This window comes from Microcaecilia unicolor, chromosome 3, assembly GCF_901765095.1.
Source record: "Microcaecilia unicolor chromosome 3, aMicUni1.1, whole genome shotgun sequence".
NCBI lineage: Eukaryota > Metazoa > Chordata > Amphibia > Gymnophiona > Siphonopidae > Microcaecilia > Microcaecilia unicolor.
In genome coordinates this window covers 361,513,960-361,802,317 of record NC_044033.1, presented here as the reverse complement: position 1 = coordinate 361,802,317, position 288,358 = coordinate 361,513,960, and the positions used below count along the sequence as shown (strand labels likewise).

Sequence of the window (288,358 nt, the reverse complement as noted above, 5' to 3'; positions counted from 1 at the left end):
TGCAAATAAATTAATTAATGAGCTCATAAATAGCAATAATTGGATACTAACAACCAATTATTGTTAATTAGCAGTCTTAAAAATTTGCATTTGTGTCTCTTCATAAAGGTAGTTATTAAATCCCAATAAATAAATAAATAAATAAATAATCTCAATGCATGCTATTCTATAAAGCACAATCCACTAATTAAATAGTCCCTAACACCTAGTGTTTAAATCATTTTTAACTATAACCAATATTTTTCAAAGTATCTTTTTTCGGGGATATTCAGAATTTTTAACAGCGCAACCATCCAATCATTTTTCAATATAGTGATGGTGCTGTTTAACTCGTCATAATTCCACCCGTTTTCTTATTACTGTTTAATTAACCAAATCTAAAAGTCTTTATATAATAAGTTCAAACTTCTCAAATGATGAACTGCAAATCAAATAAATCAAATAAATCAAATAAATATAAATATAACTTAGCTTTTAAATAGCTGTATGTAACATTGATTCTCCAACTTCAAACCTCCGCCAACTTGGCCAGGTTTCGAATTTTCTTCATCAGGGAAGAGGTTTGCTGAGAAAAAAGCACAATCTATCAAAAAGATTATCCCCAAACAATCTTAAAATTTCCTAATATTTACTCACTATAAAGTTACCATCTTAGATATTGTTTCGGCATCAAAATAAAATGGCTGCGGCGTCTCTTCTGCCTCAGCAATTTAAATAACCACAGCTGAAAAAGGAGCTGATAAAGGAGGGGCTGTGACGATATGGGATAAGCAAAAATATCTTTATGAAGGACAAAGACAATTAGGTGATGAAATGACATATAGAAAATTGGTATCAGATCCTACTCCTTCGTTACAAAAACTTATTAAGGATCTAGTTACTGAAGCAGTAGAACGACAAATTTTGACACCAAGGGAGGCTCGTTTCCTCCTGAAGGAATATCCTAATACTCCTAGGATCTATTTCCTACCAAAAGTACATAAAGATATGAATAATCCTCCTGGTCGTCCTATTGTGGCTCTCTGTAATACTATTCTTGAACCTTTATCAAAGTTTTTGGATGTTTTTTTAAAACCTGCGGCCAGTAGAGTTAAATCTTTTCTTCAAGATACCACAGATTTTTTACGTTCTCTGCAAACTGTGCAAGTAACTGAGGATTCCATCTTAGTGACGGTAGATGTTACCTCTTTATATACGGTGATTCCTCAGAGAGAAGCTTTACAAATTATTGCGGACATATTGGACATGCGTTTACCTCCTCAACGCATCTCCAAAGATTTTTTGATGCAATTAGCAAAATTTGTGATTGAAAAAAATTATTTTCTTTTTCAACAGGAATTTTTTGAACAGATTCAAGGTGTGGCGATGGGGGCATCTTTAGCCCCCTCAATTGCAACTCTCTACCTGGCCAAATTCGAGGACTCCTTTATATATTCTTCAAGAGAATTCCATCAGATTTCGCTTTGGAAACGTTTCTTAGATGACATTTTTTTCATCTGGAATGGCACTCCTCAGTCTTTGCAAAAATTTATGGGAAAATTGAATTCTTTTCAAAGTAATTTAAAATTCACATTTAAGTCACATCTAACAGGCATTGAATTTTTGGATGTCTGGGTATATAAAAACCATGGATTTTTATGCACTAATCTGTATCAGAAACCTACTATGCGTAATACTTTACTTCATTTTTTGAGTTTTCATCCTTATCACCTTAAAGCCAGTTTACCAATCAGCCAGTTCCTAAGAATCAAAAGAATTTGCTCTGAAGAAGTGATGTTTGAAGATCAGGCTTGTAAAATGACAACGCGATTTCTAAATAGAGGATATCCTAATACGGTTATTAAAAAAGCATACCGTAGAGCAAAATATGCTTGTAGGGACTGGCTGTTACAATATAATATGCAACAAACTGACGATAAACTGGTTTTGGTTATTCCATATTCTGTTCTAAGTTCGAATATTAATAGAACTATACATCATTATTGGAAGATGTTACAGATACATACTTGTTTTGAAGATCATCCGATCTGCGCGTTTAAAAGAGGGAAAACGATAGGAGAGATGCTGACTTATAAGAGATTGGACTATATTGCACTGGATCCGATGACTGTAGGACACTTTAAATGTAATTCATGTCAATGGTGTCAATTTGCAATTGAAGGGACATCTTGGACACCTCCCAGATCTACACAACCGATAGTAGCAAGAGCTCGAACTAATTGTAATTCACATAATGGTATATATATTATTGAATGTCCATGCCATCTGATCTATATAGGTAGATCAAGCCGCCCGATTAAAATCAGACTTAATGAACATAAGTCACGGATAAAAAATAAAGTATTGTCTGCTCCTATAGTCCAACACTGGATTGAAAAAAATCATCAGATTGAAGACATTAGGTGGCGGATTATAGATCACATTCAGCTAGGATGGGAAGGTGGAAACCCTGAATCTTTATTAAACTACAAAGAACAAAGGTGGATTTTTTATCTGCATTCATTGTTTCCTCATGGATTAAACTCTGAAATAGATTGGTGGTCTTTGATTTGATCTACACCTTTAAATTTGGATGTTCTGTATTCCCTTCACTTTGATTGGTGGGTCTGGATATGACGTGTCTGCAGTATAATTGGCTGATTGTTTTCAGCTGTGGTTATTTAAATTGCTGAGGCAGAAGAGACGCCGCAGCCATTTTATTTTGATGCCGAAACAATATCTAAGATGGTAACTTTATAGTGAGTAAATATTAGGAAATTTTAAGATTGTTTGGGGATAATCTTTTTGATAGATTGTGCTTTTTTCTCAGCAAACCTCTTCCCTGATGAAGAAAATTCGAAACCTGGCCAAGTTGGCGGAGGTTTGAAGTTGGAGAATCAATGTTACATACAGCTATTTAAAAGCTAAGTTATATTTATATTTATTTGATTTATTTGATTTATTTGATTTGCAGTTCATCATTTGAGAAGTTTGAACTTATTATATAAAGACTTTTAGATTTGGTTAATTAAACAGTAATAAGAAAACGGGTGGAATTATGACGAGTTAAACAGCACCATCACTATATTGAAAAATGATTGGATGGTTGCGCTGTTAAAAATTCTGAATATCCCCGAAAAAAGATACTTTGAAAAATATTGGTTATAGTTAAAAATGATTTAAACACTAGGTGTTAGGGACTATTTAATTAGTGGATTATGTTTTAATCCCCACACCATGTAAATTGTGGTCTCCTTAAATTAGATTCTATAAAGCACAGCACCTAACTTCCATCGCATGTGTCTGAAAAGGAGGCATGGCCAGGGCCATGTTGTGGCATTCCCAAAAGTTACACATGGATTTAAAGAATACGCCCAAAACATGCCTATGTTGGGCATCAGCATTTACACCTACTTTTAGCAGATGTAGGTACAGCACCCAAAAGTTAGTTCTGGGATCTGTGCTGAAAGCTATTCTATATAGGGCATAGTGCCTTTATTGAATAGTGCTTAGCGCTCAAGTATTTTGGTGCCAAATTTTTGGTGCCATTTATTGAATTCCCTCCATTATGGACAAATTGTGAGAGCAATGGGTTAAAAGGACCACATAGTTTGGAGGTGCAGCCTAATCATAAAATATGAATATGGGGTCTTTGACAGAACAGTGGGTTTTTTAAGCCTGCAAAACTGCCTTATTTCCTGAAGTGTATTTCTCTAGTTTGGCCAGCAGGTGGTGCATATTTATGTTTTGAAGCTGCTGTAGAACCAAGGCTGTTTTCTTCGTTTTTGCCTTTTGGAAAGGCAGTCTGTAGTATACTTTCAAAGACTGTTGTTCTGGGCTCTGATTGGCCCAGGAGCTCATTTGGATTTTACTGGCTTTCCCCCAGTCTTAGCCAGGGAGAAGAGAGAGACAGGTCTCTTTGCTGAGGCCCTGTAATCAGTTATATTTGATAATCTATGATCAGCATACTTCCAGTATACAAATGTTTAGTTAGTGTTATAATTGATCCATATTTCAGTTACCTGTTGTTGTTTTGCTGATTGCACATTTTCTGTTCATTGTTTTAATTTTTAAGACAATAAACAATTTTCCGTTTGTTGACACTGAATGTCTGGACTGATAAAGAATCCTGGTGGTTTGTGTGTTGAGTCTGCGAGTGCTTTCTGGTAACTGAGGGACCACTGAGAGTGTGGCCTCTAGTAACCTATAAATCACTGGGGATAATTTGAAAGCAGTCCATGGGAGGAGGGTGCTAGTGTAGAGCACAAGCAACAGGTGCAGGTGGACCTGAGCTGAACTGAGGATAGACCCTCTAAATGGCTGTGGGGTAACCCCAGGCCAGTGGCTAGGTGTTTCATGACAGGGTCAATATCAAAAAGGTTTTGTTATTCAGGATGTGAGCCCTTGAACCCAGGCTGAGGCCTAGTATAGGATTTGGGCCAAGGCCTAGGGTAGAACGAGCAGGCCCTACACACTACCCCAGCCACCAAGCCCCACACACACACACACAACAGCCAACAGGCACCACCAGAAAATGGGAGATAGAGCATTCAGGCGGGCCTCAAGGCTGATTGGGAACCCACTCGTGCAGAGTCCAAGCAAGCGGGCCTCACAGTCAACCAGGAACCCAGTCACACTCTCAGAAGGGTGAAAGAACAACAAAGGGTTCCCCGAGGAACTGGAGCACAAGCAGCACACACAGTTCAGGGAAGAGACACCAGGGAAGGGGTAAGAGACAGAAGCCTCTAAGGGTATACACAAGGCTGTGCCACAGGGCGATCAAGAATACAAGGAGCCCCAGAAGGGAACACTCTAGGCTGTACCATACAGCACTCAAGGGAAAGAGGGAATCAACTATAGGAATACACTCTAGGCTGACCATTCAGCACACAGGGAAAGAGGAAGCCACACAATGAATATTCTAAGGTGTAGCACTAAGCACTCAAGGGAAAAGGGAAACCACTCACAGGAATACACTAGACTGTGCCACACATCACTCAAGGGAACTAGGCTGCACCTACAGCATACAAAGATACAGGAAGCCCCACAGGGGAACACACTAGGCTGTACCATACAGCACACAAAGGTAAAGGGAGAACTACCTATAAGAATACACAAAGCTGGCCCCACAACACACAAAAGAAAAGGGAACTGCTATAGGAATATACAGGGCAGTGCCACACAGCACACAAGGAAAGGGAAGTGTAAGCAAACAGAGGAAGCTGCCTTGACAGACACAGACCAGAAAAGGAACACAGACAGCACAATGTTAGAGAAGCAGAAAGCAGACCAGGTGTAATGAAGTGAGGCAATCAAGCTCCTGCTGGGAAAGCCCAGCACACACACACACACACACACACACACAGAATAAACAAGCACGGAGGAGAAAGGCTAAACTCCAACAGAAACACAAGGGCCCAAGTACAGGCTGGCTTCAGCTGAGCAAACAAAGCAATCAACGCTAAAGCAAGGATTGCAGGGAAAGGCAGGCTTAAATGGATCGGGCTTCTGACGTCTGCTGGCTCAGCCCCTGACAAGCCAATCAGGAGCGAGTCCCAAACATTCCCCTGCCTATCCAGCAGAATCATAACAGGTTTTTTGCAGTTTCAATGATGAAAGATCGTTCCTTGTTTCATTCTATCTATGGAAAATTGCCATAGGATAAAAAATACTAGAGTTTTGAATTTTCCACTAACTCATTACCTGGATCCTTTAGATCTTCTAAAGATGTAGCTTAAAAATGTGTTACAATATCTTCTATGCTCTGAGAAGCTCTAGGCAGAGTAGGGATGAAGGAAAAATGGATCAGATTGTGTTTATTGATAGCTTGGATATTTCTAAGTTTTTGGAATCTTCTCAAGACTTAATTTCCAAGCGAGCTACATTGTTGGTTAATTTTTCCTCTGAGCTTAAGCAAAATGCAGTTTTGAAGCTTTATTTTTCCCCTTTGTGGCCAGCAAATTTATAGGTTCCCAGACGTAGCCAGATAGACTCAGCTTCGGAGGAAACAGTTCCTGCAGCTAAGGCCTAGGACCTTGGCTGTGGGAGCTACTTTTTTTTGAGTTTCAGATGTAATAACTTAAACAAGCAACAAAGCCCATTTCGTGAAAAATGAAACTGGCACTAGGAAGGCTCTTGTGTAAGTGATTTCTCCTCTCTCCCCTGCCCTCCCCTCCATGTCCAGCGATTCTCCTCTGCCCTGTCCTCCCATCCCATCCCATCCATTTCCAGCGATTCTCCCCTCCCCTCCCATCCATGTCCAGTGATTCTCCCCTCCTCTTCCCTGCCCTCTTCTTCCTGCTGCCCTGCCTTTAAGCCATTCATGTTACCTCAGGTTGCAGCGGCGGGAGGCCTTGCCTTCCCTCTCAGTGTCCTGCCCTCCTCTGACGTCATTTCATCTTTCTGCGAGGGCGGGACACTGAGAGGGAAGGGAACGCTGGAGGCGAGCTGACGTCAGCTCATTTGCATGCTGTTACGAACCCAGCCAGCCAGCCATCCAGGAAAGCAGACTGACCAATTATTATATAGATTGTAAATTATTTGCAGCTGATATTCAGCCAGCAGGAGCCAGCCCACATATGACCCAGGATATTCAATGACAGACTGTTTCTAGTGACCGGCATTGAACATCCATTTTCATTTTTGGCTGCCAGAACTTAACCAGTTAAGTCAATACTCAGTACTTAACTGGTTAAATTCCTAGCAGTTAAAGATAGGACTTTTATTTAGATGGTTCTATTTAATCACTAAACCCAGTGCTGAATATCAGCGCTAACCAGCTATTTTGCGTGATATAGGGGAAGGGGAATGGGTCTTGATATATCGCTTTACTATGGTTTTTGCAACTACAATCAAAGCGGTTTATTTGGGGCAACGGAGGGCTATGTGACTTGCCCAGAGTCACAAGGAGCTGCAGCGGATATGGAACCCAGTTCCCTAGGATCAAGGTCCGCTGCACTAACCACTAGGCTACTCCTCCACTCCCTAGCCAGTTAGCCGCTATCCTCCGGATTCTATATATCATGACCAAAATTGTGTTCATAAATTCGTTCATATTCTGGACTTGCACATGTAATTTAATTACTTTACAAGCCAATCAGTGCCAATAATTGCCACTTAACAAGCAATTATTGACACTAATTGGCATTCATAACAATTTACACACACAGCTTGCTAGGTGTATTCTATAAAGTAGCGCGTGTAAATTATAATGCGTGCTGCTAAAAAAGGGGTGTGGTCATGGGCATGGAATGGGCGGAACATGAGCATTCCAAAAATCTACGTGCACTGTTATAGAATTCACCTGTTCTGCGCCTAATTTAGGTGACGGTATTTACACCAAGTTTTACTTGGCATAAATGGATGCGCCTAAAGTTAGGCACATTTTAGAAACTGGCTAGGTGTATTCTATAAACTGCACCTAAATCTAGGCACTGTTTACAGAATTTACAGAATTTGCCTAGGCAGAAATATTTTCGGTGCTGATTTTTCAGGTACCATATGTAGAATCTAGCTCTATGTGCTAACTGCAAATATTCAGCAAAGATAACCAGCTATCTCCCGCTGAATATTAGCAGTTAGCTGGCTAAGTGCTATTTAACTGGCAAGAAGCCATTCCTGGCTAGTAATAGTGCTGAATATTGGGGGAGGGGGGTTGTTTTTATTCCTGGTTTGTTGTTTGTGTCAATCCCCATTCACTCCTGCTTTGTTGGCGCCATTTTGATATACACATTTCTAAAGCTATTTACAAATTTGATTTGGCAATATGAGAAACTGAGACTGTATACAAACCTGTACAGTATATTTCAGAAGGAATGACTATCAGGACATATATCAGAGAAGGAATATTCTATAGACAAGAAGCACTTTTGTGAAAAACATATGCAATATATCCTGAGTTGACAAACTCAGTGCTAACATGTCATGACTGCAACAAGGGACCAGAACGGTGATTCTTCATGTGTAAACTGGCACCATTGCCTGGGCAATCACAGGATTTTAACTTCTTCCCAAATTGTCTGTCTTTACAAAACAATAGAATACATGGAGCTAAGATTTCAGAAAGAATAGAGACTGTGTTTTCTGGATGATACATATTAAGTGGGATGAATGTGTTGTATTTTAAAGTTACAAAACCAAATAGTGAATCTTAATAATACGTAAATAACCACCATGTGATGCTCATATTATATGAAAGAGAGGAAAAACCTCATACTACTGTCGCCATACTCGGATATTTCAACCCAGAATATTGTATGTGGCACATAATTAAAAAGTAATCATAGGTAGAAAAAAAACCTCTATAATTCTAATGATAGCGTATTACAATGACTTAGACATGAACAAAAGTCACTTATCTGTGTTAGTCTATGCTTCACTGCTCCTTCATCGACTTCCCAGAGTGAGGTCCCGATGGACCTGTTTCGCTGTAGCTTTCTCAAGGGTCCTCACAGCATAAATCTGGAATGCTTAAAAATCCTCACGAAGCCAATGTCTAAGTCATTGTAATATGCTATCGTTAGAATTATAGAGAGGTTTTTTTCTACCTATGATTATTTTTTAACTGTACGCCACATATAATATTCCGGGTTGAAATGTCCGAGTAGGGCGACAGTAGTATGAGGTTTTTCCTCTCTTTCACATAATATGAGCATCATATGGTGGTTATTTACGTATTATTAAGATTCACTATTTGGTTTTGTTACACAACGATATTTACGTGAATCGAGATCTATTTTGAGTTTCACGGCGTATTTTAAAGTTAACCAGTACAGGTAATGGGGTGCATGATAGTTTATAAAAGAGTGCTGTACTTTATCTTATATGTCCTAGGGCCCTGTTTATTAAGCCGTGCTAGAGGGTATTAGCGTTTTTAGCATGCGCTAAGCATTAGTGCTTGCTAACCATGTAGATGCCCATAATATTCCTATGGACCTCTACACAGTTAGCGTGCACTAATTTTTAGCATTCTCTAAAAATGCTAGTGTACCTTAGTAAACAGGGTGAGATATATCATATGTAACTGTTAGTCTTACTTTCTAGATAACACCGGTGTCCATGTTTGTGGCCCAGACGGAAATGCATAACAGGAGTTTGAAGTTGCCGAAGATGGTGGATGAAGAAATTCTTCTTAGAAACCAATCACTTTCGTCATCAGGGTAGTGGCTAGAAGCAACTATTTATAATAATTATTCTGAGTGCCCAAATGAAAATAATGATGAAAGGGAATAGTACACTAGCTGCAAAAACTTTTCCATTGTTTAAGATAAAAGACATTGGTTTTAGAAATAAATGGCTCACCATGGATTTGGGAAAAGTATTCCATTTATTCAGGTTATAATCACACGTCAATAAGGACTTTTATATTACACACACCAACCACATTGACATTTACACTACACTTGGTGAAAGCAATCTAAATTCAGTGCAGACTTCTAGTTACCAAGGACGCTTATAAGTCATCTTCTAACTGTCCTTGGCCATCTTACCCTGAAAGATGCTGGCTTTAATTAATGATAAAATAGCATCCCTTGATAAAAATAAGCCTTGGTTTCAAACAGATGGCTTATTCATCATGCTTTCTTTGTATACACCATTTGCACAAGTCATCTGTTTTATAAATGTTGCCTTGAAGACACACAAATATTTGGATCACTCAATTGTGAGAGACTTGGACTGAATGAACTCAGAGGAAACAATGCTGAAGCTATGTTCCAAAACCAGTATCTATTTAGTTAAAAAGCTGTATTTATTTATTTATTTATTTATTTATTAACCTAGATTGGTATCAGTGTTTAATTGACAGCGTCTCCTCTTAGTTAATTAGGTTCAATATCGTGTCAAATGAAAGAAAGCAGAACAAAGACATTCATATCATTAGTAACTACCAATACAGTAGAACAGAAAAGGTATGTGTAAGTTGGCATTAAGCCTTTCTTAATTTGTATTTCGCTAAATTACACTTATTTTGTCACAGCAAACCACAAGTCAGTGGAATTACACTTGTAATTCACAAAAGAAGGGTAGGACCATTTGGTGCTTTATATTTCTGGGCTTACCTTGAAAAAAGCTGTACGTAAAGATGAAGGTTGCCTCCTGAGTTCAACCCATGTACACAAAGGAAAGGCAGGAAGAGCGTTATATTGGTTAAAATAATGAATGATTTTGTATGTGTTTTGAATTTATATCTAAAGGGGAAAATTAGACCATTCAGGGAGCACATCATAGAAAACATACTTCAGAAGTCCAAATGGAAAGCTAGAAAGCTGAAACTGGTATTACATATTTTCATCAAGGACCTTTAATTGTGTGCTAAACAACTCTTTGTTCTGCAGCTTTTGTACTTGTAAAGAGATTGAGGCAAAGCAAAATCTCTTATTTCAGTATCCTTCCTTTTAACTAGTGGATTGATAAGATGCATTTAATATCCATTTATCTACATTTGCTCTACAAAGCACATTATACTGTATTAAATTAAAATAAGAAAAAGCATAACTAAGATTTAGTATAAATTATTCAAATATTTATAATTTAAAGCTAATGCTGAAAAAAAATCTTTTATTTAAACTCAAGAAGATAAATCCAAAATAAATTGGCACAGGGATAAATTGTCCACAGTCTCTTTTTCATTTCTAATTAAATATGCCTTCTCCCATTTTTATGTGGAAAGACTGATATCCTATTTGCTGTGTAATTCCCTTCTAGTCCTTGAGGCCTGCAGATGGGTTGGATTTTCTGACTATTCCCAGTGAAAATGACTGAGATAGATTTACATACAATGGGGGTAATATACATGCAAATTATTCAAATATTTAGTCATTAGGGCAGAGCATCCTGAATGCAAAACAGCCTGAAAACCTCATTGTGGATATCTTGAAAACCAGGCCTACTTGCAGTACTCAAAGGTCTTCATTGAAAACCGAATGCATTTCACTATCGTATTATTTTTTGGACAGGTAGCCTCCCTTCTGCTCCTTAGTTTTCTTGTTTGGGGAAGTACGACACACTGGTCATAGAAACATAGAAACATGACATCAGATAAAGGCCAAATGGCCAATCTAGTCTGCCCATTCTCAGTAACCACTAACTCCTCCTAAGGGATCCCATGTTCCTGTTCCATGCTTTTTTTTTTAATTCTGAGACAATCCCCACCTCCATGACCTCCACCAGGAGGCCATTCCACGCATCCACCACCCTTTCTGTGAAAGAATATTTTCTTAGATTCCTTCTAAGCCTATTTCCTCTTAACTTCATCCTATGCCCTCTCATTACAGAATTTTCTTTCATTTGAAATAGACTCACCTCCTGTACATTAGTACCGCGGAGGTATTTAAACATCTCTATTATATCCCCTCTCTCCCACCTCTCTTCCAATGCATACATGTTGAGGTTCTTAAGCCTGTCTCTATATGTTTTATGACGGAGACTGCTTACCAATTTTGTAGCTGCCCTCTGGACTGACTTCACCCTGCTTATCCCTTTCTGTAGGTGTGGTCTCCAGAATTGCATGCAGTACTCTAATTGCACGTAGTACCACACCAGAGACTTATGCAAGGGCACTATCACTTCTTTTTTCCTGCTAGTCATCCCTCTCCTTATGCATCCAAGCATTCTTCTGGCTTTGACAGTTGCTTCTTCTACTTGTTTGGCCACATTGAGGTCTTCAGACACAATCACTCCTAAGTACCATTCTTCTTTCACACACAGAAACACTTCACCCCCTATATTGTTCCGCTCCCTTGGATTCTTGTAACCCAAGTGCATGACCCTGCATTTTTTGGCATTAAATTTTCGTTTCCAATTATTGGCCCATTCTTCAAGCTTTGCTAGATCCTTCTTCATGCTATCTACACCCTCCAGAGTGCCCACCCTATTACAGAGTTTGGTATCATCCACAAAGAGACAAACCTTACCAGACATTCCTTCCACAATATCACTCACAAAGATGTTAAAAAGAGCAGGCCCAATGACTGATCCTTTTGGTACATCACTGATAAAATCCCTTTCCTCAGAGTAAGTTCGTTTTACCACTACCCTCTGTCTCCTCTCATTTAACCAGTTTTTAACCCAGTCAGTCACTTTAGGTCCCATACTGAGGGCACTCAGTTCATTTGTCAGTCGTCTAGATGGAACCATGTCAAAAGCTTTGCTAAAATCCAGTACACCACATCTAGTGCCCCTCCCAAGTCCACACTGTTTGGTCACCCAGTCAAAGAAATCAGATTTGTCTGACATGACCTGCCTCTAGTGAAGCCATGCTGCCTCGGGCCCTGTAGTTCATTCGATTCGAGAAACCTCACAATCCTCCATTGTAGAAGCATTTTCATCAGTCTACTCACCACCGAGGTAAGACTGACAGGTCTGTAATTCCCTACCTCTTCCTTACTTCTGCTCTTGTGTAGAGGGACCACATCTGCCTTTCTCCAATACTCCGGGACCACTCCAGACTCTAAGGAAGCATTGAAAAGGTCAGACAGTGGAGCTGCAAGAACTTCATAAATATAGACCAAGAGGTATGGCATTTTCATGATTGATAATTGCCATTCATTTCTTTTTTATTTGCATTTTAAAGTTATGTCAAGGATACACTTAAAAATGAACATAAAGTACATTATCAAACAAATACAGCATCCAACACTAAGAAATAAAACAAAACCTGTAGTTCCTCAAGTCCACAATAGAAGAAGAGGTCAAAGCTGGGGCTGAAGAATTTATGGGCCCTTTTACAGAGTGGTGGTAAGCCCAAAGCGGGCTTACTGCTCGCTCTTTCAGGACTACAGCTGGCCCAACACGGCCACCGGCAGTAGTCCTGGCCCAAGCATGCACCATTTCTGGGGGAAAAAGAAACCCCCTGGAAATTGCTTATGTGACAATAATCCAGTGGTAATCAGGCATCGCCGCACACTGCCCAATTACTGCCGGGTACAGGTACACTCTGGCGCTACAAAAATAAATACATTTTTGTAGCGCCAAAAAAGACAGCGTGCTAGGGGTAGGAAGTACCGCCGGGTTGCTGCGGTAGCCCGGTGGTACTTCCTGTATAGCAAGCAGTAAGCTAGCGTTGGGCTTACCACCGCTTAGTAAAAGGAGCCCTTAATTTTTTATGTACCTTAAGATTGGCAAGTTTACATTATTAACTTTGATGTAATATCCTAAGGGCCCCTTTTACTAAGAAGCGTAGGTGCCTATGCACGCTGAACAGGCGCCAAATTTGAGTTACCGCGTGGCCCTTGTGGTAATTTCAATTTTGGTGTGCGTCTGCTACATGCAACTGAAAAATATTTTTTATTTTCTGGCACACGTAAAGGACGCACGCCATGTGGCATTTGACGTTCGCCCGAGGCATCTCATCCTGACTCCTCGGTGTTGACGAGGATGACATGGAATCTTCACATTGCCTCAGGGTCGGGTCCAACGATGGACTGTCCAGGGAGGCCTGCACAGCAGGAGGCCTCAAAACAGATTCTTTACCGCTAGGTCTATGGCTGGCGATAAGGTCTCAGAACCAAAATGGATATGCGGAAATTTTCATTTTGCAGCACTTCCATTTGCGGCTAAAGGAAATTTGCTGGATATGGGTGGATGGAGGAGAGGGCAGGGGAGAATGGAGAGTTGCTGGACATGGATGGATGGAGGGGAGGGAAGTCAGGAAGGAGATGCACATGGATGGAGGGGAGGGAAGAGAGGAGAAATGCTGGACATCGATGGAATGGAGGGCAGTTAAGAGAGGAGAAATGTTGGACAAGAATGGAGGGAAGGAAAGACAAAGGAAGGAGGTGCACAAAGATGGAGGGGAAGGGATAGAGGAGAAATGCTGGACATGGATGGAGGAGAGGGAAGACAGAGGAAATAGATGCACATCATGGATGGAGGAGAGGGGAGTGAGGAGAAATGCTGGATATGGATGGAGGGAAAACTGCTGAGTTTAAGGGCTGGTTTGGAACACGTTGAGGGCAGATACTGAAACTTGAGGAAGGATAGGGACAGGGCTACAGATGGTAAACAGGATTCATAAGGACACAGGAGGATGGTGGACATGGTGAGTGAAAAAATATCAAATGGAAAGAAGACACTGCATAAAACAGAAGACACTGGGACCAAAGTGAATAGAAAAACTAAATGCTCAGACAACAAAGGTAGAAAAAAGTATTTTATTCAGAATGTATTAATTGGAATATGTAAGCTTTTGGAAATTTGCATCTGTGATATTTTGCATGTAAGTTTCAATTTTTCTAGTATTGCTGCATGCCGAGTCTAACTTCTTGAGGTAACTTTCCAGTTCAGTATTTTGACTTCATATTTTTTTTATTTCTAGTTCCTTGTGTCATATCTGTTGTCATGTGTTTTTCATGTGTGATCAAGGTGCAGTATTCTGCTAGTGTGTAGTATTTGCAGCCCTTTTTGTTTTTTTCACTAGGTAGTGTACTGGTGTTTTAGAGCCCGGTGTAATTACAGTGCTGCCTTTCCACGCATAAGGTTGTAGCTCGTCCTGTCCTTGCAATTAGTGCTGTTATGGTTTGGTAAGGTTATGAGTGGGTTTTTGCAAAGTTTGTGTATAGTGTTTTGCAGTGGAGAGATTGTGTGTTGGCCTTACTATATATATGCAAATGAATATGTTAATATGCCCTACTCCATCCTTCCCCCCCCCCCCCAAATGAAACAAACTACGCCCATGCATACGGGATGCCATCCATCATTTTGGTAGGGAAAACAATATTGGGGAAGTGAGCAATAGGGTCTTGTGGGATTCTTTTGAAAGCTGTTCTCTGTGGTGTGCTCATTAAATGGGGGGGCTTGGAAGAAACAGAGGAGGGGTGAGCGATCCATGTTTTTGCATCAGTGGCTGTAGAAATCCTATATAATTTTTCTCTGCCAGATAGAAGGTTGGGCAGTGTACATCTCTTTTGGCTCCCAAGCCAAGGAGTTTGGAAGGATGTCCTGTTCCCACTTTTCATTTGTAATTTCATTTTCTGTAATATGTTCTTCTTTTCTATTCTATACTGTATCTATATTTATTCCTTATTTTTCCTAATCTTGGGAAAATAAAATAAACTTGTGTTTTTCCCCAAAGGAAGCTTCCTTGGTTCTGTTCTTTGGTATTGTTTTAAAGGCTTTAATCCACCTGTCAGAGTTTCTTAAGGTATAGTTGAGAGGGTTTGTCTGCGTAGTATTGCTGGCCTGATTGGACTCCGCCGGCCGCAAGAACAGACGCAAACAGACCCAAATGTCTTATCTGATTTGTATCAGTTGGCAGAGGTGGATTTTTATCAGACTCAACTTCATCAGAGGTTTTTTGAGTTTGACAACAAGTGGGTGCTATGCTAGCCCGTTACTTACAGGCTAAGCGTGTGGAAGCAAATATTCAGAAGATCAAATAGAGGGGAGGAGAGTGATGTTTTACAGATAGCGCTATTAAATCCTGTTTTCTTCAATACTATGAGTTGTATCGGAGGGAGGTTGGAGACATATCTGCAGGTGAGTGGAGCCAACTGGATGAACCTATCACCTATCACCTTATGATAAGGATAACTTCTGCAAACTCTCCTCTGCTCCTCTTCTTCGTCATGCAGTAAGAACAACACAGTCCAGGTGCTGAGGTGTAACATGTCTTCTGCCTTCCACCACTAACACTACTAGATTCCAATTTCCCACTACCAGCACTACTTGAGTCACACCACCTCCAGCACATAGGCCCACATAGACACACCAGCAGAACTCAGGCAATGGAAACACAGTCATAGAACGTACAGATCAAGTGGGGTTGGAAGCATAGTTCAGGCTGACAAACACTGGGAGGGGCAGCAAGGATAGGTGTACACAGGGGGCTTGTAGGAGGAAGTTTCAGAGGTTCAGGTGAGGGCTGGGATACAATACGTACAATACAAGGCAGTGTAGGTTAGTAAATGACAGGTGACAGAGACAGAAAATATTTTTATAAAACTGCGCCATATAACCATTCAGCTGGGGATTATTTAGGCCCTTAAACTTGGGGTGTCTCACATTCCAGGCACAAATAACATTCATCACTCTCTCACATTATAAGTGATCTACTTTCAGGCCACTTTTCCTACTGATCTGCAAGAGAGGAACACTGGCACACAATAATATCTGGAGATTTACCCCTGTGGAGCATTGGATGTACTCATGCAGTCCCTCTCCACAAGTACCTGCAGAATCTAGTTTCAGGTACTGATGAATGGATGGTTTCTTCAAGAATCAGAACTCACCCTGATACATGCTTGGCTCTATTATAAATTTAAACATTCAATATTTTTTAAATACCTCCTAGAGTTCTATAACACTTCATATCAACAAGCAAAATCAGTGAGTGGCCTAGTGGTTAGGGTGGTGGACTTTGGTTCTGAGGAACTGAGGTCAATTCCCACTTCAGGCACAGGCAGCTCCTTGTGACTCTGGGCAAGTCACTTAACCCTCCATTGCCGCATTGAGCCTGCCATGAGTCGGAAAGCGCGGGGTACAAATGTAACAAAAAAAAATGCAGTAACATTTTCACCAAACAAACCCAGCTTAAATAGGATCATATTACATAATTTGTGACCCCTGCAGTGTTAGCCAACTGCACTGCGTGTAATAGAACATGTCCATATTTTGCTGTAAAGGATTTTTTTCCCTCATTTTTATCTGCAAACCTTTGTCAAATCTGGCGCCATTCAATGAGACCTAAAGAGACTCTCCTCATTTTCACCCAAAGTTCCCAACAAATACCCATCAAAACCGCATGGAAAATGTTGTCTTCCCACTTCAAGTGAGCAAACCTACAGTAAGTCCCATGATGGAAGAGTCCCAAAGAGGAAGTGCTGTGATTCATGGTTTGCAGAGTACATTCTGGCAAAATACTGCATTTCTTTTTGACTTCACAGCTTCCACACAGCATGTGTTGAAAGATTCAGAGTGTTGCAGTTACTTCTCATCAAATGGCATCTTAACATCATGTTCATAACTAATCACTAGGGAATGAATGACCATACATTTTGCTGTGCCAGAAGTGCAATGAGATTCCACAGATATTTACCACCAATGAGAGAAATGCCTACAATGTCTGCCACAGAAATCAACACACAGGGTTAGAATGACCGCTTGCCCCTTGCAGGTTAAGAGGCATGTACTTGTGGAATTCGAGACTTCTGAGACAGTTAGAGTCTACAGATTGACGGACATGCATCTCTTTATGCCAGGAAGGTTTTACTGTGAAGCTGATTTACATTTATGCTTAAGAAATTAACAAAGTCCAAGGAGAAAGGAATAAAATATGAAACACATAGGAGTTGAGTTTAGCTGGACTAAGAAAGTAAGAGGTCCTTTTACAAAGGTGTGCTAGTGTTTTTAGTGTGCGATAAAAATAAGCATGTGTTTACATGTTAGAGATGCCCATAATGGGTATCTTTAGTGTTTAATGCACACTAAAAAATGCTACCACGCCTTTGTAAAAGACCTCCTAAAATATTAAGCAAAACCCATTTTAGAGTGAGATTTGCACCTTGATGTTATTCAATAATGAAGAAAAATAATACAAAAATCTGAGCAAAATTATTCTATGCAAACGCATATGTGATAAAAACTGATGTAACCTAAATCAAAGTGGGCATGATTCAAAATGAAATAAAAATAGAAGGCAATAATGATGTAAAATAAAAAGGGAATAATAATAAAAAAAAAAAAGAACAGTTTGTGAAAAGCAGAAGATAAAAGCGAGTTCAGGGTGCAAGAGAAAAAAGAGGAATGAGAAAGACAGGGCGAGAAAAGAAGAATAGTGACCAAGTACTGGGGATAGATTCACTCTCCTCCCCCCACCCCACTCCGATGTCAGGAGATCAAGAAGATGTACACCCTGCCTCCTTGGTCCTTGTCTCAAAGAGTTGCTCAGTTTCAAGCATTTGCACCCTAGGGTGCTTCCATTAGGGATTGTTAAGTCCTGACAACACTCTTCTTCAACAATTGAAGCCCTGAGTCCATCCCCAAAATTGGGGCATTAGACTTCAGAGGTCTGAAGCACAGGCTTCTGAATGGCAGATTGAAAAACTGCACTGAACACAAAAGGTAGTGTTACAACAAAATTAGAATACTGAAGGGGGGTCTTTTACTAAGAGGCGGTAAGCCCAATGCAGGCTTACCGCTCGCTAAACCGGAAGTACCACCAGGCTACCACAGCAGCCCAGCGGTACTTCCCACACCCAGTGCATGTCATTTCCAGTGCTACAAAAATATTTTACATTTTGTAGAACCAGTGTTTACGCGATAGTAACTGGGCAGTGCTGTGTGCTGCCCGGTTACCGCAGGGGTAGCGCAGGAGCCCTTAATGCCACCTCCACAGGTGGCGGTAAGTGCTTCCCTGAAATGGCCGCATGGCAAAAAAACAGCCTTTTACTCGCTGTGATAAAAGGGGGCCTCAGCATGTGTCAAAACCACATGCTGCCACCAGTGAAGGCCTTCTTTTTCCATATCTTAGTAAAAAGACCCCTTACTGAATAAACAGTTGAATTATTGACAGACTTACAGAATTAGGACCGTATTCTATAAATGGTGTGGAAAAACAGCACGCTTACAGCTAAGCACTTAGTGCCAGGAACCATGACTATATTTAGGTGCGACCATTTACACCAATGAAAACCTGGTGTAGATCTCCGCATGTAAATTAGGTGCAGATCCTAATTCTATAACAACATGCCCCTCCCATGGCCATGCCCATGCCCCTTTTTAGATTTTCACACTAGAATTTATGCACATCTGTTTTACATCACATTAGGTTACAGGACACTTATACCCCACACATGCCTGATGAGTTCAGTGTGGCTTACATAGCAAAGAGTCTGGGCATTCCCAGGAATAATCATTTTATATTGAGACACACAATTTAAGAAATGTTGCCGAGAATTAGTGCACAGCAATTACTAAGACATATATTTTCTAAATAAAAAAGATCTGAACAACTTCCTAAATTAGGCATAGTTAGCCAGGCCCCTAATATTATAGGGAAGACTATTTCAGTGAGTAGCGGCCTGATATGCAAAAGTGCTAGCATGATAATTCTTATAGAAAAAATACCTAAAAAGATGCACATGTAAATTGTAATTATTACCAATTAATTCTGATAATTGCTTGTTGTTGTCCAATTATTGGCACTGATTGGCTCGTTATTCAATTAAGTTGTGTGCACAAATTGGATATGCATTCAAATTTGCGCACACAACTCAAAGCATCATGTAAAGAATCCGGGGTCAATGTGGAAAGAAGAACCCATATGGAAGATGAATTATTTTTTTTCGTTGTTCACAGCATTCATCTTAAAAACTTGCAGAATCTATTACAAGAATAAATTAGAATGATTTTAGAGGCACCTAGTGTTTCTCTTACTCTCCGGGAAAATTCCTAGTATTTAAACTTCAAAGGGATGAACTCTATAGAGAGGCTTTATTTGGCACAATGCAGGTGTTGAGATGAGCATTAGAAGTAAAACTGAGAGGCTGAGATAATCTCCAACATGCTCTGGCTTAGGTGTGAGGTTCATTCCTATCATGAATGGTGAAAAACTAACCCATTTGATGACATTATCCGATGAGTGAGACCACTGATATATACTGAGTGAGTTAAAAGTTTCAGTCAAAAGGATCGCCTCACAATATGCCCGACAGGGAAGCTTAAATGTTTTGGTTTTTGTCTTGGTTAACAACTTTTTCTTCTTCTTCCTCTTCTTCTTCTTCCTCAAGTGCTATCATCTTGTGGGACTAAGCATTAAAGGAAGGTGCCTGATGTCTGTCACACCCATTATGTGGGTGATCGAGCACCGTAGTGTGCTGAACACACAAAAAACGGTTACACCTTTAATACATCATTGTAATGTAGTGCAACACTCATTTGCCGAACTAAGATGTTTTGTCTTACAACAAATTGAAGTCTCTCGAACACGCATTGGAGTTGACAGAAAGAGGATCTTGTTCCAGTGTGAACAAAATTGGATACACCGCTTAAAATCATTAACCCCAATGGGCTTGAATGCAAAAATCGAATGGGGACATTTCTTCTAATTCAGAGTATTTTTCTATTTAGAGTGTTCTGATTATGGATCTGAAGTTTTCTGAAGTTTGTAAAATCTTGATGTCCGTGTTGAAAGAATGGACCGTGAGAACACAAGCTGATTGGTCAAACCAATCTTTGGCGTCTGACGTAATAGAACATTTAAATCTGAGAAGCCATCCTTACTCTAAGCTGGTCCGTTAGAAGTGGTTGATCCTTCAGCTGAGGTGTTTTGTAAAGAATATCTTAAGAGAGACAAGTAATGAAAAGTTGTGCGAAGGTTTCAGTATAATAATATATTTTCTCTTCTTTAGTTAGACGCAGACCATTTGACCCTGAAGCAGGCGACAAAATGCTGGCCATTGTTGGTCCTGGTCGCGTTCAGCTTTCAGCATTTAACTAACAAAGGAAGGATTGGACCGTGCAAAAGCTAAGTAGCCGTCACGTTTAACTTTATAAATACCCATTATGTGTTAGAAAAAAAGAAGTAAAAAGAAGAAAAAATTCATAAAAAAAGAGTATTTGAACACATGTATGGGGATAAGTTGTTCTATAAACTTAGGGGTGTTGCCAATGATGAAGCAGCCCAGCCCTCATGAGCTCTGAATATATAGAGCCGGGGGCTTCTAGAGGCAACACCTCTTTAATTTAAAGATTTATTTTTCAGTCAGAAAATATGCCAATTGTGTTGTTTCTATATCTCCTCCATATTTGAATGTGACACCCATTATGTTACCAGGAAGTGTGCCACCATTCATCTGCCCTGGAATCCCTCCCACCATTCCCTTTACAGACCCATATCTTTCTCTGCTTTTCTCATAGCGATATTCAGTCCGCAGCGGTCAGCATTTTAAAAATATTGACTGCTATGGGCAGAATTACCCCCAGAAATGTAATGCTGGATCATATCTAGACACTGGCACTGAATGTCTAAGGCTAATAACACTTCTGGTCGCTGGTGCTTATGCAGGACCCAGACGATATTAAGCCAGGACCAGCCTAAGGCACTTATGCAGATCCTGGCTTAATATTGGCTGAGACCCATATAAGTTTTTCTTCCACTCCTGACTTCCTCCTTGATTCCAATCCCCCTTCCTCATACCCCACTAGAAAAAGGTCAAGACCCCCCCCCCCCCCCCGGCAGGTACTTCAAACTACTGTGATGCTGCTGCTAGATATCATTGCAGTCATTTTATGGAGGCCACACCTGGCAGGAACAAGTGGGCATCGCTCCTGCCTGTTTCCCCATTAGACCACCAGAAATCAGGCAGATAAGCCTGCCGTGATCCTGGGGGGGGGGGGGGGGGACATCTTGATGTTCCAGGGCTGGGAGGGAGGGGGATCCTGGAGGTCTTGATCTTCTTTTGGGGGGAGCTATGTGGTGCCAGCACTGAATATTGCTCACATTCACGTAACTGCTTGCTCCTCCATGATTCTACCCTATAACACCCCTGAGTGACCCAGCTCAAAATTGCCATTTTATGCTGATATTCAGTGGCCAGGTTGCAGGGCATGATTTAAGTGGGCAGGAGCTTCTCCTGGCCGCTTAAATCATTTTAAATTTTGGTCATTCAATTTCTGATTCTTTAAGAGGTCCTTTTACTAAGGTGCGCTGAAAAATGACCTGCGGTAGTGTAGGCGCAGGTTTTGGGCGCACGCAGAATTATTTTTCAACGCACCTGTAAAAAAGGACATTTTTTTTTATTTTTGCCAAAAATGGACAAGTGGCAAAATGAAAATTACCACACATCCATTTTGGGCCTGAGACCTTACCACCAGCCATTGACCTAGCGGTAAAGTTTCACGCACTAACCGGGCAGTAATGACCTACAAGCACCAAATACCACTTGGCGTGTGTCCGATACGCACGGCAGAAAAATAAAAATAAATTTTTGGCCGTGCGTATCGGACGCGCGCCCAAAATGAAATTACTGCAAGAGCCACACGGTAACTCCATTTTGGCACGCATTGGGTGCGCGTAGATGCTTACATGGCTTAATAAAAGGGCCCCTAAATTAAATTGATACCTGCCTTTACTTTAACTCCCTGTTAATCTACCTTGCCATATGTGTGCATTGCTGCTTTCTCATCATTTCTGCTCACAAGAAAGAGGCTAAAAGTACTGCAAATGTCAATATCCAAATATAAAAGTACAGCATTAGAGCCAGCAGGATGCAATGAAAATGTTTGTTTGTATAACTCTTTCTAAGCACAATAAATAACACCTAATTTTGCAACTGGAAGGATTCAAAACAGATCTTGTAACATTGTCATCAGTCCAACATGTTTCGACATTATAAGTATCACAGGCGAAAAAAACAGTCTGAAATCCTATTATTTAACTGAAAAATGATCTAAAATAATATTAATAATGATAGGAATGCATCTTTTATCATCTGAGCAGCCAATAATATACCTTTAGTCATCCATTATCCTTTTCTTAATATTTTTCTTTACTCTTTTTAGTCTCATGCATTACACCAATGGTCTCTAATGTTTCTCAAACCTCACACTAACACTATTTGATTTTGTCTCACTTAGAATGTAAACGGCATTGAACCCTGGAAAAGGGATTTCAGCAGTATACAAGCATTCAATTGAATTGAATTGAACTGAAGACAGCATGTAAGCAATTACAGAGAAATTAGAGCAGATTGAAATTTTCCAATTTTGAAAACACATTTCATACAAAACAATTGTATCAGGCTATGCTCTTTTTGACTGTTTGTTTGTAAGTCTGCTCATAGGCATCTGTTTTTGTGTGCATGCATAGCTAGAGCAGAAAGTCCAGGACAGGAATAGCATGCATACACAACAACAATGACTAACTCTAAAGAGCTCCCTTCCCCCTAGCAGCAGAAGAGAAAGACCCTTAGCAATGTGACTAAATGAAGTTCCAGCCAGATTCCTAAGCCAGCAGGAGTTGCTGTGAAGTGGAGGGGAGGGAAGTGAAGGAAAGGGAAAGTCAGGGGAGGATGGTGAGAGGAGAGAGATGGGAAGGGGGTGAGAAATAGAAGCAATGGAGGAAAAAGAAAATGTGAGTAAGGGAAAAACCTTGAAGAGAAGATGGAAAGGAAGGGAGGGGGTGAGGAAGGGGAAAGAACAGAAAAAAAATGAGAGGGGATGGGAAAAACTGACTCCTACTCCCTAATCACACATCCCTAGCTATTCAACCCCCCCCCCCCCAGAGACTCACAGTCCTCCAAGAACTCATACCCCCACACTCAGTCACTCATACAACCTCCTAGCCATTCCCAAATACCCCCTGCCACTCATGCCCTAATCACTCCTACACCCCATGCACGAACATTCCCTAACCATTCACCTACCACAGCCACTCACATATACCTCACCCAGTTACTCACTATCCACACAATCACACACTCATACACATCTACTCCCCTATATACCCATACCCCACCCATTCATGCAGAAAAATCAAATATTTGTACAATGCCTAGAGCAGAGGTAGGCAATGCTCAACCTGGAGTGCCCAATCCCCCTCATAGCCAAAACCATGGAAGGAATAGTGGCAAAACAATTAATGGAGTACCTAAACAATTCTTCTATATAAATCATAGTCTGGCTTCAGACCCCAATACAGCCTGGAAATGGTCTTGGCAACACTGATAGCAAACTTTAGGAAAGAGATCAGTACAGGAAAGAAAATACTGCTCCTTCAGTTTGACATATCATTGGTTTTTCATAGGGTACATCATCACATCTTACTAAGATTGTTAGACACTATTGGAATTGGCAGAGAAGTACTCAGTTGGTTTGAAGGATTCTTAACATCAAGAACTTAGCAAATAAAGATAGGAAGCACCACATCATCTGCCTGGAAACCCATACTATATGCGGGGTACCACAAAGGACCCCATCATTCACACTGTTCAATATAATGATGTTATCATCAGCAAAAACACTCGTAAAGAATGGTTTTCATACAGTTATATATGCGGACAACATGTTTATTTTACATTCTGTTTAGCAATGATCTGAACAAAATCATGGATAAGATCACATCAGGAGTCAATATAATAGAATTATAGGTGACAGCTTTTAAATTAAAGATAAACAAAGAAAAAACTCAGTTTCTAATGATCACCCATCCCTATTGTAAGGAGACCATATCTAGCATTGTTATAGATGGCACCAAATATCCAATTCTAAACCAACTGAAGGTGCTAGGGGTCACCTTACCTTTGACAATCAAACTGAAGCGGTGTAATCTAGAATGATTCCGATAACAGGGAAACTGAGAAGCATAAGGAACTACCTTCCTAGAGAAGTGTTTAGAATGTTGGTACAGCCGATGGTACTGACTCATGCATTTATACTGGTTGCAAAGAGCAAGTATTGAAAAAAAAACCTGCAGACACCACAAAACAATGCAGCAAAACTAATTCTCAGAAAATCACGGTTTGATAGAGCAGATCCACTACTTCAGGCTCTACACTGGTTTCCAATCAGGGCACGTATTGCATTTAAACCATGTATCATGTTGTACCGAATTATCTTTGGAAAAGCACCAGAATATATAAAAGAACCAATCGATCTCCCACTGAGAAACCCTCAACCAAGAGTATGTAGCTACCTGATACTCCATTACCCAAGTGCCCAGAAAACCACTTATAAATCTGTACTATCAGGGTTCTCTTTGCGAGGTACGAGGATATGGAATTCATTACCGAAAAACTTAAGATGTATAACTCAATATTTGAATTTTAGAAAACATTTTAAAGCATTCTTCAGAAAATCCTATCATGAAGAAATACACTGATCTGAACCCTTCCTACATGTGACACAACACTATACAAAACCCTCATGTTTTATTGTTACAAGCCTATGGGGTCTGTGAAGGCCCAACCTTTAACTAGGTATCAATATTTCCATTTGTTCATCTTATAAATATTGCTATAAATAAGTAAGTAAATAAATAAACTCAGCCAATTCCAATAAAGTTTGTTCTGAACCAGGTTTTACTAATGTCTTTCAAAAGTCAATTATAATTATAAGGCAAACAGAACTGTAATTATGACAATACCCAGTGTACCTGATATGTAACTCACCTTGAGCTACTACTGAAAAAGGTGTGAGCAAATACAAATAAAATAAATAAAATAATAAGTATATATCAAAGTGTCTCTGGCAATTTGCTTCTCTTTCCAGCAGTGCTGTTGTCCTTCCATTCTGTTATTCTACCACCAGGGGTGGCAGAGGTTAGACACAGTGCTACTCATCTCTGTTCTAACTAACAGGTGCAGCTAGAATTATCAGTAGGGGAAATGGGACTTGATATACTGCCTTTCTGTGGTATTTTGCAACTACATTCAAAGCAGTTTACATATATACAGGTACTTATTTTGTACCTGGGTCAATGGAGGGTTAAGTGACTTGCCCACAGTCACAAGGAGCTGCAGTGGGATTTGAACCCAGTTCCCCAGGATCAAAATCCACTGCACTAACCACTAGGCTACTTCTCCAGTCCTACCCATTAACAAGATTAACAGTTATCTCAAAGTTGGTTATCACTTATAGGATGCTAGGCAACATTGTTGATACTCAGAGGCACTGAGCTCAGAGAGTCTTCTTAAGGGATCCTTGGGCTGATGCTATAAAATTTACAGTGGGTCCGAGCAATGCAGAAAGGGTTTCAGCACTGGTGTTACTCTATCAGCAGATGTGTACAAGTCTGTAACTTCCCTATCACCTCAATGCCTTTATAGGTGCCAGTCTGTGACTTAGGAAGCCTTATAATTACTACTGAGTCATGTATTGCTCAGGCTTGGCTTGAAAGCTCTCCCTTATTTCTGAAGGGTCAGGTGCTAGAGATATGAACTCAAGACACTGTTACAAGGAGAGGTTTAAGTTTTATAGTCAATGGAGGGTTTCTGCTACTGCCAGAACCTCCTGCCAATTATACTGGACACTCCTATTATTCTACAGCTTTCCTGTACTTTCTACCTCTTTCTGGAAAGGCAGAAAGTTAACCTAAAGGCCACTGGTCTGCCTGACTACCAGTGGTGTCAGTCAGAGGGATTTATGCTATTGGTGGATTCTAGTAGAAGCACTGAGGATTCAGATAACACTGTTAGGGCTCCTTTTAGAAAGCCGCGCTAGCGATTCCGGCATGGAAAATACAAAAAAGCCCATAACAATTGAATGGGTTCTGTCACATTTGTCGCACCGGAATCGCTAGCATGGCTTTGTAAAAGGACACCTTAGTGCTGAATTCCTCATGCTGCAACCATGAGAATAGCCATACTGGTACTCCAGGGGGAATTCAGTGCTACTGCACATTGCAGTGTGATAAAGGTTCACTCTTAACATGTGGCAAATACTCAAATTATTTGGCAGTAAATGCTAAACTTATATGGTAACTAATGGGGGTGCTCTCTGCATCTTCCCATACAATTATCTCACAGAAAAGAAAAACACTTTACTGGGTACCAAGTGCAGTGACATCCCTGATGCACTTACCACTTCCTAAATAGCATCAGTGACAGTGTGCTGTTAAGTAACCATACACTACCTGCAAAGCACATTCCCCGTTCATAAGCTGCTCATTTCCCATGCCATTCTAGTTAGTGGGGAACTAGAATGTGCTGTCATGCCAGCATATTGATTCATGCATGTCTCTTAATAAACACTTGATTTCTCCGCCCATACAACTCCAGTAACGTCTCCTCCAAAATGGTCTCAGCAACTCTCCCATATAGACTCCTGTGCACTTCTCTCTAGCACCTTTTCATTCTTTCCTGATTTTTCTTCACTTAGTCTGGATGCCCAGACAAACGAATTGCACTCGGTTCTTTCCCATCATCTTGCTCCGCTGGTACCAGTTCGACGTGTTCCTTCAAAATTCACTAAACCTTGGTATCATAGTGGTCTCCGTCTACTTAGATGTCAGCTTCAGAAGACCAAACGTTCCCAGAGAAAGTTCAAATCACTCCTGAGCCTGGTTACTTACAGATTTAAACTCTGGGACTATAATTTCTATCTTTAAAAGGCAAAGGGAGAATACCTATCTCACAGGATAAACAAAGCTCCAAATCCTGCTAGGGAGTTATACTCAATCTTCTGTAATCTTAATGTCCCTAGTATATACTTCGCTTGCAGTTCAAACACCTACGGCGGAGACTCTTGCTTCCTATTTTTCCAGCAAAATCTCAAACCTCTTGAAAACTATTCCCAGCTCCCCCCCCCCATCCCTCTTCTCCTCCCACCCATATCATGGCCTCACTTCCCCCACCCCCTGTTCTCCTTTATCCCCAGTGAGTACGACTACTATCCCTGATGTTCTTCCCTCAACACTTGGGCACTCATCATGGTCTTCCTTTCATCCTTAGACCTTGTCCTCTCTCTCAAAGCTTTTAAACACTATCCAGCTTATTTTCGAAAGAGATTGCCGCCCATCTTCCGACACAAATCAGGAGATGGGTGTCGATCTCCTAAATCCGGCCAAATCGGCATAATCGAAAGCCGATTTTGGGCAGCTTCAACTGCGTTGCGGGGCCGGCGAAAGTTCAAAGGGGGCATGTCGGCATGGTAGCGAAGGCGGGACAGGGCGGGATGGGGGCGTGCATTGAGATGGCCGGCTTCGCTCGATAATGGAAAATAGAAAGCCGGCCGTCACGAGAATTTGGTCCGCTTTATTTGGGCCCTTTTTTTTTCAGGTCCAAGTCCCTAAAAAGGACCCCAACTGACCAGATGACCACCGGAGGGAATCGGGGATGACCTCCCCTGACTCCCCCAGTGGTCACTAACCCCCTCCCAACCTCAAAACAACAACTTTAAAAACTTTTTTTGCCAGCCTGTATGCCAGCCTCAAATGTCATAACCAGCTTCCTGACAGCAATATGCAGGTCCCTGGAGCAGTTTGTAGTGGGCGCAGTGCACTTCAGGCAGGAGGACCCAGGCCCATCCCCCCCTACCTGTTACACTTGTGGTGGTAAATGGGAGCCCTCCAAACCCCTCCAAAACCCACTGTACCCACATGTAGGTGCCCCCCTTCAGGCCTTAGGGCTATGGTAATGCTGTAGAGTTGTGGCCAGTGGGTTTTGGGGGGGGGGATTTGGGGGGGCTCAGCACCCAAGGGAAGGGTGCTATGCACCTGGAAGTTAATTGCTTTATTTTTAAAAAATTTTTAAAGTGCCCCCTAGGGTGCCCGGTTGGTGTCCTGGCATGTCAGGGTGGCAAGTGCACTAGAAATGCTGGCTCCTCCCACGCCCAAATGCCTTACATTTCGCCGGGCTTGAGATGGCCAGCTCCGGTTTCCATTATGGCTGAAAATCGGAGTCAGCCATCTCATCTAACCCCGGTGAACGATTTGGCTGGCGCCAAGCGTATTTTGAAAATACGTTTGGCTCCGCCCCTTCGCAGAGTCGGCCCCGAAGATGGCCGCCCATTGTTTTGGCCGGTGCCATTCGATTATGCCCCTTTATGCGTGCCATACACTGTCAGCTAGACCCCCTTCCATCCGCTTGGTTTAAGCGTCCAAACTTACACTTGCTTCCTGTCATTCTGTCTATTATCAATACTAGTCTATCTTCTGGTCAGGTTCCCATGCTCTGGAAGCGGGCTATAGTCAGCCCAATTTAAAAAAAACCCCACCCTAGATCCAACAGAACCAGTCCACTATCGTCCAGTCTCCAACCTTTCCTTTTTCTCTAAAGTGTTAGAAAAAGTAGGTTTTTTTTTCAAGTCTCTTCCTTTATTGAAAGCACTCTTGCTCTGCACCCTAGTCAATCTAGTTTAGGGCCAACTTTAATACCGAAACAGTTTTAGCTGGCCTTCTCAGTGAAATTCATACTCACTTTGACAGATATTATGTTGCACTTGCTGTTTCACTTGATCTATCAGCCGCGTTTGACGTAGCTGATCACACTTTGTTACTATCCTGTCTCACTTCACTTGGATTTGAAGGTACAGTTCTCTCCTGGTTTCATTCTTTTCTTGGAAATCAATCATATAAGGATATAACTGACTCCACTGTGTCTTCTCCCCATTCTCTCCCTTGCAGTGTCCCCCAGGGTTCCATTCTATCCCCCTCTTCTTTTCAATCTTTTTCTTAGTTCCGTTGATACTCTTATCCAATCCTTAGTTATTTCTAGTTACTTTTATGCTGATGATATTTTACTTCTTTTCCCCACAGATCCATTTTCCCCATCCATCACTTCTCTTCAGAACTGTCTTAACTCAATTGCAAAATGGCTTGCTGACCATAAAATGGTCTTAAACCCACAGAAAACGGTATCCTATTGGTTTACCGGGGGCTCTTCTATTCTAACATCCCCTCTTCATCTTATGGGGATAGGTATTTTTCCAGTACACTCCTTTAAATACTTAGGGGTTACCTTAGACTCTCAACTCTCCTTTGCATGTCACATCTCCACTGTCTGTAAATCTGTTTTTTTCATCTTATCTCATTTACGTTCCGTTCACCGATACCTTGATCCTTGATTGTTTCACTCACTTATACTATCCCTTCTAATAACAAGATTAGATTAATGTAACATAATTTATCTGGGTTGCCCCCGTTACAACATAAAAAAGCTCCAATTTTTGCAAAACACTGCAATTCACCTTCTCTGTCATGCATGTCGCTGTAACCACTCCTCCCCATTGCTAAAATGTCATCACTGTTTCCCTGTTGAACAAAGAGTCTTATTCAAACTTCTCACACTCACTTTTAGGGCTTTCAGATTAGGACTTCCAAGCTATCTTTCAAGTCTTACGATTCCTTATTCCCCTGCCAGTACTTTACGTTCACTCAATGCCCACCACTTGGTTCTACCCGCCACAGTGCCTTCTTTTTCACTGCACACTTTTATTGGAACTCCCTCCCGAAGGAAATTAGAAGTGAATTATCATATGATAAATTTAAAGTAGCATTGAAAACCTGACTTTTTACATTAGCATTTGACTCTCCCTGATAATTTCTCTCAAAACCCTTACCCTCTCTTCTCTCTCCCTCCCTCCCTCCCTACCCCTTTTTCCCTTTAATTTCTGGCCTGGTCTCTTTCGTTTGTCTCCAGTCTGTATGAATGTCTGTTACCTTTCCTGTCCAAATATTGTAGTTTTTTTTCCGTTTCTTATTTTGAATTTTTTAAGATGTGTAAACTGCTTTGATCCGCAAAGTCGACAAGGGTGGTATATCAAGTGCAAATAGATTTTGGATGATTTTCAAAGAGAAAACAAACTTCCCACAAATTGTTTTTTTTGCAAAGTATCAAGTGCAATGTGTGCTCTTCAAAAGTGCATGTGTGTTTTGTTGCGCGGCCAAAACACGTGGTAGAAAATATTTTCTATTTTCTACCATGTGGCGCTTACCCGGTGGTAATCGGCAGCTTATGCATGTTGAACCCTTACCTCCCGGTTAGCGCATGAGACCTTACCGCTAAGTCAATGGGTGGCAGTAAGGTCACAGGCCGAAACTGGACACGTGCTGGTTTTAGTTTTGACGCACATTCATTTTCTGGCACAAAAAATGCCTTTTTTCCCAGGCGCGCTGAGGAAATGGACCAGCACGCATTCAAAACACACCCCTACACCAGTGCAGGCCACTTTTAGGCATGGTTTAGTAAAAGGGCCCTGAAGCATGCCGAACTCACGCAGGCAAAAAGGGGCATAGTTATGGGTGGGGGAAATGGGTATTTTATAGTCATTTCAAAACTTACACACTTAGTTACAAAATATGGCCCAGTACGTGTAAATCTATGCACTGGGATTTACACCATGTTTTCATTGGTGTAAATGGATGCGCATAGTTTTAGGCACTGAGATATCAACTAAGTGTATTCTATATACCACACCTAAACCTAGGCGCTGCTAATAGAATACGCTTAGTCGGCACTGATTTCTGCCCTGATTTTTTAAGCGCCATATATAGAATCTCCCCCTAAATACAAAGAAGCCCATTTATACTTATCAGCTTCTTGGCATTTAGCATGCTAAACTTTAGTAAAAGGTCCCCTGAGTGTGCATTTGGTCTCTTTTAATTGCAGCTAATAATACACTTGCTATGAATCCCTTGCATACTTTTTTCCAGGTTTGAGAAGGACAATGTTCCACCAGGTCATTTTACTCAGGTAAACGGCTTGTATAATATACGTGACAGAGCAGTGATTAAAACATAGACAAGCAGTGTTATATTTTTGCTCTTAGGTTGCTCTGATGGCAAACCATGATCATGCTCTAGTGTTTCCTTTGCCCTATTCCAGGTGTTGATAATATCAGGAGATTGACTTTTTCAGTCCATAACAGTACAATAAGGCTATGCATATTGTAATGTGTCAGATAACATCTTAAACCTTGGAGATCAAGGGACAACCTAAACTCATAAATGGGTTTAATAATTTCCTCTGAGATATGTAGTACCTTGTCATTGCCTTTAATAAAGAGAGTATAAATATTTTAATACAGCAAATAACATTTTGCTGTAGAGTTTTCCAAGACCTCATCAAAGGTGAATGGAGCTGAATGTTCCTGTATCTCTGCTGCCTCTCAATCTCTGTCGCCAACTTCAGCTGAACTATTTATAAACCTGCTGTATTTCTCTTTTTGTTTGGAAGTGTTTTCTGTCAGACATCTCCAGATGCTCATTAAAAATTTGTCATAACAAATGATTCATGCTTTATCTTTAAGTTTCAGATTGCCCAGCATAGCTTTGCTTTAGTAAATGCTAGTCCATTGAACATAAAAAACATTAGAGCATAAAATGTGTATTGCTGGATCAGACCAAAGTCCCACTGAGCCCCACATTCTGACAGTGACCAATCCAAGTCACAAGTTGCATCAGATCCCCAATTGTAGATACATTCTTCACTGCTCACACCTAGGGACAAGCAGTGACTTTCCACAGGGCTGGGCTAATAATTGTTTATCAGTGCTTCCTCCAGGAATTTGTCCTGACACCTTTTAAAGCCAGCTATGTTAGGTGCCCTTTTACTAAGGCATGTAGGCGCCTATGCATATCCAACGCATGTCAAATTGGCACTACTGCCCGGCTACCGCATGCCTTGGGCAGTAATTCTATTTTTGGTGTGCGCCAAAAATACGTGGTAGCAAATATTTTCTACCACGTGGTGCTTACCTGACGGTAATCAGCAATTGACGCATGCTGTCCCCTTACCGCCCAGTTAGCATGCGAGACCTTACCGCTAAGTCAATGGGTGGCAGTAAAATCTCAGGCCGAAAATGAATGCGCGTTGGTTTTAATTTTGCAGCATGTCCATTTTCTGGTACAAAAAAATGCCTTTTTTTCTGGGCGCACTGAGGAAATTGACCAGCGTGCATCCAAACACGCACCTACACCAGTGCATGCCACTTTTAGGTGCACCTTAGCAGGGGCATAGCTATGTGGGGCCACGGGGGCATGGGCCATCATAGATTTGGCCCGGCCCCCTTTGCCGACGACCCTCTCGATCCCCCCTCCCACCGCCAACCCTCCCCCGCCACCGTCGGGTACCTTTGCTGGCGGGGGACCCCAACCCCCTCCAGCCGAGGTCCTCTTCTCCGGCACGGCCGCATTTCTGATCTGCAAGGCTTTGTTCTGTTTCTGTGAGTCTGACATCAAGACTCACAGAAACAGAACGAAGCCTTGCAGATCAGCCAGCAATGCAGCCGCTCTGGAGAAGAGGACTTCGGCTGGCAGTGGTTGGGGTCCCCCACCAGCAAAGGTACCAGACGGTGACAGCGGCGGTGGGGAAGGGTTGGTGGCGGCGGGAAGGGGGTCGAAAGGGTTGGCGCCGGATGGTTCAAAGTTGGTGGTGATGGTGGCAGCAGCGGAGGGAGGGGGGAGAGGGTCAAAAATGGTGGCACCAGGGGGGGGCTAAAATGTGCCCCCTCACCTCAGGCTATGGACCCCCCCCCCCCCCCCGCCGAAGTCTGGCTACGCCCCTGCACGTTAGTAAAAGGGCCCTTAATGCCATAACCACATACTCCAGTTACATTTACTACCTTAGGGCCTCTTTTACAAAGCTGCATTAGCGATTCCCACAAAGCAAATGAGAGGATGCCCATAAAAATTGAATGGGCTTCCTCTCATTTGCCGCACTGAGAATCAGTAGAGTGGCTTTGTAAAAGACGCCCTTAGTAAGTGGAGATAAATTAATCCATGACATATTGTTTTCATTCCTCCTGCAAACAAAAGGTTTTTTTTAAAGGTTTAATAATATATTCATTTGAAAATATATGCTGTTTAAAACATAAGATATTTGCCCATGGATTACATTGAATAAGTTTAATAAATTGTATCTGAAGCAAGGGTGTCCTCTAGTGGATTATTTATGTAGGCATGAGTTAACCACTGTGAAAGATGGAGTAGTATGGGTGTAGTATTAGCCACTTGAATACACAGAAATAAAGGTTAATAAACTTTGTGAAAGAGAGATTTAACCTGCCCCTTTTCATACTCCTAGATAAAAGAGATTGCCAGATGTTCCCCTTACAAGATGACAAGGATTCAATAGTCCTAAACCCAGGTTCTCTATAGCATATCCAAGCATACAAAATAAAAATGCAAAATAATAAAATGCAAAGAAAATGTTAAAATTGATTCACTAAATCAAGGAAACTAATCCACATATATTTGCATAGGAAATGCAGTAATAAACATCAATGCAAAATAAAGCATCGGTTTTTAAAGCGCCTGTGAGTTTCAGAATTCAAAGCAAAAGCAGTATGTTGAACGCTGCTATGCATAAACCAATTGGACCAGTTTCACCAAAAAATATACGGCTTCATCAGGGTCTTGAAATCCACAGACCAAAAAATATACGGCTTCATCAGGGTCTTGAAATCTACAGGCATCCAGTCTTAAAAGACAAACCAATCGAAAAATCTAAATACCAAAACGCTAAACATTAAAAAAAACATTTTAAAGCAGAAATACAACACTTACTTTGCGATTGTTATGTATGTAGCAAAGACAAATTTTTTTCTCGGCTAGGCGCTGCTGACATCAGACGCCAAAACTTGGCACTTTAATAACATGTTCAACACATGACTCACCAGCACATAAAATCATGACAAATATTTAACTAAAACTATACATAATAAATATTTGGTCTAACAAAAATAGAAAATGGATTAAAAAATCAATTTAAAACTGAGATTGAAGGGGGGCAGACTCAAGAAAAATGTCAGGAAGTATTTTTTCACGGAGACAGTAGTGGATGCTTGGAATGCCCTCCCGTGGGAGGTGGTGGAAATGAAAACGGTAACGGAATTCAAACATGCGTGGGATAAGCATAAAGGAATCCTGTGCCGAAGGAATGGATCCTCAGGAGCTTAGTCAAGATTGGGAGGCGGGGATAGTGCTGGGCAGACTTATCTAGTGTCTCTGTAGCCTCTGCATTTGATTACCACCATGATACCACGGTGGTTCTTGGTCGATCCCAAAAACATCTTAGATCTTTGAAATGATGCACTTTATCCACATAATGATCCACAAGAGGCACACTCACACGACCCATCTTCAAATTGGATTTATGCTCACAAAGCCGTGACTTTAAACCACTCCACATACATAAGTGCAACAGTCTACATATGCAATGACAATGTACAACTTGCTAAATGATATAGACACAATCAAAATGCACTTACTCCAGCAGCTAAGTTTTTTTAGCACTTTGAATGAAAAGTCCCGACCTTGAGACAACAGCGTGAAACACTGGCCAGCGTCACTCGGAGGGCTTTTCTGTTTAAAGCTGGAGGAGGCAAGATAAGTACATTTTGATTATGTCTATATTATTTAGAAAGCTGTAAATTTTCATTGCATATGTAGACTGTTGCACTTATATACATGGAGCGTTTTTTTTGCCAGTGATGAAGAGTTTTTAACTCTGAAGGGGTTTCCCTGGAGCTCTTTGAGGCTTTTCCACCCACTATTATTATTATTGCATTAGCGTATGTCTAATGCAGATTTCAATCTGATTGAGGATTGTATTTATAGTATATTTTCCACCTTATAATTGAAAGAGAAAAACGCCTAGATTTCGACCCAAATCGGGAGATAGACGTTTATCTCACAAAAACGAATAAATCGGTATAATGGAAAGCCGATTTTGGACGTTTTCAACTGCACTCCATCGCAGAAGCGTACAAAGTTGACAGGGGCGTGTCGGAGGCGTGTCGAAGGTGGAACTGGGGCGTGGTTATCGGCCGAGGAGAGATTGGCACCTTTCGCCAATAATGGAAAAAAGTATGCGTTTGTAGCTAGAATTTAGGGCACTTTTCCTGGACCCTGTTTTTTCACGAATAAGGCCCCAAAAAGTGCCCTAAATGACCAGATTACCACCAGAGGGAATCGGGGATGACCTCCCCTGACTCCCCCAGTGGTCACTAACCCCCTCCCACCACAAAACATGATGTTTCACAACTTTTTATTTTCACCCTCAAATGTCATACCTACCTTCCCTGGCAGCAGTATGCAGGTCCCTGGAGCAGTTGTTAGGGGGTGCAGTGGACTTCAGGCAGGTGGACCCAGGCCCATCCCCCCCTACCTGTTACAATTGTGCTGCTTAATGCTTAGTCGTCCAACCCCCCCAAACCCACTGTACCCACATGTAGGTGCTCCCCTTCACCCCTTAGGGCTATAGTAATGGTGTAGACTTGTGGGCAGTGGGTTTTGAGGGGGATTTGGGGGGGCTCAACACACAAGGGAAGGGTGCTATGCACCTGGGAGCTCTTTTACTTTTTTTTTTTTTTTTTATAAAAGTGCCCCCTAGGGTGCCCGGTTGGTGTCCTGGCATGTGAGGGGGACCAATGCACTATGAATCCTGGCCCCTCCCACGAACAAATGCCTTGGATTTATTCGCTTTTGAGCTGGGCGCTTTCATTTTCCATTATCACTGAAAAACAAAAACGCCCAGCTCACAAACTGTCGAATAAAACATGGACATCTATTTTTTTTGAAAATACGGTTCGGTCCACCCCTTCACGGACCCGTTCTCCGAGATAAACGCCCATGGAGATAGGCGTTTTTGTTCAATTATGCCCCTCCACGTGTGATAAATTGAATTAAGACATACTGATTGAAAAAAACCCATAACATAGGAGTATAGGTGTGGTCGCTAAAGCTTGTGCTACTCTTTTACTTCACCATTCAATTATGGCTAGACACATCTGGTTGGGCTGGAGTGGGCTTCGATGGCAACTCCAGTAGTTGGGGAGTATGTCCAGTGCTGAGCAGACTTCTACAGTCTGTGCCTTGAAAATGGTAAGGACAGATCAAAGATCAAGAATACACATGTTATATTGCAACATATGCTATGAGTTTATCTTACTGGGCAGAGGTGCAGATCTTTATCTGCTGTCATCTACTATGTTACTATGCTACTGGCAGTCTGTCAGTATGGATCCCCTGATTGGATCTTTCCCAGCACAGAATCCCTCATTTCAATCCCACCAGCATAGACCCTGCACATTCCGATTCCCCCATTCTGATCCCCCCCAAGACTACTCCATTCTGATCCCTCTGATCCAATCCTCCAATTTCCAATCCCACCCAATCCAATTCCCACATTATGATTGCTCCTTCATGCCCCTCCCCCACAGCATCTCTCCTTATATGGAAAGATGACCCCCCCCCCCCCCCCAATGATAGTACTGCTAGTGATCGTTGTTTCCATTTTGTACCCAGGGTAACAATGGGATGGAAGTGGAGGAGTAGAGTTGGGGGAGGGTCAGTGGGTTGCTATTGGGATGTTCAGAATGAGGAGTGAGTCTGTACTTGGGGGAATCAGAATGGGGAGGATCAGAACAGGGAGGGAATCAGAATGGAGGTGGTCTGTGCTGGGAATATCAGAATGGAGGCATCAGATGAGGGAAAAAGTTTGGAATGTGCTACTAAAGGCATTTGTTTTGGACAATTTGGGCCGGCACCACATTGTATGCTTTGTCAGATAGCTGCCTGTGTGGTTAGTATCTGCCCTCTGAACTAAATGCAGAGCAGATGCTGGACTCCCCCCCCCTCTCCCCCTGCACTTACTGCATGGGCTTTACACTTCCTGTACCTTAACATTTGCACTTAAATTGCGGTATGTTCAAAAATCTACCATATTTTAATAAAAGGGCCCCCTTTCAGACACCAATTCATGCAGCAGAAAGTACTTTACATCTTCTTTTGTGCCTCCAAGGTTTTCTGTGATGGTTGCCCCATGCTCGTAAACATACAAACCACACATATGGAGGACAATTGTATAACATACAAGCTTAACATGTAGGCATTTACGCATGAGCACTTACACCAGCCATAAAACTGGTGTATTAGCACTTAAGTGCCAGAGATACATGTATAAATGATTTAATTATTTATTTGTTTAATTTCCAGTTCTTGCATTCTGCCTGTACCTGTTCAATTCAAGCCCTGGTAGTGAAAAGTGAGCTGCATGCTGGGAGTAAGGAGCTGCAGGCTGGAGACAGCAAGGAACACACACAAAGGAGAGAGAGAGAGAGAGAGAGAGAGAGAGAGAGAGAGAGAGAGAGAGAGAGAGAGAATGAACTGGTTATTCCTGGGAAGAGCAGGGCACCAAAGCAGGCAGGTGAAGGAGAGAAGGATGTCCAGAGAAAGCCTGGGGCAAAAGAGAAAGGAGCTGCAGAGAAACTGGCAAGCCAGAGCTGGGAAGAGGAGTGATAGCAATATAGCAGCAGCAGCAGGGGCAAGCCCAGACAGAGGAAGCAAAGAGGAGAAAAAGAGTGGGCCTGTGCCAAGAAGCTGGGCAGGGTTAGGACTAGGATGGATCTGTACTGGGAGCAGTGCAGAGCTGTGCTGGGATGAGCATTGGCCATGAGGAACAATGGAGTCCTTGGCAGCACCAAGGAGAGCTGGGCCAATGAGAGGCTGGAAGGGAGCAGCGTGACTGGGTCCCCAAATCCCTGAGTAGTCTGTCCTGTGGGTCTGTCAGTGTGTGTATGTCAGTTCTGAGAAAGAGAGGCTGTTTGTGTAAATGTTTGTCCTATGAAGACACCTGTCCTGAAGAGAGAGAGGAAGAGGAAGAAGCTCCACTAAAAAGAGAAACTCCCCTGAAATGACGGGCCGATGATCAAAAGCAAACACAGGCGCTAGAGGCTTTTAGTGCCATACTATCACCTGCTTGCTACCGCCCCATGATCAGAGCCTCCAAGCGTGTGAAACAATGCGCTCGCGGGCTCTGAACACAACTAACATGCAAATGCATGCAAACATAGCTCTTAGCACAAGTAGCATGCAAATGCATGCTAAACCTATTCATTCCCCAATGATCAGCGACCAGCGCACCAAAGATTGGCTCACTGGCTACGGCAAACCATATGCCAGCTCAGAGCTGACGTTACGGTTTGCAGACCATTGGGGAGGAATGATGAGCCCTGTCCAGCATACATTTGCATGCTAGCAGGCCCCCATTCCCCCTAACGCAGCAGCCCCCCGCAGAAACCTTGACCCAACCGATGACCCCCCTCCAACGACCCCCCCGACACAAGTTCAGGGGGGGCTAGTGATCCGGTGGGTCTCTAGCCTCCCTCCAGCCCCGCTAACTCCCCAGCATTCCTGACAAGTCCCTGATGGCCTAGTGGGCCGAGGTCAATCCCCCCACCCCTACCTTAGGTTGGAGTAGGGAGGTGGCCTCCATCCTCTTCCATCAGCACCGCCCACAAAATGGTGGTGCTCAGCCCTGCCCAGTGTATCCTGAGATGCACTGGGTGGGGCTTCACACCATCTCACTTATATGGTGTGAAGCCCCGCCCAGCACATCCCAGGATACACTGGGCAGGGCTGGGTGCTGCCATTTTGTGGGCGGTGCTGATGGAAGAGGATGGAGGCCACCTCCCTACTCCAACCTAAGGTAGGGGTGGGGGGATTGACCTCGGCCCACTATGCCATCAGGGACTTGTCAGGAATGCTGGGGAGTTAGCGGGGCTGGAGGGAGGCTAGAGACCCACCGGATCACTAGCCCCCCCTGAACTTGTGTCGGGGGGGTCGTTGGAGGGGGGTCATCGGTTGGGTCAAGGTTTCTGCTATACGGCACTGATGATCAGAGAGAATTGTGTGCTTAAATTTGCATGCAATTATCTCTGATCATAGGTGCGGTATAGCCCTGTTCTGTGCCAGCGCTATTTTTAGAGCACAGTTTGGAACAGAACGGGGCTTTTGATCATCTGCCCATGAGTGCCCAGACCCAAAGGAAGCATGCATTGGAGAGGCTGCCACATGAGGGCTTATTACTTTAAGTGCCTGCCTGGAAGTAAGAGATCCCGCCCGAGAAGAAGTAGTCCGGTCCAAGATCCTACACCTGTGAGTGTTCATCTGTACCAGATGAAGCCTACCAATATCACTGCCTACCCTAAAGAGAAAGCCTGAAACCATGAATGCCTGCCTCTGAGAAAGTAACCTAAACTGAGAGCTTCCATCTTAAACTCTGCCACTGTGAGTGCCTCCAGCTAGGGACCTGCCTCTAGGGAGTTTAGTACAACTACCTGATAGCTCAAGCAGTGAGTATAGAACAGGTGGGGAGAGAAAAAAACAATTAAAAAAAAAGGGGTACGTGCTGGGAGGGCTAGATAGGAATTTTCCTTGCTTAACTTTGTATTTAAATTTAGTTAGTTCACAAGGCTCTTTTACCAAAGAAAATACTGACTGAGGTTAGGGTGCATACACCAAGGACAGGGAGTCAGGGTTTCCCTTTTTGAGTTCTTTTGACTCAGGATAGTAGGTACCCTGGAGTTCCTAAGTTAGTGAGCTGACACCGACACCCAAAGAGACATTGATTCAGAGGTGACCAAGGTACTCAATGCAAGACAGCTGAGATGCTAGCGAAGATTTGATATACCAGTAATATCATTGTGTAGGTGCAAAACCAGCACTGTGAAGCACTATAAAACACTATTTATGTGTGTTCCTATATAACAAAGATATATAGAAATATAATACATAGTGCTATCCAACATTAATAACCTGACTTCCATATGCAGACCCAGACTTTGCATCTCTAAAGCCTCGAACTTGCATACAGACAAAGACTGCTGACAAGATTCTCAGTGGACTAGAAAAACAAGGTTGTTATTCTAAATTAGAGGAGTGTGGTAGCCGTGTTAGTCCACTCTTAAAGTTATCAATAGAAATCAAACAAAATAAAACATGGAAAAGAAAATAAGATGATACCTTTTTTATTGGACATAACTTAATATATTTCTTGATTAGCTTTCGAAGGTTTCCCTTCTTCATCAGATCGGAAATAAGCAAATGTGCTAGCTGACAGTGTACAGTGGGGGAAATAAGTATTTGATCCCTTGCTGATTTTGTAAGTTTGCCCACTGACAAAGACATGAGCAGCCCATAATTGAAGGGTAGGTTATTGGTAACAGTGAGAGATAGCACATCACAAATTAAATCCGGAAAATCACATTGTGGAAAGTATATGAATTTATTTGCATTCTGCAGAGGGAAATAAGTATTTAATCCCTCTGGCAAACAAGACCTAATACTTGGTGGCAAAACCCTTGTTGGCAAGCACAGCGGTCAGACGTCTTCTGTAGTTGATGATGAGGTTTGCACACATGTCAGGAGGAATTTTGGTCCACTCCTCTTTGCAGATCATCTCTAAATCATTAAGAGTTCTGGGCTGTCACTTGGCAACTCGCAGCTTCAGCTCCCTCCATAAGTTTTCAATGGGATTAAGGTCTGGTGACTGGCTAGGCCACTCCATGACCCTAATGTGCTTCTTCCTGAGCCACTCCTTTGTTGCCTTGGCTGTATGTTTTGGGTCATTGTCGTGCTGGAAGACCCAGCCACGACCCATTTTTAAGGCCCTGGCGGAGGGAAGGAGGTTGTCACTCAGAATTGTACGGTACATGGCCCCATCCATTCTCCCATTGATGCGGTGAAGTAGTCCTGTGCCCTTAGCAGAGAAACACCCCCAAAACATAACATTTCCACCTCCATGCTTGACAGTGGGGACGGTGTTCTTTGGGTCATAGGTAGCATTTCTCGTCCTCCAAACACGGCGAGTTGAGTTCATGCCAAAGAGCTCAATTTTTATCTCATCTGACCACAGCACCTTCTCCCAATCACTCTCGGCATCATCCAGGTGTTCACTGGCAAACTTCAGACGGGCCGTCACATGTGCCTTCCGGAGCAGGGGGACCTTGCGGGCACTGCAGGATTGCAATCCGTTATGTCGTAATGTGTTACCAATGGTTTTCGTGGTGACAGTGGTCCCAGCTGCCTTGAGATCATTGACAAGTTCCCCCCTTGTAGTTGTAGGCTGATTTCTAACCTTCCTCATGATCAAGGATACCCCACGAGGTGAGATTTTGCGTGGAGCCCCAGATCTTTGTCGATTGACAGTCATTTTGTACTTCTTCCATTTTCTTACTATGGCACCAACAGTTGTCTCCTTCTCGCCCAGCGTCTTACTGATGGTTTTGTAGCCCATTCCAGCCTTGTGCAGGTGTATGATCTTGTCCCTGACATCCTTAGACAGCTCCTTGCTCTTGGCCATTTTGTAGAGGTTAGAGTCTGACTGATTCACTGAGTCTGTGGACAGGTGTCTTTCATACAGGTGACCATTGCCGACAGCTGTCTGTCATGCAGGTAACGAGTTGATTTGGAGCATCTACCTGGTCTGTAGGGGCCAGATCTCTTACTGGTTGGTGGGGGATCAAATACTTATTTCCCTCTGCAGAATGCAAATAAATTCATATACTTTCCACAATGTGATTTTCCGGATTTAATTTGTGATGTGCTATCTCTCACTGTTACCAATAACCTACCCTTCAATTATGGGCTGCTCATGTCTTTGTCAGTGGGCAAACTTACAAAATCAGCAAGGGATCAAATACTTATTTTCCCCACTGTATATAAGTGAAAACATTCAAGCATTACTATGACAGTCTGACAGGGTGGGAGGATGGGGGTAGGTAGGAGGTATGCATGGGGACATCAAAGCATATCATTGATATTCTAACAGGATGGGTGTGGATAGGTGAGGGGAGGGTGATCACCAGAGAAATACAGCTTTATGGTTTATAATGAGCTAGGAAACCCAGATCCTTATTAAGTCCTTTCTGTTGGGTGTTAAAATATTCAATCATTCTGACTTCAAAGGTCTTACGTTCTTGTATGGTTTTAAAGTTACCTTTCAGGATTCTCACTGTGAAATCACTGGTACAGTGTCCTGGTCCTGTAAAATGCTGACCAACAGGGGTGGGAGCCCTACTGGCACCAGTATTGTTCATGTGATGTCTATGTAAATTGAATCTTGTCTTAAGCATCTGGCCTGTTTCTCCAATATAGCATCCTTCGTTACATTTTTTACACTGAATGATATATACCACATTGGAAGATGAGCAAGTGAAAGATTCCTTTATGTTGAATATCTTTCCTTTGTGGATGACTATGGGGTCCTGTGAAATGTTTTGGCATAGTTTGCAACTGGATAAAATACATGGAAGTGTGCCCTTCTGTTCCTTTTCAGTCTGTGATGCAAGTTTACTTCTGATTAGCTTGTGTTTTAAGTTGGGTGGTTGTCGGAAGGCCAGTACTGGTGGGGATGGGAATATCTCTTTCAGTAATTCATCCTCCTGGAGTAGAGGTTGTAGATCTCTTATGATTTTCCTCAGCTTTTCCAGCTCTGGATTGTATGTCACTATAAGAGGGGTTCTGTCTGTGGCTTTTTTCTCCTTGTACTGTAGCAATATAGACATACTGGGTGTTTTGAGGGAGGAGGCAATATTCTTGGAGATTATTTTGGGGTTGTAGCCCCTCTTTTCCGGAGAGGGGAAGGCGGTAGAACGAGAGGACATGAAATGAGATTGAAGGGGGGCAGACTCAGGAAAGATGTCAGGAAGTATTTCTTCACGGAGAGGGTGGTGAACGCTTGGAATGCCCTCCCGCGGGAGGTGGTGGAGATGAAAACGGTAACGGAATTCAAGCATGCGTGGGACAGGCATAAAGGAATCCTGTGCAGAAGGAATGGATCCACAGAAGCTTAGCTGAAATTGGGTGGCGGGGGGAAGAGGGGTTGGTGGTTGAGAGGCTAGGATGGGGAGGGCAGACTTATACGGGGTCTGTGCCTGACTGCATCCTTCTGTTTGAAGGATGCAGTCAGGCTTTTAAGGTGTCTGTCTCTGTCTCCTGGGTCAGAGCAGATACGGTGGTATCTTGTGGCTTGGCTGTAAATGATGGATCTTTTTGTATGTGAAGGATGGAAGCTGGAGTTGTGGAGGTAGCTGCATCTGTCTGTGGGTTTCTTGTATATAGATGTTTGTATACAGCCATCACTGATTGAGACCGTGGTGTCCAAAAAATTGACTTTTTCTGGGGAGTAGTCAATTTTGAATCTGATTGTAGGATGGTATGTATTGAAGGAAGAATAAAATTGTTTCAGATTTTCTTCACCCTCCGTCCAAATCATAAAAATGTCATCGATGTACCAGTAGTATTTTAGAGGTTTGGTCTGGTGTGTATTCAGAAATGTCTCTTCCAGCTCAGCCATAAAAAGGTTGGCATATTGGGGTGCTGTCCTGGTGCCCATTGCAGTGCCCATTATTTGTAGATAGATATCATTGTTAAAGCGGAAGTAGTTGTGAGTTAAAATAAATTTGATTAATTTTGTAATAGTTTCTGGTGAGTATTGATGGTTCAATGGGGATGTTTTTAGGAGTCTCCCACATGCAGCTATGCCATCTGCATGTGGAATGTTGCTGTATAGTGCTTCTACATCCATCGTGACCAGAAGGGTGTTAGGTGGTAGTTGCTTGATATTTTTCAATTTATTCGGAAAGTCTTTGGGGTCTTGTATGAAGCTGTTAGTTTTGTGTATGAGAGGTTTCAGAATTCCCTCAATGAATCCAGATATTTCTTCCGTGAGTGTGCCAATACCTGATATGATTGGTCTGCCAGGGTTTCCCGGTTTGTGGATCTTGGGTAGCATATAGAATGTGCCCACAGAAGGCTGGTTTGGTATGAGTTTCTTCAGGTGAGGCTGCGCTTGTGTAGGAAATGTTTTGATAAGGTCTTTCAGCTGTTTTGTATAATCCTGTGTGGGGTCCTCAGTTAGTTTCCTGTAGTATTTATTGTCTGAGAGCTGTCTGTGCCCCTCTTCAATTTATTTTTGTAAGTCCATAATTACCTCTGCGGGTTTGATAATAATGCATTCGTTAGTTTGTAGGGTTCTTATGGCCGCTCTTTCTGGTGGGGTAAGATTATACAGGATTCTCTTTTGTTTGTTGGAAAGTTGGGATTTCACCCTATGTCTGAAACTTTCTATGTAATTATCCAGCTTGTAGTTTTGTCCCTCCTGTGAGGTGAAATAAGTGTTCTTTTGTTTAAGACTGTATTCCGGTCTGTTTGGTGTCCCTTTATTATAGAAATGTGTTTTAAGGCGCATTTTTCTAAAGAATTCTTCTAGGTCTGAATATAGTTGGATTTCATCTAGTTTGCTGGATGGGCAAAATGTGAGGCCTTTGGAGAGTACAGAGACCTCATGCTGTGATAATTGATGGTTCGAGAGGTTTATTATCCTCATTTGGTTTGCATCTGTAAAGGTGTGATCAGTATTCCCTGGTTTGTTTGGGCTCTGATTTTCACATGCCTCAGATGTGTATCCAAGTGTCTCCAAGGTGTCTGGGGATGTTGGTTCTGCAGAGCTGTAGCTATTCAAGGATAAGCAGTTTCTCTCTCTGTGATTTTGCAGGAGAGAATACAGCTTTATTTCTTTTTTGCGGATAGCAATATATTGTTTTTCTCCTTGGATGTTATGCAGGTCCTCTTTAAGTTGGTTCACAAGGTGTGGATGTAGTTCCTCCATGTTCCTCATGATTACATCCCTTTGGGTTTGTATTATTCTTTTTTTCTTGTAGAGTTGATGTATAAGTTCATTTCTTAGTTTCTGACTAGTGCATTTGGAAGATACCGCATAAAGCCGCATGAAAAAGCAAATGAACAAACTTTTGGAAAAAGAAACAAAAGTGAACAGTCATCTTTACTTTCTGACAATCTGCAAGAAGAATGACATCATTCCCAAAAATCCTTTGGCTACTACTTACAATTCTGACTATGCAGAGAAACTCTGCAAACGCACTTGTCAGAAACTAAAAAATGAACTTAAAGAGGACCTGCATAACATCCTCCATCTGGGATCCCATCCTCTATTTATATTACTCAGTAAATACTTTTCCAGTTTCATAAGTAAAACCAAAATTAAAACCAAAAATCACAGTCCTTGTGGGTGAAAGAATAAAAAACTAGTATGAAACAGATTATATGCCTCTCAACTTACTACAAGACTTTAAAAAATATTTAAAAACACTAAAAAAACGTGTTTTTGGTCAAAATTCAAATTCAAAAGCAGTGATGGATTCCTGTTCTCTGAGAAATGCCCCTTCTGGAAAAGAGGACTTTTATTGAATTTCACTGCAAAAAAATGCTTAAAAACCCACTAAAAATGCTAAATGCTATGCGTTCCAGCAGATATCTTGGATTCGTTCCAATAATGTCATCAGGCGTTACTGGAATTAAAAAGCCTTAAAGGCATACACCATTTAAAAACAATGTATGTTTAAGAAAAAGGAACAATGAAACACTTGTAGTAATAATAAAATGAGTGGGGAAATTGTATGAGACTTTTAAATTCATACAGACAAACATCTTAACTTACAGATAAAAGAATTAAAAATAGACATAAATATAAATAATATATATGCCCTGATCTCCCCAGGTACTTTCTAGGAAGTATGTGTTTAGTTAGTGTTATAATTGATCCATATTTCAGTTACCTGTTATTGTTTTCCAATTGCATTATTTTGTTCCACTGTTCAATATTTTTTAGGAGAATAAACATAATTGTTTGTTCGCCCTGTTTGTCTGGACTGATAAAGAATCCTGGTGGTTTGTGTATTGGGTCTGTGAGTGCTTTTTGGGAATGTAGCACTCCCAACACTCCCATGTACTTTTGTCGTAGCAAAAAGCAAACAAAATATTTTAATCAGAAAAAGTATCCTCAGAAAAAGCAAGCCCAAGTGTGCAGATTCTTATTCTTCAGACAGTGTTCAAAGGATACATTTATGTGTGCTTTTAAAGTCTCAGTTAAAACATACCTACGGACTTTGTAGATGAAAGGCAGAAAACTTATTTGCAAAGGGGTTAATTTTATAAAAGACTTGAACATGTAGACCTACATTTTACACAAAGTCGATGCTATACAGTCATAAAACATAGTGCCTTCCTTTATGAGATATATGTGTAGGAATTTTTGAAGTATGTAAGTATTGCCATACCAGTACAGACCAAAGGTCCATCAAGCCCAGCATCCTGTTTCCAAAAGTGGCCAATCCAAATCACAAGTACCTGTTTCCAAAACAATACAATATATTTTATGCTGCTTATTCTAGAAATAAGCAGTGGATTTTCCCCAAGTCCATTTTAATAATGGTCTATGAACTTTTCCTTTAGGAACCTATCCAAACCTTTTTTTAAACCCCACTAAGCTATCTGCTTTTACTACATTCTCTGGCAATGAATTCCAGACTTTAATTACACATTGAGTGAAGAATTATTTTCTCCGATTTGTTTTAAATTTACTACTTTGTAGCTTCATTGTGTGCCTCCTAGTCCTAGTATTTTTGGAAAGAGTAAAGAAATGATTAACATTTACCCGTTCACTCATTATTTTATAGACCTCTATCATATCACCCCTCAGCCGCCTTTTCTCCAAGCTGAAGAGCCCTAGCCATTTTAGCCTTTCCTCATAGGGAAGTCATCTCATCCCTTTTATCATTTTCGTTGCCCTTCTCTGTACCTTTTTGAATTCCACTATATGTTTTTTGAGATGCGGCAACCAGAATTAGACACAATATTCGAGGTGTGGTTGCACCATGGAGTGTTTTCCATTCCTTTCCTAATAATACGTAGCATTGTACTTGCTTTCTTAGACACCGCCTCACACTGAACAGAGGGTTTCAACGTATCATCAACAATAACACCTAGATCTCTTTCCTGGTCTGTGACTCCTAATGTGGAACATTGCACATTGCAGAGAATGGGTGGAATGGGGGGTGAGATCAGCACTTACGCATGTGTCTTATAAAATACATGAGTAAGCACCAGTTCTTACTGGTATCACTTTATGCAGCAGCTTTCTGCAGTGGGGAGGGGGGAGGACTATTTAAGAAAAGAACATGTGCATACGTTGCTTTTAAATATTAGGGGTAACAATTGGGGGTCCTTTTACTAAAGCTTAGCATGTGCTAATGGAACTAGCGTAGGATGGTAAGAAGACCATATAAAATGGGCTCCTTAGCATTTAGGGGTGAAGTCTATAAATCATGACTAAAAAATTGGTGCTGAAGAAACCCCACTTAAGCACTATTCCGTAAGCTGTGCCTAAAGTTAGAATAGCATTTAAGTCCTGGGGGGTCATGCATAAATTTAGGTGCATCCATTTGCACCAGCGAAAGCATGGAACAAATACCGACATCTAAATTTATGTACGGAACCCCCTTATCCTATAATTGCGCGTGCAACCCACATCCATCATCTGCCCCAAACTAGCTGTAACCCTCCCATTTCCATGCCCCCTTTTTTTGAGCCGTGCGCATAAATTTGTGTGTGTACATCTTGATTCCAATTAGCGCCAATAATTGCCTGTTAAAAAGTCAATTATTGGCACTAATTAGCTTGTTATTCAATCAAATTGTGCATATCAATTGGGTGCATGCCCAAATTTGTGTGAGCAATGTTTGGCAACTTTTGTAGAATTATATGGTTAGCACACACTAATTTCATTTAGTAAAAGGATCCCTGTGTGTCTTGTCTGCCTAGACACCCTGTTATATATATTTTACCCTGAAAGCAGTCAACTTATTTGATTTTTATGATTATTCTTACTATTTTATGATAATAAATAAAGGTTGGATTTAACTCAGGGACATTAATGAAGTACGTGATTATACTTGGGGTTTTATTATTGGAACCTGCATAGTGCATTTTATACACTTATGATACCTTTGTTTTCCTCATAATTTATGCATTTTGAGGTTATGTTTTTGACAATAAGTTGGTTGTTTGATATAATTATTTGTTTCTGTTATGATTATTGATGGCTACAGCGAATAGACCATTTATTGATCCCCCTCCCTCCAAAAAGATGTTATAGTACATGGGCCTTGCACATCAGATGGATCCAGCCATCCTCAGTCCTGTTCTTCAATTCTGGATACTCAAAAAGTAGAGACGAGCTTTGACTAGATCCTGGCACTGCTTTCTGAGATTGCGTGTACAGTCTTTGCAGTATTATTTCATACTGATCAGCTGTAAAAACTGCATTAAGTAACCTATTTTTTACATAAGCTGCTTTTGCTCTTAACTTTAATAGTAAAGATTTAATAGAAGTATGTTGTGTTTTAAACACTGCACTAAATGCTAGCAAGTGTACTAGGAGACAGGTGGCAGTATCCACAAGCTCTACTAATGGGCATATCAACATCTGTTCAGTGTGCTCACAGCTATTCCACACATCATGCTGTTGCTAATATATTTCCTCTGGCAACTCTTCTCAACGCAGACATTTGGATAGGGGGAGAAAGCATTAACATCACCAATGTGTTTAGTTTCGCAGCATATTTAAAGTTTAATAGTTGGAATAAGGTGACCTTCTTGACCGGAGAATAGCTTATTGCCTTCTTCAATAATTTTGTTGCCAACATTACTGAATGGATTTTGATAAAGTAAAAGGCACTTTAAAAATCATTGCCTTCTTATTTGTGTTTTCCCCATATATAGCTTCAAAATCACATTTTAATGGCGTTCAGTAAAAGAAATGAGACCCGGGAACGTTACACTGGTGTTTGCTTACTGGCAAGAGGAAAGACATTTTCCATGACAGTATTTACGAATCTGGAATGCAGGCAGTAAAAGTATCGTATGCAAAGAAATGAGGAGAACGGAAGGAGCATTCAAGTACTTGATCTGTTCATACACCCTCATCATTTTGTCAATGTAACTTTTCGTACCCTTAATCAAAAAATCAGCTCTCTTTATTTTTTTGGAATGTTATGAATCTGCTTTACCGAATAATGCTCAAAGCAGCTTGCAGCATGAGTAATAATTCAGACACTATGGGAGTCATTTTACAAGAGACAGCCTAGGTAAGCAGTTCAGAAAGCAATATACCTGCTTATTTTCGAAGGAGAAGGGCGGCCATCTTCCGACATAAATTGGGAGATGGCCGCCCTTCTCTCAGGTGCGGCCAAATCGGCATAATCAAAAGCCGATTTTGGCCGCCCTCAACTGCAGTCCGTCGCAGGAGCGGTGAAAGTTTAAGGGGGTGTGTCAGAGGCATAGCGAAGGCGGGACGGGGGGGGGGGCGTGCTTAACACATGGCTGCCCTCAGCCGATAATGGAAAAAAGAAGGGCGGCCCTGACGAGCATTTGGCCGACTTTACTTGGTCCATTTATTTTCAGGACCAAGCTTCAAAAAAGTTTCCAAACTGACCAGATGACCACCGGAGGGAATCAGGGATGACCACCTCGTACTCCCCCAGTGGTCACCTACCTCCTCCCACCCAAAAAAAAAACAAAAACATTTTTTTGCCAGCCTCAAATGTCATACCCACCTCCATGACAGCAGTATGCAGGTCTCTGGAGCAGTTTTAGTGGGTGCAGTGCACTTCAGGAAGGCGGACCCAGGCCCATCCCCCCCTACCTGTTACACTTGTGGTGGTAAGTGTTAAGCCCTCCAAAACCCACCCAAAACCCACTGTACCCACATGTAAGTGCCCCCCTTCACCCATAAGGGCTATGGTAGTGGTGTACAATTGTGGGGAGTGGGTTTGGGGTGATTTGGGGGGCTCAGCACCCAAGGGAAGGGATCTATGTACCTGGGAACAATTAATAAAGTCTATTACAGTGCCCCCTAGGGTGCCCAGTTGGTGTCCTGGCATGTGAGGGGGACCAGTGCACTACAAATGCTGGCTCCTCCCACGACCAAATGCCTTGGATTTGGCCGGGTATGAGATGGCCGGCCTCAGTTTCCATTATCGGCAAAAACCGAAGCCGGCCATCTCTAAGTCTGGCGATCTCAACAGTTAGGTTGACTAAATGTTGAGATTTAGCCAGCCCCAACCGTATTATCAAAATAAAAGATGGCCACCCATCTTGTTCAATAATACGGTTGGCTCCGCCCCTTCCCGGAGCCGTCCCCGGAGATGGCCGCCCTTAAAAATGGGCGGCCTCGTTCGATTATGCCCCTCATAGACACGTATGTGCTATTGCAAAATAGGCTTCCAGATTCAGACCCAATGGTGTGCAAATGACCAGCAACAAATTTACACCTGTTTGAAAAAAAGTATAAATGGGTGCATGAATCCTATGTGTGTATATATGTGTTCAGTGGCAGCCCTATCATTATGCCACCTGAGGCGGGCATCCATCCCCATGCCTGCCGGGCTTTGGCATCGCCTTCTGCCCTTCCTTCCCTGAATTTACCATCTTTTCTTGCTTTCCAAATGTCAGGGTGGCAGTGGTTCCCATATGCTGCCCTGCCACCAACTCCTTCTCGCTGATGGCCCACCTCTCAGATGTACTTCCTGTTTCCTCAGAGGTGGAGTGGGCCATAGCAGAGAGAAGGGGCCGGGGCCAGCAGGAGGGAAGCATATGTGAACTACTGCCGCCCTGACTTTTGGAAAGTCAGGAAAGAAGGTAAATTCTGGGAAGGAAGGAAGGAAGGAAGGAAGGAAGGAAGGAAGGAAGGAAGGAAGGAAGGGGGGAGATGTCATACTGGAGGGGGGGGGGGGGTGAAGTGGAGCCAGGGTGGCAGATTATCCCCTCGCCTCAGGTGGCAGACTGTCTTGGGCCACCCCTGCATATATTTTATAATGTATGTTCACAAATTGTAACTCCCTCACTGCTCTGGCCAAACTATACTCCAAGGAATGCCTCAATCAGGCCATGCAAAAGTAAGCATGGTCTTTCCATGGGTATACTACTTTTACCTACGTACGTAGTCACACAATTTTATACATAGAAAAAGAATTTTAAAAATTACTCTTGATGGGAGAAATTCTCTAAATTGCTCCAAAAATTAGGTGCCAATAAAAACTGATGCTTTATGCTAGTCTATAAAGGGTGTTCTAGGATGAGCACTCTTTATAGAATAGGGCTGAGTGCCGAATTCCATGCTCAACTTTGGGCACAAGGACTTATGCCAATTGAAACCTGGTATATATCCTGGCACAAAAGATGGGCAGAGATCCCCACTAGCCTGTAACAGTGTGCACATCATTTGTGAATGCCCTTGACCCATCCCGACCCTCCCATGGCCAAATCCCCTTTTGAGTTGCGTGCGATCCAATTTTTTCAGGTACCTGTGGCCTGAATTGGCCACTGTTGGAAGCAGGATACTGGGCTATGTGGACCATTGGTATGATCCAGTTTGGCTATTCTTCTGTTCTTAGGCGTCTATTGTTACAGAAAAGCACAGTGCTAGATTGGTGCCAAAATCATAATTAGTGCCAATTAAAGTACTTGTTAATTCCAATAATAAAAACATTGGAGACCATTATCTAATTATTTGGGGCATCATTTATAGAATCCAGAGGCCTGGGTCCTGTTCAAAAGAGCTTATGGTCTAAATGGGTGCTTAAAACAATGGAAAGTAACGTGACTTGCCCAAGGTCAAAAGATGTGACAGTGGGGAAAAAAGGATTTGGAAGCTGGTTTCCCTGATTTTCAGGCCACTGTTCTAACCGAATCCTCTTTCGATCTGATTCAGACGTGATTCAAAGACACACTCACAAATTGTCTCAAATTAGCAACCTCTGAGTTATCAGCAGTGTTATGAACTGCAGTAATGGAGCCATTAATGTATTCATTCCTGTTACAATGTCTTCCATGACTAAGGTTTACCTGCCAGCAGGACTAAGTAAATGACTTTTAAACAGTGCTTTTAAGATTTTACTGTATTACCACAAGTACTTTGGATATGAATCATTGCCTATCTTGCTCCTGTAGTAAGTAAACATCCTCTGCTGACATAATTATGATTGGAGGCAACATCATTCCAGTAAACCAGTTGGTCATAGCAAAGGTCATTCTTTATTCAGTTCTTCCTCAGTATTAAAATAAGGTAACAAATCTGAATGCTCTGAGCAAAGCCATTGGAAAGGGTAAGCAACAAGGCCAATTGCCCTGGGAACTAAGTCAGATGGACGCCATATTATTTTTTGAGTCAGTCAGTGAGCCTGGAAATATCAAAGAAAGGGGAGGGACTAAAAACAACCCTTATCAAGGACCCTGTTAGGTCCAGCAACTGCTTTGACTCTAAGGGCCCCTGTTTACTAAGCCGCGCTATAGGCTCGCTAGCATTTTAGCGCGCGCTAATTCTAGAGACACCCATAGGAATATATAGGTGTCTCTAGCATAAGTGCATGCTAATTTTTAGCATGTATTAATAACGCTAGTGCACCTTAGTAAGCAAAGCCCTCATGTTGATTTACGCAAAGAATTCACCAAAGAACTTAATGAAATTAATTTTATCAGAATATTCAGCCTGAATAAAATCCAGTTAACTGTTGGCCTGCTTTTTGGATGACCAGAGATACCTAGGTAACTTTTGTCTTCTAAAACTGCATATCAGTGCTGATCAACAAAAATGTAACCAAGCCCTGGGAACATCTCTAGCATTGCCTCTTTGTGTCCAGCTAAATTTTATGTGGCCAAAATTCAACTATCAGAAAGAGGAAAAATTTCAAATGTGAAAGTATGTTTCACTAGCTATCCAAAGTAAACCAAATGAACCTGTTAGTATCAATTCCACTGTAATAAAACTGAAAGAGGTCATCAGAATTAATGTGCCCTCTACTCATGTTGTAATTAACTTTTTTTTTTAATTATGTATTTATTGAACTTTTAACAAACATCACAGAAATTTTGCTGTGACACGTACAATAAACATAAGAAAAATAAATCACTTCCTACTTCTGAGAAAGTTTGGTCACCAGTTGAACATTTCACAGAAGTCAAATAAGTGACTAATTATGCTCACTCTTCATCACATTTCCGCTATTGCTGTCTTACAGAAGTAGATTAACATATTCTCTCTTACAATTGACTCTAATGCAACTTCCAATTTTATTTTTCTTTAATTTTGTATAACTGAGAACTTGTAGTTAATATTTCTTTTTCATGTTGATATATTTTTCACTTGAAGTATCTTAATGTATGTTACCTTCCACCTTATAATCGAAAGAGAAAAACGCCTAGATTTCGACCCAAATCGGGAGATAGACATTTATCTCACAAAAACGAATAAATTGGTATAATCGAAAGCCGATTTTGGACGTTTTCAACTGCACTACGTCGCGGATGCGGACAAAGTTGATGGGGGTGTGGCGAAGGTGGAACTGGGGCGTGGTTATCGGCCGAGGAGAGATGTATGTGTTAGGGCGATAATCGAAAAAATAAAGGCGTTTTTAGCGAACATTTAGGCCACTTTTGTTGGACCCTTTTTTCACACGAACAGGTCCCAAAAAAGTGCTCTAAATGACCAGATGACCATCGGAGGGAATCGGGGATGACCTCCCCTGACTCCCCCAGTGGTCACTAACCCCCTCCCACCACAAAAAAATGATGTTTAACAACTTTTTATTTTCACCATCAAATGTCATACCCACCTCCCTGGCAGCAGTATGCAGGTCCCTGAAGCAGTTGTTAGGGGGTGCAGTGGACTTCAGACAGGTGGACCCAGGCCCATCCCCCCCTACCTGTTACAATTGTGCTGCTTAATGCTTATTAGTCGTCCAACCCCCCCCAAACCCACTGTACCCACATGTAGGTGCCCCCCTTCACCCCTTAGGGCTATAATAATGGTGTAGACTTGTGGGCAGTGGGTTTTGAGGGGGATTTGGGGGGCTCAACACACTAGGGAAGGGAGCTATGCACCTGGGAGCTCTTTTACCTTTTTTTTGTTATTGTAAAAGTGCCCCCTAGGGTGCCCGGTTGGTGTCCTGGCATGTGAGGGGGACCAGTGCTCTATGAATCCTGGCCCCTCCCACGAACAAATGCCTTGGATTTATTCGTTTTTGAGCTGGGCGCTTTCATTTTCCATTATAGCTGAAAAACAAAAACGCCCAGCTCACACATTGTCGAATAAAACATGGACGTCTATTTTTTGCGAAAATACAGTTCGGTCCGCCCCTTCACGGACCCGTTCTCGGAGATAAACGCCCATGGAGATAGACGTTTTCGTTCAATTATGCCCCTCCTTATCTTCTAAATAAAAATCAATTGAATAAAAAAAAATCATTCTCAAGAAATAATAGGTACAATAATATATGAATATTGTCCCCCTGATATGCAACTATATTTAACCAGCCAGGAACGGCTCCTGTCCTGTCCTGTCCGGCTAAATATTGTTTAGCTGGCTAACCGCTAATATTAAGAGGGATATAGCCAGTTTTATCAGATGAATATTTGCGGATAGTGGCTATGAGGCATATTTTCAAAGCACTTAGACTTGCAAAGTTTCATAGTAACATAGGGTACTTAGGGGCTTTGAAAATTAGCATCTATGTCATTTGACTTGGTCAGCTAGCCTTGAATATTCAGCATTTGCTGGCTAAGATTAACAGGAAAATTGGATGGACCATATAATAGCAGTCTTATTTTTGCCTGTTATTAACTTAATTGGCCAGCGCTGAATATTCGCTTATCAAGGCTAAATTAGAGCCAGCCAAAAAAAAACCCTGGATATTCAATGCTGGTCACCGGAAATGGCTCTGCATTGAATATCCAGGGTCAGCACCAACCACAGCACTAATGCGGGCTGCCTCCCGCTGGCTGAATATCAGCCCCCAAATGCCCACAATTTTAGGCAATAGGCACTAAAGGAAAATTTTAAATTCAATATAGGAAAAAAAAAGAAAAGAAAGAAAAACTGAATGAAAATCACCTTTTCCACTACAGTCCAACAAGCTGATTCCTACAGTGATGGGTTACATTTTGACCCTCAATTCCTCTTCAGCAGAAATAAAGGGCAAGAGATGTTTCAGATAAAACAACACATAATTCTTAGACTCAAAAGTTATAAAACATTTGGGCTCATTTTCAAAAGCGAAAAACATCTAAAAAGTGACCTAAAAGCAAGATAGACATTTTTCTTAGTGGGAAACGTCCAAATGGAATAATCAAACAAAGGAAAATAAAAGTTCTACATTGCTAGTAACTCCAGTTTAGAACGTCTCCAGAAGGAACTTGTTGAAGGCATGTCTTGGGCGGTCTTACAGAATGAATGTCTCCAGCGCATAATGGATAGCAAAATGATTTCACATTGGCGAGAATTCAAATGTACAGACTTAGGAGAGGATGCACTAAAGTCATCGTTAGAGCCGTTCTGTACCGAATTCCATAGTGAATCGGTAGCAATGGCTATGCATGAAGGAAAGGGAATGCAAATGAGCTGCTCGTTGCAGCTCACTTGCATTCTCTAATCCAGTGATGGCGAACCTTTCAGAGACCGAGTGCCCAAAGAGCAACCCAAAATCTAATTATTTATCGTGAAGTGCCGGTACTCATTATGGGCGGGGTCACCACATATGACTCCACCCCTATGATAGCCACACCCCTTACACCAGCCATGGCACATATAAACAGACATCATTGAAAATATTTTACTAGTATAGGAGAAAAAAATAACATGATTTTCTTTCATTATAAATCATTTCTGTAAATTGTTTACAGCTCCAGTATACCCAGTGCAAAATAAGACAGCAGATGTAAATTCTCAAATTGGACATATTCCAAACACTAAAATTAAAATAAAATGATTTTTTATACCTTTGTTGTCTGGTGATTTTGTTTTTCTATCCATATTGGTCCTAGTCGCTGATTCTGCTGCTCTCTATCTGTTCTCTTAACTCCGTTTCCAGGGCTTCCTTTCCATTTGTTTCTTTACTTTCCTCCTTTCTTCTTCATTTCTTGCCCTCCATCCATGTCCAGCAACCCTCCTCTCCCCTCCAGCCACAAATGTCCAGCCACCCTCCTGTCCCCTACAGCCGCCCATGTCCAGCCACCCTCCTCTCCCCTCCAGCTGCCCATGCCCAGCCACCCTCCTCTCTCCCCTGCCCTTCCCTCCAGCCACCCTACTCTCCCCCTGCCCTTCCCTCCAGCCACCCATGTCCAGCCACCCTCCTCTCCCCCCTACCCTCCCAGCAGCAAGCCTCCCACCCACCCAGCACCAGGCAGGCAGGCAGGCAGGCCTCCCTCCTACCCAGCACCAGGCCTGCTTCCCTCCCAGCACCAGGCCACCAGGCCACCCAGCACTCCCACCCACCCAGCACCAGGCCTCCCACCCAGCACCAAGCCTCCCTACCTCCCACCCAGCACCAGGCCACCCACCCGGGCCACCCAGCACCAGGTCTTCCTGTTGGATTATTTGTAGTAAATAATTAGCAGATTTTAGTACACACAGCTTCAGCTTTAGAAATGTTAATTTCTTTCTTCATCTCTCTCTCATTCACCCCTGAATAATTCACTGCTGAGTCACTTTAAAGTTGAAGTAACAAAACATCTGTTTACTCACAGTTTGCAGTTAGATTATAATCAGACAGGCTTATATATACATATTACTATACATTTGTATTATCAGCTCCTTCCATGTGCTTAGATGGTAATGGATGCTCACACCACCATAGATCCTCTCAGGTTAGGAGAGATCATGAGCTCCATGTGCTCCATGTGCTGCATGTACCCCCACAGGAAGTTGCATAGCTGTGTGACCTCTCTAAGTAATTCACATCAGAGGTCACAGAGTAATAGCAGAGAAATAATAGGTGACAGGCAATGCATGTAAAATACAATTACATTCCAACAAACCCCTTCTCATGCATAACTGTCATGCAATTATTTATTCATACAAAGTCCAAGCTTTATACGCAGATTCACAAAATGTTCTCTGGGTAACGGTTTGGTCATGATGTCAGCTGTCATCTCACTGGTGTGACAATAGTGTAGACTGATGACCCCTTCTTTTTCCAGCTCTCGCACGTTGTGGTATTTCGTTGCGATGTGCTTGGTGCGTGACTGAACCTTGTCATTCTGTGACAGTCGGATGCAGCTCTGATTATCTTCCATTATCTGGATTGGTCTCTTTTCAGCTATTCCGAAATCCAGCAAAAGTTTTTCAATCCACATCAGTTCTCTGCACGCTTCCGATACGGCCACATATTCAGCTTCTGTAGAAGACAAACTCACAATACTTTGTTTATGACTGGCCCATGAAATGTGTACATTTCCATACATAAACACATATCCACTTGTGGATTTATAATCAGAATGATCCCCTGCCCAATCTGAATCACAGTAACATATTAGTTTTGGATTACTATTGGCTGAAATCTTTAATTTACAATCAATGGTACCCTTTAAATACCTTACCATCCTTTTAACTGCAGTCCAATCTGATTTGGTAGGTGAGCTGACCCTTCTGCTCAAAATTCCTACTGCATTTGCTATATCAGCCCTGTATGTGGTAGCTAGATATAAAAGCTTACCTATGGCTGATCTATATTGGATGTTATCTGGTAAAGGTTCTCTTACTGTTTCATCCTTCAGAAAATCAGTGATCATGGGAGTGCTTACAACTTGGGCATCTTGCATACCTAAACTTTCAATAAGCTCATTTATTTTCTGCTTCTGGCTTAGAAGATAAGAACCATCATTTTGTTTCTCAATTTCTATACCAAGATAGTATGACACATTTCCAAGTTCTTTTATCTCAACATTGAGGTTTAAACACTTTACAATGTCCTTGTACTCTTGCTCACTTTCGCTTGCAATGAGCAGATCATCAACAAAAGCCAAAATGTATGCATATTGTCCATTTGTGCACCTAGTGTACAAACATTTATCTGCTTCACCTTGCTTAAATCCTAAATTTGTCAATATTTCATGCAATTTGTCATTCCAACATTCTGCACTTTGCTTTAATCCATAAAGACCTTTGTTTAATTTACACACTAGCTGTCTTTGTTTTGTATTTATGAAACCTGTTGGTTGTTCCATGTACAAGTCTTCAGTTATATCTTCATGAAAAAACGCTGTTTTCACATCAATGTGGTTGACTTGCATGCCTTTTGAGACTGCAATGCTCAGAAGTGTTCTGATTGTCGTGTGTTTCACTACAGGTGCAAACACTTCATCAAAATCTTCTCCATATTTTTGAAGATATCCCTTTGCCACTAATCTGGCTTTATACCTTTCCACTTTTCCTTGTGCATTCCTTTTTAACTTGAATACCCATTTGCATCCTATAGCTTTCTTGCCAGGAGGTAATTCTGTAAGAATCCAAGTATTATTTTATCCAATGCATCAATTTCTTCTTGTGCAGCTTTATGCCATTCAGCAGCTTCTTCTGCTGACATTTTCTCAATCTCATCCCATGTTAAGGGCTCTTGAGCTTCTGCTGACTTTGTTAAGTAAGACAGTCTTGGGGGTGGAACACCTTTGTTTTCCCTGGATGAGCGTCTGACAACAGGTTGGTCTGACCTTTCCGCATCCTCTAAATCTGAGAGTCCTTCTCCAATTGATTCCCCTTCTCCAACTGTACTGTCTTCTTCAATGATCCTTTCTGTGTCTGCTTCCTCTGCCTGTTCCTCGTTAGATACAGGTGAGTTGCTTTCAGACATCTGCCTTGGTATGGCATTTATATACACTGGCATGTCTATTATGGTTCTAGTTTCATATTCTGGATGATAAGGCTCATCTGGGATAATCCAGCCTTTATCAACCCTTTTGTTTTCATCAAAATATGTAACATGTCTTATGCCAACAATGCCAGTTTTCAGATTCAAAATTCTATATCCTTTGTGTCCTGGAGCATAGCCAACTAAAATGCCCCTTTCTGTTGTGGAATCCAGCTTATGCCTTCTTTGCTTTGGTATATGAGCATATGCTGTACTTCCAAATGTTCTTATGTGTGACAGGTTTGGCTTCCTACCATGCCATGTCTCATGTGGTGTGCGCTCAGCGCCTTTAGTTGGCATTCTGTTTTGTAGGTACACTGCTGTGAGAATGGCTTCCCCCCATAGTCTTTTAGGGAGATTGCTATCTGACAGCATACACCTGGTCATTTCCACAAGTGACCTAAATTTTCTCTCTGCAACAGAATTTTGCTCTGGTGTATAAGCTACTGTTGTGATATGTTGAATGCCTTCTTGTTCTAGAAATGTGCGCATGCTTTGTGAAGTGAACTCACCACCATTGTCGGTCTGAAGAACCTTTGGTTTTCTTTCAAATTTATTGCTCACCATGGCTACGTATTTCTTCAGCATGTCTGTGACTTGACTTTTTTCTTTCAGCAAATAGGCCACACAATATCTAGAGAAATCATCCAAGAATATTAGCACAAATCTGTTATTTCCCAATGATGGGATATTAAACGGTCCACATAAGTCACTGTGTATTAAGTCCAGCACTTTATTACTCCTATTTCCTGTGTATGCAGGAAATGAGGGTCTTACACCTTTTTGAGTAACACAGTCTATGCATTTCTCCATATTACCAGCATCTGCACTTATCTGAATGCCGGTGGCCAGTTGCTTACTGTAAAGATCCTGGATCACCTTAGAATCACGATGTCCCAGGCGGCGATGCCAGATTTCCAGACTACATTTACCATCATTCTTCCTTACTTGCGCCATATGTGAGGCTTCACCTGAAATGTTCAGCTTATAAACATCATTATGCATAAAAGCTTCAGCATACACTTCATCATTTTTAGAGATTGTGCACTTACTGTTTTCAAAATGAATCACAAATCCCTTCTTATCTAATGTAGATACACTAAGCATATTGCAAACTGCTTGGGGAATATACAAGACATCACTTACAGGAATTTCTTTAACTTCATTAGACACTTTGCATTTTAAGAATCCAATACCTTTTGCTTGGATCTTAGCAGTCCCTGCGTTTGCAGTTTTAAGAATACCTTCCTCTGGACACATTTCCTGAAAGAAATTCTTACAATTGGTTAAATGGCATGTGCTCCCCGAATCCAAAATCCAAGTACTTTCATTTGAATTATTATTTACCATAGTCAAAGATTTTTCTGTCATTAGAAAGCCCTTGTGTTTATCTTTGTCCTTCATACATTTCCTGGTTTGAAAATTCTTTAGTTCCATTGGCTTAGGTGAGCTAGAGGGAGTGTTTTGTGTTTCCTTACACCATTTAGATACATGTCCCTCCTTTCCACATGAGTAGCAAATCAGCTTGCCCTTGGGTGGAGTTTTTCCATAGCTCCGCCTTCCTCTGTTCTTTGCCAAGAAATTTGTTTCATTTCTCTCTGACTTGCTTTGAGAACACATCTCCTCAGAATCATTTATTATGCATTCCTGCCTTAGTTTTGATGTTGCCTGTTCAAAAGATTGCCCTTCAATGGCCTCATTTACAGACCTAAAAACATCAAACTTCTTTGATAGTGAGGTAAAAAGAAATGCTCTTTTCAATGCATCACACATGGGAATTCCAGAAAGTTCTAGCTTTTGAAATGAAGACATAAGATGCATAATGTGATCATTACATTTACTTTTATCCCTTAATTTGGTTTCATTCAACTCTGCCAACCAAATTGGTTGCTGCTTTGCATATGTAGTTGCATACATAGTTCTCAGTTTATATAAAATGTCCTTTGGTGTATCTTTTCCCTCCACTAATATGGCTTGTTTCTCTGAGAGAGCTTCCAAAAGCATGCACTTCACATAATAGTTTGCATTGTCCCATTCAGCCATATTTTCAGCTGTTCTGTCTTGGTCTAAGCATATATCTAATCTTTTTGCTCGAAGGAAACATATGAATCTTAATTCCCACTGCTGATAATTAAACTCAGTTAATCTAGGCACCTTGAGAGAATAGAACAATGGTGAATTTCTTCCCTCAGCCATTTTCTTAGCCTTCTGTCTGCTGTGTGGGGGGAGAGAGAGACAGACTGAATCTTTCCTTTAAAACTTAAGAGAAAAATGTGGCCTTTTTTTTTCTGCCTGGTAATATTTCTCTTCTTTTTCAATTCCTGGACCCTGGGCCCATAACCCTTTTGTTGGATTATTTGTAGTAAATAATTAGCAGATTTTAGTACACACAGCTTCAGCTTTAGAAATGTTAATTTCTTTCTTCATCTCTCTCTCATTCACCCCTGAATAATTCACTGCTGAGTCACTTTAAAGTTGAAGTAACAAAACATCTGTTTACTCACAGTTTGCAGTTAGATTATAATCAGACAGGCTTATATATACATATTACTATACATTTGTATTATCAGCTCCTTCCATGTGCTTAGATGGTAATGGATGCTCACACCACCATAGATCCTCTCAGGTTAGGAGAGATCATGAGCTCCATGTGCTCCATGTGCTGCATGTACCCCCACAGGAAGTTGCATAGCTGTGTGACCTCTCTAAGTAATTCACATCAGAGGTCACAGAGTAATAGCAGAGAAATAATAGGTGACAGGCAATGCATGTAAAATACAATTACATTCCAACACTTCCACCCACCCAGCACCAGGCCTCCCACCCAGCACCAAGCACCAGGCCTCCCACCCAGCACCAGGCACCCCTGCCTCCCACCCAGCACCAGGCACCAGGCCACCCACCCAGCACCAGACCAGCACCAGGCCACCCACCCACCCAGCACTCCCACCCAAGCACCAGGCCTGCCTCCCTCCCACCCAAGCACCAGGCCACCCGGCACCAGGCCTCCCACCCACCAGACCTCCCACCCAGCACCAGGCACCAGGCCTACCTCCCACCCACCCACCCGGCAGCAGGTACCAGGGCACCCTCCCTCCCACCCACCCACCCGGCGTCAAGCATTCCTTCCTCCCTCCCACCCACCCAGCACCAGCCTACCCGGTCTCCATCCCTCCCTCCGAGCAGGAAATTTAAAAGTCTTCCCTTGTCGGGGTTAAGGAAGCGTCAGCAGTAACAGTGAAAAGCGTGCTGCTGGTTCAGCGCGCCTTCAGCCTTCCGTCTCTTAAACTCTGGTCCCGCCCTCATTTCCTGTTAGGGCGCGACCAGAGCTTAAGAGACGGAAGGCTGAAGGCACGCCGAACCAGCAGCATGCTTTTCACTGCTACTGCTTGCTGACGCGGCGTTAACAGCGACAAGGGAAGACTTTTAAATTTCCTGCTCGGAGGGAGAGATGGAGGCTGGGCGGGCTGGTGTCGGGTGGGAGGGAGGGAGGAAGGAACGGGCTGAGGCAACGGGCGGCGCGCATGCCAACAGAGAGGGCTCTGCATTCCCTCTCTGGCACGCATGCCATAGGTTCGCCATCACTGCTCTAATCCTTCGTAAAACCGTCGGATAATCGTCCGGTAGAGCATGCGCAGAGCAGCCAAGTATTATGCTGGCTGCTCTGCACATGCCAAGGATGTAAAAAAAAAACCCCACGTCCTTTATGGATGTCCTTTATGGACAGCCTTTCCCCCCCCCCCCCCCGCCCGAGGTTGGCGCCGCCGTTCCCCCTCCACCCTGCATTGAAATCAAAACTTTACACAGCCCTGGCCCCCCTCCCTTCCTTTCTTCTTTCCTTCCTTCCTTGAAATGACAGCTTCCCTGCCATCCTCCGCCCCCCCGTGGCCCCGCCGCCCCCCCTGAGGTCATCGCTGCTGCTACTACCCCTTCCACCCGCCCCCCTCCGTCTGCCACCGGGCCCTCACAGTGCCTCTCACCTCTGTGTGAAGGCGCTGCACCGGCAACAACAGCTGATCGCCTCTCTGGACTTCCCTCCTTTCCTCCCTGGCCCGCCCTCCAAATATTGTCACTCCAAATATTGTAACTCAGTTAGGCACATGTTTTACCTTTAAAATAAAATAATTTATTCAAAACTATTAATTTAACAACAAATTTCTACTATATTTGACAGTCTTTGTTTCTCCACAGACTACCAACTCCTTTCAGTACTGAACACAACAGAAACCTATCATATAAATATCAATTTTAAAATAAGCAAAAATTTATATTTAAACATGCATTTAACATCAATAGTTCATTTTAAAATCCCTCTAATTTCTAAAAATTGATTCTTTATTTTATTTACTTTTCAGGTTCTTCATCAAAGGAGCAGGTAAGTATTAAATATATGTTTTTGTCCCTCTAGTTAGTCTCTTGTGTGTCTGTCCTCTATGTACTTGTATAGATGAATTAAGTAACTTAGCTATTTCTTCCAGCTTTCTTGTATTTCTTCGGATCTTCTTCTTTCTTTTATTGTTGAGTACCTTACACGTGATGACAACAGGAACCAGGAACAAGGTCCGGGGTACCTACTACTCTGAACTTAAAAAAACTAAAAAAACCTAAACCCTAACTAATTCAGTTATTAGAGTAATCCTGTTAAATAACTCTTGAATTACTTCCCTATCTAGCTTCCCCAGTTAAAAAAATGTATAATTCTTTAACCCTATTCCATCCCTCCCACAAATAACCTTTTTTAAAGGATTTTTAAAAGTCTCAGTTTAACTCTTTCACTCACAGAACTACTGAGATTGGTATACAATTCAGGACTTTAAAGTCTACTTCAACAGTTCTGTAATTTTGTTCTTTATAATAATCTCTACCATTTTGCCCAGCACCAACGTCAGACTCATCAGTATATAATTTCCTGGATCTCTTCTGGAACCTTTTTAAAAAAACGGCATTACATTGGCCACCCTCCAATCTTCCAGTACCACGCTCGATTTTAAGGATAAATTACATATTACTATCAATAGCTCCATAAGTTCATTTTTTCAGTTCTATCAGTACTCTGGGACGAATACCATCCAGTCCAGGAGATTTGCTGCTCTTCAATTTGTAGAACTGCCCCATTACATCCTCCAGGTTTATAGAGAATTCATTCTGTTTCTCTGACTTGTCAGCTTCGAATACCATTTCTGACACCAGTATCTCACCCAAATCTTCCTCGGTGAAGACCGAAGCAAAGAATTCATTTAATCTCTCTGCTATGGCTTTGTCTTCCCTGATCGCCCCTTTTACTCCTCGATCATCTAGCGGCCCAAACGATTCTTTTGCCGGCTTCCTGTTTTTAATATACCTAAAAAAAGATTTACTATTTGTTTTTGCCTCCAACGCAATCTTGTTTTTGAAGTCCCTCTTAGCCTTCCTTATCAGCGCTTTGCATTTGACTTGACATTCCTTATGCTGTTTCTTATTATTTTCAGTTGGTGCCTTCTTCCATTTTTCTGAAGAATTTTCTTTTAGCTCTAATAGCTTCCTTCACCTCACTTTTTAACCATGCCAGCTGTTGTTTGGTCTTCCGTCCTCCTTTTTTAATATGCGGAATATATTTGGCCTGGGCTTCCAGGATGGTGTTTTTGAACAGCATCCATGCATGCTGTAAATTTTTGACACTCACAATCACTCCTCTAAGTTTTTTTTTCACCATTCTTCTCATTTTTATCATAGACTCCTTTTTTCAAGTTAAACGCTAACGTATTGGATTTCCTATGTATACTTACTTCAAAGCTAATATCAAATTCGATCATATTATGATCACTGTTATCAAGCGCCCCCAGCACCATTACCTCCCGCACCAGATCACTTGCTCCACTAAGGACTAGGTCTAGAATTTTTCCTTCTCTCGTCGATTCCTGTACCAGCTGCTCCATAAAGTAGTCCTTGATTTTGTCAAGGAATTCTACCTCCCTAGAGTGCCCAGTCAATATTGGGGCAATTGAAATCACCAATTATTATTGTGTTGCCCAGTTTGTTTATGTCCCTAATTTCCTTTAACATTTCTGCATCCGTCTGTTCATCCTGGCCAGGCGGATGGTAGTACACTCCTATCACTACCCTTTTCCCCTTTACACATGGAATTTCAATCCATAGTGATTCCACGATGTGTTTTGTTTCCTACAGAATTTTTAATCTATTTGATTCAAGGCTCTCCTTAATATACAATGCTACCCCTCCACCAATTCGATCCACCCTATCACTATGATATAATTTGTACCCCGGTATGACAGTGTCTCACTGGTTATCCTCCTTCCACCAGGTCTCAGAGATGCCTATTATATCTAATTTTTCATTTAGTGCAATATATTCTAACTCTCCCATCTTATTTCTTACGCTTCCGGCATTCGCATATAGACATTTCAAACTATGTTTGTTGTTCCTATTTACTTCATGCTCAGTACTTGACAGTATTACTTTGCAATCTTTTGTCTTATTTTTAATTTTATTTAAGGACACCTGTTCAGTGGCGTCGCGAGGGCATCTGACATCCGGGGCGGGTTGCCGCTGCGCACCCCCCCTGGTTGCAGCGCGGCGCACCCTCCCCCTCCGGAGCGCAACCCCCCCGAGAACATACCTGGAAGGCGGTGAGGGGCGGGCGGGAGAGACAATCCGCCGAGTGCACGCCGCTGGGGGGTGTCGGCGCCTCGCTGGTTCCCTGCTCTCTCTGCCCCGAGGCAGAGAGAGCAAGGAACCAGCGAGGTGCCGACACCCCCCAGCGGCGTGCACCTGGGGCGGACCACCCCACCGCCGCCCCCCTTCCTACGCCACTGCACCTGTTCTACTATGATCTCTTTTGCAACCTCACTATCGGGATATCCTATCTTCCCTGTTTTGGTGATATCTTTGAAAGATACCTTATCCTGAACCATGCGTTTTTGAGCGATTGTCGGCCTTCCCTCAGTTTCTAGTTTAAAAGCTGCTCTATCTCCTTTTTAAATGCCAATGCCAGCAGCCTGGTCCCACCCTGGTTAAGGTGGAGCCCATCCTTTCGGAATAGGCTCCCCCTTCCCCAGAATGTTGCCCAGTTCCTAACAAATCTAAAACCTTGTGCCATCATCTCTTCTACACATTGAGACTCCGGAGCTCTGCCTGTCTCTTGGGCCCTGCGTATGGAACGGGTAGCACTTCAGAAAACGCTACCCTAGAGGTTCTGGATTTCAGCTTTCTACCTAAGAGCTTAAATTTGGCTTCCAGGGATACAAAGGGGCAATATTCAACATGGGGAGGGGGATAGGGATGCAGAGGGCAATGCTCAACATAGGAAGGGGATAGGGATAACAATAAGTGTTACTGGACATATTAGGTGGCATAGGGAAACAGATAATGGGAAGGGGATAGAGACACAGAAAGGCAATGCTGGATAGGGTAAGAATAGAGATAGGGACAGAGGTTGGACATGCTGGTGGGAGGATAGGGGTAGGGACACAGGGGACGTACTGGACAGGGCGGCTAAGAACACAGAGAGAAGATGAATGGTAAACATGGAAAGAGAAGAAATGGCAAAATGGACAAGAAAAGAGTTAAGAAAAGACAGATGAAAACAGACGAACACCATTAGAAAAATAAAATGGCCAGACCACAAATATAGAAATAAATTAATTTTGGTGGCAGATATTAGAAATGGCTGTGGCCTGTGAATAAACCTCATTCATTGGCCTTAAATATTCAGCTTTGGGATGGGCCACCCTCGGCGTCTCTGCTCTCCTTCTGTCAGCAGCAGGAGACACATTAATAAGACATCATCTCCTTCTGCTGTCAGACGAGTCTTGTAATAAGAGCTGCAAAATCTCACAGCTGTTATCATGAGACTGGTCCCATGGCAGCAGGAGATAACTTTTTATTACGGTGTCTTCTGCTGCCAACAGAGGAGGAGGTGGCTTGTTGGTGCCATGAAGAACTGGATGAAGAAAAGGTTGTGGAATTGAGGTGTGCGGTAATGGAACCAGGAAGTGGAGTGGGTGGAACTGGTGGTGGGGCTGGGCAGAGTGGTTGGGACTGGTGGCATGTCCTAAAATCTCCCTCTCAAAAATTGGGCCCCCTTGGCAGATCTGGACCCGGCGCGGCCAGATAAAAGCCATTTTTTTTCAGTGATGCTGCAGCCAGTCTGACAGCCTCACTCAGTCAGATCCAGGGTCATTCCCTCCCTTCCAACCCCCCCTCCCCCGGTCCTTTATTTTCCTCTGAGTCTTTGGCTGGCTGTCAGCAGCGATTGAGAGAGACTGCACTGCCGGTCACAAGTCCTTTTTCCTGTTGCGTCCCACTTATGTGGAAGCAGGAAGTTACTTCACAGGAGGCAGGATGCTATGGTTGTTTCTCTTATTGACATATACGCCCACTGTGACATCCATTGCGATCTGCATGGAGAAGACAATCTGGAGGACAAAACAAATCAGTTTAATGTGGGTTGAGCTTTTCCCTAAATGAAAAGAAATAAAATACAGATAAAATAAGGCAAGATACATATCTATTAGAATACTGTGAATAACTAAAATCCATGAATTTATAGCATAAGATACAAAACAGAAACACCAAACATCAGGTCTAAAAAAATAGAATAATGTTATTAAAAAATCTAAATAGCATATGTCTAACCTAGAATAAAAACAGCAAGTCATTTTTGGGGCTAGGTTTGCTTAAATGTCACAAAAGGCAGCATTCTGTAGAGTGATGTCAAAATTTTTTCTGGTCCATACTTAGATTAGATTTTAGTTGCATTATTTTTATCTTTTCTACTCAGAGCGTTGTAGCGAAAAATCTGAAGCCAATGGCAGACGTTTCTTGTGGCCTGGTGGTGGGGAAACCTAAACCTGCCCCTCCATTGATAGTAAAGGAGAGATGGTTAACAAATGTAAACCAAGAGTCAGTTGATTTTTCATGTACTGAAGGCTGGTTGGAAGGCAATGCGGCAGTGGCAAATGCAAAGTTCTGGTTAAACATTGTCCCAGCGTTTGCATTATACCGTCTGTTGTTTTTACACGAAGGGCTCAGCAGAGGCAGGATGCGGTATTGACTTTGCAATTAAAACTATTTTAACTTCAGAATTTTGTAATCACTGCATTTAAAACCATCTGCTACGGTACAAGGGTGACTCCCTCTTCCCCCTTGGAGGTACAGGAAAATATATATGCTTTACAATATTTTTCATTGTAAAGTTCTAGCTGATACCGCTTCCTTTGCTGTAACAAAATGGGAAAGGCAAATATCGACCATGAAAAAAAACAGCAAAATCTGTTGCAGTAGATTCCCAGTACTAGAGAGGATGCAGATTCATTTGCTTTATTATGCACATTTTATAGCTTGCAAAAATGTAAATTTATAAAAAAAATAAAGCAGTTTTTGATGTTCTTTATCAATGTATTTCTATTTCTTTATCAATGTATTTCAATTTCTTTACTGATCTGCTGTAGAATATTTCACAGCTACTATGAAATCTGCCTTTTGGGGGTCATGTTGTCAATTTATAAGTTAAAGGGGTCCTGTTACTAAGCTGTGGAAAGCACTAATGCATGTTTACCACAGCTTAAAATGCCGTACCGCGAGGCATGCTTAGCCATCCCATGGTAATGTTGGCATTGGTACACACTACCCATGCACTAATAAATAGAATTAATTTTTTTAGTGCTGCGGGCGGGACTGGGAGTAGAGAGTAGGCATGTTCTGCGCTAATCAGTTAGGGGTCCTTTTACAAAGGTGAGCTGAAAATGGCTCGCGATGGTATAGGCGTGGGTTTTGGGCACACGCCAATCCATTTTTTTAGTGTGCCTGTAAAAAAGGTCTTTTTAAAATTTTTGCCGAAAATGGACGTGTGGCAAAATGAACATTGCCGTGCATCCATTTTGGGTCTAAGACCTTACCACCAGCCATTGACCTAGCAGTAAATACTCACACGGTAACTGGGTGTTAATGACCTTCGAGCGCCAAATGCCACTTGGCATGCGTCCGTTACGCTCGCCTAAAATATATTTTTCAGATGACAAAAATGAAATTACCACCCCCTCCGAAGGGACACCACCTTGAAGGGGTGGAGGGGCTTCTGTGTTTCAATGACTCAGAGGGCTATGCTGAAGGGTTACCCATATCAGACAGGCCTCTGAGGAGAAACCAGACAAAGAGTGTCCCAAACTGGAGGATCCAAGATGGCGTCGAGGGAGGATGTACGTTAGTTGAGTTCTCGTTTTATACCAGAATAGCTGAAGAAGTAGGCGCGCTTCCCAGAGAATGGGGAAGAGAAATGGCAAAGCCGAGGTGTTTTCCTCCTCGAACACGACTGGGGTTCTCACCACTTCTCAGCCTACTTTGGAGAGATTCAGGGTCATAAAGTCGGGGATATCAGTTCCTGTTTCTGGGAACGGCAAGGCTTTATCGCCGAATCTCAGTGGAGAGGGAGTGACTTTGAGTCCCCCTGTTGGCACGACCCCTCCAAGACCCGGAAACAGTAATGCTTCGCTATGAAGGTCGACAGTGGAAACGCCCGAAGTGGGTTCGGATTTTCATGCGACCCGAGAAGGTCCTGGCGCAGCATCGACTCCGGATAATAAACCAACTGGGGGATTGGAGAGTGAGCTCTTCCCCCCCGAAGATATCTGGAGCGGTTTCTGTGGAGAAATTGGATCTGGTGAAGCCAATAATGTCAAAATGGACGTACTATGGGAAGTGCTGCAGCGTGTAAATAACTTAGATGTTTAAAATTTTTCAGGAATAAACATGTGAGTTAAAGTATTTGTATTAATACCTATCTAACAAAGTGGAAGTCCAAGATATAAAAATAGACACTTTGACTACGGAAATGGTTTCTCTACGAAAATCAGTTAATTTGGTAATGAAGGACAGCCATGTTTCTTGTAAAAATTGGAATTTCTGGAGAACCAATTAAGGAAAAATAATTTGAGAATGATAAATTTTCCTATAACATCCTATATATCAGCTACTGAACTGTTGAAGAAATATTTCTCTGATATTTTGCAAATATCTTTTGATAGCCACCCTCTGGTGTCTAAAGTGATTTATATTTCCCTTAAAATTTTCTTTATCAGAGAAAAGAGATGTGAACTTAAGTGACATTTTGTAAAATTCAGTAATTACAGATAGAGTTATATTATTAGTGACTTTCGCCTTTGATTTAGATAGGAACAATGTTTTGAAATTGTATTTCCGACACATGGCTGATAGTTTTTTGGGTTCAAAGATGAATATATTTCCTGACATATCAAGGGAATCGCAGACTAGGAGGTGTGACTTCTTGGCTTTTAAGCCAGGAATCATTGCCCTAGGTGGGACCTTCCTAGTGCGATTCCCTTGTAAGTGTTTTATTTCCTTATTACTTATTTGTTGATCCTAAGAAATTACAAGAGTTTGTGGAGTTAAAAGAACAGATGAAGAACCCTCTGCAGCAACTTCCTTTAGTTACCACTGTACCGGCTGCAACTACTGATTAACCTTCCTCCCTCAGAAAATGTGAATTGTAAGATTAACCATTTTGAGTTTTTCTTATTTTCTTTGAGATTGTTCTCCTGATCTTGGATCTCCCAATTGTGAACAATTATATAATATATATTGATGACAGAAAATGTTTTCTGTTTCCTTTATATTAATTTCTGTTTTTCCTTACATTTATGTGATAAATGTGAATGCAATTATGTAAAATGATAAATTAAAAAAAAATGAAATTACCACAAGAGCCACGCGGTAGTCAGGAGGTAAATGCATTTTGGCACGCGTTGGGCATGAGGAGACACTTACGTGGCTTAGTAAAAGGGCCCCTTAGTGCAGCTCAGTGGTGTAGCTACATGGGGCCACAGGGGCCTGGGCCCCCATAGATTTGGCCCTGGACCCCTGCCGATGACCCTCTTGACCCCCCCTCCTGCCGCCAACCCTCCCCCGCTGACGCTGTCACTGTCGGCTACCTTTGCTGGCGGGGGACCCCAACCCCCACCAGTCTAAGTCCTCTTCTTCTGGCGGAAGGCTTTGTTCTGTTTCTGTGAGTCGGATGTCAGACTCACAGAAACAGAACAAAACCTTGCGCCGGAAGAAGAGAACCTCGGCAGACGGGGGTTGGGGTCCCTCACCAGCAAAGGTAGCCGACGGCGGTGGCGGGGGAGGGTTGGCAGCGGGAGGGGGGGTCGAGAGGGTAGTTGGCAGGGGAAGGGTCAAAGATGGTGGTGGCGGCGGGAGGGGTAAAAAATGGAGGGGGGTCAGCAGCGCCGGTGGGGGGCTAAAATGTGCCCCCTCACCTTGGGCTCTGGACCCCCCTCCCACCGAAGTCTGGCTACGCCCCTGGTGCAGCTACATTCTTGCACGCTGATTAGCATGTGGTTAGCACATGAGCCCTTACTGACTACAAAATAGATGGCAGTAGAAGCTAACGCACTAATGGCCTCAGGCTAATGGGAAAATTAGCACATGACCATTAATAGGAAAAAAAAATCAGAAATACAGCCATTTTATCCTTGTAGGAAAAATGGCCTTAGCACATGGAAATGACCTGTGGAAGCACATGCTAAGGCAACTTTTTACCACAGTTTGGTAAAAGGGCCCCTAAATAAATATATATCCAAGCAAACAAAGCTCCCTGTTTACAAAGCCATGCGGTGACACTGACACAGCCCATTCAAAGTGATTGGGCTGTGTCGGTAGCCGCTAATGCAGCTTAGTAAACAGCCTTAACACTGAAGGAAACTAACACTCAGGAATGGCCGGAGGAAGCAATGCAAGATTTTGATCTCCTGAAACAAGCTTTCACTTCCAATCTTGTGCACAGACATCCCGACTCTGAAAAGCCCTTCTTTGAAGAGGTTGACACATCCTCCATTGGGGCTAGTGCAATCCTCTCCCAATCTGACACAAGTGGTAAGCTGTTATCTTGTTCCTTTTCCTTCAAAAGGTTTTCACTAGAGGAGGGGAATTACACCATAGAAGACCAAGAACTGTTAGCCATTAAAATGGCATTGGAGGAATGGTGCCATCTTTTGCAGTGACTACTGACCACAAGAAGCTCCTTTACTTGCATGAAGTCTGAAGACTCAACCCCTGCCAGGCTCAATAGTCACTATTCTTCACTCAATTCAATCTCTGGGTGGTCTTTTGCCCGGCAGAGAAAAAAGTGCAGACGGATGCCCTCTCCCGGTCTTTTGAACCTACTGATATAAGCCCTGACCTCCAGGGTATACTGGACCTCGCTAAGATCTTTGTTGCTGCTTCAATCCTGATAATGCTTCCTTTGCTGTAACAAAATGGGAAAGGCAAATATCGACCATGAAAAAAACAGCAAAATCTGCTGCAGTAGATTCCCAGTACTAGAGAGGATGCAGATTCATTTGCTTTATTATGCACATTTTATAGCTTGCAAAATTGTAAATTTGTAATAAAACAAAAAATAAAAAAATAAAGCAGTTTTTGATTTTCTTTATCAATGTATTTCTATTTCTTTATCAATGTATTTAACTCCTAACCATTACTCAGTTGTTCAGTTTAATTTCTTTTATTGATTTTTGATACAGATACAATCAAGAGCTCACAACATAGCAACAAGTAACATTTTACAAAGTAAGGCAATACCGGAGCTCAATGTAAGAAGCAGCAATCTACATCCAGAATCAAATTAAGTGAAAACAAGAGAGAGGGAGGAAAGAGGAAAAGAAGAGGGAAAGGGAAGGGGGTGGGGGGGGGGGCTGGAGGCTACAAATCAAAGTATAAAGCATGCATATGCCGAAAAATACATCAAACTTAGTACTTATCTTTGTACTGTATCAAAATAAGAGACAAGTGGTAGCCATTTTTCCCTATATGAAGCAAAAAGAGAAGATTTCTTTGCAAGGTGTGATTCAAATTTGTAAATTTGGAGCACTAACTTCCACCATTCCTGGTAGGTAGCCTGATATAAAGACTTCCAATGGGAGATTACTTCAATGCTAAAGAAACCAGGGTGCTAACAAGAGCCCCTTCACTAGGAGTCAGTAGACTCTTGTAATACTGATCCCTGAGAATCACAAATTGATAAGTGAGTGAGCTAGGAAGGTGAAAAATGTCTACCAGCTGTGACCAGATTTCCAGCCAATACTTACAAAGGCACACAAATGTAAGATGCTTTATAGTACCCACTTGAGACTGGCAAGACCAGCATATACTAGAGTTAGTGAAATTGATAACATGCAACTTATATGGCGTCCAATGAGATCTATGCATAAAGAAATACATAGATGTTATAGTATTAGAAGAGTTAGAGCACCGGAAGAAGGACTTCCAAAGCTGTTCCCACTGCTTATCAGACACAGGTTGGTGTATGTCTGTCGCGTACTCGAGGACCTTGGCATACTGTCAGGCTTCTTCCCCGGGAGCACTGGGTTCGTGAGCCCATGGGCCACTACCATGGAGCGGCAGTGGCAGGCAAGATCACCTCCAAGGTAGAGATGAGACAAAACTGGACCGGAACCCCGGACTGGAGTTCTACACAGGAACACTCGGAACTGGAACGCACCGGACGGGTGCGCACTGGAGTGGGGCCCGCTGGACTGGAACACACTGGAGGGCCCCACAGGACTGGAACATACAGGAGTGAAACCCGCTGGACTGGAACACACTGGACCTAGGCTTCACCTACGCTTGACCACCTTTCCCCGAGGGTTGAGCCCTCAGGTTCTGGCAGCCGGTAGGACTTACAGGAAAACCCGGAACTGGAACTTGCAAGCAGGAACAGCAGGAATGAAGATCCAGGAGTGCCCCCTGGCACCTAGGCGCAGGCAAGGCCGACAGGCAGGGACTGTCCGGGTTCTGGCAGTCGGCAGGTTTAAACACAATGACTAGTAAACTGTACCTAGGCTAATAGAAACGCTATACCCAGGCAAACCAGTCATACACAAGAAACATACACAGAGCACACTCAGGAGACTTGAAAGCTATACACCAGCTAACAACAAAGCTGTGCCCAAGCTAACAAGTCATGCACTGGAAACAAACACAGAGCACTAGCAAAGCTATACACAGGCTAACAAGCCACACGGTGCCTAAGCTGGCTAGTCTAAACAAACACAGAGCACTAGCAAAGCTATACACAGGCTAACAAGCCACACGGTGCCTAAGCTGGCTAGTCTAAACAAACACAGAGCACTAGCAAAGCTATACACAGGCTAACAAGCCACACGGTGCCTAAGCTGGCTAGTCTAAACAAACACAGAGCACTAGCAAAGCTATACACAGGCTAACAAGCCACACGGTGCCTAAGCTATCTAGTCAAACATAGCAACTCACACAGAGCAAACACTGAAACAGTGTACAGAGCACTCTATACACCAGGGCCCTTAGAAGAAATGCAAAGGCCCGGGCTGTAGTCTCTAAGTGATTAATAAAGCCCTTCCACACCAGAGGCACAGCTGCAGCAATCACCTTGCATCCAAACAGAGGCTTGACACACAGAGCAGTCAGCCCAGCGGGAGCCATCTTGGATGCTGGCATAGAGGAGTCGGCGGCAGCCATCTTGGAAAAGGCATAGCCTACACAGGTGAGGTTCAGTAGGGCAATCAGCACACAGAGCCAGAGAGAAACTAAGACAGAGACAGACACAGAGACAAGCAGAAGCCAGCACAGCCACTGACTCCCAGAAACAGGGTAAGTCTGAGGGTGGTCACGGCCACAGACGTAACAATGTCTTCCTCCCAGCATCTACGTAAACCTGTACATTTAGTGCGGGAGATGCTAAGAAGGTACTTGTAAATGTGGGAAGCAGCGTGACCAATGTGCTGAAGCTTCAGATTAAAATCAATAAGCTCTGGAGTTTGGGCCAGGAACCGGGTGTGCAACTTATCTCTGGATTTCTTTTTTACCATGGAGCTAATCTGAAGCCATTGGTAAAATTGGGTGTCAGATAGTGCAAATTCTGACTGCATCTCTGAGAAGGTTTTCCATGTCTGCCTACTCATATGAATCATATCTTTTAAGGCCCAAATACCTATGCGCTGCCACTGAGACCACGAAACTTGTTTATTGTCAATTTTAAAGTTAGGATTATGCCATATAGGGGTGAGTGGCATAGCAGACCAAGGGATATCCATTAACTTATCTAAGGATACCATTAATTTATAGGCAGTGTGAATGAACGGATTAGACGCAACGCGCTTGTGTGTGTGTTCAGTACCCTTATTTTATCATCCCCACCTTAGTAATTCCCTTATCTGTTATTTGTCCTGTTTGTCTTCCTAATTAGATTGTAAGCTCTGTCGAGCAGAAACTGTCTCTTCATGTTTAAGTGTACAGCGCTGCGTACATCTAGTTATGTTACATGTAGCAACACTGCCTTGGGAGAATCTATTTATAAAGATGGTTAATAAATCCTACTACTACTACTACTACTACTTATCCCAATAAATAAATAAATAAATAAATAAATGCATAAATAAAAATAGTAACTGGCAGCAGATGAAGACCTGTATGGTCCATCCAGTTAACCCAACAAGATGGCCAAAGTTATACCTGCTGCTCCATGCAGGCCACACTCCTCTATTTTATTTATTTATTTATTTATTAAGATTTATTTACCGCCTTTTTGAAGGAATTCACTCAAGGTGGTGTACAGTAAGAATAGATCAAACATGAGCAATAGGCAATTACAGTAGTAAAAATATTCAAGTAACAATGCAAAATATGGCATGGTATACTACTTGCAATGACAACACAATACGTAATAGAACATTATAATTGGTAGTGAAGGGTAAGGCAAAGTTGTAACATATAAATGAATAAGAAAGTAGGAAGAATTTGAAAGTAAGGTGACTGATTTAAAGAAAGTTGTACGTGAGGTCAGAGAGATGGTTAAATATTATCTCAGCTAGGGTAGGAGTGGATAAACATGTCCCGCTGCAGTATGTGCAGCCCGAGTCAATCCTTGTGTGTGTGAGTGAGACTAACAAGTTAGTTACTTCTTCCATTAAAGGCTTGTTTGAAGAGCCAAGCTTTCACCTGCTTCCTGAAGTAGAGATAGTCTTGTGTTAAGTGGAGCCTTTCAGGCAATGCATTCCACAGTGTGGGGGCTACTCCGGAGAAGGCTCGCCTGCGGGTATCACATCGTGTAATGTCTTTTGGAGAGGGTGTAGTTAGTGAAAGTCCTTGGGAGGACCTTATTGTCCTTGGCGGTGTGTGGAGGATCATCCTATTCTTCAGATACTCGGGGCCATTTCCTTTCAGGGCCTTGAAGATCAGACATAGAGTTTTAAATTTAGCCCGGTAGCCAATGAAGTTTTTGCAAAAATGGTGTGATGTGATCACGTTGCTTGCAACCTTCTATGAGTCTTGCTGCTGCATTCTGAATCAACTGAAGCTGGTGCAGGCCCGTTGTAGTCAGACCATTGTATAGTGCATTGCAGTAATCCAGTCTTGATGCTACCATGGCATGCACAACTAGGATAAGATTTACCTTCTCAGTGTAAGGAAAGAGGCAGCGTAGCTGTCACAAATAGTAGAAGCAGCTCTTGAAGGTTGCTTGGATTTGGGGAATCAGAGTAAGTGTTGAATCTAACTGTATTCCAAGGTTCCTGACTTGTGATTTGAGGGGGAGTTCATACTTCCCACAAGAGATTTTGATGTCAGGTATGTATCCACTTGTGTAGGGACCCAGAGAAGCTCATTTTTTACTTGGGTTTAGACAAAGTTTGTTGTGTTTAGCCCATTCTTGAATTGATGTTAGACAGGTAATCAGTTTATTCAAGGATTGACCGAATCAGCTCAGCTAGTGGCTTGAGGTAGATATTGAACAGAATAGGTGACAGTATTCATCTATGTTTAAGTAATCACCTATGTGGATAATAATGACCTGTTATAGAACATTGAGTTGTACACAAGTACAGGCTATGTTTTGATAGCACATACTTTACCAGCAGGCAGGCACACGGTTATAAGAAATTACAAATTTAAAGAATCTAGAAACAATATAGCAAAAATTTAATTTTCTGTGTAGGGTATATTGTTCTTTCCTGGTCTTTGATAAACAATGAATTGAAGGTTACCTATGGAACATATCTATATTATATATTAACAGAAACAATATTGGTTTACTGTTTGGAAGAGAGCAAGTAAAGTATGAGCTGACACATAATCTGAATCACACTGTGAAGAAGAATTTGTGCTGGTTGTGGGTTGTTGTTTTTTTTTTTTTTTTTTTTTTACTGTAGCACAGCAAAACCATGTGGCTCTTTATTTGAACAGGGATAATAATCAACCAAGCCAAGAGGAGGGTAAGTAGCTTTTCCTATTTCAAATGCTGAATATAATCTTTTATGTGTTTTCCAATTGTGTACCCATCTGTGCTACCAATTGTGACTGCGTACTTAAAAAAAGCCTGACAGAAAAGAACGATAAGTCAGACATATAAGTATCAGCTTTAAGCATATGCTTCATAAAATTAAATGTACAATATATGTGTTTTTTGTTTTAAGTTTAGTAAAATGATCCCCAATTCCCTTTTCCCATAATATGAGACCTTTTGCTCTTACTTTTATTAGTTCCATTCCTGTAAGTAACTGAGGGGCCTTTTTACTAATCCACACAGGCGTGTACACATGTACCATGCATGCCAATTTTGAACTACTGTCCAGCTACCATATGACCTGGGAGGTAATTTCATTTTTTACGCATGTCTGCTACGCACTCCAGAAAATTTTCACTGTACGTGTGCTGACGATTACCGCCCGGTTAATGAGTGAGATCTTACACTAAGTCAATGGGTGGTGGTAAGGTCTCAAGCCCAAAATGGACACATGTCAATTTTCATTTTGCCACATGTCCATTTTTGGTCCCCAAAAATGCCTTTTTTGCAGGTGCACTGAAAAATGAACCTGCATGGGTCCAATTCACATGTCTACACCAGTGCAGGCCATTTTCGGGGCACCTTAGTAAAAGGACCCCTGATTCACTATTTAAATGCCACAGACAGTATGCTTTTTACAAATGCCACAGTATTGAAATCTATTCTGAATATTCCACAAGGCTATCCAGATAGTGAGTGGTGCTGAATGCGCATGGAGATCCCTTCATTCTTTAACAGGTTGCCTTAATTTAAGTGCCAATTCTGAATGTAAGTTATAGCATACTGGCATTTACATGTATAATTGCTGTAGTTACGTGTGTAAGCGCTAGCCATGAACTCAATGGCATTCTGACATTGGCAACTCGCTTGGTTGGGGGGGGGGGGGGATTCTATTAATGATGCACAAAGTTGGGCACCAGGAAGATTCATGCTAAACTAGTATTCTGCAAAAGGCCCTTTACAGAATACTAGATTAGGGATTGTTTTACTAAGCCGTGGAAGCGTTTTTAGCTCGCGGTACAAATCAGCTGGCAGTAAACACCGAGATGCCCATTATATTCCTATGGGCGTCTCGACATTTACCACCAGCTGATTTTTACTGTGAGCTAAAAATGCTACTGTGGCTTAGTAAAAGACACCCCCTCCCCACTTAGTGCAGATCTTGTTCCTAACTTTGGGCATGGTGCTTACATCTGCTGAAAACTGGTGTAAATGCTGGCGGACAACTAATAGATGTTTAAATGACCCTGTTCTATAACACTGCACCTAATTTCTGGGACTATTCCTGGCCCACCCAAGCCCCTCCCAGGCCACACCCCATTTTGAGTTGCATGCTCTAAAATTTAGGCGCGCGTTTTATAGACTAGGGCACAGGGTAGATCCATGCATAAACCCAAGTGAATGCCAATTAATACTAATTATTGAATATTAATGGCTCTTTAACTAATTAGTTTGCACATGGATCTGGGATCTGTGGCCAAATTTGGGCAACCAGCATATTATCTAGGGCTTAGTACATAAATGTGGGCAGGGATTGAGCAGGGCATGAACAGGGCTAGGGCAGGGAATGGGTGGTTTCAAAATCTGTTCAAACGAGAGGGAGTCCAAAGCACAGGAAACCAAGTTAAGTGAAAACAAACAAACCACAATGTTCCTCCAAGGATGGGTTAGCATGTAAAGTTTATTAAAGGACCCGACACGGTCCATGTTTCGGCAACGTGCCTGCATCGAGTCTATTAAGAAACAATATTAAAATATATGTGTAACATTTTGAAAATTGAAAATTATAAAACTTCTAAACTTAAAAATGTAAAATAAACAACATACAAGTGTAAACATGCAAATTTAAACATGATGCAATGACATCCAAAGCTTAACAATTCATTGAATGAGGAAATATTTTTTTCACTCAATGAATAGTTAAGCTCTAGAACTCTTTGCAAGAGGATGTGGTAACAGCGGTTAGTATATCTTGGTTTAAAAAAGGTTTGGACAAATTTCTGGAGGAAACGTCCATAGTATGCCATTGAGACAGACATGGGAAGCAACTACTTGCTCTGGGATTTGTAGTATGGAGTGTTGCCACGATTTGGGTTTCTGCCAGATATTTGTGACCTGGCTTGGCCACTGTTTGGAAAACAGGATACTGGGCTACATGGATCATTGGCCTGACCCAGTATGGCTACTCTTATGTTATTATCTCAATAAAATAAAGTGGAGGAGAGGCCTAGTGGTTAGGGTGGTGGACTTTGGTCCTGAGGAACTGAGTTCGATTCCTGGCACAGGCAGCTCCTTGTGACTCTGGGCAAGTCACTTAACCCTCCATTGCCCCATGTAAGCCGCATTGAGCCTGCCATGAGTGGGAAAGCGCGGGGTACAAATGTAACAAACAAAAAAATAAAATAAACCAAGTAGATAGCATAAATAATATAAACATATTAGATTGAGAATATTAATGTTAGTGTTACATTCATGATGTAATCCTTTGTTCCTTCTATGTATTACCTGCAAAGTTTCAAAATTTACACATGTATCTCCAGAAGCTGGCCTATATTCAGCTTAAGTTAACCAGATGGGAATGGCTGCTGACTGGTTAACTCGCATCTCGGTGGATAACCAGTCATATTCAGCAGCAGTTAACAGTTATCACAGCCGTAAATGCCCGGTTAGCTCAAAAAATAAATGCCAGTGACATTAGGGGTTTTCTGGGGGCATGATAACAGGTTAAGTCCTGGTATTTGGTACTTAACCGGCCAGGCTTAGCGGGCAAATAAGACCACAAAAACAGCAGTCCTATCTTTGCCCGTTAAGCCATGGCCAATTAAGTCTGAATATTGAATTAACCTGTCATGTGATAGCCGGCGTCACACAAACCGGATATTCAATGCCAGTCACCAGAAAGGGCCAGGCGTTGAATATCTGGGCTGAACGCTGGTGACGGGCAGTCAAAGCGTTGCCTGCCACTGACTTCATATCAGGGGGTTGATAGAATAGGGGAGCAAGTCTGTTGCATGTACAAAGGCAAATTAGTGCCAATTAGTTTGTTAATGTTAATTATTGGTATTTAACAACAATTTAGTGTCAATTAGTTAATTATGTTGTATGTGAAACTGGCCTTATGCTATAACCTTGTCCCCAATTAAACATCTAACTTTGGGCACTATTTATTAAATTTGGAGGGGGGGGGGGGGGGGGGAGGTGGCAGAATTTTGCTGCCCTCCATTCTATTTTTGGACTCTCCCCAGATACATACCTGAATTTGCAAGCATACTTTTGAATGTATAACAACTTGTATTTCCAAAGTTATGTGTAGAAATGTAGCCAATTTATTTTCTTACATAAGAATACTGGGTCAGAGTAAAGGTCCATCTGCCCTAGCATCCTGCTTTCAACAGTGGCAAAATCGGGCCACAAGTGTTTGGCAGTCTATCAAAAAGTAGCAAGATTCCATGCGCAGGATGCGCATTTTGGAGCACAAGTGCTTACTCGCAGAGTTGCCTGTTCTCACCCTACTTAGGGAGTGCTTTGGTACATCCCATCAGTTAATGGATTCATCTGCTGTTGATGACAAGGAAGGGGAAAATTAGGTTCTTACCTTGATAATTTTCTTTCCTTTAGTCACAGCAGATGAATCCATGATCCCTCCCTGTTGACTTTAGTTTTTGTACAGATGTTGTATACAGACATTGTGCCTCATCAGGAGTACTTGAAGACAAGCTTTCAGAGTGACTACATGCTGTTTTTATTGCAGGAGGTTGATAACATCCCTCCTTTGTTTGGTTATTGCTCTGGTTCAGTGACATTTGTTCTCTGTGAGGAAAGTTTATGTTATTCACTCTGCTTTTGAAATTTCATATAGTGAAGGCAGAGAGGGTTGGGCGTCCAGGAACACCATGTGCTTTCAGTGTTCTCTATCTCCACCTGCTGGTAGGCGGATACAATCCATCAGTTAATGGATTCATCTGCTGTGACTAAAGGAAAGAAAATTATCAAGATAAGAACCTAATTTTCCCTTAATTGTACCAGCAAGTAAACTGTTCATGCCAAGGCGAGCCCTCATCACACCAGCAAGTAGTTTGAGTAAGAAGGAGAATAAGGAGAAGCTGTTTTTAATTTCTGTGCTTGAATGGAGGAGAGGAGAAAGCTATTCTCCTCCATTGTAAATAGTTGGCCATCTGTGTTGAAATGGTTAATACTGTACCCTCATCGCTTGAAGGACAGTAAAGGTTCTTGTTTAAAATACCTGGTGTGGTTTCCATCATTGTGTGAAGTGTGAAAGTCTGGTGCACAGCTTGCTCTGTCTCCTAGGTATATCCTAGTCCCAGCCTAATCACCACAAATAAATAAGTGTGCACCTCTGTTGTTCACCTATCCTGGGCATAATCAAGGCAGCTGCCTAGACTATCTTAAACAAGAGGGTTACACATACATACACAAACAATACACATACATCCCTGTGCACACAAAAAGAAAATACAGAAACATACACACACACACACACACACATATGCATATATATATATATATATATATATATATATATATATATATATATATATATATATATATATATATATATATATATATACATACATACATAAGTACACTCATATGAAGATACACACACACACATATATATATATATATATATAAACACACAAAGGAAACAGAAACATACAATACATTCATATACACAGAAACATAAAAGAAAACACACACATATAGATTGACACACACAAAGATACATTCATATGCAGATACACACATAGACATACATACACACAAACAACACACATACATCCATGTGCAAACAAAAAGAAAATATTGAAACACACACATACAGAAAACATAGACAGACACACAAAACACATGTGCACCACACAAATGCACATGTACACAGATTCACACAACATAGAGATATATAACTCACACACATATACACATATGTATGCACAAGTACACACATTCACACAATAGAGATACACAAAACACCCATGTATACACAAACACACTCATATACATACACACATACAATAGAGACATACAAACAAAACAAAGACATATATACATAAAGTAAACAGACACACTCACATGTACACAAATAAAACACATACTCACACACTCTAAGAACAAACACACAGTCATGTACACACACAGAATACAGACATACATATATACACTCAGAAGAAACATAGACATACATAAGAAACAGACAGGCACACACAAACACCCACCTACCCACACCACAGGCAGACTATTCATATGTGATCCTGACCACTCACCCAGTCTAGTGCTGCCATACACTTATCCCTTACGGGTTGCCTCTTAGTCTTCAGATGTTATTTCATTTCTTTTAACTTCTACTGTGAAACCTAACAGCTGAGCCATATAGCTTTCTTAATGGTTACCAACTAATACCTTGTTCCTTGCAGAGGGGAGACAGCAATTTTTAAGGTAGTTTGGACAAGGTTGAATACTCGTTTATGCCTGGAAATCCACTTTGAAGTTGCCCCCTTTATGTTTTATTTTTAATGACTTGCCTTTTTTCTTTGTGGAAAAACAAGTGACTCTAGGGGTTTCAATTAAAACTGCTGTTTCAATCTTCAGGACCGATTCAGTAAAAGGCACTATCATGCTTCAGCTAGCTAACCCGCATGAATACACATTATTTACCACAGGTCCCATTTTATGCAAAGGGGTCTGTTTAGTAATAGCACACACTAATAGCCCATATTGGTATAGTTACCAATATGGGCTACCGTTATGATGGATTATTTTACCACTGATTTGTGCTATTTTAGCACAGGTCCTATTTTATACAGTAAAACAGTAGTTACTAATAATTGGGGTTTAATCAGGGGTGGTTCGACCATTAGGCCACCTGAGGCTGGGGACTCAGGCGGCACTCTTCAGGAGCAGCATCTCCTCACTCTTTGGGGAGTGGTATCTCCCCTTTCATTCCTCCACCCCATTTGCGGCGTTTATCTGTTTCATCAAGTTCCAAACAGTGATTCCCATATGCTGCTCTGCTGCTGGTACCCACCTCTTCCCTTTACTGTGGCCACCTCTCTGATGTAACTTCCTGTTTCATCAGAGGATCAGGCAGCCGCAGTAAAGGGAAGAGGCGGATGCCAGTGGCAGGGCAGCGCATGGGAATCGTTGCCAGGTTTGGAACATGATGAAACAGGTAAACACTGCAAACGGGCTGGATGTAGAAGGTGGGGCAGCATCTCGGCCCATGGGGGGGGGGGGGGGGTGGCATCTCAGCCTGGGGGGCGGCGGCATCTTAGCTCCGCCTCAGGCAGCATCTGGCCTTTTTCTGGCACTGGGTTTAATGATACCACCACACGTCTTAACAGTAGCCCATGTTGATAATTTCCCCTCCCCCCCAACATGGTAATATACTCTGGTAAATGTAACCCTCAGATTGCACATCTACAATGTAACCCTCAGTTTGCACATCTACAGTTGGGTAATAATTGTAGCATTATTCCTTCTTCCTTCTTTTATTGTATTTAATTATTTTAATGGTGGCTATCTTACCTTTTATTCCAACGTTATAGGCATGTATGTTTTTCAAGTACTAAACCGTAAAGACTGAATACATGACATTATATAAATCCAAGTGAAAAAATATTTATATGTCATCTGGAATAACTATGATCAATTAAAGAATCTGAAATAGTTAACAAGAAGTATAATTAATTAGAGGTAGCTATAACTAGATGCCTTACTTCACACTGGGATGTGAGAGACATGTATCATGTTGCCATAACTTGTGACCTAGTTGAGTTCTGTAAGTCATCAGTCATAGGCTAATCTTACAAGCAAAACATATGTAACAAAGTATCTGTCTGCTCTTATAAAAATGGTTAAAATATATAGTTTTATTTTTGTTAGAACAAATTTTTTTAGAAATGTATTTATGGCTATTGTTTGCAATTGATCATGGCCAGTCATATTGCTGGAATTCTCTGAGCTGTTGTACATACAGTTTGATTTCAAAAACATGCTTAATATACCTAGGTGACCAACAGTAATTTGATGCCAATTTAAGTTCCTCAGTGTGGCAATATAAGAAAAAGTATTATGCACTGGTTTAAAACCAGACAGTCATTTAAAGGTGAAGCCATTGGACAAATTTTAGGAAACAGATATCAAACTGAAGTTAAGAAAACAACACATTTGTCAATTTATGTGCCTCCAGCTGCAGCTCCCATAAAGACAGTGGTGATTGGTGGTAAAGATGACCCCAGCTCCCTAAGTTCATTAGTCTGTGTGTTGGTATCCAAAATGTCCTGAGAAGGGTACTGATTAGAAGCTCCATACATACACTGGGATGATGAGGCAGAAATCACTGCTTGCATATCTGAAGCTGCAAATAAGAAGACATTTCCTGTAAATTTCTTCGTAAATATAAAAAAAAGCTCTAGCCTTTGCTATTGTTGCTTTTGCTACCTAAGGCCCCCTTTTACAAAGCCGCGCAAAGTAAATGGGCTGTGTCAGCATTACCGCAGTGACAGCCGCTAGCGTGGCCTTGTAAAGGGTGGGGGGGGGGGTAAGATTTTATGCATTGGTAGCCTCATCAAATCACTGTACCAATATGCTCACCCCTCCCCCAACCTTCAACCTATATGTAGTTTGGAAATATCTAGATGTAGCATTTTGAAACACAAGGTGATGTTTGAAAGATGTGGAGGGGAATAATTGAAAGGGAAGCCCAAGTTTTGCTGAGGACGTCCTCGCAAAACATCCCGGTGGAGGGGCGGGGAAACCCGTATTATCGAAACAAGATGGATGTCTATCTTTCGTTTCGATAATACAGTCGGGGACGCCCAAATCCTGAAATTTAGGTCGTCCTTAGACATGGTCATCCCTAGACTTGGTCGTTTCTGATATTTGGTGATAATGGAAACTAAGGACGCCCATCTCAGAAACGGCCAAATGCAAGCCCTTTGGTCATGGGAGGAGCCAGCATTCGTAGTGCACTGGTCCCCCTGACATGCTAGGACACCAACCGGGCACCCTAGGGGGCACTGCAGTGGACTTCACAAATTGCTCCCAGGTACATAGCTCCCTTACCTTGTGTGCTGAGCCCCCCAAATCCCCCCCCCCAACCCACTAACCACAACTGTACAACACTACCATAGCCCTTACGGGTGAAGGGGGCACCTAGATGTGGGTACAGTGGATTTCTGGTGGGTTTGGAGGGCTCACATTTACCACCCCAAGTGTAACAGGTAGGGGGGGATGGGCCTGGGTCCGCCTGCCTGAAGTACACTGCACCCACTAAAACTGCTCCAGGGACCTGCATGCTGCTGTGATGGACCTGAGTATGACATTTGAGGCTGGCAAAAAATATTTTTAAAGATTTTTTTGAGGGTGGGAGGGGGTTAGTGACCACTGGGGGAGTAAGGGGAGGTCATCCCTGATTCTCTCCGGTGGTCAGCTGGTCAGTTCAGGCACATTTTTGTGCCTTGGTTGTAAAAAAAAACAGGATCAGGTAAAGTCATCCAAGTGCTCATCAGGGACACCTTTTTTTTTCATTATGGGTCGAGGATGTCCATGTGTTAGGCACGCCCAAGTCCCGCCTTTGCTACGCCGCCGACATGCCTTCGTGAACTTTGGTCATCCCTGCGACGGAAAGCAGTTGGGGATGAACAAAATTGGCTTTTAATTCTACCGATTTGGGCGACCCTATGAGAAGGACACCCATCTTCCGATTTGTGTTGAAAGATGGGCGTCCTTCTCTTTCGAAAATGAGCCTGTGTCTCCAAGATACCAGTGAAGGTTTGGACATACACATAAAGTAAAGAAAACCATGTTACCTGCTGGATTCCGACAAACAATGGAAGATGTGTCATAGTAGGAGTTAGATTGCTTTCTTCCACTGTCATCTAAAATGTTGAGTGGATCGTGGATGTCATTGTATGGAGGGAGTGATCGAATGCTGCTGACGCTACTAATTACAGAAACATGCTGGTCTATCAGTGAACCAAGTCTGTGGGATTCTGAGTAATTTCCATAGTATCCTGACAAAGAAAAATAAGTAAGATTGTAAGGAAAATCTCAATAGCAAATGAACAATCAAATAAAGTAAGAATTTAATGTGTCATACAATGGACTGGAGAGACAAAGAAAGGATCACTGGAGATCAATACAGTTTGAAAATCATGCAGGGAAGTGCCATGGGTACTTTTAAGCATACTTTCCCTTTGAAAATTACCTGCAACTGCAGGGCCGTGCCTAGGGTCTCTGGCGCCCCCCTGCAGACTATCAGTTGGCGCCCCTACCCCCCGTGAAAATGATCACGCCCCCCCCCCCCCCCCCCCCGGTGAAAATGATCGATCACCACTTGTCAGCAATATTCTTAGAAACAAATTGCTATACATTGCAAAATAAGATAGCAGATGTAAATTCTCAAAGTGGACATATTCCAAACGCTATTTAGACAAAAATTAAACTGAACCCCCAAGATGCCAGACTCTGCATACAATGCAACACCACAGAAACAGAAACTGTCCCCTAGTACTGTGCAAAATATAAAGACTGCAGATGTAAATTTGAAAAAAACTAACAAGAACCAATCACCACTTTACAAATTAACAAATAGAAATAAAAGAAATATAGAAAATAAAATAATACCATTTTATTGGACTAATACATTTAGCTTGCAGAGGCCAAAACATCCTTCCTCAGGTCAATACAGTATAGTGCTGTTACAGTATCCTATCCTGACCTGAGGAAGGGGGTTTTGTTCTCCGAAAGTTAGTCAAAATGTATTAAAATTAGTCCAATAAAAAGATTACCTATTATAAACATTTATTAACACAGCTACAATACTACTGTATCCTAAAGCAAAAAAATAAAAGTAAATATTTTATTTACAGTTTGTTGTCTCTGGTTTCTGCTTTCCTCATCTTCTTTTCACTGTCTTCCTTCCTTCCATCCAGCATCTGTCTTTGTTCTCTCTCTGCCATCCAGTGTCTGCCCTCTCTGCTGTCCCCTTCATCCAATGTCTGCCCTCTCTCCCTGCTCCTTCCATCTACATCTGCCCTCTATCTCTGCTCCTTCCATCCACCGTCTGCCCCTGTCTGCCCTCTCTCTCTCCCCCTTCCATTCACTGTCTGCCCTTTCTATCGCTTCCATCCACTGTCTGCCCTTTCTCTCTGTCCGCTCAATCCACCATTTGCCCTCCCTCTCCCATCCATCAAGGTCCCTTCCATCTAGGATCTGTCCCCTCTCTCTGCCCCTTTTTTTCAGCCCCCAGTTCCAGCCCCACTATCCCACCAGTCCCCAGTTTCAGCCCTAGCCCTTTTCTCCCACCAGTCTTGAGCTTCGGCCCCCAGCCACTTCTCCCTGTCCCCTTTTCAGCCCCCAGTTTCAAACGCAGCCCTTTTCTCTCACTAGTCCCGAGCTTCAGCCCCAGCCACTTCTCCCTGTCTTCTTTTCAGCCCCCAGTCCCCACAGTTTCAGCTCTTGTCCCTTTTCAGCCTCCAGTCCCAATACTAGCCCCCTTATCCCACCTACCCTCCTTTTCAGCCCCCAGTTCCAGCTCCCTTCATCCACATGCCTTGCATTAGGGCCTCCCCTTTCAGCCCCAGACCCCATCTGGGCTCCCCACCCCATCCCCTTCTGCCATCTGGGCTCCCCACCCCATCCCCTTCTGCCATCTAGGCTCCCCTCCCCATCCCCTTCTGCCATCTGGGCACCCCATCCCCTTCTGTCATCTGGGCTCCCATCCCCTTCTGTCATCTGGGCTCCCCACCCCATCCCCTTCTGTCATCTGGGCTCCCCACCCCATCCCCTTCTGCCATCTAGGCTCCCCTCCCCATCCCCTTCTGTCATCTGGGCTCCCCACCCCATCCCCTTCTGCCATCTAGGCTCCCCTCCCCATCCCCTTCTGCCATCTGGGCACCCCATCCCCTTCTGTCATCTGGGCACCCCATCCCATCCCCTTCTGCCATCTAGGCTCCCCTCCCCATCCCCTTCTGTCATCTGGGCTCCCCTCCCCATCCCCTTCTGTCATCTGGGCTCCCCACCCCATCCCCTTCTGCCATCTAGGCTCCCCTCCCCATCCCCTTCTGCCATCTGGGCACCCCATCCCCTTCTGTCATCTGGGCTCCCCTCCCCATCCCCATCCCCATCCCCTTCTGCCATCTGGGCACCCCTGATCCGACCCGACTAGCAGCTCTGTCGAGATGACAGCGGGTGGGGGGGGGGGGGGGGTGCTCCGCTCCCGCTGCTCCCACCCTACCTTCTTTTAAAAAATAAATCAGTAAAGCGGCGTGGCAGGCAGCGCAGCTTCGCGTCTGCCCTGCTTGTAAAACAAGTAGATCTCCTCGTCGGGCCTTCGCTCACTGGGTCCCGCCCTCCTCTGAGGTAACTTCCTATTTCCTCGAGGGCGGGACCCAGTGAGCGAAGGCCCGACGAGGAGATCTACTTGTTTTACAAGCAGGGCAGACGCGAAGCTGCGCTGCCTGCCACGCCGCTTTACTGATTTATTTTTTTTTTAAGAAGGTAGGCTGGGAGCAGTGGGAGCGGAGCACCTCCCACCCGCTGACACCCGGGGCGGACCGCCCCCACCGCGCTCTTGGTTCCCTCAGTGTCCGCCTTCTTCTGACGTCAGAAGAAGGCGGGACACTGAGGGAACCAATGAGTGCAAGGGAAGGGAGACGTCGGCAGCGCTTTCACCGACGCTGCTGCAGTTTAAAGTCCTCGGCGGCGCGGGGCGAGGGTAAGCACCGCGGTGGCGCCCTCCAGAGGTGGGCGCCCCCCTGCGGCGCTTACCTCGCTTACCGCATCGGCACGGCCCTGTGCAACTGCTTTTCTTATGAGCAATTCTAGCAAAACAAAGAAGCACATAGTTGCTTTTCCCTGGCCTAATCTTGCCCCCATAAATGCTTCCACAAAACTACAGGTAAACGTATACCTGCTGTGGTACAACAGGCTTACTTTTACTACATACAGGGAGAGCAGTTTTCAAAAAACCCTTTAACCAGAGTAAACAGCTTTTAAAAGTTGTCATCTGGATCATTTAATGCAATAAATTGATTTGAAAAGTATTTTTGTTCATTCTTGCTTATTTATAAATACATAAGAACATAAGACTAGCCTTACTGGGTCAGACCAATGGTCCCTCTAGCCCAGTATCCTGTATTCCAAACAGTGGCCAAGCCAGGTCAAAAGTACCTGGCAGAAACCCAAATCGTGGCAACACTCCATACTACAAATCCCAGGGCAAGCAGTTGCTTCTCATGTCTGCCTCAATAGCAGACTATGGACTTTTCCTCCAGGAATTTGTCCATACCGCTTTTAAACCCAGCTACACTAACCGCTGTTACCACATTCTCCTGCAAAACGTTCCAGAGCTTAACTATTCGTTGAGTGAAAAAAATATTTCCTCCTATTTGTTTTAAAAGTGTTTCCATGTAACTTCCTCGAGTGTCCCCCAGTCTTTGTACTTTTGGAACGAGTAGAAAAAATCAATTTACTTCTACTCGTTCTGCACCACTCAGGATTTTGTTTAATCAGGAGCAGCCCGACCATTAGGCCACCTGAGATACCTTTAAAATCTAATTCTATACCCACTAGGTTAGATGTGTTAAACATGTAGACATACTGTTCTTGCTACATTTCCACTACTCTGTGCTGAGTTCTGGCCTCTTTATTCGCTGCCCATTTTCTAGAGGGTTTTTTTTTTTTGGGCTAACTTCGAAAGTTAATCTGATTAAGTCACCTGAGAATACTCAACTTTCTTCTCTTTGACTGGCTAAATTTGTGTACTTAAAATTTCAAAGTTCACAAATTTGTCTAGTCAGAAAAAGGACAGGGCCAAAAGCATTTCTGGGGCAGATTTATCCGTTACCCTAATGAACATATTTTCAGTTCTAAGCTGCTTAATTTAACTCTACTATACCAGTTGCACAAATACTTGTTCTACACCTATCCAGTCATAGTAGTATATTTGGATAGATTTAAGAGAATGTTCAACCAGCAAACAGGATGCTAGGGATTATTAGGAGAGGGATGCAATTAAGACCAAAAATATTATAATGCCTCTACATCGCTCCATGGTGAGATCTCACCTTGAATATTGTGTTCAATACTGGTCGCCGTATCTCAAAAAAGATATAGCGGAATTAGAAAAGGTTCAAAGAAGGGCGACCAAAATGATAGAGGATGAAACTGCTCCCATATGAGGAAAGGCTAAAGAGGTTAGGGCTTTTCAGCTTGGAAAAGAGATGACTGAGGTGGGATATGATTGAGGTCTACAAAATTCTGAGTGAAGTGGAGGTGGAGGTGAAAAAGTACAAAGACCAGGGGGACACTCAATGAAATTGCATGGAAATACAAATAGGAGGAAATATTTTTTCACTCAAAAATAGTTAAGCTCTGGAATTCATTGCCAGAGGATGTGGTAATGACAGTTAGTGTATCTGGGTTTTAAAAAGGTTTGGACAAGTTGAGATGGACATGGGGGAAGCCACTGCTTGCCCTGGGATTGGTAGTGCAGAATGGTGCTACTGTGTTTCTGCTTCCATTTTGGCTACTGTGTTTCTGCCATGTACTTGTGACCTAGATTGGCGATTGCTGGAAGCAGGATACTGGGCTGGATGGACCATTGGTCTGACCCAGTATGGTTGTTATTATGTTCACAAACCTAGCCAACGCACTCTATGCTGGCTGCAAAGAGCAAATAATCAAGAAACTTCAGACAGCCCAGAACACTGCAGCTAGACTCATATTCGGCAAAACAAAATATGAAAGCACTAAACCCTTACGAGAAAAACTACACTGGCTCCCACTTAAAGAATGCATCACGTTCAAAATATGCTCCTTAGTCCACAAAATCATTCACGGTGAGGCACCAGCCTACATGTCAGACCTGATAGACTTACCACCCAGGAATACCAAAAGATCATCCCGCACATTCCTTAATCTGCACTTCCATAACTGCAAAGGTCTAAAATACAAACAAATGCACGCGTCAAACTTTACCTACTTGAGCACACAGTTATGGAACGCACTGCCTCGTAATCTAAAAATGATTTACGAACTAATGAACTTCCGCAAACTGTTGAAGACCCATCTCTTTAACAAGGCATACCACAAAGATCAACCAATGTGAACACACACAACTCCTCCACATTTATTCAGGACTGTCTTACAATATCTGCTTGTTATACTACTATCATGTCTTATCATTATCACGTTTGCCCAAGTTCCTCTGTAACACTAAATGTCTATTTTCTAATATATTTCCACTATTCATGATGTATTGTAAGCCACATTGAGCCTGCAAAAAGGTGGGAAAATGTGGGATACAAATGCAATAAATAAATAAACTAAATTTTACTGAAAACATACCTCAAAATAAACCACCATTGCCAGCTGACTTACTGAGCATGAACTCAAACTAAATGTCACTAAATCTGAGGTCTTAATCTGACTTGCCCACACTCACTATTAATAGCACATATCTCCCTTATAAAACAACTGTGAGGATTGTAGGGGTTACTTGAACTTTCTTTTTACCAACACATTTCTCAAACCGAGTCATCTTGCTTCTTCACCTTACGTCATATCAGATTGAATGTGCTCTTTTTTTGAGCCATCATCTTTCTCAATTACTTCTTTCTCTTTTTTGGTCTTCCCGCTTCCCAGATCCACGGACTATAGCTATCAGGATCCTCCACAGAAAGAAAAAATATGACTACGTCAGTGACATATTGTATACCATTTAAGATTTTTCTCCTTTATCACCAGATTCAATCTTCGGGTCCCTCTCTCTCTCTCTTCCTTGCTATTCTCCTTATTCCTTACCACCCTCAGAGAATTCTTCGACCATACCACTAACATCATCTTCTTGTCCCTTCCTATCATCAGGTCCATTGGGAAGCCATATGTCAGTCTTGCTTTAGTGTTTCAACCACTGTACTCTGGAACAGCTTACCTCTTTATCTTAGATTGGAATTTTCTCTCTTCACTTTTAAGTCTCATCTTATGGCACTTTACTTATCATCAGCATACCCCATCCCCATCTGAATGATTTCATGTACTCTGGATTGTTGGTCACCACTGAACTGAGAAGAGTGTACTAGCACCCATACCTGGTGCTCCTTCTGCCCCATTTTTACCATGCTGTTCTATTGCATCCTTCCCTACCCCTTTTCTTTCATTCTGTTTCCTGTTGTGGTTCAACTTTATTTTAGTTTGTTCATGATCCCCCTCTTCCCTATTTTTATTGTAAATCACTTAGAATTATTATTATTATTTTAGAATAGGCAGTATATCAAATAAGCTTAAAGTTGGACTTGAACACCTACAATTTACTTGTTCTTTTCCACTCAACAGGTTTCTGAAAATCGACCCATTTCTTTTTGAACTCAGTCTTTCTTACAAACCTTTTCACTCGTTGCTTATTTCCTCTGACACTCACTTTCCAAATGACATGTTAAACTTCCCATTCTTCATCTCTAAGGTCCACCTGAAGACTCAGTACTTCATTAAGCTATCTGAAACTCACCACTACATCATTCTTGAACTGTCCATCTCTAGTATGTGTCCTTTTCATCCTATCAAGATTGGAAACTGTTTAGGTCATTAAATATTAGCATCTTTGAACTACCTGCAATTAATTCAGAATGCTGCAGCTTGACTAATAGAAGGTTATGAGTGACTCAACCTCATCGCACCATTACTGCAAAACGTTTCATTGGCTGCCAGTGCAATGCAGGGCTAAATCTTCAAGACCCTTGAAGGAAATGGGCCAGAGTAATTTTATGCACTTCCACGGTCACTAAGGTCTTCCTAAGAAGTATCCCTAACCACACCATTTCTAAAGAAAATCACAAAATGTGACGCAACTAGTATCTAGTCACACAAGGACTAACCTCAGTTGCACTTTGGCGCCAATGTTCAGAACCAAACATAGGCGCTAGAGGCGATTAGCGCTGAACTGCATTAGAGAGCACAGATTACTTAGAGGCTGTAGCATCCCCAACAGAAGACTGTCCCAATCAGATGTCCCCCAGCACAATCCCTGCTAAGCAGAGGACATCATCAAAAATCCCTGCCCCTTCCCCAACCCCTGACTCCCCTCCCCCTAGGATTCACTCAAGGGTCACTCTTGCCCCATAGCTGTCCTGGATTCAAAATGGCCACTATGATCCTTAGGGGTCAATCTGCCATATAAGGGCAATTTGCTGATTGTACTATTATTTGTATGATGTTGTATTTCAGTTACTCAACATATGCATATGTCAAATGTCTTATTGTGACCTGCTGAGAATATAAGGATATAAGTGTTTCAAAAATAAATAAATGATGCGCACTACTGATGATGGAGAAAAACAGAAGAACAAACCTCCGCAGTCCAACAACCTGGGCCACTGAGAGACTGGGCCGGGCCCGGGGCAAGGCCGCCCCCCCCCCCAGGTCGTTGTCATCGCCGCAGCCCCTCCCCTGTCCACCACCAGGCCGGGCCCCCCTGAATTCAAATCATAGTGCCTCACCTCGACCTCACTCTGTGTGAAAGAAGCGCAGCAACAGCAGTCTGCAGATCGCCTCCCTTCGGGCCTTCCCTCCCTGTGTCCCGCCCTCGTGCAAGTTACGTCAGACGAAGGGGATGGGTAGAGGGGACTGCAGCGCCAGGCCCCCCTTGGAGGCCCAGGCCCGAGGAATTTTGTCCCCCCTGCCCCCCCTCTTGGCGGCCCTGCCAACAACAAGACACAGTCTTGTTATGCACTTCTTCTTAGCACAGTGCACTGTGGTTTGTTATTGCATTGTTCACTTAGGGGCCCTTTTAATAAGCTGTGTAGGCACCTACGTGCGTCCAACATGCGTCAATTCGGAGTTACTGTCCGGCTACCGTGTGACCCATGTAGTAATTTCATTTTTTATGCATGTCTGCTACAGACGCCAGAAAATATATTTTATTTTCTGGCATGCAGAGAAAATTGGGCGGTAACTCTGACGACATGCATAGGCGATTACCACACGGTTAACACAAGAAACCTTATTGCCAAGTCAATGGCTGGTGATAAGGTCTCAGACCTAAAATGGGCGCGCACCAATTTTTAATTTGCCCCACGTCCATTTTCAGAAACATTTTGAAAAAAGCCTTTTTTACAGGTGCGCTGAACAATGGATCTGCGTGCATCCATAACACACGCCTACACTACCGCAGCCCATTTTTCAGTGTGCCTTTCTAAAAGGACCCCTTATTTCTATTTTATTAGACATTTCTGACACTGTCCATTTCTTTGAGCACATTGCCTTAGCACATTTTTGCTTTGTATTTCCATTTTATTATTCATTTAGACACTGTTGATACTGTACAGTCGTGTTATGCATATCTTCTTAGCAAAGTGCACTGTTCTTTTATGATCACTTTTTATTTAAACTATTTTGACACAGATTAGTTCTTTGAGCACATTGTCTTAGCACTGAGTACTTTGTAATTTTAGTTCAGAATTTTACTCTACTTGTTCCAATTTTATATTACGTTTTTCCTCACAGCTATAGAACGTACTGTTTCACAAACATCCTTTGATTTATGGCTAACCAAGCGAAACAGTTCTATAGCACAAGAAAATATAAAATCAGCATTTTAATAATGTATATAGCCTCAGCTCAAATGAATTTTGATTTATGTATCTTTATGCTTTCATATCAGCATCTACATTTAGGTAATTCAGAAAGGTAAAAAGGTAAAGCTAAGGACTGATTCATCAGAAGGCTAAGAGTGGGCTTAGGGTGAAAAATCCACACTTTACCCTTATGTTTAGTCATTGAATACATAAGAAAACCAGAAATGAGGCAAAAAAATTAGTTTAAATGGAGAGATTCACTCACAGGGGTATACTCACATCCATCTTAGATCACCCCCATCCCAGTGTTGAAAGGTTATAAGTGGCCAATGGCTTGGGTAAAACCTTAACCTCCCCCTACTAGATGGTTGTCAGCTTTACAAGAAAACTAAAGCACGTAATGAACATAAGTCAACTCTTCCGCTCCATGATTCCTAATGTGGCCTCTTCCACATGAACTTTATCCTACCATAAACCACACTGTATTTGTTCACACCGGAGTCGGCAGTCGCCTCTCCGGTACTATGTAAGCCACATTGAGCCTACAAATAGGTGGGAAAATGTAATAAATAAATAAAATAAAATAAAGTACACGTCACAAATGACAATGGAGCCAAGACTTACATGACTTACATGAGTGGAGGATTGGCCTAGTGGTTAGGGTGGTGGACTTTGGTCCTGAGGAACTGAGTTCAATTCCCACCTCAGGCACAGGCAGCTCCTTGTGACTCTGGGCAAGTCACTTAACCGTCCATTGCCACATTGAGCCTGCCATGAGTGGGAAAGTGCGGGCTACAAATGTAATAAAATGATGGTTTCTTAGAAGACTATTAGCAGGGTGGTTTGCCATTGCCATCTCAAAAATTCAGAAAATAAGAGGTTAATTATATAAACCATTTTTGATTGTGTAAACATTGATAATATACGCATGTAAATGGGCTCTTATAAAATTAGATCACACCTAAAAGTAGGCGTGATCCAAGCTGGTGCATACTTGTACAGTAAGTGAGTACATGGGAGAAGTTTGGGCATAGCATGGGTAGAATCATGATTTACACATATATTTTATAAAATATGAACTAAGATATAAACCTGCTGTCAAGTTGGCATGGAGTGGCATTTAAGAAAGGGCATCCAAGTCAGTACGTAAATAGAAACAGAGAAAAATGAAGGCAGATAAAGACCATATGGCCTATCCAGTCTACCCATCCATGCCATTTACTAGCCCAATGGTTAGTGGAGTGGCCTGAGAACCAGGGAAACTGAGCTCAACTCCCACTGCAGCTCCTTGTGACTCTGGGCAAGTCATCCAACCCTCCAGTTCCCCAGGTACAAAATAAATACCTGTATATTATATGCAAACTGATTGCAACCACAGAAAGGCAGTTTATCAAATCCCATCCCCTTTCCCTTTCTTCTTCCTTTCCCTTAGAGATCCTATGTAGCTGTCCCAAGCTTTATTGAATTCAGTTACAGTTTTCATTTCCACCACCTGAACTGGGAAGTCATTCACGAATTCACCATCCTTTCCATGAAGAAGCATTTTCTCAGGTTACTTCTGAGTCTGTCCTTTTTCACCTTCATCCAAAGCATCCTTCCAATTAAAAAAGACTTGGCTCATGTGCATTTATGCCACGGAGGCGGAGGGCTTTAAACATGTCTATCACATCTCCCCTCTCCCACCTTCCTTCCAAAGTATACATATTGAGATCTTTAATTCTGTCCCCATACAATGGTCAGTGGTCTTATGACAAAGACCACTGACCATTTTAGCAGCCACCCTCTGGACTGACTCCATCCTGTTTATATCTTTTTGAAGGTGCTGTCTCCAGAATTGTACACGATAATCTAAATGACGTCTCACCGGAGTCTTATACAGAGGCATCATCATCTCCTTTTTCCTACTAGCAATTTTTCCTACTGGCCATTCCTCTGCCATACAACCTATTCTAAAATACATGAGAAATGAACGGCCATGTGCTGTTGATTTATAGCATGAGCATGCATCCCTTTTACAAACTGAAATGTCCAAACTATGAACAGATAAAACAAGGGACATCGATGTGTTCATAGCAGCATAGGAACATCCATGTTATAAAATGGCCACATAAAGGTCCATTCAGAGCAGAGGTTTCCTAATGGATGCAGTGGTGGGCTTGGCTCTCAGAAGTTATTAAAAATATTTTAGTACATTGAACATCCATAATTTCTGAAGCAGTCACAGAACCCGGTATCCCTTGCTAGGTTCACTTTCAGGGGAGGGAAGAAAACAGCAAACACTGGGGGATTTAGGAGGTGACTTGCCTTAATCCCTTTAGCGGACAGCTGTTCCATCAGAGCACCTTTCTGTAACTTGGATGTGACAAGTACAAGGTCTAAATAACAACATCCATCATTTTGGACATAGACGTTCCTTCCCCTTCTGAAATTGGAGTTGAGTGTCCATATTTTGGCCCTTCCTTAGTCCCACCTAAAACATGCCCAGACCACCCTCCTTTGCCATACTGCAGTTTTAGACGTCCATATCCTGGCTTTATAAAATCGGGAACTGGATGTCCATGCAATATGGATGTCTAAGTTTTCAGACATCCAAAAGACAAACAGAGCTTCTAAAATAAGGGCCATGATGTCTACACCTTCAGTCCAGGCACAGGCTTCTGCAGGATTTGTGCTAGTGTTTAATAAAGACATGTGCCTTAGGCACAAACATTTCTTTATAAAATAAGTGCCTTCCTGCCTTATTAACCTAGGTGTGTGTTATATAATTACAGGCACAGCAAACAGGAAGAACCTCTACAAGAAAGCAGCACAAACAGGAGAAAGTACAGGCTGGCCAAAGGATGATCCATCACAGGAAATGTTGCTTAAATACACTTTATTAATAGCACCAGTAGAAGGTGATGAGTTGGCTGTTTCCAGGCTGCTCTGTTTAACCAGTGCGGATTGATTTCTTTGCTTTCCTGTGCTTCACAAGTATTTGTGCACCAGAATCTCATACAGCTCTCTTTGGGCCCCTTTTACCAAGCTGTGGCAAAAGGGGGCCTGCGCTGGTGTTGGCGCATGTTTTTCATGTGCGCCGAGGCCCCCTTTTACCACAGCGGGTAAGTCTCTCTTGCCGCACGGCCATTTTGGGGGGGAGTTATTACCGGTAAGGGCTCCCGCACTAACCCAGTGATAACTGGGTAGCACACTGCCCGATTACGGCCGGGTACACTCCGGTGCTACAAAATAAATATATTTTTGTAGTGCCGGATATGACGACACGCTAGGGGTGGGAAGTACCGCCAGGCTGCTGCGGTAGCCTGGCGGTACTTCCTGTTTAGAAAAAGGAGGCCTTTGTTTTTAGAAAGTTTGATTGTGACCCCTGAGGTAGGTGGTTTGTTCTGCCGAAACACGGACAATGTTGGGTTTCTCTACTGATGCTGCAAATAAAGTATATTTAAGCAACATTTCCTTTGATGGATCGTCCTTTGGCCAGCCTCTACTTTCTCCTGTTTGTTATATAATTACTCCTTAACAGTACAAACTGGTTGCTAGTTTCAACGAAGGGAAGTAGTGCAATAACAAAATGTCATACTGTACCACTGGAAGATGCAGGAGAATAGGTTGTTCCTTGGCAGTTGCCAGATACTGAATTGCTCAGATAATTAAAACTCGTTGGATTTAAAAATTGCATGCTGTGTGTGTCCTGCATATTTGAAGAGGCTCCGTAGTTGGAAGGTGGTCTTGGGTTGTACGGAGATACGGCACAACTGCTAGTAAAATAGTCCCTGGAAAGCTGTTGGTCACTTAATGGAGTAAATCGGTTCTGCTCGGCTCTGTGGTGATGATAGACTCCTGAAGAAGGATGATGGGATTGAGCTCGGAGCACAGCCTGATAATTTGAGCTAGTTCCATAATAACTGTGATTTGTCTGTGACAACGTCTGGTAAAGTGGTTCAGAATAAGGTGAACAGTGGGAGTGAGTTGACGGCACTGGGCCCACACTTGGAGGTCTTCCAGCCATTGGCCCCTGGTTAATGACACTTCCTCTACTGACCATGGCTGGGGAGACAGGTGGAGTAATGAGATGGCCGGTGCTTTGAGAAAGTGCCATTTGACCTAAAATCATAAAAGAAGATATCAGTTTTATGACATTGGTTATGTTTAATATAGGATGTCTCACTGTTTGAGAAAGGATCACATGACAAACATAGGGGCCCTTTTGCTACAACATGCTAAAATATAGGCTTAGCACATTTTAATGCTGGACTTTTCCCATTACTATGTAGGAATTGCAAAAAAAAAAAAATGAACATGGGACCACATAAGTGAATTCCTTCAAAAAGGCGGTAAATAAATCCTAATAAATAAAATAAATAATAATAATAACCACCTCTTATTCAGGAGGCGTTAAATGCTCCTGCGTTAACCCTGTGTTATCCAATTAGCATGTGCTAATGTGAATGCGCTAGCTAGATAACTCTTCCACACCCATGACCTGTGCCCTCCCCCCAAAAAAAATTCTCACAACATAAATGACACGTGATAAGTGCGTACTGACATGCAAACTACTGCAAAACGCTTTAACGCTGTTGGTTTAGTAAAAGGGCCTGACAGTTAACTGTTTCCTTCACAGAAACTAAAAGCTCTCTTAAGTCTATGAAGTTGCATGAAATAAATGTACATACACTGTGCTTGCAGTGCAGGCAGATTTATCTCATGCATATTCATTATGGATATCCTAAAACAACGACTGGCTGTGGAGTCCTCAGAACAGGTGTGGCAAGCCCTGAGCTAGATTTTTGATGATACACATTATCATTCCCACAGATCATTCCATGAAAGAGACAGGGGTTTTCTTCCTACCTATCAGCTGCATGTTCTCACCATCTCCAGTGGAGAAGGGGTTCAGGTCACTAGATATGCTGAGGTGCTGGTTAGCTGTGAGGGATACATAATTTTGCTCTGAGAGGCATTCGTTTTTCACGGCAGCCTCCCCAGAATGACTGCCAGCCTTGCTACGATTGGCCAGAAAGCAAGAACTTGGTGATGCAGTAAATGCTGCTTTGCTCGCATCTGAAAAACAAAATGAAAATAAAAATGGTGGTCATAATGTATTAGCCAATACACTGCCCTATTGTGCAATGGACAAATAAGAATGTTATGCACCATGAAAAATATCCATTTTGAAGTTTTAACCTAAACTTTAATTTGATATTTACACTCTCAGCCCTTGAATTAACCCTTTTTAAAATTTTGTATCTTCCCAGACTGGCAAAAATACCAGATTCTCCAGAAAGATTCAGAAATGGTTTGGAAATCTGAAACTGTTTAATTGCTCCAATATCTGTATTCACCTACACTGTTAGGCAGCTAAAACATGTTAAAACCCATTTAAAATCTGCTTGAGAAACAATTGGGCTCATTTTCGAAAGAGAAGGACGCCCATCTTTCGATATAAATCGGAAGATGGGCATCCTCTCAGGGTCGTCCAAATCGGTATAATCGAAAGCCGATTTTGGACGTCTCCAACTGCTTTCCATCACAGGGACGGCCAAAGTTCAAGGGGGCGTATCGGAGGCATAGGAAAGGCGGGACTTGGGTGTGCCTAACACTTGGACGACCTCGACCCATAATCGAAAGAAACAAGGACGTCCCTGACAAACACTTGGACAACTTTACCTGGTCCTGTTTTTCTTATGACCAATGCACAAAAAGGTGCCTGAAATGACCAGATGACCACCGGAGAGAATCGGGGATGACCTCTCCTTACTCCCATAGTAGTCACTAACCTCTCTCACCCTCAAAAAACATCTTTCAAAATATTGATTGCCAGCCTCTATACCAGCCTCAGATGTCATACTCAGGTCCATCACAGCAGTATGCAGGTCCCTGGAGCAGTTTTACTGGGTGCAGTGCACTTCAGGCAAGCGGACCCAGGCCCATCCCCCTCCCTACCTGTTACGTTTGTGGAGGAAACCACGAGCCCCCCAAAACCCACAACAAACTCACTGTACCCACATCTAGGTGCCCCCTTCACCCGTAAGGGCTATTGTAGTGGTGTACAGTTGGGGGTAGTGGGTTTTCTTTGGGGGGGGTTGGGGGGCTCAGCACACAAGGTAAGGGAGCTATGTACCAGGGAGCAATTTCTGAAGTCCACTGCAGTGCCTCCTAGGGTGCCCGATTGGTGTCCTGGCATGTCAGGGGGACCAGTGAACTACAAATGCTGGCTCCTCCCATGACCAAATGGCTTGCAGTTGGTCGTTTCTGAGATGGACGTCCTCGGTTTCCATTATCGCCGAAAATCGGAACCAACCAAGTGTAGGGACGACCATCTCTAAGGATGACCAAATTTCAGGATTTGGACGTCTCTAACCATATTATCGAAACAAAAGATGGATGTTCATCTTGTTTTGAAAATACGGGTTTCCCCGCCACTGAGTCAGGACATTTTGCAAGGACCTCCAAATCGAAACGAGGACATCCCTTTCAAAAATGCCCCTCAATGTAGGCTTAGTTCTACAGAGACCCATTTCACTGATTAAACCATTTAAAATGACTTCCATTGAGAAGAGCAACTGCAAGAGAATGCACAGCCCTCGGGAACTATTTGGGACCATAGGAAGAGAGCATGTGAGGTTATCTCTTAAAAGAGGCATCCTGTGCTCCCAGCTATCCCTGAAGTTCTTCTGTGCAGACTCTATGGGGCAGATTCTGGAATTCGTTGCCAGAAAATGTGGTAAAAGCTGTTAGCTTAGCAAGGTTTAAAAAATTTGGATAATTTCTTAAAAGAAAAGTAATTATTAAGATGGACTTGGGGAAATCCACTCTTTATGTCTAGGATAAGCAGCATAAAATCTTTTTTTTTTTACTATTTTGTGATCTTGCCAGGTTCTTGTGACCTGGATTAGCCATTGTTAGAAACATGATGCTGGGCTTGATGGACCTTCAGTCTACCCCAGTGTGGCAATGCTTATGTTATTATGTAAGCGACCAGAAACTGAGCACCCAGTGCTAATTTTATAATGGCAATTACGTGCATAATTAATGCTATAGAATAGTAATTAAGTCTGCACGTATGTGCTTACTTTTAGGTGCTTCCACTTACACCAGCCCAAAGGCTGGTGTAACTGCGGGCGCCTAAGAGCGGCAGATGCAGGAATAAATGCAAATAATCTACAAACTCTGTGTGATAATCCTGGGTATCTCTCTGACTCGCCCATATTCCTTTCATGTCAATGTCCCTTTTCAAATGCACACTCTAGAATTAAATGTGCACAGTTTAGAGAATAGCAACTAAGGGAAGCTGTAGATGCAACTGCAAAGTCCAATTAACAGCCAATTATTCAATTAAATTGTGAGCGCAACTGACATATAGCATGTGCAAATTTGGGCATTAAGCATTAATTTGCACGCCCTATTTTATAGAATTTGGAGGTATGTACAGAAATATTTTTAGCTGGTGAATGGAGAAGATATGGCCTATAAATTACAGAACAATATCATGTAAATAATCTGAAAGTCTCATTTGTATGTTACTTTTATTGATGGAATATTGTTTTAATCTCTTTAGTATGAATATATAAATTCAATTTACAGATTTTTTAAAATACAGTTACACTTACCAAAATTTAAATAATTTCACAAAAAAGTGTTGTAAAATAATCTATTCCATTGTTTACAGTCCAAACACTATCCCACATAATTAGGCGAAGGGACTGACTAAATAAATAAATAAATAAATAAATAAAATATATGTGCAGGGTGAGGCAAAAAAAAAAAAAAGGAACCCCTTAGAGTTTTTGACTGTTTTCTCAGCAACCACTTGGAATTTCAAAGTGAAAATTTACAGTTTTATTTGATGTTACTATCTATGTTCATGCGCTGAGTGGAATGAGATTATCTTTAAACATGGTAAAGTTACAGACTTTTTAGTGGGACCACCCAGTGATTTTGCAAGTTCAAAAATGTTTGCCCTGGAAAAGTAAAATTATTTGAAAAAAAAAAAATTGGGTACCAGTTAATGATGTCACAGTGATATATATATTTTTTTGTTACATTTGTACCCTGCACTTTCCCATTCATGGCAGGCTCAATGCGGCTTACAGCTGGAGCTGGGTGATTCTCTCTGTATTTAATGGAATATTTCCTGGCATGCCGATCTGCTGTTAGTAATATGTAGACTGTCAATAAAATCGTCCATAGTATCTGAAGATTGGAGGGTGGCCAATGTGATGCCGATTTTTAAAACAGGTTCTAGGGGTGATCCGTGAAATTATAGACCGGTAAGCCTGGCGTCAGTGCCGGACAAAATAGTGGAAACTATTATAAAGAATAAAATTATAGAACACTTATAGACAGACAGACATGGTTTAATGGGTCAGAGTCAGCATGGGTTCAAGCGAGGGAAGTATTGCCTCACCAATTTGCTTCATTTCTTTGAAAGCACGAATAAACGTGAATAAAGGTGAGCCAGTTGATGTAGTGTATCTAGATTTTCAGAAAGCTTTTGATAAAATTCCTAATGCGAGACTCCTGAGAAAATTAAAGAGTCATGGGATAGGAGGCAAGGTTCTGATGTGGATTAGGAATTGATTATTGGACAGAACACAGAAGGTAGGGTTAAATGGTCATTTCTCTCAATGGAGGAGGGTGAACAGTGGAGTACCTCAGGGATCAGTACTGGGACCGGTGCTATTTAACATATTTATAAATGATATAGAAATTGTAACAATGAGTGAGGTGATTAAATTTGCAGATGATACAAAACTATTCAAGGTTGTTAAAACATGTACAGACTGTGAAATATTGCAGGAAGACCTTAGGAAATTGGAAGACTAGGCATCCAAATTGCAGATGAAATTTAGTGTGGGCAAATGCAAGGTGATGCACATTGGAAAGAATAATCTGAATCATAGTTACCTGATGCTAGGGTCCACCTTGTGGGGGGGGGGGGGGGGTCAAGACTCAAGAAAAATATTTAGGTGTCATTGTAGATAATACACTGAAATCTTCTGCTCAGTGTGTGGCGGTGGCCAATAAAGCAAATAGGATGCTATTAATTATTAGGAAAGGGATGGTGAATAAGACTGAAAATAATATAATGCCTTTATATCGCTCCAAGTATTTCCTTCAGTTCTGGTCGCTGTATCTCAAAAAAGATATAGTGCAATTATAAAAGGTTCAAAGAAGAGCGACCAAAATGATAAAGGGGATGGAACTCCTCTCGTATAAGGAAAGGCAAAGAGGTTAGGGCTCTTCAGCTTGGAAAAGAGACAGATGAGGGGAGATATGATTGAGGTCTATAAAATTCTGAGTTGTGTAGAACGAGTAGAAGTAAATCGATTTTTTACTTGTTCAAACAGAACAAAGACTAGGGGACACTTGAGTAAGTTACATGGAAATACTTTTAAAACAAATAGGAGGAAATATTTTTTACTCCAGAAATAGTTAAGCCCTGGAACTTTTTGTCAGAGGATGTAGTAACCGTGGTTAGCATATCTGGGTTTAAAAAAGGTTTGGACAAGTTCCTAGAGGAAAAGTCCATAGTCTGCTATTGAGACAGACATGGGGAAGCAACTGCTTGCCCCAGGATTGGTAGCATAGCATGTTGCTGCTAATTGGGTTTCTGCCAGGTACTTGTGACCTGGCTTGGCCACTGTTTGGAAAACAGGATACTGGGCTAGATGGACCATTGGTCTGACACAGTATGGCTACTTTTTATGTTCTTATGTATGTACAAATTTTCCTTCTTAACAGACTGAATCTTGGAAAAGACATCTGGAAAATATTTATGCTATTAACATGCTATTCTATCAATCTCTTTACAAATAGCTTGTTTCTGTCAGAAGGTAGCATAAAGGTGTAGAGGAGTAGCCTAACAGTGCAGTGGGTTGAGAATCTGGGGAACTGGGTTCAAATCCTGCTGCAGTCTAATGGCTATCCTGGGGAACAGGGTTCAATTTCCACTGTAGCTCCTTGTGATCCTGGGCAAGTCACTTAACCCTCCATTGCCCCAGGTACAAAATAACCTTAGATTGTGAGCCCACTAGACACAGAAAAGTACATGCAATAGTATATATAAACCGCTTTGACTGTATCTACAGAAAGGCAGTGTATCAAGTGTGGAATAAAACATAAAGAAACATTAGGGCCTTGCAGTGGACATGACATGTTTGGTATTCTGCTAAGTGGAATTTTCATTTGGATTAGTGGACTATAAATTTCCATGAAATAAACAAACTGCTTTAGATCAGAATGTGGGCCAGGCCTTGATAAAGTTCATTCTTCTTTCTGACTGTAATCAGAGGCCTATTTTGGTGATATATGTGGAAGTGGGTATCTCATGTTCCATAAGAATGTTATGTTGTATTATGTTAGACAATGTACATTATTTGTTTTATGTAATTATAGCGCTTTGAACTTTTATTAGCAAAAGCGGTATATCAAATCCCAAATAAATATAAACATATGAGATGGACAAGTGATAATATTCGCAAGTCAAAGATGTCACTTTAAAATGATTATAAAGCAATAACAAAATTTCACATTGACAGCTGCTTCGTAATTATTGCAACTGTCTGGCTTGTACATTTCATTCATAAGGGAAGTTTCTCCTACTGTCAGCACTAAAATGTTTCCAGTACCTTTAAATATGAAAGGTTTGGCTCCAGTGATAGTACTGGAATGTTTGTGTATGTCCTAATGTGTTTGTTTATGAGTAAGTTATTTGAAATACTGTCTGGCTGAAGAAAAGATGAGATAAAAAGTGAGGTAATCCACACACCTGCATTTTTCATGTATTTGTCCAGCAAGTTCTGAAGCTCTTGCTCCTTGTCATTGTTGAACTGGGTCTCCATAGCTAGAAGAATATATTCATCTAGCAACATGCGAATCAGGTGGAAAGACCCTGAGAAAAGGAGATCGAGGAGGGATATCAGAGAGAAAAAGAGTTATGTAATGATGTTATCTCTGTGACCATCTCTCAATACTCACAAGCGACAAGTGAAACAAACAATTGTTAGACTTTAAATGACCTGACAAGATCAACAAGGGATAGTACCTAACGGCTAGGCCTAATCTTTGCCATGGCCCACTGAGTTCCATGTATTTACTGGCCTTTGAACTATTTAGTCATTCTTGACATCAAAGAATGATCATGATGGAAGTGAGGCAGCCTTTATGCTTGAAGAGGGCTCATGCTGGAGGTAGATAAAGGCCTAACTTGAACAGAATGATCCTGGCTTTGCTTTGGTTGTGTTTACCTTGTATTCAAACTATATACTGTGACCAAACTAGAAACTTGAGAAAACATACAATATTAAAGTTACAATCTTACATTATACATGAAATGGTAAGGGAACAACAAAGAAATGTACTTGTTCTCTCAATGTGCTGCTTCTCTACTCTACAAACTTTGGGCCTCTTTTTCTAAACTGCGCTAGAGAGTCCCAGTTCGGCAAATGGGCTGTGTTGCATTTGCCATGCGGAAAACACTAGTGCAGTTTAGTAAAAGAGGAACTATATTTTTAAAAAATCTTGTAAAATCAGAATTTTGTTTTCCATTGCCTGGAAGAAAGAAAATTGAACCTTAATATATGGGGGGAAAAAAACCCCTAAAAGAAATATAACCATTGTGAAGGAGATATGCAGAAAAGGGAACAGTTTTCCAAAGTATTAATTTACCAAAGCTTGATGCATTGTTCAGTGTGAGAGTGTGCATTACTCGAGCACCAAAAAAGCTCCACTTCAAAAGGAAGTCCTGAGCCCGCTTCTTCAGAGATCGGCCATTTTGTTTACTTGTCTGAAAATGAAGAAAGAGCATAGGCTGAAAAAAGCAATTGTGTGAAAATAATGATGTGGCACTGCCATAATACACCCCATGTAATAATTCCTGTCATTTAGTGAATGGTCTCATTTCCAAAGCATGGCAAACCTCCAAAACAAGTGAGAGATAAAAAAACGACTTCAAAACTAGATGGAGCCTTCACAAAACTGTGATGTTTTAATGAATTTTATTGACAAGAAAATTTTAAAGTATATCTATACGCTGGAGATGAAAATCTTTGCTCTTTTGGAACAAACAATTATAGGGGCCCTTTTACTAAGGCGCGCTGAAAAATGGCCTGCACTGGTGCAGGCATGTGTTTTGGATGTGTGCAGGTCCATTTTTCAGCCCGCCTGCAAAAAAAAAAGCCTTTTTTGGGGGTACAAAAATGGTCGTGCAGCAAAATTGAAACGTGTCCATTTTTGGCCTGAGACCTTACCACCACCCATTGACTTACTGGTAAGGTCTCACATGTTAACCGAGCAGTAATCAGCACGCGCACACTGCCCATTACCACCGGATAAGTACCACGCGGTAGAAAAGTTCTATTGCGTGTTTTGCACGCATGCCAAAAATAGAATTATCGCCTGGGGCATGTGGCAGTTCCAATTTGATGTGCGTTGTACATGTATAGGCACCTATGCGCCTTAGTAAAAGGGTCCCGTAGTGAGCTGCTAGACACAGACACAGATCCTAACAATGAAGTGACTATGGTCCATCTTGTAATAAGTTAATAACCATATAAACATATTGCAATGGAAAACTAACCATTCATTACCAGCCAGGGATTTATATAAGCACATTTTATTCTTTCCAAAAATACTAAGACTTGGGGACATGCAATGAAACTACTAAGTAGTAAATTTAAAACAATCCAGAGAAAATATTTCTTCACGCAATGTGTAATTAAACTCTGGAATTCATTGCCAGAGAGTGTGGTAAAAACAGTTAGCTTAGAAGGATTTTTCAAAGGTGTGGATAATTTCCTTAAATTTTTTTTTTAAGTCCGTAAGACATTATTAAGATGGATTTGGGAAAATCCACTGTTAATTTCTAGATAAGCAGCATAAAATCTGTTTTACTGTTCTGGGATCTTACCAGGTACTTGGATTGGGCATTGTTGAAAGAAGATGCTGGGCTTGATGGACCTTCGGTCTGTTCCAGTATGGCAATGCTTATGTTCCTATGTAGTTCTGTTCTTTGAGCGCATCAGAACTAACTATGTGGCCTTTTTACTAAGCTGCATTAGGTGCTAATGCACACCTAACACAGTTTAAAATGGCATACTGCAGAACATGCTCAGGTCCTGTGGTAACTGTTAAATCTGTGTGCACTAATCATGCGCTAAGAGATATTTTTTGAGGGGTGTGTCGGGGTGGAGTATGAACATTTCTGCAGTAAACAAAGCTAGATTCTACATAGGGTAGGGTTACCATATGGCTCCAGAAAAAGGAGGATGGATTGAGCCAGCCGGGTTTTACTTTCATTGCTTTCAAAGCAATGGAAGTAAAACCCGGCTGGCTCAATCCGTCCTCCTTTTTCTGGAGCCATATGGTAACCCTATACATAGGATGGCAAAAATATCAGCGACAAAAATGCACTATTCTATAAGCCATACTTAAAGTTAGGTGCAGTTTATAGAATAGCACATCCAGTAATCACAACTAACTTTGGGCATGGCCATTTACACTAACTGAAATGTGGTGCAAATGTACATGCCTAAATTAGGCACATAGCATCATTATTCTATATCAACACACATTAATTTTAGGAGTGTCCCTGTTACACCCATGACCCTCCCTTTTCTGCTCCCCCTTTTTCAGATCATGTGTAAATTATAGGCGTGCATCCCACACCTAAATGTATGCATGTAAATGCTAATTAAGTCTAATTAGTTGCAATAATCGCTTGTTAAAAAGCCAGTTATTGGCACTAACTAGCTCGTTATTTAGCGACTTTTATAGAATTAGGGGGTTAGTGCAGCTTTATTACTGAGAGAAGGAACTCACAGAGAGCGAGAAAGAGATAGAAAAAGAGTCTTCAAATGAGTGTGCCACACTCCAAATATGTGAGAGAAGAGGCTCATTGTTTGAGAATGAGAGAGCCTTCAAATGAATGTGATATACTCCAAATGAGTGAGAGTAGAGGCTCACAGTATGAGAGTGAGAGAGCCTTCAAATGAGTGTGTCACACTCCAAATGAGTGAGACTTGCCATCTCTGAATACTTAAATACTACTAATAATACTTGATTATGTTTGTTGTTTTGATGTCCTATTGGAACTGCAGGCTATAAATGAACTGAAGCGGGAGGCTAATGGGCAGATTACAGGTTCTATGAATGATTAACTCTCATTTCGGTTAATCTTTCATTGATAGTACAGTTTTATCTTGCTGGCAAACCATCTCTGAAAACCAAAATCTTTTCACTGAGACTGTAGATGTTGAATGGGCAACACACATATCTGCTTTGATAGCAGTCTCTGATCTGTCTTAATATATTAGGTATGACCATAGTGATCATTTTACCTTCCCTTTTATTCCAGTAAGACCTTGAAAAAAATGGCTGGGTGAGTTGTAGAATAAAAAATCAACTTCACACCATTTTAAATGTAGATTATTCCAAACAGATATTTCCGATGACCTGTTTTATGTTAGAAACTCAAAAATGTCTGTATGTGGGAAAAAGTAAAATGTACCTTGATAACTCTTTGCTCTACCACATTATCCAGCCATTCAATGAAGGACTCCACAGTGGCATTCTTCTTGAGCAGGTCTTTTAGATCTTGGAACACTGTAATAGAGTCATCTTTACCATGTAAAAAGGAAAAGAAAAGGTTGCACTCTCTAATGTAAGAACATAACACAGTCTGTGATATTTTGTGCACACTGAAAAAAAGGGGAAACGACCCTTTGACAGTTTTACAGGCTTACCAATAAAATGATATTTGCCAAGTCTAGTAGCTCCTTTGTGTAAATAAGCAACACGAGAGAAGTTCTCTGTCTTTGCTTGCATTGGTGTGTTTTGGTGTATTCCAAAAGGGGATAGGGGGATGGGATTTGATATACCATCTTTCTGTGTTTACAATCAAAGTGGTTTACATATTAAATATGGGTAATTATTTTATACCTGGGGCAATGGAGGGTTAAGTGACTTGCCTGAGTCACAAGGAGTTGCAGTGGGAATCAAACATTGTTCCTCTGGGTTATCAAGCCACTGTTCTAACCATTAGGCTACTCTGTCATTATTTTGCCCTATAGTCAACAAAACAATATAGCCATTCAAAATGTTTGAGGCCTGAAGAAAGCATTTGACCATATTTTCATGAAATATAAAATTTCCCCAGTCATGTGGAGGGTAATTTTACCTAGGAGAACAAGTAGGCACCTACTGTATATCTATTTTATAAAGACGCATAGGTGCCTGTTTACTAAATTGCACTAAGCTGTTAGTTTGTGAATTAGCATGCGCTAATTGTTAGCAAACAAGCATGGCAACCATTACCACACTATCCACAGAGGTGGTGGAACCAAAAAATCCCACAATGAAGTACAAAACAAGAACAGAGTGGGAAACGGATAACAGCTCTTCACTAACAAACCATGGAACACCCAAGGGTTGATTAGTCGCATCACTGACAGTGCATCTGATTGGACATTATAGAAGACATCCTCTAAAGGTCTTTCTAAAGACCAACTTACTGCAACCTAATTTGCGATGTTGATCCAGAAATACTTGACATTGGACCCAGACCATTAGCACTAGAATCCTGAAGGAGGCACGTTCAATCGAAACATGCTGCCGTGTTGAGTCTTTAGCAACTATCAATAAAGAGTTTTTTCAACCCTTGGGTATTCCACGGTTTGTCAGTGAAAAGCCATCAACCATTATCACACTGTCATGACAGCCCACACGCTAACTGCACAGTCTGCTTTGGGCAGAAAATGATTAGGTTGTAGCCTGGGAATGGGCATGCACACCGTAATTTACTGACAGAACAACAAAATGGGATTGTACAAGTAGTCTTCCAAAACAAGTCTAAAAGGAGTCTCCGAAGATTGAGACAGAGGTTACACTTTATTGGAGAATCAAACTGAATAATGACTTAGTGCATATTCCAGTACCAAACTTTGAGTACAAGAACTTACACCAACCAAAACCTGGTGTAAATCCTGGCATGAAACTTGGTCGTGCAGCCCCCAAATTCTATAGCACTGCACATAATTCTTTGGAACACCCTTGACCTGCTGAGGCCCTCCCATAGCCACACCCCAGTTTGGGCTGCGTGTGAGAGGATTTGGAAACTTATCTTTATAGAATCACATGTAATCAAATCTGCACGCAAATCCAAATTAGAGCCAATTCATGCCAACAATTGTTAACAACCCATTATTGATTGTTAATAGCTCATTAATTAATTTATTTGCACACAGATCTCAGGATCATGCACAATTTTGGGCACCCAAATTTGGGTGGCATTTATAGAATCTGGGCGTATGTCTTTATAAAATAACAGCACAAAATCAGCCAAAACCATGGTTCTTCTGCAGCCAGATACATTTATATGTAATTATATGTAGTTGAAGTATGCATTTAGGTGAATATTTTATAACCTACAAACATATTTCACAATTCTACCAGTGCTCCACACAAATTCCTTCTTCAAACATGTCTACACTCAGGCGCTGTACAAGTATACAGTGCTTGTCATAATGCTGACATGGACCGAAAAGATAAACGCACAGACACAAAACCATCTAGCATGTGGCCATGTTAAAAAAAAAAGAAAGACATTTTTCTGTTTCAAAAATGCGTATATTTCCTATTCGGATTTGGGATGTTTAGCACAAAATGTCCAAAGTCTGACTTAGACATCATATCGAAAATGCCCCTCCACATATATAAGTAAGTATTAAGATGTGTATAATGAACTACCTGGAGATTGTAGTCCTTAGGTGATTGATCTTTCTGAGTATCTGAGCTCAATTCCCAATGACTTATGGGACCCTTGTGGTTTGCTTGGCTGCTCTATGCATGCCCAATGTGGGCTTACCACTTGCTAAACAGGAAGTACCACTGGGCTACCGCAGCAGCCCGGTGGTACTTCCCACCCCTAGTGCACCGTCATCCAGTGCTACAAAAATATATTTATTTTTGTACAAAATATATTTATTTTTGTAGGGCCGGAGTGTACCTGGTGGTAATCAGGCAGTGCCACATGGTGCCCGGATACCGCCGGGTTAGCGCAGCAGCCCTTACCGCCATCTCAATGGGTGGCTGTAAGGGCTCCTCCTGAAATGGCCACGTGGCAACTGCTTTACTTGCCACAAGGCCATTTCCTGCAGTAAAAGGAGGCCTCGGTGCATGTGAAAAACACACACCGACGCCAGCGCAGGCCCCCTTTTGCTGCAGCTTGGTAAAAGGGGCCCCAGATGCACTAACTGTTTAGTGTAGGAATGGCCACTCTCTGCCCCTGACACACTCTCTCAAAAAAAACTAGAAATATTTTTTAGTGTGCAGTTAGCGCATGCAGATTCCAGATTACCGCAGGACGCCTGAGTGTGTCCCCACTAAATGGGAAGTGGTAAGTGCTCCCACATTATTATTATTTTTTTTTTTTAATGGCAGCTCACTAATGCTAACATTAGTGCATGGGTAGAAATTCTACAATTAGAAAAATGCCTATTTTATGGCCATGCTTAATGCGTGGGGAAAGTGCTACATTAGGGAGCGCTAAGTCCATTTACTAGTACAGCTTAATAAAAGGGCCCCTTAGTAAATGGGGTCCAGGGCCGTGCCAACACGGTAAGCGAGGTAAGCATGGCAGGAGGGCGCCGTCCTCTGGGAGGCGCCCCGCCGTGCAATGCTTACCTCGCCCTCCCGCATCCCAACTGCCCGCCCTCTTCTCCCCCCCAACAAGAGCCCTTTGAAATTTACCTCCATCCGGCAGCGAAGGCACAACGTCAGTGAAGGAGGCGGCACTCCCAACATCTCTACTAGTCTTCCCTTTGCTCAGTGTTCCGCCTTCTTCTGACATCAAGGAAATGACGTCAGAAGAAGACGGGACATTGAGCAAAGGGAAGACTAGTAGAGACGTCGGGAGCGCCGCCTCCTTCACTGACGCTGCGCCTTCGCTGCCGGACAGAGGTAAATTTAAAAGGGATCTTGGGGGGGGAGAAGAGGGCGGGCAGTTGGGACATGGGAGCGGGAGGGCACCGATCATTTTCACGGGGGGGGGGGGGAGGGGGTGCGTGCACGCCAACTGTTCATCTGCAGGGGGGGCGCCAACTGATCTACTGCAGGGGGGCACCACAGACCCTTGGCACGGCCCTGATGGGGTCCTAAGTATGGTATTGAAGACCAGGAGTTTTTTTTGGGAAGATAGAATTAAGAGAGATTTTGCTGTAGTTTTGCTGTATCTTCACATGTTCAGCAGGCACAGTTTTACAAAAAAGCTGATGAATCATCTAGGTGAGACTGACTAGCTCAGAACTGAATGATGACCATTAATATATACTGCACTTTCACTTTACTGATGTTCTTGGACAGCAGCTGGAAGCCTCCACTGTTCTTCACTATCACTCAGGAGATGGTTATCACTCCATATCTCCCAGTGTAGTTTGCCAGTATGTCTGCATACAATCCACACATGGTGTTAAGGACAATAGCGTCATAGTTTTAATGATTAAAGAGCTGTGGTTGACCTGAAAAGAAAAATGTCTCACCTTGATATATCAGACCATAGTACTATTGCTGAACCCTGTACCCTGGAAAGAAACAAGTGTGTTTGTTTTAGGGGAGGAGGGGGAAGAGAATGGAAGGCTGGGAGTGTGCCTGGCGAGGACATCACCATAGAAATCCAAGTTCCCTGGACAGCAGTCAGTACCACTAAAGGACCAATGCTAAAACTTAGTACACAATCAACCAAACGCAAAAAGAAGTAGAACAGAATAAAATGAAGGTGAGAGTTACATATTGGAATCTCAAAAATTAAGGAAGGGAAACCATAGATCTCATTTTAATATGAATTAGTGCATAGCAGCTTTTAAAGAATTGTCAGTACTATATAGTAGGTTTTATCATGCATATGTTTATGTTTATTAAGTACCTGATATACTAACAATGAGGAATATCAAAATAGTTATTTAAACAGAGTAGCTATAAAGGAGAAGTGGAATACAACTCACTGAGAGGAAACTAGTCAGCCAGCGGCGATCAGCGTTTTGCTGACTACCGTCAGTGTTATTCCCAGAAATCCAATACTGGGCCATGTCTGTGATCTAGCAATGAATTTATGGGTATATGGGAGTGGCAAAAGCATAGCTGGTTAACTGTGATATTCATCACTTAGTCGGCTATGGTGAATCACATTGTCACGGTCCTACTGTGACTCCGGTTCTGGATTGCGCTGATGGCGCGCAGTGGGAGAAGCAGTCCATCATGGGGCCTGCAATATCTATTTATTTATTTATGTATTGCATTTGTATCCCACATTTTCCCACCTCTTTGCGGGCTCAGTATGGCTTACAATAAGATATGAATAATGGAAATACATTTGTTACAACTTGGTTATGGGTTACATTGTACAAGTTATGTGAGACCATCGAAGTATCGTTAGGAGTATAACAATGGGACATCAACATTGAAACATTGGAAAGAGACAATGGGAAGCTTAAAGGGCAGTATTAAGACACAAAGACATATGGTGTACATATTTCTGTGAGTAAATGTATGAGTGATGTGGAATTACGGGGGATGAGGGTCAGAAGTGGATGTATGATGCATTGATGATCAGTGAGTGTAGACTCTATGTGTTTTGGTTCTTTCCATAAATTGTTTCAAACAGATGGGTCTTCAATAATTTGCGGAAGGAAGCTTGTTCATAAATCATTCTTAAGTTGCGCGGCAGTGTATTCCAAAGCTGTGTGCTCATGTGAGAAAAGGTTGACGCGTGTAGCGTCTTGTATTTCACGCCCTTGCAATTAGGGAAGTGGAGGTTGAGGTATGTTTGGGATGATCTTTTAGCATTTCTGGGTGGTAGGTCTATCAACTCGGACATGTAGGCTGGGGCTTCACCGTGAATGATCTTGTGGACTATTGTGCATACCTTAAAAGTGACGCGTTCCTTAAATGGAAGCCAGTGTAGTTTCTTTAGTAGTGGTGTTGCCCTTTCATATTTTGGTTTTCCGAAGATGAGTCTGGCTGCTGTGTTCTGGGCTGTTTGAAGTTTCCTCAGTATTTGCTCTTTGCAGCCTGCGTATAGTGAGTTGCAGTAATCCAGATGGCTGAGGACAAGGGATTGTACTAGGTTGCGAAAGACGAATCTTGGGAAGAATGGTCTTATCCTTTTCAATTTCCACATGCAGTAGAACATCTTCTTGGTTGTGTTGTTTGCGTGAGTTTCGAGTGTTAGGTGGTGGTCAATAGTGACTCCAAGGATTTTTAGCGTTTCTGAGATTGGAAGGTTTAGGTTTGGTGTGTTTATCGCGTTGAATTCATTTGTGTTAGCATGTCCCTGATGATGCCAGACACTGAAGATGGGATTTAACCCGGTCAGCTCCCAGTCCAGATGCTCTTGCGTCATTAGCTGCCCTATCTGCTATCATGCTGCTGTGGGTCTTGACACGCCTTTGCTGTTTGTGTGAATGGGTTCCAGCTGCCTTCTGTCTGCTTGCCAGAGTGGGTTCCAGTAAAGCCTTGCTTCTTGAGAGAATGGGTTCCTACAAACGCCTTGCTTTCTGTGTGAGTGGGTTCCAGCGCAGCATCATGCTGCTTGTGTGTGGGTTCCAGCGTAGCATCTTGCTGCTTGTAAGTGGGTTCCAGTATAAGCCTTGCTTCTTGTGTGAATGGGTTCCAGTAAAAGCCTTGCATCTTGTGTAAATGGGTTCTAGTGCAAGCATGCTCAGTTTCACTTAAAGGAATGTGCAGGATGTGCCGGACGTCAGGACTCACAGCACAGATAAGAGAAAGCGCCGGAGACCAGTGCTGAAGAAGATTAAGGCTGGCGGTGGTTGGGGACCCCTGCCAGCAAAGGTACCTTGCGGCGGCAGGTCGAAAGTGGTGAGGGAGGGTCCGCAAGGCAGGGGAGGGTCAAAAGTAGAGGGGGCCAGAACTAAATCTGTGGGGGCCCATGCTCCCGTGGCCCCACCTAGCTACACCCCTGTGTGCTAGTAATTTATGAAGGTACACAAAGGGTGGGGGTGACAAAAGGAAGCAAGGGAATTCAAAATGTCACCCCCAGCAAAAACATGACAGCAGTGGTGAAGGTAATGTTAATATAGAAAAACATCTGAACAACTCAACACATGGAACGTTGTATGCACAAATGCTTATAGTCTAATAAAAATATTCAAGATTTGCAAATCCTGATGTTTGAGGCAGACTTCTATATTGTTGCTATTAGAGAGACATGGTTCAATGATTACCACGAATGGGATGAGACCATACTGGGCTATAATCTTTTTAGGAAGGATAGGAAGGCCGAAGAGGTGGCGGAGTGGCCATGTGTGTGAAAAACAATATCAGAGCAGTTGAAATGCAGGGAACTTGGGGAAAGAAGTAATTTGGATCATCCTGGTGTCCCGTTTGTGGCCGTGCCACCCTTCAGACTTACCCTGTTTCTGGGAGTCAGTGTCTGTGCTGGCTTCTGCTTGTCTCTGTGTCTGTGTCTGTCTTAGGTTCTCTCTGGCTCTGTGTGCTGATTGCCCTACGGAACCTCACCTGTGTGGGCTTTGCCTCTTCCAAGATGGCTGCCGCCTCTTCGTCTCTGCCAGTTTCCAAGATGGCTCCCGCTGTTCCTTCCTATGGGATGACTGCTCTGTGTGTCAAGCCTCTGTTTGGTTGCAAGGTGATTGCTGCACCTGTGGCTCTGGTGTTGATGGGCTTTATTAGTCACCTGAAGACTAGAGCCTTGGCCTTTGTATCTAATCACATCTCATCTAAAGGTCCTGGTGTATAGAGTGCTCTGTACCCGGTGTCAGTGTTTGCTCTGTGTGAGTTTCTATGTTTGTTTGACTAGCTAGCTTAGGCACCGTGTAGCTTATAGCCTGTGTATAGCTTTGCTAGTGTTCTATGTTTGTTTGACTAGCTAGCTTAGGCACCGTGTAGCTTATAGCCTGTGTATAGCTTTGCTAGTGTTCTATGTTTGTTTGACTAGCTAGCTTAGGCACCGTGTAGCTTATAGCCTGTGTATAGCTTTGCTAGTGTTCTATGTTTGTTTGACTAGCTAGCTTAGGCACCGTGTAGCTTATAGCCTGTGTATAGCTTTGCTAGTGTTTTATGGTTGTTTGACTAGCTAGCTTAGGCACCGTCTGGCTTGTTGCCTGTGCCTAGCTCTTCTAGTTCTCTGTGTTTGTTTCCAAGGTATGACTAGTTAGCTAAGGCACCGTGTGGCTTGTTGCCTGTGCATAGCTTTACTAGTTCTATGTGTTTGTTTCCTAGGTATGACTAGTTAGCTTAGGCACCGTCTGGCTTGTTGCCTGTGCATAGCTCTACTAGTTCTCTATGTTGGTTTCCAAGGTAGGACTAGTCAGCTTAGGCACCGTCTGGCTGGTTGCCTGTGCCTAGCTCCACTAGTTCTCTATGTTTGTTTCCAAGGTATGACTAGTTAGCTTAGGCACCGTCTGGCTTGTTGCCTGTGCATAGCTCTGCTAGTTCCCCGTGATTGTTCCCCATGCCAGCTAGCTGTCCGGTTAGCTATTTCCAAGACTATGTTTGTTCCTCGTGTCAGCTAGCCGTCCTGCTAAGCTATTTCCAAGACCATGTTTGTTCCTCGTGTCAGTTAGCCGTCCTGCTAGCCATTTCCAAGTCTGTGTTTGTTTCTAGTGTTAGACTAGCCGCCTTGCTAGCCACTATTCCAAGATTGTGTTTGTTCCTAGAGTGAGCCTAGCCGCCCTTGCTAGCCACTATTCCAAGACTGTGTTTGTTCTTAGTGTAGACTAGCCAGCTTAGGCCCCGCTGGCTTGTAGCCTGTGTCAAGCCTTGCTAGTCTTCTGCGTTTGGGTCCAAGGCATGACTTGTTAGCTGGGGCACAGCTTAGTTGTTAGCTGGTGTATAGCCTTCCAAGTCTCCTGAGTTTGCTCTGTGTATGTTCCTGTGTATGACTGGGTTGCCCGGGTACAGTGTCCCTATGAGCCTGGGTCCAGCTTACTAGTCATTGTGTTGATTCCTGCTGACTGCCAGAACCCGGATAGTTCCTGCTTGTCTGCCTTGCCTTCGCCTAGGTGCCCGGGGGCACCCCTGGATCTTCACTCCTGCTGCTCCTGTAAGTCCTACCGGCTGCCAGAACCTGAAGGCCCAACCCGAGGGGGTAGGCAGTCAAGTGTAGGTGAAGACTAGGTCCAGGGGGTTCCAGTTCTGTGGGTTCCGCTCCAGGGTGTCCCAGCCCAGCGGGTTTCACTCTTGTATGTTCCAGTCCAGTGGGGCCACTCCAGCGTGTCCAGGCCAGTAGGCCCCACTCCAGTGCGCACCCGTCCGGTGCGTTCCAGTTCCGAGTGTTCCGGTGTACAACTCCAGTCCGGAGTTCCGGTCCAGTCTTTTCTCCTTTCTACCTGGAGGGTGATTTTGCCTTAAGGACTCACAAACCCCGCGCTCCCAGGGAAGAAGCCTGAAGGTATGCAAAGGACCTCGAGAGCGCGTCCCGCGTGGGCGGCGCGACACCTGGAATGAGAAAATGGAACTTGTATCTACATGGATGTTATCTACAGACCTCCAGCACAAGTGGAGAAGCTGGAGAAGGATCTGATCGAAAATATACATAAGCTTGGAATAAAAGGAGAGGTGCTGTTGCTAGGAGATTTTAACTTGCCTGATGTGGATTGTCAAAATCGGAAAGAAGCAGAGAGATCATGGATACCTGTCAACGTGCTTTGCTCAGACAAATGATGATAGAACCCACAAGAGAAGGGGTGATGCTGGATCTAGTGCCCAGAAATGGAGGAAGTGTTTCCAATGTCCAGATGGGAGTACACCTAGGCAATAATGATCATCATACAATATGGTTTGATATAAGACTGAAAGTGAAACTCTAAGTGCTGGACTTCAGACATACTGGGGGAATACCTGAAGAAGGAACTGATGGCATCGGTAAGCACAGGAGAAGAGGAGCAGCAATAGTCCAAGCTGAAGCTGCTATAAATAAGGCAACAGATCTTTGTATAAGGAAAGTAAACAAAAACAAGAGAAACAGGAAGCAGATATAGTTTTCTAAACAAGTGGCTGAAAAACCTAAGGGCATAAGAAGAGGCATTCAAGAAATACAGAATAATGCAACAGAAGGATCACAGAAAACATTACTGGATTAAACTTTCTAGAATCCAACAGGTTGCAAGATCTGAGGCAACATGGTTTTACCAAAAGAAAATCCTGCCACATGAATCTGATTGATTTCTTTGACTGGATGACCAAAGAACTGGATAAAGGACATGCTCTAGATGCAATCTACTTGGATTTCAGCAAAGCCTTTTATACAATTCCTCACACAAGACTCATGAATAAGCTGAGAAGACTGAACTTAGGACTCAAAGTGATGAACTGGATTTGAAACTGGTTTACCGACAGAAGGTGGTAGTAAATGCAGTTTGCTCGGAGAAAAGGAAGGTGAGTAGTGGAGTGCCTCAGGGTTTGGTACTGGAGCTGATTCTGTTTAAAATATTTGTGAGAAACATTGCTGAAGGGTTAGAAGGAAAAGTTTGCCTTTTTGCGGATGACACAAAGATAGCCAATAGAATGGACACACCGAAGGGAGCAGAAACCATGAGAAGAGATCTCCAAAAATTAGAATAATGGCCTAAGATCTGGCAGTTAAAATGTAAAGTGAAGAAGTGCAGAGTAATGAACTTGGGGTGCAGAAATCCAAAGGAGATGTACGAGATAGGAGGTGAGAGATTGATACACACAACTCAGGAGAGGGACCTTGGAGTGATGATGTCTGACAATTTCAAGGTGGCAAAACAATATGACAAGCTGCAAAGAGAGGTGTATAACTAGCAGAAGAAAGGAGGTGTTGATGTGCCTGTATAAGTCATTGCTGAGGCCCCACTTGGAGTATTGTGTTCAGCTTTGGAGGCCATATCTCACTAAGGAAAGACTTAAACTGGAACAGAGAAAAGTGATGAAAATGGTATGGGGCAGTGGTGTACCAAGGGGGGGGGGGCGGTGGGGGCGGTCCGCCCCGGGTGCACGCCGCTGGGGGGTGCCGCGGCACGTGCCTGCTCCTCCGTGTTCACTAAACTTTGTTCGTTCGCTGCAGCTCCCTGTGCCCCGGAACAGGTTACTTCTTGTTCCGGGGCAGAGGGAGCTGCAGCGAACGAACGAAGTTTAGCGAACGCGGAGGAGCAGGCGCGCACCGCGGCACCCCCCCCCAGCGGCATGCACCCAGGGGGGGGTGTCATTTTGCCGGAGGGGGGGAAGGTGTCATCTAGCGAGGGGGGCGCTGCACCCCGGGGGGGGGGGGGGGCATCGGCGCTCTGCCCCGGGTGCCATCCAGGCCAGGAACGTCACTGGTATGGGGTTTTGCACCACAAGAAGTATGAGAAGAGACTTGACCTGAAGATGTACATCCTGGAGGAAAGGAGAGATAGCGGTGATATGATAACAGACATTCAAATATTTGAAAGATATTAATATACAAACAAACCTTTTCCAGAGATGGGAAGGCAGTAGAACTAGAGGACATGAACTGAGATGCTGGGGGGCTGACTTAGGAATAACATAAGGAAATGCTTTTTCAGGGAGAGGGTGGTAGATACCTCGAATATCCTCCTGTGGGAGGTGGTGGAGATGAAAACATTAACAGAATTCAAAAATACATGAGATAAACAGGAATCCCGTATGAAAAGAGAATGGAACTAATTAAACTTAACAGTGCATAGTTGGTAATTCTAGTAATTGGGAAAGAAAGCCAGTATCGGGCAGACTTCTATGGTGTGTGCCCTGATCATGGCTGGACTTATCTGGATGGGCTGGTGAGGGTTTTCAATAATAGCTTCAGTAGCTGGGGAACAAGGCCAGTGCCAGACAGATTTCTAAGGTCTGTGCCCTGAAAATGGCAACGGCAAATCAAGATTAAGTATGCATCTGTAGTATTTCATCATACTTATGCTATGAGTTTATCTAGTTGGGCAGACTAGATGGACTGTACAGCGTCATCTACTATGGCACTCATTTTCAAAAGAGAAAAAAACATCTCAAAAGTGGCAGATGGACGTGTTTCTTACAAAAACATCTAAGTTGCTATTTTTAAAACACAGAATTGGGGCATTTTACTCCACAGCTTATCAAAATTGCAAGGGGGAGTGTTAGAGGTGTGTTTTGGGCAGGACTTGGGCGGACTTTTTTCAAACAAAAAGGTCCAGGGCAAAGAAGAAATGATCCCCTTAATCCCCTACTGGTCACTGACCCTCTCCCACCCCCTAAAGATATGACAATGACAGTAGATACCGGGCTGTATGACAGCTCCAAATCTTATGGGCATTCCTAAGCAAGTGGATGGAGTAGCCTAGTGGTCAGTGCAGTGGACAATGAACAATGGGACCTAGGTTTAATTCCCACTTTAAGTCTTCCATTTCAGTACAAATATGTGAGCCCTCCTGGAACACAGAAATACCTCCTGTACCTAAATATATAAGTGACATGCAAGTCTGAGGGCTATTGTAGTGGACCATTAGGTACAGTAGTTTTTCTCTGTTCCTGGAGGGCTCACCATACAATATGAAGGGGTTTAGGTGGGATTTGTACCTGGGTCCCTGTATGTGAAGGTTGCCCCTCTGCACTGCTGGGATGTCTGTGTGGCCAGTTGACTAGGAATGTTGCCAGACAGACATCCCTAAGGCTTCTTTTTCTACATTTTTTTCCTGGAACTTTCTTTTTTCAAAAATGGTACTTAAAGATGGACATGTTGAGCATGAAAATGTCTAGCTGAAAGTCATAATCAAAACAAAAGTCTAGGTGTTTTTCTGGTTCAATTATGGCTGTAAGTGAGATGTTTTTTGAGATGTTTTTGGCAAAACGTCTCAATTTGGATTTAGATGTTATATCGAAAATGTCCCTCCACCAGCAGCATTTTAGAACGGATGTTCAAATCAGAATTGAGACTTCTAGGTAAGGATGTTTCAAGTTCTGCTAGTATTTTAACACAGAATCTTAACACAGCAAATAAAACCCATTCTGAGATATATGGAGAAATGGACCTTTATGCCACAATGACTTGAGATAGAAGTATCCATATTAGAATCCTAAATCAAAAATATCAACGGGCAAGAGTGGACATGTGGTAATCTGAACAAGGCCGGGCCCTGGTGCCAGGATAAACCAGAGCCACACAGTGGGTTTAGGTGCACAAAATAATATTTTATTTGCAATGTCAGGTAGGGGTCCTGTTCAGTTCACACGTGGGAAGAAAAGTGAACACAAAACAAATCCTTCTGTACAAGAGTGTCCCCCTATGGCCTGCTCCTGCAGGGTCACAGCATGCAATATATGTGGCTGACCTCTGGTCTGGCTCCCCAGAGTTACCAGCACAATTGTTAGCAGATCAAAGATACTAAAGTTCAAGGCTCCAAGTCAAACTTAGCCTTCCTGATTGTAGTGGTTGCAGTTCATACACAGGTGGTGCAGGCATATACAGAGGGGTGTCTCTGTTTACCTCTGAGCCTCCTTAACCTAGATATGCCTTGAGCTTCTATACTTCCTAGTTCCAGCTCTCCTGGTTACACCCCTCTGTGTCACTTCCCTCTTGGGCGGGACTATGGATCTTAAGGTGGTTCTGACACTGTGAGGGAGTGTCTTTAAGGGGAAGCAGTGTTGCCAGGTGGGCGGTTTTACCGCCCAATTGGGCGGTTTTCCGCGACCCGCCGCGGGAAATTTTTGCCCGCGGCGGGTTGCGGTTTTTTTGGGCGGTTTTTTAAGCTTCCGGGCGGCTTTTTGGGCGGCTTTTTGATTTTTTTCGGCCGCGGGGGGCGGGGTTAGTGACGTTTTTAGGCGGGGTTAGTGACGTTTTTGGCGGGGCCGATGACGTGGGAGGCGGGGCCGATGACGTGGGAGGCGGGGCCGATGACGGGGAGGCGGGGCTGATGACGGGGAGGCGGGCCCGATGACGTGGGAGGCGGGGCTGATGACGGGGAGGCGGGCCCGATGACGTGGGAGGCGGGGCCGGTGACGGCGGGGGCGGGGCCGGTGACGCGGGGGTGGGGGTGTCAGGGGCGGGGTTTGTGTTTGGGCGGGTTTTGGGCTGGTTTCTGGCCCGGATTGGGCTGGAAAAAAAAATTCTACCTGGCAACCCTGAGGGGAAGTGGCAGCGTCCTATAGACTCCTTTACGAGGCACATAAACAAGTAAGTGATGGCACATAAATCTTTGTTAAGAAATAGCAACACTCTGTAAATATTGCATGCCTGAATATAAATGGTTATGTCAGCCATATTAGAAACATAAACATTTATTTTTTTTCCCAAAGGTAATCTTGAAATGAGTATTTAGGGGTATAGTTGGACTACTATTAAGATGTGTTCTCTATTTTTCAGTGTGACCTAGTTACTAAAAACCAAGGTTAAGAGTAAAATAACATGTCTTAATGGCTGCACAAGTTGATAATTTCCGCATTTATATGCATACTTTTAAAATCTAAAGCATACCCATAACTGATCCCTTCTCCCACACTGGAATGCTTCTCCCGAATGAAGGTTAAAGTATGCATATGCAGGGCATGTGTGTGCAAATTTACTCACATATCAGAAAGGCAATTTTATAACACCATTGTACTGGACAGAGTTTATCTAGGGTTTTCCTTTAAACCCAAAATAGAAGCATCACTTTATATAGCCCCTATGTTTTAAATGCACTTTATTCACTTTCCTTGTTGCAGTGATACAAGGTAGAAATCATGATATTAATGAACTTACACTCAGTGTAGGCTTCTGAATCAGAGTCAGCATTGCCAGAAACTGTGAGAAGAGCTTGAGATCCAATACTGTGTAAATCCACTTTCTCAATATCATTCACCATGGAATTCACAACATTCTGATCAAAAAGGGCAGGGCGTGCAATCTAAAAACAACAGCAACACAAATAATCAGTCTAACAGGGCCAGTGCTGTCAGGAATACTGTAAAATGTAGCAGGCACATAAACAAAACACATGAATTAAAGATATACAAGAGAAAAAGAAATGATAAAAATGGCATACATCTGAAACAAAATAACAATTTTTTCCTATGCATACCCTTAAAAATCAGAGGCAACCTTTTCACCCTGCTATCACAGATCCCCAGGCAACAAGACAAAGCTGAAAATCTGTATTACATCTATCATTTATTGATTTATTTCTCAAAATTTATATTCTGCACTATCTTTATCATTCTAAGCAGATTAACAACTCAACGTATACAATGCAAAGAAAATAAAAATTAAAGATTAAAAAAAAACTACATTAAAACATAAATACAAGCAATAAAATCACAGCATACAATAGGCCAGTAGAAATCCCACATACTAAAAACAACCATATTTTCTTTATTTCCATGATGAGGAGTGGCATTTTAGAAAGGCTATGCAACTGTGAATAGAGACATCTACTACTACTACTATTTAGCATTTCTATAGCGCTACAAAGCAGGTTGGTACACTGCAGGTGGCTCTTGTATTTCAGTGCATGATCTACCAATGTGGAACCTGTTCTAAAATATATGACAGAACAAATTGAGAGGGTAATACAGCATACAACCAAAGTATACAAACAAAAAAAGCAACACTGGGCCTTCAAGACTAGGACAACAGGAGTTCTTTATTGACAAAAGGACCCGACACGGTCCTTGTTTCGGCATCAAACAACGCCTGCCTCAGGGGTTAAAATTTGATTCTGCAGTATATAAATTATGTTGGTCAAATGCCTCAACACATAGGAGTGAAACCTTTGAAGAAGTTCGCCGTAACGCTGAAAAAAGCTCCTGTAGAAAGCCGGTAAAAGCGTTACGGCGATGGAAAGCAGTTGGAGCCGGCCAAAATCGGCTTTCCACTATACCGATTTCACCGGCTTCAGGAGATGGCCGGCCATCTCCCGATTTATGTCGGAAGATGGCCGGCGATCTCCTTCTAAAATAAGCTGGCTGGACATCTAAATACTGGTTTATGGATGTTTAAAACATAAATAAAGATTTTTAAATAAGGGCCAGAAAAAAGCAAAATAAAACTTTGGATCAAAACAGAATGTAAAAAATTAGCAGTAAACCAAAAATAATGCATTCAAACAAAAATAAATTTCAAAGATAACTTTACTTCCATTTAAACTTCTGGGCTCTTTGGTCCCAGGACCTCTTTTGACAGGGACCGCTTGAGCCAGAAAATCCCTGCTTCAGTACCCCAAACTCAGACATCCTAAGGCAGGGACATCACTAATAACGCCAACACAGAAAGGCCTTTGGACCAGAGAGTTCCAAACCAGCTGTCTCCCCCACTGCACCTCAGATATCTATTTGGTCCAGCCTCGTGGTGCATTCAAAAGGGAGCATGGCCATTCTGAACACTTGCATGCATTGTTACAGAATAATGAGTCAGCGCGTCCAACTTAGTTGCCAGCCTTTACACCAGGTTTCAGCAGGCATAAGTCTGGTGCCCAAAGTTAGGGTGCAGGAACCAGCGCTAAACATGATTCTATAGAGGGCATATGCTCTTTATAGAATTGTGCTTAGTGCCAATCTTTTCTGGTACCACATTTTGTGCACCATTTGTAGAATCTGGCCCTTGGTGCCTAGAAGCAGCACTCTGAACCCTAATTTTATGTATGTATTAATTTTTTTATTTGATTTTCAAAATTTTCCATTTGACAAAGAATTCAATAATGGCAATTCAATACACATAGATTGAAAGGGGGCGGGGGGGGGGGGGGGGGGGGAACAAAACAAAAGTAGAACGATTTGCCCAGTACCCATCTAGCCCACGTCTAGAGAGAAGAGAAATACCACGTGACAGGGTTTATAGAACACCGCCCCTCACCCTTAAGAAAAGTCCCTCTCTAACTAACCTGGGCCACATCGGAAGGAAATGAGCCAAGAGGGGTGGAGTCAATACCTGAGAAGTTTAAAAGACAAGGCCAGGCTGAGGGTAAGGAGGTCCAGGGAGAGAAGAGTTGAATTCCCAGCAAATGATGCTGAAGCTACAGTTCCATAATCGCAACTTGGCGGAGGTAAGCCATTTGTTATTGGCTTACCTGTGCCAAGTTGAACCTTATAAGTTTTGCTTTGAGGTCTGGCTGGAACCAGACCTGAACCTGGCAGAGAACTGAGAACTATTCGGTTGTATTTGGGGCGTCACAATCCCGGCAGTCACAGGCTGTGTTTGGCCTACCGTCAGAGGCTTGTTTACAACTGAATGTACTGAACTGCAGAAATTCCCTATCCTATATCTCGGGCCCTGTGAAAGGAATAGGCCCGAGGATTCCTTTGAATAAATACTTATTTTTTGTTTCACCCCTTTGTCTGGCTGTGTTATTTACCAGCCCACTCCCCAACCCTCGCTCGAGGTCTCACACACCAACTATCAAAAAACAAATACAATTAAAAAAACCAAGATTATAAAACCCATATTCATTTGCACTATAATTCTAATAACTCCAAATAACAATTAAATCATTTCTCATTTCAATCGACTCAGAAGAAAAGCTTGTTTTTAGCTTTGAAATCTAGAGTTTTGGCTATTGGGGCCACTTTTTTCTTTAAATATCCTAGTAAATGTCTTATTACTTTTCAGGGAAACAATTTTATTTTTTGGGAACCTTTTCAATGAGCACTAATTTTATAACCTCACCTGGGTGTCCAGATTCCATTATAGAATACTAGCATAATTCAGCCTTCATACTCCTATATTTACGCACGTCCACTTACACTATGTCAACGGCAGGGGTGTAAATGTGTGCACGTAAATACAGCACTTCAGTGTGTAACTTACAGTATTCTGGACGTCATCTAGGTATTATTAGGAAAGGGAAAACAAAAATGAGGATATTATTCTGCCATTGTATCGCTCCATGGTGCGACCGCACCTCGAGTATTGTATGCAGTTCTGGTCGCCGCACCTCAAAAAAGATATAGTGGAATTAGGAAAGGTGCAGAGAAGGGCAACAAAGATGATACAGGGGATGGGACGACTTCCCTATGAGGAAAGGCTGAAGAGGCTGGGGCTCTTCAGCTTGGAGAAAAGGCGGCTGAGGGGAGATATGATAGAGGTCTATAAGATAATGAGTGGAATGGAAAGGGTCGATGTGGAGCGTCTGTTTACGCTTTCCAAAAATATAAGGACAAGGGGGCATTCGATGAAGCTGCAGTGTAGTAAATTTAGAACGAATCAGAGGAAATATTTCTTCACCCAACATGTAGTTAGACTCTGGAATTCGTTGCCGGAAAAAGTGTTTAAGGCGGTTGCCTTAACAGAATTTTAAAAAGGGTTTGACGGCTTCCTGGAGGAAAAGGCCATAGAATGTTATTGAATGGACGTGGGGAAAATCCACTATTTCTGGGATGGGCGGGAGAATTTGTTTGTTCTTTTGGCCGCTGTCGGAGACAGGGTGCTGGGCTCGATGGACCCTTGGTCTGTCCCAGCATGGCGATGCTTATGTACTTATGTAAATATAGCACCTAGCATTATGCCTATTTCTATGTGGATTTTTTTGATGTGGAAAAGCTTTATAATGAAATCAAGGTGCCAAAAGAACCCCCAAACAGCAGATCTGCTTGGAACTACACTTACATGCCCTGTTATAGAATACGCCTAAGTGTTTCCACGTGGAACTGAAAAGGGGAGGTAACGATTGGAGGGACATGGGTGGGTTGGGGTGTTCCCTTAAAATGTGAGCAATGTTATAGAATTCAGGAGATCCGCACCCAACTTGCATGCCGGGATTTATACCTGGTGTAAATGCTTGCAGCCAAAGTTGGGCATTGATTTCAGCACTACCTGCTATTCTGTAAAGGGCGTTTAGTGCTGATTTTTTTCAGTACCATATACTGAATCCAGCCCTATGTGTGTAAATGTTGGACATGCCCATGCCCTGCTCATATAACTCCCCCTGTGAATGTCCCGTGCACTTAAGCACTAAGGACCCCTTTTACCAAGCCGCAGCAAAAGGGGGCTGGTGCTGGCATCGGCGCGTGTTTTACATGCGTGCCAAAGCCCCCATTTACTGCAGCTGGTAAAAGGGAAGTCTCACTTTCCAAAGCACTTGCCACGTGTCCATTTGGGGGGGAGCCTGTACCGCCACCTATTGAGGTGGCGGTAAGGGCTCCCATGTTAACCCAGCGGTAACCGGGCAGCGTGCGGCACTGCCCGATTACTGCTGGGTACACTCCGGCGCTACAAAAATAAATACATTTTTGTAGCATTGGAAATGATGACGCGCTAGTTGTGGGAAGTACCGCCGGGCTGCTGCAGTAGCCTGGCGGTAATTCCTGTATAGCGAGCGGTAAGCCCGTGTTGGGCTTACTGCCGCTTAGTAAAAGGAGCCCTTATGGCCTTATTCTATAAAGGTTATGCTCATAAATTTATGCTCATAAATCTAGGAACGTAATTTAAGCTCCTAAATGTATGCTAAATCTATGAGTGTAATAAGCCCTAAATTAGGAGCATAACATTTATAGAATAAGGTCCTAAATGAGTTTTGGGTTAAAGTTATAGAATACCGTTTAGCACCCAACCAACACTTAGACTCCAGGGGCGTAGTTAGGTAGGGCCACGGGGGTATGGGCCCCAGCAGATTTAGCCCTGGCCCCCCTGCTTTCACCCCCCCCCCCGCCACTGACCCTCCCCGCCATGTTCGACCCCCCCCTCCCGCCGCCGCCGTCAGGTACCTTTGCTGGCGCGGGTCCTCAACCCCCGCCAGCCGAAGTCCTCTTCAGCGCCAGTCTCCGGCGCGTTGCTGATCTGGATTCTGTTTCTGTGAGTCCTGACGTCCTGAATGTAGGAACGTGCAGGACATCAGGACTCACAGAAACAGAATCCAGATCAGTAAAAGCGCCGAACTCGGAGACCGGCACTGAAGGGGACCAGCTGGCGGGGGTTAGGGACCCCCGCCAGCAAAGGTACCTGGCGGTGGCGGGGGAGGGTTGGCAGCAGCAGGAGTCAAAAGGGATGGGGGAGGGGCAGTGGCACCAGGGGAGGATAAAATGTGTCCCTCACCTTGGGCTCTGGATCCCCCTCCCGCCGAAGTCTGTCTACACTCCTGTTATACGCATACCTGTAACAATCGCACACGTATTTGTATTCTATAACTTACACATACACTCAACATGTAAATATAGGCACCAAGTTATAGAATGAGGGGGTAGTGAATACGGAATGAAATAGCACATGCTAAAAATCAATGAAAATGCACATCCCTAGTTGGCCAAACAGCAGACTTGACAACTTTATCTGGTCAGCATTAGACCAGATATTTAAACAAAGCTTATTCAGTCTGATCTTGGAAAAACGTATGAGCTATGCACTCTGTTTCAGGTTCCTAGTGAGCCCAGGCTGAGGGTCAGAATTCAACAGAGATTTTTTGATATTAATCTCTGCATTCATACTTTATGATGAATTTATACTGATCTTATTTGTTATGAAATTACCCTTATAATATGAAAGTTATGTAATTGGGTCATTGCAACACACATTGGGTATGGGCTCCAGGCACAGAAAGTCATGAGTAAATTAAATTACAGTTGCAAATTGCAAAGTTGTTCAATTAACGACATCTGCAAATGTTCTGCTAAATATATTTCTTTATTTTTTAAGAAGGAAAAAATTAAAGCTTCATATGGTGGGTCAGGGGACACAAACATCTGAATACTTTCACAGAACACATACAGGGACCCTTTTACTAAGGCGTGTAGACGAACAACACGCAAACAACATGTTTCAAATTAGAACTACCACCCGGCTACTGCATGCCCCAGGCGGTAATTCTAATTTTCACGCATGTCCGATACGTGCGTCAGAAAATATTTTTTTATTTTCTACCATGTGGCACTAAAAGGGTGGTAATCAGCAGTGTATGCGCGCTGACAATTACCGCCCAGTTAACTCATGAAACCTTACAGCTAAGTCAGTGGGTGGCGGTAAGGTCTCAGACATTTTCGGCAAATAAAAAGAGGCCTTTTTTGCAGGTACGCTGAAAAATGGACCTGTGTGCATCCAATACACATGCCTACACCAGCGCAGGCCATTTTTAGGCACGCCTTAGTAAAAGGACCCCACAAAATTGATCCCAGCATTGAGGTTAAAGCATAAGTGCCGAACAGAAAGATTTGGTGGAATTTTCTGGCATACCTGTGCTAGGTGTAAGAACGAGGTTTGCCGTTTCAAAGCAGACACAAATCTTCTTGCAATAGGCAACTTCTTCTCAGAAAGGGTATCTGGGAGATTTTCCAGAGATGATATAACCCACTGTTCCCAGTGCTTAGCAAAATTTCTTATGTCTGCCAGTAAACTACAATAAAAACAATGTATTATAGAAATTCAGTGTGAGCACAGAACTGTCTCTTTAAGGCGTGTGCATTTGCTAATCCAAATGAAGATGACATATTATTATTATTAAATATTTATTAGAATTTTTAAATAAATGTTCTCTACAATGGAACATACTTGCCTAACATTAACCAGATAATTTGAAGGCCCATTTTAGATAGTTTGTAGAGACTGGAATTGAGATATCCAAGTCAGAATGTGCTCAATTCCCCTTTAATTTTACAAAAGACTCTGCAGAACACAAAGACTTTTATAAGTAATGACATACGGATGAGTTGGACTGCACGAATATTCCCTACCATGCATAACAGAAGCAATTCCATGTCTCCGGGGTCATACAAACCTGCTTTTTAAAGTTGAAAATGCTTTATTCTGTCCGCTGTCTGTTCTCTACTTCCGCACTTCGAGTTCTCCTACATTCTTTTGTGTTTCCGGGGCACGACTACTGTAACACTTTGTTACAGGGAATCCAATAAAAGGATATTCAGTGGTTACAGCTGGTCTAGAATGCGTCCATTCGCCTTCTCTCTGGAGCTACCCGGTACGATTATGTTACCCCTGTACTTCCTGAAGAGCATTGGTTGCTGGTTTTGCTTCAAATCTTCTATAAAGTGTTCCTCTTGGTTCATAAGATTTACCATTCTGGACAACCTCCCTACCTGTCTCGATATCTGACACCTTACTGTCCCTGGATGATGGTTCGTTCTTCTCACGAACACCTACTTCAAGTCCCTTCGCTTCGACATATTCGTCTTTCCTCTATACTCTTCAACTGGAAACTTCCTTGTCTATTTTTAAGGCTGATCTCAAGGTCTGCCTATTTGTCATAGCCTTTGACCCCTGCTATGCTTTGCTGTCTGCTGGATCAGCTGTGACCATGTGATAGTGTCTCTCCTTGCTTCTGCTAAGACTTCTATGGAATTCCTTCCTGTCTTTACTCTCTCCTCTCCTATTTATATTGTAGTTCTTTTCCACCCCTCATTGTTAGTTATTGATTTTGTACTGTGAACTACTTTGATAGATTTTCTCTTAGGCAGTATATCAAACTTGATAATAAACTTGAAACCATTTTATAAATATAGACATGGAAAAAAATGATCGCCTGGTCTAGTTTGTCTTCTTGTTGATCTCCTTTGCTGTCACAGATCTTACTTAAAAGCCAAAATAAATGAATAAATAAATAAATAAATAAAGTAAATTGTTTCTAGCATATTCTCCTGTATTCTGTATATTGCACTGAAATTTTGGCACGGATCCAAGATGCACACACAACTATATTAGTTCATGATCCATTAACCATCTATTAATTGGCCTTAACAATCAATTGTTGAATTTAATTGGCATTAATTTGGATTTGCACACACATCCACCTGAATGCTATTCTATAATCCCAGGTGCCCAAATACCATAGCGTACAACTCAAAAGGGGGTGTGGCAAGAGGAGGGGCATGGGTGTGGTTAGGCAGTATTCTATAATTCCATGCTCAACTTATTTGAACACCCTGCCGTGCTCATGGCCATGCCCCCTTTTGATTTACACGCTATCCACCTTATAATTGAAAGAGAAAAACGCCTAGATTTCGACCCAAATTGGGAGATAGACGTTTATCTCACAAAAACGAATAAATCGGTATAATGGAAAGCCGATTTTGGATGTTTTCAACTGCACTCCATCGCGGAAGCGTACAAAGTTGACGGGGGCGTGTCGTAGGCGTGGCAAAGGTGGAACTGGGGCGTGGTTATCGGCCGAGGAGAGATGGGCGCCTTTCGCCGATAATGGAAAAAAGTATGCGTTTGTAGCTAGAATTTAGGGCACTTTTCCTGGACCCTGTTTTTTCACGAATAAGGCCCCAAAAAGTGCCCTAAATGACCAGATTACCACCAGAGGGAATCGGGGATGACCTCCCCTGACTCCCCCAGTGGTCACTAACCCCCTCCCACCACAAAACATGATGTTTCACAACTTTTTATTTTCACCCTCAAATGTTATACCCACCTCCCTGGCAGCAGTATGCAGGTCCCTGGAGCAGTTGTTAGGGGGTGCAGTGGACTTCAGGCAGGTGGACCCAGGCCCATCCCCCCCTACCTGTTACAATTGTGCTGCTTAATGCTTAGTCGTCCAACCCCCCCAAACCCACTGTACTCACATGTAGGTGCCCCCCTTCACCCCTTAGGGCTATAGTAATGGTGTAGACTTGTGGGCAGTGGGTTTTGAGGGGGATTTGGGGGGCTCAACACACAAGGGAAGGGTGCTATGCACCTGGGAGCTCTTTTACCTTTTTTTTTGTTTTTGTAAAAGTGCCCACTAGGGTGCTCGGTTGGTGTCCTGGCATATGAGGGGGACCAGTGCACTACGAATCCTGGCCCCTGCCATGAACAAATGCCTTGGATTTATTCGTTTTTGAGCTGGGCGCTTTCATTTTCCATTATCACTGAAAAACAAAAACGCCCAGCTCACAAATTGTCGAATAAAACATGGACATCTATTTTTTTCGAAAATACGGTTCGGTCCGCCCCTTCACGGACCCGTTCTCGGAGATAAACGCCCATGGAGATAGACGTTTTCGTTCAATTATGCCCCTCCACAGGAGTTAGGCGCTGTGCCTTATAGAATAGCGCATCCAGCTGCGCATTCAGATTTTAATGAGTGCCAATTAACATCAATAATTGGTTGCTAGTACCCAAATGAGGTTCAGAGCTCATTATTCAATTTATTTGCACGTGTATCTTGGAAGCACGCCATATATAGAATCTGGGGGTTAAAATGTACTTGTCCTCTTACTGTTGTTTTTTTATGAGCTATTTGTGACAAAGATTGCATCGTATGTTAGATACTATTTTAGTGGCTAACTGTAGCATTACTAAATTCCTTCTGATGACCTTAGACATAGAGATCCCCATTTTACATGGAACACAAAGATCAGAATTGCAATATCCAGGACAGGATGTGCTTGATTCTGGTGGTATTTTATCAAAAGGATCTACCAAAACAGAGCCTTTTCTAAAATATCTATGAGGTGCATGTGTGTTTGCCTGCATATGTAATGGGACCAGCATTTTACAAATATACACGATACAAAAATGAAGAGCATGTACCTGGTAGTTTTCATGGGAAGATATTTGCTTTTACATGTGGAAATGGAAATTTCACAGTTTTCACAAGTAAGTGGTGACACTTCCAAATAGCAGCACTTTCGTGCATAAATGCTGCCAATTATGTAGTCAGACCACAATTTTAACTTGGTTTCATATTGAAGGTGGAAACAAACTACATGGGATTAAATACTATGATTCTTTTTATTCACTGCATAAAGCCCTGGCTGAAATGAACAATGTTTAAAACCCTTTGTGTGCCTTGGAGCTAGGACCACCGAGAGGGGGGAGGCAGGGAAGGCAATCATCTGGGTCCTGGCACAAAGGAGCAGGAGACAATGGTCAGAGAAGCAGTCAGACACAGGCAAGGAGGTACGTCCTTGGACATAGTAACAGGAAGGTGCGGGAGCAGTGCAAGGACTGGCAGAGTCTGCACAATGATAGTGACATCTTTTTGCTGCCCAGGGGCCTCAGGTACTCCCCTAAAATACAGATTCTTGAAGCTCTCCTGGTTTTCCAGATCATCTAGCTTATAAATCACATCCGCCAACCTAATGGTGAAATCAACAACCTGGGTACCTGTAGCATTCAAATCTTCAACATGCTCTTCCATCTATTGTTCTAAGTCATTGAATCGATTACCCAGTTCTTTAAGATCACTGAGGATCAAACCATTTTTTTCCAATATCTCAGTCCGAGTGTCCTTCACCTCTTGTCTCAGTTCTCTTAAGTATCGTTTGAGATTTCAAGGAACAGAGTGAGCTTTATCACCCCCAAACTGCTCAATTGCTGAAGCTTCGGATTCCGCTTCCGAGACTGACTCATACATTGGAGACACATGGTGTAAGATGAGCAGTAAACTTTTGTCCTCAATTTAGACTTCTGAGCCATAGCTAAAGGACAAAGAGTCAAAGGATGGCAAATTCCAGCCTCTAATATGATCCATGCACAGGATAATAAAAGATATTGAACAGACCGAGCCAGAGCAAGGGATCTAAGCAGCCATACCTGAGGGTGATGTCACGTTCTCCCATGCATCTAGGGAACAAGACTAGCTATAAAAGAAAGAAAGAATCAAAATAAAACTGCTAAATACATTTCAGTCCACTATAAATCTTAGATAAATCTTAAACTTAGGGTGAAGAGGAACATTTCTCTGTAAGAAAAGTTTCTGAATGAGTTGGTTCTGCAAAAATATATTTAGGACCTTCAAAAGTAACCAGGCATTTGCAAGGAAATTTAACAAAGTAAGTAGACCTAAGCTGTGCTCATACTCACAAAACAATGCATCTTTCTTAGAAAAAATAATTTCTAAATGAATCTCTTTTGACTATCCGACTGAATGGATACAAGAAGCATAGCCCATGTTTCTAGAGACAATTCCAAATAAGCAGATATATCTAAAGTAGTAGGAGAGACTACAGGCTGTACAGCCCAATCTTTCTCAGATAATTGCCTGTTCCCGGAATATGGTAAATAGTATCCGTTGATAGATCTTCTTCCTGAGGATATTGCAAAATCTCCTCTAAACATTTTCTCAATAATTCAATGGTGGCCAAGTAATATGTGATTAGAAAATTAAGGAATCTCATATTTTTTCCTCATAAATGAATTTCTAATGCCTCTAAGTGACAAGGAGTAAGCAAAGAGTCTTTCATAAATGAAGTTATTACAGCTTGCTACATTTTTACTTGTGAATCCATTTTTAAAACAGCAGCAGAAATGTCTGTAATCTTCATATCTTTGTAGTAAATTGATGAAACGCATCTCAGCGGGAACTTTGCTCTTCGTAGAAAAATCTTTTGCAACTTCCACTGTCATGAAACTTTCATCTACTAGAAAGCGTGCATTTTCATATGCCGGTCTTCTTCTCTGGAACTCTTTGCCTGAAGATCTTCCGAATGCTTTTTCATATACTATGTTCTGTAAGCTTGGATATTTCAACAATATTTTACTTGATCTGTGGTAGCTACTGTATGTCTGAAATTGTTTATATGTAAAACTGTACTATAACGGTTGATTTTATGTACAGCAGATTCCGGTTAATTGGGATGCCGGTTAATCAGGGCAGCCGCTTATTTGGTCCAAATTTGGGAGAACAAAAATAGCATATTTTTAAAGTGGAAAAGTTTCACATTTGGAACACTGTGCTGTTTAATCGGGCCATTAGCATCCGCATTTGCACTCTCTAATCTGTTATTCTTTGGGCCAGGGCAAATTTTTCTGTCCCCTCCCCTTTCCCCATATCATTACCGTGCCCTACTCCTGAATCAGACATGGGGCTAATGCTTTCACCAATACACTTCCACGAGCTTGACATTACTCCCCAAATCGATCTCTGCACAGTCAGCTGGTGAGATGATGTGCATAGAAGATGAGGCCACCTGGCATTCCCTTTTTAAAACCCAAAACAACCACTTCCACCTTGTAGCATCAATTCATTCCATGCGGTCTTTAACTTCCACCCCACAGAGTACTGTAACTGGAGTGGGTATGAACCATATTTGATTCCCACTGTATCTCTTTGTGATTCTGGGCAAGTTTGTTTTTTGGGGGCAGCTGCTTAATCGGGACAAAGTACTGTGGTCCCAAAGTGTCACAATTAACCGGAATCTACTGTAATTTGTAAATTGTGAACCACTTTGGCACTGAGGTAGAAAGTGGCATATAAAATGTATAACTCCAATCCAATCTCGAGCTCTCAATTTTGTAACACTTTCTTACCTCATAATCTTGTTCTCTCACCAACAAGGCAAACAAATCAACACATTTTCCTTTTAATTTTTTTATTTTTGCTTTCAAAGAGATATAGGTTACTAAAGGTGCCAAGCACTAAGGACCAAATTCTATATATGGCGCCGGAAAAATCAGTGCCAAAAAATACACCTAGGCGTATTCTATAAACTTGGTGCAAGCCGGCAACAAGTTAGTCGCAGAGTGGAAATATTTTATATTAGTGCACATAGATTTTAGAAACGCCTAGAACTCATCCATTCCATGCCCATATCCATGTTCTCTTTTCAGTTCTGTGACTTAGAGTTTACATGCACAACTTTACAGAATACACTTACCAAGTTCTGAGGGTAAATTCTAATTAATGCCAATTAGTGTCAATAATTGCCTGTGAAGTGGCAATTATCGGTGCTGATTGGCTTGTTAAGATAATTAAGTTGTGCGTGCAAATCCAGAATACCACCTGATTTGTGCACGCCACTCCGGTCGCACTATATAGAATCTGGGGGTAAATGTGTGACCACTTTTATTCAATTAAAATTTTATTCAACTAAAAATATTAGGAATTATTCTCAACAAACATCTACCACTAGACAGTCAAGTATCAGCAGTAACATCAAAATGTTTCAAAACACTATGGAAACTGAGAAGGATAAGAGACTATTTTTCTAGACAATCATTCTGGATAATGGTACAATCGACAATACTATCACAACTTCTGTCCTGCCACTATACTATAAGGCAGAGTTAAAACCAGCAGCAACTGCTCAATTAAATTCAATTCTTCAAAGAAAAATTCCTGTCACCACAAAAATTCCTTCATCGCTGACAAATTCTGCTGGAAAACAGCCAAAACCTTCTCATTACTAACTGGCTGAACCCTCACCAGATGACAACCAATCAACCACCATTTTCCCCTTGTTTCCAATGCCCTGCTAGGTGCTACTGCGTGGCACTGCCGACACAGCTCAATCAAAGTGAATGGGCTGTGACGGCATTACTGCATCGGCAGCCGCTAGTTCGGCTTTGTAAACAGGGGCCTAATGTCCTAAACCATGGTAAACATACTAAAAAGGAATGGGTGTTCAGGCACACGTTATTCAGCCCCAGGTAATTCTGTGGGCTTTGTTCTTTAAAAAGGTAAGGGAGGCCTTTTAAACCAGTTATTGAAAAGAGGGAGCAAAAACATCACATTAAAGCTACCCAATGTTTTTCCTGAGGCTTTTTCCTACCCTTTAGAAATAAATTGATAGATTTCCATATATATTCCCAATCTGCCACAACTACCATCCTCTAAACTGCCTTTACCCTAGAACTAATCTCATATAATTGCCTCACCAGCCTAAAACTGTTCCAACCCCAAAACTACTCCCACAACTGTCCTATCACCCCAAAGTGCCCCAGCCCAAACATCTACCCCATAGCTGGCCTACCATCCTCCAAACTGCCTCAACCTCCAAAATTAACCTTTGCAACTGCCACAGCACACCCAAACTACCCCAGGCCCCAAAAACTACTCCCTCACAACTGTCTCAAGCCAAAAAGCTATCTTCAGAAACTACACCCCCAAAATAAAAATGCTCCAGCACCAAAAACTACTGTTCCACAACTGCTCTACTAAGTCCCAAACTTCCTAAACTCCAAAAACTACACTACCCTTCAACTGCCCCATCACCATCAAACTGCCCAACCACTACAACTACTCCACTTCACTACTGCACAGGCACATCCAAAACATACTCCCCATAACTGCCCCACCACCTTCAAACTGCCACAATCAAAATACCTATTATCCAAAACTGTCTCACCACCAAAACCAACTCTCCCACAACTGTTCAACCATCCTCCCCAACTGCCCAACCCCCAAATTGACCTCTTACTCTTCCACCACCACCCTTAAAACTGCCCCAACCCCAAAGTTACCCTACTACAACTATCCGATCACCTCAAGCTGCCCCAATGACAGATGCTAACCTACTACAATTGCCCCACTACCCCCAAATTAACCAAACCTAAACCCCTGCCTCCTGCAACAGCTTCATCACCCCTTCAAACTGTGCAACTCTCCTAAAAAACCCTATTAATTCTCCAAACATCTCTAAACTTCCCCACCCTCCTAAAATAACCCCCAGAAGTACACCTATCCAGCCCAAATTGACCTTCCACACTGAACCTACACATCTTAACTGCCCCACTACCTCTTACTATCCCATCCTGAAAACCATACCCAGAACTCCTTACCTCCCATCTCCAAAGCTACCACTTGCAACAGCCTTCACTCCCACAAGTATACTACTGCCATAGGTGTAATTTCATAGTTTCATTTGGGGGGGGCAAAGGGGGGCATGACACATTAGCATATTCATTTGCATACATACATACATCATACATATTCAATATAGTTATTCAAAACACATACACACAAATTTAGAACACTGAATATGAAGCCTATATAGACAAAAACTGAAATGGAGACCCCTCCCCTCCACCCAAGAAAGCCAGACTCTACAAGCAGGGCAATACTGATAAGAGAGAAACAGAAATGTTTTTTTTCTCCTGTACCCTGTAAAACACAAAACTAACAAAAAAATAAATAAATGTACATTTCACAAAGCAGGCACATCTCAATCTTTAAAATATATTAAATATTATTTTTTTCTTTTCTACCTTTGTTGTCTGAGCACTTTTATTTTTATGATTGGGCTGGTCCCAGTCTCTTCCACTTTCCATGTGTCAGTCTTCTAAATTCTTTTCCAGGTTGGCTTTTCTATTTCTTCGCTCTCCTCTTGTTGTCTTCCTTTTCCATTCAATCACCAAGAAGTCCAACTCATCTTCTGCTTTGTACCCCTTCCCCCCACTCCCTCTAGTCCCATCCATCTTCTGCTCCTTCTCCCTTTCCCCACCCACACCCTCTAGTCCCATTCATCTTCTGCTCCCTTTCCCTCCCCCACGAAGTCCCACTCATCTTCTGCTTTGTTCCCATTCCCCCCACCCCCTAGTCCCATCCATCTTCTGCTCCTTCACCCCCCCACCCCCTAGTCCCATCCATCTTCTGCTCTCTCTCCCCCACACCCCCTAGTCCCATTCATCTTCTGCTTCTTCTCCCTTCCATCCACCCCCAGTCCCATCCATCTTCTGCTCCTTCTCCATCTCTCTCTCTCTTACTCACCCCTCCCCCTGTGGTCTCATTGGTTTTTTTACCCTTCCCATCCAGGCCGGCCCATCTCTTTCGATATCCTTGTAGCCCTGCGCCACCACCACTGCCACCATCACAGCACTGGAGTCTTCCAGTGGCGCCCTGTATCGTCAATCCCTCGAGCCGCTGGCAGCCTCAGCAAAAGCAGCGCACACGCTGCTTTAGACCCGCCCTGGAAGCCCTTCTTTCTCCTTCAGCTTCCCGCTTACGCAGAAACAGGAAGTTGAATGAGAAAGAAAGGCTTCTAGGGGCAGGTTTAAAGCAGAGTGCGTGCAGCTTTCTCGGAGAGGCTGCTGGCGGCTCGGGGGATTGGAAAATGGTGTGTGTCCGCTCAGCTCATTTGGGGGGGCACTGCCCACTTGTCCCCCCAACCTACACCCATGACTACTGCCCCCACCCCGTACAAACATACATGCAAGTACACATGCATACAGACACAAATAAACACTCACATAACCCCATACCAATCAACACAGGCAACACAGACACCCAGATACATATGTACTGGAAAGAATACCATAAGCCATGCTCTGCCTTGGGCCCACATTTAGCTTAGAAAAATGTATTTAGAAAATGAATGATCAATGGTGACTTTAAGAGGGTGAACGGACATGAATGGTGACATTCTATAATGTGCCTAGGTGCGTCTATTCTTTTTGTTTTCAATGTCACAGTTGTCTTTACTCTTCCAGAACAATCATTGCAGGACAGTTTTCAGACTTTACTTGTCAATGTAAAGTCTGTAGTACCCTTTTATCCACAGACTTTTCAAAGGAGCCATTTTTCTCTTTGAAAATTTGCTCAGGAAAAAGTAAGCATGCAGATCTGCAGCTGCTGTTTATATGCCACACTTTTTCCATTTAAACTTAAGAGTAGTTATATATAAAAGTATGCACACAAACACCAATTACATATCAGTAACACTCATGGGAATGCCTTCCCTATGTACATGCAAACTTATGTGTGTATTGGCACATGGGGTAGACAATTTTCAGAAAGGCCATTTCTGTGCATACATTCATGTTTTATATACAGAAATGCCGTCACTAGTAAAGTACACGAGAAGTAAGAGGTATCAAATGGTTATGGTGCCTTAGCTCATTGAAAACCTTTTATTCTGCAGTTTATAGATGTCAGGCAGAGCATTCCACACAGGAAAATCCCTAGCAGTGCCAGAAGATCCTAATCTGCTTTATTTTTGTGAAGTGGATGGCTCTTGGTTCTCCTTGATGTACAGTTTCCACATGAGAAAGATTGCATGAATGATATTTTTTACTTGGAGTTATGTGACCCTTTCCAACCTAATGCTGTACATTTTCTGTAAATTCAGCAGGGAATGATCAAACTGTCTATATTGGTGAACCTCCACAGGTAGTTTTTTTTCCAAGGGGTTTGCACCATTGATTATGCGGGAGGTGGTGGAGATGAAAACGGTAACTGAATTCAAACATGCGTGGGATATGCATAAAGGAATCCTGTGCAGTAGGATTGGATCCTCAGCAGCTTAGCCGAAATTGGGTGGTGGAGCAGGTGGGGGAAGAGGGGTTGGTGGTTGGGAGGTGAGGATAGTGGAGGGCAGACTTATACGGTCTGTGCCAGAGCCGGTGATGGGAGGCGGGACTGGTGGTTGGGAGGCGGGAAATACTGCTGGGCAGACTTGTACGGTCTATGCCCTGAAAAAGGCAGGTACAAATCAAGGTAAGGATACACATATGAGTTTATCTTGTTGGGCAGACTGGATAGACTGTGCAGGTCTTTTTCTGCCGTCATCTACTATGTTACTATGTTACTATTACTTTGATTATTCTTCCTGGATAAAATAACCAGATATAATACAGGCGTGATTATCACCTGTTTTTGCTTCTCTGCATATGTTTAAACCATCAAATAGAGATTTATGTTTTTATTGTTCCTTTCCCCCATTGCTTCATATGGAATTGAGCTGTATATATCATTATGTGAATCTTTAAATGAGGCAGTACAAATAGGCAAGCATTTCTAGTTTCTTGTCTTTAGTTTGCATTGATGTGATATGAGCTTGCTTAGAAGGCTTCTCCCACCATGTTTCAAATTCATTCATTTAAGCATTTACATACTACTTAGGCCTACGTAGTTTACAGTTTCATTGTACAGGTACTGGGTCTGTCCCTAGTGGGCTCATAATCTAAGTAATGCATTGTACTAATGTTGTACCTAGGGCAACAGAGGGTTAAGTGACTTGCCCACGGTCACAGGGAGCTGCAGAGGGAATGGAACCTGGTTCCCCAGGCTCTTAACCCACTGCTGACCATCAGGCAGCAGTGGGAATCAAACCCTATTCCCCAGGTTCGTGACCTGCTCCTAATCAGTGTTGTTGATATTTTAAGAGCCACTCTGTATGTCAGAAAAAAGGATAAAGACCACACATACTGGGATAAATTTTACATGCGGAAAATCTAAATAAATTTTAATAAATAAATAAAAATAAAAAGACAACATAGATGCTCATAGGCCTTTACAAAATGGACATTCAGAACCAGCCTCAGTAGCTCACTATTTCATATGCACAAATTTACTTTTGCTCCAAACATGGTGTAAATTTGGTGTGTGAATTTTATGTGTGTATTTAAATATTTTATAAAAATTGCAAATACATCACAACTGTGCCCCTATGTAGCCCAAATTACACCTCTGGGAACACATACGCACAAATCATATAAAAGTGGGCAAACTATGTGACTCTGCACAAGCAATTTTTCACAAATAAAACAGGCTTTACATGCAGAGAACCCTCTTCCAGATTACTTCCAATATAATTTAACCAATAATATTCTACAGAAGTTCAATCGGGGACAAGACTAAAACAGATTTAAAAAGGAACTAATTCAGAATTTCTTATGATAGGCAGGATCTCTGAGCTACATTTTATAAGCACGGGATGTGATTAGTTTCATTTCCAATATTCATATAAGTTGGACAAGTAAAACATGGCCTAAATGGATGCCACTAAATTTGGTCGCATGGAGAGCTGTTCAGCATATTCTACATACCGTGCAGAAATTTAAGCCGATTCTATAAAATTTAGGCAGATTCACGTATTTTTTACTGCGCGGATTTTTCAGGTGCCATATATAGGACGTAGTCCATAGTGGCTAAACAGCTACATCATGTGATATAACCGGCTAGCTGCAAATATTCACCGGCCAAGTTTAGTAGCCAAATAGGACCACTTAAATAGCAGTTCTATCTTTGGTCAATATAAACATAACCAGCCAGTGCTGAATATTAACTTGGCTGTTTAAGTTTAAACTGGCCCAAAAAAAAAAAAAGCATATTCAATGCTGTCACCAGATATGGCCCGGAAATGAATATCTAATGAATATCTGTGCTCAGCGATGTTCGTGAGACTTAGCCGGCCAGCCTTCTTGAGGGCCGAATATTGGCCAGACAGTTCTTAGTGAACTGAGTTGAAAAAAAATTAATAAATGGGGCTCTTCGAATTGAACAGTTAATTTTCCATACACTTTTACCCATAAAAAGTCTCCCAAATAAGAACAAACATGGTATGTAAATCCAATGACACCTATCGTGATTGGTAAGTTTTTATGCAAAGTCATATGGTACAGACACAGATCAAACAAACTTCTTTTTTCTTCATACACAACCATATTTGGTCACATTAGTTAGATTCCTCTCATTTTTAAGGGGGAGTTGTCCTACCTTTCAGGCATTTCTTGCATTGTTGCTGGGATGAGTACATCTGTAAGAACCTTATGGAGAGAAAAGACACACATTATTTGTCTCTGTTCTTCCACATTGCTGTAGAATTGAATGTCCCAGCTATGAAAAATGTGATAGTCTACTTCTGGCAGTAATGGATGGTGAATTACACTTTTGTAATATTACTTCCTGTATTTGGGGAATGGAAAATCATAAAGCCACATAGACTCTGTTAACTAAATCTGGGTATACTTTTTAATAAAATAGGCCTGGTTATAATCACTGGGTCCTCATAATTAATACTACAAAAGTTGAAAATTTTCATAGGGTTTGAAGTCAGCTAGGATCAGAAGGATCCCTAAGTGCCATTCCAAACTATATACTCAAAAGTCTTCTGGTAATCCCATCTGAGAATATTGTTGTGGGAATAATAACCTGTGGGTTATATTGCAGCAGGTCTGAAGACACTTTGATACGAAAACATAGTAAGCTTATCATCCACTTGAAGATTGTATAGGGTACTCTTTAAAATTCTGAATATTTGTGATGTGTCTGTGTTATGTAGATAATGAGAGTTGGACCATGTCAGACTTTTTAAAATTGGTAAAGGATTTTCGTGTTCAAGTGGCTCAAGAAAAAACTGAAGTTTTAATTTTTCTCGGTGTGGAATTGGACTCCAATAGTATAGATAAGTATGGAAAGTTGGAGAAAACAATTGATGAGGTCCTTCAATGTACCAATGAGGTGGTGAATGTTTTATATCATTTACAGTGGTTCCATTTTTGGTCGTTTGCTCCGAAGGCGGATCGACACACCATGATAATACCAGATGAGTTATGGACGTCATTCCTTTTAATGCAGCGTTTGCTATCCTGATCATTAGCCCGCAGCACCTGGAAAGTGTACAGTAGAGGTTGGAAGAAATTTTAAGAGGTGTTGGATACTACTTAGTAGTGCGGGATGTCCTATTGTCTTGGTCTTAAAGGCTGGTGCAAAAATGTGTTTTGAGTCTACTGATGGGATCATTAGCAAGTGCTGGCTTCTATTCTAAATAGATTGGTTTTTATGATCCTACAGGGTTGTTTGTAGTGAAGAAATTGCTAGAAGATGCAATTCAAGCTAAACAAAGAGTGGCTAGAGAACTTTACTTCTCCCTATCTGCCATCATACTCTATTTTGACTGATATTTGTGTATCTTCCTACGAATTAACATTGTTTCTGGTGGCATTTTCTTTTTTTGGTTTATTCTGAATCAGTGAATTGGTAGCTGCATCAAAATATGGCTTGGATGAGAGGGATTTGCTGTTGGGTAATATTAGGGTGAAGTGGACAAAGGTGTGTTTGTTAATTCAAAATGGATCATCTGAAAAAACGTGTGTGTGTGTGTGTGTGTGTGTGTGTGTGTGTGTGGAGCCGAAGGCTGTTAAGGGTCTAGCTACTTGTCTAGTTTTGAGAGCAAACATATTTTTGAAATATAGGGTGCCTGGAGGTAGATATTGGTTGATACAGGCAGCTATGTCTCCACTGACTTGTAATCAATTCACAGCAGTGCTTAAAAGTAGTTTGATTTGGATCCTAATTATTATTATTTTTTTGTTACATTTGTACCCCGTGCTTTCCCACTCATGGCAGGCTCAATGCAGCTTACATGGGGCAATGGAAGGTTAAGTGACTTGCCCAGAGTCAAAAGTAGCTGCCTGTGCCTGAAGTGGGAATCAAACTCAGTTCCTCAGGACCAAAGTCCACCACCCTAACCATTAGGCCACTCTTCCACTCAAAATATAATTCTCAATTTGGACCTGCTTCTTTTGCTGCAGCTTAGGAGAGGTCTGTTGGCGAAGTTCAGAAAATAGGCAGATAGTGCCCTGCTGCTTATAAAACTCTAAAATGCACTCCCTGAAAGGTTTCACTTAACACAAGACCACGTCTACTTTAGGAAGTAGGTGAAAACTTGGCTGTTCACCCTGACCTTTAATGGAAGAAGTAACTATCTTGCTCGCCACACATACAAGGACATATTTATCCACCCCTACCCTAGCTGAGATTATATTCATACACCTTTCTGACTTCACGTGTAACTTTCTTTAAATTAGTCCTCTTATATTCTAATTCCTGTTACTCTGTCTTATCTATCTATGGGGTCCTTTTACTAAGCCACGGTAAAAAGTGTCCTGCGGTAGTGTAGGTGCATGTATGGGGAGTGCACCGGGCCAATTTTTACCGCATCTGCATAAAAGAGCTTTCTTTTAATGGGATGGAAAACCAATGAGCGTCCAAATCCGGCCTGAGCCCTTAATGCCACCCATTGATCTAGTGGTAAGGGTTCACGTGCTACACGCGCAGTGACCAGTGTGTGCCAACTGCCGATTACTGCCGAAAACGAGGGAGGAAATAAATAAATAAATCATCCAGGTGTTATGGGCGTGCGCCAAATCTAAAATTACTGCCAGAGGGCACAGTAGCCTGGCGGTAGTCTCATATACGCATGCGTTGCACACACGTAGCACCTAACATGCCATTGTAAAAGGGCCCCTCTACGTTTCATCTTTGCTTACACCCTATGCTGTCTATTAAAATGTTATTACTGTTTATTGTGTTGACATTGTAAAGTAGTATACTGTGCCATACCTTGTATTGTTATTTGAATTTTTACTGCTGTAATTGTCTATTGCCTATGTTGGCTTATTCTTGCTGTATACTGCCTTGAGTGAATTTCTTCGAAAAGTCATTAAATAAATCCTAATAAATAAATAAATAAATAAATATGTGAGGTAAATATGTTTGTTAACTATTTATGTTTTATCTTTTAGCTTCAATGCTAGCTCTATGTATTGAGGAGCTTGTCATATGGATCTGTGGTCATTCCTATGCATTTTGGGAAAAGTGCCATGTCATTAAGCAGTAGCTTGGGTCCACAAAACACCTGGCATCACTGTAGGGGTTATGGAGGGCCAAGAATGAGAATTATTGTTCGCAATTAGACTAGTATTCCACCATCCAGTTGTTTAAATGAGATTTATATTATTAAGTTTATGTCTGGAATGGGCAAAGTTAATTGATTGTAAATTACATTATTTAACATTACTGCTTTGGTATAAGTAATAAAGTTGCAGCTCGCTTATCCCATATGATTTGAGTATATGGTTTTCATTGAGAAGGGAGGGTGATTATGAATGCCCCATGTTATTTATATCAGTATTTATTTCAGATTGTAAAATATGCCCCTGATGAAGGAATTCATTGTCAGAGAATGTGGTAAAGGCAGTTAGCTTAGCGGGGTTTAAAAAAAGGTTTGGCTGGCTTCCTAAAGGAAAAGTCCATAGACCATTATTAAAATGGACTTGGGGAAAATCCACTGCTTATTTCTGGGATAAGCAGCATAAAATGTTTTATACTTTTTGGGGATCTTGCCAGGTATTTGTGACCTGGATTTGACACTGTTGGAAATAGGATACTGGGCTTGATGGACCTTTGGTCTGTCCCAGTATGGCAATACTTATGTACTTATTTGCTGAAACATTGCTGTTTCAGGCTTTCTGAATAAAGTGACTGTTACCACATTGCTGCACTTGATGTTGTGATCTCCATCTCTGGTTTTGGTCTTTGTGCCACTTTGCTAGATTTTGCCTCTAGCTCCTAGATATACCACGTGGACTTTTACGCATGAGGTAATATGAATGAATACTGGTTTATATGTGTGAAAAATGCTTTATAAAATTACCTCCTTATTGAGCAGCTTTTTACTTGTGATTATTATTTGAACGTCCAAGTTTTACAGGTATATTTTTGTCACATTTTCATACATTACAATGCACAAAATAAGTTTGGAATTTTTAGCCTATCTTTCCAAATCACATTCAAATGATGTAATTCCTTAACATGGGCATCTACACACATAATCACATATGTGCATAAATCTTTAGAATAGTGGTATATATGTGCCTATGTGTAGACATAATCATACACAGATGCTCAGCTCTGTCACTAAACTAAATACTACTAATAGCCTTCATCATAACAAGGCTACTAGTAGTATTTAGTTTAGTGACTAAACTTTAAATATTTTTGGACCTCAGAGATGACTCGTTTCACTTGGGCAAATCAGCTTATGATTCATCGTATGTTTAAAACTGTTTATTGATGACTCATAAGCCACAAATATACAACACCATGTCATAATATGCTACACATTACATTATCTAATCGTTCATATAACTCTGTACAATAACATATCGTCATCCAGTTTTTGAACGTTAACCCCCTCCTGCCCCCTCTATTCATACTTATTAGAACCCCCAACAGGTTAACTCAAACCATAGACTTCATTTGCCAACATAGCAAAAAACTTCAGTCTCACTGAACAAACTGGCAATGCCATCTAAATGTTCTTCTCTCCTCTTTAACTAAAACTAGTTCCTTCCTTTATTAGAAATTCCATTTCAACAAACCTCCCTCCAAATTCCTCCTTCCTACCCACCCCCCCCCCCCCATGCGAAAACAATAAAGAACTGTGTGTGTAGGTAAAACAAACAAAGGTAAAACAAACAAAAAAAAATCATTCAATGGTCAAAAATTGAGTGGATAAGCATCGCAAAGGTGAAGATATTACAAGGAATTCACCACCAGGCTTCTCCCTCGTGGGTGCAAAGATTGTATATAGGGTCCCCATATGTTAAGGAACTCTTTCCTCCTCTTAGATGAATATTGTGCCCCACGCCTCTCGATTAGCATAAACCCATGAAATTTATTCCGCCAGTGCCAGTATTCTGGTGGAGAATCACTAGCCCAAAGACTCAAGATAATACGCTTGCCCACCAGACAGGCTTTACGGACCAATTGCCTAACAGGACCAGTCTGTAATACAAAAAGTTCATATTTATTCAAAAGAACCCCGAGAGGAGTAAGCGGTATTCTGGAACCCAAAATAAGCATCAAATACTGTAAAATTAGGTCCAAAATCTTTGCACCCAAATACAGTCCCAAAGGGAATAAAAACAAGTGCTAGGCATGCACTGGCATTTTGCACACAAGGGCATCTCCACACCTCCCATTTTAAAAATTTGAACTTTGGCCCTGTGCAAAATACAATACTGGCACTCCCTAAGGTCTGCATTAACTGTCAGTGTGGGTATCCGAGATGTCAGTATAGTGAAGTCTAAAGAAAGATTAGGCCTAACCAAATCCCTGGCCCAGCGCAACCTAATAAATTCTTTATCTTGCTGAGCCTGAAGAGTAGCAAGTGCTTTGTGAAGGCCAAACACAGACAACCTATCTCCCCTCACCAGCTTAAAAAATTGTTGCAGGCGATGACTATCCAGCTTATAATTGAAAAAGAAAAACGCCTATATTGCGACCCAAAACGGGAGATAGACGTTTATCTCACAAAAACGAATAAAGCGGTATAATCGAAAGCCGAATTTGGACGTTTTCAACTGCACTCCATCGCGGATGCGGACAAAGTTGATGGGGGCGTGTCAAAGGCGTGGTGAAGGCGGAACTGGGGCGTGGTTATTGGGCGATCAGAGATGGGCGCCTTTCGCCGATAATGGAAGAAAAATATGCGTTTTTAGCGAGAATTTAGGGCACTTTTCCTGGACCCTGTTTTTCCACGAATAAGGCCGCAAAAAGTGCCCTAAATGACCAGATGACCACTGGAGGGAATCGGGGATGACCTCCCCTGACTCCCCCAGTGGTCACAAACCCCCTCTCACCACAAAATATGCCGTTTCACCCTCAAATGTCATACCCACCTCCCTGGCAGCAGTATGCAGGTCACTGGAGTAGTTATTAGGGGGTGCAGTGGACTTCAGGCAGGTGGACCCAGGCCCATCCCCTCCCCACCTGTTACACTTGTGCTGGTAAATGGGAGCCCTCCAAACCACCCCCCAAACCCACTGTACCCACATGTAGGTGCCCCCCTTCACCCCTTAGGGCTATAGTAATGGTGTAGACTTGTGGGTTTTGAGGAGGATTTGGGGGGGCTCAACACCCAAGGGAAGGGTGCTATGCACCTGGGAGCTCTTTTACCTTGTTTTTTGTTTTTGTAAAAGTGCCTCCTAGGGTGCCCGGTTGGTGTCCTGGCATATGAGGGGGACTAGTGCACTACGACTCCTGGCCCCTCCCACGAACAAATGCCTTGGATTTATTCGTTTTTGAGCTGGGCGCTTTCATTTTCCATTATCACTGAAAAACAAAAACGCCCAGCTCACAAATTGTCGAATAAAACATGGACGTCTATTTTTTTTCCAAAATACGGTTCGGTCCGCCCCTTCACGGACCCGTTCTCGGAGATAAACGCCCGTGGAGATAGACATTTTTGTTCAATTATGCCCCTCTATGTCGTGATTCCAGGGCCTCTGCATTCAACGAGCGGACATAATGAGTCAGTTGATTATTAGCAAAAATATTATTGATTTCTATACCAATCCCTAAAGCTTCCAAGCTCAGCAGCACACCCTTAATAGTCAGAACGTGCTCCAACCAGGTAATACCCATTGTGCCCAACCACAAAAAGTACCATTTTCATTCTCAGGTGAAAACAACGGATTTTCTCCAATGGGGAGCATATCAGATGTATGAGAGTCCAAACCCCAGAACCCAACCACATCTCTCCGGAGCATTCTCAATGGGTGCAACAATAAGCTAGCTCTAAAAGGAGGGGGAATAGCCGAGCGCGGTGCTTATAATAGAAAATAGAAGTGGCATGGAGCAAAGTAATTAATTTCCAACTGTCTAGGTGTATATTCCTGCCTATCAAAAAACCAGTCCCCCAGATAGCGGAATAGGCAGGCCCGATTATATCGTCTAAAATCTGGCAAGCCTAACCCAAGCCTAACCCACCCATCATAAATGGCAATGAGAGCTTGGACTTTTTACCCCCCCCCCCCCCCCCCCCCCCCCAACAGACGCATCCCAACAGTTTATATAGCAGATTCAGATCCTTCCTTAAAACATAAAATGGCATTAGCTGCATCACATAAAGCCACTGAGGGAATTCCACCATGCAAAACAACTGAATTCTACCGTGCAACGTGAACGGTAATGCTAACCATGCCCTCAATCTTTCCCCTGCAGCCTGCAACAGCCGAGAGGTATTCAAATGATACAAATCAGACATCTTCACTGAAAGCCTCACAACCAAATAAGGGAAGGTGCCCTGTGCCCAGCACAGCAGAAAACCAGTCCCCCACCCCCACAGCCCAGCGGTACTTCTCACCCTTAGCATGCCATCATTTCCGGCACTACAAAAATTTATTTATTTTTGTAGCACCGGAGTGTACCCAGCAGTAATCGGGCAGTGCCACGTACTGCCCTGTTACTGATGGGTTAACATGGGAGCCCTTACTGTCACCTCAGTGGATGGCGGTAAGGGCTCCACCCGAAATGGCCATGCGGCAAGTGCTTTGCTTGCCGCCTGGCCATTTCCTCTAGGAAGACGAGACTTCCCTTTTACCAGCTATGGTAAAAGGGGGCTTTGGCTCATGTGTAAAACACGTGCTTACTCCAGTGCCGGCCCCCTTTTGCCGCAGCTTAGTAAAAGGGACTCTCAAAATGTTACTATTTAGTCAATGTAAGTATATATTTTTTTAACTGACAAATAATACAGTTCCATTTTACTGTGCAGATCTCCAGCATAGAAGAGTACAGCCTACATTGGGAAAACATCTGTATTGTAATGCTATTTCCATTACTTTTGAGAAAACGGCCTGAAAACAAACTCATTAATTGCAGTGTATTACTCACCTTGTAGAGAATGGAATCACAAACGCAGAAAATATCTATGATGACAGGGTTTTCAAGCAAAGGGAGGAGGTGGTCAGGCATTCCTTGCCAAAAATGTAGTAAGAAATGCTGGATCTGAGTAACATAAAAGAAAAAGAATTTTTACTACTCGAAATTTCATCCAGAGTGCAACTGTAAATTTCATTCCCATGAATGCACTTTTCTGGTAATCTTACCTCTTCAAAATTCCCATTGATTGCATTGTCAAGAACACGCTGACAATGGGTTTTATACATCATAATAAGGGTATCCACCTGTTACATTGGGAATGTGAGGAATACAGAAGAATATTGTTAATAATTCTAACATATTTAGTGGCTTTTACCCAATAGTACTGCAATTTCCTTTATAATTTTCAAAACTTCAGAAATGTACATGAAGTCACAGCTGGATTGTGTGACCTGACAGAATATATCTGGCACCCAGTCCGTATATAGGATTTCTAAGAGGAGGAAGTATGGGGAGAAATATTAATACCTTTACAAATTAAAAACTACAAAAACAAGAACAACGAGGGGTGGCTATGTCCTTACACTAAAATTTCAAAAGAATAAAAACAAAACTGGGTGCAAGCAGTCTGTCTTCTAATATAAACACGTCTAACATAACCATTACTTTATTTTCTGTTGTTTTGCTATCTTTGTGTGTTTGATAGGGATATCAGATAGGGATCTCTTCCAAATATCGTCTGGCTACTGTTGCTTCCAACATGCTTCCAGCACTGAGCTGAACTCATTCAAGACATTTTTCTTTTATGCCAGACAAAATTACAAGTTGAAAGTCCCAACATCAAGCCTAACAAACCACTAATCATAAAGGAAGACACGTTTTTAAAAGCTTTACAATAATGTTAAACTGGTTGACTTTTGTCATGGAAACAGAGAAAAATGTAGGTAGATAAATACCACATGGCCTAGCCAGTCTGCCCATCCATTCTGTCTACCCTTCCTTTATGTACTTATCCCAAGCTCTCTTGAATTCAGATACTGTTTTCATCTTCACCACTTCCACAAGGAGGTTGCACCATGAATTCACCACCCTTTCCGTGAAGTAGTATTTCCTCAGGTTACTTCTGAGTCTACCCCTTTTCACCTTCATCCTATGCCCACTCATTCCAAAGCATCCTTTCAATTGAAAGAGACTCACTTACTGTGTATTTATGCCACATAGGTATTTAAATGTCTCTATCATATCTCCCCTCCCCTGTCTTTCTTCCACAGTATATATATATTGAGATCTTTAAGTCTGTCCCTATATGCTTTATAACAAAGACTCCTGACCATTTTAGCAGGTGACCTCTGGACCATCTCCATCCTGTTTACATCTTTTTCAAGGTGTGGTTTCCAGAATTGTACACAATATTCTAAATGAAGTCTCATCAGAGTCATCTATAGTGGCATCATCAACTTCTTTTTCCTACTGGTTATTCTTCACTCTATTTACCCAAGCATCCTTCCAGCTTTCACCATTGCCTTTTTTTTTTAACCTGTTTGGCCACCTTAAGATCATGGCGAAGAAAAAGAAGATAACCTCTGCAAAATCAACCAAAGGTCCAAGAAAACAGCAGAGATAGACCAGGAAAGAATGAAATAACCAAGGGTTCACAAAAGAGCTTTTATTGAAGTGTCCCTACTTGGCCAAGTTTCAGTGTGAGTCTTCATCAGGGGTCATCATAATCCTCAGATTTTTTTATGGACTTATGTTCACATAAGTTTGCATTGAGGATTGTGATGACCCCCTTATGAAGACTCATGCTGAAACTTGGCTAACTAGGGTCACTCTTCAGTAAAACCTTTTTTTTGTGAACTCTTGGTTACTTCCTTCTTTCCTGGACCATCTCAGTTGTTTTTTGCACCTTATGAACATCACGTATGAACACACCCAAGTTCTGGTCCTCTTTCATGCACAAAAGTTCTTCACCCCCCCTAAACTGTATCACTCCCTCAGGTTTTTGCAGTTCAAATGCATGACCCTGCATTCTTTTCAGCTTTAAATTTTAGCTGCCAAATTCCAAACCATTCCTCTAGTTTTGCTAAGTCCTTCCTTATATTATTCACACCATCAGGGGTGTCTACACTATTGCAGATTTGGTATCATCCGTGAAGAGGCAAACCTTACCAGATAGCCCTTCAGCAATATCACTCCAAAAATGTTAACAAGAGCCAGCTCAAGAACAAAACCTTTTCTTCAGAATGAACTCCATTTACCACTACCGTCTGTCACCTTCCTCTCAACCTGTGCTAACTCAGGCCCAGATGCACAAAGGTCCCCAGAAATAGTTGTCTGGTATTTCCACCTTGGTAAAAATTACTGACTGGAAATACAGAACGATTCCCAGAGCAACTCACATGTAAATGAGCTGCTCGCAAAAGCAGTGAGCAGCTCGATAGGGGGGAAGTCAGTTAGCTGAGCATGTGCAGAACAGCCAATCATTAAGCATGGCTACTCTGCACATGCTCAGAGTGGTGCTTGTATATGGTTTTCATACACACAAGAACGCTGCATGTATGAAAGCAGGTGTAACTTTTTTTTTCTCAAAACTGCTGTGGGCCTCCAATCCCACTTCACTACCAGGTCAGCAATCTTAAACAAAGTTATATGATAGGCTTTTGTTCATGGGATGGTGGTGAGGTGAAGGGTGGGTGCCAGTAGGGCTGCTCCTGTGTGTCTTGTTTCTCCCCGTGGGTCCTTCTTCTCTTTCAGGAGTGGCAGAGGACCCTGGAGTGGCTCTGGAGTACTTGTGACAATGAAGAACTGTCAGGACCGACAGCTCCAGACCTCCTGTTAAATTTTCCATGATAAAGGTAGGGACTGCTTCTGTGCATCACTCAGAAAAATGTTGTGCATTGCTTTGCATGCATATTTGTATAGTAATTAGATAATTTTAATAGCTTTGCATACAATTTCCATTAACTGCTACCATGACAGGAAAGAGCTCATAGAACCCTTTTATGCATGTCTCGCTGAACTCCGTGCTCGCTAAACCAGCTAGAACCAGTGTAAAAACCATGTTACTGGCTCATTAGATTTTGTGCATCTGGTCTCCAGTCATTCACTTTGGGGTCCATACTGAGGGCACAGTTTATTTATTAGTCGTCTATGTGGAACTGTGTCAAAATCTAAATACACCACATCTAGCGCTCTACCTCAATCCAACTCTCTGGTCACCCAGACAAAGAAATTAATCAGATTTGTTTGACAAGAATTGCCTCTAATGAACCATATTGCCTCAGGTCCTGTAATCCATTGGATTCCCAAAACTTTATTACTCCCCATTTTAAAATCATTTCTATTAATTTACTTACTACAGAAGTCAGACTTACCAGTTTGTAGTTCCCAACCTCTTCCTTACTTCCACATTTGTGGAAAAGGGCCACATCTGCTCTTCTCCAGTCCTCCTGGACCACTCCTGACTCTAGAGAAGCCTTGAAAGGTCAACCAGCAAAATCACTAGAACTTCCATAAGTTCCTTCAGTACCCTTGGATGTATGCCATCCGGCTTCATCACTTTGTCCACCTTTAATTTAGCCAACTCCTCATGAACACAGTCCTCTGAAAATCATTCAGGGACTACCACCCCATTCATTCCATTTGCACTTGTGTTCTGCAATCCTGCTCTGGCCCTTCAGCTGTGAACACAAAACAGAAATATTTCTTTTTCATGGAGAGTGTGGTCGATGCCTGGATTGCCCTCCCAAGGGAGGTGGTAGAGACAAAAACAGTGACGGAATTCAAACAGGCGAGGGATTAACACAGAGGAACTCTATTTAGAAAACATATGGTAGAAAACAAAAATAAATTTTAAAAATAACTTAAATGGCCGCACGGGGTGGATGTGTGAGTGATGCTTGGGTGGCTGCTCTGGCTATAAAGAACTAAGCCCAGTGCTAGGCAGACTTTGTAGGTCTGTGTCTGTATATGGCAATCTGGTTTAGAATAAGCTGGAAAGGGCTTCAATGGTAATTTCAGTAGCTGGAACCAAGGACAGTGCTGAGCAGACTAGGGATGGGTTCCGCAAATGACAGGACGGATAGAGTGGGCTTTGATGGTAACTCCAGTAAGTGGAACATAGAGCTGGGCGGACTTCTACAGTCTATGTCCCAAAAACACCAAAGAAAGACTCGTGATAAAGTATATAATATCGCATTCATTGTAGATTTAATCATGAATTGATAATGAGTGTGACTGTTGGGCATATGGATGGTCCGTTCAGGTCTGCCATCACTTACTATGGGACCTGTTTACTAAGGTGCTCTTGCATTTTTAGCACACTAATGCTAGAGACACCCTCAGGAATATATGGGTGTCTCTAGCATTAGCGCATGCTCATTTTTAGCGTGTGCTAAAAACGCTAGCACGCCTACAGTGCGGCTTAGTAAACAGGACCCTATATTTGTTAAGTAATTCCACCTTTTCTTTATCAGCTTCTATCCTCTTCACCTTTGAAATCTCACAATGCCACTTTTGCGGAAAAAGACCCACATTTTATGTTTTTTTGTTTGCTGATAACAGTGTATATTCTTTGCAAATAATGAGCATTCAATACAGCTGCTCTCCCACGCTTCTCACTATGATCACATTTCCCCATTGTTGGCACAAGACTGGCTCCCGATTACTTACCACAGTCAACACAAGATCCTAATGCTGACCCATAAAGTCCTCATACCTATCCCTGCTAATTACCCTATATAAGTCCTCACATGTGCAGCATTCTTCCGGGCACGATCTCACTTTGCCCTCTATGTACAGTTCTAAGTTGGAATCAATGTGTCATTTCACCTTCTTCTATACTGCACCCTCCTTCTGGAAATCTTTACCCTTGGACACCCAATCAGAGCAATCCTACCCTAGATTTAGGACCATTCTAAAAGCTAATCTTTTTACTCTGGTGTTCAGTGATGGCTTGAAGACCTCATTGGTCATTGATCAGCAATGATCAATTCAGAGCTCTTCCCTTTCTTTCTCTTTTCATATCCTTCATTTTTGTTCCTCTCTCGCTGCCATGTCAGATATTGCAGTTCTTTTCATTTTGAACATACTCAGCTTTGATTTTTGATTCAAAGGTGGTATATCAAGTCCCCAATGAACATAAAGGAGTGTCCTAATGGTTAGTGTAGTGGTTGCAAACCTGGGGAACCAGGTTTGATTCCTGCTGCTGCCTGTCAGCAATCGGTTGAGATCCTGGTGAACTGGATTCAAGTCCCTCTGCAGCTCTATGTGACCCTGGGCAAGACACCCAGCCCTCCACTGCCCCAAGACAAGTATAATACTAGATAGTGAGCCCATAAGGGACAGAACCAGTACCAGTACCTGAAAAAAAGATATTGTAAACAGCTTAGGTCTAAGTAGTATATAAATACTGAAATAAACACTATTTACAAAGAGGCTGCATTCATTGCAAAGAGAGCACACCTTTTTCTGAAAGAATGTTGTACTCTTCCAACATTGCCCCTGAAGTGAAAATGAAGACTAACCAAAACAAAATAAAACAAACAATGCTGAAAACAACATGGGACGTGAGAAGTTTTGGGCTGCCCACCCTAGTGTTGAGACTTTAATATCTCAAAGAACTATCTGGATCATCATACATTTCACATGCAGTAGCAGCAGTGGTAACAGAACCATTTTCAGAACTGCCTTAAGACCACAGACCTCAATTTCCTGTGTTAGCTGAAAGGTAGATTTTGGACACTTTCCTCTGTACCAACTCCAGCCTCTATACACCCTTAAAAATGGCTTCCAAAGCTGAACACAGTATTCCAAGTGAGGCCTTACCAGTGTCTTATACAGGGGCATTATCACCTCCACTTTCCTGCTGATTATGACCATTTCTAGGCAGCCTAGTATCCTTTTCGCTTTGGCCACTGCCTTGTCACATTGTTTTTGCCACCTTGAGATTCTCAGACACTATCACTTCACGGTCTCTCTCCTGGTCCATGCATATCAGCCTCTCCTCTCCTTTGCTTACAGCTGCATTCCAAATGTACCACTGCATTAGTTTGCATTAATGATTAACTATCAGCTATTCAACTAGTCTTCTATTTTTCGTTCATCACTTCTCACTGTGTGTACTCCTTCCAGAGTGTCCACTCCATTGCAGATCTTCATGTCATTGGCAAAAAAAGCAAATTTTCTCTTCTAACATTTCAGCAATGTTGCAAAAACATCAGAAAGGCGGTATATCAAGTCCCATTTCCCTTTCCCTCAGGAAGATATTGAACAGAATCAACCCCAGGACTGATCCCTGAGACACTCCAAGATCTTAACTAAAAGGAGAAGATTACAAATGGGACAATAATTCACTGCCTTGCTTGAATCTAATGAGCTCTTTTTTTCAAAGCAGGTTTTACTAAAGCTCTTTTAAAGGGGGTTGATCAAACTCTTCCTTTAAAGATCCATTAATCAAAGAGGTCAATGTAGGTAGCACTTCTAGAGGAAAAAGATCCAAATTCTTTAATCGTTTATCATTTATTGGTTTTAATATACCGCTTCAATTTGCTAAGCAATTCAAAGCAGTTTACAATCAGACAAATTAAATAAAAGCAAGAAAGGAACTCCATAAATTTGTGGGAAAGACACCATACAAACCAATATATTCGTTATGCTGTTTTAGCACAGGTCCCATTTGTAATGTATCCTCTTGTATCCTGCTAACTCCCATAAAAGTGGCTCAAAGTGGGTAACAAAAAATAAAAAGTTAACTCATAAATTTCTTAAATAAAAGTTTTCAAGTTTTTATGAAAAATAATAAGAACCCAAAAAACGTAATTCTAATGGAAGAGATGACCAAAAATGAGGTGTTTGATAAATAAAAGACGCCTCAAGATAACACTTGTATCTGACTCCTAAAAAGGAAGGCAGAAACAAGCAAAATGGGTCCCTCATTCTAATGAAACTGTTAACAGAAGGAAATGAAAAAAAAAAAAAAAGAGACTTAGTTACTGAGGTTCACAGTAATAACATATCTTAACAATAGCTGACTTTGATAACTTCCCCCCTGAATGGTTTGCATCTCCAGATTTCTTATCGAAACCAGTAATAATCCTACCTGAACAATGGATTATGACAAAATGAATCTAAAATCTTATTATCAATGTACAAAATAAACATAGTTATCAGTTAGTTATTATTCATGGGGATTTATTAACCATCTTTAAGGAGCAATTCTTTAACCGGGTACCAAAAATTAGGCACTTAGATTCAGCACAGTAAGCACAAATTCCATTAACTGCATCTGGGCCCTCACATTCCAGTGTAAATCAGCCTAAAATTATGCACTCCCTCTTATATCATATCAATTGTAAGCATGGATGCATAGTCCTAAACACAGCACTTTAGGACAGTATTCTGTAACTTATATGTATAAGTGGGAGCCCAGCCTATATCCTGACATGTGTATGCTCACTTGTGTTTACTGTATGTGCTAATGCTCGGATTCTAAACATGGTGCTTGGATTTGCCTGCTAGCTCCTGAGATGCATGCATACATTAATTGGCTAATGAACCAATTAACAATAATTGGGTGGAGGAGTGGCCTAGTGGTTAGGGTGGTGGACTTTGGTCCTGGGGAACTGAGGAACTGAGTTTGATTTCCACTTCAGGCACAGGCAGCTCCTTGTGACTCTGGGCAAGTCACTTAACCCTCCATGGCCCCATGTAAGCCGCATTGAGCCTGCCATGAGTGGGAAAGCCCGGGGTACAAATGTAACAAAAAAAATTATTGAGCTTAATTGGCACCCATTAAAATTTGCATGTGCATCTGGCTGCATACCATTCTGTAAGAAATGGAAAACAAAGCAGACCAGGAGTCCAGAAAAATTCTTTATTGAAAAAGACCCGAAGTGGCCACATTTTGCCAAAATGACTGCATCAGGGGTTTGAAATAACACTAATAAATTGAACAAACAAACCAAAATAAATGACATTGCTTAAAAATACAAATCATAAATGTAATAAATATAATTGAACTACACACATACAGATGTGCTTACAATCTTTAAACCATGCACTAATAATGTGTAATCTTAATCAATACATAAAAACAAATGATCATAAAAATATGTTAAACTAAAGTGGATTAGAAACATATAGGGGTCCTTTTACTAAGCCACGGTTAAAAAGTGGCCTGAGATAGTGCGGGTGCATCGTTTGGGCATACGCTAGGCCATTGTTTACCACATCTAGGAAAAAGGGCCTCTTTTTAAGGGGACGGAAAATGGATGTGCGCTAAGATTGAAATCAGTGCATCCATTTTTGGCCTGAGACCTTACCGCCACCCACTAACCTAGCGGTAAGGTCTCACATGCTACCCATGCAGTAAGCATGCACTGCGCGCCAACTGCTGTTTACCGCCAGGTAAGCAGCCTGTGGTAGAAAATAGAAATTTCTTTTCTAGTTCAGGATTTATCATGCACCAAATTCAGAATTATCACCTGGCCTACACACTAGCCGGGTGGTAGTGCCAATTTGGCGTGCCCTCACACGCCTTTGTAAATGGGTCCCATAAGTGTCAAGCAAGTGACCAGAAGCGATACACCAAATATAGATCACAAATAGATGTGGAAACACTTAACTGTGGTGCATACATTAAGTGTTTATAGCAAAGTATAATACGAGAAATCAAGTTTAGGCCTTTTTCAATAAAACATTTTTTCTAGACTCCTGGTCTGCTTTGTTTTCCATTTCTTGCTGTCTACTGCAGACCTGAAGAGCCTCCTTTTGGTGTTATGTGCTATTCTAGAAGGCATCCTCTATATTTAAATCACCTAAACAAAAATCTGTGGGGACTATATATCAAATAACAAAATCATGTCCCAAACAGTAATATATTCAGCAGGAATTTTCTTCAAACTGATGTTCAAATATATACAATAGAGTATTTCTCATGATCTTATAAATGTATTTATAGGGATTATCAGACTTCTATGCATCTCGCGACCATCTTTGCAAACAAAATGGCGCGGTGCAAATCCTCATAGAATCCCACTTTTGCTCTAATATTTAATTAATTTTATTCAAAAAAGATTTTCTTAAAAATTCTTAGAAATCCTTAGAAATTACGACTTATCTTTATTGGCAGCAGCATAAAGTTATCAGGAACCCCCGCCGACATGGCCAAGTTTCGCGATCCGCTTTATCAAGGAGGAGGCTCACTGCAAACCAGCAATAAAAGTGAAAATCAAACACCTTTCATAAAGGGATTCTTTATAATCTTCAAATTTAAAATAAATAAGGTACTTATTTACCGTTATAGCTTTCATACTGTTCCTGCATCAACAAAATGGCCGCGGCATCTCAGCGCACGCCTTCCTTTTAAATAAGCTACAGCTGATCAAAGGGAGAACTCCAGGATTGGATAATCAATCAAAGTAACCAGCCAATCAAATTAGATCAGCGACCACCAGTCTATTTTAGAATTCAAACCGTCAGGATACAAAGAATTAAGCTGAAAAATCCATCTTTGTTCTTTAAAGTTTAATAATTGACCAATGTTACCACCCTCCCATCCCGCACATATGTGGTCAATAATTCTCCATCTAAGGTCTGTAAAAGAATGATGAAATTCTAACCAATGTTGAACCAAAGGTGCCGAAAGCACTTGATTTTTTATACGAGATTTATGTTCATTCAAACACACCTTAATAGGTCTACTGGATCTCCCTACATATATCTTGTGGCATGGACAGATTATAACATATACCACATTATTAGACAAACAGTTAGTATTCGATCTAGCATATATAGGTCGAGAATCATCAGAATATCTCCAAACTACACCCTCAATAGTAGTATCACACCATTGGCATGCTCCACATTTTGAATGACCCAAAACAGCAGAGTTAGTACACTCATAATCCAATCTTCTGTATGATAATAACTCCCCCAGAGTTTTACTCCGTTTATAAGCCCCAATCGGGTGATATACAAAACATTCATAAATCTGTAGAACCTGCCAATGCTGATGAATACTTTCCAAAATTTTCGAACTTAATGGAGAGTAGGGGAGAACAACAGTAAGTTTATCTTCTGAGTTTATCTTCTGAGTTTATATTACTGTTTGGGACATGATTTTGTTATTTGATATATAGTCCCCACAGATTTTTGTTTAGGTGATTTAAATATAGAGTATCTTTGTACACTCACCAAGCTTTAGCTACAGCGACCAAAATGACTACAACAGAGATGGATATGTTTGGATATTCAGACGAGCAAATGTCTAAATTAATTCAACGTGCTAATATTATGGATAATGATTCAGTGAATTCAGGAGGTGTATCCTGGTTTGAATTTGAATCATTGAATAGATGCCTCATACAAGCAGAATTACATGGGGACACTATGGCGCAGTATATTAAATGCCATATGATCCCCAGGGGCCTAAGAATGCAAAAAGCACCATCCTTGTTTACATACGATGACAGCTTTATTAAGAAGTGGAATGCGATACTCAATAAGTGTAGTAGGGATCTAATGCTACTGATTGTGGAAACTACAGCAACAGTAGAACAAGAGTTAAAATTGAAAGTATCTTCCATGTCAGATGCACTACAAATAAATACTCCAGCGGAAGAATATTCAAGATCTATGGCTGACTTGACTGCTAAATTGAAATCGACAAGAGAATCTATTCGCCAGTTTAAAATAAAAAAATTTAAGCGGGATGAAAGAGATTATGCTTCTAATCAAATATATTTTTGGATGAATAAGGATCGTCTCTCTAGAACAACAGCAGAAACGGTATTCATGGGTAATACGAGCGATAGTGATTCTAGTGGGGAAGATAGAAGACCTTTTCAATCTGGAAGGAATCAGGTACCTTCTGATAGTCATCGCCCTTTTTACAGAGGTCGTCGGGGGCGGCAAATTCGATTTCAGAATCAGATGAATCAAGGAGATATGCCAGGCCCGGGCAGATATTATCAGACTCGGGCCCGCACCAATCAGACTCAGCAATTATAAATGTCTCCTCTTATGAGCTTTCCCCTTTTCAGGAACAGCTACTAAATTTTGGACTTGGCTTTGTTCCATCAGCTAAGTATGATCCTTTTCTGATGCGAGTTTCGCTATATAAGTTTTTTAGGAAGTTACATCTAAAAAAGTTTTTCCTAACGAATCCATCGCTTCCTGATAGTTCTTTAGTACATTCTAAATCTTCATGGATGCCTTTGGAGAACTTGGATCCGTCAGTGATAGCATTTCAGAAATGTATTTGGAATGATCTGGCAAAATTGGAGATTACATATAAACGAACGGTCTCCACTTATAATCTTTCTAAAAGCCAGTCTAAAGCATTAATTCAACTACAAAATCAACATGAAACTAATAGTGTGGGCAGATAAAGGAGGGGCTGTAGTTCTCTGGGACATTAATAAATATCTATTAGAAGGTTATCGACAACTAAATGAGGATATGACTTACGAAATATTAATGATGGATCCCTTACCGGAATTACAACGGACAATTAAAACTCTTATTGAGGAAGGCACTGCTGCTGGTATGTTGACGTCACGTGAAGCTCGTTTTTTATATTCAGAATATCCAAATACTCCCAGGATATATTTTCTTCCAAAAGTACATAAAAATATCCCTAATCCACCTGGTCGTCTGATTGTGGCATTGTGTAACACCATTTTGGAGCCACTATCGATACTGTTGGACATTTTTTTGAGACCAGCTGCCCAACGGGTGAAATCGTATCTGAAGGATACAACTGACTTTCTTTGTAGTCTTCAAGATGTAAATCTTGGGGAAAGTTCCATCTTTGTCACAGTAGATGTTACTTCCTTATATACTGTTATCCCACAGGATGGAGCTTTAAATATCATTCAAGAAATATTGGATCAACGTTCTGCTCCCCATCGGATTTCTACTGAATTCCTTATGAAACTTGCTCATATGGTTATTGAGAATAATTATTTCTTTTTTCAAAAACAATTTTTTATACAAAAAACAGGTATAGCAATGGGGGCCACGTTGGCTCCCTCTGTTGCAACATTATATTTAGCCAAATTTGAGGATCAGATGATTTATACATTACAGGAATTCAGTAATATTTCTTATTGGAAACGTTATTTGGATGATATATTCTTTATCTGGGAAGGTTCTGAGACATCTTTGCTACATTTTATGAATAAATTGAACTCTTTACAGAATAATTTGAAGTTTACATTCCATTATCATCATCATCAAAGTTAGGAATTTCTGGATGTCTGGATATTTAAAACATCTAATCAGATACATACTACTGTGTTTCAAAAACCCACCTCTCGAAATACCCTGCTACATTTTTCTAGTTTTCATCCCTATCATCTTAAAACTAGTTTACCCATAAGTCAATTCTTAAGAATTAGAAGAATATGTTCTGAAATGGGGAGTTTTGAGGATCAAGCTAGAAAATTGACAAAGAAATTTGTAGAAAGAGGTTATCCAAAATCAGTGGTTAGAAAGGCTTATTTACGAGCAAAATTCTCCAATAGAGATCTATTGTTACAATATCGTGCCAATGACTCAGAAGATAAACTTACTGTTGTTTTCCCCTACTCTCCATTAAGTTCGAAAATTTTGGAAAGTATTCATCAGCATTGGCAGGTTCTAAAGATTTAAGAATGTTTTGTATATCACCCGATTGGGGCTTATAAACGGAGTAAAACTCTGGGGGAGTTATTATCATACAGAAGATTGGATTATGAGTGTACTAACTCTGCTGTTTTGGGTCATTCAAAATGTGGAGCATGCCAATGGTGTGATACTACTATTGAGGGTGTAGTTTGGAGATATTCTGATGATTCTCGACCTATATATGCTAGATCGAATACTAACTGTTTGTCTAATAATGTGGTATATGTTATAATCTGTCCATGCCACAAGATATATGTAGGGAGATCCAGTAGACCTATTAAGGTGTGTTTGAATGAACATAAATCTCGTATAAAAAATCAAGTGCTTTCGGCACCTTTGGTTCAACATTGGTTAGAATTTCATCATTCTTTTACAGACCTTAGATGGAGAATTATTGACCACATATGTGCGGGATGGGAGGGTGGTAACATTGGTCAATTATTAAACTTTAAAGAACAAAGATGGATTTTTCAGCTTAATTCTTTGTATCCTGACGGTTTGAATTCTGAAATAGACTGGTGGTCGCTGATCTAATTTGATTGGCTGGTTACTTTGATTGATTATCCAATCCTGGAGTTCTCCCTTTGATCAGCTGTAGCTTATTTAAAAGGAAGGCGTGCGCTGAGATGCCGTGGCCATTTTGTTGATGCAGGAACAGTATGAAAGCTATAACGGTAAATAAGTACCTTATTTATTTTAAATTTTAAGATTATAAAGAATCCCTTTATGAAAGGTGTTTGATTTTCACTTTTATTGCTGGTTTGCAGTGAGCCTCCTCCTTGATAAAGCGGATCGCGAAACTTGGCCATGTCGGCGGAGGTTCCTGATAACTTTATGCTGCTGCCATTAAAGATAAGTCGTAATTTCTAAGGATTTCTAAGAATTTTTAAGAAAATCTTTTTTTGAACAAAATTAATTAAATATTAGAACAAAAGTGGGATTCTATGAGGATTTGCACCGCGCCATTTCGTTTGCAAAGAAAGAACGATAGAACATTATTGTTCAGATGGTCGCGAGATGCATAGAAGTCTGATAATCCCTATAAATACATTTATAAGATCATGAGAAATACTCTATTGTATATATTTGAACATCAGTTTGAAGAAAATTCCTGCTGAATATATTACTGTTTGGGACATGATTTTATTATTCTAGAAGGCATGGCATCTAATCTACTAGAGTCCGACTCAAAAGGGAGATTGTAAGCTCTTTGAGCAGGGACTGTCTTTCTTCTATGTTTGTGCAGCGCTGCGTACGCCTTGTAGCGCTATAGAAATGCTAAATAGTAGTAGTAGTAGCATGGCCATGGCATGTCAGGGACAATCCAAAAAGTTGCACATGTATTTACAGAATACTCTTGTAACTCTTACCACAGCAAATAGCGCAGACCATCTGTACATATGTATTTCCACACTGGGATAGACCAAAGGTCCATCAAGCCCAGCATCCTGTTTCCAACAGTGGCCAATCCAGGTCACAAATACCTGGCAAGATCCCAAAAAAGTTCAATACATTTTTATTCCAGAAATAAGCAATGGATTTTCTCCAAGTCAATTTAATAATGGTCTATGGACTTTTCCTTTAGGAAGTCGTTCAAACCCTTTTTAAACCCTGCTAAGCTAACCGCCTGTACCACATTCTCCAGCAATGAATTCCAGAGTTTGATTATCAACAATTCAGTTACTGCATTGTAAATGTGTTTTCTCTATGGATAAATGCTATCCCTACCCTAACATTTGCTGAAAAGACTCTGCACTTACTAAACATTCAATGCAATTCTAGAAACTACATGCTAACAGTTATGTGGTGATTACATGTGGGGTTGAGGGGGGGGGGGTAGATTTGACATACTGCCTTCCTGTGGTTACAATTAAAGCAGTTTATATATTATATACAGGTCCTTATTTTGTACCCGGAGCAATGGAGGATTGAGTGACTTGCCCAGAGTCACAAGAAGCTGCAGTGGGAATTTGACCCAGTTCCCCTCATTGTCAGAGGAATACACTAACTATTAGGCTACTTCTCCACTCCATGTGCATAGCATAATAGCATATATGCATGTATGTATGCACAATGCATGTACATGCCATAATTTGTGATGACATATATAAATCGCTTTGGCTTGTCTTCCAGAAAGGGCAGTATAGCAAGTATGATCAATAAACAATAAATAATTCCACTTAAGCGCTATTCTGCAAATACACATGCATCTTACATAGTGCATATTTTACAGGTGGATATACATATAGGTGGATTCTGGGCAGCGCATGGGTGGGACTCACACATATACAACTTATAGAATCCAGTAGCTTATACATATATCTCTGGCATTTAAGTGCACACACTAATACTAACTCTACGGCTGGAGTAAAATGTCCATATCTAAATATTTTCACACTACTTTCCTTTATACAAGAGGCTCCTATCAGCTGCCCAGTTATAGAATTGCTCCCATTAAGTTTTCCATCCACTACATTTTATTTATTTATTTATTTTGTTACATTTGTACTCCACATTTTCCCACCTATTTGCAGGCTCAATGTGGCTTAAATAGCGCCGTGGGGCGAAAGCCTCCTCCGGTGAAAAAACAAATATAGAGTGATGTTATGATGTTATTTTAAATGAAATAGATTGTAACTGCACATCTTTATTGCATGTTAGTAAAAGGGTCCTTTAGCTTTTAACCACTTACCACCCCCCCCCCCCAGATTCTATATAACATGCCTAGAGGATTGCACCGAGATCCAAGTGGATTCTATAACATGCATAACTTAACAAGCTAATGATCACTGATAACAGCACCTAACAAGCAATAGTGAGCACTAATTGGCACTAATTAGAATGTAAGCGCACAAGTCGTAAGCATATTCTATAACAAAGTGTACCTAACGTCTAACGCACACAGGCAAAAAGAGGCCTAGCTATAAGCAGGGGAATGGGCATTTTGTGGCTGATCCGAAATTTAAATGCATAGTTATAGAATATGGCCCAGTAGGCATAAATCTATGCGCTGGGATTAGCGCCATGTTTTCATTAGTGTAAATGGATGCACATAGTTTTATTTATTTATTTATTTATTTGTTGCATTTGTATCCCACATTTTCCCACCTATTTGCAGGCTCAATGTGGCTTATAATGTTCCGTCATGGCATTCGTCATTCCAGATTAAAAGATACAATTGGTATTACATAAAGAACATGGATAACATAAGAAAATTAAGCAATCAGGTATATAAAGAAAACATTCAGAATATCAGGTAAGTAAGATGCGTTAAAGTTCCTATTATGGATCATTGTGGTATGCCTTGTTGAAGAGATAAGTCTTCAGTGATTTACAAAAGTTGATTAGGTCGTAATTGTTTTCAGGTCAGGTGGCAATGCATTCCACAGCTGCGCGCTGATGTAAGAAAAACTGGACGCATGTGTTAATCTGTATTTTAGGCACTGAGATATCAATTAAGCGTATTCTATGTACCATGCCTAAATCTAGGCGCCGCTTAAAGAAAACTCTTAGTCAGCACTGATTTCCGTGTCAATTTTTTAGGCACCATATATATATAGAATCTCCCCCTTTGCGTCTCACTAACATATAGTTAATGAAGTAAATGTTAGGCGAGTTAATAGATGAATTAATCAACCATCCTTCCACTAGAAAGACAGTTGATGAACATTAGCAAAAGTTCAAATCTTCCATAAATCAGTTAACTGTGGCTGATTATACAAAACCTATCTTTGAAATGCCAACAGCATGACACCTTCCAAGGCTGAGATAAGGAGACACATTCCTGGACATTTTGCAGCTATACAGTACCTTCTCTTTAGAGAGGCATCCTTGATATACCAGATGTTGAGCACTGGGGAAGTCGGGGATGAGTGTGCCAGTTTTTGAACTAAGAGAATATTTCCGCGTGAAACCTCCCTGTAATATATAAAAATATAACATTAACAGAAGCTAATGTAAATAATATTTAGATTTTTATACCAGTGTACCAGCATTTTCAAAGATATGTGCATTTTACAGTGCATAGTTCCAAAGAAAACACACATTATTATTAGCATTTGTATAGCGCTACCAGATGCACGCAGCGCTGAACACCTGACACAGAGAGACAGTTCCTGCTCAATAGAGCTTACAATCTAAAATAATACAGACAGACAAGACAATTAAGGGCAAGGGAAGTACTGGGTGAGAAGGAACAAGAGGGGGGAGGGGCAAATGAGTAGTGGCTAGGAGCCAAAAGCAACAGTGAAAAGGTGGGTTTTCAGCATAGATTTGAAAACAGGTAGAGATGGAGCTAGACATACAGGCTCAGGAAGTTTATTCCAGGCATAAGGTGCCAGGAAAGAAAAGGAACCAAGCCTGGCGTTAGCAGTGGAGGGGAAGGGGGATGACAAAAGAGATTTGTCCAGTGAGCAGAGGTCACAGGGAGGAATGTAGGGAGAGATGAGAGTGGAGAGGTAATGGGGGGCTGCAGAATGGATACATTCACACACTCTCTCTCTCAAACACATACACACATGCTCACTATCTCTCTCTCTCTTTCTCTTTCTTTTTCTCTCTCTCTCTGTCTCACACATACACATACACTCATTCTCTCTCTCGCTCTCTCTCTCTCTCACACACACACACACAGGCTCATAAACAATCTCTCTCTCTCTCTCTCTCTCTCTCTCTCTCTCTCTCTCTCTTAAGAAGTGGGAGAGTAGCCTAGTGGTTAGTGCACTGGACTGAAAACACTGAGAACTGGGACTGGGTTCAACTCCCATTGCAACTCCTTCTTAACCTGGGCAGATCACCTAATCCACCATTGTCCCAGGTACAAAATAATTAGATCGAAGTCCACTAGAAACAGAGAAACTATTTGATCACATGATTTGTAACCCACTTCAGTTGTACCACAGAAAGGCAGTATAGCAAATCCTTGATCCCTAGATTTGTAACAGGAAGGCACTTATTTTGCAATTATTATATAATGATTCACTATGAGCTTTGTATTAAATTTGTATTTATATCACATTATTATTGATTTCACATGGGCAACTAGTCATCAGTTGCTCATGATTTGATGCATGTATCAATGGCAAGCAATGAATACCACATTAGCAGCAAGAAAACCAAATATTCTATTGGAGAACTGCCTAGAAAGTTGCTATGACTTGATGGCACTTAATAATCAATTGTAAGCTCCTTGGAGCAGGGACTGTCCTTTATGTCAATTTATGTTAATCTGTACAGCGCTGCGTAACCCTAGTAGCGCTCTAGAAATGTTAAGTAGTAGTAGTAGTAAACAGATTTTTAACATTGCTAAATAGGTGTATTGATGGCCTTCCCGAGGAGTGTCTAGCAACAAAGGGTGCCCACAGAATTATCTTATGGGCTGATAACCCTGGCTTAGCTGGTGTCTGGTCACAATTTGTGTCAGGGAATTGGGGGGGAGGGGATTTTTTTCTTGAAGGGAATGGTGGTTTTTTAACACAGCTAAAGGCGGGAAGGGGCAGGGGTTCTGGTAAGGGGGGAATGGTGGTTTAAGGTTTGAGGAGTAGATATGCAGTTGTTAAGGGGAAGGAGGGAAGTCAGGAGGTTAGGCTACAGGCAAGGATTGTTGGAAGCTATGAGTGGGTGGAGAAAAGGATTGTGAGGACAGGGTTTTTTGGTGGGTTAAGAGTGACTAGGAGGTGGGAGCGGTAGGTGAGAGAGGGTGACAGAATTGATTTTCCTCCCTCCCTCCTTGTGAGTGGGGGTAATGGGGCTTGGGGAGTGTTATTAGGATACTGGATTTTGTTATTGAGAGGTAGGGAGAGTACAGGCAGTTGCAGTGGCAGAAGCAGAGTTGTTTGATTCCAAGCTGCTAATTAATTTGGGAAGACAGAAATAAAGTAGAAAAAGGATGGGGTGAGGACTTGGCATCACCAGAAGTCTCTTTGACAACTGTTAATGCTGTTATATATTATTAAATATTTGGAGATAGTATGGCAGCTAGCTGTGGGAGGAAAAAGGGGGGGGGGTAAGATGTTACAGATAATAGGGCCACTCTTAAAGAGGTGATGATAAAAAATCAATTTTGCTTTAAATGGTTTCTTATTGTTATACAGTTGAAAATTGATGTGGCCAAATTTTACTGCCAATTAAAGTTGTATTTTGTCATTTGTTGATTTGCATGTGCTTGTAAGCATGGCAGCAATGAGAATGTCAGGGTTAGCATCCCTGGAAGAAGGAGGTATAATTCTTTACATATCATTGATGAGACTTCACTTAAACAATGTCTCCGGCCACATATCTGGTGGGATATAGGCAGTGTAAGGATAATCACCATGTTGCTATCAAAATGGTGCAACCTGCATCCATCACCTTGTGAGATGAGATTTATTTATTCATTAAAAACAGTTTGTGTAATTTCTTTAAAACTGAATTTCACAAAATAATTTCTTTAAACAAATTCATTCCAAACCAGAAAAATATGATTTGTGTCCTTGTTAAATTGGCCTCTGAAAGCAGCTTCTTGTGTTTGGAGGAGTAGGGTGACAGGAGGCCAAGAACCAGGGGAGCCTGGTTTAAATCTCACTGTTACCCCTTGTGATCTTGGGCAAGTCTATTAACCCTCCATTGTCTCAGGTACAAACTCAGATTGTGAACCTTCCAGGAGCAGAAAAATACTATCTGTAGCTGAACATACGTGGAGGAGTGGCCTAGTGGTTAGGGTGGTGGACTTTGGTCCTGAGGAACTGAGTTCAATTCCCACTTCAGGCACAGGCAGCTCCTTGTGACTCTGGGCAAGTCACTTAACCCTCCGTTGCCCTATGTAAGCTGCACTGAGCCTGCCATGAGTGGGAAAGTGCGGGGTACAAATGTAACAAAACAAACAAGATATGGCTGTAATGGCTTATAGGCATATAGACTAGTTCAGCAGGCTTTGATTCTGGGCAACTGGGTTCAATTCTCACTACAGCTGCTTGTGACTCTGGACAAGTCACATAACCCTAGGTACAAAATAAATACCTGTATATACAGAAAGGTGGTACATCAGCTACCTTTCCTTATATAAGAGATTTGGGGATATTTGACAAAAAGAAACAAACATCAAAAAAGCCTGTTCGTTTGCATCATATGTTTCCAACATTATCGCCTCTGTGTTGAAGGGGTTGTGGTCAAAGGGGTACTATGGGGCATCTCTGGTGGTCTTGTGTTAAGGTACGTGCTTTTTGGAAAGCAATTCAATATAGACTCCAGGGTTGGCTTTCCAAACCAATTAAGTGGTCCCCCGAATATTTTCTGTTTTTTTTTAGTAAACCTCCAGGACTTACAATGCCTCAGTCATTGTTGGTCCGTCATGCCATGTCGGCTGCAAGAGTTACACTAGCTGCTTCTTGGAAGTCCCCTCAGGTCCCTTCTTTAATTAAGTGGATAAATAAGTTGTGGTATATTTGTGAAATGGAAAGGTTGAGAGCTATTAGTGGTAAAACCTTATCTAAATGGGAGGTAGTTTGGGAACCTTTTACTTCACATTGTTCTTTTTAATTATAGTCTGCAGAAGCTTAAGGGGTAATATGATGGGGTTGAGGGGTGGTTTATTTTTTCCCTCTCTTTTGGGTGGGTTGAGTTTTTGTTTCCTTAAAATTACTATAAATTATGGAAGTTTCTAGGTTGTGTACAGATAATTGTTTTTGGGACTTGCTTCCTTTTGGGAAATTCAATGTTGTTTGTTTTCCAATTTGTCTTTTGTTATAACTGTTATATTCTTGTTTTTTTAAAGTGTCTCTGAGTGTTTAATAAAGACTTCTTTTTTCAGAAAAAGCCTTCACTAAGCGTGCAGTGCACTAGGGACCATCTTTATACATACTGAAAAACACTCTATATCAAATGCTTGATTACTGTTCCTAATTGGGCACATTTTTTTCTAAGACCTTGCTCTTAACTGTATTGTTAAAGTTATTGATTACAGAGCCCATAGAAAATGATGATGAGGAAAAATGCTACTCGCAATCATTTTATTTAAGTGTTTCTCTGCCCAAACTATAATTTTATGATCTTGAGGAGCGTCATGGAACAATAGATCCTGAATGGCATTCTGGCACATTAGAAACAGAGGCATGCTAGTGCAGAAACATGTCAAAGATAAACAAGGAATGTTTCTCTTCTGGTAGATTTGTCCCCCTTTTAATTGTTAACCACTATGTTTTGACAGCTGTGATGAGTTCATTTTCAGCTGGTTTTGAATTCTATCATCTATCTCAAATAAATTGGGGTTTTAGGGTTTCTCCACTTATAACAATATGGTCCTTATTTAGAAACCGTATTTGTATCAGGTAGGTATCCAAACCTGGCAGGGTGGCGTATGGGAATCGCTGCCGCTGCCAGGTTTGGAAAATAACAAAACAGGTAAACGCTGCAAATGGGCTGGAGGTAGGAAAGGGCAGCATCTTGGCTCAGAAAAGGGAGGCATCTCAGCATGGGGTAGGGAGTGGCATCGCGACCTGGGGGAGCAGCATATCGGCCTGGGGTAGGGGGCGGCATCTTAGCTCTGCCTCAGGTGGTATCTTGCCTTGGGCCGGCACTGGTTCTGGTATCTTGCCAGGTACTTGGCCACTGTAGAAAACAGGATACTGGCTTGATGGACCTTCAGTCTGTTCCAATATGGCAACGCGTATGTTCTTATATAAAAATGTGTAAGTGCTGACAAACAAAAGGCAATTCTACAACATAGGCACACATATGTTATATGCATTAATGTTTAGAATATTAGCTCTTTTGCACAAATGTGTGCATATGCCTACATAATTGCTAGCAGGGCATCTAAGCGCTATTCTAAAAATACCTGCTTAACTTATAGGGCCCTGTTTAAAAAGGTGCTCTAATGTTTCTAGCACGTGCTAACCGTGTAGATGCCCATAATATTCTTATGGGTTTCTACGTGGTTAGTGTGCACTAATGTTTAGCACATGCTAAAAACACTAGCACGTCTTTGTAAATAGGGCCCATAGAATAGGGAGGCATACACAGGGGTGTAGCATGGATGGGACACAGACAGGGTCCCCCTTATTGTAGCACTTACAGCATACTGAATGTTATGTAACCACTACTACATTTAGGTGTCCACACTTACAAAAGCTCTAGGTTTCTGCAACTGCAGACTCTCAAACGTTAGGCCTGCTGATACAGGGTTACACTTGTATTCTATAATGAACCTAGGCAGTGCTGTGCTGGTACATTTTTAACAACAGGATCTCTCTCCAGGTGTAGCCAGCCCTGCAATTCGGGGGAGGTCCAGGAGTGGACTGGGGGGGGGGGAACCCAACACATTCCTCTTTCCCCCCCACCTACCGATACCAGGCGGGGAGTGTTCTGTCCTCTGACAGCCTTACCCTGATTTATAATGTGGCCCTGGGATGAGTTTGATACCTTTGCTGTCATTCTCACTGCAGAGTCACATGAACGATGCATTGTGGGTGGTGTGGTTCTCAGGAAACGTAGCTACACTAGCCTGTCTGCATAAAACTGTTATTATTGGTTGTGCTATTGCTAGATGGCAGGTTCTGTTCCCATTGGTGGGTCTCCCCCTGCTCCCTGGGCCAGTGTGTGTCCTTCTCTATCCCTCTCACCTTGAGGCAGTCTCCACCTTGTTAAGCCAACACCCTTTCCTGCCATACCCCCTGCTAATGTACTTGGTTTTTTACCTTGTGTATATCTTACTGAAGAGATATTGCACTCCAGTCACCTAGCTCTGAGCTACTGTCTTCTCAGAATTATGGAGTCTCTATGCCATGGGGCAGTGCTTCTGAATTACATCTGACTGTGAGTAATCTTTGTGTTATTCACTAAAGGAATTTCAGAAATATAGAGTCTTCAGGTGTGAATTGGGGTGCCAAGGTTAAACGTCAGGATATCTAAACTTAGAGGACAGTTTATGAGAGGCCTGAACAGGACCCCTAAAAGTAAAAGTAACAAATGTTATCCTGTACTTCTTTACAAGTAAAAGTAACAAAACATTTACTTAAGTACAGTAATTAGATATATTTGCTTAGTTACTATACAACACTGCTATTCCAGTAAACCACATAGACACATAAATATTGTGCGGTATATCAAATCATTAAATCCAATCCAGTAGTAAGAAAGCAAGACCAGCACTGGATGGACTTTTACAGGGAAGATGGTAGAACGAGAGGACATGAAATGAGATTGAAGGGGGACAGACTCAAGAAAAATGTCAGGAAGTAATTTTTCATGGAGAGAGTAGTGGATGCTTGGAATGCCCTCCCGCGGGAGGTGGTGGAAATGAAAATGGTAATGGAATTCAAACATGCGTGGGATAAGCATAAAGGAATCCTGTGCCGAAGGAATGGATCCTCAGGAGCTTAGTCAAGATCGGGAGGCGGGGCTGGTGGTTGGGAGGCGGGGATAGTGCTGGGCAGACTTATACGGTCTGTGCCAGAGCCGGTGGTGGGAAGCGGGACTGGTGGTTGGGAGGCGGGGATAGTGCTGGGCAGACTTGTACGGTCTGTGCCAGAGCCGGTGCTTGGGAGGCGGGGATAGTGCTGGGCAGACTTATACGGTCTGTGCCCTGAAGAGCGCAGGTACAAATCAAAGTAGGGTATACACAAAAAGTAGCAAATATGAGTTATCTTGTTGGGCAGACTGGATGGACCGTGCAGGTCTTTTTCTGCCGTCATCTACTATGTTACTATGTAAATATGGCGAAACAGGGCAGACTTGTACGGTCTCTGTTCCAATTATGGAAAAATGGGCTGGAGTGGGTTTCGATGAGAACTCCAGCGATTGGGAAGTAGGACCAGTGCCGGGCAGACTTCTAGAGTCTGTGACTAAAACTGAACTCTAATAAAACAAACATTTTATGGTTTAATAACTCTGGTATAGTTGTTCCCAGTACTATTGTTTTTCCATCAGGTTGCTACTTTCCCATTGAAGACAAATCTTATGTATTGGGTATTGACTCATCATTGCAGGGGCGTAGCTACAAGTGGGCCTGGATGGGCCCAGGCCCACCCAGTTTTGTCTCAGGCCCATCCTCACCTTCTCCCACCCCCACCATAGCGCTGCCTCCTCTCCTGCACTTCACGGTCTCTGTCTCCCACCCTCGTGGCAGCGCTTTCAATTTGCTATCAGCGCTGCCTGCCTGACAGCTGACAGACGCGGCGCGACATCCTCCTGCTCCGGGGCCTTCCCTCTGCCGTGTTGATTCAACTTACTGTTTATGCAGGGCGGATTGCACGCGGCAGAGGGAAGGTCCCAGAGCAGGACGTTGTCGCGCCGCGTCTGTCAGCTGTCAGGCAGGCAGCGCCAATAGAGCGCTGCCGCGGGGGTGGGAGACGGAGACCATGAAGTGCAGGAGAGGAGGCAGCGCCACGGTGGGAGAAGGTGAGTGGAGGCAGTGCTGATAACTTTAAATGTGCTGGACCGTGTGTGTGTGGGGGGGGGGGGGGGGTTGAAATGTGCCCACCCATCCAACCCGCTGGCCCACCCAAAAATTGTCTTCTGGCTACGCCACTGCATCATTGTCATTAGAACTACAAATAAATCATCTCTGGCAAAAAGACATTCTTTAAATTGAGACAACTGCAGCTGGAAAACCCATACTTTGATTGTTCTTCTTTTGATATACTAGTCCAGATGTTAGTATTGTCCTATGTGGACTACTGTAATGTGTTGTACTTGGGTTTGTCTTCTAAATTGCTGACTTAGCTGCAACTTATTCAAAATACTTCAGCTTGGGTGATCTTTAGGATCAAGAAATTTGATAGTGTGCCTCCTTATTTGAGAGCATTACACTGGCTTCCTATATGCCAGAGAGGTTTTTTCAAAGCTATGTATTTATTGTTCCAGGTTGTCTATGGTTTGTCTTCGGAACTGTTGTGTATTTTATTGAATACCACCTTATTTGGTCACTCGGCTTGTCTACGTCACTTTTTAATTTTCCATCCTTCTTGTTCTCGAGAAGTTCGTCTCCTACAAATTTGTAATACTTTATATTCTTTTTCTACAGTTGCCTTACAGAACTCCTTACCTTATTTTATTAGATTAGAACCTTCTTATTTGTCATTCCATAAAATTTTGAAAACCTTTTTCCTTGATAGACGTTGATCAGTCTGGTGATGCTTATATGAGTTATGTATGGATTTAATCTGCTGTATTCTTTTTTTTCTTTAGAGAATGGGGATATGGCACATTTTGATATTGATATTCACATATCCCATGCTGTTCAATGTTGTTAACAAAAGAAAACAAGCAGAAAAAAAGACATTTTGTATTTTTCATTTACCAATAGTGAGAACTCTTTTCCAAATATTATGCCCATTCAAATCATTACACATCTGTAAACCACTGTGCATGTGCAAAAAGGCAGGAAAAGAATATACCCTCTGTGCAAATAGTGTAAACTCCAATTACTTTGCTCCCACTTGATGACAAAATGGCCAACTAAAACAAATGAAAAGAACATGTCCGAAAACGACATGAAACAAACATTTTCTCATTGCCCATCACAATAAAATACACATGTATCTACACACACTTGGACAAATCATTTGGACCAACCCAGGGCAGATGCATCTGTGTCAACTTTCTAGAGGTGGTGGTGGTTGGGGAGGGTGAATTTTATAAAAGCATATAGATGCATACAAATGTTGCCTTTAAAGAATAAACTATTTAAAAAAGGGGCTGGAATACAAATTCATATGCCCCCAAGTAAACTAGACAAAAACTAATCGCTCATGTGTAAATCATTCAAAAGAATATTTTTAAAATATTTTTGGAAGACCTCAGCAGAGGGTTAAGATGGGCATTATTTTTTTACTCCATCTAAAATAACTCTCTGAAATCATCGCCTGTCCTCTTTTCTAAAGTTTTATATTCTTCATTTCTTAGAAATAGTTTAAAGTGATACAGCTGTTTTGATTTAAAGCATATAATACTAAAGTTCAGAACTTATCTAAGTTTTGTCAGCTCCTGGGGTACATACACTGTGGTCCATAGACACCCTATCATAAAATTGCCCTGTTAAACCTAGCACTGGCCCATTGTACTGCTTTACTTTTCTGAATGCTCTTGATTTGTATTTTCTGTTTTTCTTTAGTTAATTTCTAAGCTAATAGTAGGGAACTGGGTGGTATTTTCTTTATTTGAACTTGCATTGATCAGCATCTTTATTGCGTAGTAAAGGTTAGCAGATTCAATTATTTTTTTTATTGCTAATCAACTCTTTTTTTCTTAAAAGCTAAAGACAGGTACCATATGCATTTATGCTATTACATGCCTTTGCTATCATCAAAATCAAACAGTGAAGGAGGAAAATAAAAGAAAATGACCTATTTTTTCAGTTCTGTATTGACATAAAAATTACCCCAAGTAAAAAGCATTGAGAGTCAGTCTTCTGCAGGCTAACAACCAGATGCCAATATCAGATTTCTTTTAAATTGACAAAAGAAGTAATCAGTGTCCCTTATCATGCAATTGCCCATTAAATGTATTAAAAGCTTTCATGGGAAAAAAAATCTGCTTTTTTTTCATGAGGAAAATACCCCACTCCACCTCTATCAGTTCATGGTAGGGTGCTAATGGATTTACACTGCTGTACCTCTGACTCTGGGTGATACATTTTCTCTTATTGCTGCAAGTTCTTTTAGTTATATACCATCTGTTTTTAATGACTAGTTAACGCCGAGATAATGAAAGCAATATTATCTGACTAATTAGCCATGCAGTCTCTAATGGCTGACTAATTAGTTCAGATTTTTAAAAAGCCAGCAAACTGTTTACTCTTAGAAATTAAATCAAAGGCCTGGTTAACCAACACAATGCTTCCTTAACTTTCAGTAGTTCAGTTACCATTATTTAGCAAAGTTTCTGTCTAATATTTAAGAATTTTCTATCAAAGTGGATATTAATATGATCACAGAATAATACTCTGAAATTAACAAGGCTCGGTGCGCATATCAAGCTCTGTTTCCTGCCCTGTTTCTTTAATTCTGAACCTTCATACTTTAAGGGCATTGCTAAGAGTTTGCTCTGGAGTCCTACAGTTAATTCCAATGGCTCCCAACCTTTACGACTCCTTTACTCCTTTCATGAGGTCACGATGTACCATCCCAGGCTTATGAAACTGCACAGGGTGGAAATAACATTTACTCCTGGGGAATTTACTCAATGTGTAATTGAACTCTGGAATTCACTGCTAGAGAATGTGGTAAAAGCAGTTAGCTTGGCAGGGTTTAAAAATGGCTAATTTCCTAAAAGAAAAGTCCATAGACTTGGGAAATTCCACTGCTTATTTCTAGGATAAGCAACACAAAATCTGTTTTACTTTTTGGGGATCTTGGCTTGTGACCTGGATTGGCCACTGTTGGAAACAGGATACTGGCTTGATGGTCCCAGTATTGCAATGCTTATGTTCTTATTTACCCTACTGACTAAATGAACTGAAGCAAGGGACTTGGGGCAAGCTAGGCTATCCCAGGTCCAGGGTAGAGCACCTGAGTTAAATAGGGCATGGAAACTCAAACGTACCATCAACAGACTATGAGTAACATGGAAACATTATGGCAGTTAAAGGCCAAATGGCCCATCTAGTCTTCTCATCCACAGCATCCTCCTCTCCCTAAGTAATCACACATGCCTTTCCCATTCTTTCTTGAATTCAGATACAGTTCTTGTCTACATCATCTCCACCAGGAGGTTATTCCATACATCCAATATCCTTTCCGTAAAAAAGTATTTCCTTTTATTACTCCTGAGACTGTAACCTCTAAACTTCATTTTATATTTTCTCATTCTGGAATTTTCCTTCATTTGAAAAGGCTCACCCCCTGTACATTAATACCATGGAGATATTTAAATGTCTCTATCATATCCCCTCTCTCTTGCCTTTCTTTCAGAGTATAAATGACAGACTCTTTAGAAAATTAGAGAGTCATGGGATAGGAGGCAATGTTATGGTATGGATTAGATCAGAAATCTTCCATTGCTGTAATCTCTTTAGATTTATAGTCGACATTTGATTTGATTGATCACAATTCTTTTAAACAGGATTATCCACTATTCGTATCGCATCCACAACTCTGACTTGGTTTCAATCTTATATCCAATTGCTCATACCAAATCCATAATATTAATACTCTCTCAGACACAGTTTCCATTAACCTTGGGGTTCCCTAGGAATCTATTTTGGCTCTGTTATTATTTAATCCCTTTCTATCCCCCCTCATTACATTAATCCAAACTTGCACCTGCAGTCCATTTTGCTATGTGGATGACATTCAAATTGTTTTCATTTATTCAACTGATTTCTCACCTCTTAATTTTTGCCTCAGCCACATTAGTTCCTGGCTAGAAAACCTAAGTTGCTTCTGAATGTTACTAAATGTGAGACTATTCATTTTCCCAACCAATGTTGTCAAATACCTTCACCCCTATCTATTCAAGAGCATATACTACCCTTATCTGAGAAAATAAGGATTTGGGGTGTAATATTTGATTATAAACTGACATTTAAACTGCAAAAAGTTTTGCCTTCTTCTTTTTATGCATTACAGCGAATTAGATTGGTTATATTCTACCTATCCCCATTTTAACTGCACTAATTTATTCTTTCTTTAGTTATCATACACATCGATTATTGTAATTCATTATATTCCAGACACCCACTTTCCTCACTTAAGTGACTTCAATTGGTCCAATCTACAGCTGTCAAATTATTATATGGAGCACACGAATTTGATCATGTAATGCCCTTACTTAAAACAGAACATTGGCTTCTCCTATCAGCACATAAATATAATATAAATGGTTAACATTAGTACATAAAGGACTGACTCCAATGGAACCTGCTTATTTATTGACATCTCTTATACCATATACGCCATATCGTCCACTACGTTCCTCTTAAAACTTGCAACTCTATCTACCTTTGCCAACACAGATCTGTTCAGACATCACCCCTGAAACAGCCTTTAGTTATGCAGCCCCAAAACTTTGAAATAACCTCCCACTTGATATTAGATCAGAACCTTCTCATACGTGTTTTAAAATCCTTCTCAAAACCTGGTTATTTTCACTTACTTTCTCGGAATAGATTTTCTTTTCTTTCTCTCTTTCTTCCTTTTCTTTTTTTTTTTTAAATATGTTATTGATTGTGAACTTCCCCAATGTATTATTATGAGTGGTGGTATATCAAGTATAATTAAAATTAAAAAAACAAATTAACTAATTAAATATCAAACATTACTAAATAAAATTAAATTTAAAGAAATATTTATCTTTCCTGAAACTTCTGAAAACTCTTCAGAATCACACACAGAGTCTGAAACTTATAATGATCCACAACCATGTTGTGGAGGAGGATATAGATGAATGGATTCCTCAGAATGGAGCACCTACTGGCACTAAGGGGGAAAAAAGAAAATCAATACATTTCTAAAGATTTGAAAGTCCTTTCTGAACTCTTTTAACATCCAGACTGCATACAAACTTTTATTTTTTTTTTTACTTCAGCATGCAACTATAACACACAGCTTATTATACAGGCCCCTGGCTTGTTCTGTCATGCTCTCTGGACATATTTAAATCCTGTGGGCCAGCACTTTACAAGACCGGAACACTGTAAGAGTGATTTCAGTAAGAATCCTGAAAGGTAACTTTAAAACAATACAGGAACATAAGACCTTTGAAGTCAGAATGATTGAATATTTTGACACCCAACAGACAGGACTTAACAAGGACCTGGGTTTTCTAGCCCATTATAAACCATAAAGTTGTATTTCTCTGTTTATCACCCTCCTCACACCTACCCACACCCATCCTGTTAGACTATCAATTAAATGCTTTGATGTCCCCATGCATACCTCCTACCCACCCCCACCCTCCCACCCTGTCAGACTGTCAAAGTAATGCTTCGATGTTTCACTTATATATACTATCTCTACCTGCTACCACATTTGCTTATTTCTGATCTGACGAAGAAGGGCAACCTTCAAAAGTTAATCAAGAGATGTATTAAGTTATGTCCAATAAAAAAGATATCATCTTATTTTCTTTTCCATGTTTTATTTTGTTTGATCTCTATTGATAACCTTAAATCCAGATAAAAACCTCACCTCTTTGATGTTGCTTTTACAGCTTCACCACTTATCTATAATAAATGCAGTCTCCTAGACTCTCTTGTCATGTAAAGAGTAGCTTGTAAGCTTTATAAAGAGGAATTGTTTTCTCTTATGTCTCTGTACAACATATAAGAGGAACAGTAGAAATAGTAGACTTTTAGAAATGGTACATACAGTAGTAGTTGTAGTAGGTGTAGAGATGGGATCCACAACACTCTGGGAGAAAAAGGGAGAGGCAGAACAGAGCAGAGGGATTAGGCTTGGAGCAAAAAGAGAGACTGGAGGATCAGCCTGGAGGAGAAAGAAGGGAGGGAAAGAGTGAAAGAGTAAAGCTCAAATGAGAAAAGGTCAGAGGAGACGGCGACCTGGGTGAGGACAATGAGGAGGTGAAAGAGAGGAGAGAGTTAGACCTGGATTGGGTGTGGAGAGAGAGGGAACAGGGGAGAATAAGCAGAATCAATACAACAGATGGCTTTATGCTATTTTCTAACAGTACACCTTGGCAAAAGCTGCACCAAAAGAATTACAAATTCTGTATCTTTATCTAACAACTTTACTGTAAGTTAAATTATAACGATCTGAGCATATGTTTTGATACATATATGGGACCATTCTTTAAATTAATTTGTAAATGTTTAGAATACTAGCACTTATATGCATCTGTGTGCACTTATAGGTGTGTATGCCAGCATACTACCTAAACAGTAGTCTGCAAATAAACTGACATTTAAACTGCAAGTACTTTCAAAGGGTGTATATAGGGGTGAAGCATTGATGGGGCTCACAGTTGGTATATCAAGTCTTTGATAAACATAAACATATCCCATGTCATCAACAAACGAAAAGGAGCAGAAACAAAAATGACATTTTGTGGTTTATTTCTTTGCCGATAATAGTGTGCACTCTTTTGAAAGAGTGAGCACTTTGTGTAAAGAGGGCACACTTTTTCCCCAGTAGTAACCTTTGCACATGTGTGAACCACTGCACATGCAAGCACTATCAGGAACAGAGCAGGCCCGTTTGCAAATAGTGTGCATGCTTTTGAAAGACCATGCACTCAAGTTTTCTTATGTGACCACAAAATGGCCAAATGAAACTTTCATGTCAAGACATGAGGTTCCCTGGGCCTTTGAGGCTATTTTTTCTATATAATTTATATATTTTAGTTCATAGTGGTGCATAATTCTACAAAGCATACAGCAGGAGTGAACTATCGTATATATTTTTTTGTATATTATTGCACTCCAGACAATTGAGAAAAATTGTTGTGAAATGTCAAGACATAGGAAATGAGACAAAATACAAATGTTCTGACTGCCTATCCCTAAAGTATATCCCAGTTATGCTAGTATTCTATAAAAAAGTGAACACCTATTTTCCTTTATAGAAGAGGCCCTCCAGAAACCTTAATCTAGGTGCCTTGCTATAGAATTACCCCCATACAGTTAAAGAAAAGAAAACATAACACAAAATTCATAGACATTTAAAAAAAAATCCCACAGTCCTACCAACCACCACAAAGCCTTAGGTATCATCAAAGACTTCCAGAGATACTCTTATCCAGTTGCAGGCTGAAGATTTCTGGACAGTCCTCGGTTTCTGACCACCCTATCCTGTTGCATTTTGGGACTTGCAGCACTGATTTCAATGGTCAGGATCAGGCACTACAAATCCCACACTGCTTTGGGATGTAAGTTCAAAGCCAGGACTGGCCAACAATCTCCAGTCTGGAACTGGGTAACTTGGCATCTCTGGACTTCAACAAATAACAACGCTTATAGTTTTATAGAAAGCCTCCAAACTTTCTTCTGCATTTTCAAAGGGCGCTTATTCCATAAAATAGGACCCGCTACAGAAAAAGTCCAGGCCCTTGTAGATTATAACTTAACTTCCCTAACTTTGGAAACCATAACAAATTCTCAAAATGCAAAAAGCATACTGGCACATATTGTTCTACTAAAGACTTCAAGTATACTGGGGCCAACCTATGAAATGTTAAAACCAATATTTTAAACTTTCCTTTCAGCAATTGGGAGGCAATAAAAAGCCTTCAAATATGAAGCAATACACTCAAAATAATGACATCCTATAATCTGCTCCCTGAGTATAACAGTAACATTACAGCTACACAATAATAATAAAAATTCAATTTGTCCAATCTATGGCATTCTCAATAATGTCATACAGATGTGCATATAAGTACATAAGTATTGCCACACTGGGACAGACCAAAGGTCCATCAAGCCCAGCATTCTGTTTCCAACAGTGGCCAATCCAGGTCGCAAATACCTATTCAGATCCCGAAAAAGTTTGATACATTTTATGCTGCTTATTCCAGAAATAAGCAGTGGATTTTACCCAAGTCAATTTAATAATGGTGTATGGACTTTTCCTTTAGGAAGCTGTCCAGACCTTTTTTAAACCCTGCGAAGCTAACTGCCTTTACCACATTCTCTGGCAACAAATTCAAGAGTTTAATTGCAAGTTGAGTGAAGAAAAAGTTTCTCCGATTCGTATTAAATTTACTACTTTGTAGCTTCATCGCATGCCCCCCTAGTCCTGGTATTTTTTGAAAGAGTAAAAACGATTCACGTCTACCTGTTCCAGTCCTCTCATTATTTTATAGACCTCTATCATATCTTCCCTCAGCCGTCTTTTCTCCAAGCTGAAAAGCCCTAGCCGCTTCAGCCTTTTTTCTTAGGGAAGTCATCCCATTCCCTTTATCATTTTCGTCACCCTTCTCTGTAACTTTTCTAATTCCATGATATCTTTTTTGAGATGCGGCAACCAGAATTGAACACAATATTTGAGGTGTGGTCGCACCATGGACCAATACAAGGGCATTATAACATCCTCACTTTTGTTTTCCATTCCTTTCCTAATAATACCTAACATTCTATTTGCTTCCTTAGCCGCCGCAGCACACTGAGCAGAGGGTTTCAACGTATTATCAACAACGACACCGAGATCCCTTTCTTGGTTAGTGACTCCTAACATGAAACTTTGCATTATGTAGTTGTAGTTCGGGTTCCCGTTTCCCACATGCATCACTTTGCACTTGGACAATGGTGAATCAGGACAGGAAGAAAATTTGTTCCTTTGAATTATGGTGCTGGTGAAGAATACTGCATATTTATTTATTTAGATTTTGCTCACACCTTTTTCAGTAGTAGCTCAAGGTGAGTTACATTCAGGTACACTGGGTATTATGCCATATACTGCCTGAAGAACAAATCCACCAGTAATGGAAGAGATCAAACCTAAGCTTTCCTTGGAAATTCAAAATGACAAGACTTTGACTTTCATATTTCGGACACACTATGCAAAGAGAAAGATGATTAGATAAAGAAGTCACGCTTTGCAAGGTCAGTGCAAAAGAGGAAGACCGGCAATATGATGCATCAATACAACACCAAGAGCTATGGATGCCAATCAAAAATTATTCACCTGAATGAAGCCCACACACAGTTCAGGATCACCATGAATCGACATCCACACGAGGCCATGCAATACCAAATCTTGCAATATCATCCCACCACATAAAAACTCAAATAGCAAAGAATAATGACCAAGGCAGTGATCAAAGCCAAATAATACATTAAAAATATTAAAATGCTAAAATTATAAAATATTTACAATTCTTAAATGCTTAGCCTTAGGTCTGATGTGTTCCTTTTTTTTTTTTTTTTTTTTAAATATTTTCATTAAGGTTTTTACATATTTATAACAAATGCTGATAACCACAACTTAACCATGCTTCAATTGGATTGCCCCCCTCCCCCCACCCTTCCTATAATATAGCTAATAACCGGTATAGGTACATGATATATCTTTACTCTATAGCTAAATCATGGAGCTGTCATTAACCTGGGCGCATCCAAGTCCACTCCATCCATCAACCTCCAGGCTGTATATTTGTGTCTGATGTGTTCCTTAACAAATAACATTCAGTTTATCATTCAAGAGAGACTGAGTCTACAGCTGTCTTCTGATAGAAAAATCCATCCGGAATAATGCCAGGGAACTAAGAACCCATACTCATTAAGGTCAACATTGAGCAAGCATTTCTGTAAACACTGATCACTGCCAGCTAATGTAGACCTGGACATTCAGATCACAGCCATATCTGAGCAGTAGCACTGAAAATCCAGATCAGTGAAGTTATACAGAAATTATGCAGGTATGGCTAATATTCAATGCTGTATATGCATAACTAATCAGTCAAAGACAGGGAAGCAGTCCTACCTGCTCTGCTAGCTATGCAGCCACCAGCAGTGAATATTGCCTGTGCCTGCATAACTCCCAGCAGACTTCATCTCAGGCCAGGGGTGGCCCGACTATTAGGCCACCTGAGGCGGGGGCCTCTCTCCATCTTCATGGAGCGACCATCCAGTTCAAGGCATTTTCCTGTTTCGTCATGTTCCAAACCCAGCAGCAGCGATTCTCATATGCTGCCCTACCGCTGGCACCTGCTTCTTCCCTTTACTGCTGCCGCCTCTCTGATGTAACTTCCTGTTTCATCAGAGGCTCAGGCAGCTGCAGTAAAGGGAAGAGGTGCTGGCGGCAGGGCAGCGTATGGGAATCACTGCCACTGCCGAGTTTGGAACATGATGAAACAGGTAAACGCCATGAACGGGGGGGGGGGGGGGGGGGGCATCTTGACCTGGGGGCCTTGGGCCAGCACTGTCTCCGGCCACCTCATGGCAATATGAGCAATGACAAGGCATGGCGTTCTCATAAAATACAGACAGAGGGCAGTGCAATGTCAAAAGAAAAGGGTTTATTCTGTACAAAAAGGGAAATAAACAGGCCTGTTTCCTCACATGTTTTTTACGCTCAATAAAGTCTCTTAAACATAATCCTGGAACCTTGTCCCTGACAGGTTCCACAATTCAATAAAGACTACTTTTCCCTCTTGGTTCAGAGTTCCTGCACTTTGTCTTGGACACAGGCATCACAGGATACATATACAGTCACTTCTTCTTAAGTTAGACTCCTGTAGTCTCTCTCTTATATACTCCACAGGGTTAGTTAACATTCACTCTCTTAGACCTGAGGTTCAAAGAAACTTCCCCTACCTTACTGAAGCTTGACCTGCTCTCTCTCTCTCACCTCTCACCTCTGAATCATTGGGGCCTCCCTCTCTCTCACTGACTCAAGGCATTTAATGTCCTCCTGGCCTGAGCCCCACCTCTCTAACAGCCTCAGTCTCAGCATAGGGGTTACCATATGGCTCCAGAAAAAGAGAACACATTGATCCAGTCCAGGTTAAAACCCAGAGCTACTCACCTGCTAAAAGGTGGCTGAACTGTAACCTCAGTAAGGGGAGTGTTTCTAGGGACCCCTGCTACTATTGGGCTCATTTTCAAAAGAGAAACACATCAAAAAAGTGACATAAGTCTGCATTTGGACATTTAGCTCACAAAAATGTCCAAATCAGTATTTTCAAAACCTGTTTTTAGACGTTTTTCTCTGAAGTCCATCAGAAGGATGTCTAAATCTCAAGGAGGTGTTCCGGGGCATGTTCAAGGTGGGACTTAGGCGTTCCTAAGACTATGACGTTTTTGTCATAATGGAACAAAACAAAAAAGTCCAGGACTAAAACATAGACATTTTGAGCTAGATCTGTTTTTATAACAAATAGCTGCAGTGGGACTTGAACCCACTACCCCAGGATCAAAGTCCACTGTACTAACCACTAGGCTACTCCTCCACTCCACTCAAAAAGATGCCCTTACTTCCCCAGTGGTCACTAACCCCCTCCCATCCCAAAAATGTGATTAAAAATATTACTTGCCCGACTCTGATGTCATACTCAGGCCAATTAAAACAGCATGCAGGTCCCTAGAATAGGCTAGTAGTGGTGCAGTGCACTGCAGACAGGTGTACTGAGGCTTCTATCTTCCCCCCCCCCCCCACCTGTTACACTTGTGGAGAAAACTGTGAGTCCTCCAAAACCCACTGTACCAACATATTGGTGCTCCTTTCACCTGTAAGGGCTGTGGTAGTGGTGTACAGTTGGAGGTAGTGGGGTTTGGGGGGCTCAGCAGAAAAGGTAAGGGAGCAATGGTGAGATTTGTACCTGGAGGTATTTTATAAAGTCCACTGCAGTGCCCCCAAGGATGCCCTATTTCTTTCCTGGGATGTCACTTTTCCACTATTCAATTTTTTTTAATAACATCTTAGCCTTGTGTCTATTGTTTATCAGTAGATTTGGGCTTTGAATTTAGATCTATAGATAAAAAGGAAGTCTCATTATATATACCGCTTTGATTGAATTCCTTCAAAAAGGCAGTAAATAAATCCTAATTAATAAATTATATATATATATATATATATATATATATATATATACCAGAGTGCTATTTTTCCATACTTCATAGCAAGAGTGTACATTCCCTAATTACCTGTCCCAATACAACTGAAGCTTTTACCTCCTTAGTGCATGTAAATGGTTTCATCCCTGTGTGGATTTGCTGATGTCATGTGAGGCTTTCTTTCCAACCAAAGCTCAGGACATGTAAATGGTTTCGCTCCTATGTGTATTCTCTGGTGCATTGTGAGGTTTACTTTCTGACCAAAGCTTTTACCAGACTTTATACATGCAAATGGTTTCTCTCTCCCGTGTGGACTTTCTGATGTGCTTTGAGATTTACATTATAACCAAAGCTTTTACCACACTTAGAACATGTGAATAGTTTCACTCTATTGTAGATTTTCTTGTGTATTTTGTACGTTTTGCATTTGGATGTTTTTTGTTTGAAAATGGACCAAACAATAAAACGTCCAAATCATAAAATGTTTTTCCAAACAGCATTTTCAAAAGGAAAAGATAGATTTTTTTTGTAGAAAATGGCCTTTCCTGTTCTGATTTTGGACGTTTTACAAAAAACGTCTACATTCAGACTTAGATGTCATATCCAAAAATGCTTCTTGTGCATTTGACTTGCCCAAAGTCACAAGGAGCAATAATGGGAATTGAACCCATGTTGCCAGGATCAAAGCCCACTGCACTAACCATTAAACCACTCCTCCTCTATTTTGGGTGGTTTGCATTTGGCCAATTTTTGTATGAAAATGGACCATTAAAAAAAGTCCAAATCACAAGACGTCCATAGTATTTTCGATTACAAAAGATAAACGTCTATTTTTTTTCAAAAATGACCTTTTTTCTTGTTCAGAATTTGGACATTTTTGTAAAATGTCCAAATTCTGATTGAGACGTTCTATCGAAAATGCCCCTCTGTCACTCACTGCCTCACATACCCTCCCACTCAGCTGAACCGTACCAGGTTGAGCGCTTGCTGTATCCTGGGTCACCCTACCTAGGTGTTGCAGGGTAGCACTCATTAGGGGATCCGGGGCTCCCACTGACAGCTGGGGACCACCACCGTGTCCTCGGTCCAAACCCAGACACCTATCCTGGACAGGCATTTTACGCACCGTTACTATGTGGACAGGGCACAGTAAGCACAGCAGTCATTGGGCCCCATCACACCAATGGCCTTGCATCATAAGGATTTGGCCATTTGTCTTAAGCTCTGGAGCCACGTCCTCAGGTGCTCAGTTCAAGGGACAGTCACTTTCCACAAAGATGTTTGTCCTTCTCTCCACAGCACTGCCATCATCTCCATGAAGTACCTCACTCCACAAGTCAGCAGTTTTAACTGTTGCCCCCCCCCCCCCCCCCCACACACACACACACACACCTCTGGGGTGTCAGATTGACCATTCTGCTCAGTATCAGTCAGGTTACACTCTTCCTGACCTGAAACTTCCAATCTCAGCAGCATCATCTGCTCTCGGGATTTCAACTTACAGGGCTCTTGAGGCAGCACATACTCTGGGCTAGCAATCTGTGTTTCTTTCAGTTGCCTTTCCTTCCTCCTTCTCCTGACCTCTCTCAGCCATTCCTCAAGTGTTTGCTTATATTCCAGCAGCAAAGTCTTTACTCAAAACTCTTTTTTTGAGCTGGGCCCTCAAACCCTTCACCTCTTGTAACAGTTCTGGGTGAAACTCCAACATGAAACTCATAGGTTTCCCACTCTTTAAGAACTTCACTGTAATGTCCATTAGCTGCTTCATAGTAGCTTCCTCATAGGCCTGTAGCAACTCAGTTAATATTTCTGCATTCTTGGAGGCTGTTTTCCTGAATTCAGGGACACTGGACTGGCCTTCTTTCTCAGGACACTCTCTAGCCAGTGTGACCCTTCTGATGTGGGTTGCCCACTTGCCACACTATTGGTTCGCTACTGAACCACTTATGAAACTGCTTGGAGTTGCACCCCCTGGCGTCTACTCTTCATCTCTAGATCATTTTGCGCATGAGCTCTTGGCTGGCCATCTGCAAGGTATTGACCAGGCCCTTCATGATTCCTGATTCTTTCTCTAGTTGTCTCTTTAAATCTTCCATGTGGAGAGACATCTCCCTGGTGTGTGCCAAGATATGAGCCATTTGTATCCACTGCTTTTCTTTTGCTCTCCATTTCTCTCAGTTGGTTATCCAACAAAACCCTGTCTGTGTAGTTTTCTTGAGCTGGGTAGCCATATACTTCAACTCTTTCAAGGTCTACCCCCTGTAGACTTTCATCCGGGTCAGTTAGGCCTGCCTCTGGGCCAGATGGCCTTGCAGTGTATGCATTCTCCTCTCCAGTACTGCCATTTCTTAGTGCTCCCATGCTCTGACATGCTCTATGCACATCTTCTCTTGCATTTCTGACAGCTGCCGGGATAATAACCTATTCACTTCTGGCTAGGCTTCTTTCTCTCTCTCACAGGCCCCCTCCTCCTGGAGGCTCAACTCTTTCCCTTCACTCTTGAGCCTAGCATTCAGGTCCTCCAGAGTTTGTGTCTTTGCTTCTAGCTCATCACAAGTTTTCAAGATTTCTGTTAGCTGCCCCTGCAACCCAATGTACTGTCATGATGGCACTGTTGCTGCCAACTCTTGCTGCAGCCTCTGCTTTGGCCTGATAGACCTCAGTCTGGACTGTCACCAGGCTAACTTGGTCCTTCAACTCCTGGACCATCTGTTGCTGCTCTATCAGCTCTCTATCCTTGGCTTCCCCTCATTCCCTTTCCTCCTTTCCTGAAGTTACTATTGAGGAAACTACACTTCTCCTTTCTTCCTCAAAATGTACCACCTGTTCCTCTGATCCCATTCCCACCCACCTTCTTAATGCCATCTCTCCTACTCTTATTCCTTTTATCTGTCACATTCTCAACCTCTCACTTTCCACTGTGACTGTCCCTGCTGCCTTTAAACATGGTGTGGTCACACCTCTCCTTAAGAAGCCTTCACTTGACCCTACTTGTCCCTCTAATTACCGACCCATCTCCCTCCTTCCTTTTCTCTCCAAATTACTTGAGCGTGCTGTTCACCGCCGCTGCCTTGATTTTCTCTCCTCACATGCTATTCTTGACCCATTACAATCTGGTTTTCGCCCTCTCCACTCAACCGAAACTGCGCTTACTAAAGTCTCCAATGACCTATTACTGGCTAAATCCAGAGGTCAATATTCCATCCTCATTCTTCTTGATCTTTCTGCTGCTTTTGACACTGTCGATCACAGCATACTTCTCGATACCCTGTCCTCACTTGGATTCCAGGGCTCTGTCCTTTCCTGGTTCTCTTCCTACCTCTCCCTCCGCACCTTTAGTGTTCACTATGGTGGATCCTCTTCTACTTCTATCCCTCTGCCTGTCGGCGTACCTCAGGGTTCTGTTCTTGGTCCCCTCCTCTTTTCTATCTACACTTCTTCCCTTGGTTCATTAATCTCATCCCATGGCTTTTCCTACCATCTCTATGCTGATGACTCCCAAATCTACCTTTCTACCCTGATATCTCACCTTGCATCCAAACCAAAGTTTCAGTGTGCTTGTCTGACATTGCTGCCTGGATGTCTCAACGCCACCTGAAATTAAATATGACCAAAACCGAGCTTCTCATTTTCCCCCCCAAACCCACCTCCCCGCTCCCCCCGTTTTCTATTTCTGTTGATGGCTCTCTCATTCTCCCTGTCTCCTCAGCTCGAAACCTTGGAGTCATCTTTGACTCTTCTCTCTCCTTCTCTGCTCATATCCAGCAGACCGCCAAGACCTGTCGTTTCTTTCTTTACAACATCCGTAAAATCCGCCCCTTTCTTTCCGAGCACTCTACCAAAACCCTCATCCACACCCTTGTCACCTCTCGTTTAGACTACTGCAATCTGCTTCTTGCTGGCCTCCCACTAAGTCACCTCTCCCCTCTCCAGTCGGTTCAAAACTCTGCTGCCCGTCTCATCTTCCGCCAGGGTCGCTTTACTCATACTACCCCTCTCCTCAAGACCCTTCACTGGCTCCCTATCCGTTTTCGCATCCTGTTCAAACTTCTTCTACTAACCTATAAATGTACTCACTCTGCTGCTCCCCAGTATCTCTCCACACTCGTCCTTCCCTACACCCCTTCCCGTGCACTCCGCTCCATGGATAAATCCTTCTTATCTGTTCCCTTCTCCACTACTGCCAACTCCAGACTTCGTGCTTTCTGTCTCGCTGCACCCTACGCCTGGAATAAACTTCCTGAGCCCCTACGTCTTGCCCCATCCTTGGCCACTTTTAAATCTAGACTGAAAGCCCACCTCTTTAACATTGCTTTTGACTCGTAACCACTTGTAACCACTCACCTCCACCTACCCTCCTCTCTTCCTTCCCGTTCACATTAATTGATTTGATTTGCTTACTTATTTTTTATTTTTTGTCTATTAGATTGTAAGCTCTTTGAGCAGGGACTGTCTTTCTTCTATGTTTGTGCAGCGCTGCGTATGCCTTGTAGCGCTATAGAAATGCTAAATAGTAGTAGTAGTAGTAGCTTCCAGTAGCTTAACTTTCTTGGCTATCTCCTCAGTCAGCCCTTTCTGCATTTCTGTGAACTGGTCAGCTGGGACACTCCTTTCCAACTGTCCTTGTAGTTCCTGCAAACTGCTCGTTACTTCTTCCTTTGCTTATGCCCAACTGCTTTCTCCTTTGCCAGCATGTGATACTCTCTTTTAAGCTGGGCTTCCATTAAGCACAGCTTTTCCATTTGAAATTCCAGCTGCCTGCACCACTCATGTGACTGGCTAACTTCTGCCAAGGTTTTCTCCTGTTTCTCCTCTGCAACTCAGGTAAGTTTCTTTGCCTTCTCCACTTCAGCAAGCAGCCCCTCTGCTTGCTTCTGCAGTGTCTCAGTGGAGGATTTCATACAAGTTTGTTGAAGCTGGGTAACCTCCTCTGTCTTCTGCTTCAGACAGCTTCTCAACTCTGTGACCTCCTATTCTCAGTTACAGTTTAGAGACAGGACTTCCTGGGTTTTAGCTTTCAGTTGCACTCTCAGCCATGCATTCTGGCTCTGTGACCACTCTCTCTCCTTCTCCAACTGCTCCTGTCTGTAGCTTAAGGAGGTTTCCAAGGCCTGGAGCGCTTCCAGCCCTGCTTGTATTCCTAGGGACTTGGCACTCAATTGTCTTATTTCTGTAACCTCCCACTGCTTCAGGCCTGTACTGGTGACTTTACAGATTACCATTTATTGTAGTACAAAGGGCCAATTACCTCAAATCACCAGCAAAACTTTAATTCCTTTAATTCTAAATCAAAGGAAGGAAGGAAACTAAATAGGATTTAAGGTCAATAACCAGACAGATGTTACAGCAATTGGTGTTTATTATTGGTTAGTCTGGTAATTTTTCCCAATTAGATTGTTAGTATCTTTAAACAATTTCATTTTCTTTTAACAGTTTATAACCCATCTTTCACAGGAGCTACTGAACATTCCCCATGAACAATAGAATGAAATCTCCATATCAGATAAGTATTATTATTTAGCTAACTTAAGTTTTTCCATTAACTTTAACTCCTAATGTAAATGTATTTCTCTAAGAATTGATTTTTTTGTGTCTTTTTCTTTTTTATCTTTCAGATCCCAGGAGTGCATGGTTCCGTGTGGAGTATCCTTGAAGTATACTATTGAAACAGGACATTTAGGGAATCCCAGTAGAGAGGTTTCAACAATGCTGAAAGTAAGCCAGATGTGCTTAATGAGAGAGCAGGATAAAGGATGCACATTATCCCTTTCAACGTCTAAGCAGATTGTAGATCTAAGGAAAAAAACACAATTTGAAGTGCCTATACAAATGCTAGAAGCCTAAAAAATAAGATGGGAGCATTAGAATATATAGCACTAAATGATGAGGTAGATATAATAAGCATCTCAGAGACTTGGTGGGAAGAGGACAATCAATAGGACACTGTGTTAACAGGGTACAAATTGTATCACAATGACAGAGAGGATCAAACTGGAGTGGGGGGGGGGGGTTGCGCTATATGTTAAAGAGGGAATTGAGTCAAATAAAACAAACATTTCACATGACACAGGTAGCGGCGTGGAATCATTATGGATACAAATTCCATGTGTGAAGGGAAGGAGTATTCTTGCAGGGCTGTACTACCGTCTGGTGGGACAGAATGAACAGACGGATGAAGTTATGTTTACAGAGATTAGGAAAGCTGGTGAATTGGGCAACATTATAATAATGGTGATTTCAATTACTACTACTACTACTTATCATTTCTATAGCGCTACAAGGCATACGCAGCGCTGCACACCATACACAAAAATACAGTCCCTGCTCAAAGAGCTTACAATCTAGATAAGATAGGCAGACAGACCGAACAATTAAGGGCAAGGGAATAAAGAGGTGAGGATAAAAGGACAGGGCAAATGAGCAGTGGCTAGGACTCAAAAGCAGTGGTAAAGAGGTGGGCTTTAAGTTTGGACTTGAAAACGGCCAAAGAGGGGGCTAGACGTACAGGCTCGGGAAGTTTATTCCAGGCGTGAGGTGCAGCAAGATAAAAGGAACAGAGTCTGGAATTAGTAGAGAAGAAGGGAACAGATAAGATGTTACATGAGGGAGTGCCAGGAGAGATAAAATTTCTAGATGATATAAATGACTGCTTCTTGGAGCAGCTGGTCCAGGAACCGATGAGAGGGGGAGCCATTTTGAATCTGGTCCTTGAAGACATGCAGGTCATAGTGCGTTAGGTGGCGGTGTTGGGTCCCCTGGGAAACAGAGATCATAACATGATCAAGTTTGAGCTACTATCTGGGATGAACCTGGAAAGGAATTCTACTGTATGGCTACTCTTATGTTCTTATGATCTTTACGGATCAGGATCTTTCCAGTCAGGTAAGTCACCACTATGTTGTGTCCTTTCTTTTTTTTTTTCAGGTATATGAATATACTTATCTGTAGAAGCTTTGCTCTTTCTCGAGTCTCCTTTCTTCGCCTTGCTTTAACGGTGGGGCTCTTTGATGCACACTTGCCGGGCAGGGCAGAGAAAGGTTGTGCCTAATGCGATATCCTCCCTGGGGGTCCTAAAACACCTCCAGATCCCCAGGCAACTTACCAGCTGGCCACCAATGAAACCACTGGCCACCAAGGACTCTTCACAGGGCCGGAACGAGCCCAAAAATGGGACAAGCATCCCAGGACCCAAGTACCTCAGACCCAGATAATAAAATATTTTTAAAAAATGTATTTTACCCACAGGTTACATTTCTTTCATCTGCTGTTCAATGATTTCCCATAATCCTTCCTGTTCTGCTGCTACAGCACTGTGGATACTCCAATTGCTCCACATATTTCCTAGCTTGTAGTGTGAAAGCTCCCATCAACTCTTTTTCTCTCTTGTCATTGAGGTGGTGGTAGGGGCTCCCACACTAACCTGGCAGTAAAAATATGGAAATTTCCATAGCGCCAAAAATGGCATATGCTGGGACAGAATTACCGCCGAGCTGCTGTGGTAGCCTGGCGATAATTCTGGATTGGGGAGCAGCAATCCTATTGCCATATGCCAGCCCTTTAGTAAAAGGGCCCCTAAGTGACTTCTCAAGATCAAACGAAGTAGTGGTAGGATTTGAACCAGGCTTCCCTGGTTGTCAGCCTCGTGCTCTAACAGCCAAAAATATAGATTATCCTGTAGCCTCAGCAGCTGAAAATAAGGCCCATTGGAAGTAGAATGAATGCGCACTAGACTGGAATATACTATGCAGTATTTGCTGATAGTTTATCCTGCTAGTATATCTGCTGAAATTCTAGTTTACAGTATCTTCTTATAATGGAAATCAAAGTTAGAAAATGCATGCTACAGGCACAACAAAGCAGCACATCTTTTCTTCTAATTGTGCATTGATTCAAACTAAAATCTCAATTCCCTGACAATATATAACTTCAGTCTCACATGCCAAAGTTTAATGGAATCTATGCAGTAGTTTTCAAGTTTTAACACACAGACAAAAGACAAAGACATCATCGGCAAAAGGTGTTCTCACACTAGCAAAACATGATTTAAAAGGGGGACATTGGCCTAAATCATGTGAATTCCAACACAAAAGAATGAATATAAAGTGAAAGAGATAAAGAAGGCATGAAATAAAAATTAACTGGTAAATTGAAAGCATCCTGTCCTTTTACTGCATCAGCACTTACCTCATTCTTCAGTTTGCTTCCTGAAAACCTTAGGGGAAGAAGGGTAACTTTGATCACTTACAAAAGAAAACCAGTAAGATTGTCTATCTATACAGGCACATTAAAAATGATAGTCTGGGTATTAAAATGAATGGGGTCAGTATTCAGCTGATGCCAGTGAGATTTTTGCTGACCACTGCTGACCTATTCCCGGATATCGCTAAAGCAGTGGTAGTGGAATCTAAATCTTTCCAAAGTATCAACTATTTTAAGATCCACGTATAACAATGATAGCAGAAAATCAAATGTTGATTGTCCCTTAAAGAAGGAAAAGCCTCAAGGCACTCAAGACCCTAAGGTCTAATGAGCCAGTATTGATCAAAACTGACCTTAATATTGGTCAAATGATCTGTTCCTCATCATTGGCAAAAACCTTCTATTATTATGGACATAATATCAATCTTAGTATGTTCCCAAATATAGGCTACATACTTCAGTGCCCCTCTTCAGTCCTCTTTCAAATTCACTTGAAGTCAGAGAGTCTTTGAACAATACACTACAGTCCAACATTTATTGTACTTAGCTTAGCTGTATGTGGTCGTCCTCAACGTTCGTGCTGCTACTGTCCTTCTGAACAGCGCTGGTACTACTCTCAGTGGTGCTCTGCTCATTCCGTACCACCTGAAGCTCCCACCTCAATTGGCCTAAAGGTAGGGCTGCCATTGGGATGTTCATGCTAAAAGTAGCCAACATTTTAGAAAAGCTGGTACTACTCTCAGTGGTGCTCTGCTCATTCCCGTACTTGACCAACGGTGATCAGCGTTTCGCTGAAGCTTGTCTTAAAGCAAAGCTGCTTCAGGGTTCTATCGATCAGGGGTGTGGCAACACTTAAACTCCCCGCTTCACTCTGTCATTGTCATCAGAGTGAAGCGGGGAGTTTAAGTGTTGCCACACCCCTGATCGACAGAACCCTGAAGCAGCTTTGCTTTAAGACAAGCTTCAGCGAAACGCTGATCACCGTTGGTCAAGTACGGGAATGAGCAGAGCACCACTGAGAGTAGTACCAGCTTTTCTAAAATGTTGGCTACTTTTAGCATGAACATCCCAATGGCAGCCCTACCTTTAGGCCAATTGAGGTGGGAGCTTCAGGTGGCACTCTCCGTGGAGTGGCATCTCCCCCCTTCCCTCCTCCCTCTTTCCCACTTTTACCTTCTTTTTTTCTTTTTCAGAAGGCAGCAGTGGCAGCAGCAGCAATTTCCATAGGCTGCTTCTGCTAGCACCGGCCTCTTCTCCCTACTGCGGCCCACCACTTGATGTAACTTCCTGTTTCCTCAGAGGCAGGAAACAGTAGATCGAAGAGGCCAGTGCTAGCAGCAGGGCAACCTATGGGAATCACTGCCACTGCTGCCTTTTGGAAAAGAAAAAAAGAAGGTAAATGTGGGGAAGATGGCCGAGGAGGAAAGGGGGAGATGCCAGACCATAGCTGGGCAGAGGCGGGAGTGAGGGCGGCATCTGATCTCTGCCTCAAGAGGCAGATTGCATTGGGCTGCCCCTGGAACATCCTTTTACAAATTGAAATGTCCAAACTATGAATGGGGCAAAACAAGGAACATGGACATCGGTGTAGCAATATCTATGTATGTATGTATTTATGACATTTATATCCTGCATTAGCCCAAGTTGAACTCAGGTTCAATGTGACTTACATAAGAATTAGAAAAGCATGAACATGTTCAAAATACATTAATAGAACGTAAATTACAACATATGTTAGACCAGTAAAATTTGAGTTAGGAACAGATGTAAATATATATGCTCAGGTTTACTAAGCAGCGCTAGCGGCTGACCATGTGCTAGTGCCGACACGGCCCATTCAAAGAATGGACAGCCACTAGCTGTGCTTCATAAACAGACTCCTTAGTGATTTAAGCTAGATAATTGAAATATGGAGGAAAAAGGTAAAGGGCTAGGATTAACTGGGATAAGTGGGAGGTGGGATGAGGTAAAATTAATGCCATGAGTTTATTTAGGAAGAGTGCTTATTTCCTTAAAGGCATAGATGCATATGTGGAGGAGGAGTGGCCCAATGGTTAGAGGAACTGCCAGTGAAAACCAGAGGACTCCAGTTCAAATTCCACTGCAGCTCTTTGTGATTTTATTTTTTAATTGTGAGCACTCCAAGGACTGAAAATAGCTACTGTGACGTACCTTACACCTACTGAAGAGAAATGCTCAATTGGAGCATCTTTCTGTAACCTGGATATGTTGGGTATCAGGTCTAAATATGAACGTCATTTCCAATCGGAGTTGGATGTTAATATTTTGGCCCCTCCCTAATCCCATTCAAAACACACCAAGACCATGCCCCTTTGCCATAAAGGCATGATGCAATTCAAGGCATCCATATCCCAGCTTCATAAAATTGGGATTTGGATGTCCATTCAATATGAATGTCTAAATGCCAGTTTTCAGACATCCAAAACATAAATAGAGTTTCTAAAACAAGGGCCATAGGCACCTATGTTGCTTTGAACTTCTCATATAGCAGCTCTGTTACAAAATCAGGCTCTTTAAGTCTTTCACTTACCCCCCTGTTTACTAAGCTGCACTAGTGACTGCCATGAGGTAATGCCGACACAGCCCATTTACAATGAATGTTTTTTTTTTTTTTGTTACATTTGTACCCTGTGCTTTCCCACTCATGGCAGGCTCAATGCAGCTTACATATTGTATACAGGTACTTATTTGTACCTGGGGCAATGGAGGGTTAAGTGACTTGCCCAGAGTCACAAGGAGCTGCCTGTGCTTGAAGTGGGAATTGAACTCAGTTCCCCAGGCCCAAAGTCCACCACCCTAACCACTAGGCCACTCCTCCATGCTGCAGGTGCTAGTGTAGCTTAGTAAATGGGAGGTTAGTTAGATAAACTGTTTGTGGCCTGCTAACCATTTCGCTAGGTTTCTTGTATGCTGCTTCTGGACTGTTATTTTCAGGTTTATTTCCTGCTCCCTCTTTTACTCTGCTACATCTAAGGAAAATAAATTGCAGATAGAGATAGGAGTGAGAATTAGAGACAGGAGTGAGAATTTTAGCCAGAGGAAAAAAAAAAAGGAATGTCATAAATAGTCTCACAATTTACCTTGTCAAACCTTTTCCAGAATAGACTGAGTGGTAATACGCACTGCTCTCCTTAATACCAATGCCATAATAATGGTACCTATAAAACAATAGCAAACAAAAGTTTGCAACAAGTATATGTATGTGTGCGTGCGTGTGTGTGCGTCACACAAAGCAGAATGCAAAACAAGAAGACAATCTTGGGGTCCTGTTTATGTTATGTAAAATTCATCTATAAGGACAGGACAAAACCATCATAAACTTCTCCCTTCTCCGATTCTCTGCTCCCAAATAAATTGCAAGGAATTCCTTGCATTGCTTCTCTTCATAGCTCAAATCTCCAACATTTAGTGCTGATAAGAGTCACCATTTTTGAATTATTTGACGAGAACTGGAAAATCTTTCTAACAGATTTGCTAAATGTTTTGTGCACACTATTCAAAGCAATATAAACACCCAGAACAGACTCCTAGCCATTAAAATTGCTTGTGTGGAGCCATCTGGGGATATTTGGTGCCCTTGGCCTGGATTGGCCGCTGTCATGGACAGGATGCTGGGCTCGATGGACCCTTGGCCTTTTCCCAGTGTGGCATTCTTATGTACAGTTAACTAGACAATGCTGCTGCATATCTCCTTTAACCTCCCATGCTGAAACTGGCTAGTTTATGGGTGGTGTGGGGCGGAGTTATGGCAGAGTGGAAGCTCAGCCATTTAGCAGCAGTTTTCAGTCCACTAGCCAGCTGAGTAATTATATGGGGAGTTAATCAACCAATATATCATCTGTTGCTGTTACCTTTTGAGTCTTGGCCACATGTGTTGCCATCCCCCTCCCTCCTCTTGGAGGCACATAGACCCCCTCCCAATCCCCCTCCTTCCCTCCCACCCCTCTGAGGCAAGACCCCCCCCCCACCAACCCCACTGGGGGGCTTCTGTGCTTTCAGAGGGTGTTGGGAGGGAGGGAGAGGGATTGAGGGAGCAAACGGCACTTGCATCCCTTATGCAGGTCATGGCCAATGTTCAGCTGGAACCTGCACTCATGCAGGACCTGGATGAATATTGGCCAATACCCTGCACAAACTCCAGTGGTCAGCACAACTGCAATTAGCTTCAGATATCCAATTACAGTGCCCAGATATGGCCTGGCATTGAATACCGGGGGCTAATTCTGCCCACAGCAGTCAGCATTTAAAACAACACTGACTGCTGTGGGCTGAATATCGACCCCTTTACTTTCACATTGATTTCTTTCCAAACCATGGTTGCTTTTCAGAGGTATCCTTGTGCCATATTGCTTGTAAACCTAGAATTTGTAATTTATGAATTGATTAGAAATTGATGAATAATTTTCATTAGACAAAATTTGAACATCCACTTTCTCCTTTTAACCCTGAATTTTCTATCTTCTCACAACTGGTATCAACAATAATATCTTTAGTAAATTTCTGCTATTTAGCATTAACTCATTCACTGCCAAGATGTTTGGAATTTTTCCTGCCTAAACATTGTGCTGTTTATATTATTATTTTTTTCAGTAATCCAATGAAGACAGAATAATTATAAAATTTGTCACAGATATATTAAGTTAGCCCCATAACAAGGCTTCATTTACCGTCTGCAAACATGACAGAGGCTGGTGGCACCTTATAGACTAATCAATTTATTGAGGCATGAGCTTTTGAGGCAGGTACATTAATATTTGCATAGAGAGCCAGGTACTATGAAGAGGAAAATAAGAGAAGGCACCTCCTGGCATACTCATTCAAAGCCAGAAAGAACGGGCAGAGAGTCAGCACTGTTTAACACTAAGCACGAATTAATGACCAGTGAATCAAGAGGGCCATTGTACATAGAACATCAATATCAGTCAAGGTGAAGAATGTCTTACTCTGTGATATCTGAATTTCTGTGTCATTCACTCCATCCTGAAATATCTTTTTAAAATAATGCATCATTAGAGTCAGAATGCAGAAAGGAGAAAATTAGACAGGTAATAATATCATTTACATAAGGACACCCTCCCCCCGATGGACTCCCTGTAGAATTCTACTGCACTTAAAAGGACTTGTTATTTGGTGTATTCTGGGCTTATAGCATGTGGTGAAACAGAGGGTTTATTTACAGAAGCAAAAATGGTCATGTTACCTAAGTCAGGCAAGAATTCTACTTCAGTGGCTAATTATAGGCCTATTTCCTTTATCGGTGTGAATTATAAGATTTATTCAAAGATAGCTACACGGCTAGATAGGATTCTACCCAGTTTAATCAGTCAGGAGCAAATGGGGTTTATGAGAGATCAAATGCCACCAGACAACATCAGACTCTTGTTCATCATTCTTTCAGTGGCAGAGATACCCAGAGATATCTTTATTCTAAAATGCTAAAAAGGCCTTTGACGATATAGGGTGGTCATTCCTTTTTAAAGTATTTGAATGGAATGGAATTGGTCTGTACTTTACTAGGATGGTTAAATTATTGTACATGAGACCAGCAGCCAAGGTATATGTCAATGGCATCCTTTCAAGTTCAATAATATTGAAAAAGGAAACCAAAAAGCTTGCCCATTGTCCCTTTGGTTATATGGTTTTGAAAATCCTTGCTCTTGGTGATTAAATCCCATCCACATATTCAAGGAGTCAAATATGACCAAGCTGACTACAGAATTTTGGCATATGCAGACGATGCGTTGCTATTTTTACCTACTGAATCCATCCCAGCAGTGTTAGATCCCATAAGTCAGTTTGGGGTGCTAACAAGGTACTGGGTTAATCGAGGTAAACAAAGTGCTCAGCACTGAACAAATATACATATTCTGCTGATCTGTAATCCTTCACATTTAGAAAGCCCAAAAATAGAGTTAAATATCTTGGGATTTGTGTGGAGAACATCACTGAAGACATGATACAAAGTAATATTGTACATATTCAAACTATGGTGAAGGACTTATTAAGGTTAAGGGTAATGCATTTCATATACTGCCTTTCTTTGGGGTACAACCAAACTGGTTTACATATTATATACAGGTACTTTCTCTGCCCCTAGTGGGTTCCCAACCAAGGTTTTGTACCTGGGACAGTGGAGGGTTAAGGGCTTCTTTTACAAAGCCACACTGGTGATTCCTGCATGGCAAATGAGAGGGAGCCCATAGGAGTTTAATGGGTTTCCTTTCATTTGCCACACCAAGAACTGGTAGTGCGGCTTTGTAAGAGAAGCCCTCAGTGACTTACCAAAGGTCAGGAGCTGTAGTTGGAACTGAGCCTGGTTCCCTGTGTTCTCAGCCCACTACACTTAACCATTAGGCTACTCCTCCACACTTAGCTTTCATAGTGGAGTCTTTTGAAGACGTCCATTTTCAAACAAAAGCTGTCCAAAACAGAGGAGGAGTGGCTTAATGGTTAGTGCAGCAGGCTTTGCTCCTGGCAACATGGGTTCAATTCCCACTGCTGCTTCTTGTGACTTTGGGCAAGTCAAATGCACAAGGGGCATTTTTGGATATGACATGTAAGTCTGAATTTGGATGTTTCTTGTAAAACTTCCAAAATCACAACAGGAAAGGTCATTTTCTACAAAAAAAAGTCTATCTGTTCCTTGTGAAAATGCTGTTTGGAAAAATGTTTTGTGATTTAGATGTTTTATTTTTTGGTCCATTTTCAAACAAATACATCCAAATACAAAACGTACAAAATACACAAGAAAATCTACAATAAAGTGAAACCATTCATATGTTCTAAGTGTGGTAAAAGCTTTGGTTATAATGTAAATCTCAAAGTGCATCAGAAAGTCCACATGGGACAGAAACCATTTGCATGTATAGAGTCTGGTAAAAGCTTTGGTCAGAAGGTAAACCTCACAATGCAACGGAGAATACACACAGGAGTGGAACCATTTACATGTTCTGAGTGTGGTAAAAGCTTTGGTTGGAAAGAAAGCCTCGCATGGCATCAGAGAATCTACACAGGGATGAAACCATTTACATGCACTAAGGAGGTAAAAGCTTCAGTTGTATTGGGACAGGTAATTAGGGAATGTACACTCTTGCTATGAAGTATGGAAAAAATAGCACTCTGGTATTTAGATATATGTAATGAGACCTCCTTTTCATCTATAGATCTGAATTCAAAGCCCAAATCTAATGATAAACAATAGACACAAGGCTCAGATGTTATAAAAAAAAAAAATAGAAATATTTGCATCAGGTAGAACAGTGTAAAAGTGACATCCCAGGAAAGCAATAGGGCCTCCTTGGGGGCACTGCAGTGGACTTTATAAAATGCTCCCAGGTACACATCTCACCATTGCTCCCTTACCTGGTCTGCTGAGCCCCCCCCAACCTCCCCCAAAGCCCACTACCCCCAACTGTACACCACTACCATAGCCCTTACATGTGAAGGGAGCACCAATATGTGGGTACAGTGGGTTTCTGGTGGGTTTTGGAGGGCTCACAGTTTCCTCCACAAGTGTAATAAGTAGGGGGAGGTATAAGCCTGGGTCACCTGTCTGCAGTGCACTGCACCACTACTAGACTACTCCAGGGACCTGCATGCTATTATAATGGACCTGAGTATAACATCTGAGGCTGGCATAGAGGCTGGCAAGTAATATTTTTAATAACATTTTTAGGGGATGGGAGGGGGATAGTGACCACTGGGGGAGTAAGGGAAGGTGATTTGCAAGTCCCTCCATTGGTCATCTGGTCATTTGGGGCACCTCTTGTGTGGAGTAGAGGAGTAGACTAGTGGTTAGTGCAGCAGACTCTGATCTTGGGGAAGTGGGTTTGATTCTCACTGCCACTGTTGCCTATAAAAACCAGTCTAGCTCAAAACATCTAAGACATCTTTGTTTTGTTCCATTAATGCTGAAAGACGTCTAAGTCTTAGGAACACCCAAGTCCTGCCTTAAACATGCCCCTGGCATGCCCCCTTGAGATTCGGACATCCTTTTGATGGACTTCAGAGAAAGACATCCAAAAAGAGATTTCAATAATACTGATTGGAACGTTTCTGTGAGATAAATGTCCAAATGCTGACTTATGTCACTTTATGAATGTCTATCTCTTTTGAAAATGAGCCTGAAACTCATTTTACATGGTATGCAATACTTTATATGTATACCCAAGTTTGATTTGTGCTTGCCATTCTCAGGGCATAGACTGTAGAAGTCTGCCCAGCACTGTTCTTGTACCAAGAGTTCTGAAGCTAACATCAAAGCCCTTTAAAATTTACACTCCAGTCCATCCATATCTATTCAGTCATGATCAGGGCACAGACCGTAAAAGTCTGCCCAGCACTGGTTTTGCTTTCCAATTACTGGTGTTGCCACCCAATCTCCGACGAAGGCTTTGTATGTCGAAACACAGCCCGAGCTGGGTTTGCTGTGTCAGCACAACTTTTCTGAAGAATAAACTTTGGTCTTCTTGAACATTGTGGTTGGCTTCTTCCTCTACCTGAAGAATGCCATGGTGGTCTAAGAGAAAACAGGCAGCAGCGATCCCAGTCACAGTTGCCCTGCAAGCTCTGGGTTCAAAATGGTGGTCACAACTACTAGAGGCTGCAGCTACCATTTTGAACCTGGAGCCAGCATGGGTAGCAGCAACTTGGCATCACTGTTGCTCACCCTACCCTAGACCACCAGGTCATCTTTCATGTATGCTCGGGGGGGGGGGTCTTCCAGGTGCGGGAGGGGGATGTATGCACTTGGGGGTGTTTCTGGGGGCATCTTCAAAGGCTGCTTTTGGGAGGGTGGTGGATGCTCAGGGGAGGAGGGGGTTGGGAGGGCAGGAGTGCCATAATGGGGGAGTATCTCAAGACACAATAATAGCTTGCTACAGTTCTGCAACACATCATCAAAGGAAGTCCTCACTTTCTTTTTCTCTAAAATCTTCTCTTTCCTATGATTCAGTTCCCAACTTTCCCATTTCTGATCTCAGCTGTCCCATCTTTAAGAACCCTTCCCTGGACATTATTATCTATATCATCTATTTTCCTACTCCCACGATCAAAAATGTGTTGAATCAATATTCAAATACAGAGGTAATGTGTTTTTATAAATGATGAATGCTGGCTGTGACATTTTAAAAATATGTATATACTGAGTGCTGTTGTCAGGCAGTGGTGCTGAATATAAGCAGAGTGTGCTCACAGGTGGTAGCTATGGCAGTCATTTTAGAAGTACTATTCATGTTTTTTAAACATGGATATCCCTGCATATTGACATCCAAACCTCCAAAAGATCTAAAGTGCAATGTCAGAACAGGCTGCAACATGTCTGCTTGCATTGATGCTAACTGGAGAAAAGATGAGTCGAAAGTCGGTGAATCCAAGTGCCATCCCTGTCCACCCAGGTCTATCCATATTTCACCTCAATAGGTCCCACTGATGCCACAATCCCTCTGCAGCCCAGCTCTTACCCCTCTGCCCTGCCTGACTCTATAAACCTCTCCCCTGCAACCCGTTCCACACTTGCCAGTGAGCCCCCTGCACATCATTTCCTAACCAATTTTCTTTCTTTTATCTGCAACTGCCCTGCTGCCTTTCAGTCTCTAACCCCATATGCAGTCTGTGTTTGTACCTACATGTGTGTGCAAATGAGGTGTTGACTGTGAGTAGTGAGTGACCTGTTGTCTGTCAGGTCTGTGCTGCTGACAGTCTAGGTATTGGCAGTGGGAGCACTCTGGATGTTTGTTGTGGGAGTTGTTGGCCATGAGATGCCAGAACATGTAGGTTTTGAAGGCTATGCTACATGAGGTATTATTATTATTTATTTATTGCATTTGTATCCCACATTTTCCCACATATTTGCAGGCTCAATGTGGCTTACATGATTATGTTAACATTGTCATATCAGGATATCAAATACAGTAGAATTGTGCATAGTTTAAGTAAGGGAGGATAGAAGAAGGAGGGAGTGATTAGGGTAGTTATAGAGGGTGGGCTTTCATAACTGATTGGGTTGGTGAGGTATAGTAGTGAGGCTGTCGGTTATCGGTTCTCATTGTAGGCTTTGTTAAAGAAGTATGTCTCCAGAGATTTGCGAAAGATAGTTATTTCGCTGATTGTTTTCAAGTCTGTAGGTAGTGCATTCTATAACTGCGTACTCATGTAGGAGAAGGTAGTGGCATGCATCAGCTTGTATTTTAGTCCTTTACAGCTGGGGAAGTGCAGGTTGAGGAATTTCCGGAATGATCTTGTGGCATTTCTGGGAGGTAGGTCTACAAGGTTTAGCATGTAGATTGGGGCGTCTGCGTGAATGATTTTGTGTACAATCGTGCAGATCTTGAACGCAATTCATTCCTTGAGTGGGAGCCAATGAAGTTTCTCTCTTAAGGGTTTTGCACTTTCATATTTAGTTTTTCCAAGTATGAGTCTGGCGGCAGTATTCTGGGCAGTTTGGAGTTTTTTGATAGTTTTGATAGACCAGAGGAGAGGAGGGTCAACAGGCCAGATACTTAATACAGCATATAGGCCCAGGACACAGATTCTTGACCTCACTGAGGAGCAGTACATAGGGCTAGATAGAAGGGAGCTTCAACAAGGCAGCCATTCCGCATCTCTGCCAACAGTTTAGTTTATTAAGATTTGATATACCGCCCTTCACAGCCATATCAGAGCGGTGTACAGTAACAGTACAATTAAAATAAGCCAGAAAAGAACTACAAAATATAATAGGAAAGAAAAGTGGAGAGGAAAGAATAGAAGATATAAAAAGAAAAACTAAAAGAAAAAGATACTAACACAAAAAAATCAAGTAGGCAGCAGTTCTGGACCAGGTCCGTCAGAAGAAGTAATAAAAGGAAAAAGTAAATTGAAGAAATTAGTCTTCAGCAGGGATTTAAAGCAGAGAAAGGACTACTCAGAGCAAAAGGATAATAGGAGGACCTTCCATAGACATAAGACAAGGTAAAAGAAGCAGAATAAAGGGTAGATTCCAGAAGTGAGAGGTGAACAGGGGGGATGGAAAGGCACTAGGCAGAGAGGGAACAGAGCGATTGGAAGAGGATATAAGGAGAGATAAGAGTTGAGAGAGAAGAAGGGAAGTCACCATGAAGAGCCTAAAGGCCAAGATAAGAAGCCAATGGTGGTGTGAAAGAAGAGTGGAAACCTAATCTGACCGGTGGGCATGACTAAGAAGACAGATAACGATGTTTTGAACTGTCTGTAAATGGGAGAGACAGACTGGGAAGACCATCAAAAGACACATTACAATAATCAAAACAAGAAAGGACTAATGAGGACAGAAGAGTAGCACAGGAAGAATCATCCAAAAAACTGCAAACAGATTGAATCTGATGAAGGAAAAAGAAGCAGGACTTCACAGTATGGGAAGTATAGTCAAAGAGATTTCCACCGTCCTTGAGGGAACTAACAAGAGTAAGGGGGACACTAGACAAGGAAGGGACTACAGTGGGAAATGGGGAGTTTCCTGAAATCCAGATGGTGATGGATTTAGTTGGATTCAAAACAAGGTGATTTGAAGTCAGCCAGGAGGAACTCTTTCATACCGTGACTCACAGGGGCCAACCTGTACCTGTGTACCTCAAAGTTACCTCTGCACTTCTGTTTCTCAACATTGACAGTTTCCAGACTACATAGTAACATAGTAGATGGTGGCAGATAAAGACCAGTATGGTCCATCCAGTCTGCCCAACAAGATAAAACTCATTACATATGGTATGAAGTGATACATCATGTGATCTTGATTTATCATTGCCTTTTTTAGGGCATAGACCGTAGAAGTCTGCCTGGCACTGACCTTCTAAAATTTCTGAAGTTGTTGTCAGCCCCTGAAAAGCTCTACTCCATCTCATCCAGGTCTATTCAGCCTCGATCAGAGCACAGACTGTAGAAGTCAGCCCAGCACTGACTTTCCTACCTAATCTCCCCTAAGCTTCTTTGGATCTGATCCTTCTAAACAGGATTCTTTTGTGTTTGTCCCACGCATTTTTGAATTCTGTTACAATTTTCATCTCTATCATCTCTCGTGCAAGGTATTCCAGGTATCTACCACCCTCTCAGTGAAAAAATACTTTCTAACATTATTGCTGAGTCGGCCCCCTTTCAACTTCAATTCATGTCCTCTAGTTCTACCACCTTCCTTTCCCTGGAGAAGGCGTGTTTGCGGGTTAATACTTTTCAAATATTTGAACGTCTATATCATATCATATCACCCCTGTTTCTCCTTTCCACCAGGGTATGCATGTTTAGGTCAGCAAGTCTTTCCATATATGCCTTGCTACGTAATCCCCTACCATTTTCAACACTTTTCTTTGAACCACTTCAAGCATTTTAACATCCTTAGTAAGATAAGGTCTCCAAAATTGAACACAATACTTCAAATGGGGTCTCAACAACAACTTCTACTAGTTATATCCCTCTCTATGCAGCCTAGCATCCTTATGGCCATGGCCACCACCTTGTCACACTGTTTTGTCACCTTGAGATCTTCAGACACCATCACCCCAAGGACCCTCTCCTGAGCAGAGTTTACCAATCTCTCCCCTCCAATCTGGTACGTCTCTCTTGTATTTCTGCACCCCAAGTGCATCACTCTGCACTTCTTGGCATTAAATTTCAACTGTTACTTAATCTGGAAGAATCGCTTCTGGAAAATTTACTGAGCCCCAGTCTAATAACTAACTAAATTATGCTCAGTTTTGTTCAATTAATGTGATAATTAGTGAAATTGAATATAATGTGCTCAGTTCTAAAACGTTCTTACCATTAAATCCCCAAAGAGACATGTGGTAGAATCAGAGGAACCATCACTGCACATTAAGCGTTCCCATTTTACTTCAGAGTATGTACATACACTGTTACTTACATCGGCAGTATACCATTTAAACCATACAAATATTTATTTATTTATTACATTTGTATCCCACATTTTCCCGCATAGCAGTAGGCTCAATGTGGCTTACAGGTTCCGGAGAGGAGAGTACCAACTCCGGGAATATGTAGAGTGGAAAATAGAGTAACAGTAGGTGCAAGGAAGCTGATAAGGTTTCGGAAAAGAGAATACAACTCTGGGATGAATATATAGTAGCATATAGAGAGAAGTAATCCCAATGAGGCTGATAAGTCTCCAGGGATGGGACTACAGCTTCTAGTGAGCAATACAGAGTAGGATAAGGGTAGAAGTACACTTAAATATAACTGTAGTGGTAAAATTTGTACAGTTTGAAGTAATAGGATTATGTGGAAGGGGTATTGTTCATTTCTTAGATCGAAAGATGTGATGCATTGTTCATGAATTAGTTTGGGTCTGCTGGGTAGGCTTTCCGGAAGAGATGAGTCTTGATGTCTTTTCAGAATTTTAGATGGGTGTTCGCAGTTCTAATGTTTCTAGGTAAAGCGTTCCAGAGCTGGGTGCAAATGTAGGAAAAGCTGGATGCATATGTTGATTTGTATTTTAGTCCTTTACAGTTTGGGTAATGCAGGTTTAGAAACATTCTTGATGATTCAATGATATTTCTAGTTGGGAAGTCGATAAGTTCAGTCATGTAGTTCGGGGCCAAACCATGGATTATTTTGTGGACCAGAGTGCAAATTTTGAAGGCTATTCATTCCTTGATTGGTAGCCAGTGCAGTATTTCGCATAGGGGTTTAGCACTTTCGAATCTTGTCTTTCCAAAAATGAGTCTAGCTGCCGTGTTCTGCGCGGTCTGGAGTTTCCTTAAGATCTGTTCTTTGCATCTTGCATATACGGCATTACAGTAGTCAACATGTGATAGTACCATTGTTTGAATTATGTTACAGAAAGTTTCCCTTGGGAAGAATTGTTTGATCCGTTTGAGTTTCCACATTGCATGGAACATTTTCTTCGTGGTGGCAGAGGCTTTGCTCTCCAGGGTTAGGTTGGTGTCAATAGTAATTCCAATGATCTTCAGTTTGTCCGATATTGGGAGAGTATATTCCAGGGTTTTTATGGATGAAGGGAGGTTTGTTTTATGGTGAGAAGAGAGAATAAGGCAGTGAGTTTTTTCCTTGTTGAGTTTGAGTTTGAATGCCGATGCTCAGGCATCCATTAAGCTTAAACTAGTCTTTATTGCAACAGTGATTTCTGTTGGATTAGAGTTGAACGGTATGTAAATGGTGACATCATCCACATACAGAAAAGGATTAAGATTATTCTTGTATAGGGCATGAGCAAGGGGGACAGCACCCACCCTGAGACACTCCACTACTCACCTTCCTTTCTTCAGAGCCGATTCCATTTAACCACTACCCTCTGCTGCCTGTTAGTCAACCAGTTTCCAATCTAGTTCACCACATTGGGTCCTAACTCTAGCCCTTTCAGCCTATTCACAAGTCTTCTATGAGGGACCATATCAAAAGCTTTGCTGAAATTCAAGTAGATTGTATCTGGCGGACATCTTCATCCAGTTCTTTGGTCACCCAGTGTTATGTCTCTGCTCACCTCGCCCTCTGGTGGCCAGAATTGGTGGCTACTGTGGACCGTCACCCGTTCCAGATTTCAGCCCAGTCCGGTCCGGATCTTCCGGGCTGCCAGACTTGCTTGCTTGGATTGAACCTACACAGCACCCGTAGTTTCCTGGTGATGGTTGCAGCTGAGCTCCAGGTGCTGCTGGGCTTATTAGCCATTCTGAAACCTTGCTGCTTTGCCTTTGCATTGCGTCTAAGGCCCTGGTATGTTGGTGCTTTTGCACTTCAGTCTGAGTTTGTTTCCTTGCTCTAGTTCTTGCCTTAAGTCTTGCCTGTTCTAGTTAGTCTATGTTTAGTTTAGAGTATTGCTTGTTTCCTGTATTGCTTGTTTCCCAGTCTTGTGTCTTGTTTGTATGTCTTGTCTAGTTCTGGGTTTATCTGTGTTTGTTCCCTGTTTCAGTGGCTGCTTGCAGCTTTCAGTTCAGTTTTGTGTCTGGCTGTGTTTGTTCCCTGTTTCAGTGGCTGCTTGCAGCTTTCAGTTCAGTTTTGTGTCTGGCTGTGTTTGTTCCCTGTTTCAGTGGCTGCTCGCAGCTTTCAGTCCTGTCCTTTAGCCTATCCATTCCCTGCCTTGCTGTCCCTGTGCTGCCTAGCTGTTAGCCAGTCCTGCCCTGTCCAGTAAGTCCTGCCGGCCACCTGAAGCCTTGAGCTCAACTCTTGGTGGAAAGTGGCCAGGTGCAGGTGAAGCCTAACTGTTTGTCAGAGATCTGCCCTGTCTCTAGCGTGGGGTGGTTTTGCCTGCCACTGCCGCTCCTCGGCAGTGGCCCAAGGGCTCACAAACCCAGTTTCCAGCTTTGAAAACGTGACACCCAGTCAAAGAAGTCAATCAAATTCATTTGGCAGGATTTTCCTTTGGTAAAGCCATGTTGCTTCAGATCTTGTAACCCATTTGCTTCTAGAAAGTCAACTATCCTTTCCTTCAGCAACAATTCTGTTATTTTTCCTACCACCGACATGAGGATTACCGGTCTTTAGTTTCCCACTTCTTCCCTCTCTCCGCTTTTGTGAAGAAGGACCACATCATCTCATCTCCAATCCCTTGGAACCTCTCCTGTCTCTAAAGAACTATTAAATAATTCCTTAAGAGGTCCTGCCAGGACTTCTCTGAGCTCTCTCAGTATCCTGGGATATATCCCATCCAGCCCCATAGCTTTGCCTACTTTCATTTTAAAGCTATCCTGTCAGGCACTACAGGCCTCAGCCAGTCAGCCATCTCTCACTGCATCACACAGATCCTCATGGCTCTTCTTGCACACACTACTGCCTACATAGCATTCCTCCAGATGCAGCAGCATAAAAAACACAAAATGATAAATTTTTATGAGGTAACCTGTTCTCTCTCTGTCCTTAGTGTCATTAAACCGATGTGGCCCTCCGACATCCCAAAGGGAGAGAGATCACCTATCACAACAGAAAGGTATTCTACTCTTTGAATATGCAAATAGTATGCAGTGCACAGGGACAGATCACTGATTCCTTTCTCATGATTTCCTGGATCTTGCCATGACTCATACATCCTGGCACTCTTGGAGATACATGACCAGTTTCAAAGCAGAGAGATAACTAATGTCTGAATCGTAGGTAAGAAGTGCATAAACTGACACAGAGAGACACCACCACAACCCCAAAGGTCTATGTGCCAGGGCCTAGCTCATGCAACCAATGTGCAGGTAGCTCTGGCATAACCCCACCACATGTCTCTGGTCTTCTATTCATCACATGTCCATTTTTTCACTCTCCACATCTGAAACAGGTGATCAGGGTGACCCACAGAGCAGGTGGATAATGACCCCCATCATCAAACCCCACGATCAGGCTAAGGAGCACTACAAAAGGGCACTCTTGCAAACAAAGGTCATCATTGAACAGACCTCTTGGACTGCTCAAGACTCAATTCAGGGGCCTAGGTAGTTCTGGAGGGGAACTTCTCTACAAACCTGAAAAGGTCTGCAACGTATTCATTGCCTGCTGTATCCTGCACAACTTGGCACTAAAGCACAGAATACCACTCCCTGAAGGACTGGAGCCACAGGACAGGGACACAAAGGAGGAGCAGGACCAGGCACCACCAGCACAGGAGCATGCGTACCCACCCCAGCAGGGCATTGCAGCAAGGACTAAACTCATACATCATTCATTTCTGTGCAGGTATATTTTCAATATCTGAACAAGTGAAGTGTGTGTACAAAATGTATCCTACATCAACTAGAGGGGTCCGAAAAAATGGGGAAGTGGTAAAAATCCCTTTAAAAACTCCAAGACAGCAGACCAAAAAAAGGGGAAGAGATAAAAACTCCTACAAAAAACTCTGATGACCTACTAGAACTGCAGAGATCAATCATGTTTTATCCTAAGCACTGATCAGAATTAATGACTCCTGAGGCAGGCATTCAGTTGCCAAAACATGGCTCCTTATCAAGTCTGTTTTATTGTATCAAACCTCTGAATATATTTAATAAACTCATCGATGCTAGTCCACCCCTATCTGCAACGTATTGCAACTCTATTATAACATGCTCCCTCCCCACCACCCCCACAAGTGCTAACCCCTCCACCATCTACACTGATTCTTTCCCCTTACCCCTAAAATCCCACCAACTCTTTCTCACTCCCTCAATTTCTTCGCTCCCACCACCCTCTCCCTAACCCATACCACCATTTCCTACCTCCCCCACATTCCTGCTGCCCAACTTCCCTTTTCTCTAACCTCCTCCTTCCAACTTGGCTCCACCGTCCTCCCTCTTGGATGGTATGTTACAGAATCTGGGAAGACCTGTCATTGCTCTCAGAGCTAGATGATGATAAAATGGTATCCAGTCCAGGCTGCTGCAGCAAATGCTGGTAACACCAAAGATGATATTAGGGTATGATGCTATTCCTTGCTATGCTGTGCATGGTGTGGCATCCTCCCCCCCCCCCCCCCCCCGGAACTCTTGAGCAGGTGGAAGTCCCAAGCCTCTTGGAGGCAGTTCTTGTGGCCTGATGATTCTTGAACCCATGGGTATGGCTGGTGGTAGGAGCTCGCTGGTGGGAGCAGTGAGATGGCTGTAGGGATGTCCCTCTCAGGCTGGCACCATCCACTCCATCCTTTCGCACAGCATTTCCATTCTGCAGGCTAGTGTCTGCATCACCAACACCATTGACTGGTTCAGATGCATTTGTTTAGCAATCTGTACTATCTGTTGCTACATCATTGCCATTATGCAATCCTGTAAGGCTAGCTTGTGCTCTCTTTGTGCCATAATGTCCCTTTTCCAGGCAAGAAGACCATATGCACAGGTCACCAGCTCCTGCCTGCATCTTGATGGGCTCCACCACCAACACCTTCAGCTGCATCCTCATCAAGAAGGGTGATAGTGCAGACAACTGGAAATCCTCACACTCTTTCATATTGGGGACAGGTGGCTCAATGGTCTCCATTTCTAATGGTCCCTGGTGCACCAGCATCTCTGCCCCACCTGCCTGCAGATCCTCATTTGCATGCAACTGTTGCTTTGTGGAACAGCCTGCTGTGAGATTCGCCCTCCTCTGGATCTGTGTCCTGGCCTTCAGCTGTTGGTAAGAGCAGAAAATACCCCATCAGGGACATATAGAATTGGGTGTGGTCTAGCAACCACTGGAACACCTTTCAAAAACCTGTAGGGACACCGATAGCATGTGGCCCTTCCTCTAAACCTGCCTATCCATATATCATGCAGAGCACCGTCCCTACCTGGACACACATCCTCTTTCCCCCTTTGATTATCACTTGTGCTAGGAGTATGGAAGACCAGGGCTTGCCAGCAGAATGACTACTAACAATGACATGTTGAGATTTGAATAGAGCCTGTAACACTTACTTTACACTACCTCTGCCCTGCTAATGGAGGGATGGCTTCAACATAGGGTGTCAGTGTAGGAGCACTGACTGAAAAACAGCAGGGTGCTGGTGACACCTGCTTGGTTAGACATGACACCCCACACCATGAATCCCCCCACACACACACACACTCACATGCACACAAAAACCAAAATGCAGAGATCATGTACCATTTGCATAACAGATTGACATCTGCCGTCTCAAGTTAATAATGGACAAGGCAACCAAAGGGGAGATGTTTATTTAACTGCAGGCTTGGTCTAAGTATTTATATGTTTTAATATTAGTACCCCTCAAGTCCATTTTTTCTCTATTCCTCAGACCACATACTAAAGAGTGCAGCAGAGAATCTCTGGAAAGACATCTGAATGCAGTACCAGACAGTTTGGGAGTATTTCTATTATATGGATTTATAGGTTTGGAGCAGGGGGGGGTGGGGGTGAAGGCATGGGAATAGATTTGGAATAGGAAAGGTTAAGAACATAAGAACCAACAGTCCATCTAGCCCAGTATCCTGCTTCCAATAGTGGCCAATTCAGGTCACAAGTACCTGACACTAGAGTCCTAACCTCTTAAGCCTTTCCTCATATGAGAGGAGTTTCATCCCCTTTATCATTTTGGTCACCCTTCTTTGAACCTTTTCTAATTCTGCTATATCTTTTTGAAGATACAGCAACCAGAATTGCACATAATACTCAAAGTCTGGCTGCACCATGGAGCAATACAGAATCATTTAAATATTCTTTGTTTCATTTACCATCACTTTCCTAATAATTCCTAGCATCCTGTTTACTTTTTAAGCCATCACCACACAGTTGGCAGAACATTTCAGCACTGTCCACGATGACACCTAGATCCTTTTCTTGGGTACTGACTCCTAGGCTAGAACCTAGGATCAGATATCCATGATTTGGATTATTCTTCCCAATGTGCATCACTTTGCACTTGTTCACATTAAATCTCATCAGCCATTTGGATGCCCAATCTTCCAACTTCATAAGGTCTTCCTGCAACTTTTCACAATCCCTATGTGTTTTAACAACTTTGAATAGTTTTGTGCCATCTGCAAATTTAATCACCTCACTTGTCATTCCTATTTCCAGATCATTAATAAATATGTTAAATAGCACCAGTCGCAGTACAGATCCCGGGGGCACTTCCAGGGCTTTTTTTTGTGGGGGTACTTGGGGGTACTGAGTACCGGCACCTTTTCCATTGTCTGCTAAAATTGACCCAAGGACCCCAAGTTTTAATGAAAGAGCTCAGGCTCTACACACCAATTCTGCCTTGTCATAGGTTCTGTGACTGATTGCAGGGGGCCTGTCTATTGTGGGGTGGATCCCTCAGTGATCACCCCACCCTTGAAGGGTAGCCTAGCATTTGAGTACCGGCACCTTTTTTGCTAGAAAAGATGCACTGGGTACTTCACTATTCACCCTCTTCAACTGAGGCCATTTAACCATACTCTCTGTTTGTATTCATCAACCAATTTCTAATCCACAACAGAACATTACCTCCTATCCCATATGTTTTTATTTTTCTCAGGAGTCTCTCATAAGGTACTTTGTCAAAAGCTTTCTGAAAATCTAGATACACTACATCAACTGGCTCACCTTTATCCACATGTTTATTCACATATTCAAAGAAATTAAGCAAATTGATGAGGCAAAACTTCCCTTGGTTGAATCAATTTTGACTCTGTCCCATTATACCATGTTTATCTACATGTTCAGTTATTTTATTCTTTATAATACTTTCCACTATTTTGCCCAAATCCCTTTTTTAAACTAGGCATTACATTGGCCACCCTCCAATCTTTAGGTACTACAGACGATTTTAATGACAGGCTACAGATCACTAACAGCAGAACTACAATTTCATATTTTATATCTTTCAGTATACTGTAGTGTGTACCATCCAGTCCAGGTGATTTATTTCTCTTTAGTTTGTCAATTTGGATCAGTACATCTTCCAGGTTCATCGAGGTTTCTTTCAGTTCCTCTGCATCACCATCCTTAAAAAACATCTCTGGTAAAGGCAGATCTCATACATCTTCAATAAAGACTGAGGCAAAGAATTCATTTAGCCTCTTTATTATGGCCCTCTCCTCCCTGAGTGCCCCATTTACTACTTGATGATCTAACAGATCCATGGGTTCCCTCACAGGCTTTGAGGCAAGATTCTCTTCGTATTCTCTTTTGGTCTCATCAATGATTTGCATCTGACTTGCTAGTAATTATGTTGCTTCTTGTTTTCTTCATTTGAATCTTTTTTTCTATATTCTGAAAGATGTTCTTTTGGCCTCTTTCATGTCTCCCTTTAACCACTGTAACTGTTGTTTGCAATTCTTTCCACCTTTATTACTACATGGGATACATCTGATCTGGGCTTCCAAAATGATATTTTTGAACAATGTCCATGCCCAATTTAAAGTCCTAACTTTTGCAAATATTTTATTTATTTAATTGAATTTTATTCACACCTTTTGAGGCATTAACTCAAGATGAGTTACATGCAGGTACAGTAGCGGGGTCATTTTCGAAAGAGAAGGAAGCCCATCTTTCAACATAAATCGGAAGATGGACGTCCTTCTCCCAGGGTCGTCCAAATTGGCATAATCAAAAGCCGATTTTGGATGTCCCCAACTTTTTTCTGTCACAGGGATGGCCAAAGTTCAAGGGGGTGTGTCGGAGGCGTAGCGAAGACGTGACTTGGGCGTGCCTAACACTTGGACGTCCTTGACCCATAATCGAAAGAAACAAGGATATCCCTGACGAACACTTGGATGACTTTACCTGGTCATGCTTTTCTTACGACCAAGGCACAAAAAGGTGCCCAAAATGACCAGATGACCACTGGAGAGAATCGGGGATGACCTCCCCTTACTTCCCCAGTGGTCACTAACCCCCTCCCACCCTCAAAAAATGTCTTTAAAAATATTGATTGCCAGCCTCTATGCCAGCCTCAGATGTCATACTCAGGTCCATGACAGCAGTATACAGGTCCCTGGAACAGTTTTAGTGGGTGCACTGCACTTCAGACAGGCGTATCCAGCCCCATCCCCCCCTACCTGTTACGTTTGTGGAGGAAACAGTGAGCCCTCCAAAACCCACCACAAACCCACTGTACCCACATCTAGGTGCCCCCTTCACCCGTAAGGGCTATGGTAGTGGTGTACAGTTGTGGGTAGTGAGTTTGGGGGGGGGGGTTGGGGGGCTCAGTACACAAGGTAAGGGAGATATGTTCCTGGGAGAAATTTATGAAGTCCACTGCAGTGCCCCATGGGGTGCACAGTTGTTGTCCTGGCATGTCAGGGTGACCAGTGCACTAGAAATGCTGGCTCCTCTCACAACCAAATGGCTTGCATTTCGTCATATCTGAAATGGACGTCCTTGGTTTCCATTATCGCCGAAAATCAGAAACGACCAAGTCTAGGGACAACCAAATTTAAGGATTTGGACGTCCCTGATGGTATTTTTGAAATGAAAAACTGGACGTCCATCTTGTTTTGAAAATACGGGTTTCACCGCCCCTGGATCGGGATGTTTTGCAAGGACGCCCATATCAAAACATGGACGTCCCTTTCGAAAATGCCCCTCCACGTACTTTCCTGTTCTGGTCTTAAACTGTACCCTTCCAAATGTGTTGCAGTGTTTTTTTTTTCCATGACTTCATTCAATTCATTTTCTCAGTTACTTAATGGTACTTCCATAGCATTTTGTGACTCTGTAAAGGTCTTGGGTATACCTTACTTTTGACCAACACATTTCTGGTCTTATAAAAAATGTCTCTCTTTTTTTGTATTTAATCAACTCAGAAATATGTGTTCTCTTTTGGACTAAACTGCTCTCCATTTCCTGCTTCATTCTCTGGTATTTTTACAGCTAGACTATTGTAATTCCATTTTCCAGAGCTTACCTCTTAAAATACTAAGGGAGGGGCTGCTTTCTGGTGTTAAGAATTCCTGAAAGCTAAGCTTTTATGAATTTATATATTTTCAGATTTTTGTGTTTGACTTGATTCATGATTTCTATACTGCTTTCTTACCTATGTGTGTCTCTCAAATTTCTTCCTATAACATAGCTGACTTTCCAGCTTATAATCAAAACTTTTCGCCGGCGATCTTCCGACACAAATCGGGAGATTGCCGGCAATTTCGCAAAAGCGGTTAAAAGCATATAATCGAAAGCTGGCTTTTTAACAGCATCGCCGCTTTCCCATCGCCTCACCGGCGAAAGGTCAAGGGGGCGTGTCGCCGGCAAAGCAAAGGCGGGGCATGGCGTGGCTACCAGATGGCCGGCTTTCGGCGATAATGGAAAAAAAAAGCGGCGTTAAGCAGTATTTGGCCGGGTTTACTTGGTCCTTTTATTTTCACGACTAAGTCTCAAAAGGTTGCCCCAGCTGACCAGATGACCACCGGACAGAATGGGGGATGACTTCCCCTTACTCCCCCAGTGGTCACCAACCCCCTCCCATACTACAAAAGTTAAAATGAAAACCTTTTTTGCCAGCTTGTATGCCAGCCTCAAATCCCGTATCCACCTCCATGACAGCAGAATGTGTTGTATCATCTGACAGCCTTTCTGTGGTTGCGATGTGGCTCTCGGGTGAGTGTGACACCTTTTCTGTTAGGTGCCCTGCAGAGTCACATCAGCAATGCACTGTGGTGGGTGTAGGGTACTGGGCTATACTCCCATTGTGCTTTCCCCCCCTGCTAACTGGGTCAGAGTGTGCCCTGTTTTGTTTCCGGTAGTCCATGAGGTAGTGGCCATTTTTTGTAAGCTAGTTTTAGATCCCTTTCATGTGTTACCCACATTAGAAAACATTATTACCTTGAATGTTGCTGAAAGAGGGCATTGTACAGCATTCTTCCAGCTCGGACCTACTGATAATCTCACTATCAGGGAGACTCTTTGCCAGTGGGGCACAACCTCTGATCTGCAGTTAACTGTGAGTAAACGTGCTTATTCCAATAAAGCACTTTTTCAAAGACATTAGTCTTCAGGTGTCAACTGCTGTGTCAAGGTTATACAGTAGCAACAAGTCCTAGAGGCCTGAGTGTGTGCAGGTCCCTGGAGCACTTTTAGTGGGTGCACATTTGTGGGTAGGGGGTTTGGGGGGGGCTCAGCACCCACAGTAAGGGAGCTATGCATGTGGGAGCTGTTTCTGAAGTCCACTACACTGACCTCTAGGGTGCCCAGTTGGTGTCCTGGCATGTAAGTGCACTACAAATGCTGGCTCCTCCCATGACCAAATGTCTTAGATATCACCGGGTTGGAGATGGCCGACATTTTTTTCCATTATGCTGAAAAACAAAACCGGCCATCTCAAACCCAGCGACATCCAAGGCATTTGGCCGGTCTAAACCATATTATCGAAAAAAAAGATGGCTGGCCATCTTTTTGATAATACTGTTCCGGCCAGCTGTTGCGCCACCGCTAAAATAGACTGCCGGCGATCTATTTCGCCGGCGACATTCGATTATTCCCCTCTTTACCTCCATCTAGCCTATACAGAAACAAAGGAAAAAAAAACTTCCTTTCCTCTACTTGCAGAGTTGCTTGCTGCTATAATTTGCTATATTTCTGTCATCCTGCTGAATTTATAGTCCCTCCCGCCAACCCCTACGCTAGCTCTTCCTATATAGGAAAGCCAAAAGCCAATTATCTTTAATAAACCCTCTATTGGATAATCCTGCTCATTGATATCCCGTAAGATAGTGTACCTTCTGATACTAACTAATCATAACATATGACTTTCATTCAATGCAATATTTGTTGTTCCGTAGTTCTAAGGCAACCATCTGGAATCTTAGAGATTGCCCCATCTGTCTCTAAATATCAGCTATAAAAGATGGCATCAACAAACAAAGGGCCCTGTTTACTAAGGTGCATCAGTGTTTTTAGAGTGCCTACACTTAGCGTGTGTGCTAACCATGTAGGCGCCTATAGGGATATTGTAGGCATGCACATGGTTAACATGCGTACATGGTTAATGCATGTTAAAAATGTTAACACGCCTATAATGATGCTTAGTAAACAGTGCCCTAAAGAAGGAATTGGCAAAATTAAGGAAGCATCCAGGATTACCAAATTCTCAGCCAATTTACCACTAGCACTGCCTCATAGAATAAACAACAGAGGAATAGATGGGTCACAGTTGGCTCAGGTAGATTATGACTGGTGTCCCAGAGGCATTAGCCATCCTAACCTTTGCCCCTATATAATTCCTTTGCTGCATTGGAGCATTATGATGATCAGAAAAGAAGTACTGAGGAGGAACTAGAGGCAAGGAATGTAACTCAGTCCAAAGGAGCTCTCAAAAATAATGATAAATTGGATCAAAGCAGAAAAGTCTTATTGCTAGGAGACTCCATTATAAAAGGCATTAATTTAGAAACACAGTTCAAGGGTCTCAGTCTAGTGAAATGTCTTCCACTGAATTTGGTCTGAGAAGAGAGTAAGGATTCTAACACTGATATTGTAATCTACCTGGGGACAAATGACCTGACCAACAATAGCAAGTTTGGAGCACAGAAAGCATTTGTTCAAACTGCAGCTTTTTCCAAAGTTATTCCTACATATGGAAATGGATAGGAAAGACTTTCAGGCTTATTTTCGAAAGAGAAGGGCGCCCATCTTTCGACACAAATCGGAAGATGGGCGTCCTTCTCTCAGGGTTGCACAAATTGGCATAATCAAAAGCCGATTTTGGGCATCCCCAACTACTTCCCATCACGGGGACGACCAAAGTTCCTGGGGGGCGTGCCGGAGGCATAGTGAAGGTGGGACTGGGGCGTGCCTAACAGACAGGCGTCCTCGAGCGATAATGGAAAAAAGAAGGGCATCCCTGATGAGCACTTGGGCAACTTTACTTGGTACATTTTTTGTTACGTCCAAGCCTCAAAAAGGTGCCTGAACTGACCACATGACCACCGGAGGGAATCGGGGATGACCTCCCCTGACTCCCCCAGTGGTGACTAACCTTCTCCCACCCTGAAAAAAATAACTTTAAAAACTGTTTTTGCCATCCTCAAATATCATACTCAGGTCCATCGCAGCAGTATGCAGGTCCCTGGGGGGGGAGGTGTGTGTGTGTCAACAGAGGCATGGTTAAGGCATGGACGTCCTTCTTTCAAACATTTTGGACGTGCTGAACTGCCCCTCCCCCCGGGATGGCCAAATTTCAAGTGAGTGGAGTGGAGCAGAGGAGTGGCCTAGTGGTTAGAGCAATAGTCTTGCAATCGAGATGTGGCCAGTTCAAATCCCACTGCTTCTTCTTGTGATCCAAAATCCAAATAAATAAATAAAGGGGGTGTCAGAGACACTGCAAAGGCATGGGCATCCTTCTCACAGAAACATCCACATTTTGGACGTCCTCAACTGCCCGTTACAGAGATGGAGGCATAGCAATGCCCAACACTTGGACATCCTTCACCCATACTCAATAAAACAAAAAAGACATCCCTGACAAGCACTTGGACATTTTCACCTGGACTTGTGCTTTTTTAAGGTTGTAGATGGCAATTTATTTAAGGTTGTAGACGGCTAATATACACTCAGCTTGTCTGTGTATATGAAGCCATCTTTGGCATGCGCAGAGCAGCCATGCATAACGCATGGCTGCTCTGCACTGGCTTCCCCTCCTTAGGAAGGATATCATGTGGAAATGAGCTAACAGCGAGCCGCTCATTTGCATGCGATTTCCTTCATGCATGCCCATTCCTTTCTGAATCGCTAAGGGAAGGGCTTTTTCCGTTCAGTTAGTGCATCAGTTAATCCACTGCAGTGCCCCCTAGGGTGCCCGGTTGGTGTCCTGGCATGTCAGTGGGACCAGTGCACTACGAATGCTGGCTCCTCCCATGACCAAATGAGTTGGATTTGGTCATTTTTGAGATAGGTGTCCTCGGTTTCCATTATCGCTGAAAACCGTGGACAACCATCTCTAAGGTCAACCTAAATGTTGAGATTTGGGCATCCATGACTGTATTATTGAAACAAAAAATGGTCGCCCATCTTGTTTCGATAATATGGGTTTCCCCGCCTCTTCGCGGGGACATCCTGCGAGGACGCCCTCAGGAAAACTTGGGCGCCCCATTCCATTACGCCCCTCCACGTAAAATGGAGGAGTGGTAACCGTGTTAGTCCACTTTTAAAGGTAACAAATAGAAATAAAACTAAACAAAGAAAAGAAAATGATACCTTTTTTTATTAACACATTTTTTGATTAGCTTTCAAAGGTAACCCTTCTTCTTTAGCTCAGAAATTTGCAAAAGTGGGACAGCAGTTTACAAAACCAGAACACTATATGAATGATCTTAAGGTGTGAATACTAAAAGAAACTTTAAGAACATCCAGGAACTTAAGACCCATAGGCACCTGGTATCAGAGGCTTGGGGAGGCAACGCTTCCCCAGCCGCAGGATCGGATCCTGATGACGTCACCTGTAGTTTCACGCGATGACGCCCACACGACTCAGTTCCGCCCGCCCAGGGCTTGCCGCTCGTCCCAACTGCCCGCCCTCTTCTCTCCCCCAAGATCCCTTTCCTTTTTTTTCTTATAAATTTACCTCCACTGTCCGGCAGCGCAGCGACAGCGTCAGTGAAAGCGCTCCCAGTAAAAGCGCTTCCCTTTGCTCAGTGTCCCGCCTTCTTCTGACGTCATGACGTCAGAAGAAGGTGAGTCACTGAGCAAAGAGAAGCGCTTTCACTGGGAGCACTTTCACTGATGCTGCGCTGCCAGACTTCGGAGGTAAATTTAAAAGAAAAAAAAGGAAAGGGATCTTGGGGGGGGGGGGAGGAGAAGAGGATGGGCAGTTGGGGCAGGGGAGAGAGGGACATGGATGGGATGGCAGGGCTCAGGAAGAGAGGGGAATTGCTGGATATGGGTGAATGGAGGGGGGCAGGGAAGAGAGGAACATGGATGGGAGGGCAGGGCAGGGCTCAGGGAGAGAGGGGAATTGCTGGATATGGATGAATGGAGGGGGCAGGGGAGAGAAGAACATGGATGGGAGGGCAGGGCTCAGGGAAATTGCTGGATATGGGTGAATGGAGGGGGGCAGGGAAGAGAGGAACATGGATGGGAGGGCAAGGCAGGGCTCAGGGAGAGAGGGGAATTGCTGGATATGGATGAATGGAGGGGGCAGAGGAGAGAGGGACATGGATGGAGGGCAGGGCTCAGGGAGAGAGGGAAATTGCTGGATATGGATGAATGGAGGGGGCAGGGGAGAGAGGAGCATGGATGGACATGGATGGGAGGACTGGGCCCAGGGAGAGATGAGAAATTGCTGGACATAGAGGGGAGGGGACGGAAGAGAGAGGAAGGAGATGAGATGAGGAAAAAGGAAAAGAGGAGAAAAACTGCACATGGATGGAGAAAATAGGCAGAAGCTGGATCCACTGGACAGTCAAGTCTGCGGAGGACCCAGCTTTTACTTACGGTTGTAGGACAAGAAATGAAGAAGAAAGGCGGAAAGTAAACAAATAAATGGAAAGGAAGCCCTGGAAACGGAGTTAAGAGGACAGATATCAGCAGAATCGGATACTAGGCCAGCATGATCAGAAAAACAAAGTCACCAGACAACAAAGGTAGAAAAGATCATTTTATTTCATTATAGTGTTTGGAATATGTCCACTTTGAGAATCAGGTGCTCAACATTAAAAGTTTATATTTATTTACTTATTTATGGCATTTTATCCCACATTAAACATGAATTAGGGTGTTTTGTGGCTGTACATGAGAATTGTGATATTATGATCCCTTGTTTCATATTGTTGACGGTCTGCATTTTCCGTATGGGTGGTATATTGGTGTATTAGGTTCTGCCCAGTGTAATATTTATGGTACAGTAAGGTTCTGAGTGTGTTTTTGCATAAAGTTGTGCATAGTGTTTTGCAGTTGAGCAATTGTGGTTAGTATATGCTTTGAGCAACCACTTTATTCTTTGACATATGATACATATCTAATATCTAAATTTAATAAAAGATATTAATTGTGACTTTTATTTTATTTTTTTTTCTGTGTGTTACCAGACAATTATGGATTTAAGCTCAAAACTCAAAGTACTTGATTTCAGACATGCTGATTTTGGTAAAATGCGGGAATACCTTAAGAATGAGCTGACAACATGGGTAGGAATAGAAATGGAAGGGCAGTGGTCCAAGCTGAAAGCTGCTATAAATATGGCAATAGATCTTTATACAAGGAAAGTAAACAAAAACAAGAGAAACAGGAAGCCTATATGGTTCTCCAAACAAGTGGATGGAAAAATAAGGACAGAAGAAGCTGCATTCAAGAAATAGAGAAGAACATAGCAAGGGGATCACAGAAAAGATTACTAGATTAAACTCAAAGAAGTGAAGAGAGAAATATGGCTAGCAAAAGTGCAGGCAGAAGAAAAATGGCTAAAGATGTAAAGAGAGGTGACAAGATCTTTTTCAGATATATTGGTGAAGGAAGAAAAGCTAGGAATTGACTTGTAAGACTGAAAGATGCTGAGAACCCCTATATGGAGAGTGATGAGGATAAAATGAATGTTCTAAATATATACTTCCTTTTGATGTTCATGGAAGAAAATCTTGAAGAAAGACCACAATCAGCTGCCAAGGGTATATTTCAGAATGGAGTGGATATTGCACTGTTCACAGAAGAAAACACTTATAAGCAACTCGAAAAGCTGAACGTGGACAAAGCTATGGGGCTGGATGGGATATATCCCAGAATACTGAGGAAGCTCAAAGAAATCCTGGTGGGACCTCTTAAGGATTTAATAGATCTATAGAGACAGGAGAGTTTCTGCTGGATTGGAGTTTCGCCCACTACACTCGACAGAAACAGCACTCTCCAAAGTCTGCAACAACCTGTTCCTTGCCAAATCCAAAGGTCACTATTCCATCCTCATCCTCCTCGACCTATCGGCCGCCTTTGACACCGTCAATCACAATTTACTTCTTGCCACACTGTCCTCACTCGGGTTCCAGGGCTCCGTCCTCTCCTGGTTCTCATCGTACCTTTCCCAACGCACCTTCAGAGTATTTTCTAACGGCACTTCTTCCACCCCCATCCCGCTCTCTGTTGGGGTTCCTCAAGGATCTGCCCTTGGACCACTTCTTTTCTCGATCTACACCTCTTCCCTGGGCTCGCTGATCTCATCACATGGTTTCCAGTACCACCTCTATGCTGATGAAACCCAGCTTTATCTCTCCACTCCCGACATCACTGTCGAAACCCAGGCCAAAGTTTTGGCCTGCCTCTCAGACATCGCTGCCTGGATGTCCAACCGGCATCTGAAACTGAACATGGCAAAGACTGAGCTCCTTGTTTTTCCACCCAAACCCTCATCTCCTCTTCCCCCACTTTCCGTCTCTGTGGACAACGCCCTCATCCTCCCTGTCTCTTCAGCCCGCAATCTCGGAGTCATCTTCGACTCCTCCCTTTCCTTTTCTGCCCATATCCAGCACACAGCTAAGACCTGTCGCTTCTTCCTCTATAATATTAGCAAAATCCGCCCTTTCCTCTCTGAACAGACCACCCGAACCCTCGTCCACTCGCTTGTTACCTCTCGCCTTGACTACTGCAACCTTCTTCTCGCTGGCCTCCCGCTCAGCCACCTATCCCCCCTTCAATCTGTTCAAAATTCCGCCGCACGTCTTATCTACCGCGTGAACTGATACTCTCACATCACCCCTCTCCTCAAGTCGCTTCACTGGCTCCCAATCCGCTACCGTATACAGTTCAAGCTTCTCCTATTGACCTTCAAGTGCACTCAATCTGCAGCCCCCCACTACCTCTCTGCTCTCCTCTCCCCGTATGTTCCCACTCGTAACCTCCGCTCTCAGGACAAATCACTCCTATCTGTACCCTTCTCTACCACCGCTAACTCCAGACTCCGCCCCTTCTGCCTCGCATCACCTCATGCCTGGAACAGACTTCCCGAGCCCATACGCCATGCGCCCTCCCTGCCCATCTTCAAGTCCTTACTCAAAGCCCATCTCTTCTCCCTTGCCTTTGGCGCCTAACCACCTTCTCCATTCATGTTACCTATACTGACTACATAGTTTGTAACCCCTAGATTGTAAGCTATTTAGTTATAACCTTTGATTGTAAGCTACCTACACTGACTACATAGTTTGCAACCTTTAGATTGTAAGCTCTCCAGAGCAGGGACTGTCCTTCCCCTTGTGAAACTTGTACAGCGCTATAGAAATGCTAAGTAGTAGTAGTAGTAGTAGACAAGTGGATGTGGTCTCTCTTCATAAAAGTGGGAAGAGGAAAGAAGTGGGAAACTACATGCTAAGAGGGCTGAACTTAGGACCTAAAGTGGTGAACTGGATTGGAAACTGGTTGACCAACAGGTGACAGAAGGTTGTGATAAATAGAATTTACTCAGAAGAAAAGAAGGTGAGTAGTGGAGTGCCTCAGGAGTCAGAAGGTGAGTAGTGGAGTGCCTCAGGAGTCAGTACTAGGGTCAAATCCATTTAATATATTTGTGAGAGATATTGCTGAAGGGTTATAAGGAAAAGTTGGCCTTTTTGTAGATGACAATAACGGTAGCCAATAGAGTGGATGCCATGGAGGAAGTAGAAACCATGAGAAGAAATCTCCAAAAATTAGAAGAATGGTCAAAGATCTGGCAGTTAAAATTTAATGTGAAAAAGTGCAGAGTGATTGAAAAGCACAGCTCAGGAGAGGGACCTTGGGGTGATGAACTAATGCAACAAGGCGGTGGCCACGGCCAGAAGGATGCTAGGCTGCATAGAGAGGGGTATAACTAGCAAAAGAAAGGAGGTCTTGATGTCCCAGTACAAGTCATTGGTGGGGCCTCACTTGGAGTATTTTGTTCAGTTTTGGAAGCCACATTTTACTAAGGACGTAAAATCACTTGAAGCAGTTCAGAGAAAAGTGATGAAAATGCTCCACAAGACGTATGAGAGACTTGATGACCTGAAGATGGACACCCTGGAGGAAAGAAGAGACAGGGATGATATAAAACAGACATTCAAATATTTGAAAGGTATTAATATACAAACAAACCTTTTCCAGAGGAGGGAAGGTGGTAGAACTAGAGGACAAAAATTTAGATTGCAGGGGGGCCAACTCAGGAATAATGTCAGGAAGTACTTTTTCATGAGAGGGTGGTAGATACCTGGAATGCCCTCCCATGGGAGGTGGAGAAGATGATAACAGTAACATAATTCAAAAATGCATGGGATAAACACAATGGAATCCTTTGTGGAAGTCATGGAACTAAACAGGCTTAGAGGTGATTACATGACATCAGCGCACCTTAGTAAAAGGACCCCTTAGAGTCTTCAAATAATAGCCATATAATAAATTCCACAGCTCCCACCCCTTGTAAATTATGATGGCAGTCCTACTACCAAAATATTACTTGTTGAATGTTTACAATATGACTTTCACCAACTAGAAATGGTAGGGTCAATTTATAAAATATTCTATCTGGTTAATGTCTGAGTTAACTACATCAATCCTTTTTTTTTATTAACAAAATTCAGGGACAGCCAATATATATGGCTCTTGTTCAGACATCTTGATATATTGATATCTTACTAAAAGTTATGCATTTCGGAGAAAGCAGGCCATGCAGGTGTTCTGGTATGCAGAGCCAAAAGTTATGTAGCAGGTCTGCCAAATACAGTTATGTATCCTAGCTATTATGAATTGGGAACCGGTTAAAAGATAGAAATCAGAGAAGCCAAGATGGCGTTGTTTGAGGACATACTGACCTAAGCTCCTCAGAAGTACCTAGGAAGATTGCTTTCTTTGCTGATTCCTTATCCCGAGCAAGATGGGGAAAAGGAACAGAAAGATGAGAATCTTCCTTCCAAAGCCTGGTTCTGATCCTGCAATGAAACAACTTACCAGGGAGTGTTGCCAAGCTGGTCAGTAACAGTAAGGATTTCCCCTGCTTCATCCAGTTTTTGTGGTTTCTCATCTGGAGCATAGTGTGGAGGGGGTGCCCCATGAATCGATCAGATACCTGACAGCCCAGAAGTGCCTGTGGCAGCATGGTAGCACAAAGCTCTGGCATATTTTTGGATCAGACGCAAAGCCTGTTGATGGAGGGAGAACCAGCTGCTGCATCCTCTCCTGCAGCTGAAAGAGCTGGGACTTTGACTTCAGCTTCTTTTCTTTGTGGACAGTAGAATCTGTGAGTCTGTCATCTGCGATGCCTGGGATTAAGAAACCAGCAGAAGTGACGATGGAGTCACTTTGGAAGGCCATTCAAGGAGTGAATACTTCCCTGTCTACAGTGGTCTCATAGTTGGTGAGTGATTTTACAAATTCTAATTGAGGTTTGGATGAACAGGTTCAAGTTGCAGAAGATCACAACTGTAAAGTGACTGATTCTGAATTCAAATTGAGAACTAGAAACACTGCTTTAATGAAGGATAAGGAAGTTCTACACAGAAAAGTGGAATATTTAGAAAATCAGGACGAATAACTTAAGGATCTTGACCGTTCCCAAATTGTCTCTAATCCCTGCGATGGATATGGCATGGAAATATTTCAAGGAAAGCTTGAGATTACCAGCTGAGACTTTGCCTTCGCTTGTTAGAGCAGTATATATCTTAGTAATGGGGAGATCATCATCTGCTAAATTTGGAAGACAAGAAGAAAATTTTGGATCTATGGACTTAACTACTTTTCTCGAATCATCTTTAGAGGTGATTATGCTTGGGACCACCCTTTATAACCTGACCAAAACCTAATATTCAATTTATACTTTAGATGTTTGAATGAACATTTTTTGGGAGCCAAGGTCTGTATTTTTCCTGACTTGTTATATGCTACACAGAAGAGATGTCGACGTTTTCATTTTGAAGACTAGCATCGTTGTGCTCAGGGCTAGCTTTCTGTTAAAGTTTTCATGTATATATTCTGCAGTTTTTGAGGGTGATTCTTACCTGTTCTTTGGCTCCAAACAGCTCCTTGCTTTTTTTTTTGTCTACTAGGGAAACCACTTTTAGCATGGCAGTAAAATGGCCACGCACTAATGGTCATCAGCGCAGGATCCCTTACCGCCACCTATTTACTAGGTGGTAAGGGCTCCTGTGCTAAACTCATGCTAATTGGCAGTGTGTGGTGATTTCCCAATTAGCACAGGGCATGCCTACTCTCCACCCCCAAACGCACTCCCATAATACAAATATTTTATATTTTTTACAACAGGATTAGCACACACTGATCTCAGAACTCAGGCATCCTGAGGTAGTGTACGGTAAGCATGCCTTAGTGCTTACTGCCACTTAGTAAAAAGGCCCCATACAGATTGAGAGAAATTGCAGAAGGAAGGGAAATGGAACTTGATATACCGCCTTTCTGAGGTTTTTGCAACTACATTCAAAGCGGTTTACATATATTCAGGTACTTATTTTGTACCAGGGGCAATGGAGGGTTAAGTGACTTGCCCAGAGTCACAAGGAGCTGCAGTGGGAATTGAACTCAGTTCCCCAGGATCAAAGTCCACTGCACTAACCACTAGGCTGCTCCTCCACTAGCAACATTCCATGTAGAAGCCTACCCTTGCAGATCAGCAATGCGGCCATGCAGGCTTCTGTTTTTCTGTGACTCACAGAAACTGAAGCCTGCACAGCCCCGTTGCTGATCTGCAAGGGCAGGCTTCTACATGGAATGTTGCTAGTGGAATAGCAACATTCCATGTAGAATTTCAAATAGGGAAAGGGAAATGGGACTTGATATACCGCCTTTCTGAGGTTTTTGCAACTACATTCAAAGCGGTTTACATATATTCAGGTACTTATTTTGTACCAGGGGCAATGGAGGGTTAAGTGACTTGCCCAGAGTCACAAGGAGCTGCAGTGGGAATCGAACTCAGTTCCCCAGGATCAAAGTTCACTGCATTAACCACTAGGCTACTCCTCCACTCCAGTCTGTAGAAGAAAGGAAGACTGGGCATCCAAATGGCAGATGAAAATTATTATGGGCAAGTGCAAACTGATGCACAGAGGGGCCCTTTTACTAAAGGGTTGGCGCACGGCAATGGGCTTACCTACCTGTATTGACATGGATATATTTAAAAAAACAAAGAAATACTGCCAGGCTACTGCAGGAACCTGGCAGTAGTTCCCACCTCCAACACGCACCATTTCTGGCACTACAAAAATATTCTCTACTTTTGTAGCGCCAATGCTTTCCTGGTGGTAATTGCTGCCCAGTTACTGCTGGTTTAGCACTGGAGTCCTTATTGCCACCTCAATGAGTGGTGGTAAGTGCTCCCCCCCCCCCCCCCCCCCCCCCGAATGCCGTTCGGTATGTGGTTCACTTACCACATGACCATTTTTTTTTTAAAGAGATAACCTTTTACTCACTGCAGTAAAAAGGGAGCCCCAGCATGCATCAAAAACACATGCTGACGCTAACACAGGCCCCCTTTTACTGCAACTTAGTAAAAGGACCCAAATTATAGCTACAGTGAAACCTTGGTTTTCGTTGACGTCGGATTTCGTCGTTTTTGGTTATCGTCGATTTTTTTCCCCGAAATTTTTGTCTCGGTTTTCGTCGGTCGCTTCGGAATTCGTCGGTAAATGCCATGTTAAATGTTCATTTATTGCTAGTGATTTGAGGGCGTGCGCAGGAGGTGGGTGTGTTTTACATCATATGCGTTAATTGCATTGGCTGGCTGTTGGTATGGAAGGCGTGGGGTATTTCTAGTGCCACTCCCCCTTCCCCTTGTTCCTGTTTGCATTTGTTTAGCGTTTTTGAAGGGCAGGAGCAGGAGGTGGGTGTATTTAAGTGTGTGGGATCGTTAGAGAGGAGCTAGTGGAGGAGGTGTGTGTTGGAGATCTGTGAGGGCGGGATTGGACAGCGATTTGCGGATGTGGTGCGTTGTAAGTAGTTGCTGGTTGGGGATGTGCACTGGGGGGTAGGCGGAGGTAAGCGGGGCAGGGGAATCCGGAGTCCTCTTGATTGGGGTGCTGATTTGCCATTAGTAGTATAAAGATTAGGGAGCATACACTGAAACTACCTAGTACATTTAAAACACTCAATACATAGTTAAGCTCTGGAATTCATTGTCAGAAGATATGGTAAAAACAATTAGTATGGCTTGATATAAAATAGGTTTAGACAAGTTCCTGGAGAAAAAGTCTATAAATTGCGATTAAGGTAGACTTGGAGGGAAAGCCACTGTTTATCCCTAGGTTAAACAGGATGGAATGCTGCTACTTTCTGCCACATATTTGCGAACTGGATTGGCCCCTTCTGGAAACAGAATGCTGGACTTGATGGACTTTTGATCTGATCCACTATAGCACTTCTTTGTTCTTATGTTTTTATTTTACAAAAGGCTCCATGGTCAGCAGAAATTGTGATCCCAATTAGACACCCTGGAGTTGGTAGTCGCACTGCTGCTGAATATCAGTTCTCATCTCACAACATAAATCCAGGCACTGGAGGGCAGTCGGACAGTAGAGTTGGGGATGAGCTGACACTTATGCAGTCAAGGCTACATTCATTGCTGGTGCCAAAGCTAAATGGTCAAATAGAATATCTATTTGTACAGTGCTATCTTTCGCACTGAATATTGGCCAGCACCTGCAAAACTTCCAGGTCACTGATCTGATTCCCCCTCCCCCTTTCTGGTCCCCCTGATCTATCCACTTTGTTCCCCAACCCCCCATTCCATTCACCCTCTTAATAGAAGGTTGGCCCCTAGTGGTAGTACCATGAGACTACAGCTAGCAATCTGCTTTGCCAGTTTGAGACCCAGAGCCAATGAAGCAGGAGTGGAAAGGGGACTGCTCCAGCCCCATCTCACTAGACCACCAAGGATCACCTTTATGTAAGTCCCGGGGTGCCTAGGATTCTGGGGGGAGGTGATCACAACCGGGGGGGGGGGGGGGGAGGGGAGGGAATGGGATTAGAACAGAGGATGTGGGACCTGAGATCCCTATATGTAGGTTATGGCCAATATTCATCCAAAGTCCGTATAAGTACTGGCAGCCAGGACATACCTGAATAGACCCAGATATTCAATGTCAGTGTCAGCATTGAGTGTCAGGGTCTATAATGGGATCTCAAAGATAATTTTATAAATAGATACTCATAAACAACCCACTATATATAAGAGAATCCCCAGAAGCGTAGCCAGGTTGAAAAGTCAAGGGGAGAGGAGGGTGGACTGCACAGGCACATGTCGGCACTACAGTCCGGTGGGACCACATAAAAAATAGGTGCTGGAGCCATCAGAACTCCATTTGGGGGAGCAGCCACTTCCCTGGCAACCCACCTAGCTAAGCCACTGAGAATCCCAATATTTCCAATCAATATCCCCCCAAAGTTTTTTTAAAGGACCATGTCACCCGCCTTCCGATGGTCCTTTTTAAAAAATGTTTTTGATATTGATTGAAAATAATGGGATTCTCTTATATATAGTAGATCTAATTTAGCCAGCAGTGGTCAGCACTAAAAAAAATTGCTGACCTCCACAGGCTGAATATTGACCGGCCCATGGGGCTTATTATATTTTAACCTGGAATGTAAAGGACTAGATTGGAGGTTCGATATTCATACAGCATCCAGGAGTCCTTTTACTAAGCTGCATAAGTGCTTATGCGTGCCCAACGCGCTTCAATTCTGAGTTACCGCCCGGCTACCATGTGGCCCCGGGCGGTAATTTCAATTTTGACAACCGTCTGATACACGCGTCAGAAAATATTTTTATTTTCTGGCAAGTGGGTGATAATCGGCATTCTGACGTGCATTGACCGTTACTTCCCGGTTAACACATGAGACTTGAACGCTAAGTTAATGGCTGGCGATAAGGTCTCAGACCCAAAATGGACACGCGCCAATTTTCATTTTGCAGCACATTCATTTTTGCCCCCCCCCCCCCTCCCAAGGCATTTTTTACAGGTGCGCTGAAAAATGATCCTGCGCGTGGCCAAAACCCATGCCTATACTATCGCAGTCCATTTTTCAGCGCATCTTATTAAAAGGAACCTCCATTCTTTTCATTCTCATGAGGAAATAGAGAATACAGATTTTGCTTTATAAAATTTTATAACAATGTAGGCTTTGGAGTAACATATGTTCAGTTTCTATCTATCTGGAAGCTCTCACTTCAGTAAATGTACACTGATAAGGAAATGACAGGGATAAGTGAGACAAGGGCTTGCAATAACTTGTTATCATGAGGCCAGCTGTCAGCAGTTTTATTAACCCACTAAATCACTACTAATAAAAAAGAAAAATATAATAACTTCTAGTTATCATTTACAAGGAACAAAATTCAGCTTGAATCACTTGTCTACAAATACCAAACAGTAAAATGGAGGTATTGTATATCACAATATATAATATTACAGTTTATATTTTAAGGAGTATGGAGATATTATCAAGTGGAATCGCATGATCTGTGACAAGGTTCCTTCCTGACCTTTGCAAACTACACATTCATTGGTCACTGGAGACAGTCAAGAAGCTTTCAAGAAGCTTTGGCACTCACTTGTTTTTAAGAAATTCTTAACAGTTTTGCATTGGTGGCACCTGGACAACTGAGAAACCACAAACAAAAGCCTAGGTCAATGAGCTTAAACTTGGTCCTTGGACTTCTCAAGCAATTTGGTTTTCAAAATATTCATAAGAAACGTTTCATAGTCCAATCTCCTATCAGTACATTGGGAACTCCTTTTTCTTCCTTTTAATTCTAGAAACAAATTTTAAGGAAGCTGACCCACTTAGCCGATAGCTGATTAAATTTAAAACACCAAATCCTTTTATAATACAATCTTAGCACCTAAATATAAGTGCCATTTGCATGCAATGATTATAGAAAGCTAACACATATGCTTGAATGTTACACTCATGCATGTAAGTGCTATGTGCATGCTCAGCGGTATTCTATAAGGTGAGCATGTCAATTGCGTACAGTTGGATTCAGTTAGTGGTACCGAAAAATAGGCACCAGGACAAATTCACACAGTGCTATTTTATAAAGGGCATTTTAGGCATATTCTGGTGCCCAACTTTGGGCACGAGTATTTACACCAACTGAAACCTGATGTAAATTCTAGTGCGCAACCCCCAAATTCTATAACACTATGCATAATTTTAACGGGTCTATGAAAAGGAAGTGTCGAGTTCCAAGAAGCAGAAAAGATTCCTCAGACATGGGAGGTTGCTGGATCATAGGAGACTTCAGGAAACAGATGAGGGGCGTGACAATTCTATAATGGAATCTCAGTGCCCAGATGCCGTTATAGAATTTGTGCTTAGTGCATTGTATTTTGGTATCTAAATTTTGCACACACTGTAGATGTGCCCCCACCCCCACCCAAGAGGGCAATTGTATAACAGAGTGAATATAAGAACATATGAACAGCCATACTGGGTCAGACCAATGGTCTATCTAGTCCAGTATCCTGCTATATTTAGATGCCCTCTAGGCACCTAGTTTGTACCTATTCTTTAAAGAAAGTAGGTGGTTGCTTTCCTTTATAGAATACTAGTTTATCAGATGAAATGCATACCTATAATTTAGGTGAAAGCACTTACACCTACCATAGAGTTGGTGTAAGTGCTCATACATAAATTGCTAGAAAGTGCACAAATTATAGTGTTCTATAATTTATATGTATAACTGTGTGCCCTGCCCATACTTTACCCAAACACCACCTATGTGTATTGTTCACTTTGCAAAAAGTAAAAAGATTAGTGAACATACACTCAAGTAGCTTAGTACAGTGGTTCCCAAACCTGGTCCCGGAGGCACCCCAGCTGGTCAGATTTTCAGGATATCCACAATGAATATTTATGAGCGAGATTTGCATGTAGTAGAAGCAGTGCATGCAAATCTCCCTCATGAATATTCATTGTGAATATCCTGCAAACCTGACTGGCTGAGGTGCCTCCAGGACCTGGTTTGGGAGCCAGTGGCTTAGTACATTTAAAACTCTCAAAACATAGTTAAGCACTGGAATTCATTGCCAGAAGATATGGTAAAAGCAGCTAGTGTGGCTGGATACAAAATAGGTTTAGGTAAGTTGTAATTATGCACCATTGCATTTAGGTGTATGTTTATAGAATTACATTTAGGCAGAATGTCTACATTTATGCTTCAGTGTGTATACATACATATATCTATGGCATTATTCTAATCATTCTAAGCTGAGATTATGCTGAGTCACAGGTGCTGACTCCACCTGTACATTATTGTACCAGTTTTATTATATTTAGCTTGTCAATGGCTCTGCCAAGGTATGAAGGAAGTTTCTGAATGAATGCATAGAAGTAGTGAGCGCAAAACAGAGAAAAAGACAAAGATATACAGCGAGACAGGGTACAGGCTGTCCATATATTCAGCAAGTATGTAATATATCGGTCTTACTTTGAGTGACCTCTTGTGCCAAGTCTTCTTGTGGTAAGAAGCGGGAACTTCTGACGAATTGTCTAAAGTGATTGAAAAAAAATTTGAATTTGTCATCATGTGTTTTGGACAAGCAATCCTGAAATATTTTGTTTCAAATAGAAATCTGCTGAACACTACCTCATAATTTATTCCTATATGATTAATTTCATAGGCTGCTATAAAATGCATACAGCCATATCCCTTCTGTGATTTAAAATATTTGCTCTGCAAACACTCATTTTTAGCAGCCTCGATCAATTGGCTTATTTACGTGTCCTGTGAAAAATCATCATTTTTCAGTTTTACTTCTTCTATCTCTTATATGTTGATGTAGTTGGATATTTTAAGGGGAATGTCTAAACCACCACTAGGTTCTGATTCTCTTAAGCTAATCAGTTGTACAGTGACTCTCAAGTGACAACGCAGTGAAAAATTAATATTCCTCTGTGGCTACTATTGCAATGCCTGATAGGCAACTCCAAATAATTCCAAACTAGTCTGACTTTATTTAGGGATGTGCAGCCCAACAATGTTGTTTAGTTTAGTTCTGTGGGCTGCTATTTTGTAAAATGTGTTCATTTTGAGGGCAGTGTAAATACCGTTGTACTCTCTCTGAAGAGTGTGCATTATTTGTGCATGTGCACAATATTGAAAGAGTGTGTACTATTTATAGCTGATACTTGGGGCTGAAATGTGGGGAGTTAGGTGAATTTTCCCATGCTGTTTCAAATGAATGCACATCCTTAGCAAATAAACAGGTTGCATTCCACAACAAACAGTTGTTACAGCTCTTAATTAAACTGTTGTACAATAATTTATTAGGAAATGCCTTAAAGTTATGCTCATTTCTACCACCTTCAATGAGAGAGCTGAGCAGATTCTAGTGTGTGTATGATTTCCTGCCTTCATTACCTGATAACCTATTTTCCCTTTACAGGGGTTTTCCTTTTCTCCCAGTTCCTTCAGATTGGCTAAAAGTGTATTCGCTCTACATCTAGTAAGAGGAACCCAATGGTGTTCACTTTTCTCGCATCTGAGAGGTCTAGTTCTTCAGACTACCACAATCATCAAGTAACTATGATACCAATTTTACTTTTGCTTGTAAATTATTTCTTGGTACATGCCGCTGAAAACAAGGCAACAAAAACCAAATTTGAAATCTCAACCATTGAGCTAAGTGATATCTCTCACTACTCCCCTGACAAAGTGATAATGGTAAAACCTCAAGTATGCTTGTGCAGTGGCTAGAAGATTCTAGGCAGAAAGAATGGGAGGAGGAGAAGAAATGTGTGCTGGAGTAAGCAGCTACCATGGAACAGAGAGCAGCCATCTTGTTTCTTAGGTGCAGGACCTAATGTTCCTCAACAGTTATGCAAAACAACTTTGTAGGATCTGTATTCTGGAGGAACACAATACATTAACTTGAGTACCAATATATGACAATATAGCTGCAGATCAATATATCACAATCATCAAGTAACTATAATACCAATTTTACTTTTGCTTATAAACTATTTCAGAATGCTTTGTACTGCAGGGTTCACCTATCTCCCCAATTTTATTTAACATCATCAAGACCCCTTGGGAATAAAAGATTGGGTTAAACCCTTTTATCTATGCTGATGTTATTATCTATATTCCTTTTCATAATACCAATTATGAAATCTTAGCAGATATAAAGTGTGATTTAGATACATTGGAATCATGGACTCTAAGCTTAAACTAAATAGGGAAAAAGGAAAATGTTTGATTATTAGTAGTCCTCATCAACTTGTTATCATTAATAGTTTTATATATGGTTATGTTTCTTATAAATTGGGAAAACCAGTTTGAAAATATTAGTTGTTATAGATAATCATTTGACATTCAAACTTCGAACATCAGCTATGGTAACAAAGATTTTCAGAACATTATGGAAACTGAGATGGATAAGAACTTGCTTCTCTGTGGAAACATTTTGTTTGTTGGTTCAATCTCTGGGATTAACCAATACTGATGATTGCAATATTATATATATATTGGTTGTAAAAAGGCAGTAATAAAAAAACTTCAGATGATACAAAACACAGCGGATCTATTAATCTGTAGAATATCAAAATATGAAAGGCCCACACCATTGTTGGTAAGATTGCACTGGTTACCAGTCGAGGTGTGTTCAGTTTTTAAACTTTGCTTGTTAGGCCTTCAGATTATTGCCTATGTTTACTAAGCGGGGCTATGGGCGCGTTAGAATTTTTAACACACTTAAATGGTTTATACGTGTTAAACGCTAATGCACCCTTAGAAATGTATAGGCGCATTAGCATTTAACGCGCATTAAATTTACAGGCGAGTTAAAAATGCTAACGCACCCTAGTAAACATACCCCTATATATGATACTGCTCCAAATTATACTGAAGGTTTAATTTATTTGTCTGAAAGGAATGCTAGTCAACAGTTTAGGGAATTCTTAATTCTTCATTATCCTATGAGTATAACCCTTCATTATCCTTGTTGTAGGAAAATTGAGTATCTGACCATGCATTTAGCCTGTTTTTCATACCAGTCAACACAGTGGTGGAGCTTGTTACCATTAGAAGTTAGGACTCGGGAAAATTTTGGCAAGTTCTGGAAAATGTTATAAACTTTCCTATTGTGTAAGTTTTTGTTGGTTCGATGATAAGATATAGATGAGCTCTTATCTCTAGACCTGGATTTCTATTATTCACTGTATTTTGATTTTTTTATTATATTTTTTTAATTAATTGATTGTAAGCCAAATTTAACTTAATGTGGGATAGAAATGTTGATTAATGTAATGTAACAATGAACTGGACATTTGCACTACAAGTTTACAAGAGATGTTAATGACAGATGACTTCAATAGCTGAGCTCTCATTTCAGCCCATATGATTGCAGCATGTGAAACATTTACACCAGAAGAACATCTGCTAAGGCATACTTCTCATCAATATCAAAAGAGAGAAAAATATTCTGTTCACCTTCCCAAATGTTGCAGCACAAGCTGGCTTCAGCTTCTCTTTCCTGCAGAAGTCTAAGTAATGTGCGTAGAGAATGCATCTGGGTAAACAGACTCCCTCACATACAATGTAATTCTCCTCCAGCCTGCAGGTTGAAACACAGTCATTCTTTTAGCAGAAAACTCAATGCAAATTCCCTCTTTCTTCCTATTTAATAATTTTCCTACTATTATTCACTTATTTTTACTCTTTTCTTCCTCAACCCACTGAACTTATTCATTTCAGCCTTGTAATTTCCACCCTCCTCACCTTACTACTACTTATCATTTCTATAGACGTACGCAGCACTGTACACTGAACACGTAAGATACAATCCCTGGGAAATATTTAAAGTGGGAATGACAAAACAGACATGGGTACTGAACAAGTGAATAGGGGTTAGGAGATAAAAAGCAGTCTCAAAAAGGAGGGCTTTCAGCCTAGATTTGAAGGTGATGGAGCTCGACGTACTGACTCAGGACGTCTATTCCAGGCTTATGGTGCATCAAGATAAAAGGAACGGACTCTGGATTCGGCAGTGGAGGACTTGGGAACTCAGGGGTCCTTTTACTAAGCTGCGTTAGATGCTAACATGTATCTAACACAGCTTAACATGATGTACCACGGGATGCGCTTAGGTGTCCTGCAGTGAGTGCCAGCTAACCGCAACCTAAAAAAATGTGATATATTTTTGAGGAGGGGTGTCTAAGGGGCAGAGAGTGGGTGTTCCTGCACTAATCAGTTAGCATGTGCTAACAGATTGCTGCAGGAATAATGTAAGTCCTTACTGACTCCAAAATGGTTGGCGATAAGTGCACACACATTAATGTTTTTAATGGCCATGCGATAATGGCAACATTAGCGCATGGCCATTAAGACAAAAAATTTTAAAAAGTTATTTTTATGGCTATGGTAAATATATCCTTAGTATGTGGGAAAAACTAGCACAAAGCCATGCTACGGATATTTTTTTACCTCTTACTATGCCACAGTGGCCACACTATAGGTGAACAAGAAATGGACAAATAGAGAAGGAGAGGAATAGCCATGAGGCAGGGAGAGCAGCATTTTTTTTCTACTAGTCTACTGCTTCAAGAGGGGTTTCTCTGGAAAACATAAAACTCCCTTCCTCTTGAATTGTGATTAAAGAATAATATTTGGAATTTCAAGAAAATTTTTAAAACATAGGGGATCATTTTACTAAGGTGCACTAACGGATTTAGCGCACGTTAACAATTAGCATGCACTAAATGCGAAGAAGCCCGTACATATAAAATGGGTTTCTTCGCATTTAGTGTGCACTAATTTTTAGCGTGCCCTAAATCCATTAGCACACCTTAGTAAAAGAAGCCCATGGTTATTTTCTAAATATTTCTGATAAACTTTGCTGTTTTTACACAGTAGAACCATTTCTCCCCACATTCATTCAAAATACAGAATGATAATGTAAAAGTCCCCGATGTCAACCCTGAGGCCCAAATAGTCACTTGTACACATTCACCTGCTACTAAAGAAATCTTGCAATTCTAGGTAGTGCTGCTAAATTAAGATGATAATTGTACAACAATGTTTACAGAATACCAGCACTAATACATGAGATTGGCACTCTTAGGGCCAGATTCTGTAAATGGCGTCTAAAAAATAGGCACATCCAAAAACAGCGCTTAGGCATGGTTTATAGCAGTGATGGCGAACCTATGGCACGTGTGCCAGAGAGGGCACGCAGAGCCCTCTCTGTTGGAATGCGCGCCGTCGCCAAGGGTGGGCCTGGATGGCCCCAGGCCCAGCCACTTTCCCTCCAGGCCCGCCTACTCAACATCCCCTCTTATGTCCTCCCCGCCAGTGCCGATTACCTCCGTCGAGGTGGCCACATCTCTGAAAGCCCTGCCCGTCTCTAGCCTTCCCTTCGTGAGTTTGTTCCCTCAGAGTCAGTCCCGCATTCTGACCTCATTTCCGCAAGGGCAGGACTAACTCTGAGGGAACGAATTCACGAAGGGAAGGCTAGAGATGGGCAGGGCTTTCAAAGACGCGGCCGCTTCAACGGAGGTAATAAAAAAGATTTACATGCAGGGCATGGATGGGAATGGGAGGGGAGGGCAGGGGAGAGAAGAGAATCGCTAGGTATGGATGGATGGAGGGGAGGGCAGAGGAGAGGAGGGTTGCTGGACATGGGGGGAGGGCAGGGGAGAGAGGAGGGTTGCTAAACATGGATGGATGGAGGGGAGGGCAGGGGAGAGGAGGGTTGCTGGACATGGGGGGAGGGCAGGGGAGAGAGGAGGGTTGCTGGACATGGATGGATGGAGGGGAGGGCAATTGTTAGACGGATGGAGGGAAGGGGAAGGAGGGAAGGGAAGACAGGAAGGAGATGCACATGGATGGAGGGGAAGGGAGTTATCAGCATGCATGCAACAGCAAAAATCACATTAATTATTCAAAAGCATGCCAAATGCTTTTAAAGTTCTGCTATTCAGGTTAAATTGCCCTGTTGGCATTTTGCGATAAATAATTCGATTTTGGGTTGCTGTTTGGGCACTCGGTCTCTGAAAGGTTCACCATCACTGGTTTATAGAATAGTGCATATGGCTGGGGAATGCACCTCTATTTAGGCAGGGCCATTTATGCCACTGAAAACCTGGTGAAACTATTCTGTGACCATGATGTGCATGTAGCTAAGGGGGTCTTTTGCAAAGAGTTTTTAGCGTGTGCTAATTATTAGCGTGCACTAAACACTAGAGACACCCATAAGAAAATATGGGCATTAAGCCATGATCAGAACAAAAGAGAGGAAAACAAATTTCTCAATGCTTTCTCTGTCGAAGCACAGCCCTTGAAAAAGCCTACAAGCAAAATGGATGGGGCCACCGTCGGGCAACAGATAAGTGCTCGACTTTATCTATGTAAAGCTGCTCTACAGCACTTCATGAGAATTAGTGAAGGTTTTTATGAACCAAATAAAATTTGAAGTTAGCATTCATATTGTCAATATATTTAAAAAGTTTTTTTGTGTAAAAGAGTACAATTGCCAAAATCTTTTTGGAAATAAATTAAAAGTTAAAATAATTGTTCCAAGCAAGGTTTTTATGACCAGTGATGAACACCACGCCCCCAGTTAAAGCCGCCGAAAACTGAAAGTAAGCGGTCGGGCGTTTTGAGGTCTTTTCCTTGCTTTTTAGAAATATTTTGTTAAAATTAAACATCATATTTCCATATAAGTTTTATTGGACTCCTCTTTATATGTTTGGCATCTCTAGAATGTAGCACATGCTTATTTTTTAGCGTGCACTACAAACACTAGTGTGCCTTTGTAAAAGACCCCCTTAGTGTGCAAATGAGAGTAGGCTGTATCTGTGGGTGGAGCACAGGCATGGGTAGGTAACTTATAGAATGCTCTGAGTTGTGCACACAGTGAGGTGCTCTTAAATGCAGCAACTCATGCCTGTCAGTATACATTTTTTAAATATGTAATGCCTGTTTTGATTGATATTTATTCATGTTCATTGTTTATATGGTTTTTATGTTAGATCCCTGAGGCAGGAATTTGTACGCCGAAACACGGCCTGTGTCGGGTCATTTTCAGATTAAAGGACAACTGTTATCTCTATCCTGAAGGCCCAGGGTTGCTTTTATTCTGTTTCTATTTATACTTGTATGCTGTTTTTACCCTCTCTTCTGTGACTGTGTATGCATAAGTGAGGGATGGCCTTCAGGAACTGGGATAATGTGTTAAGTTACTCAGAGGACCGGCTACATCATTTCCTCCAGGAACCAGATGTTTTTGAGGATGAGAATGAGGACTCGCTAGCTGATCAATGGAATGATTTCATTGACCTAACACAGAACTCATGTCAATTGCATTACGTTACCTTAATACAGTATTGTAGAGTACAACAAATCCCTAGGGGACTAAGGATTCATAAGGAACCTCAACTCTTTAGAGATAATAAGGCTTTTCTAGATAAATGGTGTTCCATACTTAACAAATGTTCCCTGGATCTGATGATCTTGCTCATTGAAACTTCTAAAGAGAAGTTAGAAACAACTAAAACTGATATTAACATCAAACATGATATACTCAAGAAGGAGGACCTGAATTTTGATGAAAATATGATCTCTCTTAATTCGAAATTAGACAATTTTAAGAAGGATATTAAGAGACAAAAATATGAGAAATACAAACGAGAGAAAGAGGACTACCACAGGGAGAACATTTACCTGTGGGCAGTACCAAAGAAAAATACCCAGAGCAGACGAAGGGCAAGCTATAGGAATAGGATATCTCCAATCAAGAAGGTACGTCAAGAGATGAACAGTAATCAGGAAAGGACTTCTCATGTGAACACGGAAAGAGTGCATAAAAGGATTTGGAATGATTCTGATGAACTATTCACTTTGCCTTGTTCCACACCTATTAACAACTCCACTGTTATACAGGAAAAAGATACAATACCAACTAATTTTTTAGACAGGATTTGGGACACCAGGACCAAAGGGAGAGAGAAGGGGACTTGCCACTCACATGGAACAATATACAAGGGGATGGAGAGAGGCTATCATCAATTTCATAGGATAGAATTCAGAGGAAGAGGGAGAAGACGCGGCAGAGAGCTTGATTCCAGGTTTTCAACGCCGTCCATCATACAGGAGACCGACATTCCAATAGTCAATTTCTCAAATGTTGAACTATCAGATACAGAAATCTCTGTCCTTAAAAAAGGACTTAAATTTGTACCTACTAATAACTTCGACCCATTGCAGACTAGGATAGACATTCAAATTTGAAAGGAAGCTCAAATTACACATTTTTTTGCAGGACATGAATCATCTAATGGTGATCCCTCAATGGTTAAACGTCCTTCAAAATGGATGCCTCCCGGACCTACAGATCCGTTGATTTCAGCATTTCAGCAATGTGTCCTGCGAGACATTACACGTTTAGAACAGAAGAAAAAGAGGATATTCTACAATCTCTCTAAAGAGGAAAATATAGCCCTCCAAAATCTTAGATGTAAACAAGAAATTACCATCAAACCTGCTGACAAAGGTGGGGGGATTGTCATTATGAACACTGCTGATTACATCACGGAAATAGAAAGACAATTATCCAATGAAGAATTCTATTGCTTATTAGATAATGACCCCACAGAAGAACTTAGGAAAGAGATTAATTTTTGGGTCTCATTTGGTTTTGAATCTGGTTTTCTGACACCCTAAGAGAAGGACTTCCTCATCACAGATCACCCTGTAATACCAGTTATATATGTGCTTCCAAAAATTCGTAAGACTCTTGTGAACCCCCCAGGAAGGCCTATAGTCTCAAGAATAGGCTCTATACTTGAACCCTTTTCCATGTTTGTGGACTCTTTTTTGCGACCTTTGGTCCCTCTGGTCACATCATACATCCGTGACTCATCTCATGCCATCAATTTAATAAATGAGTTTGATGGCGATTTGACAGACATCATCCTGGTTATGTTTGACCTGGAGTCATTATATACATACATTCCTCAACAACATGCCCTCCAAATCATTACCGATGTCTTGAATGACAGAGATAAAAATACCAGAATACCAACTGCTTTCATTGTTCAACTAGCATCCATAGCCCTTCAAGAAAACTATTTTTGCTTTCAGGAGAGATTCTTCAAACAAATCAAAGGGACTGCTATGGGGGCCAGTATGGCCCCTGATATTGCCATTTTATACGTGGCCTTTGAGCATCAACATCTGGAGACACATCCATTTCAAGAGGAACTGCGGTTCTGGAAAAGATATATTGATGATGTTCTTATGCCTTGGAAGGGTATAGTTGAGAAACTTATTGAATCTCACACGTGGCTCAACAGCCTAGATGTGAATTTGAAATTCACTATGCACTATGATTCCAAAGAAATTCTCTTTCTGGACATTCTTATTAAGAAAGATACTTATAACTTCAATACCACAATATACAGGAAACCCACTGATAAGAACAATTACCTTCATTTCCAAAGCTATCATAATAGAAATCTCAAGGAGAATCTCCCTCCCTCAAAATTGCTACGATTGAGAAGGGTGTGCAGTGACTATTGTGACTATGGACAACAAGCAATACCCATGGCAAAAAGATTTCGAGACAGGGGCTACCCAGAGCAGTGTATCTCTAAGGGCATTAATAGAGTGAGGGCTGCAGACAGGGACAAGCTACTTGTGAGGCATGAAGAACGAAGAAGGCCCGATATTGTATGTAACATGAAATTTTCTAACCTATCTAATGACATCAAAAGGATTTTACGTAAACATTGGCATATTATGGAAGGCCACCACTGTTTTCGAGACAAATGGCTTACCGTGGCCCACACACGAGGCAGGAATATTAAGGAGATAATAGCCCCTTCGGCTCTACCTGTCACAATGACCACGATACCCTCACCGATTGGTCATAAACCTTGTAGTTCATGTTCTGTATGTCCATCCTCCATGCTCACCTCTGTGTTCACCCACCCACAAACTGGGAAGGAATATCCTCTCAAACACTCCTCCAATTGCAATACGGAAGGTGTTGTTTCCCTTATCCTCTGCCCATGTGAACTTATCTATGTAGGAAAAACCATCAGAAAAATCAAAACAAGAATGATCGAACATAGCAGCAACATCACAAGACAAAATATAACAGCCCCCCTAGTACAACATTGTACTGACAATTCTCATAACTTTTCTGACCTCCGGTTGTTAGTCTTTAAGTTAATTAAACCATCATGGCGGGGAAGCAACACAGAGAAGATTATTTTACAACAAGAACAAAGATCCATTTTTGAATTGAACACAGTCTCCCCAGCATGACTCAATACAGAGATAGATCTATTAGTTTTCTTATATCATCATCCCTCAATGAGCTTGTTGCATGACTTGAAATCGCCTTTGACCTAATTTTGCTTTTTATATTGATGAATTATACACATTATTTATTTTTATATGGACAAAGGTAGCTCCTGTGATGAATTATACACATTATTTTATTACTAGTAAAAAAGGCCCATTTCTGGAAGAAGTGAAACGGGCGCAAGCAAGGTTGTCCTCGGAGTCTGTATGTTTGAGAGAGTGTGTGTGAGAGTGACTGTGAGAGAGAGAGTGAATGTGCGAGTGTGTGTGTGTGACAGAGAGAGAGTGAGACTGGGTGCGAGTGTGTCTGTGAGAGAGAGTATGTGTGTGAGATTGAGATTGTGTGCCGGGGTGCCCCCTCCCAGTTCCAGGGTTGTCCACCTCCCTCCCTCCGAGTTCCAGGGTTGTCCTCCCTCCCAGTTCCAGGGTCATCCCCCCCTCCCTCCCTCCGAGTTCCAGGGTCGTCCCCCCTCCCTCCCTCCCTCTGAGTTCCAGGGTCGTTCCCTCCCTCCAAGTTTCAGGGTCCCTCCCTCCCTCCGAGTTTCAGGGTCCATCCCTCCCTCCGAGTTTCAGGGTCCCCCTCCCTCCGGGTTTCAGGGTCCCATTCCTCCTTCCCTTTGAGTTTCAGAGTCCCCCCTCCCTCCCTCCAAGTTTCAGGGTCCCCCCTCCCTCCCAGTTCCAGGTTCGTCGTCCCTCCCTTCCTCCCTCCCTCCCTTCCAGTTCCAGGCCCCCCCCTTAAGAATTTTAAAATTCATCTTCACTTACCTCGTTGGGGTTACACGGCTGCCAGCAGCGGTAAAAGGCGTGCAGGCTCAGCCCTTCTCTCTCTCTCTCAGCTGTGGTCCCACCCTCATTTCCTGTTTCCGTAAGGGCAGGACCACAGCTGAAAGAGAGAGAAGGGCCGAGCCTGTACGCGTTTTACCGCTGCTGCCGTCTGCTGTAACCCTGACTTGGTAAGTGAAGATGACTTTTAAAAATCGGAGGGAGGGGGCCTGGAACTGGAAGGGAGGGACGACGACACCCTCATGCATGTGACGTCGCGTGTGACAAACCAGGAAGTACGCGAACGTCATAACAGAAGATGGATACAGCGTTACAGGCAGCACGAACCCTAAAACACTTCACTGCCACGGAGTCAGCTTCAGAATGTTGGAGGTGCTTTTTATTATAGTAGATTTCCTATTACTGTATTACTTTATTTTTTATGGAGACATATGCTTGTACTGTTGATCCTATGCTATCATCTCTTAGGATGATTGACCTCTGGATGTTTTTGTAAATGTTGTTACGCTGGTTTTATTGTCTGTATATATCCTATTACTATATCATTTTGCTTTGTATTGAGACATATGTTTGTACTGCTGATCCTATGCTATCATTGCTTAAGGATGATTGACCATGTATTTTTGTATATTTTTTTGATAATGTTATTATGTCTGCTCCATTGTCTGTATATATACTTTTAAATAACACTTTCTTATGCTGAGATTAGATATATTCTTTATATCTGACCCTCTTGCAGATCTTGCTGCTGTCAACTTAAATCACAACCACAACATAACATGAGAAGCTTTACTTAAATGCACAAGTATTCTGGATATTCCCATTGCAACCCTTTACAAGCTAGCAACCCTATTTCTAACTATTCTACTTTGCCACATTTCACTTATATAGGCTGTATTCACTTTAAATGAACAACCAAAACTTTGGAGGATTTTTATGCAGCTATCAGGACCAGTGTTGCCAGGTGGGCGGTTTTACCGCCCAATTGGGCGGTTTTCCGCGACCCGCCGCGGGAAATTTTTGCCCGCGGCGGGTTGCGGTTTTTTGGGCTGGTTTTTGGGCTTCAGGGCGGGGTTTTTTTTCGGCCGCGGGGGGCGGGGTTAGTGACGTTTGGGCGGGGCCGATGACGTGGGAGGCGGGGCCGGTGACGGAGGAGGCGGGGCCGGTGACGGGGGAGGCGGGGCCGGTGACGGCGGGGGCGGGGTTGATGACGGCGGGGGCGGGGGTGATGACGCGGGGGTGGGGGTGTCAGGGGCGGGGTTTGTGTTTGGGCGGGTTTTGGGCTGTTTCTTGTGCGGGATTGGGTGGGAAAAAAATTTTCCACCTGGCAACCCTGATCAGGACCTTTTGCAATAAGTGATGCTGCCTTTTAAAACACACCTTGAAGTGCATGCTCCCAGTACTACTGTTTTCATTCACATACGGAAATCTGTTTGATCACAAAAAAATCACATTATGCGTCCACTACACCATGATTATATAGGTGGTACTCATTTAATGATAATACATAGCTTTAAAAAAGTATAAAAACGTTTTTTATGTAGCTAGTAGGACCTTTGTACTAAATGACCTTGCCTTCCTAGCACACATCTCTCCCTGGATATAAGCACCTCAGAGGCAGGCTTTTCAATTTTGGCGGTTTTTTTCACAGACAGCGTCCTGCTTGATTAATAGGACAATCACAACGTAGTGGGTAAGTGAATTATATATATTCTCCAGATGTTGCTACAGCACAAGCAGTGCCACTCGCTAGACAATAAGATTTTAAGCTTTGCAAACAGGGGGGATCTCTAGAATTGTACTGCGACCACAGACGCTGTGCAACACTTAGTATATGTTTATGGAAAGCATTCACCGCATATATTATGTACATTTTTTGCTAAATAAATATTGTGACATGGCTACATCCCAGAAGTATAGAATGAAGCAGCAAAACCCTAAACTACGTCTACCAGAAGTCATTGCAGGAGGGAAGGTAGAGGGTGATCACAAAAGAAGGGAATGCATTTTCAGTCCCAACAGGGGGAGCCCTGGGGATAGGCAAGCGGGCCATATACCATCTCCGACCACAAGAGGGAGGGAAAATGAAGGAGCCCAGTTCCCCTGGACCCGCAATCAGTATATCATGCCGCCCACATGTACTAGAGAGGGGTGGGGTGAGAACCAGGAGGAGGATTGGATGGATTGTATGGAAGAGGGGGTTAATCAGGCTGAGCAGGGGGAAGAAACCTCAATGGAATGCAAGCTTGAGAGCACTGAGGGTTTGCAAATCTACATTATTTGGAATTTATTTTGGTTTAAACCCTGCTTAAATAGAGAAGACTGCTTTCTTTTGTGGGACCTGTTTTGCTTTGGGAGAAACCCTGACTGTTGGAAAGTTTGCTGGGGAGAATTACAATCCTGTTTCCCAAACTGAAACCTGATTATTTTGAGAAAAATAAAGGAATGTTTTGAAGTATCCCCTGGTGGCAGTTTGTGAAGATCTGGCTATTCGCAGGAGGCGGCTTCCTCCCCCATACTGGAGCAGCGGGCCCATTTACAATGGCATCCCAGATGGGACCTAAACTGTGATCCGCACGGACAAGAGGGGCAGAGGACCCTGGTTTGCCTTTATTACTGCACAGACCAGCAGGCACCTCAGGTAAGTTGGACCTAGGGGGGCCAAGGCTGGACAAAGAGCGGGGTAAGGGAATAGAAACCAAAGGGTGGAGAACCCAGGCATATTCTAAAAGGGGACCCGCTTAAAAGATAGCGCACTTGGGTTGTGTTTCTTTTTGCTTCACAGGATCTTCCTCATTGCCAAGGATGGAGCAGAAGGAGCTGTTGCATTGGATGGCCACCCAGTTCCAGAAGCAGCAAGAGAGCTCGCAGCGTGCCTTACATCAAGTGGTGGAAGCGACCAAGGAACAACAAGGGCCCCTTCTGAAAGCCCTCCAGACCCAGATGCAAGCCATGGAGGATCTGGTGCGGAAAGTGGCGGCACCCAGCACCCGGAATTGGCCCCCATGGCAGTAGGGTCAGCTGCCTATCAGCCTTTTTCCTTGGGGAAAATGGGGGAAAAGGATGATGTGGAGGATTTTATTGTAACTTTTGAAAGGATTGCCAGGGCTATGAAGTGGCCGGCAGAACAGTGGGCCATAAGACTGGCCGGCTGTTTGATGGGAGAAGCGCTGGCCGCTTATAGGGCCTTATCCCCTGCTCAGGCCCTGGTATATGAGGAGGTGGTGGTGGTGGCCATTAAAAGTAGGATGGGCTATACCGTTACCGTTACTGAACATAAAGGCAGGGGGAATTGCCACTGAGCTAATTAAACTCTTTTGTTAGATCAATTTCCCTAAAGAGGTCTTGACTGATCAGGGCTTTAATTTTAAGTTCAGTAGCCTCAAGCAATTATGGGAGAATTTTGGCATATGTCATATTACTACCTCCGCTTACCATCCCCAGTCTAATTGGATGGTAGAGCAGTTCAACAAAACCCTTAAAGGTATGTTGAGGAAGGGACTAAACAGGCAGTAAGGGGACTGGGATCAGCTACTTCCCTTTGCCCTAAATGCCTGCCGGGAAAATGTTCAGGCCTCTCTGGGGGTGTCTCCCTTTGAGCTAGTTTATGGACGGACGCCCCGAGGGGTCCTGGATATTATACAGGATCAGTAGGTCGAGAGAGTCAAGGACCCCCAACCCATCAGGGCATATTTAAGAGACTTAAGGGCTAGATTACATCGCCTATCGGAATATGCCCAGAGTAATCTGGGAAGGGCTCAGGGCATTCAGAAGAAGTACTATGACCAGGGCACTAAGGCTGGACACTTCCAGGTGGAGGAGCGAGTCCTGGTAATGATCCCCTCGGACCCACATAAATTTCTCTTGCAATGGAAAGGGCCCTTCACAATAGCTGCTAAGGTAGGTCCTTGGACATATAGGGTTAAAAACGACAGGGGAAGGGTCCAGACATACCACGTAAACGTACTACGCCCCTGGATAGAGCGGAGCGGAATGGGTGCCATCTGGGAGGAAGACCTGGGGCCACAACTTACTGACCTTAAAGAAAGGGGAACCCCGGGTATAGGGTCGGCCTTAGACCCCCAGCAGAGGTGGGCGGTCGAGACAATGTTGAGGGAGTTCTAGGATGTGCTTAACCCCCTTCCTGGGGAAACACGGGTGATTACACACCATATTCATACGGAACTGGGGCAGATTAGCCGCCAGAGACCCTATAGGGTACCAGAAGCTGGGAGGCAGAAAATTATGAGACAGGTACATGAAATGCGGGACCTGGGCATCTTTGAGGAGTCCAACAGCCCCTGGGCTAGTCCAGTAGTGCTAGTACCAAAACCCGACGGCTCCCAAAGATTTTGCATAGACTTCAGAAGAGTCAATGCCATTTCTAGATTTGATGCCTATCCCATGCCTCGCATTGACGATTTGTTAGACAGATTGGGGCAAGCTAGGTACCTTACCACCCTAGATCTTACGAAAGGCTACTGGCAGATTCCGTTGGCAGAGGAGGCCAAGCCAAAGACGGCCTTTATCACGCCTATAGGGCTATTTCAGTTCCGAAGGATGCCATTTGGCCTAAATGGGGCGGCGGCCTCCTGCCAGCGCTTAGACGATTTCATCCTGCGGGGGCATCACGAGTATGCTGCTGCCTATATGGATGATATTGTGATATTTAGCCAAGACTGGGAGTCCCATCTGCCTCGGGTGGCCACAGTGTTGAGGTCTCTGCGAAGAGCCGGCTTGACGATAAACCCCAAAAAGTGCATGTTCGCCAGCCGGGAGGTAACATATTTGGGGTACCGGAATCATAAAACCCATAACAGATAAAGTGCAGGGGATACAGGAGTTTTCCTTGCCCCTCAACAAGAAGCAACTCTGTAGCTTTCTGGGGCTCGTAGGGTACTATAGGTGCTTCATTCCCAGATTTGCAGAAATCTCCTGTCTGTTGACCAATATGGTAAAGAAGACCCAACCCAATACTCTGAGATGGGGGACTCAAGGGAGTGAATCCTTTGATACCCTGCATCACATATTGTGTCAAGAACCTGTTTTGAGAGGGGTGGATTTCAGGAGACCCTTCCTCTTACAAACTGACGCCTCGGAGACAGGGCTGGGGGCCGTCCTGTCACAAGAATTTGGGCAGGAGGAGCATCCAGTACTATTTTTGAGTAAGAAGTTGACCCTGGCCGAACGACGCTATGTGGTTATAGAGAGGGAATGCCTAGCGGTTAAGTGGGCCATGGAGGCTTTAAAATATTACCTACAGGGTCGCCATTTTACTCTTATAACAGACCATGCCCCATTAAAATGGCTACAACTGATGCGGGGCCAAAATAGCTGGCTTGCTAGGTGGTATTTGGCCTTATAGGCTTTTTCCTTTACAGTGCAACATCGGGCGGGGAACTGAGTTTGATTCCCACTGCAGCTCCTTGTGATTCTTGGTAAGTCACTTAACCCTCCATTGCCCCTGGTACAAAATGAGTACCTGAATATATGTAAACCACTTTGAATGTAATTGCAAAAACCCCAGAAAGGCAGTATATCAAGTCCCATTTCCCTTTGTGGCATCTTTATTTTGGCATGACTTTAGAGAATTGCCACCAAAGTGTTTGAAATTAGACTATCTGCTTCCCTATTAAAAGATTTTGAATCCAACTTGGCCTTTAAAGAAAATAACCTAATAAGAGGCAGTGATAGTAGATAAACTCTGAACGCCACACCTTCTCCCCAGCCAGAATGATCCTTAGAATTCAGAAAGTTTCCTGCCTTACTATTTGCCTGGTTAATACTGCAGCTCCTTGTGACTCTGGGCAAGTCACTTCATCCTCCATTGCCTCAAGTACAAAATTAGTACCTGTTTATAATATGTAAACCACTTTGTCTGTAACTACAGAATGACAGTATATCATGTGTGGAACAAACAAATCCCATCCCCTTTTCCTTTCCCTTTCCCTTTCTCTACAGTTGTGTTTGAAATCTTCAGTTTAGCGCAAGGGTGTAGCAGACCTTGAGGTGGGAGGAGGACCAGTGCCCAAAGTGGAGGGGCACATTTTGGACCACCGCCCCGCCGCTGTCCTCCCTCCACCGCCCCGCCAACCCCCTCTGCTGCCCTGCTGCTCCCCACCCACTGCCGCCACTGTACATACCTTGGCTGGCCGGGGGTTCACAACCTCCGCCATCTGAAGCACCGCCACCACATATACCTTGGCTGGCGGGGGTCCCCAAACCCCGCCAGCTGAAACCTTCATCCAGCGCTGGTCTCTGGCGCCACTGCATTGCCTGCCCTACTATCTCTTCCCCTCATGTCTGGCATGCTCATTTTAATGAATGCATGATGCAGTGGTAAGACATGGAAAGTGCCACTGACTTCCAGGCCACCCCTGGAGGACATTTTCCACTGGAGAGGCTTGGGGATCCCCACCAACTCAGGTATTTGGAGCTGATGGGGGGAAGGCACAGAAAGCTGGGGCCCCACCAAAATTGAAGATATGGCTATGTGACTTCCTTTCAAGCAAGAAGACACTCCATGAAACTAATCACCAGCAGGTTGAAAACAAATAATTTGCAGACACAATTTCTGAGCATTTTTATAAGTCCTAAGAGGTAAGACTTACAACATAACATGTATTTTTGAAAAAAGGAGAGAAAATGATACTGAGAGAGGTATGAAAGAAACACTGAAATACTACAAAGATATCAAAGGCCCAGGGTATCAAACATTTTTCACTGGAAATTTGTTTTAATTTATTTATTTTTAATTTATAGATGTGACATATTGCTATAAGGCTAAAAGAACAGAAAATCAAATACAATAAAAGAAGGACAAAATGCATAGAAAAAACATTTAGGGGCCATTCACCACTATAACCACCCCAAACCTCTCTCTCCCCGTTTCAAACAATCTAAAAATTCTAGGAGTGACCATTGATCGAAATCTAACACTTGAAAATCACGTAAAGAATACAACCAAGAAAATGTTCCACTCCATGTGGAAACTCAAAAGAATAAAATCTTTCTTCCCAAGGGCCATTTTTCGAACCCTGGTACAATCACTGGTACTAAGTCACTTGGACTATCGCAATGCACTCTACGCCGGCTGCAAAGAACAGACCATCAAGAAACTTCAAACAGCACAGAATACCACAGCCAGACTCATATTTGGAAAGACAAAATATGAAAGTGCAAAACCCTTAAGAAAGAATATATACTGGCTTCCACTTAAAGAACGTATCACGTTCAAGATCTGCACGATGGTCCATAAAATCATTTACGGAGATGCCGCAACTTACATGCTAGACCTCGTGGATCTACCACCAAGAAATGCTAAGAGATCCTCCCGCACCTTTCTTAACTTACACTTCCCCATCTGCAAAGGAGTAAAATACAAAATAACACACGCAACCAGCTTTTCCTACAAAAGTACGCAGTTGTGGAATTCACTCCCAAAGCACCTGAAAACGATAAACGAATTAACCAACTTCCGCAAATCCCTGAAAACATACCTATTCAACAAGGCCTACCAGGAGAACCCATAACTACCTATGAAACAACACCCATCTACCTCTACTCAGAATGTATCTTTCTATAACTACTTGTTTTCCTTGACTTCTGTATAATACCAACTGTATTCTTGCCCTGGTATGGCGAAGCCATAACAGATCTCTGTAAGCCACATTGAGCCTGCAAATAGGTGGGAAAATGTGGGATAGAAGTGCAAGAAATAAATAAAATAAATAAATTTTACTAAGCTGCATTAAGCAGTTAGTGTCATTTTTCAAGTAATAGACAGTATCATAGGCCCGTGCTACTGTCAATTGTGCTAAAATTGGAGCTTGAGTGATTTAAAAAAGCTGTGTCAGCTGCCTAACCTGAGAGCGGGCTGAGTCTGGGTGTGATGGGGCATGCGGAGATGTAGCCAGCTGTGACTGCTAACACACTGATTGTTAACATATGCTAGCTGTCACAACTGCTGATAGCGCAGCCAAATTTACCACCACCTCAAGAGAAGATGGTAAGTGCAGCTATGATATTAGCAGTCTGGTAGCACTGCATACTGTCACAGGAGGTGTTGTGGCACTGGTTCCCGATACACTCATTATCCTGTCCCCCACTACCTACCATACAGCCTCTGATCCCCCCCCCTCAATCCCCCCCCCCAATTTCCTAATTCCCCTTGGGGATTACCCATTGGTCAGAACTAGTGGTGCAGTGGGGCCAGGTAGCAGTGATTATCCTCTACAGCTGCCCTGCCCCACCTCACCAGCAATTTTGACTCTCAGGTAAGCTTGGAGGGACAGGAGAACGTTCAAGCTCAAACTGAACAATGACAAAGTACAATGTCTGATAATCACATCGCCACACAACACAGCCTAATTCCCTAACATCTCTGTCATGGGCACATCCCTCCCGATTTCTGACAATCTAAAAATCTTAGGAATCACCAGTGGTGTTCCTAGCCAGGATGGCACCCGGGGCGGATCACCGATGCGCCCCCCCCCCCGGTGAAATGACACCCCCCCGAGTGCACGCCACGGGGGGGGGGGGTGCCACGGCGCGCGCCTGTCGGCTCCGAAAAGTTTGCTAACTTCGCTTGTTCGCTGCAGCTCCCTCTCTCCCGGAACAGGAAGTAACCTGTTCCGGGGCAGAGGGAGCTGCAGCAAACGAGCGAAGATAGCGCACTTGGAGCCAGGTGCGAGCCGTGGCACCCCCCAGCGGCGTGCACCCGGGTTGGACCCCCCCCCCTTTGGTACGCCACTGGGATTCACCATACACCGCAACATGACCCTTGACACAGGAATCTTTAACACTAGAAAGAAAATTTTCCACACCATGTGGAAACTAAAACACATTAAAAACTACTTCCCAAGAGATGTATTTCACATACTAGCACAATCCATGGTCCTGCCTATGTTGACTACTGCAACAGAATTTATGCCGGATGCAAGGGAAACAATTGCTTAAAAAAACTGCACAAAACACAGCAGCAAAACTAATCTTCAGAAAACATTGATTCAAAAGTGCACGACCATTACTCCAAAACCTACATTGGCTTCAAGTCAAAGCACGGATATCCTTCAAGGTATGCTGTCTCGCCTATAGAATAATCTTTGGTCATGCATCGGAATGCATGACATACAAAATAGAACTACCTATATACAATGCAATCAAGGGCACTAGAACCTATCTCACCCTTCACTTCCCCAAATGTCAATGCATAATATACAAATTTTCATTCTAAAACAAAATATGGAACACACTACCTAAAGTCCTCAAATGCATGACTTAACATTCCGAAAACACACGAAAGCCCAATTCTTTAAACAATCCTTCTCTGATGAACCCACATAATCAAGCCGACTCACAGCCAATACACGATGATACTGGATCTTGAACAAATAATGGACAAGTGCCAACTCATAACAACTTTGTAAAATGTATAACTAAAGTAACTTGTAAACCATATTGAACCAATTACCTAATTGGAAAGCGTGGAGTACAAATGCAGAAAATAAATAAATGTTGGTAAATAAGTTCGGCATGATGATAACCCTGTTTTCATGTGTTTCATGTGCGTCACCGACATGAGTTTGGGGCTCACTTCTGTGACACCACGGAGTGAGTCTTGGGGTATTTAAATGATGTGTTATGGGAAGGTGCAGCTAGTTTGATACCGACCAGCTGTGAGGGGTGGTGGTGAGAGTGGGGTATAAAAGCTGAATTCTGTCTATGTAAGTTAAGATATTGTTATGTAATAAAGCTGTGGCCAATTTATTGCCACTAATTTGAAATTGTAATTTGAAATTATTATATTTGTATTCAAATTTGTATACAAAAGCACACAGTTTTGGAATGCTTTACCCAAGGCCCTGAAAACCATGATCAATCTAACCAGCTTCCACAAAGCTTTGAAAACACATCTCTTCAACAAAGCCTACAAAGTCATCTTCAATGAAACAAATCATTCCTTAAACCACCCAAGTACACCAAACACACCTCTCACACGACCTTACCTAACACCTTTCCTTCTAAATCCTCTTATACCTCAGCTTATGATCAACTGTATTTAAATCATGTAATGACTTTATCATAACCATACTCTGTAAGCCACATTGAGCCTGCAAAAAGGTGGGAAAATGTGGGGTACAGATGCAATAAAATTAATTAATTAATTAATGTATGGCACAAGTCGTGTGAGTGACAATGTTATAAAAAATAGTCCAGAGGACAGAAAAGGGAAGACCTATAACTAATAAAACACACTTTTCTGAAAAACTGACAAAATGTCAATGTATAAGCTTTAAACAATGGAAAGACTTACACACACTATGACAACAACAGGGAGCCCCCCCCCCCCCCCCAACGATATCCCTCTCTCTGATATCTCTGATATCACAGATATTGTGATAGGATTTAGCAGGTGATAATCTCATTGGCATGCTTGCTGTACACTGCCTTGGGTAAATCTCTTCATAAAGGCGGTTAATAAATCCCAATAAATAAATAACTCTGTGATGCTGAAATGTAATGGTGTGTACGTCTTACTGAAATATGATCCTGACACACCTTAAAGCATGCATAGGCAAAACTTTGGCCACAGTTGTAGGATTCACAGTTTGTTATTGAATACTTTAAGATAATATGTCACATTTTTTATGAGGGTTACCAGTAATAATTCCATTGCACAGAGCCTGAGCAGCTTTTTAAAGAGAAGTTTTTTTTTTTTTATGCCAATGAGGTTATCACCTGCTAAATCCTGTCACAGTATCAGAGTGAAGGTGTCTGGGGCTTTTTCCTCCCTACTTCTGTCTTACTCTGTAAATCTTGCTATTGTTTAAAGCTTATACACTGACATTTGTCAGTTTTTCAGAAAAGTGTGTTTTATCCGTAAAGAATGTGAACCAAAAATCTCATCTGAATTAAATCCAGCAAACTGATTAATAGAAGGCCGTGTTCAGATGAACACAGAGAGCTGTATTATGGTGAGCAGTGTTTATTTATTTTTGTGTAGTAGACACTGAAACGGATCATATTTAAAAAAAATAAAGGATCAATATTCAGCCAGCAGTGCTCAGCGGCATGTAGCCCCGTGCAGGACGTAAGGCGTCAGAAACAGATGATCACACAATGAAAGCGCCGGAGTCAACCAGCGCTGAAGAAGACTCTTCGGCTGGCGGGGATTGGGGACCCCCACCAGCAAACAAGGTACCTGATGCAGCGGCGGGGCAGGGGGCGGGTGGGCGATGGCGGTGGGGGATGTTGAGGTTGTGGCGGCGGGGGGAGGGTCCAAAGTGGCGGGAGGGGGGTCAGTGGCAGGGGGAGGCGGCTAAACAGTGCCCCCACCTCAGGCTCTGGCCCCCCTCCCGCCGAAGTCTGGCTACGCCCCTGGGGTAAAGGCTATATAAAGTATTTTAATAGCAGCAGAAATGGTGCGCACTGGGGGTGGGAACTACCACCGGGCGTCTGTGTTAGTTCTGGTGTACAGCAAACGTGTTGCCACATGCCAACCTTTTAGGGCCCATTAACCAGCTATGGAGAAACTGCATAAAAATAGGACTAACTTTAATACGATCCTATTTATGTGGTGACCTTGGCCAGTTAATTGCCGAATATCAGCACTTAACCAGCTGAGTGTTAGCTCAGCCCCCGGAACACTCCCACAATAGCCAGTTTTGAGATAGGCACTGAGATTTTCAGCAGCACTAACCAGTTAAGTACTGCTGTAAATGACCAGTTAGCCCAAACAAAATTTCTGGTTAGTCAGCCTGCTTATTTTTGAAGGAGATGGCCGGCCATCTTCCGACACAAATCGGGAAATGGCCGACCATCTCCTAAACCCGGCCAAATCGATATAATCGAAAGTCGATTTTGGCTGGCTCCAACTGCTTTCCGTCGCAGGGCCGACCAAAGTTAAAGGGGGGCGTTTCGGCAGGGTATGGAAGGCGGGACGGGGGCGTGGTTACGAGATGGCCGGCTTCGGACAATAATGGAAAAAAGAAGGCCGGCTCTGACGAGCACTTGGCTGGCTTTACTTGGTCCATTTATTTTTAGGACCAAGCCTCAAAAAAGTGCCCCAACTGACCAGATGACCACCATAGGGAATCGGGGATCACCTCCCCTTACTCCCCCAGTGGTCACCAACCCCCTCCCACCCAAAAATTTTTTTTTACATTTTTGTGCCAGCCTGTATGCCAGCCTCAAATGTCCCTGACAGCATTATGCAGGTCCCTGGAGCTGTTTTTAGTGGGTGCAGTGCACTTCAGGCAGATGGACCCAGGCCCATCCCCCTCTACCTGTTACACTTGTGGTGGTAAATGGGAGCTCTCCAAAACCCACCACATACCCACTGTACCCACATCTAGGTGCCCCCCTTCACCCGTAAGGGCTATGGTAGTGGTGCACAGTTGTGGGAAGTGGGTTTTTGGGGGGGTTTGGGGGGGGGTTGAGGGGCACAGCACACAAGGTAAGGGAGCTATGTACCTGGGAGCTTTTTCTGAAGTCCACTGCAGTGCCCCCGAGGGTGCCCGGTTGGTGTCCTGGCATATGAGGGGGACCAGTGCACTACAACTGCTGGCTCCTCCCACGACCAAATGCATTGGATTTGGCTGGGTTTAAGATGGCCGCCATTAGTTTCCATTATTGCCGGAAACCAATGGCGGCCATCTCTAATGCCGGCCCAAATGTTGAGATTTGGCCGGCCCCAACCATATTATCGAAATGAAAGATGGCCGGCTATCTTGTTTTGATAATGTGGTCGGGTATGCCGCTTTACGGGGCCGGCCATATAGATGGCTGGCTCTGTTCAATTATGCCCCTCTAAATCACTTTGAATGTTGACCCTCTAAATGAATAAATAAAACTTGGAATATTCCCTGGATAGCAAATAAAAAACAATAGGACAAATGGGACAATTATATATTTATTCATTTCACTTCTTGCTTTTTATTGTACTACCCAAAAACTTGTGCATGAGGTGGCTAATATTCAGACCGCAGGAAGGAAGCCGGCTAACGCAGAAATTCAATGCCAGGGCCGTATCTGGCAACCGGCTTTGGATTTCTGGGGTTTTATTTTTGGCCGCTAAAAAAATAGTAGTTAAGTCGATATTCATTGGCTGATCGGCTAAATTATAGCTGCCAAAGATACACTTGCTATTTACAATCATTAAACTTAGTCGGGCAGCCAAATAACCGGCTATCTTGCTCAACATAGCCGGTGACCAGGCTAGCCGTTAACCCTGGGATTCTATACATGGCGCCTTAATTTTCACACAGAAATTGAAGTGTATTATATACCAATACATGTAAGTTAAGCGGTAAACTAGCTAATCAGCGCAGATAAACTGGATGTTAACAAGCAATTATCAGCATTAATCGGCATTAATTAGAATTTATGCTCACTACTTGGTAAGCATATTCTGTAACACGGTGCACATAAATTCTAAGTTGCATAGTTGAAAAGTGGATGTGGTTATGGGACTGGATTAGGCAGGTCATGGGCATTTCTAAAATCTTTGAGCATTGTTATAGAATACACCTGCTTTGCGTGTAATTTAAGCATCAGGATTCATACCAGGTTTTAGTTGGCATCATTGACCGTAACTAAATTTAGTCACGAGCAGCACTTGACATATTCTATAATACACACCTAAATTAAAGCACTATAATGTGCGCTAAATTATAGAATCCGCTTTGATTTCCATGCAGAAATCGAGGCACAACATATAGAATCAAGACCTAGGTGCTAATATTCAGCTGAGATAGCTGGCTATCTCACGCTGAATATTAGCACTTAGGTAGCCTAAGACTATTTAATCAGCCAGGAGCTGTTCCTGGCCAGTTAAAATAGTTTCAAATATTGGTTGGGTGGCGAACAAGCTAACCTGCTTATAATCGAACGAGAAAAACGCCCAAGTTCCGACCTAAATCGGGAGATGGACGTTTATCTCACAAAAACGAATAAAGCGGTATAATCGAAAGCCGATTTTTGGACGTTTTCAACTGCACTCCGTCGCGGATGCGGACAAAGTTGATGGGGGCGTGTCAGAGGTGTGGCGAAGGCGGAACTGGGGCGTGGTTATCTGCCGGACAAAGATGGGCGCATTTCACCGATAATGGGAAAAAAGTATGCGTTTTTAGCTAGAATTTAGGACACTTTTCCTGGACCCTGTTTTTTCACGAATAAGGCCCCAAAAAGTGCCCTAAATGATCAGATGACCACTGGAGGGAATCGGGGATGACCTCCCCTGACTCCCCCAGTGGTCACTAACCCCCTCCCACCACAAAAAAATGATGTTTCACAACTTTTTATTTTCACCCTCAAATGTCATACCCAGCTCCCTGGCAGCAGTATGCAGGTCACTGGAGGAGTTGTTAGGGGGTGCAGTGGACTTCAGGCAGGTGGACCCAGGCCCATCCCCCCTACCTGTTACAATTGTGCTGCTTAATGCTTATTAGTCGTCCAACCCCCCCAAACCCACTGTACCCACATGTAGGTGCCCCCCTTCACCCCTTAGGGCTATAGTAATGGTGTAGACTTGTGGGCAGTGGGTTTTGAGGGGGATTTGGGGGGCTCAACACACAAAGAAAGGGTGCTATGCACCTGGGAGCTCTTTTACCTGTTTTTTTTGGTTTTGTAAAAGTGCCCCCTAGGGTGCCCGGTTGATGTCCTGGCATGTGAGGGGGACCAGTGCACTACGAATCCTGGCCCCTCCCACGAATAAATGTCTTGGATTTATTCGTTTTTGAGCTGGGCGCTTTCATTTTCCATTATCGCTGAAAAACAAAAACGCCCAGCTCACACATTGTTGAATAAAACATGGGCGTCTATTTTTTCCCAAAATACGGTTCGGTCCACCCCTTCACGGACCCGTTCTCGGAGATAAACGCCCATGGAGATAGGCGTTTTCGTTCAATTATGCCCCTCTAAGTATAAGAACTCAACTAGGCATTACCAGACAGGGGTAGAAACAAGCCCCATAGAAGGGCAAAATCTTATTTCGTTATGTTAGGTTCTAAAAACGTTATTTAAATATGTTAACTAAAGATAAAAGGAAATATGGAGAAGGAAAACATGACCACAGAGGACATTGTTGAAAAGTCATTATTACAATTCACAATGAATAATTCACATAAAGACTCAGAAGATCCATGACAGTTCTTAGCATTACTTTTACATCTTTCAACACAGTAATTCTTATAAATGTGCTGATCATGCTAATATTGCCACACGCTTCTCTACAGCACTGTCGCCACACTGTGTTAGAACCTAACAGCCTTTCTGTTTTCCATGGGGTTTTTCATGCAATTCTACTAATCTGTACTAACTCTTCCTCAACACAGGGCAGAGACGCACCATTCACAGAAACTGGCTAAAGCACATTTTTTTTCTAAGTCTACAAACCAAGAACACCAAATTAAAAAAAACTGAGAAACCCTTTTTGATGTATGCAATTTATCATTCACAGTTTTCCTCTATGGTTGTCAGAAATAAAAAGAATGCTTTCACATTGAAACTCTTTTCGACTGCTGCTGTAATTGTATGTGGGCTTATACTGCAGGCTTTAGAAAACTATAAAATGGAAGACATGGGTAGGAAAACGATTACCAGTTTCACAGATGAGGTGGGCGAAGGTTAGCAGTTGGGGCTAGATTCAGTAAATAGCACCAAACGTTAGACACTGGAATGATTTGTGCTAATTGCATTCTATAAAGCAAGCTGATCTGTGCCAAGTACCCTTTATAGAATAATGTTTAGTGCCGATTCCCACAACCAAATTTGGGAAAGGTTTAAGTGGTTAGGGCTGTTCAGTTTAGAAGAGAGACAGCTGAGGAGGGATATGATTGAGGTCTTCAAAATCCTGAGTGGTGTAAAACGAGTAGAAGTGAATCGATTTTTTTACTCGTTCCAAAAGTACAAAAACTAGGGAACACTCAAGGAAGTTACATGGAAATACTTTTAAAACAAATAGGAGGAATTATTTTTCCACTCAACGAATAGTTAAGCTGTGGAACTCAATGCAGGAGGATGTGGTAACAGCGGTTAGCATATCTGGGTTTAAAAAAGGTTTGGACAAGTTCCTGGAGGAAAAGTCCATAGTCTGCTATTGAGATGGACGTGGGGGAAGCCACTGCTTGCCCCAGGATTGGTAGCATGAAATTTTGCCACTAATTGGGTTTCTGCCAGGCACTTGTGATCTGGATTGGCCACTGTTGGAAACAGGAAACTGGGCTTCATGGACCATTGGTCTCACCCAGTATGGCTATTCTTATGTTCTAATGTTCTTATGTAAACCTGGTGTAAATACTGGCATGCATGTTGAGCATGCAACTCTGATATTCTCTAACATCATGACTTAAATTATGGGATTGTCCCTTGGCCTTCCTACGCCCCCCCACCATGGTCACACCCCTTTATGGGCTGCACACAAAACAATATCGGAGCTCAACTTTATAGAATAGCATGCAAGCAGAAGGGCGTGTAAATCCAAATATTTTTCAATTAACACCAATAATTGGTGTTAACTGGCTCATTAAGTAATTGTGTTGCACGCATCTCTCAGGATGACACCCAAAATTTGTTAGGCAAATTTTGACGAGCTTGATAGAATCTGGGGGTTGGTATGCAATGCATAAATAAAAGTTTCTTTGCATATTACTCCATTTTATGTATTGACCCACTGGCTTTAACATTGCTTTTGACTCGTAACCACTTGTAACCACTCGCCTCCACCCACCCTCCTCTCCTCCTTCCTGTACACATTAATTGATTTGATTTGCTTACTTTATTTTTTGTCTATTAGATTGTAAGCTCTTTGAGCAGGGACTGTCTTTCTTCTATGTTTGTGCAGCGCTGCGTACGCCTTGTAGCGCTATAAAAATGCTAAATAGTAGTAGTAGTAGTAGGCTCCCAGGCAAGGACCAAATTATGTTAAAATTAGATGGTCTAGTTGCCAAAATATTGTACGGAGCTATACCAGGTTATATGATGACATTAATATGCAGACCGGTATATTGAAGAATGCATCTTGTACAACATTCTAATTTTTTGACATTTTCTAGTCCTGAAGGTGTCCGCTACTGGAAATTATTCAGACAATTTTATTTATTTATTTATTTATTTATTTATTAGTATTTATTTATTAGTATTTATTTACCGCCTTTTTGAAGGAATTCACTCAAGGCGGTGTACAGTAAGAATAGATCAAACATGAGCAATAGACAATTATAGCAGTAAAAATATTCAAAAACAATACAAAGTATGGCATGGTATACTATTTACAATGTCAACACAATACGTACTAGAACATTATAAGTGATAGCGAAGGGTAAAGCAAAGACGTAACATACAGAAGGGTAAGAAAGTAGGAAGAGTTAGAAAGTAAGGTGACTGATTTAAGGAAAGTTGCAAATGAGGTCAGAGAAATGTGTGTAAAACAACAACAGTATCAAGCAGCAACTTTTTTGGCCACTCCTTCCAAATGGGATTAAAGCTTTGTCCAGTTTTGCTAGTTTCAAGATGCTTAAAAATTAATCTTTTTAGGAAACATGTTTTGAATGCAGTGAATTAGTTATAATTTTGTTGATAATTCAATGTATGTTCCTAGTTGATTGATCTAGTTCCTCTTATTGTTATCTGCTTTGAACTACATTTGATAATAGCGGACTATAAACTCTGCAACTGTATCTGTATTTATGGGAGGGATGGCATTACTTTTGTTGTTGGTTTTGTTTACATTTTTGTTCTCTTTCATTGTTGTTCCACACAGTTCATCTGTTTCACAATCAGGTAATCCTGAAGGATATCCTGACTACATTCATTTAGAGGAAAAAGCCTCAAATACAGACAGATACTCCTTTGTTGAAATCCAACTTAAGGGAGTTCTATCTAATCATCACGGGCTGAAAAAACCTCCCAGGCTTTTAATAACGTGATACCTAACACTCTAAATAGTAAATGTGCTGATTGAACAGCTGCAAGAATAGTGATTCCTGCACATTTACTATTTGAGTATATGTATGCAGATTAGATTGTTGGATTGTAATACTCTACGAGCTCTAATTTATACGTATAGAACACATTCATTTAGAAACAGGTTAAGGGACTCTTTTACAAAGGCATCCAGCACGCGTCAATTTGGAACTAGCACTCGGCTACCACGTGCCCCGGGTGGTAATTCCATTTTTTATGTGCATCCGATACGCGCATCAGAAAATATTCTTTTATTTTCTGCCACGCGGCGCTAACCGGGCGGTAATCGGGAGTGTACTTGCGTAGACACTTACTGCCCAGTTAATACGTGAGACCTTACCGCCAAGTCAACGGGTGGCAGTAAAGTCTCAGGCCCAAAATGGATGCGCTCCAATTTTTATTTGCCGCTTGTCCATTTTTGGCCCCCCAAAAAAGAGACCTTTTTTGCTGGCGCACTGAAAAAATGGACCTGTGCGCATCCAAAACGTGAGCCTACACTAGCGCAGGCCATTTTTCGGCACGCCTTTGTAAAAGGGCCTCTTAATTTGTTATCAAATGTATCGGGCAAGAAGTGAATGCCACTATAGCGTGCAACCAATACAATTAGACGGAATCCCCATGCAATCCTTGGAAAATGCTGCAAAACTACAGGGCTCCACTTAAAATTTAAGATAATGTGGAAAATAAATATTTGTAAATAAAATTTAAAAATAAATAAGACAGAAAATTCTCACTGCCAAGTTCAGCACTAGTCAGTGTGTACTGCTTCTCTAACACATCCTTCATTCTCTAAAACCAGAAACAACAACTAAGAAAGCCACGAAGGGAGATAGGAGGCACTATGAACATTTCTGACATTTATCATTTAAATTCTTACCACTGGAGGGTGAGTTGTGTTTGCTTCTTTTTATCTCGAATAATCTGTGTGACGGTTTTCTTCTGAGTAAGTGGTTTGTCTAGTGATTTGTGTTTTCCATACAGAATCTCAGCGTCTTCATCTTCAGAGGACAGGTTTTCATGGACACGATGTATTTCTGATTTAAGGGAGGGGGGAGAGAGAAAATCTCATCAAGGGGCTGTCCAACTCTTAAAAAGACAGTCACATTTTCCCAGGTCCCTAATTTGCTGCTCAAATTCTTTTGCCAACAATATGGACTGTTTGGAACTTTAATAGAAGCAAAGAGAGAGAGAGAGAGAGAGAGAGACTGTCTCTACAGATCAATACTGTGCAATTCAGAAACAGAGACCACTGGAAAGTGCAATAAAAAGAAGCTGAGGAACTCACCTGTCTTTATTCCCATACCCAGAGCATCCTCATCCTCCTCCCTGCTGGACAGTGAAGGTTCCTCTATCTCTCCAGTGCAGAGACTTGCCTCTGGATAAGAAAGCAGAGCTTTTCCAACCAGCTCCCCATAACAATCTTCCTGGAGTCCTGGGGAAACTTTCTGCTGCAGGTGCTGAAAAGAGTCTTCCCCTCCTCCTGCCTTAGTCATCCTTTTCATGGGCATTTTGCCTTTACAGTCCAACAAACCCCCTGGATGAGGAATTAGCTGTTGAACCCTGCTGAGCCACAGGTCAATCCGCAGAGCTAGCTTGCTGGATATTAGCTGCTAAACATGCAGTTCACTCTTCCCTGGATGTGCTCATGTATTATAAACAGTTATTATTACTCTGCAAATAGATCATCTATAAAGATAAGGCGTTGAGGGAGGTTTGTCTTTACAGCAGGAGAAAATCTTGTATTCCAGGTTGAGCATTAACGATACTGTGACTTCTTTCCCTAGCTTTATCCATCCAGTGCTAAAAAGCCATGCTCCAGCTCTGCACATCCCCTGGTGTTTTAAAGCAAGCAAGAGAGACACGCCCCGGCACTGGCAGAGAGCTACTATCAAGCAAGAAAGCAGTTGATCATCAGCAGGTTGATGCTTGGGATCTCAGGTCTTTTACTGTGAAAAAAACAGGCGCCCTCTGTCAGTGTTAATTACATTGAATGTGACGTGAACCTAATGAATTGGGTTTATTTATTGTCTGATGGGGTGGGGGTGGGAGTAGGAATACGGTGGACAGCAGATTAGGTGAATTAATAATTAACAGACTGGAACAATCATTTCTGATTGTGTCAGTCATAGAAGTGTTTATTATGTGTTTCTATATCTGACACCGGACTGATGAAACCTATGATATGTGGTGAGCATGTTCCTTCCAAGAATCAATAGTTGCTGTATTCATTAATTTAGAGACAGGCAGAGAAATTTGGAAATCATCAGCGATCTGAAAAGAATGGGACTCACAAAGTGCCCAGTTTTAAGGGAGAGTGAGATACAGTTATCTCCCTTTTAAATTGTTGTTCTAACTGAATGTTAAAGAGTGAATGGACAAAGAAATCAAAAGTTTCCACTTATCCTAGTAAACCCAATTTAGCCATGCCTCTGATATATGATTTTCTGGTTATCCCATACACCCTAAACTACAAGTGGTCCTGTCCCTTCCCCTATCCAGCAGCACGGCCTTCTCCCTTCATTGACAGAAGACTTAAAATATCTGATTTGGAAGTGACTCAGTTTAAATGCAAACCAAACATTCCTTCCTAGGCAGTCTAAAGTTCATGCCTTTATGGCTTTGGTAGTTGAGGCTGCTGTACCCCACACATCTTTACAAGGGACTTACCAGGGATTTATATTCCACTCACACCTCAAGAGGTTCTGAGGAGTAGTGATAGGAGAGGAGGAGCAGGTGGCGGTGAAAAGGTAAAGGTGCTCATTTTTGGAGCTGGGACTAACTGAGGGCCCAGCAAGACCAGTCTGGCATGAGGGCCTGAGAGCCAGCATGAGTCAGGGATGAAGTCAGTCATTACTGCGGTGCAGTCCGGCATCCTGGAGGGGTCCATTGCTAAGGATGGAGATCCTTGTGGGGAAACAGACATGCCTAGGCTTTCCATGTGGAGGAACATGGGGATGCATCAATAATTGAGGACCTGGGAACCTAGCCCCAACGATGGCAAGGACACAGGAACTAGAGGTAGCAGGCAGGGTTTGAAAGACTAGAAAGCTTGGCAGGGACCAGACAGGCAATATATGGTATACTCTGATCCTTATGGGTACCAGTGATCATTGGACTGGACTTCAGTGTGCCCTATGATTGTGCTATCACAAGGGCATGGGCTCCTTGTTGGGACTATATTTTTTGCAGGGCCAGCTCAAGTGGTTGGATGTCCCCATTTAGGGGACCAAGGTCTAGGTATAATAGAGATTGGAGCTGGGAGCTATAGACTGTGAGAAGAAAAATAGGCTAGTTGCTACTCAAAGCGAGCAGGACTATGGTGGTTCAGGACTGTGGAGCAAGTGGATGATGGGTAGCAGATGTGTTGCAGGACCACAGATCCAACAGGAAAGAGTGAAGTGGTTCAGGTGATCTGCAGTCCAGTGCATCCATGCTGTCTCAGGCAAGAGTCACAAACTGAAATGCTACTGCCTGTTGAAAGGAGCCCAAGAGATCACGCTGCTGGTGAGAAAGAGGGCACTGGAGTGTGGTTAATGCTGGGATAGGGGACTTGGGAACAGACCGAATGTAGGAGCCTGTGGGTCAAGAGCAGGAGGGGGAAGAAGATGGTGGAGGCATGAAAGGAGAAGGTCAGACAAGAAAAGGAGGAGCTGCAGCTCATTATCTTCTGTTCTGACTCCTCTAGTTCTTAGTTGTCCTCCTCATAGTCTTCTTCTAGTTGTAGTACCTCTCATGAAAAGACACACAAGAAGGGTAGTATAGATAAACAAAGGGGCACTCCAGCCTTAGTTGCACTGACTGAGTTGTAGGATGCAGCCCCTATAGCACTGACTGAGTTGTAGGATGCAGCCCCTATAGCACTAGGGAAAACGATCAGGAAAAGGATCTGTATTAATATTATCAAGCTGATGCAGGGTAGAAAGAAAGCAGGCAAGAAAAAAAAAGAAAGAAAGAAAATGAATAAAGAATAATAAGGATAAAGAATCAGGAAAGAGCAAGAAGGTATCCCAGAATATTATTAGCTGGGTGCATTCCTTTTTGAGATTGGTGACTGTCTGGGTACATTATGATCCCACACAATATGGGAGCTTGCTTGCTTATGCCGACACTATCTTTGATGCATACCAAAGACATAGTGGGTGGTGTTGGCTTAATTATGATGTAAATGTCATGGACAAAACAGAGGAGAATGATAGGTGCTCATTTTCAAAGCATATAGACTTACAAAAATAGTAACATTTGTAACTTTGTAAGTCTATGTGTTTTGAAAATGAGCCTGGAGCATGCAGGACATCAACTTATAGCTAATACACATGGCTTTCAGGTGCATTTGCCCAGAGGACCTTTCTGGCCTTATTTCTTTCCCCTTTAGAGGTGATTCTGAGAAAGCAGCCTGGCTTATCCACAACCTCTCATATCCCCTTGGCAGATCAATTAATAACTTTCTTCCCAATGAGTTATGTGCAGTGCATCGTGCTTCCTAAAATAGTGCTCTGGATTTGAACAAGTTATCCAACTGAGCAGCATTGATGGCGAAAGTGGACTTCAATCTGCCTTCTGCCTGCTGTTCCTTTCCTCCTCTTGGCCTTTAATTTGCTGGGCAATTTTACTTCAACAAATTCGTGCTCATGGGATGATCTGTCTCCTGTGCTTATTTTGAGATGTTTAGTACCTTCATGCATTGGGTCACAGTGAGGATGACTGGCGTCAACAACATAATCCACTATTTGGATGATTTCTTGTTCATGGACCTGCCTGACAGTGATCAGTGATACCTGTATTAAGAGCACAACATCTTTCTGGTATTTCTAACCCAATTGTTCTCCAATTTTAGTGAACCCTTTTCAGATCACTGGCCTTGGGAAACAGATCTCAAAGGGACCCCGATGCCCAAGCAGCTCTGGCATTTGGATCAAGCAAAATGTGGATGCCTGGGCATCCTACATTGCAGGTTACTCTAAAGTGATGGCCTTCCTGAGAGCTGCTGGATGGAATGATGGTAAGGTAGATGAAATGCTCCTGGCAAGGTATGTGGTTCAGATAAAGTAGTTGGGATATTAAAGAGTGGCAGCGGATAAGCACATTGTAGACTTGTCCATTTTTGCAGAAGCCTTTGAATTGGGAGAGACTTATCATGGGTTTGTAGTAAAAAGGATGTTCAAAGGTTGGGATAGGGCATCCCTTAGCATGCCAGATGTTAGAAGGTCTATCACTCATGATTTATTGATAGCTCTTTGGAATATTTATCCTTAATTTTTTTTTACCTTATGAGTCCTTCTGTTCAGGTCTGCTTTTAGTCTAACCTTTTTGGAACTTTTTGGGTAGGTGAGCTGATGACTCAGCAGCAGCAGCAGCAGGCCAAAGAGAGAGTTTGCAGTTAGAGCATATCAAAATAAGGGAGGACGCTGGGTCAGACTTGTGAGTTCAAGAGAGTAATCCAGGCACAGGCAAAGTCAGTAGGCAGGCGGCAGGCATAAGAGTAATCCAGGTACAGGTGAAAGTCAGTAACGAGGGACAAGTAGATAAGAAGCAAACTACAGAGTAACACCTACCAAAGTAGAAGCCGAAGCATGGAGTCCAGGGAGAGCTCATAAAGTTCTGGCATCTGACATCAGCAGGGAGATGAGGCACAGCCATAGGACAAGAGCAGGGGAAGGAGGAACCAGAAGACTAATAGGAGAGAAGCAAGGGAAGCCAGGCAGAGGAAGAGCAGACCCAGGTGGGTGGAAGCAAAGCAATCAAGGATCCTGGAAGCCAGACAGAGAGAGAGCAGAAACAGGTGCATGGAAGCAAAGCAATTAAGGAGCCTGCAACCACCGCTCTCTGAACAAACCCAGAGAGGACTACATACACATGGCTCAGGCAGTGCCAGTCAAGTGTGCGTATTGATGGGACCCCGCACAGCCCGAGGATGCCACTTGCGTTGAGGTAGAGGACATGACACACCGTTTTTAGAATATAAGTATTATAGTGGTGGTGGTTAGGGTTGGTGTGGTCCAGGGCAATACCCACTGCACAGGATCAGAGCAGTGATCCCCTTGGGAGTCAGGGAGTGGGGTAGTGTTATAGTTCCTGGGAGTCTGGGTGCAGTGTGGCTAATTTGATCTGCTTTGTTTCAGATTTGAACGGCTGAGTGTCATTTGTCTAATTGGACATTCTTTATTCAATGGGCTAGACAAGGAGCTGATACCCATCCTTATGACATACATCTTGGATTTGCACCAGAAGGCATTCAACTTTCCTGGTTGGATGAGTGGGGCTTGCAATGGTGTCACTTGCTGTCCTTTTTGCATCATTGGAAGGCTCATATCTGGGTGGGAATGATTTAGGGTATTGATCATGTAGACAGCACATTTGGGCAGTTAAAGCTGACCCAATGTCATTCTTAGGTTTTGTTTTAAAGAGGAAACAGTCTAGTCCCTGTATCTTATTAAAGTGAACAGGTAGATCAGGCTGTGGGTATCAGCTTGAGGTTGGAGGCAAATGTGTCATAGCTGGACGGATATGGGGTGTGAAGTCTTATACTCAAGGGATAGCATGCATTTTTTAAATGTAGGGCAGGAGCTCTTCATTGTATCGCTCCATGGCGCGACCGCACCTCAAGTATTGTGTCCAATTCTGGTCGCCGCATCTCAAAAAAGATATAAAGGAATTAGAGAAGGTGCAGAGAACGGCGACGAAAATGATAAAGGGATTGGAACAACTTCCCTATGAGAAAAGGCTGAGAAGGTTAGGGCTCTTCAGCTTGGAGAAAAGGCGTCTGAGGAGTGATATGATAGAAGTCTACAAGATAATGAGCGGATCAGAGCGGACAGATGTAAAGCGTTTGTTTACACTTTCAAACAACAACAAAACCAGGGGACACAAGATGAAGCTAGAATATGGTAGATTTAAAACAAATAGGAGAAAGTTTTTCTTTACTCAGCGTGTAGTTAGACTCTGGAACTCGTTGCCGGAAAATGTAGTGACAGCAGCTGGCCTTACGGAATTTAAAGGAGGTTTGGACAGATTCCTGAGGGAAAAGTCTATTGAACATTATTATTTCTTTTTGGGGTGGGGGGGGGGGGTTGCTGGGTTCTTGAAGCCTGGATTGGCCGCTGTCAGAGACAGGATGCTGGGCTTGATAAACCCTTGGTCTTTTCCCAGTATGGTGGTGCTTATGTACTTACTGTATGTACTAATGACATCCCTGAAGCCTTGGCAGGATTGGCACCACAGCTTCATTTGTTGTTGGAAGGGGGTAGGGGGTAGGCCTTGTGGCAGTTACCCAACATTTTTGCAAGGGTGTGGGGTGGCTCAGTGACAATGGCTTGCTGAGTCACCAGGTAGTGATGGGTCAGACCTTCTGCTTCTGGGTTTTGGAGACCCAGCTCTGGGGCATGGTGGAGCTATACCAACTCAGTAGGCTCTAGCTATTTTCATGGAGGGCTTACATCGGGGCAACATGGAAAGATCTTTTGTAAGGGGTAATTTCTAGGAGCAGGTGAGGCTACCTAGCTGTGAACATGGCAGGAAGCTTCTTTAAAGGTCGCTAGTATTTTATTAAGCTATCAATATATTTTGAGCAAGTTCATACACTTGGATGAGGTGTTTATTGTCTATTTGTTTCAATAAACAAAACTGCAGCCACGTTAATTCTTCCAAATTATGGTGTGGTATAAGTCATTGTTTATTGTCTGATAAGAATGCTGGTGGTGAGGGGTGATGTGGTTTGGGAGAAGGGTGTTAGTGACAGGTAAAGTGCAGTATCAAATTGCTGTTAATGAAAGGGCTTATCCTAAGTGCAGAAAATAACATAGGATCAAGTGGCCTGCACCACATTACCTGGAGCCAGTTGTGGGTATTTGTTAGGTCCAAGGGAGGTGGACATGTACAAGGGTGCAAGGGAAGACAGGGGGTCAAAAAGGGGACTGGAAAAGAGGACTGAAGAGGAAGGGAGGTTAGGTAGAAGAGGAAAAAGATTGGGCCTGGGGCCAAGGTTTATTTTTAAATGGGTAAGTGATACGAAAACCTGGATTCAGGGCTGTTGGAAGGTCTCTGCAAGAGTGGCGTTTCTGGGCCATATAGGGAACAGGGGAGGCTGGAGATTTCCAGTTGCTTCTTCTCTCCCACAAAGAACGTTTTCCTCTCTGTCTCCTTCTCTAGCAGGGGAATGGGGTGTGTGTGTGGGAGGGGGGGGGGATGTTAAGGCTGGCCAATACTATGGTTTTAGTGCAGCTTTACAGTTGGTCTAAAGTTTGTTGCAGATTGGTAGTCACCCGAGTATTTTTGTAAGGGGGAGGGGTTGAGTGATAAAGGTCTTAGTGAGTCACCGGGTATTTACATTTATGTTTATATATTTATATATCGCCTTTGCTGCAGCACAGGACAAAGTGGTTTACAAAATAAAACCAGTGACATAAAACATGGAAAGGAACTCAAGTAGTGATAGGAAAGCAACAAGAACAATCAAAACCACAACAGCTAAAAAAACAACCACAGGGGGAAGGGGGGGGGGGGGGGGGGGGGAACTTGTTTCAGCAGAACTGCCAAGGTCATTGTCTGCAGTCAAGGCCTATTGCACGGGCCCAAAGCCAGGTGGAAAAAGTAAGTTTTCAAAAGAGATTTGAAACTTGTCAAAGAGAGTTCAGACCACAAGGTAGGAGGAAGGTGGTGATGTGTCAGGCTTTCTGCTTGTGGATCTGGAAACCCAGCCATGGGGCATGGTGAGTCCATACTCAGCTTAATAGGCCCTGGATATTTGCACCTGGGCAACATGGATGGTTGATGTTAATTCTTCCTAATTATGAAGCAGTGTGAATTATTGTCTGATAAGAATATCAGTGGTCAGCGATGGTTTGGGTGTGGAAGGGGTTGGGGGGTTGGTGACAGGGTAAGGGTGATCTTGAATCCCTATGTTATTATACACTAGACATCAATTCTACAGATGAATGTTTGGTCTGCATTTAAACTTTTGCTTTTGGAAGCTTCCCTTCATCATTGGTGGTGATTAGTTCTTTTTCTGTGTGGTTTGTGTTCTTAATTCTTGAGTGCTATAGAAGAACAGTTAATAAGTGACTTGTAAAAAAACACACTCAAAATGCGTCTTGACCCTTAGTTTTCACTCCTTATCTTCCAGGGCCACCAACAAGTCAGGTTTTCAGGATACCATTAATGAATATACCTATGAGAGGAATTAGTATGCCAGTAGCTCCACTAGATGCAAATTTCTCTCATATATATTTATTAAGGGTAACCTGAAAACAACTTGCTGACTGTGTCCAGGACTGGGAATGAAGACCGATGTCTGTCTAGCTATAAACTACTTTCACATTTGCTTTTATACAATTTAGAGCCAACAAACATGTGAACATCTGTTTGTATCTAGGTAAATATGTATTTAATTTATTGTTTGCATTTGCATTCTTGTTAGATATGTGTGCTGTGCCATTTTGCTTGTACACTGCATTGTTGGTTTATTGGAAAAGCAATTAATCAAACTTAATAAATATAAACATATTCATATTATTTCTGTCATGTGTTCTAGTCTAAAATTTATAAAAGAATATATGACAGTGCACACATATGCACATGCACATACACAGTCAGGATTCAGGCAATCTCTGTGCGTTCTATAGTATTTAAGCAAAAAAGGACATTTGATGAACAGAAGCTGGAAAAAGTTTTATAAGACTCTTGTAATATTTTTCATAGTATTATTGCAGCTACTTAATACCAAGTTTCTCTTGATGTCTTTTATATTTAATTTAAGCATTTATAATACGCTTAACCATCAAAGCGAAGAACAATCACATATTATAAGTAGGTACTTTCTTGTTATTCTTGTCATTTATGAAGATGGTCAGACACTCCTTTCTTCAAAAAGTGGTTGTCTATTTGAGCATGTATCCCCAACAAGAGAAGTCCGTCTTGATTGAAGAACACAAATGCTATCTTAAATGGTAAGGGGATAATGCTCAAAAGATTTCAGACGTTACTTGGTCAAATCTTAGCTTTTGAAATTTCCCGCTTGAATGCTGGTTAAATTTTGCCAAGACAACAAGTTGTCCAGTAAATTTTATGAGCAGAGTCAGAGAATTGAGGAATTGTGCCAATATTCAATATTATAAAGTTAATCAGATGTTTGGTTAGAAAAATATCCAGCTTATTTTCAAAAGAGAAAGACGCCCACATTTCGACCCAAATCGGGAGATGGGCGTCTTTCTCCCGTGGGCGCCCAAATCGGTATAATCGAAAGCCGATTTTGGGAGTCTCCAACTGCAATCTGTCGCGGGAACGGACAAAGTTGATGGGGGAGTGTTGGAGGCGTGGTTAAGGCGGGACTGTTTATCAGCCAAGGAGAGATGGGCGCACTCGGCCGATAATCGAAAAAAGAAGGGCACCAGAAGCGAGAATTTAGGTCACTTTTTCTGGACCCTTTTTTCTCATGAACAAGTCCCCAAAAAGTGCCCCAACTGCCCAGATGACCACCGGAGGGAATCGGGGATGACCTCCCCTGGCTCCCCCAGTGGTCATTAACCCCCTCCCACCCAAAAAAATAACTTTAAAACTTTTTTTTTCCAGCCTATATGCCAGCCTCACATGTCATACCCAGCTCCATCACAGCAGTATGCAGGTCCCTGGAGCAGTTGTTACTGGGTGCAGTGCACTTCAGCCAGGTGGACCCAGGCCCATCCCCCCCTACCTGTTACACTTGTGATGGTAAATGGGAGCCCTCCAAACCGCCCCCAAAACCCACTGTACCCACATCTAGGTGCCCCCCTTCAGCCATAAGTGCTATGGTAATGGTGTAGAGTTGTGGGCAGTGGGTTTGGGGGGGGGGGATTTGGGGGGCTCAGCACCCAAGGGAAGGGAGCTATGGACTTGGGAGGTATTTTAATGTTTTTTTTACTTGTTAAAAGTGCCCCCTAGGGTGCCCGGTTGGTGTCCTGGCATGTGAGGGGGACCAGTGCACTACGAATCCTGGCCCCTCCCATGACCAAATGCCATGGATTTGTTCGTTTTTGAGCTGGGCGCCTTCGGTTTCCATTATCAATGAAAAACGAAACCGCCCAGCTGAAATCCGCCTAAATCCAATGCATTTGCTCGGCACAAACCGTATTATCGAAAAAAAAAGATGGACACCCATTTTTTTTTGAAAATACGGTCTGGCCCACCCTTTCACGTACCCATCCTCGGAGATAGACATCCATGGAGACGGGCGTTCGATTATGCCCCTCCACGTGTCCTAAAGTTAATCAGATAACTTATCAGCACACATTTTGTATTCATTATTTTTATACTCGAGGAAGATTACTGCTGTAAGTTTTAAATTAATGCAACCAATATGTGCTAATGGATTATTATTGTTGTGTTTTGAGAAACTGGAGTTGTTTAGTCCACTTTCTTTAATTAAATCACACATCCAAGGTCTATTTTTTTGTAGGACACTGACACTTGATGTTTTCCATAGTCACTGTACGCATATCTTTCATTTTCATATAGAATGCTTTTCAGTCTCACAGCACTATTAACCGAACAGTATTTTCAATCCAAAGAGATCACTTCCCGCTTACGCATGCACTCATTCTCAGAATATTTTTGGCGCCAGCAAAGGGATAACACCACAGAATAAATCTCTGTATCTTTGGCACAATGCACATTCATTTTTCGGTACCACCAAATGATATTTTCTCTTGAGACTCGTGATACTTCCACAAGGTATGCTTGTATTTGATCACATTTGCACCCCTTTTTTGGTCTGCACTATTTTCTAAGGGGCCCTTTTACAGATCATCAGTAAACCCAATGTGGGCTTAGCGCATGCTAAATCAGAACTTCCACCAGCCCAACATGGCCACCGGTGGTAGTTCTGGCTTGAGTGTGTGCCATGTCTGGTGTGCTGGAAAATTTTTTTTTTCCAGCGCAGTGCTAACCTGGTGGTAATTGGGCATTGCCACACATTGCCCAGTTACTGCTGGGTTACCACAGGTGCCCTTAACGCCACCTCAGGTAAATCCTCCCCGCTACATGGCCATGCGGTATGAGTTATCTTGTCAAATGGCCATTTTTAGGGAGCTTTTTAACTGCTGAGGTAAAAAGGGCCCTGGCACGTGGAGAAAATGGCCCCTGCTGCTACTGCAGGACCCTTTTTCCCACAGCTTAGTAAAATGTCCCATAAATTCCTTCCATTTTCTCTTTTAGTCACCATGAGACTACCTCACCCCTTGAATCCCTGTAAGGAGGACTTTACTTATGAGTACCACTTTTTCTATCTCCTCACCGCCATCTAAATTTCCAGTGGCCTACACAACTATAGCGATTCCACACTGCACATGTCCACCAAGAATTAATTGCTGTTTTGGTATTTTACTTCTGCAATTAGTTCATCACACGTCTGGCTCTCCTTTTTCTCACTCTCTTTTTTTTGGTTTCCCCATTTTTCTTATTGTTTGGCCTGCTATTGCTTCCCCAGCATAGCATTTTTTTGAATCACTGTTTACCTCTAAACTGAGTCACCAACAGATAGAATTGCCCTTCACTTGTTAATATACCCCATTTGCAAACTGAACAAAAATGAAATATGAAATAAAATATTGCTTTTTTTGTCAGTCATTTGGAACAAAAGCAAGCTCTTTTTTTTTGCATGTCTCATTGCATTTTAAAACAAATTCACATCCTTCTATGTAGCACTACTACAGAATGCATAAGAACATAAGAATAGCCATACTGGGTCAGACCAATGGTCCATCTAACCCAGTATCTTGCTTCCAACAGTGGCCAATCCAGGTCACAAGTACCTGACAGAAACCCATATAGTAGCAACATTCCATGCTACCAATCTCAGGGCAAGCAGTGGCTTCCCCCACGTCTGTCTCAATAGCAGACTGTGGACTTTTCCTCCAGGAACTTGTCCAAACCTTTTTTTTTAAACCAGATATGCTGACTGCTGTTATCACATCCTCTGGCAGCGAGTTCCAGAGCTTAACTATTCACTGGTTGAAAAAAATAATTTATTCTGTTTGTTTTAAAGTATTTTAATGTAACTTCATTGAGTGTCCCCTGGTCTTTGCACTTTTTGAACAAATAAACAATCGATTCATGTCTACCTGTTCTACTCCTCTCAGGATTTTGTACTATGCAATTAGTTTGGGATTTTATTGACATGTCTTTTTGTGTGTGTGTGTCTAGTTTTATCTGCAGAAGTCTTCTTCTGATAAATATGTTAAACACGACAAACAGTATGAAAATGTATTGCAACTGAGCTAATAAAGTACTTTACCTGTAGTTTCTTGCAAAGGTCCAAATAAAGAGAATGCCGCTGAGGTACTTCAGGAGGAATGGTTGAAAACAAGTTAGTGACAAACAACTTCAGCAATGTTCTTTGTAGTTCACAAGAACAGCTAATGAGTTCTGTTTTTAACATAAAGAGTTGTTGCTGGGTCAGATCATTTAGTCTGGCGTAACAAGCTGCCTGTTCAGAACTCAGTATCTGATTTTCCTCTTTTCTTAAATTCAGAAATGAAAAGTAACAATGAATGCAATCAGTAGAGATTTTGTTTTTCTTGCTCCCACGGTCATCTTCTAGAGTAGGAGAAGAAATTAAATGATTTGGAGCATTTAACTGCTTTTCATGAGAAACTATTTCAAGGGTCTCTGGTGATCATGAAATTTTGTCAGTCAGACATGGATTTTTTTTTTCCATTTAATCAACGGATTTGCTACATTTATAGTGGCATTACAAGCTTTTCTGGACATACTGGTATCGGTCTGCTGTCAAGTAGTGTGTACTACTTTTTTGTTCCAGGAAATGGTATAGAATCATCAGCACAATGACATTCAGGGCACAAAAGCCAAATTTCAGCCAGAGGGACCTCTAACTCTAGGCTGTGCTAATTGTATGGTATGTCTTTTTTCTTCATTATTCTTGGTATCCGGAGGAACCAAGTAGATTTGTGTTATCATCTCCAGACCTCATATCTCCAGGTTATTGAGCAATTAGCAAAACAGGCAACTGTGCTTTTCTGAGAGGAAGTGGTAACAGCAACTCCATGCAAAAATGGAACATACTAGACGTGAGTATACATAAGTTACATCTGAGAAGTCTTACATTTGTTTCTCTATGTAGAGCTTTTATGATACAGCCACTTCATATTTTATGTATTTTCACAATTTTCATATTTTCTTTCAGTTCATATCACACACTTGGAGGGGCATAATCGACGGGGCCGGCCATCTATATGAGCGGCCATCTCTAAGGCCGGCCCCATAAAGCGGCTAAACCTGACCGTATTATCGAAACAAGATGGCCTGCCATCTTTCGTTTCGATAATACGGTCAGGGCAGGCCAAATCTCAACATTTGCACCGGCGTTAGAGATGGCTGGTGTTAGAGATGGCCGCCATTGGTTTCCCGCCGATAATGGAAACTAATGGCAGCCATCTCAAACCCGGCCAAATCCAAACCATTTGGTCGTGGGAGGAGCCAGCATTTATAGTGCAGTGGTCCCCCTGACATGCCAGGACACCAACCGGGCACCCTAAGGGGCACTGTAGTGGAGTTCACAAATTGCTCCCAGGTGCATAGCACCCTTACCTTGTGTGCTGAGCCCCCACAAAACCCCCAAACCCACTACCCACAACTGTACACCACTACCATAGCCCTTATGGGTGAAAGGGGGCACCTACAGTACATGTGGGTACAGTGGGTTTCGGGTGGGTTTTGGAGGGCTCACATTTACCACCACAAGTGTAACAGGTGGGGGGGGGGGGGGCCTGGGTCCGCCTGCCTGAAGTCCACTGCAGTACCCACTAAATACTGCTCCAGGGACCTGCGTAGTGCTGTGATGGAGCTGGGTATGACATTTGAGGCTGGCATAGAAGCTGGCACAAAAATGTTTAAACAATGTTTTTGGGGGTGGGAGGGGGTTGGGGACCCCTGGGGGAGTAAGGGGAGGTGATCCCTGATTCCCTCCGGTGGTCATCTGGTCAGTTGGGGCACTTTTTTGAGGCTTGGTCCTAAAAATAAATGGACCAAGTGAAGCCGGCCAAGTGCTCGTCAGAGCCGGCCTTCTTTTTCCCATTATCGGCCGAAGCCAACCATCTCGTAACCACACCCCATTCCGCCTTCCATACCCTGACGAAACACCCACTTTAACTTTGGTTGGCCCTGCGATGGAAAGCAGTTGAAGCCGGCCAAAATAGGCTTTCGATTATACCGATTTGGCCGGCATTAGGAGAAGGCCGGCTATCTCCTGATTTGTGTCAGAAGATGGCCAGCCTTCGCCTTCGAAAATAAGCAGGTTGGTGCACATTGTCCCCTGGATTCTATATAGCGCACCTAGACATCAGTGCCAAAATCCAAGCGTATTCTATAACAACTTCAGCATAACTTAATTGGCCTAACAAGCTAATTAGCATTGATAACAGCTCTTAACAAGCAATAATGAGCACTAGTTGGTAATAATTAGAATTTACGTGCACAAGTCACTAAGCGTATTCTGTAAAGCAGTGCACCTAACTTCTAAATCGCAGGGGCAAAAAGGGGTATGGTTCTGGGCAGGGAAATGGGCATTTTTGTGGGTGTTCTGAAATTTACATGCATAGATATAAAATATGGCCAAGTCCGTCTAAATCTACATGCAAGGATTTACGCTACATTTTCGTTTGTATAAATGGATGCGCATATTTTTAGGTGCTGGGATACATAGCTGCCGAGAGGGGGGGCAGGGGGGACAAAATTCCCCGGGCCCGGGCCTCCAAAAGAGGCCCGATGCCACAGTCCCACCCGCCCTCCATCGTCGACCGTCTGCCCCCTGCATTGAAATCGCAGTCTCACCTCTGTGAAAGCAGCGCTGCAGGCAGCAGAATGCCTCCCTTCAGCCCTCCTTCCCTCCCTGTGTCCCACCCTCGTCTGTCGTTACTTCTGCGAGGGCGGGATACAAGGAGGGAAGGAGGGCCAAAGGGAGGCGTTCTTCTGCCTGCAGCGCTGCTTTCACGGAGGTGAGACTGTAACGGGTCCGAAAATCAGGAGGCGAAAGACAAATTGGTTCCAAAACAAAACAACTTTTATTGCCAGCAATTCACACAGCACCGAGTACAATCTCAGAATACTGTGTGTCGAGCGTCATCTGACACTCGTTCTTATACAGATTACTAGTCATGCGCATAAAACGCATCATACGTCACACACACACATGCGCAGTACAGGCACATGCGCAATACATTAGTAGTTCTGTAGTTCTCACAGAGAAAAGATACGTCAGTTTCATAGCTTTCATAGAAATTGTTACTTTGCAAGAAATGTAACTTATTGCAGTGTTCCAGCACATCTACACAATACAGCCTCTATGCATGGATCACGAGACTGGGCTGGCAGAGCCAGCTGCCTTCCATACAACCCTAAATTGCTGACTACTACAATTTGTTATCTAGCTGTTGGTTAACAAATACATACTACTAGTAAAAGTCTAAACTGCACAGGTTTTGGTCTTAGTCTAGGCTCATTATATGTAAGGCACAAAAGGTCCAGTGCATTAATAAAGTATGGCTAAAAGGCCAAAAGCAGAGGTAGAGTCCATAAGTATAAGTCCATCAGTAGGCACAAAACATGAGGTTGTTCTGGTGGTCAGTAGTATTCATAGTATTCGAGTAGTATCCAGCGTTCCACCCCTTCATTCCCCCCTTTTGATACTTGAACATCCATCTGGTGGAGAGTATCACCTCCATGAACCCTGAAAAAAGGAAAGAAAGGACAAGGATAGTTAGCGAGGGAGGCAACAAGCGAGCCCTAAGCCCTTGCGCAGCCGTTGGTTGCTTCGCCGGGGTTGAGATGGAGGGCCCCTAGTGGAATCCCCCCCCCCTTTGTATCCGGTCTTATGCTGACACAAGGGTACTGGCCCATTAAGTGACTCAGGAGATGAAAGATGCACGTCAGCCACAAGGTGCTTCATCGTCAGCTTCATCAGACTGGGGAATGGGGGAGTACATCTGGAGAGCCATAAGTTGGGCAGCAGCACGGCGGTCAGCGATGCTTTCCATGGTGGAGCGGAGACACCTGAAAACAAAGGGGAGAGACAAGGGTATTAATAGGCAGGACAGCAAAAACAGGCCCCCCATGACGAGGAGGCCCTTTAGGCTCCCGGAGGTCGGCAACCAGCTAGTTAGGGAGGAGGTCCAATCCCAAGCGCTGTTCCAGGTTTGGACGGGGACGTGGGCCAATTTGACCATCCGGTCAGTTATCTCGCTGATGACTTGGCTTTGGTCATCAATCTGTAAGCAGCAATTACTGAGGTTAAACTTGCCACACACCCCGCCTTCCTGGGCCAAGAGGTAGTCAAGAGCCAAGCGATTTTGGTAAACTGCGGTAATAAGCTTAGTGTTCTGTCGGGCTAAAATATTGAGGGCAAAGGCCGAATCATTGGTAAGGATCTCAAGCACCGCCTGCAAGCGGATGATGCGATTCAGCATGTAGATAGGAGTACGGTACCCATATGTACCATCTTCAGCCCATGTGGCCGGTCCATAGTAATGAATGATACGTTCTGGCGCCCACTCGTTGTCCTTCCAGTCTCCTATCTGGACTTTGGGTTTGGTACTTGGGAGGGACCGTTTACGTCTGCCAATGTTATTAGGCCCCGTTTCCATGTAAAGGGGGATGCCCAATGTCTCGCCGACTCGCAGGGGCAGAAGGAAGAAACTAGGTCGGACGGTGCCCAAGAAACAGGTACCGTACCAGCGGGCCGGGAGCTGTTCATAAGCCCTGCGCTCGCAAATATAGTAGTAGCCCTCCGGGGCTATCCACTTAAGGGAGGCATTTCCCCCGCGCGTCCACGTTACGTTCAAGGTGGGTTCAGTCCAGATGGGCTCCGGGGCAGGCAGGCGGTCTGTCTGCCACCAGGTATGTCGACTGCCATTAAACTGAAAGACCCCCGTGCAAGCGGAATCCCCCACGGGTACAGAATAATGCTTCGATGGCGCTCGACTAGCGCAGAGGGTACCTATGATATTGGTTCTCAGGGCCCACTCGTACGGCTTCGGGCGCTGGGGAAAGGTAATGTTTGTGGTGTTGAGCGCATCCCATGTCTGTTGTCGGATCTCCCTCGCTTCCCAAGGCCATTGCTCACCCATATCGGTGCCTCCACAGACGAAACAGTTGGTAATCCCCAGGGAGAAGGCAATGTTTTCGGCCAGGTTAAGGAACATATTCCGCGCTTCTGGGGAGATGGGGAACTTAGTCGCGGCTTCTTCAGCGCGAGCGATTTCATCGAATACCTCTTGGTACCCAACGACAGTAGTCTGGTAGTGCGTGGGAGGCTTTGTTTCGAGGCTTTGATATATGGTAATATACGTCAGCGGATCCATTCCTCCTCCGTCAATGCCAAGGCCCCACGTTCCTCTCCATGGCATGTCGTGGCCTCGGATGGGCCAGTCTAGGGACACATAGTTACCAGAACCTCGACGAAATTCGCCCAGGCCGGTGCATCCGGTATATCCTCCTCCCGTGTAAGCGCATACTCGTTCCCAGCCCGAGGCTCGAGTGTCGCCGGCACACGGGAGCCAAGCCCAAGGGGAGCAGCATCTCATGTCTGGACTGAAAGGGCAGACATACTTGTGGTCGTTCACATATGCCTCACGCCAACTTTGGCTTCCACACTTACGGGACCAAGGGTGTTTGTCCATGGCGGCGCAAACGTCGAAGGTGAGTGTAGCCACAGTTTGGGTACCGCCAGCAAGGATGCGAGTGGAATTAACGTAGTACAGAATGCCATCCCCTTCAACCCCCGGGGACCCGGCCACATACGCAGGGAGTCCTACACTGAGGGTGACATTGTAGTATCTTGGCTTGGTAGGGCTATGGCAGACGGTGAGGTTGCCTTGAAGGCACCTGTGGAACTGTTGGAGGCCAGCCGGGGTGATGATGGCGCAAGTCGGAAGGAGCCGACAACCGCTGTCCGGGGGCTGCGACTGGTGGATGAGGGTGGTGACTAGGTGGTACCCTCCTTCTATACGATGGCGCACCAGGCGCAAACATTCAGTGCAGTTCTGGCTCAGAGGGTAATGGCTCGGGACTGAGCAAAGGAGGAGTAGCAGGCTCAGCATTATATATGTGGTGGGAGGTATCCGAGCTTTTGCAACAAGAAGATGATAAGGCCCAGGATGAAGGCTGCAATAAACAAAGAGCCAAAGACGCAGTGGGTCCAAAAGCTGAGTTCCTGTTGCTGGGCAGGCATGAATCTATCGGTTCACGTTTTTCTGAGGGTCAGCCGTAGTGGAGCGTCAGGATGTGGATGTGCAGTCCAACGCTGCGGGGTACTGCTAGTGGGGGCAGCAGGCTTCAGTCGGGTCCAATGTATCCACACTGGGCTTCCTGCAATTTTAACAGCGGTTGGAGTCGTTAGGAGAACAAGGGAGGGCCCTTTCCATTTGGGTTTCAGACAGTCCGATTCATCCCACTCCTTTACCCAAACCTCATCCCCCACCCTAAACTGGTGTGTAGGACTAGTAAGGACTAAGGGACCTACACTCTCAGTGTATTGTTGGATGTCCTGCACTACCTCGCGTAAGGCTTTCATCTGTCTCACTAGGGAATTCTCGCCCTGTATCTGCAAGGAGTCGGGAAAAGAGGGTAGTGGTGGTGGTCTAGCATACATCATCTCATAAGGAGTAAGGCCTGTGGCCTTGGGGGTGCACCTCATATGTAGCAAGGCCAGTGGGAGCAGGTCGGGCCATTTGGCCTTTGCCTCTTGGCACAGCTTGGCTAGCTGATTCTTCAGGGAACGGTTAGCTCTCTCCACTATACCGCTGCTCTGGGGCCTCCAGGCACAATGCAACTTCCAGTCGAGGCCCAGTCTCGTACTGAGCTGTTGCGTAACTTCGCTGGCGAATGCAGGGCCGTTGTCGGAGTTTATTTGCTTGGGGAGGCCGTATCTCGGCAGAATGTGCTGGATCAATAAGGAGGTGACTTCCTTCGCCATTTCCGTTCTGGTGGGCTGCGCTTCAATCCATCCAGTGTAGGTACACACAGCGACGAGGATGGCTTTATATCCTCGTGCTGGGGGCATATGCGTGAAATCAATCTGGCAAACGTGGAATGGGCTAGTGCCCCGGAGAACATGGCTTGGCGTCGGACCGGGTCCCGTCCTTGGATTGTTCCGAGCACAGGTTAAGCATTGACTGGAAGCATTTTTGGTCCATAGAGATAATTTGTTAATGTAATAGGTCTTCTCGAGCAGGCGTCCCAGAGCGTTCTTGCCTAGGTGGGTTCGTTCGTGGGCCTCCTTGGCCACGGTCCACGCCAGGGCTTCGGGTATCCATATGCGTCTGTCTTGTAGCATCCACCAGCCATTGCGTGACTCCAGGCCCTCTTGCCGGGCCCATTCCATTTCTTGCGGGGCATAGATAGGGATCTCGGTGGGGAGGTGAACAATGAATACAGGGTCAGAGGAACAAGAAAGGTAAGGGAGTTGACTTGCTCTTTTTGCAGCGTCGTCTGCCCGCTGATTTCCCCGGGCAATAGGGTCCGTTCTTCCGGTGTGGGCCCTGCAGTGCATCACAGCCACCTTCTTCGGTTTCCATACTGACTCGAGTAACTGGCAGATCTCAGCGGCATTGGCAAGTCCTTTCCCCTCAGCTGTCAGAAATCCCCTCTCCTTGTACAAGGCTCCGTGCACCTGGAGGGTGAGGAAAGCGTATTTGGAGTCGGTGTAAATGTTGACAACTTTTCCTTCAGCCCACAGGAGGGCTCTGGTGAGGGCGATCAGCTCCGCTTTCTGGGCTGATGTTCCGGGTGTCAGAGCCATAGCCTCGATCACATGGTCCTCAGACACCACCGCATAGCCAGCTCTTCGAATTCCCTCTATCACCTGGCTGCTTCCATCGGTAAAAAGGGTGATGCCCCCTTGCCAGGGTTGGTCCTTCAGGTCAGGTCTGCTCGAGTGCACAGTGGCCATTACCTCTTCACAGTCATGGAGTGGTGGTTCAGGGGCCGGAAGGAGAGTAGCGGGATTAAGGTTAGCGGTGTCCAGGATCCGCACCTCCGGATTTTCGCACAGGAGGGCTTGGTATTTGACCAATCGGGAGTTGGTCATCCATCTGGGTCCGTGGCTCTCGAGTAGGCCGCGGATGGTGTGGGGCGTAGTCACATAGAGTGTTTGGCCAAACGTGAGTTTATTGGCCTCGTGTATCAACAGACAGGCCGCTGCAATGCTTCGGAGGCAGCCCGGCCATCCTCGTGCCACGTTGTCCATTCCCTTGGAGAGATATGCTACAGGGCGTTGCCAGGTGCCGACCAGTTGGGTGAGGACTCCAAGTGCCAATCCCTTCTTTTCGTCGATGAACAAGTGGAACGGCTTAGTCACGTCTGGCAGTCCGAGCGCGGGTGGGGCCACAAGGGCATCCTTAAGGTCCTGAAGGGCTTTCAGTTCGTGTTTCTCCCACCGGAGAGTTTGGCCCTCGAGTTCAGGTCCTTTCAGTTTGGCATACAAACTGTGGGTCAGGATGGCAAAGTTGATGATCCAAATGCGGCAATATCCAGCGGCTCCGAGGAGTGCCCGTAGTTCCTTCTTATTTGCAGGAGTGGGTTGGTTGCGGATAGCTTGGGTTCGGGGGATACCGAGCCTTCGGGTTCCTTCTCGGAGGCGAAACCCCAGATACTCGACTTCGATCTCGCATATCTGTGCCTTCTTGCGACTGGCCCGGTACCCCTGGGCTTCCAGGGTTTTCAAGAGGTAAAGGGTAGCTTCTGCACAGTCCGTGTACGTTTCACGGGCCACCAACAGGTCATCCACGTATTGGACGACCGGCCCATACTCGTCCTGATACGTCTTCAGGTCCTGAGCGAGTTGGTCGCCGAAGAGGGTGGGGGAGTTCTTGAATCCCTGGGGGAGTCGTGTCCAGGTAAACTGCTGCTTATTACCAGTCTGTAAGTCTTCCCACGTGAAGGCAAACAATTTCTGGCTGTCGGCGGCAAGGGGGATGGAGAAGAAGGCGTCCTTCAAATCAATGACACTGTACCACTTGGTCTGGGCTGGCACTTGGGCGAGAATGGAATAAGGGTTCGGTACGAGGGCAATTATGTCGGCTACCTGGTTGTTGACCTTTCTCAAGTCTTGGACGGGCCTATACTCCGACGTTCCTGGCTTCTTCACGGGCAATAATGGGGTGTTCCAAGCAGATCTGACAGGTCTCAGGACCCCGTGCTGAAGGAGTTTCTGTAGGTGTGTTTGCATGCTATGCCGGGCTGCATAAGGGATGTGATATTGTCCTTGGTTGACAACTTGGGCATTTGGTTTGAGTTCGATCCAGAGGGGGATGGCGTTGACGGCTAGTCCACCAGGGTTCACCTCCGCCCATACGTTGGGCACCTCTTCCATTAGGTCCCTTCTCTGTTGTGCGAAAGGGGTGTCCTGGTAATAGCGGCTGTCATTAGGGCCTGCAATAAGGGGGGCATATAGTCTCCATTCCTCCCGCACCGGGCAGAGGAGCGTCACTGGTTGGTCTTCGAAATGGGCTTCCACTTCGCCCGTTGGTTTAAACTTCAGGGTGGCTTGGAGTTTGCACAGTAGGTCGCGGCCAATCAGGGGGACGGGGCACTCGGGGATATGGATGAACTGGTGAGACACCATCGTCCCACCGATCTGGACCTGGCGTTCCCTGAGGAGGGGGGCTGTGAGCGATTTTCCAGAAGCACCGATAATTGGTATGGTTTCTTTTGTGGCCGGGGCGATGGCTGTGGTGATGACGGAACGTTGGGCCCCCGTGTCTAGGAGGGCCTTCATCAATTGCGTCCCCACGCGGATCTCCACCAGAGGGTCAGTGGAGACTCTACCCTCCCGGTCCCTTCATGCCGTATGGTCCCGGGTGGCGTCCAGAGCCATTTGCCATTCCTGCTGTTCGGTCCGTTCCCGGCCACGGCCCCGTCCTCGTTGTCCTTGTCTGGGGGCCCTTGGGTGGTCGGTATCTTCCCCCCCCTCTCTTCTGGTCACGCGGTTTCTCCGGACAGTCCGCCCACCAGTGCCCTTCCTCCCGACAGTTTGCGCATTGGTTGCGTCCTAAGGGGGACCGTGTTCCTCTCCCCCCTCGGCCTCTACCTCTGCCCCGTGGCCTGGACCCTAAACGTTCTTCCAGCACTGTGGCCAACACATCCGCATTCTCGCGCATCCGCCTGGTGGACTCCTTCCGGGCTTCGGCCTTCTCTTCTTGGTCGCGGTATCCGAACACGCGATCAGCTATGGCCTTCAGTTGGCTGATGCCCATCCCTTCAAATCCTTCGGTTCTCTGGAGTTTCCTCCGTATGTCGGGTGCTGACTGGCTAACAAAACTCATGACCACTGTGGAGACGTTTTTGGGGTCCTCGGGGTTTATTGGACTATGTCTTCTAAATGCATCCATAAGGCGCTCGAGGAAGTCCCCCGGACTTTCATTCTTCTGTTGAACTATATTGTGAATTTTTCCCATATTTGTAATTTTCTGTTTTCCCTTCTTAAGGGCCGCCAGGTATGCCTGTTGGTACCGGCGAATGACGGCCTGTCCTTCCTCGGTCCGGTAGTCCCATGCAGGGACCGCGGTAGGGGCTTCTGTATCTAGGATGGCCTGTACATTAGCATTTCCCGGGTTGGCGTCTCGGATCGCTTGTTCCATATTTTGCTGTAGGAGGCGGCGTTCTTCAGTGGTCAGGATGTGGGCGCTCAACTGCCTGAGGTCGGCCCACGTGGGATTATAACTGTAAATGATGCCTTCTACCAGTTCTATCAATTGTTCGGGTTTCTGATCATAAGATGGTCCGTGCAGCTTCCAGTTATATAGGTCAGCGCTGGAGAAGGGGACGTGGCTATAGACGGTCGACTGAATGGGCTGGGCATCGGCCACTGGGTTAGGGGTATAAGTCGTAGACTGCCGGACCGGGTATAGGTTAGTCACTTCTGTCCTCCGGGAAGCCGGAAGTGTACTTCTCGGGCTCGACTGGGGGTATCGGGTAACGGCTTTCACTACTCTGTGACTCTTCCTGTTGGTTGTGGGGTCCGGGATTATAGCGTCTCCAGTGTCCGACTCGGACTCGGAGGCCTCAGCGTCATCCGGGCCATCCGACAAGTCCGCGAGGTCGGGGTATAGGGGAACGTATGGAGGAGGCGCCACATCATCTTCGTAGGCTTCCGTGGTCACAAGAACTGGGGCCTTAGGGGACACCTTTTCGGGCGGGCCCTGAGCTTTCCCTCGGCCTTTCATGGGTGGTCTAGGTTTGGGAAGCGCACTGGTAGCACGGGGCGTGGCCTTCTTGGCGGTAGTACGGGGCGTGGCCTCTGGGGCTTCAACGGAAGGGGCGGTTGCCGTTATAGGGGCGGTTCCCCTGGCCTTCGGAACGGCAGCGACTGCCGGAGTTTGGAGAGCGAAGGCCGGGATTCGTTTGGCTCCCCGCCCCTTCCTCTGTTTTATCACCCTAAGGGCGGCTTTTTCTACTTTATGTTGGGCCCAATCGGGCGGGTCTCGGACAACGCTTAACCACGCCTCAATGTAGGGGATGTCCTCTGGGCACCCGGGGTTTCCCCCAATTATAACAATATTCATGACCGCCGCCACCTTTTCGTACTCAAATGACCCTTCCGGGGGCCATTCGGCAATTCCTAACCCGGGCCACATAAATTGCCATCGCTGTATCATTCCGGCCCTACTGCATTTATCTTGGTCGAACACTTCGCTAAAGTGTTCCGTCATTAAGTCTAGCGGTGTGGAACCACCCCCGCCCATCCTAACCTGAGTGCCAAAGGATAGGAGACAGACGGAGGGGAGAGGGATGGTGGAGGAGTAAGGGGTCTCGTTCCACCGGACACAGAAGGGTCAACACTCGGCCTGACCAGGACGTGGTCGCCCAGCCTGGAACTGCAGGCCCAATCACACAACTTTCGCACACAACAAGAAACCCTCCCGTACGGTTTCTTCGCCCAAGCCTAGTGAGGTTCCGGGACCTAGTCCGTATTAGTCACCGGCTAAGAGGGTGATCAATCCTCTTCTTCGGCCCTTTACCGAGCCGGTCACTACGTTGAGTATACTCGCCTGTCCGTCGTCCCAGCAGGCCGCACCGTCGTACGCGTCTCTCCGGAGAGGAAAAAGAAAAATGAGAAAGCTGTTTTGTCGGAGCCTCACAGTCCCACTTTCAGCCGGCCGGAATTGATCGGCCCTCCCGCCGTGAAGTGGACGCTGAAGTCAGCGGTGGCCACTAACCACTTTCCCGGCCGGGGGAGTCGGTGAACCGATCCGCCTGCAGTGGGAAGGGGAAAGAATATAATCCGATTTCCCTTTCTTCTCCTGTCCCATCTGGGTC

At 42.8% G+C, this 288,358-nt stretch overlaps 1 protein-coding gene across 1 annotated transcript; it reads right to left on the bottom strand.

Moving 5' to 3' along the window:
* Nucleotides 1-84,255: 84,255 nt before the first annotated feature.
* On the bottom strand, nucleotides 84,256-264,570 carry RFX6 (regulatory factor X6). Its single transcript, XM_030195524.1, has 19 exons — nucleotides 264,348-264,570; nucleotides 263,940-264,096; nucleotides 237,440-237,563; nucleotides 234,437-234,498; nucleotides 197,799-197,876; nucleotides 194,683-194,710; nucleotides 166,884-166,991; nucleotides 150,632-150,709; nucleotides 150,417-150,530; nucleotides 142,674-142,723; nucleotides 129,755-129,914; nucleotides 123,362-123,506; nucleotides 109,163-109,272; nucleotides 106,324-106,441; nucleotides 105,425-105,547; nucleotides 99,505-99,714; nucleotides 98,239-98,757; nucleotides 85,891-86,094; nucleotides 84,256-84,437 (listed from the first exon to the last, which is right to left on the bottom strand). The coding sequence occupies exons 1-19, from the start codon at nucleotides 264,568-264,570 to the stop codon at nucleotides 84,256-84,258; spliced, it is 2,793 nt and encodes a 930-aa protein (XP_030051384.1).
* Nucleotides 264,571-288,358: the final 23,788 nt, after the last annotated feature.

What these genes read in the sequence shown, in the direction of transcription:
- RFX6 (XM_030195524.1), bottom strand. Translation starts at nt 264,570, where the DNA reads ATGCCCATGAAAAGGATGACTAAGGCAGGAGGAGGGGAAGACTCTTTT. An exon ending in TCTGGAAAAGGTTTGACAAG is followed by an intron (nt 194,711 to 197,798) that starts GTAAATTGTGAG and finishes TCTTCCCCTAAG; the next exon opens with GTTTTCAGGAAGCAAACTGA. An exon ending in ATGCAAGAAATGCCTGAAAG is followed by an intron (nt 129,915 to 142,673) that starts GTAGGACAACTC and finishes TTTTTATTGTAG; the next exon opens with TTTACTGGCAGACATAAGAA.